Below are 223,524 nucleotides of genomic sequence, written 5' to 3'. Positions count from 1 at the left end.
TCCTGAAAGAATGTATTTCTCTTAAAAACACCAAAATCTCTTGAGGAAATTCTGTTGTAACTTGGACAAACAATGCAATCCAGAATGATAGTCCAACTTTATTAGACTGTGACATGTACGTCAATCACCATAACATACACTGAACACAATAAGATAAGGCAAATGTATGCAAGGAGTAATGACATGATAAATGAGAATGCATCTTCTGCCAGGATAGTGGCCACACCTTCAGCAAAGTCCAGACAGGCATGTGGGGGTTGGGGTTTGTTAGGTATTGGGAGCTCCAATGTTAGGCGGGCCATGGAGACCCTCAGGAACATAGCACCTAGGGCAGGGAAGAAGTCCAACGTTCACTCAGTGTGACAGCTGGGGGGCCTTGTCTGGAACGTGGAAGAGGCTCTTCTGGTGGCTATCGAGCATGCGGGGTGCAGCCAGCTGCAGATTGTTGCACATGTCGGCACCAACGATGCTTGTCATCGGAGCTCCGAGGAAATCCTTGGGTCCTTTCGATGGCTGGCTAAATTGGTGAAGGCAGCCTCCATCTCTCAAGCAGTGGAAGCCAAGCTGACGATCTGCAGCATTGTACCCAGGGTGGACCAGGGTTCCTCTTGTCTGGAGTCCAGTGGAGAATCTAAACCAGAGGCTACGTCGACTCTGTGATGAAAATGGTTGTAGATTCCTTGACCTACGCTATGGGGTGGAAGATTGTAGGGTACCCCTTGATAGATCAGGGATGCACTACACACAGGAAGTGGCTACATGGGTAGCACAGTACTTGTGGCATGCACATGGGGGTTATTTAGATTAGGTTCCTCCCCATGGGAAACAAACCGCTGGCCTGAGAAATTACCAGTTCTTGACACTGATGTGGGTGTGCCAACTGTAAAATTGTTAGTTTGCCTAAACAGGCCATCCCAAAGGATTTAAATATGCTTAATCTCTTGTTAGTAAATTTCCAAAGTGTCTGTAGTAAGATCCTCGAGTTAATCTCCAAAATAAACGAGTTAATCTCCAAAATAAACAGCAGCAATGCCAATATTGTATTAGGTACCGAAAGCTGGTTGAAACCAAATATAAAAAGCAGTGAAATTTTGAACTCGGATTGGACAATGTTTAGAAAGGATAGGACTGATGCTATGGGAGGTGGTGTGTTAATTGCAGTTAAAAGCTGTTTACACACAGTTGAGATCAATATTGGGTCAGACTGTGAAATACTCTGGATAAAGCTGTCAATTAGACAAGGATTGACCATTGTATTAGGATGTTTTTATAGGCCATCAACATCCGCAACAAACATTGCAGAATGTTTAAGGGGAAGTCTTGAGTACATAAGAAGCAAATATCCAAATTATCCATTAGTTATAGGTGGAGACTTTAATCTAACATCCATTGACTGGGAAAATTACACATTTATCACAGGGGGCAGAAGGAAAGATTCATGTGAAGTTATTCTAGGAGCACTCTCAACATACAACCTTGAGCAATTGGTTAGAAAACCAACTTGAGATGGGAACATATTTAATATCTTGGCGACAAGCAGACCTGATATTTTTGAGGAAGTTAATCTATAAGAAGGTATTAGCGACCATAATGTCATTGTGGCTTCCATGTCAGTAGAAGTTGCAAAAAAAAAACAAAGAAGCATCGTAGAGTTTTCTTGTTTGGGAAAGCAAATAAAAGTGTCATTAATGAATATCTTCATAGTCAGCTCCAAGCATTCACTGTGAGACACAAAGATATTCATCATCTTTGGTCAGAATTTAAAGATATTGTCCAACATGTGCTAGAGAAGTATGTGCCAAACAAAAGTATAGGGGAGGGAAAGGATCCTCCTTGGCACAACAAACATATTCCAAAGTTGCTGAGAAGGCAGGAATTTTACACAGCTGTTTTAAACATAGTAACTGCCCCACTCACAAACAGAAATTATGCGAAATGAAAGCAGCTGTCAGAAGGACAATGAGAGATTCTTTTAACGAATTTGAAAGCAATATTTTATCTGCAAAATCTAAAAATAACCCCCAAAAATTTTGGTTGCACTTAAAATCTATGAAAGCTACAAATAATTCAATACCTTCTCTTGCTGACAGTACAGGTAATGTAACTGATGATAAACAGAAGGCCGAAATTCTAAACCTAGCTTTCAAAAACTCGTTTACGATAGAGGACTGCAGCACCATTCCCTCTTTCAATTATTGAACAAACAAAAGGGATGTCTGACATAGTGTTTAGTGTATCTGGGATTGTAAAACAGTTAAGATCCTTAGACACTAGGAAGGCATCTGTCCCAGATGGTATCCCCGTAAGATTTTATGTTGACTATGCTACAAATATAGCACCATTCTTATCCATCATCTATCAGCGACCATTGGAACAGCGGAAAGTTCCACAGGACTGGAAGAAGGCCCAGGTCATAGCAATCTATAAAAAGGGTAGAAAATCAGATGCACATAATTACTGGCCAATTTCACTGACATCGATGTGTTGTAGAATCATGAAACATATTTTGTGTTCAGGCACAATGACCTTTCTAGAATCTGAGGAGCTCATCTGCAGAAACCAGCACAGTTTTAGGAAACAGCGGTCATGCGAGACATAGCTGGCCCTCTTTGTGCACGATATACAACAGGCTCCAGATACCCGCTCCCATGTTGATGCCATATTTCTCAACTTTCGAAAGCATTCGGCTCAGTTCTGCACTGTCACTTCCTACAAAAAGTGAGTGCTTACAGTCTATCTGATGACATATGCAGTTGGATAGAAAGTTTTCTGACAGACAGGGCACAGTATGTCATCCTGAACAGGGTGACTTCAACAGAAACAAACTTAACTTTGGGTGAGTCCCAGAGTAGCATAATAGGTCCTCTAGTTTTTACAATTTACATAAATGATCTGGTTGATGGTATTGACAGCAGTCTGAGACTGTTTGCCAATGATGCTGTAGTCTACAGGAAAGTAGTATCACATGAAAGTTGTGAACTAATCAATGAGGATTTGCAGAAAATAAATGCGTGGTGTAATGACTGGCAACTACCTCTCAAGTGTAACCTACTGTGTATAACAAGGCGAAAATCCCCATTAATGTATTGAGTACAAAATAAATGCTCAGTCTTTGGAAGTGGTAATGTCCGTCAAGTATCTGGGTGTGACTATTCGAAATGATCTCAAATGGAATGATCAGCTTACATAAGTAATGGGTAAGGTGAACTCTAGGTTGCGGTTTATTGGTAGAATCCTGAAGTGATGCAGTCCTTCAACAAAGGAAGTAGCTTACAATATGTTAGTTCATCCAGTCTTGGAGTATCAGACCAGTTGGGTCTTATTCAAGAGATTGAGCAGGTCCAAAGAAGAGCTGCAACATTCATGACTGATACATTTAGCCATCACGAGAGCATTACAAATCTCATAGAAAGTTCGAAGTGGGACACACTTGCAGACAGACAGCGCACTAAACAGAAGGGGCTGCTCACTAAATTCTGAAATCCGATCTTCACCAAGGATGTAGAGCATATATTATTACCACCAACATTCAAATCACGCAGTGATCACCATTCAAAGATAAGGGAAATAAGAACTTATACTGAGGTGTCCAGACAGTCGTTTTTCCCTCAGAACAGAGGGGGGAAAATATTACTTTGGTGCGAATTGTGTCCTCCTCCACGCACCGCTTGGTGGCTAGTGGAGTATATATGTAGATGTAGATGTAGAGTGCGAGCATAGCATGGTAGGGTTTAAATAGTCACTCACCCATGGTGAGCTCTATCAGAAGTTCACAGTACTGCTCTTTTGCAATGCACTCTTGCAGATGACAACACACTGGTAATGTGGCTTTCAAATGTGCGTGTATTATGTCATTCTTCTTCCCTTTGGGAACAGCTCAGATTTGTGAGATGTTCATGGAATCTCCCTCCATGAGACTCTGTCTGAGATGACATGCTGATACTGGGCTGTGTGGTTGGAAGTACGTATGGTGTGGGCAGCATCTTAGTCTGCCTTCTTGTGTCAACTCATACGGTAAGATGGGTGATGTCATAGTGAGCTCCAGGTCCACATAAGAGTTCTTTGCTTGGTGCTGATGGCAGAGGCAGAGGCGGGGAGACAGCTCTGTTGTGGGCAGAGGCTACATCAGTACCAGTAGCAGTATTGAAGAAACTGTGCCTGGTGATGGGGGACCCCTTGTATGTTCTGGCAGAGACCCAGCCATGTCATGTAATTCATCGTGCAAAGCAGACTGCCATGGCGATGTCTGTGTCCCAGCCAGGATTGTCCAGTTGTCCATGCACAGGTGCAACTGGTCATAATGATGCACACAGAGGCCTTCCTGTGTATGGACATCACAGAGATGGTGGCCGCAGCATCAGGCAATAAAAGCAAGAATCCAGTTTGGGTGATGACCAAACCCTCATGCCCAGACGGCCATCCCGGGCTGGAAAAGACACAATGGCTGCATGGGTAGGTGTCCCTGGCTGGGCTACTGGAGATGCAGGAGCATCTGTGATAGACACCCGGGAGCACTTCAGCGGGGCTGTTGTTGCCGAACAGTATAAACCAACTGGAAGACAGAAATTGATCCAAGTCAATATCAGATGGGGACCAAGTCACGTACTTTATGATTTTCTCTTTGAATTTTCTAACTAACTTTTTGGTCACATCATTGGACTGTGGATAGGAGGGCAAAAATGTGGTGAATCCTCTGGTCATTGAAGAAGGCGGCAAACTTCTGCTTCAGAAACAAGGACCTTTACCAAAGACCTATGTTGCCAGAAGTCTTCCGATGGAAAAATTTTGGACAGGGCTGCCATGTTGGCAGAGGCAAAAGGTGATAGGCAACAAACAACATATAGGAACAGACAGAATGCATCAGTTACTATTAGCCAGTGTGCATTAGGGAAACAGCCAGCAAAACCTATGTGAAGACACTAACAGGCATGTGAAGGCTGTGCCCATGGAGACAATGTTGCTCATGGGGTGGCTTACTGCGATGCCCATTGAGAACATGCTGTAACAAATCCAAATCCGACAAAAAGGCATGATGGCAGGCTGACACCTAGGTGTGTGACACATCCCTGCCTCCCCCCCCCCCCCCCCTACCCCCTCACCCCACGTGATCAATGAGTAGCAACTGCAGGAAGTCCAAATGGAGAGCTGAGGGAACCACTATGTGAGGATCTGAGTGGTCTGTATCAAATAGTAAAACACCACCAATGAAACAGAAATGATGCTGAAAAGTATAATAGTTATGGACAATTAAGATATCCATGATGGAGGAACCTCAGGGCAGCCACAATGTACACAACGTTTCACTTTCGAAAAAAGTTGGATAAGTAGCACTAGCTTGTGAGACACAAGTGCTGGTGATTGGAAAACCACCACCAGTTGGTTGAGCATATTCATCAAAGTGAAAACAGAGTAATTCCTCCCGATCTAAAAGTGGGTCCGGACTGAATGGAAGATGGGAGAGAGTGTCAGCATTTGTATGTTTAGCTGTGGGGCAGAACTGAATGACATAGTGGTACTAAGAGAGGAACAGTGTGAGGATTAACAGTAAACTGGCAATGGTGCATCAGAAACAAGCAAATTGACTCCCAGGAGAATGTTCATACGGTGACTGCAGCCATGTTAGTCACTTGTAGAGAAGTCTGCTGGAGCCTGTAATATTGAATCATGATGGAATTTTGTGTCCCATCATCAACATGAGGGTGTGAGTGTTATAGTAAACTGGCAGTGATGAATTGGAGACAAGCAACTTGACTCCCAGGAGAACATCCATAAGGTGACAGTAGCTGCGTTAGTCGCTTGGAGCAAAATTGACTGGAGCTTGTAATATTGAATCGTAATGTGATTTGTGTATTCCATCATCAATGTGAGGAAGTGAGTGTTACAGTAAACTGGAGGTGGTGCATAGGAAAAAAGCAACTTGACTCCCATGAGAACATCCATACGGAGACCGGGCTGCGTTATTCGCTTGGAGAGAAGTCAGCTGGAGTTTATAATAATGAATCGTGATGAAATTTATATGATCCTTTGTCTATGTGAGGGTGTGACTGTTAAAGTAAATTGGAAGTGGTGCAACGGAAACAAGCAAGTTCACTCACACGGAAAACGACCTTACAATGATCGTACCCAAATTAGACACTAGGAGAGAGGCCTAGTGGAACCTGTAGTATTGAATCACTACGCAATTTGTGTGTTGCATCACGAATATGAGGAGCTGAGCATTACAGTAAACTAGCAGTGGTGCAAAGGAAACAAGCAACTTGACTCCGAGGAGAACATTCATACGTTGAATGAAGCCATGTTGGTCGCTTGGAGAGAAGATGGCAGGAGAGTGTAATATTGAATTGCCACTCAACTTGTGTGTTCCATTATCAATGTGATGGTGAAATGGTTACAGGAATGTGGCAGTGGTGCATCAGAAACGAGCAATTTGACTCCCAGGAGAACCTCCATATGATGACCGTAGCCACATTAGTTGCTTGGAGAGATGGTTCAAATGGCTCTAAGCACTATGGGACTTAACATCTGATGTCATCAGTCACCCACTTGGAGAGTCGTCAGCTGAACCTTGTAATACTGAACCGCTAAGTAACTTGTGTGTTCAATTGTCAACATGAGGGTGTGAGGGATACAGTAAACTGACAATGGTGCATCAGAAACAAACATCTGGACTCCCTTGAGAACGTCTATATGTTGACATAGCCACATTAGTCGCTGGGAGAGAAGACAAATGGAGCCTGTAACATTGAATTGTGATGCAATTTGTATGATCCACCATCAATGTGAGGGTGTGAGGGTTACAGTAAACTGAAGTGGTGATTGGAAACAAGCAACTTGACTCTGAGAAGAATGTCGATACAGTGACAGTAACAACGTTATACGCTTGGACAAAAGTCGGCTGGAGACTGTAATATTCAATTGAGATGAAATTTGTGTGTTCAGTCATCAAGGTAAGGGTGTGACAGGTACAGTAAACTGGCAGTGGTGCATCAGAAACAAGTGACTTGACTTTTAGGAGAACAAACATATGGAAACCGCAGCTGCCTTACTCCCTAGGAGAGAAGTCGGCTGGAGACTATAATATTGAATTGCGACCCAATTTTTGTGTTGCATTGTTAATGATGGGGTACAAGGGTTACAGTGAAGTGGCACTGGTGCATCGGAAACAAGCCACTTGACTCCCAGCATAACATCCACATGGTGACTAACGCCACATTAGTCGCTTGGAGAGAAGTCAGCTGGAGCCTGTAATATCAAACTGTGACACAATGTGAGGGTGTGTGGGTTACAGTGCAGTGGTGCATCAGAAACAGTGAACTGGACTCCCAGGAGAAGGGTCATACGACGACTGAAGCCACGTTAGTAGGCACTTGGATAGGAGTAAGATGAAGCCTGCTACATTGATCGCGGCACAATTGGTGTGTTCCATTGTCAATGTGAGGGTGCGAGAATGACGTTAAACTGGCAGAGGTGTAACAGACACGAGCAACTTGACTCCAAAGAGAACGTTGATATGGTGACAGTAGCTGTGTTATTCGCTTGGACTGAATTCGACTGGAACCTGTAATATTGAATCACGATGCAATTTGTGTGTTCAGTCGTCAAGGTGAGGGTGCGACGGTTACAGAAAACTGGCAGTGGTGCAACAATAACAAGCAACTTGGCTCTTAGGAGTACGACCATAAGGAAACCATAGCTATGTTACTCCCTGGGAAGGAAGGAAGCTCAAGAATATAATATTGAATTGAGACACAATTTTGTTGTTGCATCATCAATGAGAGGGTACAAGGGTTAGAGTGAAGTGGCACTGGTGCATCGGAAACAAGCCACTTGACTCCCAGGAGAATGTACACACAGTGATTAACGCCACATTAGACACTTGGAGAGAAGTCAGCTGGAGCCTGTAATACTGAATCATGAAACAATTTGTTTGTTACATTGTCAATGTGAGGGTGTGAGGATCACAGTAAACTGGCAGTGGTGTAATGGAAACAAGCAACTTGATTCTTAGGAGTACTACCATAAGGAAACCATAGTCATATTACTCCGTAGGAGGGAAGTAAGCTGGAGAATATAATATTGAATCGAGACGCATTTTTTGTGTTGAATCGTCAATGTGAGGATGTGTGGGTTACAGTAAAATGGCAGAGGTGCATCCGAATGATTCAACAGGACTCCAAGGAGAACGGCCTTACCCAACTGAAGCTATGTTAGTCTTTTGGATAGGAGTAGGATGAAGCTTGCAATATTGAATCGCAACACAATTTGTGTGTTCCATCCTCAATGTGAGGGTGCAAGGATTACAATAACCTGGCTGTGATGTAACAAAAACAGGCAACTTGACTCTGAGAATAACATCGATACAGTGACAGTAGCTGCGGTAATCACTTGGAGAGAAATAGGCTGGGGCCTGTAATATTGAATTGCAATGAAATTTGCGTGTTCCATCATCAATGTGAGGGTGCGAGGATTACAGTAAAGTGGCAGTGGTGTAACAGAAACAGGCAATTTGACTCAAAGGAGAACATCAACACCACGACACTAACTGTGGTATTCGCTTGGAGAGGTGTCGGCTGGAGCCTGTAATATTGTATCACTACGAAACATGTGTGTTCTGTTGTCAAAGTGAGGGTGCGATGGTTACATTAACCTGGCAGTGGTGTGACAGAAACAAGTAACTTGACTCTGCAGAGATCCTCCATATGGAGACAGTAGCTGTGTTATTCACTTGGAGTGTTGTTGGCTGGAGCCTGTCATGTTGGATTGTGATGAATCTTGTGTGTTCCATCGTGAGGGTGAAGGCGCAGAGTGCATGTTTTCGTATTTTATGATCTGATTATAAACTCACTGCATTCTTTCTCTTTTTTATGTGAAGTTTTATGAATAGGATGAGGATATTGTTAGCTGTTAATGATTATTGTAACATGTTTGCAGAATATTGTGGCTGAGTGGCACTATTGGGAAAAACATTAAATCTGCGTGTTCCATGTTGAGCACTAACTTATGGGAAATATTGATGATAGCTTCCCATTATGAGACCTATAGTATTTGTTGTGCAAACCAGAAACCATTTGGACCACAATGTAGTCACATTTCACCCTTGTTAATTTTTATTTGCCTTTCTTTTAACTAATTAATTTACATGCAAAACTAAGTGATGTACGTGAGCAGTATTATTCCAAGAGGTAATTTATAATGGTTTTTAAATGAATAGGTACGTCTTATCTTTTGCTTTTCTGAGATTTTCACTACTATTTTGTTGTATTGGCCATTTCGAATGATGTATCCAAGTTGAGGTAGTGACAGCACATCAGACGCTCTGACTACTTTATGCTACAATTTTTCCAATTGAAACTATTGAGTAATTTTGACCTAGGTGAAATATTTCACAGACTTCTTCTCCTACTGTGTGTTCATTTACATTCCAGTATGTCATTTTTTGAAGGATGATTGCTCTATGAAGTAATTTAAGGTACTTTAAAGCAATAAGGTAGCATCTTGGTATTAGATATTCATGGGTTTTGATGTGTAGCCTTTGTTATCCCCTGAATTCATCCATAATTCCAGCATTTCACAAGAAAACTTTTGTACCTCACCTTTTAATATGAGTTAGTGTGTTTAAAGATTTTCGTATGATTTATGGAACATTATCTCTTTAGCTTGCTAACTGAATCCTCCATTCAACTGAAATGTGTTAATATTTTGTAGCCTGTGAAACTTTGTGCAACTATTACCCGTAACTAATATGTGGAGGATATAGCACAATTTTACATTTTTTATCACTCTTTTTAAATGTACTTCACCCAGTTCTTACCCAAGTCAGATGTTAACGATTACATTAAGCTGATTTATTATGTTTTTTACCCAAATACTTTGATTATCCTAGAACTGAGCATTCTGTCATGTTGTTGATGCATTTTATTTTTGGTATTAGCAATGAGATTAATATTTGCCAAATAATACAAACAATGCCTGTAAATCATTAAAAGATCAGTGCTGATTCAATTCAGCTGCCATCTACTCCCTATGGCAAGGAGTTTGTACTACAACAGCAGATTAATAACAGATTTTTTTTCCCCTGGACCTAACAGAAACCAAAATAGTTCATCCCTCTTTTGTGAAGCTTTCTGGTATGATTTTAGCATCATATATTTTAAGATCTGATTATATGGACAGTGATGATTTCAACCATTACAGGAGATATTGTATTGTAATTTGAATAGTTAATATTTTACTATTTTCTTAACTCATGAAATCTGATAAACTTGACTATATGTTAGTCCCCTTCCACTTATACTAGATGAAATATTGTAACAGATCCCTCCCATAGTATTAAGGCCCCTACTAGGGTAAACTGTCTTTCTGGGGAGTGTCTGACGCCATTTTGTAAACAATATTTGTCACCACTTCTCTGGAAGGGGAAAGGAATGTACAGAGTAGCAGCCAGTCAAATAATATTTTAAGGAAATTGATTAAAAAATTTACTTCAAAGGCCCAGTGAAATCTTTACAAGTCTTCTCCCAGAGTAATTTACGCTGTACCTATGCGACACAAGTTGCCTGCATTTCAGAACCGAGGCAGTTCTGTCGAGTTAAAGCTGCTGACAAGAGACACTCTGAGACCTCTGCTGAAAGTGCTAGTGAATTCACGTCATTGGTTTTAGCCAAAGCATGCATGGGATACAGGCCATGTCTGTGGATGCTGGAGTGTTCTGCAGTGCAGAACACAGTTGCTTTTCTATCCTGTAATCCAGACCTCAAGCAGAACAGATGTCTTTTCAGAAGTCAGAGCCTCTGGCTCTGCTTTTCACGACCGGCCACCAATGTAAGTTAACATGAACCGCTTCCCCTTCTGTTGCCCATTTCAATTAATAGTTCGACCTCATAGTCTGGCCTAAACCTGGTTACTTCCAACCCTAGGCGCGCCCCTTGTACACCGTACATTGAAATATATCCTCTTTATTGTACCTAATTTCCTGTTTTGTCATTTAATGGCAGCCCTGGATGCCCACTCTCAAATCCTGGCTGCTCGACCTCCTGAATACTGTCACGACGAGGCATATGTAACAACCTTCTCCCCTCTTCCCTGCCTGTATACAGTAACAATGGTGATCAGAAGTGGGATCATATACATTAACTTTGGTGTCAGGAGTGTTATCATTAACAGAAGCATATCCACATATTCATCATTTGTGTATGCCATACATATGCCACACTGTGACATAGATATTTACAATGAGAAAATTTAATTTGTGTACGCATGTACATTGGAGTCTGTCATGGGTGCATTACTCCACTCGCAACTGGTCCCTGTCTGGTGGACAGCGCATACAAACACACCGTCTGTCCTGCGTGCTGTTCCACCTAACACACATTACCCCTCTGACAGATATTGTTCTGCATGAGTCATCACGACACTGCTAATTATGAAATGCTCAGTTCGAATTACACTGTTTCACGAACAGTAATAGACGTGATGTTTCCAAAATCCCATTGACGGAATAATGATAATAATAATAATAATAATAATAATAATAATAATAATAATAATAATAATGCACTGAGATATGTACTAAACAGCATGTGGTTATCAGACTCATTGCTGAAAGGCATAATTAGTGGGACCACAGTGATAAGACATACAAATAGTACCCGAGTTTGGACATTGTTCGCAAAGTACGTTGGTAGTCCTACTGGCAGCATAAGGCCATAAAGAAATGTAAAGGACCTGAACGAGGTGACAATAATAGTTGGTACTAATCTATGGGACCATTAGAGGAGGGTACAAAGAATACAGGTTTTGCATCTTGTAGATGAAGTGGTGAGAATAAATTCACACCCATGATGTGGAAAGGACTTCTTTCAAAGCTGACCAATCTTCCATTTCTATGACTCTAGTACATAAGTGCAAATGTTTTCTACAGGACCCATTGCAATTGCTGTTGATAATTAAGATGCCAGATAGAGTACCACATGGACTACATTTACCAAATAAAAAACATATGCCTCAATGCAGGATTGAACCATCAACCTCCTGTGTGCTAACTGAAAACTCTATCCATGCACCACCTGTACAAAATGACTAATATGTGCTGACAGATGTAGTTACCATACATGCGGTTACAGTGTTGCCTGATTGCCACTCTTTAACGTCCTTTTGCTGCTGGATGTACTTGCTGGATGATATTTTGAGAGAGACATTTTTTTATCGCTGGCATGTGAGAAGTTGGGCCGCGAAGCCCGAGTGCACAAATTTCACTTCACCCTACAACACTATTATCTAGAAGGCATGCATATAAAATGCTGCATAATGTATGGAAATTATCTTCATAACAAACTTATCTTTATTAAATGGATCAGCAGAGCATTAGGTTCCTGAAGATATTGCATGGACGCAGGTCCCTATTTCAAAAATCTTTAAACAATAAAGGGCGTAACAACATCTGGTATCCTGCAATTTAAATGTTCATCAAACTCATATAAGGTTCTTTCTCATATTTATTGCAGTTCTATTATAATCAGAGATGCTCCATGACAGTACCACAACAACTTGATATAATCTCTGATCCTCAAACTTATTACTCAAAGTAATTGCAAATTTTCTTTTTTAACTTCTGGATGTACTACAACACTGATTTTATTCTCTCCTTTTGCTTTCTTTAAAAATGGTGAGTAGCATCTTGCCACAGCTTGATGTATCTTCTCAAGTGTTATGACTGTCAAGTTGGCAATAACTTGGCCCAGAATTACAAATTTTGCAACTTTTTTGCATGTGAGTGTACCTCCTGACTAAAAAGACCTGTCTACAGATACACTGGAGGCTACATCATAGTTGTAGAAGAGAAGCAGCAACTCACCTTTTAATACTGGTGTTTGTTTACATTGTAACTCACATGATAACTGATTATGTACCACAAAATTTTTCAAGTGCCTACAATTATTGTTAATAAAACAAAATGTCAAAATTACACAGAGACAGAATTACTGGACAATAGTTTTCTTCAAAACGTGAAATTCTTAGTACTGCCTACTTAAGGTAGATAATAATGACCCAAAATTTTGCAGCTGTTGCCTCTTAAGAAAGGAAAGAGTGGTTTGTCAAGGAAAGCTGCAGACAGGCATGATTGAAAGACACTCATATATAGCTTTCAGCTACAGCCTTCATCAGTAGACACACACACACACACACACACACACACACACACACACACACACACACACACACACACACACACACACACACCACCCAAAAGCAAGCACATCTCACATGCTTGTGTGTTCATGTGCATGCGGGTGTCTCTCTCTTTACTGACAAAAGATATGGCATAAAGCTAAATGAGAGTTTTTTAATCATGCCTATCTAGAACTTGACATGTCTTCTTTATGGTAAATAGCAATCTAACTTTTTTGCAATGCTGATATTCCTAGCTGAAGTTTCCATTGTTTGATTTGTCAAAGGAAGTTAGAGAGCAGGAGAAAGCTACTCAGAACCTGACTGAAGTGACAAGAGTAGGAAGAGATGAAAAAGAAAGTGTCAAAGAGAGTAGGATATAAAAAATAGTACACCATTAAGTTCAATTCCAAAATGACAGAAGGCACAGTGTGAGACGTAAATATTTTATATAACATGATGCATAATAAAATCTGAAAAGAATAATGCAGTTAAGTAACAGGAAGAAAATGGAAAAGGAGGAGGAGGAAAACATAGTGAAAACTAAAAATTAAGTTAATGGACTGAGGTACAACAAGTTTCCATCTCCAAACAAAGCTTATCTCTGATCACTACATTATGAAATTTTTAAAATATTTAAACTGAATTTTCTGTCCACGTAATTTTAAACTGCAATTTCTGTCCAACTCATTTTAGGATATAACTCTATTTCAAAGAATATTCAATTTTTTTAAAAAATACTGTATTTCTCCTGAATACATACTTTTTGTTTGTCATACATAATTTGTAGGAACAGAAGTTTTTCCACAAAAGTTTATTAGTTTAGGTTACTCTACATGTTTGACAGTATTTTATGCAATAAACTGTATATCCAGCAACAATCTCTAACACTCAAGTGTTGCAGCAACTACTTTTCCTGCTCATTCTATAATGTCTCTCTTCTTCACATAACCTGTGGACATCCTTGCACACCAAGCCCATATGGTGATGAACTGGCAGTACTCAAGTAGTATACTCCTGTCGTAGTGCTGCAACAATAGATGTTTTCCAACTAGTACCATGTACACAAGAAGATTGACATTCAGAGTTCTCATGATCTGTACACACACACACACACACACACACACACACACACACAACTGGACGGACAATGAAAGAGAAAGAAATAAACAGAAGAGTAAAACTGTCCTGGGGAACTCTGGTTACCTAAATGGAGATTTTAAAACTCTGCTTCCAGTGTGTCTGAAATGAAATTTACAACCAGGGTGCATTATCAATTTTGACTTACAGCACTGAGAAAGGGATTTTTTCAAGTTACTTTATTTAGTTAGTTAGTTACTTGTTCTACAGATCAAATTCAAGACAAATGTTATGATGTGAAATGTGTAGTTAGAAAGAAAAAAAAAAAAAAAAAAAAAAAAAAATCTGTAAAAATGACTTATTACTTCTATTCAACAATTCTCCTATGGTATAAAAGGAGTTGTTACGAGAAAAATACTTACTCTAAATTTCAAAACACTCCTGCCATTTGTCAGAACTTTTAGAACATTGTTTGCCAGTTTTTAGTTTCTGTATTTATGCTTGGATTGACTACAATACTAGTGTCATTTGCAAAAATAATTAATTCTACTTCTTGTATATTAGATGGAAGATCATTTACATGTTTAGGAAAACAAGAACAATCTTCACAAAGATTTAAAGTCACTTTGGTCCAAGAAGGTGTCACCTTCAATAACTTGCCAGCAGCCATAAAAAGTTTAACTACCAATAATATTCAGTTCAGAGGAGTCTGAAGGATTTTTGGTGACCAACTCCTTGTACTCCACTGATGAATTTCTTAGTAGAACCAACTGGTATGTGTGTATGTGTGTGTGTGTGTGTGTGTGTGTGTGTGTGTGTGTGTGTGTGTGTGTGTGTGTGTGTGTGCGTGTGTGTGTGTGTTTTATTAATAATGTCAAATAATGCAGGTATTACCACAATCTGATTTCAGTACAAATTAAGTGCAGTAATGCAATCACTGTAAATAGGTGTTGTCAAATAATTTTTCTGTTTGGTATTTATTACCTTTACGCATAAATTTTTCTTTTACTCTTCCCACATCCATAACAATCCTTTAACTTGGGATCTGTGAAAGATACATTAGCACATTTGTTTTTCGTTGTGAATATTTATTTTTTATCTAGCTTTTCTGACATGTTCTGCAACCTGAAAGGTCACCTCACCATGGATCAATTGGAATGAAAAGTACATCTAATGTAACCTAATCTAAACTTAATTTCATGTTCATGTGCGTGTGTGTGTGTGTGTTTGTGTGTGTGTGTGCGTGTATGCACAAATGTGATGTTCTACCTGGGGTCAGCATGCGCTCCCATGACAGCCGACGGTTTTCCATTACAGTTGGTACATGTGTCCCAACTGTCACACTGGAAACCAATGAAGGCTGAAGCAGATGTGACAGATTCAGCAAAATACAGTGTAGACCTCCCATGTGAACAGGCTCCTGTAAGAAAATGAATAATTTAGTAACAATATATACCAAACACCTGGCACTGTAGATGTAATAAAAAGTATGAATTAGCATTTTTCTCCTTGTTGAATACATGAACAGAACAAGAAAGGGAGCAGTTGAATTTGGTTCAAAACAGTTTGCAGAATGTACTGTGACTTTCATGAAAAGAGACAGGGAGAGTGCAAGGAAGAATATGAAGTAAAAGAGAATGGATACACATAATTAAGGGACAATATCTTACTCAAAAACAGAACTAATGAAACAGGCCTCAGTTCTCTTGCAAAATCATTAAGAACTATGCAAATATGGTTGTCATGTTATGGGTTGTGGGATTTAGACTGCTCATTTTCACATATGTGTTTTGTGTGTCCTGCTAGCTCAGCAGTAGTGTAATTAAAGTTTTCCTGTGGTCTCAAAATACCAAGATAACTCTATAAATGTTATTGTTTTTTTTCCATCTTCAGGAGGATGAGTCAGTTGTTACTTGAAAAAAAAAAAAACACAGTTGTGTTTGTTCTCAACTGTTATGTATTGGATGATACAACAGTTTGAGAATTTGAGTTTTACAGTGCCCCACAGAATTGAATAAAATGTTTCAAGGATAACCGCACAAAACATAGTACTGATCTAGCAAATTTGTGGAGATCATTGTTCCTAAGTTTTTTACTGCTTTGCCATTGCAATTTTTAAATGTGACTCAGTTACTGAATACAATTCTGAAGGCAGATTATAATTACATATTTCCAAAATCTAGGTCAAGTCGAACAAGGTGCACCTCTTACTTTATTTCTAGTGTTCTTTTTTCCATTTTCTTGTAATGATTCTTGGATTGTACTGAGGCATAAAAACTTGGTACATTGCACCACTTCCAAGTTATACAGCATTTAAATTACCCAATCAGGTTGTTTCATGCTCAGAGTCAAATAGCCTGTGAGGAGTGGTGTTGACAAACATATTTTGCATGTGGTTTTCTTGAGATGAACAAGAAAGCAGTACAAAAACAAACATCGAAAAATGTTTAGATGGCAGTGGGGCCTGATCCTAGCCCAACGGGCCAACAATTTCATGCATTACCATCTGCACTGTGGCAACATCCAACTTGTGTGATACCAGTCTGAGTAGTGAACCTTTATCAGCTTGTCATTTGATCATAATCAGGAATCATAATTACACAATCAATCTTTGTCAGAAGAGTTTGTTTAGGCCGGGCTCACAGTGGCACTGACAGTGGTCATCAGACTGGATCACCAGAGGTCACCCAATAGCATCAGCCAACAGCGTGGTAACGGTGCATATGATATTCTTCATCAGTCCGTGACAGGGTCAAGGAGGTTAGGCTAGAATCCATTCTACACTCCTGGAAATTGAAATAAGAACACCGTGAATTCATTGTCCCAGGAAGGGGGAAACTTTATTGACACATTCCTGGGGTCAGATACATCATATGATCAAACTGACAGAACCACAGGCACATAGACACAGGCAACAGAGCATGCACAATGTCGGCACTAGTACAGTGTATATCCACCTTTCGCAGCAATGCAGGCTGCTATTCTCCCATGGAGACGATCGTAGAGATGCTGGATGTAGTCCTGTGGAACGGCTTGCCATGCCATTTCCACCTGGCGCCTCATTTGGACCAGCGTTTGTGCTGGACGTGCAGACCGCGTGAGACAACGCTTCATCCAGTGCCAAACATGCTCAATGGGGGACAGATCCGGAGATCTTGCTGGCCAGGGTAGTTGACTTACACCTTCTAGAGCACGTTGGGTGGCACGGGATACATGCGGACGTGCATTGTCCTGTTGGAACAGCAAGTTCCCTTGCCGGTCTAGGAATGGTAGAACGATGGGTTCGATGACGGTTTGGATGTACTGTGCACTATTCAGTGTCCCCTCGACGATCACCAGAAGTGTACGGCCAGTGTAGGAGATCGCTCCCCACACCATGATGCCGGGTGTTGGCCCTGTGTGCCTCGGTCGTATGCAGTCCTGATTGTGGCGCTCACCTGCACGGCACCAAACACGCATACGACCATCACTGGCACCAAGGCAGAAGCGATTCTCATCGCTGAAGATGACACGTCTCCATTCGTCCCTCCATTCACGCCTGTCGCGACACCACTGGAGGCGGGCTGCACTATGTTGGGGCGTGAGCGGAAGACGGCCTAACGGTGTGCGGGACTGTAGCCCAGCTTCATGGAGACGGTTGCGAATGGTCCTCGCCGATACCCCAGGAGCAACAGTGTCCCTAATTTGCTGGGAAGTGGCGGTTCGGTCCCCTACGGCACTGCGTAGGATCCTACGGTCTTGGCGTGCATCTGTGCGTCGCTGCGGTCCGGTCCCAGGTCGACGGGCACGTGCACCTTCCGCCGACCACTGGCGACAACATCGATGTACTGTGGAGACCTCACGCCCCACGTGTTGAGCAATTCGGCGGTACGTCCACCCGGCCTCCCGCATGCCCACTATACGCCCTCGCTCAAAGTCCGTCCACTGCACGTACGGTTCACGTCCACGCTGTCGCGGCATGTTACCAGTGTTAAAGACTGCGATGGAGCTCCGTATGCCACGGCAAACTAGCTGACACTGACGGCGGCGGTGCACAAATGCTGCGCAGCTAGCGCCATTCGACAGGGTGTCTGCTGTGCCGTGCATGTGATCATTGCTTGTACAGCCCTCTCGCAGTGTCCGGAGCAAGTATGGTGGGTCTGACACACCGGTGTCAATGTGTTCTTTTTTTTCCATTTCCGGGAGTGTATATATGAAGTAGGTTAGATTTTAACCACGAAGGGTGTGATGGATACCACAACATCCCTGTGCTTGGAGATGAGTGCTGCAATGTGGCATTTGCTATTCAAAAGATACCAAATGCAAGTAAACAAGTATATCTGCCCTGGAAAAACATGGCAAGTGCTGTACACACTGCCATCAGTTACTGGAGTTATCAGTCAAGTTTTATGAATATATGAAATGAAGACGAAAACACCATGCCACAAAAGTTGGAAATGCTTTAATTTTATGACACCTCTTTCCTTTTCCCACCAATGATTAATGTCAGTAGCAGCCAGCACCTTTGAATTCAACAAGCCATTCTTCATGTTTTTCACATTTTTATGTGTATATTATGAAAATATGCAGTTTCAGTTATATGCCACATTAAGGATCTCTCTAAAATATATTGTTCTGAGTACAGTTTATTATGCTACAGTTGTAGGATGTGAACATTGGTGTTTTACCAGTGAGGTTATGAGCACTAAGTGGTTGAGTTACATGATAAAGTAGATGTTGCTTCTGTTATGTGAAACATGGATAAAATCTGTCTGTGAGTAACTAACTATTATTTATTTAAAGAAAGACATAATCATGGTTCTGCAGCAAATTATTTTGTTATAAAAATGGTGAAAATTAATACAATATTGGCACAATATGCAGATAATCAGAATCTAGTGCTGGAAACTTCAATGCTATTTCAACACTTTCTGGTAGCAGTATTATTTCAGAGTGAGTGTAGCTTTTAATAAAGGTCATCATCTATATCACAGTGTCTTTTTAGTGCACTTGCACAATGCTTAGCTTCAAAATTCACTATGGAATAAATTTAACATTTCATAGTATTTGTGGTGCAAGTGTGAAGATATTAGCTTTTTAATTAGTCTTTTGGGAATCATATATAGCATCCAACAAATCACACAAAAACTTTTAAATTATACTTTTGAGAACATGGTATAGCAAGGAACAGGCATGAATACTGGAAATATGTAATAGCCAAATGTCAAATACTGACATGTCATGTCTAGTTCTACTTGAGCCAGACTGTATCTTTAGTGTGAATATTTGATTATTTAATTGACCCTGACTCACATCTGTACAAGCACTGAAAAGTAGCTTTCATTATCCAAAAGTGTTTCACATAAGAGTCTTCGGCTTTACATGCTCAAGATGATTAGTGGTGACTTTGAAAAGTAAGATTAGAAACACTACATTTTGCTGAATTTATATGAAGTTGTACAGACATACATTAATTAACCTTCAATACTGTGATTTAGCATATGTGTGAAAGATAAACAAAAGTTTAAAATAAGACAACTTGAAATGGTAAAGCACTGGAAATTGAACACATGAAACATCACATTCGCAAATTACTTCATGTAATAGAATCACCACTACTGTCATAAAAATGCCAGTAAGTAGTAATAATAATTTGTAGACAGCTAATGTCCACCTACCACAGCCAAAAAAGTGACCCATTACTGTAACTTTAAGCATACGTTATGAAATCCTTCTCACTTGAATTAATTAATTTTTTAAATTTATAATTTACACCTAAAATATCAAATAAAAATTTCGTCTACTTGTTGTTTCCAATAAACTTGTGATTTCAGTACATAGAATCCAAACTATATCTTGATTGTGATACTTTTATCCTCAGAATGCCAGAAACTCACTCTTTCTTGGATTAAACTTACCAGTTTCTCACAGCCCATATATGAGTATGTCTGTCAATTTGACCAAAGAAAACAAACTGATTTGAATTTCACCAATTGTCATCCAAAATCTACACATTCAAGTGATGAGATGAGCTACAGTGGCATGCTGGGTTTGAAAAGATCACCTGTCTTCAGCTGATGTTGGCCATCAGCTGAATCCACTGATACTGGTGCCACTCTGACCGCAGCTTTAGCTGCAAAGGTACATGGAAGGATGTACATCAAAGAACAATAGAGGCAGGCTTGACACTCACAGAGTGGTAACAAGGCGTATCGTCCACACTCCTTTGAGAAATACACCAATATGCATTTAGCAAATGGTGCTACATATCAAAATGTACCTGAGGAAATCAACATTTACAATACAAGATTTCCCAACCACATTATTCTGTGTGCAAATACTTTCATAGTAAATGACAGATAGTTATGGGAAATTGGAAATTTTTCTGTAATCAAGGTTGATGTTGGACGAGAGCACTACATACGGAACATTCAATTAGAAGAAAATGTTCTAGATATGATTGCTGCAACCCTAGTACCAGCTTGAGGGCCACTGGTAATGCTTTGGGTCTATTTAACGTTATTCCGACATTCTTAAAGTATGCCCGCAAATTACACATGGTAAAATGTATCTGTTTGTTTGTCACTACAGGTTTTGTGCACTGTAGTATTGGATGTCCTACATGATGCAAACTGATTTCAGTACCACCTCCAGAAGGTGCATGATGTAGTGGAAGAGGACTTTCCCTCTCACTACCAATATTCCATGTGGTACTTGAATCAGTGTTATGGCAGTGGTGTACATGTGCTGCTTTTAACCCGCCCATGCTTGCCTGGTGGCCAGGAGGGCAGGCCTCTGCGCGTTGTCAACAGAATGGGCAGGCTGCTTCACTCTCAGCCAAGCCAAGCAGAAACCAACCCAGGCAGGCTGCAGGAAACTTGCTTGTCTGACCATATTACTGCTGAGCTGCGCTACCCAGCCGTTTAGTCTGCGCGTGTCATTGTCGTATTATGAACATTAATTAAAAGTTTTTATTTTACCTGAGCACCAAAAGAGAAACCCCAACATTATATAATTATATATATTAATTTCAGCTCAAAAAATATTGGGTTTTATTTGTACATTCTTCCTTTACAAGTATATTTCAGGCTTATTATCTATATAAATAAAAATGAATTGCCAAATGTGTTGATAAGGGTAAAACTCGAGAACGGCTGGATCAAATCGTCTTTTTTTTTTATTTTTATTTTTATTTTATTTTTTTTAATCGTAATTCTCAGGACAAGGTTTCTTTGAAATAAAATTTTGGAAAATCGACCGAAAAATTGGAAAATTTGAGAAAAACTGAAAGTGCATTTTCATTGTGTCTGTGTGTTTGTATTGCATACAATCTTGACGAAATTTTGCACACTATACCTTGAAACAAAGAGGAAGGTCACAGTCTATATAAAATTTCGTAGGGTGCATGGCAGAGGTTACTTTACCTAACGGAATTCGACAAATTGTACGTTTTTATTCCTATCTTGATGAAATTTCTCACACTTGATATTCAAAGCATGATGAGGGCGCTGTCTGCTTAAAATTCTTAATGGTGCATGGCAGAGGGTTCTTTACTTACACACTTCTAAACCAACCTATAGGTTTATTCGGATCCTGAAGAAATTTTGCACACTTGACCATCAAGAGGAATACCACTGTCTACATAATATTTCGGACAGTGCATGGAATAGTGTATCTTACAAAAGATTTTGACATAATTTGCGGCCTCATAAACACATGAAAATGTTTCCCATGTGGCACTTAAGCTCTGTTTCATTCAAAAGGTTCAAATGGCTCTGAGCACTATGTGACTTAACTTCTGAGGTCATCATTCGCCTAGAACTTAGAACTAATTAAACCTAACTAACCTAAGGACATCACACACAGCCATGCCCGAGGCAGGATTTGAACCTGCGACAGTAGCAGTCGCTCGGTTCCAGACTGTAGCGTCTAGAACCCCACGGCCACTCCGGCCGGCTCTCTGTTTCGTTACCAGCATGTCTTCGCCAGTTGTCAATTTTTTTCAATCTCACTAAAGTTCGGCCTATTCATTGCGCTGTCCCCAGAGTTGCGATAAATGAATTGCGGGCTAACTACCTGGCTACTCTAGTCACGGTAGCTTGACTGCGCAACCTGTTGTCAGGGGCAGCAAGCTGAGCGGGTCCCGTGTGGCTTGGCAGGCCTGCTGGAACCCAGGTAGCCCGGGCTTGCGGGAGCCCAAGTCGGCCGCATTACCCACTATGCCTCAGTACACGCGCACTCTTGTGTTTACGTCGCGGCAGGCTGACCTGCATGAATGGTTGCAGAGGAGCTAGGTGCAAGCAGGCTGCAAGGGGAATTTGAACACCTCTATGTTACGGACAGATGAGGCATGCTTCACCAGAGAAGGAACATTCAACACTGAAAACAGTCACATTTGGATGGATGCAACTCAGCATGGCACTTATATTATGCCCTATCAGCATAAGTTTAGGATAAATATTTGAGTCGATATCATAGGCAAATGTTTGGTGGGTCCTGTCCTACTCACTCCCCATTTAAATGGGCAGACATATTTACCATGACATGAAAATGTCCTTCTGCTGTATTTAGAAGACATTCCTCTGGCAGTCCATTTTTCCTTATTTCAAAGATAAAGAGACAAAAATTAACATTACAGTGTAGAAAATATTCAAAGGAAAGAGTAGAACATAGACTTTTTCCCAATTTGACTTTAGATAAGGTTAGCATTATACTAAAATATCATCATGCATTGTACACATTTAGTCAAGGTTCTATAACGTGTTGTATCTTGTCATGGGAAAAATAACTGCAAAAAGAGAAGAAGAAGTCAAGATTTTGTAGCAAATGAAGTCATACTAACATTAAGTTCCTCTTTTCCTGACAACTTTTGGGATTTCAGACCATTACATTAAACGCTGTTCTCATTTTCTTTCCCACCTTCCTCTACTGGGAAATTAAAACTGTTATCCACTGTAAAGTAACACACTCGAAACCAGAAGGGAGGGTACTCATCCAAAGTAGCGTACTGTGTCCTCCCAACCAGGAAATCCTCAGTCCAATCAGAAAATTTTGTTAATAAATTTTGTTGCTTTTTAAATGTCAAAACAATACTGCACCCACACAACAGACTTAATCCACAATTCACAAAATGTCATGTGAGAAAAGCACAAATTGTGTTTCCAGTGATTACCAATGTTTACATAGTCCATTTTTGTTGGCTTGGGGAGGTCATTTTGTTTGAGGTAGCACATTAAGTTCAGAATATGTTCTAAGATTTAGAACAGCTGAAGATTAATGAGATTTGATCATAATTTTATAATTTTGTGGATACTTTCTGCTGCCCTTCTTGCAGATGGCTGTGACCTGAGCTTTCATCCATCACTGGCCACAGTTTCTTGTTTAAGGAATCTGTGATATATTATGATTAAAATAGGAGCTTTCTCAGCTGCAAATGCTTATAGTATCTTAGGGGGATCACCTTGGGCTCTGAAGTATTGTGTAATATGAGTATTTTCAACTGATTCTAATATCTACATCACTCGACTTTTCAGTGATGCAAGAATTTAACTGGGGCAGTACTCTGTATCTTCCTTTTAATGGAACTGTTGATAAATGGGTGCAGTACTTCTGCTTTTGCTTTGTTACTTCAATTATGGCTGCTCTGTGTCTGGACAAGAACTTTGCTACCACTGACAACCTTTACACATTATCAAAATTTCTTGGAGGTTTGTGAGAGATCTTTTGATAAATGCTGTGCACCCTTTTCTGTGCTAAAGACAGCATTAACATTGTCTTTAGCACAGAAATGGGTGCACAATGCTGCAACAAAAATTTTTGACCACTTATCCAGTGATATAAAATGTCTAACAGACAGCAAGATAAAATTTGAAAATAAATTGAAAAAGTTTCTCCTTGACAACTCCTTCTATTCCATAGAAGAATTGCTATGTTTGTAATGTGTAAAAGGTGGTGGGTAGGAATTGCTAACTCAATCTGTATAACTGGTTCTCATTTTGGGGAGGGGGGAATTATTATATGGTGATGTTGAGAGTACAAATAGATGTACAAATTAATTTGCAATGTGAATGTAAAATGACTTGTTCCACATCACGGCGATTTATCGTGCAAAATAATCCATGGCATGAAAGTAACTAACTGTACAGTAGTCATTGTAGGCTTCATGTATTCCCTATTTGACAGCTTAATACACTGCATGCAGCTTCTTCCAGTTACGGCCCTATGCTTTGTGGTTATACCTATTATTCATTAGTTCTTTTACCAGCCATCAAGACACACAAGTATTAAAACACATTTCAATGAAATCACTAGATACTGTACGAAAATGGTTCTCCTCCAATAAACTTCTGTGTAACCAAGATAAGACCTATCCCATTCAGGTCACTCACAAACAGATCTCTAGTGTGATCCCCTCCTCTGACACCAGTTAGCCCATTAACTAACCACTGAACAATACTGTTCTGATCACCCAGTATCACCATGGCCTTGACAAGTTCAACCACATGCTTCATCACAGCTTCAAGTACATCTCATCATGCACTGAGATGAGGGCTATCCAACCCAAAATCCTGCTCACATCATTCACAATAGAATATCCTTACCCACTACTGTTCCAATCTTGCTTCCAATCCTGTAAGATAGGGTACCAAGGGAGGGGGGGGGGGGGGGGGGGGGAGGTGAAGTAAAAAAGGAAATAACACTGCAGTGGGTGGAGCCTGTGTAGTATGCATTTCTGCCGCTAGGTGTGTATAGCTCAACACATTGCCAGTTCTGTGCCGCCTGTGTTGTCAACATGGCTTTTTTTGTTCATCTGCAATTATTGTTTTTGCTAGCACTGTTATGTTCCTGTTTCACTTTTTATGATGGCATGTTTAAGTGAACGGCATGAAGCTGTGAAATTTTGTTTTCTACTCACTAAAAATGCTGCTGAAACTGTTTTGATGTTGAAAACAGCTTACCAAGATGACACTATGGGAGAAAGTCAGGCATACGAGTGGTTTGCTCAATTTAAAAATAGCAACATGTTGATTGATGACAAACCTCGTTCTGGATGTCCATCAACTGCCCAAATTGCTGAAAATATTGAAAAAATTTAAGAGCTTGTCCTCACAGACTGTCGACAGACAATTGATCAGTCAGTTATCTTGGAGCTTGGTTCAATAAATTTTCATGGAAAATTTGGGAAAGAAAAGAAAAGAAAAGAAAAGAAAAGAAAAGAAAAGAAAAGAAAAGAAAAGAAAAGAAAAGAAAAGAAAAGAAAAGAAAAGAAAAGAAAAGAAAAGAAAAGAAAATAAAATAAAATCCAATGGAAGATGTCATCATCACCCCATCCAAAAAATGATGTCAAGTCAAATGAAAAATCCAAACAATGCTGATTTGCTTTTATGATGCCAAGGGCATAGTTCATTCAGAGCTTGTTCCCCCCAGATCAGACCTCAATCCAACTCTTTGATTGAAAGTTTTAAGAAGATTGCACAACAGTGTTCATAAAAAAGACCCTATTTGTGGTAGCCAGGAGACTGGTTCTTCTGCTACAAGACACAGCTGCACATAGCAATCTCTGCTCGACAGTTTTTGGCTAACAGTAGGATGGTTCTGCTGCCCCTCACCTTACTTGCCTGAACTGGCCCAGTGCTACTTTTTCTCATTTACATGCATAAATAGGGGCATGATAGGGTACAGATTTGACAACATTGAAGAAGTCACGAAAAAATTGAGGGAGAAGCTGTCAGCCATTTCTAAAGTTGACTACAAAAAATATTTCAAACAGTGGAAGCACCAGTGGGACAAATTTATTAGTTGTAATGGATAGAATTCTGAAGGGGATGAGGTTGTTTTGTAAGCAATTTGAAAGTATGTAGCATTTTAAATTTTTTTGTTTAAAAAAAAGCCTCACATGCCACAATGCCACAGGTCATTCCCTTGCGGTCAATGTATGTGCAAGACCTGTTCCATCCACCCACCCACCTCTGATCCTAGTCCAGTCACTGGCATTCGCAATCCTATAAAAGCCAGGGAGATGTGTGAAAGCAGCCATGTTATACATCAGCTATGCTGCATTTACTGTACATCATTCTATGTGGGCATGACAATTAACCAACTGTCTACTCACATGAGTGGCCACCACCAAACTGTGGTAAGATACATACACTCCTGGAAATTGAAATAAGAACACCGTGAATTCATTGTCCCAGGAAGGGGAAACTTTATTGACACATTCCTGGGGTCAGATACATCATATGATCACACTGACAGAACCACAGGCACATAGACACAGGCAACAGAGCATGCACAATGTCGGCACTAGTACAGTGTATATCCACCTTTCGCAGCAATGTAGGCTGCTATTCTTCCATGGAGACAATCGTAGAGATACTGGATGTAGTCCTGTGGAACGGCTTGCCATGCCATTTCCACCTGGCGCCTCAGTTGGACCAGCGTTGGGTGGCACGGGATACATGCGGACGTGCATTGTCCTGTTGGAACAGCAAGTTCCCTTGCCGGTCTAGGAATGGTAGAACAATGGGTTCGATGACGGTTTGGATGTACCGTGCACTATTCAGTGTCCCCTCGACGATCACCAGAGGTGTACGGCCAGTGTAGGAGATCGCTCCCCACACCATGATGCCGGGTGTTGGCCCTGTGTGCATCGGTCATATGCAGTCCTGATTGTGGCGCTCACCTGCACGGCGCCAAACACGCATACGACCATCATTGGCACCAAGGCAGAAGCGACTCTCATCGCTGAAGACGACACGCCTCCATTCGTCCCTCCATTCACGCCTGTCGCGACACCACTGGTGGCGGGCTGCACGATGTTGGGGCATGAGCGGAAGACTGCCTAACGGTGTGCGGGACCGTAGCCCAGCTTCATGGAGACGGTTGCGAATGGTCCTCGCCGATACACCAGAAGCAACAGTGTCCCCAATTTGCTGGCAAGTGGCGGTGCGGTCCCCTACGGCACTGCGTAGTATCCTACGGTCTTGGCGTGCATCCGTGCGTCGCTGCGGTCCGGTCCCAGGTCGACGGGCACGTGCACCTTCCGCCGACCACTGACGACAACATCGATGTACTGTGGAGACCTCACGCCCCACGTGTTGAGCAATTCGGCGGTACGTCCACCCGGCCTTCCGCATGCCCACTATACGCCCTCGCTCAAAGTCCGTCCACTGCACGTACGGTTCACGTCCACGCTGTCGCGGCATGCTACCACTGTTAAAGACTGCGATGGAGCTCCGTATGGCACGGCAAACTGGCTGACACTGACGGTGGCGGTGCACAAATGCTGCGCAGCTAGCGCCATTCGACGGCCAACACCGCGGTTCCTTGGGTGTCCGCTGTGCCGTACGTGTGATCATTGCTTGTACAGCCCTCTCGCAGTGTCCGGAGCAAGTATGGTGGGTCTGGCACACCGGTGTCAATGTGTTCTTTTTTCCATTTCCAGGAGTGTATTTGATCATCCAGTTGCCAAACAGGCTGTGCACCACAACACAAATGACTCCAACAGCTGCTTCACTGCACTAGCCATTTGGATACTCCCTTCCAGCATGTGTTTCTCTAAACTACACAGGTGGGCATTGTCTCTTCAGCATATCCTGTGCTCTTGCAGCCCCCCTCCCCCCGCTACCTCTCCTGACCTAAACCTCTGCTTACCTGTTTCCCACTGCCTCGCCTTACCTATTCTTCCCCATACTGATCATGTCCTGTCTTTTCCTACCACTCTTCCTCCAACATCCCCCCCCCCCCCTCCAATCACTCCCAATGCAGGTATTCTCTCCCTCTCCATCGCTCCCTCCCTCCCTCCCTCTCTCTCTCTCTCTCTCTCTCTCTCTCTCTCTCTCTCTCTCTCTCTCCATTTCCCCATTTTCCTCCCCCGTTTGCTTTCTCTCTTTTCTGTGACCTTCATCTCCACCTTCCCCTTCTCCTCCCCCCACCTCACACCCTCACTGTATCTCTCGTACACTCTACCCTCTGAACCCCTTTGGTCTTTTTGTCATCTGTCAAAAGACCTGCATCACACTATCCCACTACCCCCTCCTTACCTCGTACATCCTTCCCTGCCCTCTCCCCACCTCTATCTACCCAGGAAACTGCTCTCAATGATAAGTAAGCAATAATCAGTCTCATTATGGCTATTGCACGGTTGTAAGTGTGAATGTGTTTACTTTGGCTTGAGAGAGAGAGAGAGAGAGAGAGAGAGAGAGAAAGAGAGAGAGACATCAGGCAGCTATATGTGAGTGGTTGCCTTTCCTCTATTTTACATATGTTTGTAATTATTTATATGAGGCAAATGAAGCCTACTCCATTCTATATATGGTCAATGGTGAATAAAGATTGACAGATTGATTCTACATACTCCTTACCAGAGGAATACGTTTTGAGCTCCTCTTTGAGATAACCATCAGCTACCACATTATCTAGCTTAAACAACAAATAATTTAGGACTAAGGTAACATCTCATTGAATAGTATAGGTGGCACTGTGTGCCACCCATCTACCCAAATATTCCCCCCCCCCCCCCCCCCCCCCCCCACACACACACACACATCAGGATGTCTACCTGGTGCCCACATACACACACACACACACACACACACACACACACACACACACACACACATGGGGCCAGTTGAATACAATGTGGTGTGACAGGTCCTAAGTCCTACAGTTTGACTGGGAAGAGGGGATGTATCAAGCGGAGTGCGTGAGAGGAGAAAGGAAGCAAGGATACAGAGCAAAACTATCACAATTTCATATTACAATATTGTGAGAAGGAAAGTTGCTACTCAGTGTATAGGGGAAATGCTGAGTCACATAGGTACAACAAAAAAACATAAGATTTGAGAGTCTTGTTTTGTGCCTATCTGCAACTCAGTATCTCCACTATATAGTGAATAGCAACTTTCCTTCTCATAATGTTGTTACATTTCATCCTGGATTTACCATTGTATGATTTCATATTAGTTACTTCTTCCCATATGCAATGCTCACTAACATAAAAATGAATGTACTCATGTCCCAGAACAATCCTACAGCCCACAGTATAATTTATTCAAGCATTTTCACTTCCCAAAACCATGAAATTGTTGTCCAAAGTTCCCTTTAAAGCCATCTAACACTTTTGTCTGCCCATTTCCCATGTCTGTTTCACATTTCACAATTGCCCAGTTTTATCTCCAATATTCTCCTAGTGTTTACCCATCACCTATTGGCATAGTCCATATCAATTCAGACAGGCTAGGAAAAAACCTTAGCTTCATAGTCTCGAATATTATAGAATTTAGCATAGGTTAAAATGAAGGACTAAGTAAGGAAAAGTATTTTTTGTTGTTTTCTCCTAAAAATTCTGCTCCAAGATACAGCCCTCCAAAGATGACATTGCGCATACCACTTTGAAGATGTGAATTTGGAAACAAATTTAAAATGCTGTAACTCTAGAACAGCTTTAGATATTTTTTTATTATTATTATTTGAAGGATAATTGCTTTATGATTACAAAGAAACCCTCCACTTGGACTTATCTGTCAAAGTTCTTTTACTACAGTGCTTTGAACTTCTTTATAATTTATGGAAAATAGGTTTTTTTTCAAAATACCAGTCCATAAAATTTTGATTTTTTTTCTGTTGATTAGTACAATATAGCTCTACATTCCCTGAAAAGGAGAGCTTCCACTTTTAGGTTGAACAGGTGTTACAAACAATTGAAATTTTTACCATACATAAAAACCCGTTTTATTACCACATTATCACATAACAAGCTACAAAAATCAATACCGAGCCTTATTTAACATAATTTTAGTTTTTTTAAATGGTTTCAAAATGTATGTGAATGATCCAAAGAATTAAAGGTTTCAATTTATACAACTTCTGTGCACTCTGTTTTGTACTGAAATAAGCAAGTCAATTAACTAAAAATGTTTTCCACTGCTTCAGTATCTTCCTTTGATATAGAGTGATGCCTTCCTGTTGAACCTATAGGAACTGGAGCAATTACAGTCTTCAAAACATTATGAACAGGAAGAGAGCACTGATGGCACTGTTGCTGGCCTTCAGCTGGAAACCTATATCCAGCAGCTTGTCCATGTGGTAGCATAAAGTTCACTACAATTTCGTTTAACTCATAACTGGTGTCTATAATCTCTGCAATCCACCAGTCACAGTCATACATACACACACACACCACAAACATCATCCTTCTCAGGTTGTGTATCTGAATATTATCCTGCTGTTTCTGAGGTGTTGGCCGAACAAACGAAATTTCTTCTTTCTTGCTCTTTAAAGCATGTGCAATATAAGTTTGCCCATCACTTTGAGTTCAAAATATGTCTTCTGAGTTCCTTTCACAGAAGTAGTTTGTTTGGACCATTCTTCTTTTTTATGATCATGGAATTCTTCCATTCTGTCTTTGGACAAAGAATGAGGTCTGTGGATCCTTGGCATTCTGAATCACAGCTGTATTTGGTCTGGAACGATTATGTTTTGTAACATGGTGCTTCAGCAGGCCTCCTACACCATCACAAGGCTCCTTCCCATGACCAGTAGCACTGTATACCCATTCGGTTGGCACAAACGACTTACTCAATTCAAATAGCTGGTGACGATGCCCAGACATGAGTAGCATGCTGCTCACAATCCTTCCTACCTCTTCCAAAGAGATATTTTGAAGCCCACCCCATCTACACAATACCCTGGTCCCTCTTTATGTTACATCCACCCCCGACCAATTGTCATTCCTGTAAAAGACCCAGGTGCAAGTCCTGTCTGATATTTCCCCCCAGCACATCTTCCTCCAGTGCTGTCATAGGCTTATTTTATTCCATCAGAGGCAGAACCTATAGTAGAAGCAGTCATGCCACATACCTGCTCTGTTGGAACTTCTGCATGTAATCTTATATGTGCATAGCCACCAACCAGTTGTCCATGTAAGCGAGTGGCCACTACCACAGTATGGCCAAGACCAGAGATGAACTTCTGGTGGCAGAACATGCCATTGAGTGCAAGAAGCTCAGTTTCAATGGCTGTTTCACAACTTGTGCCACATGGATCCTTCCCCCAACACCAGCTTCTCTAAACTACACAGATGGGAGCTGTAGATGTATCACTCCTTTGTTCCCGTAATTTGCCTGGCCTCAATCTCTGATAAACTGCTACCTCACACCTACCTCCATCCTTGCCCCACACTATCTCCCTCCCCTGTTCTTTCACTCTCTCTCACAACACACTTTGACGTCATCATGTCATCATCATCATATGCCACATGAATTAATTGATGCTGGTGTTCATGCTGCATTTGTACCCTGTGCACCTACTGCCTCTCCCTCCTGTATCGCTGTCTCTTGCAGATGATGCCACCCTCCCAGTCATCACAGTTCTCAACCACCCTCTCACTATCATCCTTCCTTTCTCCCTTCACCCAAACCATGTAACACAAACCCTCACCCAAGCCAAGCTACAGAACTGCTGTCTTGGCACAGTGTATTTAGCACGCACATGGTATCTGTACTGGTTCGTGTGTGGAGAGGGGTGGGGTGGGGTGGGGGAGGTGAGGGGAGGGGGCGGGAAGGAAGAAGGGTAGTACATGTGAGCTCTGGCTCATAAAGTTATTTGTTTCAAAGCTACTAAAGTTTTAAGTCTTGTTTATATGCATGTTGAGGACTCAACCCCTCAACTGTTTAGTATGTTGTTACCTTCATCCTTATTCAGGCTCATATTCAGAGAAAAAAAAACAGGATGCCTTGAATGACTAGAGACAAGACTTTCATAGTCATAAGACATGTTCATTAGTATGTTCTGCCAAAATGATTAGCATTTGAACCATGTCAGCCTGCGGGTTCAAGGTCAACATCATACAACGGCACAACCCACCTATTGGTAATATGTTCCTGCAGCTCTCATTGTCACTATAAGCAGAAGGTAATGGATCAGTGTGACTTGAGCAGATGTGCAGGAAGCCTTGCAGATGTATGCGTGCTTTGAATCATTGAGTTTGAACAAAGCTGCAGTATTGGCATGAGACAAAGTGATGCATCCTTCCAGGAAATTGCTGCTCATGTGAGGCAAAATGTTTTGACAGTGCAATGGGTCATGGAAGGCCATAGAACATGACGAGATGGGTCAGGTCACACCACCCAGACCAATCCCCGACATGATCGACACCTCATCCAAATGGTACTGCAGGTCAGATCTGCATCCTCCTCGGCTTTGACACAGCAGTGGAACAGTGTAACACATCATACATTATCAGGGATCACAGTCCATCACTGTTTATTATGACACAGGTTACCTGGGTGTCATCCATTTCTCTGACTACCTTTGATGGATGTGCAGAAACATGCTAGACACGGATGGTGTTTGAAACTAGGTCACTGGGGACAGGAATGGCATCAGATAATATTTCTGGACGAATTCAGGTTGTTTGTTTGAAAATAATTGTCACATTTTGATTCTCCACAGATAGGGGAGCAGAATCACAGTGACTGCATTCACACAAGACATACAGCATCAACTCAAGGCCTTATGGTGTGGGGTGCTTTTGGGTACAACTACAAATTACAGCTGGTGCATGTTCAGGACACTGTAACCAGCGTGACGTACGCGAATGACATCCTGCGACCCATAGCTATATCCTCTCTGCACTACATCCCAAAGACCATTTTTCAGTGAGACAGTGCATAATCACATATTGCTGCATGGACACATGCCTTCTGGGTGTCACAGTATGTCAGCCTTTTGTCCTGGCCTGCCAAATCACCAGACCTGTCACCAATTGAAAATGTGAGAGATATAGTGAAACAATGAGTGCAGCACTGTGACCCAATGTCAACTGCCACAGATGAACTTTGGAACCTGGAACCTGGTGAATGCAGAATGGATGGCTATACCACAGGATGCCATTCGTGCCTTATACGTGTCAATACTATCACGCATGGAACAAGTTATCAGGGCTCATGGTGGACCCTGTGCCTACTAGGCAACAGGGCACATGGTGAACTGAGGTGACTGAAATGCTAATCACTTCTGCAGAACATATTAGTGCACATGCCCTGTGAATATGAACATCCTATTTCTACACATTCAAGTTGTTATGCTTTTTTTCTGAACATGTGTATATTTACATTCTACCACATCTTTCCAATGCTACATTTAATCATCAAGCACATGCATCCAAAATACCTGTACCATGTAGTTTCCTGAGAAAAAATGTAGTATTGTTAATCAGGATACCATGTCAACCCACACTCACACTCACAAAATTTAAACTAACCCAACTGATTAGTGGATTATTAAACTCTCCTCCAATGATAACAATATGATCACGAAATGTTTATGTTGGTGTATTAATACTCCTTCTACAGTTTACAGTTACTTTTGGTGTGAATCAGATGACCCAAAGAAGGCCCCAATTATAAATTTATCCTTACTCTTGATACTGCCTTGCCCAAACAATGGCTTGCCCAAACATGGCTTGAATTTCTATCTCCATATCTCAGTGTATGTGAATTTCTTGCCTGCTATGACACATTCATAATGTGCAAACTCTGTGATGATAACATAAATACCTTTTTTTATAGAATTCTGTAAGATATCCTAAGTAAGAACAAAAGCCACAGACTATTTTTTTAAATAACATCTTATAAAATTACAGGTGCCTCTGTTCCAACTAAAAGTAAAGTACTGTTATGAATGTGGAGCTGGAAAAGATTGTGGATGAGAAATGTGTGGACATAGTGTACTGGCAGGAGTCATACACAAGGAATGGATAAATAACTGGCCTCATAAATACAACAGTGATTACAGTGGGCACAAATCCCAAAGCTTCAGTCATATTAGTCAACAGGCAGTGGAGTGTGATAAACATCTCATAACCATGCTCTTATCACATAGTTATGGAAGAAACATGTAAGGGGAACAATGTATGGGTAATTTCATCAATTTATCCTCAACTTTCTGATGAGTTCCATTCATTTGGAGAATGGGTAGAGAGAATTGCATGATACACATGATGTAAAAAGTTAATCATCATTGCAGATATCAACATTTATTCAATACTATGGCTCTCATCTTGAAAAGATACACAAGGATGCTACTTTAAGGGGAAAAAAGAGTAAAACCTGTACATGGTTAACAAGGAGGGTCAACCCCACACATACAACAGGTTAGGAGTAAAATCAAACTCTGGCATTACAGTAGCAAATATAAGATCTATCAAACTCATCACATCGTGACAGGTATGTAATGGTGCTACACACAGCCATCATAATGTCATAATCATTGCCGCACAGACAACACAAGACACACAATAAGCTGCTTCTGTTCAGTAAAGCAGACTGGCAAAAATTACAGGACTTTGTAGCTACACATGACCTTTCACAGATTGAAGGCAGCACTGACTATAAGATACATAGACTGACAGATCTTACAAGATGTATATGATAAAGAAATCCCAACAGTAATAGATAAAAGTAAAAGGAAAATATCCTGATCAAATAAACTTAGCAGACTCAAAAGGGATTTGAGAACCAGACACACTCAATACCAGAGGGTAGTAACTGCTAGAGAATGACCAATATGACTGGAACAGTTTAAGGAGGTGAAGCAACAATATAAGGACCCGATACTGCAAAGAAATGCAATTGGGATAAATATTTTTGAACAGAGATAAGTGACAACTTGTAGAGAGCCCATACAAACTATTGACCAAGATGGTAAAAACAGTATTTATGCTAGCCATACTTAGGCAAGATGACGGAACCTTCAGGGATGGAGAACAGTTTTACAGACTCCTTCCTGATGACAATCACAACACATATTATCCACACTACACCAATTTGAGAGCTTAAATACAGACAGAATACACAGTCGAGTCTGTCAGCTGCCTATTAACACAGGATGAGGTAGTGCTAGCCATAGCAAAATTAAAAGCTGAAAAGTGCCAGGTCCGGTTGGCATTCACTCTGGGACCTTAAACAAGTAGCACCATAGAGTACCCCATTATGAACTGTGGTTATAAATGAAGCACTAAGAGTGAGAAGAGTTCCTGAAACCTAAAAATTAGCAAACACAGGAACCATCAAGAAGTCAGAAGACAAAGACTCAACAAATCCAAAGCTGTATCAACTGATTTTCTTGATCAATACCTTGCCTAAGATCAAAAAGCGGCTTCTGTATAGCTAATTGGAGGATCTTGGATGACTCCTGGAGCTCACTGCACCATATGAGTTCTGTAGAAATGATTTAATTGATGCTGCAATTAACCAGGCACTCAAATTAGGCACACAACATCAACTGCAAGAATTTAGTATCCATATCTGTAGACATCACAGGGGCCTTTGATAAATTCTGACAGCCCAAATGTTCATATGGGTATGAGAATTGCAAGTATGAGCAATGCCATACAATAGCCCACTAGACTACTGTAATGATAGAGTAGTTGGATGGTCGGTGGGTAAACTGAAAGTGATGAAAAGAATTAGAAAAGGGTGCCCGCAGGTTTCAGTCTGCGGGCCCATCTTTCGGGATCATTTCACTGAGACCTTCCTAAAAGAAATGGATGGGAACACACAGACTGATGGGATTTTCACACACACTGATAATTTGTTGGTTGTGTTGTCAGAAAATTCAAGTAGAGAACTGAAGCCAAAGCCACAGCTATTTCACACATGATGGGCAAGTGGTGCCTGAACAACAAGCTCACTGTGGCTCTGGACAAGAGAGACTACATATATGATTGAAAGGAAAACAACAGAAAAAGACGATTATAAAACAGCCCACCAATAATCACAGAAAACACATACTTAGATCCACACGCTGACAATCAACTGAAGTTTAACCAACACAGAAAACAGGTAATTGATAAGGCAGAAAAACTCATACACAGAATCGCACACATCAACACAATCATCTACATTAAAATTTTTCTTAAAATAAAACCACCCCAAACACATAAAGATGTTTATTTATTTAGTGGTGACCTGTTTCAGTCACTGTTCTGGTTATCATCAGACCTCTTATTCCATGGGAGCCTGATGAATCTGGCAAGGAGCAGGTACCATTTTAGGAGACATACCCACTGGTGGTTATATCCCTCCAAGAGTGACATTTTTTTTCTGCTCCTTCCCAGCTTCAGCAGACTCCCAAGGAGTAAACAGTCCAATGATGACCAGAACAGTGGTCAAAACTGGTCACCAGTAAATAAATAGACATCTTTATGTGGCTGGGACTGTTTTATTATTATTAAAAAAAATTAACATTTGTTATCACCACTGACTTTCCAATCAAAAAATTTTAAATACAATCACTCACATATTCCCACTCCACTTTTTGAATCAATACTATGATTTGCTTTTGGCACATGGGTACACAATCTCTGTCTCACAGTGATTAGGCAAGGTCAAAGAAGTGTTCTGCTGAGACTATCAGGGCTTTCAGCACCAAGTTAGTGGAAGCACTGTGCATGGTGCTCGGAATATACCCAACTTACCTAACAATCCTTCAGCGAGTTATGGCATACTGACTGAGGAGTGGCTGACTACACAAAGTAATGGAAATTATGGGGGAAAATGCCAACTAAAACAGTGCCAAGTAAATACGTGACTCAAGCAGACCTCAGTCATGGTATGGTGTGCCTGCCCAGTTAGCCATGTGGTCTAATGCACGGCTTTCTGGGTTGGGAAGGAGTGCCTGGTCCCCTGCACAAATCCGCCTGGTGGACTTATGTTGAGGTCTGGTGAGCCGTCCAGTCTGTGGATGGTTTTTAGGTGGTTTTCCATCTGCCGCAGCAAATGCAGGTTAGTTCCCCTTATTCCGCCTCAGCTACACTATGTCGGCAATTGCTGCACAAACAAGTTCTCCATGTACATGTACATCACCATTACTCTACCACGCAAACATAGGGTCTGGAGTGAGACATTTCTGAGGGAGGTGGGGGGGGGGGGGGAGGAGGGGAGTGTTCCACCAGAGGCCAAACCGCACAATAATCCTGAAAGAGTGGTTTGGTGTGGGGCAGCGGAGGAGTGAAGTGGACCGCAGTAGTCATCGTGTGGTTGTGGACCACTGCAGCAGTGGCAGGGACGGAGCCTCTCCATCGTTTCTACGCTCCCGGTTAACATACAATACAATACAATACAATGGTATGGTGCACTATTCACGAGAACACAACCCAATTCCAACACACCATCATCAAATGCACCACAGTCAGTGAATAGAATGTTCCTGTGAGGAACCAGGAACTCCTGAGCTTATACTTCTACACTGCATGCTGTACGTGTGGTCCCAAAAAACAAATTTCACACATGATGACATCTCCAATTCCATGACCGAGCCAGACTATAGGTAAGACCTACCAGTGCCACTGACAATACATCACATATACTATATGCTGAATACATTGAAATAAGACTGCACAGATAGACTAGACAGGCAATTATCTGAGATGAACATAAACCATGACAGGTATCTGAAAGAACAAACTGAAAACATTGACTCTAACAATCACAGTTTATAATGAACGAGCAATGCAATGGAAGCAGAATGGGCACACAACTCTGACAGATTGATAACTAACACCTCCCACATCAGGAGACACCAAGATGAAACATCTATAAAGAATAACCAGCTATAACCACACTATGGAGTGCACTAAACAGGTGTGTTAAGCCAGTAACCAGATAAGTGCAAGTTACAATATGATTATATCTATAAATGAAACTAAAAGCATGGTCTTTTTAGGTGTTCACCCAGTGCAAAGAAAATTAATCTTCAATAATAAACCAATAGAACAGCTAGCCCATTTCAAGTACTTAGGATGTGACATAGCATATGATCAAGATATGGATACATAGCAAAAGCTAATACTTACCAACATGTATGTTGCAAAATAAGAACACTTAAGAGAAAAACAAGAACAGAGAGACATTTAAAATTTTATAAAGTCATGGCAGGTCCCAGTTTATTAAAATGGATAGGAAGTTTGTCACTGAGAAATAAACTAAAAACATCACAAATGAAATTTCTAAGCTCTGTGAAAGGCTGCACTACGAAAGACAAAATTAGAAATGAGGTGATACAAGAAGTATTAGGGATGCAACCAGTAACACAAGAGGCAATCCAGTACAAATAAAAATGACGAGAACATGAATTTTGCATGTCATCACAAAGACTTCCTAACTAGCAACATATTATAAACAATGGGGTAAGAGAAGTGTGGGAAAACTGAAGGAGAAATGGTGAGATCAGAACAGGCCTTGGCCTAATCCAGGAGAGGCAGAAGAAGAACAAACAAACTGTAATAGCTATAGTGCGGAAGTAGTATGACTAGATTGTATATCAATGAAATACACTAAACACACACACAGAATAATATAAAAATTTAGTTTATATTAGAGTAAAATGATAATTAGCAGAGAATAGGATAGAAGACAGAGTTAGGGCAGCAACCTTACATTAATTTTGAGATGTTTCCCTACAATCAAGCACTGGGATTAGAAATCAGTATACCACACACAGGTGCAAGCTTGATGTGTACTGTAGAGCTCCTTGCATTTGGAATGGTATTGGTGACAAAATCTTATGATCTACCATATCTTCTTTTTTCCCTTTCCCTTAATAATCAAATAATCTTAAGTTAAAGTACTAAAATTTCTCAATCCAATATTATTTTTTAAGCTTTTATTTAATTGTAAAGCCATAAATATATACTGGGATTTTTACAACTTATAAAAAAAAGTAATGCAAGAAATTATCTATAGGTGATGGACCATCAATTTAAAAGATTAAATGTCTCATATAATATGTTCAACTATTTGCATTAGCTTTGCCATGCAGATTACTTCTACCTGAATTTTGTGAACGGAATACGTTTATAATGTGCTGCTACTAGCTCAATAATAGTCTGAACAACATACTAAACTACCTTTCTGCATCAGTGTGTGAAAAGCTGATAAATTTATAAATTGCATATGTCAGATCCAAAAGAGACATTCACTAATAGTGAACTAGCAATTCAAATCTAATAATGGGTTTCATCTTTCTTGGAGATTAAAGTATAACTTTGGCTTTTTAAAGTCTATGATATGCTACAGTGGATCCTCTAGGTGATATGGTATGGATATCTATTTTTACCTGAACAGACGTAGACAATCAGAGTGGAATTTTTAAAAACTTCAATCCTAACCATCTAATCAGTCTAATATGTCATTCACAGATGCACATTACATTCTTTTGTCCTCTTAATATTGTGGAGTAGTAATAGTGGCATCTTAATCTAAGAAAGTATAGCAACTGCCCATTTTAATAGTGTAAATTCCAGGATGGAAAAAGACAGGGAAAATAGGAAAGGACAGAGATGAGTTTGAACTCCCCCTCTCTCAATGTTTCAATGAACAAAATCAAAAACTTGCAATGTAAGTAGAAAGTAAAATGTTCTGGCACAAAAACTCACCATAATCATCAGTATCACAGCCTGGTTGCTCTGAACCTCCATTTGGAAAGAAGTCTGCATCTCCCAGGGTATATTTATATCCTAGAACACCAGCATTCGTATGGATGACCTGGACAAACTCTGCATCTTCTTGGTCTAGCATCTTCTCATTTTCTGGGTTTTCATTATCATCATATCCAGGCCCTGCTGGGTCTAATCCTGTTTCATATGTTAATTTAGTTGCACATTAATGTCATTCTCAAGTATTAGTTTGTGATTTAACTCAAACTGATAACACTTATCCATTTTTTGAAAACTCAAAATACTTGTGAACAGTCTGTATTGAACTTTTATTGTAAAAGGTATGCACACATGTATTTTTTGTCATGTACACTCCTGGAAATTGAAATAAGAACACCGTGAATTCATTGTCCCAGGAAGGGGAAACTTTATTGACACATTCCTGGGGTCAGATACATCACATGATCACACTGACAGAACCACAGGCACATAGACACAGGCAACAGAGAATGCACAATGTCGGCACTAGTACAGTGTATATCCACCTTTCGCAGCAATGCAGGCTGCTATTCTCCCATGGAGACGATCGTAGAGATGCTGGATGTAGTCCTGTGGAACGGCTTGCCATGCCATTTCCACCTGGCGCCTCAGTTGGACCAGCGTTTGTTCTGGACGTGCAGACCGCGTGAGACGCTTCATCCAGTCCCTAACATGCTCAATGGGGGACAGATTCGGAGATCTTGCTGGCCAGGGTAGTTGACTTACACCTTCTAGAGCACGTTGGGTGACACGGGATACATGCGGACATGCATTGTCCTGTTGGAACAGCAAGTTCCCTTGCCGGTCTAGGAATGGTAGAACGATGGGTTCGATGACGGTTTGGATGTACCGTGCACTATTCAGTGTCCCCTCGATGATCACCAGAGGTGTACGGCCAGTGTAGGAGATCGCTCCCCACACCATGATGCCGTGTGTTGGCCCTGTGTGCCTCGGTCGTATGCAGTCCTGATTGTGGCGCTCACCTGCACGGCGCCAAACACGCATACGACAATTATTGGCACCAAGGCAGAAGCGACTCTCATCGCTGAAGACGACACGTCTGCATTCGTCCCTCCATTCATGCCTGTCACAACACCACTGCAGGCGGGCTGCACGATGTTGGGGCGTGAGCGGAAGACGGCCTAACGGTGTGCGGGACCGTAGCCCAGCTTCATGGAGACGGTTGCGAATGGTCCTCGCTGATACCCCAGGAGTAACAGTGTCCCCAATTTGCTGGGAAGTGGCGGTGCGGTCCCCTACAGCACTGCGTAGGATCCTACGGTCTTGGCGTGCATCCATGCGTTGCTGCGGTCCGGTCCCAGGTTGACGGGCACGTGCACCTTCCGCCGACCACTGGCGACAACATCGATGTACTGTGGAGACCTCACGCCCCACGTGTTGAGCAATTCGGCGGTACATCCACCCGGCCTCCCGCATGCCCACTATACGCCCTAGCTCAAAGTCCGTCAACTGCACATACGGTTCACGTCCATGCTGTCGCGGCATGCTACCAGTGTTAAAGACTGCGATGGAGCTCCGTATGCCACGAAAACTGGCTGACACTGACGGCGGCGGTGCACAAATGCTGCGCAGCTAGCACCATTCGACGGCCAACACCGCGGTTCCTGGGGTGTCCGCTGTGCCGTGCGTGTGATCATTGCTTGTACAGCCCTCTCGCAGTGTCCGGAGCAAGTATGGTGGGTCTGACACACCGGTGTCAATGTGTTCTTTTTTCCATTTCCAGGAGTGTATATTTTTATAATCCCATGCAAAGCTTATTCTTGTACTGCATGTCCAGCAAATATTACAGAATACAAGGAAGAAAATATTATATCTATTTTAAAAAGCTACAAATGGATATTATTAAAAAGCTATGTGAACAGAGTTGGACATAATAAAATTGAAAATTGTATCCCCTCTGTCGTTCCTTCCAAATTTTGCAGGAAGTGGCATATTATCCCATATCTTGGACAAGTATCACAGACTGTGGCCTAAACACTGAAATTCTGCAACAACCACATTTCTACTTTGCAAGGAACACCACAACCCAGAGCATTTTTAGTAGCAAAGACAAGAGCCAGTTATAGCCAATTATGGGGTATAAAAAATCACTTGTCCTTATAGTAATAAGTTTTACATTGGTCAATTGGTCTAAGGCATAGTTGAACATGAACACAGTTGGAGGTTGCAGAATTCTGACTTCACATTGGCTGAGCGTGTACTGGGTGTGGGCCAAAGCTACGATCCCACAGTCCACCACTTATAAAACAAAATCCAAAAACAATCTGTTAGAAGCCCCAGAAATTAGTAAACATCCACCCCACAGCCCTAATTTAATATTAAATGATCAAACACAGGTCAATAATTCCCCTCTTCTAAACTTCATTTAATAGCCATATTTCTCCAATTCTTCCCATATTTTCTGACTCATATTATTCCTATATCGTTCCCTATTCGAATACTGGAATTCGATAGTAGGAAAAGGAAGAGAAGTTGGTGAATATGGATTGGGGGGGGAAGAAATAAAAGAGGAAGCCGCCTGTTAGAATTTTCCACAGAGCATAACTTAATCATAGCTAACACTTGGTTCAAGAATCACAAAAGAAGGAAAGAAGGTTGTATACATGGAAGAAGCCTGGAGATACTGACAGGTTTCAGATAGATTATATAATGGTAAGACAGAGATTTAGGAACCAGGTTTTAATTTGTAAGATATTTCCTGGGGCAAAGGTGGACTCTGACCACAATCTATTGGTTATGAACTGTAGATTAAAACTGAAGAAATGGCAAAAAGGTGGGAATTTAAGGAGATGGGACCTGGATAAACTGACTAAACCAGAGGTTGTACAGAACTTCAGGGAGAGCATAAGGAAACAATTGACAAGAATTGGGGAAAGAATTACAGTAGAAGAAGAATGGGTAGCTTTGAGGGATGAAGTAGTGAAGGCACCAGAGGATCAAGTAGGTAAAAAGACGAGGGCTAGCATAAATCCTTGGGTAACAGAAGAAATAATGAATTTAATTGATGAAAGGAGAAAATATAAAAATGCAGTAAATGAAGCAGGCAAAAAGGAATACAAATGTCTCAAAAATGAGATTGACAGGAAGTGCAAAATGGCGAAGCAGGCATGGCTAGAGGACAAATGTAAGGATGTAGAGGCTTATCTCACTAGGGGTAAGATAGGTACTGCCTACAGGAAAATTAAAGAGACCTTTGGAGAAAAGAGAACCACTTGCATGAATATCACGAGCTCAGATGGAAACCCAGTACTAAGCAAAGAAGGGGAAGCAGAAAGGTGAAAGGAGTATATAGAAATTCTATACAAGAACAATGTACTTCAGAGCAATATTATGGAAATGGAAGAGGATGTAGATGAAGATGAAATGGAAGATATGATACTGCATGAAGAGTTTCACAGAGCACTGAAAGACCTAAGTCGAAACAAGGCCCCCGGGAGTAGACAACATTCCATTGGAACTACTGACAGCCTTGGGAGAGCTGGTCCTGACAAAACTCTACCACCTGGTGAGCAAAATGTATGAGACAGGCGAAATACCCTCAAACTTCAAGAAGAATATAATACTTTCAATCCCAAAGAAATCAGGTGTTGACAGATGTGAATATTACCGAACTATCAGTTTAATAAAAAATACTAATGTGAATTCTGTACAGAACTGTTAGAAGCTGACCTCAGGGAAGATCAGTTTGGATTCCGTAGAAATATTGGAACACGTGAGGCAACAATGACCTTAAGACTTATCTTAGAAGCTAGATTAAGAAACGGTAAACCTATGTTCCTAGCACTTGTAGACTTAGAGAAAGCTTTTGACAATGTTGACTGGAATACTCTCTTTTAAATTTTGAAGGTGACAGGGGTAAAACACAGGGAGCAAAAGGCTATTTACAATTTGTACAGAAACCAGATGGCAGTTACAAGACTTGAGAGGCACTAAAGGGAAGCAGTGGTTGGAAAGGGAGTGAGATAGGGTTGTAGCCTCTCCCTGATGTTATTCAATCTGTATATTGAGCAAGCATTAAAGGAAACAAAAGAAAAAATTCAGAGTAGGTATTAAAATCCATGGAGAAAAAATAAAAACTTTGAGGTTCACTGATAACATTGTAATCCTGTCAGAGACAGCAAAGGACTTGGAAGAGCAGATGAATGGGATGGACAGTGTCTTGAAAAGAGGGCATAAGATGAACATCAACAAAAGCAAAAGGCGGATAATGGAATGTAGTTGAGTTAACTCGGGTGATGCCGAGGGAACTAGATTAGAAAATGAGACACTTGAAGTAGTAAAGGGGTTTTGCTATTTGGGGAGCAAAACAACTGATGATGGTCGAAGTAGAGAGGATATAAAATGTAGACTGGCAATGGCAAGGAAAGCGTTTCTGAAGAAGAGAAATTTGTTAATATCGAGTATAGATTTAAGTGTCAGGATGTCATTTCTGAAAGTATTTGTATGGAGTGTAGCCATGTATGGAAGTGAAACATGGATGATAAATAGTTTGGACAAGGAGAGAATAGAAGCTTCGAAATGTGGTGAAACAGAAGAATGCTGAAGATTAGACGGGTAGGTCTCATAACTAATGAGGAGGTATTGAATAGGATTGGGGAGAAGAGGAGTTTGTGGCACAACGTGACTAGAAGAAGGGACCGGTTGGTAGGACATGTTCTGAGGCATCAAGGGATCACAAATTTAGCATTGGAGGGCAGTGTGGAGGGTAAAAATCATAGAGGGAGACCAAGAGATGAATACACTAAGCAGATTCAGAAGGATGTAGGCTGCAGTACGTACTGGGAGATGAAGCAGCTTGCACAGGATAGAGTAGCATGGAGAGCTGCATCAAACCTGTCTCAGGACTGAAGACCACAACAACAACAACATTGTTCCCTATATTTATTTGTTTTATTGTGATTGTACACTCCATGTATGCTGCTGTTCTGCAATTTGTGCATCTTCCCTAAGTAAGAGAAATTCTTCACAGTGCTGTTATACAATTTACCTTATGTATTTCTAGTTACAATTGCCAGTTCTACCTTTTGCTCTATTTCTGTTTCACCTTCCATATGCAATTACCTCTTCAAGTTATACTTCAGTACTCTTGTCATTTTTTAATTTGAAATTGTTTTACAGGCAATTAAGTTATTTTACCTTATGTACATCAGCATTTTTTGGCTTTCGATGTGACAGCCTTGATTTTTGTGCAAAGCCCCTCCCTTTTGCAGATTCCACCTAAAATGTATGAATTACTGTGTCAGCTGGCCCCTTCACAAGAACTGGCACCTCTTACTTTTGATCATATGTGCAGTTTATTGTCCAACTACTATTGCAAATGAATGCATGTCATAGCAATGCAAGTTGAATTCTACTGGTGCCACCTGAAACCACAGTAGCCACACAGGGTCTAGGCAGCCAATTCCTTACTGAGGCCCATATCTACTCTTATGCAGACTCTGTGTTGTGTGATGGAATTACCCCCTTAGCGCCAAATGAGAAAGTGCACCAGAAGGCTTTACTATGAAACAACTAGAACATATGGTCAAGCCCCAAATTAAAAAGTTTATTGTGCGTTATTTGCCAGCTGATGCCTTTCTCTGTTTTCTGAGCACCATTCACTTCACGCCTATGGGGAAGTGGAACCAGGCTGAGTTGATTCACAGCTGGTAGCCGTGCACACTCCTCCACCATATGAAGGCTGCAGCACACCTGCTGCAGTCAGGTTCATCTGGTCAATTCACAGCGGGATTGCCAATGTTGGTGCAAGGGTTTGGTCACTAGCCCCAGTGGATACCGGCCAAGGTTATCTGCCACTGAGGATGCTGTCTGTGAGATGTCTGTACAGCCGATGGCTGGTAGTTTGCCACTTTGATTGGCTGTGCCCCCACTTGCTGCCAGTCAAGCCACCTTCCTCCAGCCCCCTCATCATTATTTCATCACCCATTGTTGCCAGTGGATCCATCCCCATCTCTTCCACACTGGCATCTGTCTGCTGATGATGACACAGAGATGGCGATGGCACCCTTCTCTCCAGCTGTCCAGTGCTGTCATTGGGCACTTCGCAGGCCCACCTCCCTCGGGCACGCCGACATCACCATGCATTTTGGTCCTATACTGTGTTGCCCTGCCCATATGGCCCATGGCCCACGGCCCCCACCCCTTCGGCACCATTCTGGGTCGAATGCATGTGCCTTTCATTGGGCTGCTGGTGTGTTGTCCATCACCTTTGCACAAGGGAGAGATCACTGTATCCTGCAGCTAGTGCGTGTGAGTGCAAGTGCATCAAGTCTGGTGTTGGTGTGTGTGTGTGTGTGTGTGTGTGTGTGTGTGTGGGGAGGGGTTTCTGCATCAGTCGTCAACTGTATCAGTGTGGGCTGGACACTGGAGGCTGCCTGCAGGAGGCACAAGCACAGTGAAGGCTCTGCCATGCTGTCTGCCAGTGACACACACACATATATGTGTGGAGTAGTGCTAACTGAGTTCTTTTATGTCCTGCCAGTGTCTTGTTCACATCAGTGTACTGTGTCTTGTTACGTGGTTTTCCATTATTGTTAGATATTCATCAATAAAGCCATATTAATCTTAATTGGACCAGTCTCATGTATTACTTGGTAACTAAAGAAACATCTATCCAGCCTACAACCAAACATTTACAATCAATGGCCTGCCTGACAATGAACAAAAATTTATTTCATCAGTCTTCTCTGACTTTCGCAATCATCATACAATCTGACATGTGCTTAGAGCTGCCTTTCATCAACAGTCTAATGGATGAGTTGAACAAATCTACCAGGCTTTCAAGGTAAGATGAAGATTGTCATCTGTTTAAAATCACCTGAAGACATTAAAAATAATTTTTAACATACAAAGGGCCACCCTGATCCATGAGAGGAGTCTGGAGGGGCTCCACAGCCAAGAATCACCAACCCTTCTACACCTAGCGCCTCTGTAGATGAAAAACAAGATGTCATCTCATCATCAGTATTATACTGGTGCCACCATGTGGGTTGGTACCAAACGATAGCAATGAGGGTGAGTCCCACTACAATTACAGCTACACAAGGCTGTTCTTCACAGAAGTTGAATGACTCCAGTGGCATTGGATTCAGAATCAACTCCACAGCCAGCAGCACAAATATAACTGACATATTACAACATACTGCAGCCACACCACAGAATATTCATTTGCCACTCCCACAGTGCCCTTGCCTTCACATTGTGTCTACACGATCATAAATACTCTCAAAACTAATCAAGTGGATCCTGCATCATCAACAGGAACAGCTGAGGCAGTTGCTGGTGACAGCTGGGTACAATTCTACCAAAGAGAAAAAGAGTCATGCAAAGATATAAGGAGCATTCAATAAGTAATGCAACACTTTCCTTTTCTCAGCCAATTTCAAATCAAAAGTGCAGAATCTGTTGTGGGGATTTGTGGAATATTCCCACTTTAGCCCTTACAGTGTCATGAAGTTCTGATATGTGGTGGTGCTATACACAGCCTTCAAAATTCTGTAACAGAGGTGCATTCCAAGCAGACAGTTGTCATTGAGTTTCTTTTGCTTTCAGAAAAAATGTGTTGCTTATTTACTGGATACTCGTTGTATTATAATATACAGTTCTACTGCACCATTTCCAACCCTGGACAACTTCCAATGTTATAACCAGTTGGCTTAGTCTGGTAATCTCTCTTTGCTACAGAGTAATAAGAATAACAGTCCAATAAAATCCATCCTGGCCAGTTCTGAAATCCTTTATCTTCACCACTTTCTACATATGTTTGAGCCAGGCACCTTCTTGAAGAAGGACGATGTCACCGATTCTAATCTCCGCACTTCTACCAACATTCTGAACTTGATGAAAACACATGAGTAAGAGCAAGTAATCTTTGCTGCACTGATTCCAGAAGTCTTCTGTTAATTTCTGCTACAGGTTGAATTCTTATATTAAGTCAATTGGCTTTCAAGGCTCGATCCCACTCAATCAAGTCGTAAGTCTCATCCACACCAGAAAGTGAGCTGGCACAAGCACATCATCGTAAGTCTGGAAGACAGGTGTAGAGCTGAGCATGGCTTTGATGCTTACAAGAAAAATCGGAAGTCTCTCTTCACCAAGACTGCTTCACCCGAGTAATTTACAAAGGCACCATTTTACTGAACCAACCATTCTTTCCAACCTGGCTCCCCACAAAGCTGCACATAGGAAAATGAGATTCAAAATGCTGGGGTCTGCCCATATCAATGTTAGGATTATGGAGTAGTCAGTCCAAAGACTTGCTCTGTCAATGCCACAGTTGGTAACATTGTATTAATAAAGCAACAATATCATTCCCAACAATGTAGCTTGTAATTCAATACCTGAGACTGTTACTCTCCTGACAGGTACTAAATTGGTTTTACTGCATATAAGGTTTTTATTAGTGTTCCCGTGTTCCTCACAACTGACGAATTAGGTGGCACAATATACTAGCTCAGAAGCATCACAAAAGTTATGAGTGTGCAAGATTCTGTTCTCACAAGTTGAGATCCACTTGCATATAGATACATAGAGATTAGGAAGTCACGATAGCCTAATACACCATTTCGAGACATGGTGATTAAGCAGGATTTTGTCCAAACACAACCATAGTAGCCAAGTGTCTTGGAATAAAACCTTTTTAGTGATGGATACTGGCGAGACTAGACCCAGAGAATCATAGGTGTTTGCAGTAACTCAAAGCAAATTTCTTTTGGTAGCTATCATGTCTAGTGTTTTGCCAGTGACAACCATTTGAGGTACAGGGAGCATATTGTTTGTTGTGTTCCATAACACACAAGCTACTGCAGCATTCACTTTTATGACTTCTTCTTGGGCCTTCCACTTTTTGCTCAACCATGGCAGATTTGCTACTGTTACTATATTTGTTGCATCAGTGAAATAAGCTCATAGTAGAGACCACCAGTCTGTCTTGTGCTTCAGTTCTAATTGTAGCATCATCTGTGTACATATTTTTATGTATTAAGGCTGCAACCAAGAGGAGTAAGTGGTTGTCAGTTTCCTGAGAGTGGACAATAACAGGAAGAAGCTGCATATACAACTGAAAGGAAGACATTTTAAGCGGTAAACAGCTGTCTCCGTTGTGTGAACTGGTTGTGAAGTTTCACTGACAGGTGTGTTGCACTATAGGAATCTCACAAGCTCTTGCTCATACATGTGAAGAGCAAGCTGAAGGGAAGTTTGTGTGATATGGGCTATAATGGCAAAATGTCATAGGCAGAATCATTGTAGTGCAACCATTACTTCCGGTTGAAGGTTTCTGAAATGTCATTAAGCTATGTTGGGCTCTCTTCTTGAGCTGATCCATCAAAAACAGGTCGCTATTTTATAGTTCCTTGTCCTTCTCTTTTTTTACTGTGTGGTGTGGATGATGAGAGGTGTCTGTATGTGCATCAGGAGCTAACTCAACATGATCTTGCCTTATGTATTCTAACATCAGAGTGTCATAAGCAAGTCTTAACTCATTGTGTTTAGTACACATTTTTACAATGCAGTATCTTGAAAGAAATAAGATGCACTGAACCCTTCCAAAAGCATGGAGTCTTTCATGCTCACTGATGGTTCCTGCTCCTTGCCTCTTGCAACATGAAGGTTAATGGCAGTCTGAATCACTGCAATTCCTGTTCAATTTATGCTAAGTATCTAGTCAAACTTCGAGGACAATCAGTTAGAGACAGAAATAGTAGTATGGTCAGTTTGCCAGTATTGATTGGCTCCTATAAATAGATCAATGAAAACAACTGTCTGTCAATGGGATTAGCCAGAGACAGGTTACACGCATGCTGCATAATTCAAGCATCTTGTGGTACAGAAGGATGGCTGCTGAGCAAATGTGAACTCTCAAAGGCATTGATACTAATGAGCCCTTTCTTCCATATACTTCTTAAATTCAGACAGATGACTCTGCATGATTCTGATATGGTGACTGTGGACCCAAATGCGTCAATCTTAAGGGCCAATGTGTTAATCACTTGCAAATTCAAACTGGAAATCAAAGATCTGTCAGCAAAGTGGACTGGTTGTCAGAATCCAGAACAAAACATACCAGTTTTCTCTTACCTGTGGGTCCATGCTCTTTGCGGATGTGTGAAGCTGGGGCATCCTGTGTTTACATTACCCACTGAACTAGAACTCATTTGCACTCTAGGAGATGTAGAGGTTTAATGGACACAAACAGATTTGTGATGATTGCCTTCACAGAATGAATCAGTTCACAGAATGAATAGAAAGTCTGGCCTTTCTTCATACAACTTTTAAAGTATGGCCTAACTTGCGGCAGAGGAAACAGTTGTTAAATGACTTCAGTATCTTTAGATACTTCAGTTCTAGTTATTTCTTGCTGAAATTAGTAAAACCCAAATTAGCTGTTGTATTGCCAGCTATACTGATACACAACTTGTGATAAACTAAGTCTTGTTTAGTTTCTTCTGACGTGTGCATTCCACTGTTTCTGTGAGTTTCTTTCCATATATATAATTGGAGAAGTATGTATAAGTGGAAAATGGCTGCCTGTAGTGCAGAGAAGAGGGCTTTTGGGAAAGGAGCTACACTGAAATCCCAAGCATGTGAGTTTATATACAGATTGCATGTTTACTTTGAAAGGGAAAGGGACAATGGTGGGCCTTTCATATCAGTGAGAAAAGTGGTTGACAGAGTGGCAGAGGCATTGAAAACATCTCTACAGCAACAGTGAAGAGAGTCGCAAATGATAAAGAGGCTGCTAGCTATTATTTTGACGTCTGGAAACCCAAGGATGAGACCATGTTGTGTGACTGAAACAGACAACTTTGCCGAAAGTGCTATCAGGCAACACATATATGCATACTAAAGCAGGAAGGAGTGTCTGACACTCAAAAAGTTGATGGTATCACTGTCAGACAGTGGTTTGTTCACAGGCAGAATGACAAGTCTCTCTACTGTTTTGAAAAAAATTGGCTTCCATTAAAAAAAGTTCTCCGCTTGAAAAGTATTAATGGAACACAGAGACATTGTAGCATGGAGATGTTGTTGCCTGCGTGAGTTGCTAGCAGTGAATCCAGAAAATGTAATATGGATTGACGAAACATGGGTCAACATGCATCATGCACATTCTGCCGCATGGACACATGACATGCGTCACGGAACTATGAGTATGCCAACTGGTAAGGGAGGGCAACTAATTATAGTTCATGCTGGCTCTATGAGCGGTTCTGTTCCTGGTGCTATGATGATGCTCTAGTCAGAAACAAAAACTGCCTACTATAATGAGGAGATGAATGCAGATACTTCAAAGACTGGTTTGCTACCAAATCTCAGTTCTGGTAGTGTTTTTGTAATGGAAAATTCTCTGTACCATTCTGTACAATTAAATAAGGCACCAACAGCTGCTGCAAGGAGAGATGAAATAGTCAGCTGGTTGAAAGATAGTAAAATAGGCTTTGAACAGAATATCCAGAAAGTGGAACTTCTGGAATTAGTGAAATGATACAAGTCACAGAAGATGCATTATGTGATTGATAAATAGCAAAGAACCACGGACACAAAGTTAGACATCTTTTACTGTACCACTGCCATTACAAAGCAATTGAACTCATCTAGGTTCAAATAAAAGCAGATGTTGCAAAACAAATCCTTTATGTTGTGAGACACACAGAGGATGCTAAATGAGGCTGTCACACAAATAATGCCAGAAAATTGGAGAAGCGTCATCAACCATTTGTGGAACGAGATTACAAGGTCAAACACAGAAGAAGGTGTAAGAGAAACATCTATTCATAATATTGTAATTTCTTTATCAGACAACGAGGACAGCTGCAGTGAAGATACTGAAGACTATGCAGTTGTGACAAGAGATGACCAATCAGATGATGATGATCTTGGGGTTTCCATTCTCCCACATGAAAAATAGAGATATTGTCCTTATTTGATATTTTATATGTAACATCTGTGCAATTTGTTTTACCTTGTTAATGTTGAAAATCTGATTGTGTGTAATTTTTATTTTGGCTGGAACCATAATCATGGTAATTTTTTTTAATGATGTTACTGCCATTTGAAGGTAATAATTTTTATTTTATTGTTATACAGTCCAGAGTTTGGCCATAGGCCATTTTTAAGTACAGTAACTTATTTGTATGTCAAATGCTATCAGACATCATTAAAGAAATATTTATGTGTATGTATGTGTAAGGTGATAAACACTGGTAGCACATGTGAAAAAATATTCCCTCAAGGAACACATCGATCAGCAGAATGCTGCTCATACAGGAATGCTGCAATGAATGACCGGCATTGTTCAGTTTGGAAGGAGCCGAGTGATGCTGTGGGCCGAACAGTGGGGTGGGAATGTCTGGCACCTCATTCTCCCTGCCATTGTCTCACTGTCCATCCATGATGAATACTGGCAACTGTGCTGCCATGTGTCAGAGCTCTTCTCGCAATGTACGGAGTATAGTATTCACCATAATGGATGTATTTGCTGATAAGGGGTTGCATTCTGTATTTCCAGTCAATATTAGAAGCCACATTCTATTTTTCACTTCAAAAGATGTTGGATTGTTGTAAAATGCACTCAGCCCATGAATTCTAAAAACAAATTTCCCGGAACAATCTTGGTTTTGCCAATAAGTCAAAATGTATGAAGCTCTCATAATTGTTTGTGTCAGTGTAAAGTGCAAAGAACTATACAGATACAGAGTGTACTGAAATTATGAAACCCTTCTGGAATGACAAGCAGGTATTGCTTTTTGCCACAATACATGTTAGAAGAACCCTTTAGTGTGTTCTGTCTAAGCTTTTATAAGATCCAACACTCCATTCAGAAATTGAATTCTTTCGCTCATTTCTGATTTGTTGATTGGCAAGGAAAAGTATAGTTCTTCTTCAACAAGTTAAGTGAAAGCTTTGGGTGAGAATGTTCTTAAATGTGAGCATTTGTAATATCTTTCAGGCCTCATTCCACCTCCTTTTTATTACTAAGTTACATTACCTGAAATTTGTTGGTGTTTTTTGCAGAAGAAGCACATCTATTTACTTCCACAACAAACTTTGAACACTTGGCTTTCAAAACATTGTTACTTCTTTTCAAAGCATACTTTTCTTTCCTCAGGAGTGACATTTTAATATTTCATCTGTTTCCCCAAATCCTTGCACAATTCACCTTAACAGGATCAGCTCTTTTAAAGCTTGACAATCATTTGTGCTGGAGCTCTCCATCTTTTGGAAATTGGTGATAAACAACATTTGCAGTTTTATGTGAAGCTTTTTTGCATTCATCAATAGCACAATGATTTCTGCTTTTGCTCATAGTACTTTAAAACAGCCAACAACAAGAATAGCTAACACGCAACTGCATTCTATTTGTTTCAACAGAAGGATTTGGGAATTTGCTTGCACACTCATAGTGTTCTTGCTTGACGCTTCTCACTTCCTGTATTTCCAGTGACATGATGGTGTTCCTCCAGCAATCTGCACAGGAAGCCAATATGGCATGCCCTGTGTATACATGTCTAACGCATCACAGGAAAATATTGCAAATGGTGGTTTGAGAAACGTTACTCTCGAAGTAAATTTTATTTCACACAAGATAAATTATGTTAAGTGTAAGATTGCACGATGATTCCTTAATTCACGGAGTAGACATTTATATCATTATTGAAAATTTTATTGGCACATTTGTGTCTGATATATCTTAAAAGGCAACACATACTAAAAAAGACCAATAACATACATGAAAGCTTAGCTTTTCTTGTAGCTAAATTGTTTGTATATTAATTTAAGCTATTAACTTTTCCTATTTGTGTTTACAAAATTATTAAAATATTGGTACATTATTAAAATATTGGTACATCAATATTTTTTCCAAAAAATATCAATATATATTGTCATATTTCTTCTACTGATATTGTTGTTGTTGTTGTTGTGGTCTTCAGTCCTGAGACCGGCTTGATGCAGCTCTACATGGCACTCTATCCTGTGCAAGCTGCTTCATCTTCCGGTACCTACTGCAACCTACATCCTTCTGAATCTGCTTAGTGTATTCATCTCTTGGTCTCCCTCTACGATTTTTACCTTCCACACTAAATTTGTGATCCCTTGATGCCTCAGAACATGTCCTACCAATCGATCCCTTCTTCTAGTCAAGTTGTGCCACAAACTTCTCCTCTCCCCAATCCTATTCAATACCTCCTAATTAGTTATGTGATCTACCCATCTAATCTTCAGCATTCTTCTGTAGCACCACATTTCGAAAGCTTCTATTCTCTTCCTTTCCAAACTATTTATTGTCCATGTTTCACTTCCATACAAGTACTTTCAGAAACGACTTCCTGACACTTAAATCTATGCTCGATGTTAACAAATTTCTCTTCTTCAGAAACACTTTCCTTGCCATAGCCAGTCTACATTTTATTTCCTCTCTACTTCGACCATCATCAGTTCCTACTGATATATTGATAATGAAATGGTAATATCAAGATCCAATACTTTTATTTTATTTTATATTTTTTTCTACAGTATTCAGTTAAGACTTGAAATTGTTCTTTTGAAATTGTAATAGAACATAATTTTACTTTGACTGTATGAAGCAAGTATAGGTGGCACAAAAGAAGTCCAATTGCACTGGGATTTGGCAATGTGAATGGAATAACAAGACTTCTGATGTGAAGAAGTAGCACACCTGTTGCATTAAAAAACAATTTTTCTTCACATCAGCATTCTTCAAAAATACTTGCTGAAAATAATGAACAAAAATCTAAATGACGAGACTGGTCTTTGACATGGGCAGAGATGTGTGAGGGGAAATGTTCATGCAATCAGTCCTCAGCACTACCAGCAGAAACTGCAACATTTAACTTCACCATACAACTCCTAGGTCACTGGCGTTTGTAGAAATGAAAATACAGGGAAGACGACATGAAGTGTTCAGGACAAATCTGACATGTGACGAAAGGGAATGACAGAGCCATTGAACACCTTTTATTTTTCCATTTACATGCAGTTACCATTGTTAGCAAAGTGGTTATTGCCAGGGTAAACATGCATCACTTTCCTATCAATTCCGTTATCGAGTGATGTGGTGAACCCGTATCCGGCCATCCTCATTTAGATTTTTCACGATTTCCCTAAGTTGCTTTAGGCAAATACCCAGATGGTTCCTTTGAAAGGTCATGACTAACTTCTTTCCCCATCCTTTAGTCCTCTCCCCCCAATCAACTAACCAATCAACCATTCCTATCAAATCTTGCTCTAAGGGGTTAATCAGGCTGCTAGCTTGTTGATGTACAGAATATCTAATAACAAATCAGTACTTAAATATATAGCTCTAAAACCAGCAGAATATTAATAATGTGCAGCCAATATTTTTATAGGCTGGTTTGTCAATATTTTTTTCCATTGATATGTCGATATTTATTCTCAATATACCAGGGGCCGATAATGATTTTTTTTTTTAATTATATATATTGATATATCGGATTCCACTATGTGCTACTTAATAGACATGTTGTTATTGGTTGAACGCATCACATGTCCTATGCTTTGAATATCTGCAGTCATTCGCTGGTGAGATGACATGACGTGACATGAGCTATGACGCTGAAAAAAATGCATCGTGATCATGTTCACGAGCCAGTGTTGGCCTGCAGGCCATAGTTTGGAGACACCTGATTTACACACTTACAGCATCTGATTTGATTTAAATAGATCATGGTTGAAGGAGGCAAGGAAGAAATAAACAGAGAACTCTGTCTCATGTAAAGAAGGAAATATGTTTCATCTACCTTGCTATTCTTGGATTATGTGCCCAAAAAATCTTTATTTGCCATGTGATATCTTGTTTATCATATTCTCTGGCAGAAAACTCCAGTTTACCAATGATATACGCATGTATCGTAATGTTATGTTCTCCTTAAAATTTAATCCAAAACAGAATGATTACATTTACCACTGCCATAGAGTCTATATACCTACATTAATTAATTTTAATTAATTTTCCTGCTGATTTTATTTTTGTTGAAAATAATAACCCTCCAGATACAAAAGGTATACTGTCACGTTGCATTGGTTTCATTTAAGGTAAAATCACTCTTTCTTTTATTTGGAACTCATTTTTGTATCTGTTCACTGTTATATTATTGCTAGCAACCTGTGATCACAGAGACATAGTGAAATATGGGGTTTCTTTGCCAATGTAGGTGATGGGAAAGCCAAGTGCAACTTTTGTCTATTTCATATAAAGGAGGAAATACATTCAAACTTGCTCGTCATGTTTGTATGATGCAGCCAACAGAGTCTTTGTGTGTGTTTAGCACCTCCTGCTCCTGCAATTCTTGATATTTCTTGTAAAGATAACCAGGATGATCAGCAACAAACATCAACACATGCCAGAACTGAATGGCAGTCACTGCCAGTGGATGACAGTACCACCTCAACAGCAGTAAGTCAACCTCCAAATCAAGGAACACTGTCTATGCATTTTGTGAAGCCTCTGTCTAACAAAATAAATCAACTGTGGGTTGTGAAAGCTTGAATTTTGTGTGTGTGTTTGTGTTTGTTATTGTCTCTATCAATGTGCCAACGCTTTCGTTTGGTAAGTTACATCATCTTTGTTTTTAGAAAATAAATGACGAGAGATATGTTGCACTTGGCCCGTAAAAGATTACTTGTCCCTTAGCATATCTGAGAGCAAGCAGTTTCAAAACTTCATAAGTAAACTGAATGGCACTTACTGAATGCCAGCATAAAAGACCATTTTCAACAAATTTCTCCAATAACATTACACAATGACAAAGGAAGTAATGGCAAAAACCAAAATTAATTCTGTAGAAACAATTGTGTGGATTATAGTCAGTAATTAGAGCTATTTGAGTTCTGTTCTGTGTTTGAAAAGGATGTTGACTACCAAGTGTGGGAAGGCAGATATTTAGCTTAAAAAATTTATAATTGTTTATTTGTGTGATTCTGACTAATGCAATAAGTAAAGAAGACCAAAAAGTTCTGTAATATTTCATTACAAAATTTAATGCATGACTTGGAAAAATGTGGCTCTCTCCTCACAAAGTATGACTCTATCAGCAGCCAATTAAAAGAAACTTCAAGAAGACTACATTGAGGAGACTACCTAAATAACTTATTTCTATTAAGATGATTCTTTTTCTCAACATTGTAATTACTCAGTTCACATTCATATTTTTTCATGTGCACAGTTACCAATGCAAGCCACTGAATGCCTACTTATGAACTTCAGTCAATCATTTTAGTGAATGCCAAAGAAAATGGGAAGAGGTTACATTCCAAATGAGCTGCCTACAATAATCTATTTTTTGAGAAGTTGAAATCTTCTTTCAGTTTGTTTCTGAGACAAGAGATGATTGAGCTGGGTCGAATACTACCCTATAATATAATCCAATACTGAAAAATTACATGGGATTTCACGAAGTAAGTAATTCAGTCAGTGGTTTGGCTTTAAGCACCTTATACCCCCAATGTCTATATCACAGAAACGACAACATATTTCTGTGAAGTACTCTTTCTTTCAGCACGGATTTTGAAGTGTATAGTAAGTGTATAGTAATCAGCATTGTAAAGTATCAGAATCTGGAACTGCTACAGTCAATAAGTTAGTGAACGGATTTTCTGATTGAAATATTACACTGGACAATAGTTTTTTTCAGACTCTTGGTTGCATGAGATTTTTTTTACTGATTCTTAATGTTTCTGATCTACTGATTTCAAATCTGTAGATGGTTTTTCTCTCCATAATCTGGTTTTCATACAATTCAAACCTCATTCCAGCAGTTCACTGTTAGATTAATTACTTACAAGTGAGATACGACAAACATATGATGGCAAACTGTTCCTGGAGCAGTAAACGAGACCTCCCTGAAGTGTTCAACAAATGGAAGAGCTTGGAATGAATCAGGGTCTGTTTCTAAACATGCAGCTGAAGTGTTAGCCTCCAGAGCACAAGAAAAATGTGTACTGAGTGATACCATAAAAATGTCAAATTACTAAAAGCAGGAAGCAGAGTCGTCCCCCCCCCCCTCCCCCCTCCAGAGGCCTAGTGGTACTGGAAATTACACTGCAATAAAAGAACTGCTAACTATGAAAGTCTCATAGATGATGCGCTGTCAGCATTTCATCTCATAGGATGTAATATGAGTGCCAAATTCCATTTCCTATCCAGTTACCTTAAATACCATGGCAACTTTGGGAGACATCAGTGATGAGCAAGGTGATCATTTCCATCAGAGCTTCAAGACTGTAGAAGAACACTATCAAGGGAGATGAGACATAAATATGATGGCAGACTATGGCTGAAGTATTAAACATTGTCTTCCTGAAGTAGTTCACAAACAGAAGAGCTTGGAATGAATTCTTCCTCAACAGAATGTTTTAATTATAAGTCACTTTTATTTAACTACAACCTTCTCCATGATAGTATGTACTCAGTTTGTAGCACTAAATAGATTCAGACGTTTCCATTCAATTTGTATTATACAACTAAGTTCAAGAGACTGAATTCAAGTCTTTATCCACCTATACTGTGATTTAATGGTGGAAACATGAAATATAGACATCTGGTGAATGCAAGTAAACTGGAGCTTTCAGAAAAATAACTCTAGGTCTGAAATAAACACCTTTAATTAGGTAAGAACAACTGCTGATAGCAATGCAACAAAAACATTATTTTACTTTTTGGAAACTCTGTACAACTTGTTCCTACGAATATCATTTGAATTAGCTTCATATCCAATTTTGCACTTTATATCTGTTTGTAGCTTGGTAAGATTTTGAAACAACAGACCTGCAAACCAAGGGTTACAAGGATGCGCAACACCTTGTGTCGTAATTGCAGACATCACAATATGCAAAAAACAGATTTTCTTTGTTACTTTATATGAAAAAGATGACATATCCTCAGCAAAATAATTTCTTTTTAGATGTTAGCAGTGTTGAATACTGTACCTGTGATGAGTGCCACTTTATTCTGCTGTGATAATGAACCTCCAATCACACCAACAACATGGGCACCCAGACTATGACCAACCAAGTGAGTTATTGACAAGTTCAGGCCATGTATCTCTACTAAACAATCCACAAATGTTGCCACAAACTGACCAACAATGACTAGATCCTCTCTTACTTGATCATATGCTGCATTGCTTGCAATAGGTGACCAGTCTATAGAAATAACATTATAATCACCTGCTGTCAAATATGCTGTAAAAGAACAAATAAGATTTGTTAATGGCTCAAGTTGGAATCGGTTTTTTTTCTAGTACAGTTACAATATTTTCATCAGTTTTATTTATTCTTTAACAATGTTCCACATATCAATCAAGAGCAAGAACTGCAAAGGTGGTGGAATGAACAAAGGTAACATTTACAAAACAGACACATCTCTTATAAATTTAAACTGTATCATTACACTTTATTAACAATCACTATAATTCTCTCAATACCACTTGTGCTTACCCCACCTAAATGTAACCAAGGAAAATGGCACAAAAGACAAAACTCAGAAAGCAGCTACTGCTTCCTGCTTTATATTAAATTACTGCTGTTTATCTTGTACAAGTTGCTAATTATTTATTTGAATACATGGGTATTTTTCAACGAAAACATCTGTGACAACTGAATCTCATTTACAATTCTGAACAACTTGGCATATAGCTTTATAATGAACATTGCTCCTTCCTATACAGTTAACAGGAATTTACAAACTCTGAATTTACACAATAAGATAATTTGTAGAAGGACTGGTTAATAAGGTATTTTAAAATTTCTTTATGGGTTAGTAGATATTTCCAATTTCACACTATGTTACATAACAACTTGTTACATAACTCCTCTCTGGACCATTGACAAGGAGGCAAAATGTGCATAAAAATTATTTTATTGACCTGTATATTATGAGTATGCAAACCACTGTTTAGCTGCGATTGAGAAGTGAGTGTAGGAATTCAAGATCCTGAAAAAGTTTGTCAGATCTACAGTAATGTACTTTACACAATATTGTTCCACTCCAGAATGAGTTAATCTCACACACCTAAATTTTTTGAAGTTTTGACTCAGCAAGTTCAGAGTAAAGCAGGCAAATTTATACCCGGTGTGCCAATCAGTATGTCAACATGGAGTGTCGCTACACAAACTGCGAGCAAGGAAGCAAAACAGAAAACCATGCAGCACATCATAACAGGACAGTGTGAAGTACCATTCTGTAGTTGTGAGCACAAGAAGGCCACTGCAACAGTCACATGCTGTTGAAAGACCTGAGCTCAAAAACTCAGAATAATTATTGAGCCACAGCAATGAGGCGAGGAATGTTGAAAAGCCCAATAACCAGAACAAATGTGCTCATCCAATTAGAGCCACCATGTCACAGGTGCAGGCTATTCTGCTTAAATAAATGGGCTCTTAGAGCTCACAATCACATTTAGTCATGCCACCATTCTGCCATGGCACAAGTAGCGAAGAGAATAACAGTACTGAGTTGCAGTAAAGCCATGACAAGCTGATCGATGTGGTCTACAGCCACCTCAATGTATGCCAAAGACAGGGTCTGCCATTGCAGCCTATTTGGACATCACGGATAAGGAGAAGACACCTGTGCCACCAGGCCTCCTCCTACTGACGGTTGTTCATGGTGACTGACCTACATGACAACCATCACCCTGGATTACGCTGTCAGCTACGCTCAATTAAAAGCATGATGGGCCATCTACGAGACCACTGAGGCGTAGGCTGACTTGTGCTGTCAAAAATCTTGTAACAGACAGTGCCTATTTATCTTCCCCACTGGCACCCACATATCTCCAAGCTAGCCAGTGTTCAGTGACCTGTGGCACTTCCACCATGACTCGCCAATGAGGTGGATCAGCAGTTTTCCTCAGTGTGAGCTGAGGTCCTCTCGCTGCATGATGCTATGCAGTATTTACATTCACACTGACAATAGAATGTCGTTCCAGATACCCCTACCTATGTTACTAATGTCTCCTGGCAAAGCCTGACAACTCGCACACTACAGCTTGGTCTGCTTGGCCACTACATTTGATATCATGAAGTGGTCGCCAAATACTCTGAAACTGCTACATTTGGTGGCAGCAGTTACAGTTACCACAACTACTTCTTGCTACCACATCTGCAGCCTTGGTACATTGTCTCAAAGTGATAGCACAATGTGATGCAGTAAGGGAATATTTCTCATTGATAGTTTTTTAGTTTATGTGTGTATCTTGCTTGGCCATGGAAGGACAACACAGAGACATTCATCGTGACCTTAAAGTTACCCCTGTCAGGTCAGAGGAACCTTCAGATTCATTGCAATTTAAGGGGGAATTTGACAGCAGTGGAGTGTCAGGGCATGAGTTGCCACGTACCAAGGGTGTGCCGGCCACATATAGTATTTTTATATGATTTAGACACCTGGCATAAGATATTTTTGAGTCTCATTGGCAATGATGTGGAGAAAGGGTGGAAACAAAGATTCTAAGACTTACCAAGCGGGAAAGTGCCGGCAGACAGGCACAATGAACAAAACACACAAACACACACACAGAATTACTAGCTTTTGCAACCAATGGTTGCTTCTTCAGGAAGGAGAGGGAAAGACGAAAGCATGTGGGTTTTAAGGGAGAGGATAAGGAGTCATTCCAATCCCGGGAGCGGAAAGACTTCCCTTAGGGGAAAAAAAGGACAGGTGTACACTCGCGCGCACACACACACACACACACACACACACACACACACACACACATATCCATCCGCACATACACAGACACAAGCAGACATATTTAAAGGCAAAGAGTAAGGCCCTTGTGGAAGTTTCTTTCTATTTTATATATATATATATATATATATATATATATATATATATATATGATGTAAATGTCCCCTTCCTGGGACAATGAATTCACGGTGTTCTTATTTCAATTTCCCGGAATATATATATATATATACACACTCCGGGAAATTGAAATAAGAACACATATATATATATATATATACTCCGGGAAATTGAAATAAGAACATATATATATATATATATATATATATATATATATATATATATATATATATATATATATATACTCCGGGAAATTGAAATAAGAACACCGTGAATTCATTGTCCCAGGAAGGGGAAACTTTATTGACACATTCCTGGGGTCAGATACATCACATGATCACACTGACAGAACCACAGGCACATAGACACAGGCAACAGAGCATGCACAATGTCGGCACTAGTACAGTGTATATCAACCTTTCACAGCAATGCAGGCTGCTATTCTCCCATGGAGACGATAGTAGAGATGCTGGATGTAGTCCTGTGGAACGGCTTGCCATGCCACTTCCACCTGGCACCTCAGTTGGACCAGCGTTCGTGCTGGACGTGCAGACTGCGTGAGACGACGCTTCATCCAGTCCCAAACATGCTCAATGGGGGACAGATCCAGAGATCTTGCTGGCCAGGGTAGTTGACTTACACCTTCTAGAGCACGTTGGGTGGCACGGGATACATGTGGACGTGCATTGTCCTGTTGGAACAACAAGTTCCCTTGCCGATCTTGGAATGGTAGAACAATGGGTTCGATGACGGTTTGGATGTACTGTCCAATATTCGGTGTCCCCTCAATGATCACCAGAGGTGTACGGCCAGTGTAGGAGATCGCTCCCCACACCATGATGCCGGGTGTTAGCCCTGTGTGCCTCAGTCGTATGCAGTCCTGATTGTGGCGCTCACCTGCACGGCGCCAAACACGCATACGACCATCATTGGCACCAAGGCAGAAGCGACTCTCATCGCTGAAGATGACACGTCTCCATTCGTCCCTCCATTCACACCTGTCGTGACACCACTGGTGGCGGGCTGCACGATGTTGGGGCGTGAGCGGAAGACGGCCTAACGGTGTGCGGGACCATAGCCTAGCTTCATGGAGACGGTTGCGAATGGTCCTCGCCGATACCCCAGGAGCAACAGTGTCCCTAATTTGCTGGGAAATGGCGGTGCGGTCCCCTACGGCACTGCGTAGGATCCTACGGTCTTGGCGTGCACCCGTGCGTCGCTGCGGTCCGGTCCCAGGTCGATGGGCACGTGCACCTTCCGCCGACCACTGGCGACAACATCGATGTACTGTGGAGACCTCACGCCCCATGTGTTGAGCAATTCGGCTGTACTTCCACCCGGCCTCCCGCATGCCCACTATACGCCCTCGCTAAAAGTCCGTCAACTGCACATACGGTTCACATCCACGCTGTCACGGCATGCTACCAGTGTTAAAGACTGCGATGGAGCTCCGTATGCCACGGCAAACTGGCTGACACTGACGGCGGCGGTGCACAAATGCTGCGCAGCTAGCGCCATTCAACGGCCAACACCGCGGTTCCTGGTGTGTCCGCGGTGCCGTGCATGTGATCATTGTTTGTACAGGCCTCTCACAGTGTCCGGAGCAAGTATGGTGGGTCTGACACACCGGTGTCAATGTGTTCTTTTTTCCATTTCCAGGAGTGTATATATATATTAAAAACAAAGATTCCATGACTTACCAAGCGGGAAAGCGGTAGATAGGCACAATAAAATAAAAAGAAACACACAAGCACACACACAAAATTTCGGCTTTCGCAACCGGCGGTTGCTTCGTCAGGAAAGAGGGAAGGAGAGGGAAAGATGAAAGGATATGGTTTTTAAGGGAGAGGGTAAGGAGTCATTCCAGTCCCGGGAGTGGAAAGACTTACCTTAGGGGGAAAAACGGACGGGTATACACTCGCACACACACACATATCCATCCACACCTATACAGACACAAGCAGACATATTTAAAGGCAAAGAGTTTGGGCAGAGATGTCAGTCGAGGCGGAAGTGCAGAGGGCAAAGATGTTGTTGAATGACAGGTGAGGTATGAGTGGCGGCAACTTGAAATTAGCGGAGATTGAGGCCTGGTGGATAACGGGAAGAGAGGATATATTGAAGGGCTAGTTCCCATCTCTGGAGTTCGGATAGGTTGGTGTTAGTGGGAAGTATCCAGATAACCCAGCCGGTGTAACACTGTGCCAAGATGTGCTGGACATGCACCAAGGCATGTTTAGCCAAAGGGGGATCCTCATTACCAACAAACACTGTCTGCCTGTGTCCATTCATGCGAATGGACAGTTTGTTGCTGGTCATTCCCACATAGAATGCGTCACAGTGTAGGCAGGTCAGTTGGTAAATCACGTGGGTGCTTTCACACGTGGCTCTGCCTTTAATCGTGTACACCTTCTGGGTTACAGGCCTGGAGTAGGTGGTGGTGGGAGGGTGCATGGGACAGGTTTTTCACCGGGGGCGGTTACAAGGCTAGGAGGCAGAGGGTAGGGAAGATGGTTTGGGGATTTCATAGGGATGAACCAAGAGGTTACGAAGGTTAAGTGGATGCCCGAAAGATACTCTTGGTGGGGTGGGGAGGATTTCATGAAGGATGGATCTCATTTTGGGGCAGGATTTGAGGAAGTCGTATCCCTGCTGGAGAGCCACATTCGGAGTCTGATCCAGTCCCAGGAAGTATCCTGTCACAAGTGGGGCACTTTTCGGGTTCTTCTGTGAGAGGTTCTGGGTTAGAGGGGATGAGGAAGTGGCTCTGGTTATTTGCTTCTGTACCAGGTCAGGAGGGCAGTTGCAGGATTTGAAAGCTGTTTTCAGGTTGTTGGTGTAATAGTTCAGGGATTCAGAACTGGAGCAGATTCATTTGCCACGAAGGCCTGGGGTGTAGGGAAGGGACCATTTGATATGGAATGGGAGGTACTGTTGCTTCTTGGTGAGTTTGATGTGGATGTATTTGTGAAGCTGGCCATTGGACAGATGGAGGTCAACGTCAAGGAAAGTGGCATGGGATTTGGAGTAGGACCAGGTGAATCTGATGGAACCAAAGGAGATGAGGTTGGCGAGGAAATTCTGGAGTTCTTCACTGTGAATCCAGATCATAAAGATGTCATCAGTAAACCCGTACCAAACTTTGGGTTGGCAGGGCTGGGTAACCAACAAGGCTTCCTCTAAGCGACCCATAAATAGGTTGGCATACGAGTGGGCCATCCTGGTACCCATGGTTGTTCCCTTTAAATGTTGGTATGTCTGGCCTTCAAAAGTGAAGAAGTTGTGAGTCATGATGAAGCTGGCTAAGGTAATGAGGAGAGAGGTTTTAGGTAGGGTGGCAGGTGACCTGCGTGAAAGGAAGTGCTCCATTGCAGTGAGACCCTGGACGTGCGGAATATTTGTGTATAAGGAAGTGGCATCAATGGTTACAAGGATGGTTTCCGGGGACAACAGATTGAGTAAGGATTCCAGGCGTTCGAGAAAGTGGTTGGTGTCTTTGATGAAGGATGGGAGACTGCATGTAATGGGTTGAAGGTGTTGATCTACATAGGCAGAGATATGTTCTGTGGGGGCTTGGTAACCAGCTACAATGGGGCAGCCGGGATGATTGGGTTTGTGAATTTTAGGAAGAAGGTAGAAGGTAGGGGGGGGGGGGGGGGGGGGGTGTCGCTGGGGTCAGGAGGTTGATGGAGTCAGGTGAAAGGTTTTGTAGGGGGCCAAAACAGAGATGATGTGACTTACCAAACAAAAGTGCTGGCAGGTCGATAGACACACAAACATACACACAAAATTCTAGCTTTCGCAACCAACTGTTCCTTCTTCAGGAAAGAGGGAAGGAGAGGGAAATACGAAAGGATGTGGGTTTTAAGCGAGAGGGTAAGGAGTCATTCCAATCCCGGGAGCGGAAAAACTTACCTTAGGGGGGAAAAAAGGACAGGTGTACACTCGCATACACACACATATCCATCCGCACATACACGGACACAAGCAGACAAAATGCCTTGGTGCATGGCCAGCACATCTTGGCACAGTGTTACACCGGCCGGGTTATCTGGATACTTCCCACTAACACCAACCTATCCTAACTCTGGAGATGGGAACTTGCCCTTCAATATATCCTCTCTTCCCGTTATCCACCAGGCCTCAATCTCCACTAATTTCAAGTTGCCGCCACTCATACCTCACCTGTCATTCAACAACATCTTTGCCTCTGCATTTCCGCCTCAACTGACATCTCTGCCCAAACTCTTTGCCTTTAAATATGTCTGCTTGTGTCTGTATAGGTGTGGATGGATATGTGTGTATGTGACCATTACCACTTTGGCAGAGAAAGTACAGGCATTGTTAAATGTGGATTCCCAGTAACATTAGTATAAAGAAGAGTTACATAGTCAGCTTGAAGCTTTATGAGTTATTGAGCAACAACTGTACTTTGGTAGAAGGGAGCTATGGCACACATCTTCTCAGTCCATCAGCAGCTAGGTTAATAATGCCTTTCTCTCACAAAATGACCGAAGATCTACATCTATAGACTCCACAATCCACCATATGGGGTGTGGCAGAAGGTACCCTGCATCACTACTAGTCATTTTACTTGCTGTTCATCTCACAAATAGAACAAGGAAAAATGACTATCTATAAGCCTCCATATGAGCTCTAATTTCTCGTATCATATCTCTGTGGTGGTCATGCACAATGTATATTGGAGGTAGTAGAATCATTCTGCAGTCACAGGGTTGCCATAAGTTTCCCCAAGTGAAATTCCCTGATTTCCAGACAAGTTTTAGCATTTTTCCATGACAAATTTTGAGATCTCAAGGGTAAGTTAAGACATAAGTTGACAATCTGTCTTTGCAGCTACAGTACAAGAAACAATAGTGTAAATGAGAAAAAAAAAAAAAAAAAAAAAAAAAAAAAAAAAAAAAAAAAAACTTGCAAGCAGATGCTGTTTCCTGGTGCGAGCAAAAATCTTAAGTACTAACATCAACATCTTTTGTATTGAACTGTTTTTAGATGGAGAAAGCAAGCCAAATGGTATGTGTGTTTCATTATGACCACTTTTCTTTCAATAAAATGAAGCACAATTGGTGACAAAAGTATGCATTTCCTTGGAGTCGCAAGAGGGATTTAAAATATCTTCACTGATTTCAGAAATAACCTAAGACACAAGAAGGCCTCTTGAAAGACATGCATAAGGCGAGGAAGAACTGTGTAAACCAATGCTGTAGGTGACTGCCAATAAACTGTTGATTTTACAATGTCATTATTATTGGTTATTACCCACAGTGTTACATCTATTATTTTATAGTTATAATATGATTTTTCAGAGCATACAAGTCACCAATGAGTGACACAATTTTCTTCTTCTTATCATCCATACTTTCTAACATATAAACTACTTTTGAAGTGCCAAAATGTACTAGAACAAATAAAATGTCTATAAAACACCAGACTGTACAACATACTCGTGGTGAGACAGTTGCAATTCCTGAAATCTATCATCCATGGCCCCTGGCCTGGTGAGGAGCACTGCAGTCCTGGGTCCATGGGTAAACCATGAAAATCTGCTGCATTATGCCACACACAAACAGGCCCGGCCTACAGGCAGATTGGAGACACTAGATCTGACAGGCAGGGGCTGCACTTTAGTGGGAATCGAATGGCTTCAGATGGGCTAGCATGATCCATTACAAATACCCGCAGAAATGACATCCAATTTTGCCTATCTCAGAAATCCACTTGTGTAGCCAGCTGTTCATGAGACACCGACAGCATGTTGATGAAATGAGACCACATGATCAATCTATGCAAAAGATAACTTCTTGAAATACTCTGAGAAACAATAATGATGAGGATAGGTAGCAACTCATCACAAAGATGATTGCTGAGCCACAGACAGACATGTAGAAAAGACAATCACAACCAATTTTCAGACATAGCTTTTGTGAGAAAATTAGAGCACACACACATTCACAGAATCACTCAGACACAACTCAGGCACTGAGGAACAGACCCAAACAAACCACTCCTCACACCTCCCTGCCTCTTGTCGGCAGCTGCTAGGCTAGCAGCAAGAAGTGGTGGCAGCACTGACTGCTAGCTGAGGGGAGTGGTAGGAAGGGGGGAAGCAGTAGGAATGAGGGAATAGAGAAGCGACACATGTACTTAACTGCACCCAGCCAGTGACGATGCATGACACCTCAGTTAACAAATCATTTCATCTACTGAGACAAAAAGGTGATTTTTTTCAGGGTTTTTTTTTCCTCAAATTTCCCTGATAATTCCCTAATTTCCATGATAAGTTCAAAATTCCCCTGATTTTCAGAACCTGTAGCAACGCTGAGTCAGTTTAAAATGCCGGTTCTGTAAATTTTCTCAATAGTATTCCTCAAAAAGAATGTTGCCTTCCCTATAGGGATTCCCATTTGAGTTCCTGAAGCATGTCCGTAACAGTTGCATGTTGTCTGAACTTATCAGTAACCAGCCTGCTTCTGAACTACTTCAATACAATGATATTAGGGCTACTACCACATTGTGTGGTTGGTCAGATGAGACTTCTCCTTGTGTGGTTAATTTACAATGAACAGGTGTAGCTAAAGTATAAGTTTTCCCTCATGGCACAAACGCTCCAACAGTTGCCCTACGGTTTGCGTTAGCATTATCACAAGCAAAATAGCACAAGGTTCTTCAGAGAAAAACTGAGTACTCCCATGCAAAAACATAATGAATTGGTACAGGTCTTTTCAGCTATAAACTGGAATATTAGTGTGCAGACATACAAACTGACACAAAATTCAGAAACCAATAGTGTCTTACTGCAGGAAGACGAAAACAGAGTTTTGGACGTTTCTTTGAGTGGTATTGCCGCTGAGATGTCATATGGAGTTAGGTAGGTATATAGGGTACAAAATCCTGGTTACTTGGCCACACCTCTTCAAGTTGCTATGCAATGAAGAAAACTACTGTCAACATTTCAAATAAATCAGCAAAAGACAACCGAGAGAAGGCCATGCACCGAACAAAGCATTATATGAAAATTTGGAAATGACAACAGACCAGTCCAAGCACGTAAAAATCAGTACTAAAAATGGTGCTACAGATAAATAAATGAGCAAACTAGCATGAAAGGTTGAAAACAGATGACAGTCTGAACAAGACATGACAACAAAGACTGACAAGGGGTTTACATTAGAAGGAATGATGCCCTCGAGAGCTAATATGTCAACAACAAAAAAGCAATTTTTGAAAATTTAATATAAGTTGGATGGATAAAAAAATCTACTCACCAAGTGGCATTTGAAGCTAGTGGCAGAAAGGTTAAAGGAGAAGGAAGAAGAATGAAGGAAAGGGATTGGCAAGGTTTACGAAATGGGGAGTCTTATGGAAAAGTTGCCTATAACCCTGAGTCAGGTGAGACTTATGAGACACATTGGGAGCCAAAGGAACTACTTTCCATCACATGTAATATCAAATGGAAATATCACTTTGCAACACAATGTCAAAACCGTTTCAGCAGAAAACTTGACATTTAACCTGATTTTGACCACTTCAGACCATGATCACAGTTTCATCCACCACCACTACCTCAGACTGAGCCCTTACAAGTGTTCCAAGAACTCCAAACATCCAGCATTGCTTCACACTCCTTTCTCAGTCCCTACAATATGACCCTATGCAACCTCCTGTGGAACTCTAACTTCTTCGTTCCCTAGAAATTGATGACACTATCACCAACCTCCCCACTGGCAAGTGACCTACTACTGTGGTACTTGACTGATGCAAATTATGTAAGCAAGGATCTATGCCAGCTTTCTGACACTGCTATGTACAGAACCTGTCATTAAGGTCCCATCTCTGGAATACAAACTGATCTGCACTCCCTCCTTGAAAGCTAGGCCCCTCATAGTGACTAACAACTCAATCCATAGAAATCCTTACCCCACCCAAATCACACACTCACACCTTTTACCTTCTTCCTAAAATACACAAACTGAGTCACCCTGGCTGTCCCATAATTACTGTCTTCAAAGTATCCACCGAATGTACACTATATAATCAAAAGTATCCAGACACACCCGAAAACGTACTTTTTCATATTAAGTGCATTGTGCTGCCACCTAATACCAGGTACTCCACATCAGCAACCTCAGTAGTTATTAGACATCGTCAGAGAGCAGTATGGGGTGCTCCCTGGAACTTACGGACTTCAAATGTGGTCAGGCAATTGGGTGTGACTTGTGCCATACATCTGTATACGAGATTTGCACAGTCCTAAACATCCCTAGGTACACTGTTTCTGATGTGATAGTGAAGTGGAAACATGAGCGGATACATACAGCACAAAAACATACAGGCCAACCTTGTCTGTTGACAGACAGAGACTGCCGATAGTTGAAGAGAGTCGTAATGTGTAATAGGCAGACATCAACCCAGACCATCACACAGGAATTGCAAACTGCATCAGGATCCACTGCAAGTACTATGACAGTTTGGTAAGAGGTGAGAAAACTTGGATTTCATGGTTGAGTGGCTGCCCATAAGCCACACATCACTCTGGTAAATGCCAAATGACACCTCATTTGGTGTAAGGAGCATAAATATTGGATGTCTGAACAGTGGAGAAACATGTGTAGAGTGACGAATCATGGTACACAATGTGGCGATCTGCTGGCATGGTGTGGGTATGGCGAATGGCCAGTGAACATCATCTGCCAGTGTGTGTAGTGCCAACAGTAAAATTCAGAGGCAGTGGTGTTATGGTGTGGTCGTGTTTCTCATGGAGGGGCTTGCAACCCTCATTGTTTTGTATGGCACTATCACAGCACAGGCCTACATTGATGTTTTAAGCATCTTCTTGCTTCCCACTGCTGAAGAGGAATTCGGGGATGGTGATTGCATCTTTCAATACAATTGAGCACCAGTTCAAAATGCATGGCCTGTGACGGAGTGGTTACATGATAATAACATCCCTGTAATGGACTGGCCTGCACATGAGTTCTGACCTGAACCCTATAGAACACCTTTAAGATGTTTTGGAACGCCGACTTCGTGCCAGGCCTCACAGACTGACATCAATACCTCTCCTCGGTGCAGCACTCTGTGAAGAATGGGCTGCCATTCCCCAAGAAACCTTCCAGCACATGACTGAACGTATGCCAGCAGGAGTGGTACCTGGCATCAAGGCTTAGGGTGGGCCAACATCATATTGAACTGCAGCATCAGTGATGAAGAGCGCCACAAACTTGTAAGTCATTTTCAGCCAGGTATCTGGATATTTTTGATCACATAGCGTATATCTGCCTTAGCTGATCAACACCTGCAACCCATAGTACAAATACTCCTTTCCTATATTACAGGCACCAACCAATTCCTAGATCATCTGAAATTTGTGCCCATCTCCCTCTCACCCCACACCTACTTCTCACCATTGATGCGACCTCCATCTATACCAACATCCCCCGTGTACTTGGTCTGCCTGCCGATGAACATTATCCCAACCACTTGATTCCTTCTAGTTCACCTTAATCAACTTTATGCTTATAAACTGGAGGGAATAACTTAGGCACAAACAAGTTAACTGCAAAGAAACCATTGGTAAGAGAAGAAATACTTCAGCTGATCGATGAAAGAAGGAAGCACAAAAATGTTCCAGGAAATTCAGGAATATAGAATTAAATGTCAATTAAGAATGACATAAATAGGAAGTGCAGGGAAGCTAAGGTGAAATAGCTACATAAAAATGTGAAAAAATCAAGAAAGAAATGAATCACAATTTAGAAAAATCAAAATAACCTTCAGTGCAATTAAAAGCAAGCACTATAACATTAAGATTTCAGTGGTAATTTCACTGCTAAATATAGAGGAGGGGAGAGTGGATAGGCAGCAAGTGTACACTGAGGGCCTGTATGAAGGTGAGGACTCATCTGATGACTTGATAGAAGAAAAAATGGGAATTGATAAGGAAAAGGATAGGGGATCCAATCTTAGAATTAGAACTTAGAAAGGCTTTGGATGCCTTAAAATCAAGCAAAATAAATATGGTTAGAGAACATTCCATTGGAATTTCTAAAATCACTGAGGGAAGTGGCAACAAAATTAATGTCACACAGTTCTCAAGATTGCAAGAGCTGAGAAATGAGAGAATCACACAATCAGCTTAGCAGCTCATGCACTCAAGTTATGCACAAGAATAATATACAGGTGGATGGAAAAGAAAATTGAGGATCAGTTAGATGATAGTCACTTTGTCTTTGGAGAAGCAGTTCTGATGTTGCAGTTGATAATGGAAGCAAGGCTGAAGAAAAATCAAGACATGTTCATTGAACCTGACAACCTGGAAAAAGTATCTGACAATGTAAAATGGCGCAAGCTGTTGGAAAGCTTGACAAAAACAGAGTAAGCTATTGAGAAAGATGGGTAATATACAATCTCTACAAGAACCTAGAGTAACCAAGAGAAGACAAAAAGAGTGGAAGACCAAGAATGAAGTGTGTGGATGAAAAAGGGGTAAGACAGGGATGCAGTCTTTTGCCTCTGCTGTTCAATCTATACATCAAAGAAGCAATGAAGAAATAAAAGAAATGTTCATGAGCGGGGCTAAAATTCAAGGTGACAGGATACTGATGTTAAAATTCACTGATGATATTGCTATCCTCAGCTGAAGTGAAGAAAAATTACAGGATCGAATGAATGGCATAAACAGTACAGAATACAGATTGAGAGTAAATGAAGTAAGATGAAAATAATGAGAAGTAACATAAATGAGAGACTTAACATTAGAATTGGTGATTGCAAAGCAGGTGAAGTGAAGGAATTCTGCTACCTCGGCAGCAAAATAAGCCATGACAGATGGAGCAAGGATGACATACAAAGCAGACTAATATTGGGAAAATGTGCATTCATGGCCAATACAAATCAACTAGTGTCAAACATAGGTTTTAATATGATGAATAAATTTCTGAGAATGTACATTTTGAGCAAAGCATTGTATGGCAGTGAGACACTACTGTGGGAAAACTGAACAGAAGAGAGCTGAAGCATTTGAGATGTGGTGTGGCAAGTTGAAAATTAGGTGGACTGATAAGGTAAAGAATGTAGAGTTTCTCTGCAGAATTGATGAGGAAAGAAATATATGCAAAACATTGACAAGATGAAGGGACAAGATGATATAGGACATCTGTTTAGATATCAGGGAATATTTCCAAGAAGGCACTGCAGAGAGAAAAAACTGTAGAGGATGACAGAGACTGGGATACATCCAGCAAATAACTGAGGATGTAGGTTGAAAGTGCTGCTCTGAGATGAAAACGTTGGCACAGGAGCGGAATTCGTGGCAGGCTACATCAAACCAGTCAGAAGACTGATGACTCAAAATAAAAAAGAAAATTAAAAAAAAGAAAATGCCAAACTGATCATCATCTAATAGATCCTCAATTTTCTTTTCCATTCTTCTGTATATCATTCTTGTCAGCAACTTGATGCATGAGCTGATAAGCTAACTATGCACACTTGTCAGCTCTTGCAGTATTCAGGATTCTCTTCAAAAACAATTAAAGGTCTTAGTATCTGTACTTGGAACATCAAGCAGTTACAGCAGGCAAATATTAATGATCACACATTAAATGAGAGACTGCATGTACAATGCCTTGGGATTCAAATGCATAACAAGATAAAAAAAGGTAAACTGACCAAGAAACGCAGTTCAGCATGTTTTTCTCTTAGAAGTATCTCCCATTGAGTTGAGATAAAGACAAGGATGTTGGTGATGATGCCTTTTTTCACATCATGTTGTGTTGTGGAATTGTCTCCTGGGACAGTGAAAGTAAATAAAGTAAGCTCATCAGAAAAAATAGAACTACCTCCCTCCCCCTCCCCCCCCCCCCCCCACCAACAAACAACTACTTTACCTCTGAGGTTCAGAAAACAAACAGATAAAGGGAATGATCATGGGAACCAGGATGGCTCCTTCCTATGCCAACCATTTCCTGGAACCCAGAAGCCTTCAGCCTCTGGTCTGACTTTGATACATTGATGATATCTTTGCCGAATGAACTCTTGTTGAGGTTAACCTATTAAATATTTTGAAATCTCTAAACATATTCTCCAAATCAAATTTCCCATGGTCCTATTCTGAATCCCATGTGACTTTCTTTGATATTGACCTCATTCTCACTGAAGGTCAGCTACACACTTCTGTTCACATTAAACCTACTAAGAGACAACACTACTTACATTTTAATAATTGCCACCCTTTCTACATCAAATGTTACCTCCCATACAGCCTTGGTGTTTGAGGCAAACATATTTGTTCAGATGCACACTCTTTACAGCAGTATGCCACCATTCTCACCTCAGCCTTCACTGGACATAATTATCCCACCAGTCTAGGTCAAAAGTAGGTTTCACAGGCCACCACATCCAATCCTGGTACTGCTGATCTCTCCAAAACACAACTCAGGAATACAGGAATACATGCCTTGTCACTCAGTACTACCCCAGTCTTCAGTGTTGTGATCAGTAGCTCAATCCTGGTCAGACCCTATGCTCTCTCTGTGCTCGTTTCCCTACCCTATGGCTCTTATCCCTGTGATTATTGCCACTGTAAGATTTGTCCCATCCACCTTCCTGCCAACATCTATATCAGCTCTCTAATTGGCAAAATCCAAGGAAAACTTAGGGCAAATGTTTTGTGAAAGGGAGGAGTGTTGCACCCCAGAATGAATACAGTGTCCATGCATAGTTTTTTCCAAGTTTCTACTTGACAAGGTCAGAGACAAGAATTCCAGCATGAACCTGGTGTGCCAATCAATATGTCAACACGGTGCACCACCATTGTAGCAGAAGGCAAGGCACCAGTCAAGCAATGCCACAGAACCTGTGAGTGTGGTAGCAAAAAAGCAAAAACAAAATACATCATTACACGTCAGTATGAAGTAACGCTCTCAAACTCCAGCCATCAGAGCGCCACTGCAATAGTCAAATATTGCTGAATGGCCCAAACTCAATAACCCAGAATAATTTTGAGCCATCAAAACAAGGCCAGTAATGCTGACAAGTTCAATCAACCAGAGAAAATGGGTCCACCTGCCTAGAGCCACAGTGTCATAGGTGTAGGCTACACTGCTTAAATAGCAGGGCTTGTGGACCTCACATTCACGTTCAGTCATGTCACCATTCTGTCTGTGTCTCCAGTACAAGAGGGCATGACAGTCTATTGAGTTCCAGTGAGACCACAACAAGCTGATGGTAATGGTGACGGTGCCACCTACTTGCTGAGTCTGACACGCAGACACAGTCATACCGATGCGAGTCAAAGCCATGGTCTGTTGTTGCACCCTGCTTGGACACAGCATGTGAGGAGACAAAAGATAGTCACATAAATTTTCAAACAACTTACAAGTATTCATCCAGGTAATATTTTCAGCGACCACTGATATTTTGGTGGGAGTACACCCCGCCATTTTCAAGACAGTTGCCTTGAAAATGGCGGGGTGTATTCTCACCAAAATATCAGTGGTCACTGAAAATATTACCTGGATGAATACCTGCAAGTTGTCTGAAAATTTTATACTCCAGGAGAAGCTCAGGTAGTCACATAAAGATTCATTTTATACAACAAATTCTCCAAGACAATGGAGTGACACTTTAGTATTACGTAACAGGGGGCATGCCAGCAGATGTATTGATGGAACCCTTTCCTGCACCAAAGTGTGAGAAGCAGGTTGGCATATTTAGATTTTTAATCTAAAATCCTGAACTTAACACTTTGTTATTAATTTATATCACTTGTATAAAAACTGAGGGGAACATTGTACTTTCTTTGGTATTTGCAAATATTCCTATGCTCAAGTAGTTCTGACTTTTGTTTACCGTGTGAGGATTTACTTAATTCTGTTCAATCTTGAACACAGTAAATACACTGCCTTCAAAAAAAAATGTAGCACCAAGAAGACATGGTCAGATGTCAATCTAATTTCATACACATAAGCACCTTCAATAAGAATGTAAGAGATTAGATTTGTAATTCTCTGTGACAAGTACAATAACCACTTGGAGTCATTAACTTTGTTCTTGTTTAGTGTTTTTACTAGGCCTGATAAGGCATACAAGGGGCACAAATTGCATCAAATGTCGAGTTATCACTGTAAGGACATGGACACACTGTGTGGGGAACGATTGGGTATGACTACAGGTTATGGCTGATAGTGATTCAGGGAACTCAAAAGGCACAATAGCATGGCACAGACATCATGCAATCTCATGTATTACTGCTCATGTGTTAATACCATGGTGTCATTTTTCATCAGGGCAATGCTCATCCACACACTATGAGCATTTCTATGAACTGTCTGTGTGATGTTGAGTTGCTCTTGTGGCCAGAAAGATCCCCAAATCTGTCATCGATGTAATGTGTGAGACCAGCTCACAAGTCAACTCCAGCCCAGTGCCAGCATCTGGGATATCAAGGAACACCAGTTACAATAGTTGTGGGCCTATTTGCTGTAGGAGGGGTTACAACAGATGCATGACACCCTTCCCAACCAAAATAGTACATGCATCCATACCAGGGCTGGTACAATGTAATATGGATAATTTGGCTTGTACTTCCAAGTTATTTGCAAATTTTACTCAGGATTGCAATCACTGAAATTATGCCACACACTCTCTCAAACCATGTAGCTTCATTTCATTTCCTTCTACACTTCTGAGTGTTTCACTTTTTTCATAATGCAATGTATATACATGGCAAGTGAAACAAGGTTTTTGGCAAATAGTAGTTCACGGAGGAACACACAATTTTATTACTTGGTTAATACTTTTATCTCTTGTAATAACTAAAACACTGAATCATGATTTTTTTTTTATAGAATAATATAGTTCTTTGTAAACACATTCAGAAGGTCTTGAAAAGATGAGCACTCTTTTATAAATCTAGTTAATGTTGGCACTCAAACTTCATAAAATGTTTGAAAAATGTGCTGCAACTGAAAAGGTAGGATGGCTGCAAGTGGCTATTGAGATCTCTCATGACAGTTGGCCATCACTGTATCTAGCATTTTGATTGTTTACCTTTTCCCGCAAATGTTGTTCACTTTGACATGAGTCACAAAAATTGTTCACTTTGATATGAGTATGAACACACAATAGAAACTGTTTCCATAAGTTTTTCTGTGATATGCTAGAAGATAGTTCCACTTACAAAAATTGTGTCTGTCCCTGTATTAATGTCATTTACACTGAGATGACAAAAGTCATGGGACAGTGATATGCACATATACAGATGGTGGCAGGAGCGCATATACAGATGGTGGCAGTATTGCATACACGAGGTACACAATATACAAGGGCAATGCATTGGTGAAGATGTCATTTGTACTCAGGCAATACAGATGAAATGGTTTCCGAAGTGATTAGGCCGCACAATGAGAACTGACATACTTTGAAAGTGAAATTGTAGTTGGAGCTACACACATGGGGCATTCCATTTTAGAAATCATTCCAAGATCCAAAATGCCAAAAGTGTGTCGAGAATACCAAATTTCAAAGATTATCTCTCACCATGGAGCAATACTCTGGCCGATGGCCTCCACTCAACAACCAAAAGAGGTGGTGTTGAGCTGTCATTGCTGACAGACAAACACCTCTGCATGAAGTAACCACTGAAATCAATGCAGGATGTACGATGAATGTATCCATTAGGACAGTATGGTGAAATTTGGCGTTAATGGGCTATGGTAGCAGATGACCAAGTTCCTTTCCTAACAGCACAACACCACCTGCAGCACTTCTCCTGTGCTTATCACAATATCGGTTGGACCTTACACGACTGAAAAACCGTAACCTAGTCAGATGAGTTCAACTTCAGTTTGTCAGAGCTGATGGTAGGGCACAGACCCCACAAAGGCACAGACCCTACTTGTCAACAAGACACTGTGCAAGGTGGTGCTGCCTACATAATAGTATGGGTTGTGGAAGTGGTATGTTTTGCTACATGGAGACCATTTGCAACCATTCATGGACTTCATGTTCCCAAACAACAATGCAACTGTCACTGGGGCACAACTAATAGCAGTTGGTTTGAAGAACATTCTGGACAATTCAAGTGAATTACTTGGCCACCCAGATTGCCCTACATGAGTTCCATTGAACATTTATTGGATGTAATTGAGACATCATTTCTCACACAAAATCCTGCACCAGGAACCATTTTGCACTTATCGATTGCTATAGAGGCAGCGTGGCTCAGTATTTCTGCAGGGGACTTCCAGTGACTTGTTGAGTCTATGCCACATGTAGTTGCTGCACTATGCTGGGCAAAAGGGGTCCAACATGATTATTAGGGAGTATCCTGTGACTTTTGCCACCTCAGTATGCAGAAGCTCCAAGCAGAAATCTGTTTAATCTTAGAAGTTTAGGCCTATTTCTTGCTGAGTGTAGTAACAGTGCCTTGCATGAAAGATAAATTTGTCAGTGTTTACACCACAACAGTTCATTATGGTCGACATGCCATTTGGTTTGGATACAATTCTGGCATACTTCTGCAAAATAGTTTCAGTGCCAACATTAAAAAATGTTACAGGACTTTACCCATCTCTTCAAGAGCTTTCAAATGTATCTGAAATAAAGTGCCTGTACAAAAAGGGGGCTATCTTAGAAATGAGTAACTATGAATTTGTGCAAGGGGGTATAAAAAAAATAACATTGCAGTGGGTGGAGTTTGTGTAGTACGCATTCTGCCACAAGGTGTGTACAGTGTAACTCACTGCCAGTTCAGAACCACCTGTCTCATTGACCTGGCTTGTTCTGTTCATCTACAGTGATTGGTTTTGCTAGTGCTGTTTCATTCTCATTTCATTTTTTATGATCGCAAGTTTAAGTGAACAATGTGCACCTGTGAAATTTTGTTTTCTGCTGAAGCTGTTTTAATGCTGAAAACAGCTTGCCAAGATGATGCTATGGGAAAAACTCAAGTGTTTGAGTGGTTTGCTCAATTTAAAAATGGTGACATGTCAATTGATGACAAACTTCATTCTGGACATCCACTAAGTGGCAGGCAGGAGACTGGTTCTTCCATCACAACAATGCACTTGCACACACAGCCATCTCTTTTAGACAGTTTTTGCCTAAAAATGGCATGGTTCCACTGTCCCACGTACTTTATTTGCCTGACCTGGCTCCACACAACTTTTTCTTATTTCCATTCATGAAAATGGTATGAAAGGAGACTGATTTGACAACACTGAGAAGCCAAGAAAAGAATGAGAGGAGCTGTTAGCAATTTCTAAAGATAACTACAAAAAATGTTTTGAACACTGGAAGCATCACTGGGACAAATGAATTAGTTGTAATGGAGAGTTCTCTGAAGGAGATAAAGTTGTTTTGTAAGCAATCTGAATATATACAGCTTTTAAAAATAATCCCTCCTTTTTTTGGTGTGTGTGTGTGGGGGGGGGGGGGGGGGGGGGAGGGGAGTGTTACCCCATCACATTGTTAGTGTCACCCTTCTCAAAAGTGATAGAAAATATCATGGAACCCTCCTTTTCTATTCTTATATTGTTGACATTAGGGTCCCTACAAATAATGCTCAAATTAGATTCTTTGCTGATGATACAAGTACTGTAAGAAGGAACCTAGATCAGGCATTGCCAAGTACTACTAATGGAGCTCTAAGAGTACATACAAAACTGGTGTGACACAAATTTCCTGACTTAATTCATTCAAACATCAATTTTATTTGTTTTAGCAAAACAGGATCTCAGCAAGAACCCATTCAGTATTAATAACCAATAAACAGAAATGACAACTACCACTAAAATCTTGTGTTTTAATCTTGATGAAACTTTAGACTAGATCGTCTATTTTCTACATCTCATAAATCAACTGAACCCTGTCTGCTTTGCTTTACATTTAGTCTGAAAAATGTGCAGCATAAACCGTGAAAAAACCTATACATTTTTCATATTTCCACTGTGTAGTTATGTATGCGATCACACTCTGGGAACAACAGATCTCAATACAGTTTTCACCGGACAAAGAAAGAATAATTACAAAAAGTTGCAAATTAAAATGCTTGTTCAGCTGAAGATACTCTTCTTTTTCTTGGTTTTATATAAAAAAATGTAATTAGCATAAAATTAGGATAAGTTGAGAACTGCTTTGGATCAACACCCATATGCACAAAAACATCCATGTAATAAGGGTACATAAAGCCATCATACATAAACAGTTGAACACATTGGGTACTTGACTGTACAAGCAGCTCCTTGATTCCACAAATCAATTAAGAAGATTACGGTGTTCGAGAACACAGATTTCAAATATCTCATGGTAACCTGCTTCGATGGTGTGAGTGATTACTTGCATCAAATGCAATTAATAGTTGTTGAATCTTACAGAAAGATCTATGGCATCATTATTTACATGAGGTGTTAATGTCATGTAATTATGCAATAATTTTTTCTGCTCCTGTTATACTAGCCTGTGTATTATTTTGGACTTATGTTTTGTTATCAAATCAAATTGTATTTTTATCTGCATTGTGTCTCACAAAGTTCGATTTTAGCTTATATCCTGAAATTGGAAAAAAAATGATGCACTCCATAGAGATTAAGTGACTGATTGCATGTTCTTTTACTTTTTATACTTTCTGATGACACAATCACATTATAATTTCCACAATGTCATCTTTTAAGCCCACTGTTTCAAGCGACTAAATATTTTGATGTTTCCACCATTCTATTTATTCAAGACTGTTATGACTGCATTACAAGATCCCACAAAACTACAGATCATAACACAAGGAACAGAAAACAATTCCAATGCATTTCAATTTTTTGGAAAAGTACCTAAATACATTGGTGTAAAGATAATACAAGCATTACTAAACATCAAAACTGAGAATATGTTCCCTGCACCCTAAAATGGTTTATGAAAGGAGAAGTACTCTACAGTGTGTCTGAATACAGAAGCAGATAGTGAGGAGAAGTTCATGCCATGAATGATGAACACAATGTACATTATTAAGATAGACTAGAATTTCAAATTAATGCAAGGAACTAAACTAGAATTAAAACTACTCATGTACAATATAAGATTCACAAAAATGTATTTTTAACTCTGGTGTTAATCATTTAGCATTAAGTACATACTGTACATTATTAATGTGTAGCCTATTATATGTGTATAGTCTAGATGTAAGCAAAATGACATGTCCTATATTACAAGTACATACACGTACAAAAGGTAACTTATGGAACCAATCAAAAATCACAATCACAGTCTTCAGACTGAAGGCACATGCTGCAACTAGTTTCTGTTGTTTTGTCAGTAACACTTGACAATGCAATGAAAACCACTTGTGACAGGTGCCTTTAGTTTAGAGATGACCACTGGTTGGTCGAAAGTAGCTACTGAAAGATGACATTGTGAAATGGTCAAATGACTATCGTAAATGATGCAAAATATTGAAGAAAGTATTCAAATATGCCTCAATAATTTTTATTGCAGTGGATACTCTTTATTACATCAAACTGTGTGTTTCTTTGATGACATCCATATGGTACTGCATTGTATCTGAATGAATTAATGATATGAAGTGAAAGACAGCATAAATATTTAAATCCAGTTGCAGTGCAATACTTGTCTTAGCAGAATAGAAAAGAATTGATTTCTGTTATGTTAAGTGGCAACTATATATCATTATTGGAGCTCCTTACCATTCTTTATGTGGTCCAGATCACTACTTTTACTCATCCAACCGTGAGCGAGTATCACAGTAGGCCATTTGGAGTCAAAGCCTCCAATGTTATCACAGTCAATGACACTTGTATCATTATTCCTAGAAAGAAATGTTGTATTGGTGCGACAAATTCATTTTTATTGCCATATCATAAAAGTTACAGCTGCCATGAACATTTCAGATTTTGACACCCAAAGGCACCCAATAATCATTTGCTAATGTGTTACACCACACTGTAAATATCACACTTAAATCATACCATTTCTCTTCAAATGTATATTGGTATAAATATAAAATGGACAAATGCAGTCTTTGTAGCACTCCCTCCATGTAACTAGAAACCAATGGAGAGTGCTGAAATTATGGTCAGACATGCCATGATCAACTCAGGCACGGGATACAGCTGTCTGTTTCTGACTATGCATACCTTGATGTGACATCATCCCTTCTGGCACAACGGGTGCTCCATTGCTCACATCACCTGGTCAGTATTTTTACTTGAAAGTGCATGTGAAGTAATGTGTAAGCAATGTAGCAAATTCTGTAGATGGTGTATTTAATAGACACTTTCCCAGTAAAACTTTAGATGAGAAAGTGAGAGTTAAAAAGTGTGGCTAACGTACTCAAATTTAAACATAACATGGGGAAGGCATGAGACAGGGGTCCAATCTGGCTCACACTCTTGGGACAAGGCTCATTGATTTGGCTCAAACTCTGTGAGTAGAAGCAAGTAAATGCCTCATTCAAGTGGCTAAAATATTTTGTATGAGTGAGCCATAGGAAAAGGTAAAATGCTCTCTAACTCATTGATATAGAATTGGTTCAATTCCTACTGTTACCATCTTCTTCTTCTTTTCTTTTCTCCCCCCCCCCCCTCCCCCTACCTCCCCCGCCCCCCCCCCCCCCACACACACACACAATGTTAAACTACTAATTACAAAATTTAAATACACGTAAACAGTTCAACTTATACATGTAAACTTAATACATTCAATTTAGTTATGATTACTACTCTTGTACATCAAAAAGCTATAAGAGGTAGTAAAAAAAGTGAATACATGAGCAAATTTATTATGAAAGTGTATGAAAAGAGTTGGAGCTGGGTGTGATGTTCCCAATTCGTTTATTTTTGTAATACTGTAGCACACTGGTAAAATTTTACATGTGCTATCGTTGTGAATATCCAGTTTTATGTTACAGGCACCTAAACAGCACTGGAAAACATTAGAGAAAGGATTTTATTAGTAGCCTGTTAGAATGCCATCCCAAGTTGTGAGAGTAGTGTGAGTAGTGCAGTGTGATGCAGGTCCCGTGGTCTCAATTCATAGGATTTGTGAAAATAATTAATATACAGTTTCATACAAAACAGAGCCAAACAGCATGTCAGAGAATTCGTTGCCAGGGATTCCAATGCGTCCTGGGGTCCACACAAACACCACAGAATGGTGGGACTGTTCCAGGGCATAGATAGACTCCTGAATGGACACTACCAGAGGATGGCAAGAGTAGCACTGGTCGATAGCTTGTAGGTTGCTCAATGAGTCAGTACACAGGAGAAATGACTCACCAGGGCATGAGCGGATGTACTCAAGAGCACGAGATATGGCCGCCAGCTCTGCAGTGAAAACACTGCAGCCAACTGGCAAAGGGTGCTGCTCAATATGTCCTCAATGAACATATGCAAAGCCTACATGACCATCAGCCATTGAGCCGTCAGTGTAAACAACTTCAGAGCCCCGGAACACATCAAGAATCAAGAGGAAGTGACACCATGGAGGCGTATGTAAATGGACCGCAAGTAGAGGTGGTAAAGGGGAGGACTCCAGTTCAGAGAGAAGGGATCACATGTGAACCACAATCATTAGCCCCGATCTCGGCCGCCGATGAGGGAGATGGACTGCCGTGGGCAGGAAAAGGAGACAGTAATTCGGATGCTCAGGGGAACTATGAATGTGTGCTGCGTAACTGGCGAGCAGATGTGCACAGCTGATCTGCAGTGGAGGGACACCAGCCTTCACCAGTACACTGGTCACCGGACTCATCCTAAAAGCTCCTACTCTAATCAAACCCCACAGTGGGACACAGGATCAAATTAATGCAAAGCTGAAGGAGCTGCTGAACCATAAACCACACTCCCATAGTCAATTCAAGGGCTCTGTAGAGCTGCAGCAGCATACAGCGATCTGCACCCCAATTGGTGTTGCTCAGGCAGCGGAGGGCACTGAGGTGCTGCCAGCACTACTGCTTAAGCTGATGAAGATGGGGGAGCCAAATCAACTGAGCATCGAAAACCAGTCCTAGGAATTGATATGTCTCACTACAGTGAGTGGATCGTCATTAAGGTAAAGTTCGGGTTCTGGATGAACAGTATGACGCCGACAGAAGTACATGACACACGACTTTTCAGTTGAAAACTGGAAGCCATGGGCTAGAGCCCATGACTGCACCTTGTGGATGGCTCCCTGGAGGTGCCGCTCAGCAACAACAGTACTGGAGCAGCAATATGAAATGCAGAAGTCATCTGCATACAGAGAAGGTGAGACAGAGGGCCCGACAGCTGCTGCTAGACTGTTAATAGCCACTAAAAATAAAGAGACACTCAGTTCAGAGCCCGGCAGGACTCCATTGTCCTGGATATCGATTGAACTTTGGGAGTAACCAACTTGGACAAGGAAAGTACCAAGCAACAGGAAGTTTTGGATAAAAATCGGGAGTGGTCCCCAGAGACCCCACCCACACGATGTAGCAAGGATACAATGTCGCCAAGTCGTGTCATATGCTTTACGTAAGTCAAAAAAGACGGCAATCAGGTGTTGCCATCTAGAAAAGGCTGTTCAGATGGCAGACTCGATGGACACAAGATTATCAGTGGTAGAGCAAACCTAGCGGAAGCCACCCTGACATGGTGCCAGCAAGCCATGTGACTCCAGGACCCAACCCAACCTCCGACATACCATACATTCCAGCAGCTTACAAAGAAAGTTCGTGAGGCTAATGGGCTGATAGCTATCCACATCAAGTGGGTTTTTACTGGGTTTGAGTACCGGAATGATGGTGATTGAGATGGAAAGATGCCATCGCACCAGAGCTGGTTGAAGATGATGAGAAAATGTCGCTTGTAGTCAGACAAGTGATGTTTAATCATCTGGCTGTGAATGTGATCAGGCCCAGGTTCTCTGTCAGGGCAATGTTCATGGGCACTGAGGAGCTCCCACTCTGTAAATGGGGCATTGTAGGATTCACTGCAGCATGTAGTGAATGAGAGGATGTTCCCTTCCATCTGCCGTTTGAGTGTGCAAAAGGCTGGGGGGTAATTCTCTGATGCAGAGGTTTGAGCAAAGTGCTCAGCAATCACATTTGTGTTGATACATAACTAGCCACTTATGGTAACACTGGGGACAGCTGTTAGGGCCTGGTACCCGAAGAGACATTTGATCTTTGCCCAGACTTGGGACGGTGGCATGTGGCACCCAATGGTGGAGACATACCTCTCCCAACACACCTTATTCCATTGTTTGATAAGGTAGTCAACATGGGCACAGAGCTGTTTAAAGGCTATGAGGAGCTCCAGGGAAGGCTGCCTCTTATGCAGCTGTAGAGCTCACCGATGCTCTGTAAGTGCTTCAGCGACTTCCGGCAACCCCCAAGGGACTGCCTTATGCCTCAGGCACCCTAAAGAGCGAGGGATAGCATCTTCTGCCACAGAAAGAATTGTGATATTCACCTGCTCAACCATCACATTGATGCTATCATGTGGGGGAGATTCAGTGGTGACAGCAGGGATGAAAGTTCCACAGTGCACCTTGTTCAAAGCCCACCTGGGCAGTCATCCATGTGCCTGATGCTGGGGCAGTGACAAGAAGATGAGGAAGTAGTCACTACCACACAGGTCGTCAAGCGTTCTCCAGTGGAGAGATGGGAGAAGTCCTGGGCTGCAAAGTGATAAATCAATGGCCGAGTAACTACCATGAGCCAGACTGAAATGTGTGGTGGTCCCAGTATTTAAGAGGCAGAGGTCAAATTGCGACAGTAAAGTTTCGACATCTCTGCCTCAGCCGTAAGCATGGTACCACCCCACAAGGGGTTATGGGCGTTAAAATCTCCCAAAAGTAGGAAAGGTTTAGGGAGTTGATCAATTAGAGCAGCCAATACATTCAGGGGTACTGCACCATCTGGATATACATTGATATACATTGCAGACAATTATTTCCTGCGTCGTCCTTATTCTGAGAGCCACAGCTTCAAGAGGGGTTTGAAGGGGCCCATGTTCACTACAGACCGAGTTTATAACATAAACGCAAACTCCAACTGACTCCATTATAGTCGCTGTGGTTCCTGTAATATCCCTTATAGCCATGGAGGACAGGGGTTTGCATTGCTGGCAACCAGTTTTCCTGGAGGGCAATGCAGATAGCAGGTGTAAAGCTTAACAGTTGCCATAGGTCAGCCAAGTGCTGGAAGAAACCACCACAGTTCCACTGGAGGATGACATTGTGAGATTGGGAAGACATGGAACATTCAATGAGGCAGTTTACGCCTCAGAGTCACCTGCTGCCACCGATTTATTGCCTGAGCAGTATATATCCATTGTGTCTGAGGGTCTGGCGAGATCTAGGTCCTCAGCGGACGCCAAAATCTCCACCCCATCCTCAGCTGCAGAGCTTGTAGGTAGCAGTGGTGTGGGTGTCACTGCAATTTCCTTGGTCTTAGGGGTTTTCTTTTTGAATTTCCCTCGCTGCTACTTGGGTTTCCCTGGCTGGGAAGACTTCACTGGCTCAGGCTCCGGGACTGAGGATGAGCGTGAATCCCTATGACCAGCTGCTTTTGGCTCTTCAGCCACTGGTGGGTGTCATCTTTCCCACTAGAAGAAACCTGGAAACCTGGGAAGGGAGTGGCCCAAAGGAGCCCTTCCTAGGGAGAGAAGCTGAAGAAGACTCACACTTCTCTGGCTTAGAAATGGGAACAGACATCCCCGATGGTTGGAGAGGTGTTGCTCCCAAAGTAGGTGGTGCAGGAGCAACAGGTATGGAAATGCCCTCCACCATCAAGGGGGCAGGTGTAGTCTTCTGGCTCTGAGAAGTGACCTGGGTTGGCAGAGCTGATGGTGCCAGAACTGTTGTAGCGGCAGCATAAGACAATGTCATACGCACAGGATGCAGGCATTCAAATTTTCTCTTAGCCTCAGTGTAAATCAGTTGGTCCAGGGTCTTGTACTCCATGATTTTCCTTTCTTTCTGGAGAATCCTGCAGTCAGGCGAGCAAGGCAAATGGTGCTCTCCGCAGTTGACACAGATGGAAGGTGGGGCACATGCTTGAATGTATCCAGAACAGAAAGGGACCAGCTGTTGCTGCTGCAGTAATATTGTGTGCACAGGCAACACTGCACAATCCCATGCTTGAATGTCAATCACTTGGTGATTTATGCTGTATTTTTGATGCTGATATATAATGAACAATTTTAAAGTATCATACTCCAATAAAAACACAAAATCTGATGAGGGCCCTACAGTGGCACAAAAGCTGAGTGATGGGACAACAATAAGTTATTTTTTTAAAAAATTAATGTGACTCATTTCAGTTTCCATGCCGACATGAAGAATGTAATAACCTCAGTTCAGAGAAGCCAGGTGCAAACAAGTATGAGTATCAACAGAAGAGTGGAACAAATGGTGAAAAGCTGACCTGGGGGAGAATCAGTTTGGGTTTCAAAGAAATGTAGGAACACCAGACAAATACTAGCCCTATAACTTATTTGAAAATATAGTTTGAAGAAAGACAAATCTAAAGTTATAGCGTTTGTAGATGTAGAAGAGACTTTTGACAATGTTGATTGGAATACACTCTTCGAAATTCTGAAGTCAGCAAGAATAAAATACTGGAAGTAAAAGGTTATTTGAAACATGTGCAGAAATTAGACTGCAATATACATGTCAAAGGATATGAACTAGAAAAAGCTGTTTAGAAAGCAACGTTATTCAGTCTATGCAGCAGAGAGGGTAAAAAATTCATTCTGGGAATAGAAAAAAGTGTTACTCCAAAAAAGAAAAATTTTAAGATTACATAAAGACAGCATTTGTTGTTACGTAATGACACAGTAGCTGACACTAGTTGCAGTAACATCCTGTATTTTAGGTAATATATTTTATCCAGTCTACATATCTCTTAGCTTGGGTGAAACAGAATAATAAAAGTTTTTGTTTCCCTCCATTGTAGTGTTACATCTGAAGATGGCCTAATCTGAACAAAACCAGAAATAACAGTCAATAAAACATCTAGACTGTTTTGTTCATAAAATTTTACCAAACATAAGAGCACATAAGTAGAATACTCAAACACTATATGTGCTTTCAAGCATCTGCTGATGCCACATATGCAGTTCATCAATCACAAATACAGCTGACCAAGCAGAACAGAAGTGGGCCTTTTCTGTTGGCTGACGGTTGTGTCGCCACCAGTTGGAGCTCGAGCATCTCACATTCATATCAGTAGGCCGCTGGAATGTTGACTGCTAGAGTGGATGTATTGTATTGTGTTATGAATAAAGTTATGTAAAAGTAACTGTCTGTGAGTACTGATCACCTCACCTTGATGACCCACACCCAGCCTCTGCTCATCCTGGACCAGATCCGTCATGCGACTAATATAAATTTAAGTGAAATTCATTCCTAAAATTCAGCTTATCTGTAACAGGTATAGACGTACTATCCAAAGCTACATATGAAAATTTGTCCTGGACCAGGACTTGAACTCAGATTTCCAGCTTTTTGCAAGTGGCTGCCTTACCACTTAGGCTGTCCAGACCGACACAAAGTTCTGTATGTCACACACCTATCTATTTCCTCTCATGGATTATAAATTCAGTTACCCAAACTTGCATATCTTTTGGTTTCTGTGCAGGTTTTAGAATCAGGACAATGAGAAGTCAAAAACTACAGTTGTTGTTTTCATCACAAACTTGTCTTCATCTTGATGCCTAACCAGAATGTGGAGGCCAAGGAAGTATTACTGCAGGAAGCAGAAAACAGAGCATTAAATATTTTCATGCAGAGTAACACTCAGAAATGTCACAAAGAGTTCACACTGGTAATCCTAGTGATTGAACAGCAGCTCTTATAATTGCAGACTAATTGGAGGAGATACATTTTGTCACAGAACAATAGGTAAATAACCATGATTTGACTTCGGAGGTCAAATATTACAGGTATAAATGTAAGAGCCAGATGCTGAAACTGCATAGGCAATCAGAGTCTTAATCACGTCGGGAAGTGGGTCATTGAGCATTGGATTGTTGAAGAGGAAGAATGGGAAGCAGTGCCAGAATAAGCAGTCATTAAACTCAAACAGGAATGCTTCAACTGTTGGAAAGCAGTCCTAAAGACCATAACAATGCACAAGATAGTGCACAGATGGAATGCTGTTGAGTAGGCTTAGTAAGTGGTCTAGAACAAAGATTTCTTGTGGACATGGGGCACATGTGTTCGTTATCAATCTGGACTTGGTGAGCAGGAGGAGACTTGGGCCACCATGACATACTTTATGTGGGGTTGGTGATAACAGTGCTGAGTCATTGGGCAAGATGGTACTTACTATTGAGAAAAGTTTACGGAGTGTATGGAAGTTTTGCCATCTGTGGGTGAAGGATATTCATTGATTCACAGGCTATATTTTCTCAACCAACGTCATGCTAGAATCGATCTTCGGCAATGCACCATTGAGCTCAGTGGAATTTTGTTTCAATTGGGTTATATGGTTGCAAATGAAGCCATGTCACACGGCTCATCAATTATGAAGGTGATGCCGACAAAACTGCAGATGAGTTTGTTAAAGATTGAAAAACAGGATAAAATACTGGCAGGTATGGCAAAAGTAGTGTGGGTTTTAGTGAATGCCGATTTGCCTTGTGGGCATCATCTAGTGTTGACCACTCCCACACAATGTAGAATTGAATGGTTCACATTGTTTTGTGTATTACATTTAATCGGACAACATTACTATAACAATGAATAAATGTACCTGAAGTAGAGTTATGTGCACAGAAATGAGCATTTGTTTGATCACTTATATATCAATGAAGGCACCAGGTTCTTTCCAGTCCACACATTAAGAATTATTACAAACAAGTAATCAGTTTCGACAATAACAAAGTAGCCAAATAGAAAGGAATATATTTGTAAGAAACATCATACATGTATAGTTTGTAAATTATTGCATGTAATCTAAAAACTGAGGTGTATTATTGGATGACTCTTGTGAATCATTTTTTTTTATTTGAATCAGAACCCTTCCACTTCTTTAATCCTGCAATCCAGTGATACATACCACGTGTATGTCAGTATCCTGTTTCTTCCATTACTCTTATTTTAGGTACCCTTGTTATTTATAATGCATAATGTACAAAAGTAACAGCCATATAAAGAAATTTGTCTGTGGGTGAAGGAATAAATGAATAAACCATTAATCTTACAAAAACTCATATTGTTCAATTTAAAATAAAAATCATAGCTGACATGAACTGGAAATAAGAGATCAATGGGCATACATGGGATAAGGCTGGGCAGCTTTAAGGGTAATATATTGATGTAGCAACAGCATGTGGGTAAGTTACCCAAAAAGCTCCGTTAGCCTGTTTAGCACTTAGAAATCTCCATAACTGTGTTGGCCTGAAGACAGAACTGCTTGCATATTTTCCATACCTGTACTCAGTGCTGCCATACACCTTAATTTTCTGAGGCAATGAAGCTAAACTGAGAAAGATATTTATGATACAGAAACATGCAATTCTTTTTTGCAAATAAGAATACAAATACAAATGTTTTATTCCACCTGTGAGCATCATAACATGCAATTGATGTCATTGGTGATAACACAATAATAAATACATAAATAAATAATAATATAAACTTGGGAAAATGTCATCAACTACAATATAATAATCGAAGATGGATACAATACATATTTATACAAATGTTGAGGTTGATAGATGAACATCTTGCAGAAGCCTGAGCTTTCTTAACATACATACCAATGTAAATACTTCTTAATGGTATTTGTGGTTAATTATTTGAGGTGAAGAGTGTTGCACAAGATAGACTTGCTGCAGCTGGACTGAAAATCTCAACACAGTATGCTAGACCAAGTAATAAAGAAACCAGCAGGTGAGTAATATGCTAAAAGCAACAGTGGCTTGTTTTCAAAGTAGCTGTTTTTCTCCTAAGACATAGATATAATATAATCTAGAAGTAATTAAGAAATTACTATCATGGTTCAAGGAGATTAAATACAAACTTTAAGGTTTGCCAATGTCATTCTGATTCTGTTGGAGATCGCAAAGGACATGAAAGATCAGTTGAACAGAATGTATAAAGTCTTGAAAAGAGATATTTAGGATGAAAACCAATAAAAGTAAAAGAAGGATGACAGTGTGTAGTTCAATTTTGTTTGATGATGTTGAGGAAATTTGATTAGGAACTGCAACACTAAAAACAGTAGATGAATAGTGCTGTTTGGGCAGTAAAATAACTGATGGCAGCAGAAGCAAAAATGATTTACAGTATAGAATAGCAGTAGAAAATATTTTCTGAAAAATAACATGATTAAAATTAATGTTTGTAAATCTGTCAAAGTTGCAATGAGAAATATCCTCTATTTGTGGTGAGTACTTTCAGACACGATGTCCATTATCCAACCATTGTCTTCATCGTTCAGTGTTAAAACGTAATACAACTGGTTCATTTGCAAATAGCCACAATCAACAATCATGATAACATGAGTTGTCCTGATGCTACATAGCAAGAAGAAATGATAATATGTTGCACATGATTTTGCAATTGTCATGTAATATTGTTGATTGTGACTCTTTGCAAATGTACTGGTTGTATTATCTTTCAATATTTGACAAAGGCGATGACATTGTGAGACTGGGAAGGCAATAGATGTGATGCCCTAAACTAGTCTCTGCAGATAAAGGATATTTATCATTGCAACTTCAACAGAATTACAAATAATAGTTTTAATAAAAATAAGTTGATGACCCATTTTCTTGCATTATGCTGGATTTTCATAAAATTAAATATCTTAACACTGAATATAAATTTAAGTATTAGGTTAACCTTTTCCAAACAAATTTTTCTGGGTATTGCCAGTATAGGAGGTGTAACATCAGTGATAAAAAGTACAGGCAGGGGAAACTGTGGAGCGTAAGAAACATAGAGTGAGCGTTTTAATACAGCAATGAAGGTTTGCATACGGCAAGCAGGTTCAAATGGATATAAGTTACAATAGTGATGCAAAGTTTAACAGTCTTAGATAGGATAGTCTAACATGGATAGGGATATGAAACCAGTCTTTGGATTGACAACTAAAACAAACAATCAAACAAAATAACACCTACATAGGACTTCAAGAGTTATGGGATTGTTACAACTATAAGCTAAAGTTTTGACACTTGAACTTTTTTTACTTAGCATGCTCTAGTTGGTGAACTTTACCTTCCAGTTACTTTTGTTGCTACACGTCTCTTCTGACAACAGTGCCGTTGCCACATCACACTGACAATGTTTGCTGTATAGTGCATGTGAAACCAGTAGTGGTTTTGGGTTACTGATTTACCATCTGAGGAAAGCAGTATGGAAAATGGGCATGTCACAATTAAACTGGTATGTATTTAAGCAATTATATCAATGGATATATTATTTGATATATAAATATTTATAAGGAGATATGAATCTGAGAGTGTTTCATGTTAAGCAGAATTAAATTTACGAGAGCAGATGTCAACTTACATGATCCATGGAATATCAATTGTTATGATGGGCAGCAGCACTCAGAATAATTTATTGTTGGGTTTATTATGCTTATAATCAGATTTGTATCAAATCAACATGAACAAACTATGGCTTCTCTGGTATAAACAGACTTTGATTTGTAGCTTACTTCAGTATGAATGAGGATGACATAGGTAGACCTGTACTGTCATTTAAAAATTAATAAACTATGTAAATGGACATTGTATTTCATTAGAGAGTATTCACACCATCACTGTTTATTAATATTTGTGTGTCAGTTAAATAGATTTTAAGCAATTGCCCTACCTTTCCCACAGTGTTGTAAATCTGTATACATTTATGCTCTGCAATACTATGCAGCACTTACCCCCACTGCCTAGCTGACCCTACACAATACTTGCAGATTAAAATGTGCTGTCACTCAAATGCCTGTGTCCTATGAAGATGTTAACTTGCACAGCACTATTTGCAACTCACTCTCCAAGCAGCTGTTAAAAATTTGGGTTAATTATTTGGCATATTTGTGTTCATCTGTTGTTGCTTTGTGACAATATTTTTGGTTTTGTCATATCTTTCTGTCTACTTTCCAGTAATTATCCCAAAGAATTATTCTCATCATAGCACCATTCTGCGCCAGCAGGGCATGTCTCAATTTTGCTAAGAATATGATACTTGTAAATAGTCTACACAGGTTTGCCGCTGTATCACCTTGTGCAAATGCCACAATATTTCCTCGGAGCAACTGTCCAAGATCTTCAGGTGGTTCAACCTTGATGACACCTAGCCACCAGCAAGGTTGAACCACCTGAAGATGTCAGACAGTTGCTCCGAGGAAATATTGAGGAATTTGCACAACGTGGTCCGGCAGCAAACTCGTGAAGACTATTTACAACACATCCACCAGGAAAGCTTCATGAGTCACAATATGATACTTCATCATCACTGCCCACTGGTTAGTAGATACTGTAGGAGTGACTCATCAACAGTAACTGAAAACAGAAGCTCTTAGCCATGTACTTCAGCAATGCCCATCAACCTTTTCTTTCTACTGGAGATGTAGTTGTTAGTTCATAAATTGAGGTGTCTGACAGAGAAAATGCTATCTTTTGCCATTTACACATGTCTGGTGACTTTGTTTCAAGGCAAAAGTGATGTGAGGGATGGGACTGACTCACCAATGGTTCAATAGACATATCAGAAAGTTGCCAAGAAAACAAAAAGAGCTTTCAGCATTCTGTGAACATAATGGCTCTGAAATGGATGATGACAGAGAGAAGGCCAAAATATTAAATTCTTTGTTCCAAAACTGTTTACTGAGGAAGTTTGTACTACACTTCCTCTTATCAATCACCACACAAACAATAAAATGACATACATCACAATGAGTGGCCATCAGATTGAAAATAACTACATTTGCTCAACAGAGGAAAAGAAAATGGGTCTATTGGGATACCTACATGTTTCTACATAATAGAGTATGCAAAAGAACTTGCTACTCCCCTACCAGCAGTCTGCCATAGGCTGAAAGGAAGAACAAAGCACTCCAAGTGATGGTACAAGTCAATCCTATTTTTGAGAAAGGATGTCAAACTGTTTTGTATTCTTCAGTCCAAATTCGGGTTTGATGCAGCTCTCTGCACTGGTCTATCCTGTTCAAGCATCTCAATCTACGAGTAATTACAGAAACTCACAGTCATCTGAATCTGCCAACTGAATTCATCCCCCAGACTTCCTCTACAATCATCCACTCCTCAAATGAACACATCTTGCTATTACCAAATTTCCAATTACTTAATGCCCCAGGATGTGTTCTATCACACAAACCATTATTCTGAACTGCTTATAAACTCATGTTTCCTTTCCGTACAGTGCTAGACTCCAGACAAATTCCTTCAGAATGACTCCCTAAGGCCTAAATTCATATTCGATGTTAACAAATGCCTCTTTTCAGACATGCTTTGCATGCTACAGCCTCTCTTCATTGACCTTAATGAGTTATTTTGCTCCCTAAATACATCTACTACTTTTAGTGCCAAACTTCTTAATCTAATTCCTTCAGCATCACCTGATTTACTTTGATCACATTCCATTACCCTTGTTTTACTTTTGTACATGTTCATCTTATAACCCCTTCTGTTCCACTCAACTGTTCTTCCAGGTCCTTTGTTGTCTCTGACAGTATTACAATGTCACTGGCAAACTACAAAGTTTTTATTTCTTCTCCCTGAACTTTAATTCCCTCTCCAAATTTATCCTTGGTTCCTTTCACCACTTTCTCATTGTAAATAGTGAACATCAGGATAGCCTATAACCCTGTCACATTCCCTTATGCATTGGCTGGTTCTGGCTGCAGAGCTGGTGTACAAGCACCTGTGGTTTGGGTTTTCCAGCACATCAAGTGTGGAGTCAAAAACACTTACTCAACAGAAACAGGAACATTCTGTATTACTTGATGCCTTCCATAAAGTACGAGGGTCGGTCAAAAAGTAATGCCTCCCTTTTTTTTTCTACTTAAAAAAATTAAGTTAAGTGAAAAATTTGAATTTGGCGCCATTCCTCAAACCTTCTTCTGCAATCCACTGCAGTAGTAACTTTCTGTGTCAACAGGTGGCAGCACAGCAGAAGTTTGTAAGATGGTCGACATCGATGTTCGTTTGAGACAGCGTTGTGTGATTGAATTCTTGAATGCAGAAGGTGAAACGCCCATACGCATTCATGAAAGACTGAAGAAGGTGTATGGTGTTGTGACAGTGGATGTCAGCACTGTTAGACGATGGGTTCGTTGTTGTAAGGAAGCTGAAGGGCAAACACCGTTGACTGACGAAAAGCGGAGCGGCAGGCCGGTGAGTGCAGTGACTCCACACAACATTCAGCAAGTTGATGACATCATTCGTGGTGACCGTCGGGTGACTGCAGATGAAGTGTGTCGCATTATTTCTCTTAGTAAAGGCAGTGTGATCACGATTATTAAACAATTGGGGTACTCAAAAGTTTGTGCACGGTGGGTTCCAAGAATGTTAACCGATCAGAATAAAGAGGCAAGGAAAACAATAGCCTCTCAACACTTGCAGCGCATCCGTTTGGAGGGAGATGAGTTTCTGAAAAAAATTGTGACCAGGGACGAAACATGGGTGCATTTTTTTGAACCCGAATCAAAGAGGCAGTCAATGGAGTGGCGTCACACAAGCTCGCCGAGGAAGAAAAACTTCAAAACTGTGCGGTTGGCAGGGAAAGTTATGGCAACAGTTTTCTGGGATACAGAGGGTGTGATTCTGGTTGATTTTTTGGAGCAGGGATGCACAATAAATTCTGTTCAATACGTCACAACCCTCAAAAAACTTAAAGCACGTCTTCAGCGAGTTCGCCCAACAAAATCAATGGCAGATGTTCTTCTTTTCCATGACAATGCAAGACCACACACCAGTCGTCACACTTCTGACGACATTGTCAAAATTGGATGGGAAGTTTTGCCTCATCCCCCACACAGCCCTGACCTGGCACCATCAGACTTCCATCTGTTCGGGCCACGAAAAGAAGCTCATCGTGGGATTCATTTTGAAGATGAGGAGGCCGTCAAAACATCCGTGCGTCAATGGCTTAGGAAGCAGAGCTGTGATTTTTACCGTGCTGGGATACATGCCCTTGTTCAAAGATGGACCAAAACTGTAGAGATGGGCGGAGATTACATTGAAAAATGACAAAATGATCCTCAATGTTGTGGTTTTCAACCTATGTAATTGCATTTAAATTTCCTGACAATTAAACGTAGAAAAAAAATAGGATGCATTACTTTTTGACTGACCCTCGTACTTTGGCAGTTGTGGCCTAGATGCCAGTCACAGCTAGCAGGCAGCAAGTGCATCTCCTGTGGATGGAGTGTCAGGTGATGGCACTAATTAGAAGGCCTCATCTTGGCATCCAGTTAAAGGCTCAGAACCATTATGGCTAGCTGATGGCTTATAGATCAGTAGGTTATCCTAGTTGGTTACACAGCTCTGTGATGCTGAAGTAGCTTAGCTGTGCATTTATTAGCTGTGCATTTGACCGATAGCTGGTGTGACTGAAAGGGTATGATACTACCTTCTGAACTGGGCACATTATCATTCCTTCTGGTTTGGCTTTTTGTGACAGACGGTGGGCTCTCGCCATACAGGAAATTGTGGAAATGCGGCATTGTGATACATCATATAGCAACACAGTCAGTCACTAATGGCACAACACCACATCACATGCTGCTGTGCCAGAACTATTGCAGCACATATCTGACTCACATATCAGTAGGATGGCTACAAAGAACTGTCCGATGTTTAGGTCAAAACACTCTACCCCACTGGGGAAAATTTGGTCCTCCAAATTCCAATCTATGGCTGAACCTGTAAACTACTAAATTGATATAGCACTACCATGTCTACAGTTATCCTCCTGCCCCTACAGTGCACTTTTTACCACACTACTATTTACACTTTATTCCTTGTCTTCTTCTTCTCTACTACTCCTGCAAACAGCATATGGAAACTGTTAAACCCAGAATCTTCTGTCACTTTGGTTACACTTTGTGGCTGATCCATCAGGTTGGTAGGTAATCCACTGGGAGAGTGAATGGGCATATAGCTGTCCACTAATGGTGAACATAAGCCACACAAGTGTGACCAAGTTGAGAAAGTTCCTGTTATTGAAATTTCCTTTGTTTTGCATGCTGGTATTCCAGTTGCTATGAGTTTATTTATTGATGGTCTATTTTTTTATTTGTAATTCACTGCTGCTATTTAAGTTTACATATTGTCATTTTGAGATACTGAGTTGAACTGTGGACACTAGAAAAAGGAATGACAAATGGAGATATCAGAACACTTCCAACATGTTCTTCTATATTAGTTGAATAGAGAGGTGACAGCAGTGGAGGCAGCTGGAAACATTTGTGCCATGTGTGAGGATAATGCCATTGGACAGAGCATGGCAAGAAAGGGTTTTCTCATTTTAAGGAGTATAGTTTTGAAATAAGTGACTTTCCATGTTTGGTGAAAATCATTTAAATACATTAATCCACAATGATCCTTATCAGGGTACTCAGGAATTGGCAGATCTGGTGAACTGTTATCATTAGACCATTGTGTGACATCTCCCGCAGTGGGGGAGATTCTAAAATCAAGCATACAGATATCATATCCTCGAAGCCAAAATCAAAAAAATCTGTCGGCTGTCATATATGCATCTCTGCCTGTTTGTCATCAGTTGACTTGCCCCCAGATTTTCACCTTTTCCACTCTCTGTTGAACAACCTTCAAGGAACTCATTTTCCAGATGAAAATGCACTGTTTACATGGTCCAATGAGTTCTTCACCTCAAAACCACTAGATTTCTGCAGTTGCACAATCAAAAAATTGCCCCAGCACTAGCAGAGTATTGTAAATACTTAAGGAGAATATGTTACTGATGGCTAAGGTCCCTGATATGTGTAGTAGTTGTGTTTATTAAACATATGGAAAAATGCTATGAACTTATGCACCAACCTAATATTTGGCAAACTGGTGTTCCATAGTCCCATTTGCTCCTACTGCTGTAGAGCTATTATGATTGCCTTATGAACCTGGTGCCATGCTGTCATTAAGGTTTTCACAAAATTCCACACTAATGGACAATTTTCTGTCACTCTGGATTTCACAGTCTCAATTGGTGATACCATCACAGCAAAGTTACATACTTTCATGTACTTTTGAATTGCATGGCTTGGATATGTTATTACCTTTCATACTGTAAGCATGTCCAAGCCATGATAACTGTTGTCATACTGACTCAACATCTACCTTATTTTCCTGTGAACACATTCCATTTTGCCATTTTGCTTGCAGCTGTTAAATGTATGTTCTTGATTTATAAATTCATAACAAATGACAAAGTTGCTTTATTCGTTCTGCTTGTAGTTAGTACTTTGTAGTAATAATTGTCTCTCATGCATCAATTACACACATTAAAAAAAAGTTTTGCATCATCTCAGTTCCAAGATTTCCAGAACCTGTACAGAAAATTGGAATAGAGATCAACATAAACATCATTTCCACCCTTTTTATTGCTCATGAAAACCTCACATTGCATGTTGTACCACCACACAGAGAGACCTTCGGAGGTGGTGGTCCAGATTGCTGTACACACTGGTACCTCTAATACCCAGTAGTACATCCTCTTGCATGCCTGTCTTCGTCGTGGCATACTATCCACAAGTTAATCAAGGCACTGTTGGTGCAGATTATCCCACTCCTCAATGGCGATCAGCATAGATCGCTCAGAGTGGGTCACATCATCCATAAGCAGCCCTTTTCAATCTACCACAGGAATGTTTGATATGGTTCATATCTGGAGAACATGCTGGCCACTCTAGTCGAGCGATATCGTTATACTGAAGGAAGTCTTTCACAAGATGTGCATGATGGAGGTGCAAATTGTCATCCATGAAGACAAATGACTCACAAATATGCTGCCAATATGTTTGCACTATAGGTTGGAGGATGGCATTCACGTATCGTACAGCCGTTATGGCTCCTTCCATGACCACCAGTGGCATATGTCGGCCACACGTAACACTACCCCAAAACAGCATGCAACCTCCACCTTGCTGGACAGTGTGTCTAAGGCATTCAGCCTGAACAGGTTGCCTCCAAACATGTCTCCAATGATTGTATAGTTGAAGGCATATGCAACACTCATTGGTCAAGAGAACGTGATGCCAATCCTGAGTGGTCCAATTGGCATTTTGTTGGGCCCATCTGTACCGCGTTGCATGGTGTGTTGTCGGGAGTGAAGTTGTGCATCATGCAGCCTATTGTGCACAGTTTGAGTCATAACATGACATCCTGTGGCTGCACGAAAAGTATTATTCAAACATGGTGGTGTTGCTGTCATGGATCCTTCAAGCCATAATCTGTAAGTAGCGGTCATCCACTGCCATAGTAGCCCTTGAGCAGCCTGAGCGAGGCATGTCATCAACAGTTCCTGTCTCTCTGTATCCTCTCCATGTCCGAACAACATTGCTTTGGTTCACTCCAAGATGCTTGGACACTTCCCTTGTTGAGAGCCCTTCCATGCACAAGCTAACAATGCGGATGCTATCAAACCATGGTATTGACTCTCTAGGCATTAGGCATGATTCACCTGCTTCCTGGTGGAATGACTGGAACTAATCGTCTAATAGGCACTGCTCTTGCATGGTTGTTTACATCTTTTGGCAGGTTTAGTGATGTCTCTGAACAATCAAAGGGACTGTGTTTGTGATACAATATCCACAGTTAACATCTCTCTTCAGGAATTCTGGAAATCAGGGTGATGCAAAACTTTTTTTGATGTGTGTATTAATCATGGCTTGCCCAGTGTTTCAGCTTACTTATTGAGAACAGCTATCATTTCTACAAAGTGTGAACTGTGTTCTATTATCGTTAACACATAATGATTCCCTGCTGGCGACTGAGTTTCGGGCTGGAGTTTGGACCAGCCAAGTGATATGTGGGCCAGACACCAATGTATTTTGCATCTTGGCACGGCAATAGACCTTGTGCAGCACCCTCCAATGAGACATTCTACCTGAATGGAGTTAATGTATCCAATGCAATCATCTCAAATGGTCTCCAGCAACCTCTATAATAACTTAATTCGGCGCACTGCAATCATGATATACATATCTTTACATACTGTTCTACATCTTGCTTAGAAGTCCACCATCAATATTGTTTGGATACACATCAGTCTGTTGCTCTATGACCTCCATGCCCTGTTAAAATGAATTCATATACTTGTTTTCATAGTTCTCTCCACTATTCACAATGAACTGTGGTTGCATTGCAAATAGCTTGCAGTCTGCACCAGCAGCAGCTAGTACCTTTTCCATTTCTTCAGAGGTGACAAAGACTCATTGTCTCACATGTACTTTCCAACATGAGGACAAGGGAAGTGGAGAAAAGTAAAAAGGACTATGCAAATATGTTAACAGGATAGAAGACATGTATAGGGCTGGAGTGGGTGCATGGAATGGAACAGGCTGATGGAGGACAGGGACTAGCAGTGTTTCAACTCCTTACTTGGCAAACACTTTCTCGATATGACCTTTAACCTTCTTAATAAAAGGGAGTAAAGCGTTCCCAGTGAGCAGCTGATGTTCCACATCACTCTTGGCTTTCTTTTTCTTGGCTGGACTCGTCAACCAACCTCCTGCCTGGAGTAAACTAACCTTAAGTGATTCACCTCATATTGTAAATAATCCACTTCATACATATTTAGCCTTGTCCAGTAGGCTTTTAATGACACTTCTTTTTTGTGTTAGGTGGTGGTTGGATTCTTTATGGAGGTATCAATCTGTGTGTGTCTTTCATGGACATGTAATTACCCCAAATCTTGTTCACCCATTTGATTACTAGTAGATCCAGGAAATTAAGTTACCCACTGTCTCTTTCTCCAATATAAAGTGAATTTCTAGATTGACAATACTGAGCTGTTAGAAGAACAAATTATCTATGGTTAAATTAAAAAAGTTTCTTACTCATATAACTTCACTAGAAGAAGGTAATAGCTGACAGGACGTATCCTGAGGCAACAATGAATCATCAGTTTGGTAACCGAGGGAAGTGTGAGAGGTAAAAATTGTACAGGGAGACCAAAGTTTGGATACATTCAGCAGATTCTAATGTAGATAGGTTGTGGTAGTAATGCTAAGATGAAGAGACTTGTGTAGGATGGCATGGAGAGCTGCATCAAACAACTGAATACTATAGCAACATGACTGATTACTACAATTATTACTCATAATGAATCTCTCAAGTTAGTCACACACAAAAAGAATGTGACTAACATTTAAGTACCAGGGTTGGTTCAATAGAACAAAAATCCTTGGTTACACAATGGCCTGATCTAGCTCAACCTGTCAATACATGATTAGAATTGTACATCATATTTGCATTTTATGTATTTTAAGTTTAGATATGCTTTGTTGTATCCTGTTCTCACAAGAGTGTCAGCCTTGCAAGATGTGTGGTAAAGATTTGATGAAGGAAAGGGAGATACTGGCAGACTGAGGATTGTAGTTGGGCTGTTGACGACTGCTCAGATAGTTAAGTTGGTTGTTGTCTGTAGGAGACAATGTGGTGGATTTCAGTTTCTGGACAGCATGGAGTTTTAATCCATATGCAGGTTTCTTAATTTGACATGATATCTATTTTCCAACATATTATGTAATATGATACTAGGTTATGAGATCTCTATGTTGCTACATTTGTCTGATTTGAATCAGGTACAGAAAGTGTTGCTTGTGTTTTCTAATATTCTGAATCTTTCTTTGGCTGTCATTGTTTGCTGACCAAATGACTATCAGTCTTTTACAATAAAGTAAAAACTAGGTACATTTTATAAGCTGGCTAAATTTTAAATCTAGTCTGTAGGAGATGATATCACATCTTCATTGTTCTTCTGTTTTATATCACTGGATCCACCTGTCTTTATTTTCTCAATATGTTATCTTCCACTTTTATACCATTTTACTCACCCTTTCTTCCATTTTGTATGGTGTTTTCTGTCCCACAATGACCTTCTATTTTTTTGGCATATATTTCCAACTATTTATTTCAGTTTCATTTCTTCTGTTTACAAAATTAGGAATCAAAGACAGCTTGCCCATCGTAATGCATGGTTCATGAATGAACTCCATTTCAGAAACTGTCAAAACAGATTTCTGGGCTGTATTAATAGCTGACTTTGCCTAGATAAATTTTGCATTACTGCTAGTCTCATGAGCTAAAATGGGATTGTTCACATTTATTGATGGCTGCAAGAAGTATCACTTACCTTGTAGAGAGATAAAGTGTAACATTGGACTCAATACTAGGTACATCATTTTGTCGGGCTCTACGTAGCATATTCACAAGATGAATTCCATGTCCTCCATCATCTGGCATCAAATACCATGTCCTGGTCCCTGTTAGAAGTAGTTACAAATGGTGCAATTTAATAATCTACTTATGAAGACTCACAAAGAGCAAGAACATTCAGATAGCGTCATAGTATTCCACATATGAGTGAAAGCACAGACCAGCACTCAGCACTCAACTGGAACTAAACACAGCCAACACAAAAAGTTACTGCAACATTTATCAGTTGCTATGACATTTAAGATGACAGCTCTCAGCTGAAAACGCCCACTTTATGGCAGAATGATTTTCTTATCTCATCAGGAAAATTTATATATGTTTATGCAAAATGCACCAACCATGAACAAAAGCTTTCACCATGACATTCTGTGGCTGTGTCTGTAAAACAGGAAGGTCTTAGCTTCTTGTGCAATGTTATTTAATCTACTGATATAGGAAGCTCAATTCAAATAAATATATTGAACTATGGTTTTACCCCACGTGTTTTTATAGAAAAATGGTCATCTACCACTACCTATTCGAACTTTCTCACTGTTCTGAGCTAATACATTATTGTGGTGTTAAACAAAACAAAAATTCTTAGACTCTGGACACTCTAATATTTTTGAAACTAAAACTGGAGGTAAACATTCTCTCTGTATCAACATCTTCACAATATAATATCAATATTATTATATACAAAAAGCATTACAAATCTTAACTTTGAACCTGTTAAGGGCTGGGGGGCAAGCAGATGGGGAAAATTTTTAAAGATGTTTCTTTGTGCAAGAGTGGTCAAGTTAAAACTTTTTCAGTTTGTTTTTAAATTATGCTTTGCTGTAAGTCAGACATTTTACATCACTGTGAAAGTGATAAAAATCTTTATTGCAACATTGTGCTTACCTTTCTTTGCTGAAAACAACCTTAATGTGGAGTAATGAAAGTCATTTTTCTTTCTGGTATTGTAATTATGTACTTCATAGTTCTGTACTTTATATCATTGGTGTAGAATCCCTAAATGTGAACAGCCGAATATTTTTTTCTCCCTTTAAAATTTAGGGTGAGGCTATTTGCAGAGAACCAGTCAAAGATACTTTTAAGAATGTTGTTTACCACTTCTGTTTCTGCATGTACACTTGGATTGATTTCCTAAATGTTGATGTCCTGCTGGCCCCGAGTAAAATAGATGGCCTCCCCAGGGCCAAACTCAATTAAGTTGCTTCTACTTTAAAGTAATGCAACATAAATGTACAATTTTATACGTTTGTGAAAAATAAAGAGTTGAGGACATTTTTACTTAGAAGCAACTTCGTCCATTAGACTAATTCCCCCCCCTCCAACCCAAAATGTCATTGATATTACAAGAAGGTTTGACTACATCTCTCAGTTTCCACATCCAACATCATACTTGAGCCATTCACTTGTAAATGTAGCTAGTATGAGTCTTCTAATTTAATTGGGAGTCAGTATTAAAGCTCAGCAGTTTTGAAACTCTTTTGCTAGCTGTATATCTTTATTAAATCACAAAATAAAGTCCTGCATTTAACATGAGTTGCAGCAGAGCTCGTTACACATAACAGAATTCATTGTTACTACTCATTTTTGTATGTTAAAGCTCAGTTTTTTCGACATTATAACTAAAACTTTATGATTAACCTCCTACTTGACACACCTTCAAAACAGTTAGCCTACATTGCTGTATTCACTTGATCTAACACTGTTATTATGGTGGAAAAATACAATACAGTTCTATTTGGGAACAAAAACTTGACGACTTTAACTTGCTGGATGATAATATTACAAAACACAGTGGTCACTATTTTATGAAACCTTGCAAGTAATCATCTGAGTGAAAACAGAGAACCAATATCTTTAACATACCAAATTATTTGTGGTTCTTCCTGTATATCTTCCCATTGTCTGTAAAGAAGTACAGCTTCTTATGCATAATTGAAACGCTAACAGGCCTCAAGTGCAGTGGGTATGGACTTCCCCATACTGTATACAGCAGCCTCTGTTAGACGCAATGGTGCTGCCCATAACTGAGAATAACTGGTAGATGAATTATGTAAATCTACAGCACACTCAGTGCCGATGTATGTGAGCATATATAATTCCAAGTTTGACATAACTTCATAGAGCATTTTTTGAGTTAGGCCTATTCCACTTCTTTTCATCAATTTTAAGTCCACTGCAAACAATAGTTCCAAACATGAAATCTGTGGACACAAAAATATTGTCCTAATGTTATTAAAAAAACTATTTTTATTATTTTCAAAATTGTTGAGAAAAATGTGATTTTCTCGTGCAAAACATAACAACATGATACATTAACTGGCCTTTAGAATTGGTATAGAGTCTAGAAGTCTCAGCACCATTTTCAGTTAAAAAATTAGTGAAGTTGTATCAAGTTTGCCAATTGTAACTATGATATTTTGGGGTAGGTTGATGTTTAAACATAGTAAATTGTTGGAGACCATTATCAGCACCATTTTTAATTTTTATTAGCTATAAAGTTTCCATCAAAAATAGAATATCAGTTTAGCAGAACCCCAAACAGGAAAACAGTAAGTGATTTAAAAATAAGCTAGAAGCATTTCATACCCACTTGCCTTAGTTGTGCCAATCATCACAGATGTGCTCCCTGTGCCATCCTCACCGAAATACAATGTCTGATCAAAAGTGTTTGGATGCATCAGCCAGGAGAGCTCAGTGACTTTGAACATTGAGTAGTCACTAGCTTTTTCACCTGAGTAACAAATCCATCAGAGACATCTCAACCCTTCTAAAGCTGCCAAGTAAACTGTTGGTGATATGGAAACCCAAAGGAACAATCACAACTAAACCAAGACCTGCCTGATCTCACACATTGATGGACAGGGACATTCAAAAGGGTGGTGAGAGTAAAAACATCATATGAAATCAGTGGAATGAATCACTTGTGAGTTCAAAAGTGCTACCAGCAGTCCAGCTATCATGATCATGTGTAGGGAGTTTTTAAAAAAAAGGGGGGGGGGGGGAGGGGGTACAAAAGTCGAACAGCTCCTCATAAGGAACAGATTTCTGCAGTCAGTGCTAAGTGACACTTAGGTGGTGGAAAGAGCAACACCACTGGGCAATCTATGGCTGGAAATGATTGATCTGGGGTGATGAATCATGTTATACCCTGTGGTAATTTGATGGAAGGGTTTGGGTTTGGCTAATGCCTGGGCAACATTACTTGCAGTGAGGTACAGAGAAAGTGGTGACACAGTATGGGTTTGTTTTCCATCAGAATCTGCTAAAAGCAGAAGGAGAACATATTTTATATCATTGTGTACTGCATACATAGAGGAACACTCTGGAGACAATGGTTAGTTGTATCAGCAAGACGAGCCACCCCACCATATAGCAGCATCTGTGAGGCAATGAAATGGACTGGCTTGTCCAGGGTCCTGATCCCAACCCAATGGAGTATCTTTGGGATGAGTCAGAATATTGAATGTGCTCCAGTTCTCAGCATTCAGCCTCACTAACTTTTTTGTTTCAGCTCTTGAGGAAGAATAGGGTGGCATTTCACCACAGATATTCAGACACTGTAGTGAAAGTGTCCCCTGCAGAATTGAAGCCATAATCAAAGCAAAATGTAGACACACCCTGTATTAATCTCCACTAATAGGAGTCTCAGTACTTTTGATCAGATAATGCAGATCTATAAAACCACTGCAGAGAGACAGATCAGTCTCTGCAAACATTCACAGCAAATCAGTCTCTTGACAGCCATCTCTATGTTCACAACAGACAGCATGTGAATGATGTTACATGCCTCAGATGACTGCAATAATGAGGTCTCTTGTCACAGAAAGAACTTATTTATCATTTCAGAAGAATTTGGTAAACTTACATTTCATGTATAATATGCCAAAGAAACTGGTATAGGTGTATTCAAATACAGAGATATGTAAACAAGCAGAATACAGCACTGCAGTTGGTAACAACTCTATAAGACAAAAAGTGTCCAGCATGGTTGATAGGTCTGTTACTGCTGCTACAATTGCAGGTTATCAAGATTTAAGTGAGTTTGAACATGGTGTTATAGTTGGCACATGAGCAATGGGACACAGCATATTCGAGGTAGTGATAAAGTGGGGATTTTTCTGTACAACCATTTCACGATTGTACCATGAATATCAGGAATACGGTAAAATATCAAATCTCCAACATTGCTGTGGCCGGAAAAAGGTCTCACAAGAATGGGGCCAACGATGCCTGAAGAGAATTGTTCAATGATACAGAAGTGCAAACCTTCCACAAATTGGTGCAGATTTCAATGCTGGGCCATCAACAAGTGTCAGTGTGTGAACCATTCAACAAAACATTATCGATATTGGCTTTCAGAGCCAAAGGCACACTTCTATACTCTTAATCACTGCATAACACAAAGCTTTATGCCTACACTGGGCCCATCAACACTGACAATGGACTGTTGATGACTGGAAACATGTTGACTGATTGGCAAGTCTCGTTTCAAATTGTACTGAGTGGATGGATGTGTACACATATGAAGACAACCTCATGAATCAATAGAACCTGCATGCCAGCAGCGCATTCTTCAAGCTATCAGAGGCTCTCTAATCATATGGGACCCTTGATATGTCTAGATACAACTCTGCAGGTGACACGCACATAATCATCCTGTCTGATCATCTGCATCCATTCATTGCGATTGTGCATTCTGACAGACTTGGGCATTTCCAGCAGGACAATGCGACACCCCACACATCCAGAATTGCTACAGAGTAGCTCCAGGAACACTCTTCTGATATTAAACACTCCCACTGGCTACCAAACTCCCCAGACATTAATATAATTGAGCGTATCTGAGATGCCTTGCAACATTCCGTTCAGAAGAATCTCCACTCTCTCGTACTCTTAAAGATTTATGGACAGCCCTCCAGGATTCATGGTGTCAGTTCCCTCCAGCACTACTTCAGACATTAGTCGAATCCATACCACATCGTGTTGCAGCACTTCTGCATGCTCACGGGGACCCTACACCATATTAGGCAAGTGTACCAGTTTCTTTGGCTCTTCATTTTAGTTATAAAACCATAAAGTGATTTTCAGTTATCTGCATCTCAGATCTGAGGAACTCTTCATTTTTACTGTGTGCTGTCTGTATAAAGTACTGTGCGGCAAGTGGAATTTTACTAGAACCACCCACTTTGTGGTGAGCAAACGTATACGGAACTTAGCTGCGGAGAGTTCTTAATTAATCGTCTGGAACTGAAGAACTTCCATAGTCTTTCAATTACAACATGTGTAAAGTGCTGCTGGGAAAAATGGCTTGTCTCAGCGTGGAGAATCTGGATTCAACATACAGATATCAATTTAAAAAAAAGAACTTGCTTCTTCAAATGAAGATATGTCATCACCCTAATGCTAATTCAAGTGCATTTCCTTTACAAGTTCCTGGAACAAGATTTCGCTACATTTCAGCACAGTAGCTGACATATCAGCAAGTTGACAGACGATTGTAGGTAATTGGTTTTGACAACTTTTCTAGTTGTTCATAGAAGTGGTCAGCTGGCTCTTGTTGAGTGAGGTGGAAGTAAGAAGGCACAATCATCGAACGTAAATTAGATGGCACAACCTGCATACACAAGGTTTATCAGCTGGGAATGTTAATGAAATGTCCATGTTTCAGAAATAAACCGCTCTCAGCTGTATATGAATTTTACAGCTGAATGTGGTTTGTTTCAGAAACATGGATTACTTCAGCTGCAGTTGCCCTCAACAGTAAACTATGTGTAGTGAAAAATCAGTCAAATCAAACTAGGTGGGCATAACATTGCAGAAGAAGCTAACAATGCAAAGTTACTTTACAGAAGGCGAATTGTGAAGTTCATAAAGACTATTTTGAGTGTTTTTTACCCTAGTATCAAAGTTTAATACTATCTACTTCAATTGTTGTGTATTTTGAAATATTGGGAACCGAGGGGTTCTGATATGTTGATGCCACTGTCACCACCGATGTATCTGTGGCCTACATTACTGCCACAGCATCACAGCTGTGGTGTTCAGCTTTACTAATAGCTGCAACTCCATCTCCAACCCCTCCTCCCTTCTCACCTGCAGTATGCAAAGCCAATTGTCAGTACACCACACCCACATCATATGCTGGTGCCAACCACAGAGGTTAAGTCAAGAGTACTTGTTTTACTTATTAGTTACAGCTAACAGACTAGCCAACATGGAAAGTAAGGAAGGACTTGACTTAGCTGAGATAACATTATTCGGAACAAAACGGTTTTGACAACTCAGGGATGCCTTCAATTCAGCCAATGTATGAAACACCTGTAGAATTAGTTCATATACCAACCAAACGTACACAAAGACAGCAGCACAAATGACCATAGGTTTGCTTGAGCCTTGGGAGAGCATTACTGAGGTACTGAAAAACTTCAGCTGGCAGATGCTTGAAGATAGAGTGTACTTACAAGGTTTCTAGAAGCACATTTAAATAAGGAATCTAGGAGAATATCAGAATCCTCTATGTATTGCTCCTGTAGGAACTGTTAAGTAAAAATTACATCAATTAGATCATGCATAGAGGTATTTGAATAACCATTCTTCCTGCACTCCGTACACAAATGGAACATGAAGAAGCCCTAACAAATGGTACTGGGAAGTACTCTCTGCCATGCACTACACAGCGGTTTAGAAAGTGTAGTTGTAGATCTAAAGTTGGCTTTATTGCCTACAGTAACTTCCTGTTGCTGTATGATGAAACTATAGACAGAATGGGGATTGTTTTTTCACTGACCTACTTAAAATATGAGATGCAAAACAATGCATCTTAATCAATACTGCAATGACATTCCCTGGATCAGCAAATACAAAAGAACTGTTCCCATATAGTAGTAGATGCAGTACATGAGTGCAAGGTGCCTTATGATGCTGTGAAAGAGTTTTTGAAAGATAAATGCTTCCTACATGACTCTTTGTCATGAAACTTCAATTGTCTTCATTGACAACCATCTGATCCGTGTATAGTGTTGGTCACATGTGCTAAGTTTGGTTGCTTCATGATGTACAACAATTATGTCAGATTTAAACAAAGTTGTAACTACTTAAACTACTACATAAACACTAGAAAGCGTAAATATAAGTGTATTTAATATATGAAGTTGGAAAATAGAAATCTGCAGGAACCATTTTTTCCATTAGACATAATTACTCTGTGAAGCAGCTGGTTTGAAGCTTTATTGTATTTGAAAAGTTACTTTCTTGATGTGGTAAGCACCTTTAAGTTGCAAGAAATGTAAGACACTTTTAACTGTGATCAAATTTTTTCATAAGGCAGCAATAGGAATAGGAATTGTGAAATATTGTGTCTATCAGTCAGCTGAACTTTTAACTCTACATGGAGGCTCCAGATATTCAAGGTCAAATCTACTTTACCCAAAACCTAAAAGTCAGAAATTAAATTTTGAATCAAATGTGAGTGACAGTGTTCTGAAACAATCAAAAAATTATTACAATTACTAATTACATGAGGACAAGTAGCATGTAAAGATGCATATGGCAACAGTAAAATCCTCATCCAGTGCTGACTGTGAGCATATTTTTTTGTCACTACAATGTTATTACAGGTGGAAAGTCTAACTTTCAAGAATGTAATCTAAGTACAATATTTGTTTAGCAATAAAAATGCATATTAAAAAAAATTTGCTGAGGAATGACACTTTTGTTTCTTTCCTAAGAGAGACATTAATAGTTAATGAAGCAATTGCCAGCTACAAAATATAACATTCATTAATCAGAGGAAAAATTCAGGATCTTTTAAATGTACATGTGTAATCATTTCTATACATATATTATACACTTACTAATTTGACCAAAAATATATTCTAATTAGACCAAAAATAGATCCTAATTTGGGCAAAAATATACACTAAGTTTTCATGTTCCTAGCATCTGCAAAGATTTACTTCAATACAACAGAATTATCAATAGCTGCTGGTATCATATAGCCTGGATACTTCTAAGACCGATAAATACTTACTTTTTGCTGAAGCAATTGTGACACAGGTGAAGAACAAAATATGGAAAAATAGCATGATGAATTCTTTTAATTCCAAGCAGAAAATCTGCTCTTAAAGGAAAACACAAACTACGGTAACTGATTATCAATCAAGGTTGTCTATTTGTTACCTTGGAATTTGAGCACTGATTCTTATCATTACATTATCAGCTACCGGAAAACCAGAAAGCAGTGTCCACTGATAATATCCAAAAACTCTCACAACATTAATGGGTACAGTCAAAAAAATGAAGAACGACACGTTCTAGCTTTGTTAGTTCCCTCATGTATGAGCACAATATATATATTGTGCATAACATTAAGCAGTAATGTAAGATAGAAAGGAAGAAATGGAAAAACCGTAAGAAAAACATAATAAATTTGTAGCTTTAGAGAAAAGGAATTCCACAACATTCTTGTAAGTTATTTGCATATTGTGCAATGGATCACAAATTCCCTATATAAATGCAAAAAAATGTTTAATGACCTAAATCAGAAACAAAAATGATCAGTATATGAATCACACCAGGTATGCAAGAAAAAGAAGAAACATAAATCTCATGTTTCCTCCGTTGTGAAAAAACCACAAACGATGACACCAAATGGGGAAAAATAGATGAAACAAGTACAGTCTTACAGTACACATGTGGTGGCAGATCAGCTGCTTCAGTGGCCCCACAATGCCTGGAGGCAAAAATGGTTATGTATGTGTTGATTTGTGCATATATGGATATATACGCGCACGTGTGTGTGTGTGTGTGGGGGGGGGGGGGGGGGGGGGGGGGGGGGTGAGGGGGGGGAGGAGGGAGCACGAAGGGTGTAAAGTGACTAATCAAAGAGAAATTTGATTTTCACCAAACAATGGTTACTGACAGAAGCTTATCACTTACATATTTGGAATTTAGATATTATAAAGAGCCATACCAAATATTTTAAAGTGAAAAATAAGATATTGGAACTACATGCATCTTTTCGAATGCTTACACTATGACCAGTTTTTAATACCTAAGTGGGTACAGTGGCCAGAGCCATTACAACAGGATCCTTTGTTTGTTTTCTTGCTTTCCAGACATATTTTCCAAGCATCTTGACATCCTACTATCTGAAACAATACCAAGCAGTTGCAGCACACTATTTTTTTTAAAAAGATAGCTAAGTTTTACTGGGGTGAACACCTTGGACACTTCTCGTGATGAGTCGTATGTCTACTTTTGCCGATCGAACATCATGTCAGCATTAGTGATCCACAGAAGAAACTACAAACTGAAATAAATAACAAGAAACTACGTTTGTTTGCCAAAAGCCGTTGAAGTTGTAAACATATAATTACTCTCCATAAAATTGAGATAAGAAGCATAATATAAAGGATTCATCTTACATATGATGACTCAAAAACATAATTTATTTTTAAATAGCAGAAAAAGCTTCCTCTGTCAATCTCACTACCAACAATGGCGATGTATATCGGAATTAGTCTGACCCCTTCTCAGCAAGCAGCAGTGCTGTTCAGGGAAAAACTATGGCTTGACTATTCACCCCATCCTGGCCACATTACAACACTTTCCCCTATCAAACTTACTATTAATTGGTAACCTACATAAATTAGTATGTTATATTAATTAATAGCAGTAATTGCAATATGAGATACAATGACAAATGTTTACTAAATGTTTTGAATGTCATTTTTCCTTTACTCATTACATTGTACTGCAACAGATTTAATTTGATTTCCTATTACTTATGAACAATATCTATCACATTTGAAGATGAGTATCTATGTAATGTATATTCACAAATCCATGTTACTTCCATTTGGTATTTCTACCACGCAGCTGATCAGTGCACTCTTGTGAGTTGTCAGCACTGGAAGACAAACAATCAAATATTGCCCCTCTCACTTCTATTAATGCCACAGTGGTCACGCTATTTTCCACTCAACTCCTAATGGAAGTGGCAAACTTGCCTTAGCTCACAGCCAAATTCACCAGCGTCATTTAAAATTAAGCGCATCTTAAAATATTACTGTCCCTCTAACTATTTTTGTTTGTTACCGAGCAATAAAAATGCTCTCTTAAGAAGCTCGTAACATTAGTTAGCATTTCTGGATTCTTCTGTTAGTTGCTAGAAGCACATTAATATAAAATATGACTGAAATCCACAGGCTGCATCACTGGTTTAAGGAGTGTCACAGTACATATTTTCTCTCATAAAATTTGCACTAAATAAGCCATTAGTGCTGAAGGAATAATAACATCCATACGTACAACAGTAGAAGAGAAAATGAACTCCATTAAAACTGATTGTAGCTTACTAAAATCTTTGATCACTTATCCAATGATTTGAAATCCCTGGCACAGCAAAGCCAAATTTGAAAGAAAGCAGCAAAAATTCCTTCTGATTAATTCCTTCTATTTCACAGAAGAATTTATATTTAGAAATTCATAGCTTATTTTGTGCAAAAGTATTACATACTTAGTTGTATTATTAAATTAAATTAAATACCCTCTCTCTCTTTTACTTCAAGTAGCAGGCATTTGTCTGTTATGGTGCCCATCTCTTCCTCAATCTTCCAAGACTTTTTTGACCTATCATATTACAATTTCTAACTTTGTAAGGAAACTTTTGATTAAAATGAGATGTCCACTTCATTTTCTTCTATTGTCTGCAATTTTTTTCTTACATTAAATAAGTTTTAACTGAATTCTTTCTTAATGTCATTGTTTCTTAATATGTCAAATTTAGTACAGGCTTTCACAGACCTAAAAATTTCATTTCACCTGCGTGTATCTTTATTTCTTGTTTGTAAATGACCCATGACACACTTCCACGGAGTAATATGAGGTTGGTCAATATTTTATAAAACTTAATCCATTTTATTTTTTGTGTCTTGCTTCTAAGGTATTTGTTTACTGTCCAAAATTTGTTTCCAAATTTTGGTACTGTCTTGTCTTCATGATATATTATCTTCTGATACTCATATGTGATATCACATCCCAGACAATTAGAATGGTGTAATGGATCATACTATTTTTTCTTTGCTTTTTTTAAAATACTTGTAAGCCACATATAACCAATGGTAAAGTAACATGTTATTTTGTGCCAGCGATAATGTTGTGATACAAAACAAAACAAAAAAGGAGATACATTCTGCAATTGGTTAATTTCTGTACCTTCACCTGTTTGTCTCTATAAGTGGTATGACAAGCTCTGCCACACCAGTATTGTTCAAAAATGTGTATTCCAACTGTACATTAAAAAGTATTATAAAAGTTATTAGGAAGACCAAGTTTATTTATATTCATATCAATAACACTGACTGTTCATCACTTCACCCTTGCCGAGAATCCTGCATCAAAAGGATCGAAGCAGACAAGAGGAATTTGCACAAGCAGCAGAGGGGCCATCCAGTAACAGCATTTTCATAATCAGCTCTATGCACAATGGAACTATTGAGAAGAAGTATGTAACTTTAAATAATGAATATTGATCTTAACTGTATTGATATTGAAGCTCTGTTATTATTAGTTCTGGAAGTTCACCCAGGATGTGCGTACTTTCCAATTTCTTTCAATTATTCTTTCCAATTTTTTTAATTATTAGAATAGCAAATTACTAATCAGTTTCCATTATTTTATGCCCACTCCCCTATATGCCACTATTCAATGGCAAATGTTTAAAGGACGGCGCTGAGTGGAATATGAACAGACCTTTTAATTGTTGAGATTAATTTTTGAGATAAATGATACATTTTATCATTACAACACGCTACTGAGACTTTTGTTGTATTTGTTACATGTCCGTGAGATTGGGACCAATAAAAACTTGAAGGATCAAATTAAAATTTAATTTCTGCCTACAAACGAGATGCGTCGGGAATACTGATTTCAGCGGTAAAGGTAAGAAGCTGCTATGCTGTATGCTTATATGGCTGTGCTTGGTGCCGTCTCTCCCGCACTAGATAATCTCTTATCCTTCTAATTAATATCCTTTATGGAGAGTGCACTTCTAAAAAAAAGTCAAAAATTTGTATAAGACCAACATTAAACTGAAAGATAGCTCATCAAGTTCTACAAGACTGTATCAGAGAATAATCAGATTCATTAGTGAACATGCAGATAAATCTACTTTAATTGAAAAATACCAATACAGACAAAATTTCATTTTTAAATTTTTTCATAATTTTGTTAAACACTTTTCACAATGGAGTCAAAGAAATTGGCTATTACTGAAAACTCATTACAAAATGCATTATCACAAGATGTCGGAAATCCGGACTTAGTAACAGTTGAAAGTAATGCCCCAACTCATGAACTGGCCAGTGGCTACCAAAACAACGAGATTGGCTTCCCACTACTAAAAAATTATGACACCGGTAATATAACTAGTCATGATGTTACTTTTATGATGCTCGATGAGACAATTTCTCAGTTCTCACCAGGAAACAGTTTTTCAAATAGTGAAACTGAAGCGCGTGACACCAAAACTTCTTCTGACTATTTTTTCATGACGTTGCAAAATGCAAGAAGAGGAAACAGTTCATAAAAGCAATGTAAATGCTAGAGAGAGACACAATTTGACACAGTTCATGCAACTAATAATACAACAGTTTACAAAACTGCAGGAATTTCAGCAGAGCATAACACAGCAACTTAAAGGTATAGGACAACAGGTTACACACCAAAATCAGGAATTTAATGATTTCAAGAATAGTATTAGTCCACAGTTCAGTGAGGTGAGAAGAACTATACACACTGAGTTATTGGGCAAACTACCTGGAATGTTGACAGAGCTAGGTAAACAACTAAAACAAGAAATGATTACAAAGATGTCCCGCAATGTAAATATGTTAACGGAAGAAGTAGACAATAAACATGAACAACTTGCAGGTGACTTACAAAACCTTAGTGAAGCATATTCTCAAATTCAGGAAAAGCAATCCCAAGTCTCGGTAAAAACTGTGACGAATGCAGTCAGCTAGATGCAAGACGTATGCACAAATCTGCCCACAGAAATACACCAGTCAAGTCTAAGAGTAGACCAGTTAAGTTTTGAGTCAGAATGTGCCAAAAAACAGAGTGATAAGTTATGTGCATATGTAAAGGAAATAACTGAAAAATCTGAAGCTGTGATGCTAGATAAGGGCAGCACCCTTGCTGAAAAGGTAGTGTCAGAGTGCAAAATTTATGTAGATACTACAGAAGAAGATCTAAAAGGGAAAGAAAGTCAACTTCTAGCTCAAATAGATTAAGGTGTAAAGGAAGCAGAGAAAAGGTTACGAGGCAGTATTGCTAAAACTAGTGACTGTCCAAAACGACATTTGACAGAAAACAAACCCATGCTTTTAGAGAAATTAGATACATTCACTCCTTACCCACAATATGGCCCTAGCCCATAAAAGGAAAATAGTGAAGGTTGAAGAATGCAGCAACACTTGGCAGCAGCTGTAACTGTCAAGCAAGTGCAGTTGCCATGCGCTACGCCACAAGTGAACATAAACACACCTGTCACTGACAGTGCAGTATATTTTTCAACATTACTTGCAGATGAGGGATTTGCTTGTGTCTGTGTATGTGCGGATGGATATGTGTGTGTGTGTGTGTGTGTGTGCGAGTGTACACCTGTCCTTTTTTTCCCCTAAGGGAAGTCTTTCCGCTCCCGGGATTGGAATGACTCCTTACCCTCTCCCTTAAAACCCACATCCTTTCATTTTTCCCTCTCCTTCCTTCCTTCCTGACGAAGCAACTGCCAGTTGCGAAAGCTCGTAATTCTGTGTGTGTGTTTGTGTGTTTTGTTCATGTGCCTGTCTGCCGGCGCTTTCCCTCTTGGTAAGTCTTGGAATCTTTGTTTTTAATATAGATTCCAAGACTTACCAAGCGGGAAAGCGCCGGCAGACAGGCACATTAACAAAACACACAAACACACACAAAGAATTACTAGCTTTCGCAACCGATGGTTGCTTCTTCAGGAAGGAGAGGGAAAGACGAAAGGATGTGGGTTTTAAGGGAGAGGGTAAGGAGTCATTCCAATCCCGGGAGCGGAAAGACTTCCCTTAGGGGAAAAAAAGGACAGGTGTACACTCGCACACACATACACACACATATCCATCCGCACATACACAGACAGGTGTATATATATATATATATATATATATATATATATATATAAAAGATTCCAAGACAAAACACACAAACACACCGGCGCTTTCCTGCTTGGTAAGTCTTGGAATCTTTGTTTTTAATATATTTTTCCCATGTGGAAGTTTCTTTATTTTTATATGATGTAAATAAAATAGAAAGAAACTTCCACATGGGAAAAATATATTAAAAACAAAGATCCAAGACTTACCAAGCGGGAAAGCGCCGGTAGATAGGCACAATGAATAAAACACACAAACACACACACAGAATTTCGAGCTTTCGCAACCGGCGGCTGCTTCGTCAGGAAAGAGGGAAGGAAAAGGAAAGGTGAAAGGATGTGGGTTTTAAGGGAGAGGGTAAGGAGTCATTCCAATCCCGGGAGCGGAAAGACTTCCCTTAGGGGGAAAAAAGGATAGGTATATATTTGCGCACACACACACACATATCCATCCATACATGTATGTATGGAGATGATGATTCACAGACAGGCATGGAGATGATGATTCACAGACAGGCACAACTAGAAGAATGCTAACAAGTTAGCTTTCAGCCAAAAGATCTTCTTCTGAAGTAGACAACACAACTGTGAACAAGGTTGCTAGTACACCTTCCAACTAAAAACATGTAAAACAATATTTTACTTACACATCTCAGTTCAGTATTTTGCATGCTTATGCAAGTGAAGCATTAATATACGTAGTAACACAAGAATACAGAAAACAATAACAAGGGAACCAATAGCTTTCATTAACATGTCTCCCATACCAAATAAAAAAACTGAATTATAAAGAGGAAACAAAACTTCATCAACACCAACTTTATACAACAAACAGCATTTTGTTGCCAGTGATCATGTAAGAGAAAAGAAAATAAGATAATCTATAATTTGCAATTGCCTTACCCCATCTTTCATTGTTTCTTAAGACTTGACACAAGCAGTCTCTCTTGTTTTGGAGGTATTCTTCCGTTTTATATTCTGTTTAATACCTATGTTATTGTGAAACTGAACACATGCTGTGAACGCCTTTCACAGCGGTAATGCCACCTTTCCAACATCACACACATACAGTGGCTACTTGGGATGCACAGTTGGGTACTTGTTTTAGGTCTTGAAAATGGCTCACAGGTTTGCTGTGGTGACATCGGGATGCTCTTCCTCATTCACTCATGGCAATGTGATCTGCCGGCAGTCTTGGTACATGCTGACCTCCCATGACCTGTTGAAATGGAAACCAATTTAAGAGACTACACTTGTGCATAGTTTTTTTTCAGCAGTCTTAAATTTGCCTGCATCAACTGTTTCCCTTTTAATTTATTATAAATTTTCATTCTTGTGGAGTGAGGAACCTGGGCATACAGTTTGAGGCAGGGGGTCAGAAGTATAAAGCTGATTATGTTACTTGTATCACAGTGCCAAAATAATTCATGTTTGGTATCTCATACATTCATAGAGATGAGAGAGTTAATACTTGATTGTTTCTAGATAATGGGTGAGATAATTCTTTGTGGTGTACAGTGGGCACAACCTGAACTATTTTTTCTATATCTTTAGTATCTGCTACATGATAGCAAAGTTTCCCAAAAAAGCAATACCATACCTAGTAATAGATCTGAAGTAACTTGTATATATTACATTTTAGGTGTCCAAGTCAGTTGCAACTGATAATATTGAAAATGCAAATCTGTTAGCTAAATACTCAATGTGTGCCGGCCTGCTCAAATTTTTATCAAAATTTTGTCTTAAGAATCAATTTCTTCTACATCTTGCTTGTTGTGAATAATCTTAATCTGGTCACATTTTGACTGTTTGGTTTTGAATTTCATCATATGAGTTTTTGATATGCTTAGATCCAACTCAACAATGGAAAATCCAGGATGGAATGTAACAATATTTTGAAAAGGATGATTGCTACTCACAATGCAGCGGAGATGTTGGGTCACAGATTAGTCATCACAAAAAGACTATCGCAAAATAAGGTTTCAGTTAACAAGGCCTTTGTCAAAACTAGACACCACACACACACACACACACACACACACACACACACACACACAATTGCAACTCACACACACATGATCACAGTCTGTGGCAGGCCACACTAGATTAGATTCAAGTTATTTAGCTGAAACAAAGTTTCTAAGGTAATGAGGATACTGATCAATTATTGGAGAATTTTTTCCGCATTTTGATTTTCACTAATGTAGAAATATTGTCTGCAACCAGAACTGGTGGGAAGCTGATATTTCATGATAAATCATTAGCATACACTTTCCAGTCACATTAATGTCACCACTGCCTATATTCAAGGTTAACATGCGAGAACCACTTACAGATGGCAGGTGGCTTGGCATATTGCTAAAACTAAGTGATTTATCTTACATCCAAAAGAGCATGATCATTGCCTTTCACACAAGAGTGGAAGCATTTCCAAATTGGCTAAGTTTGTAGCCTGTTTGCATGCCACCATGATTGAAGTATACTGTGCATGGCAAAATAGCACTATCCAAAACCGGCACTGAGACAACTGTGGTGCACCACAGGCCATAGATGACAAGGATAAATGACAACTGCAGAGGTGTGTACAGGCCAACAAATGTGCAACTGCTGAGCAAGTGACCACCCATATGAACCAAAGGGTGAGTGCTTCCTCAATGACCATTCAAAAAATATTGCTGCATATGGGCATAAGGTGCCTGATTCATGCACCCATGCTGACTGCTGTTCATAGGTGATGAAGTCTGGAATTTGCACACCAATGCCAAAACTGTAAATCCACTGAATAGTGACAGGTGGCCCTTTACAGATCAATCTTGTTTTATACTGTATCGGACAGGTGACTATTTGTGCATATGGCATAAAATTTCTAAAAGCAAAGGGGTTCAGGGTGGAGGAGGGAGTGTTATGGTCTGGAGAATGTTTCCGTGGCATTCCCTGGGTGATATTTTCATTCTGGAAGGCACAGTGGATCAACACAAGTATGTATTTATCCTTGGAGACTACATCCACCCCTACAGGCAGTTTGTTTTTCCTTGGCATGATGGCATCTACCAGTTGGACAATGTAACATGTCAAGCAGCTCACAGGGTACGTGTGTGACTTGAAGAGCACTAGGATGAGCTTACGATACTCCCCTGACCACCAAACTCCCCAGATCTAAACCTGATCAAGAATCGTGGGACCATCTTGATCAAGGTGTTCGCACCTTTGATCCTCAACTGAGAAACTAAGTGCAGTTAGCTACAGCACTGGAGTCCAAATCCCTGTTGGTACCTTCCAGAACCTTACTGACTCTCTTCCTGCACGTCTCACAGCAGTCTGCATTGCAAAAGCTAGTTATTCAGGTGGTGACATTAATGTGACTGGACCGTGTAGAACACAAACTGGACTGGGTGTAGGACGACCTGTTGTTGTTGTTGTTGTCTTCAGTCCTGAGACTGGTTTGATACAGCTCTCCATGCTACTCTATCCTGTGCAAGCTGCTTCATCTCCCAGTACCTACTGCAACCTACATCCTTCTGAATCTGCTTAGTGTACTCATCTCTCGGTCTCCCTCTACGATTTTTACCCTCCACACTGCCCTCCAATGCTAAATTTGTGATCCCTTGATGCCTCAAAACATGTCCTACCAACCGATCCCTTCTTCTAGTCAAGTTGTGCCACAAACTTCTCTTCTCCCCAATCCTATTCAATACCTCCTCATTAGTTACGTGATCTATCCACCTTATCTTCAGTATTCTTCTGTAGCACCACATTTCGAAACCTTCTATTCTCTTCTTGTCCAAACTAGTTATCGTCCATGTTTCACTTCCGTACATGGCTACACTCCAAACAAATACTTTCAGAAACGACTTCCTGATACATAAATCTATATTCGATGTTAACAAATTTCTCTTCTTCAGAAACGCTTTCCTTGCCATTGCCAGTCTACATTTTATATCCTCTCTACTTCGACCATCATCAGTTATTTTACTTCCTAAATAGCAAAACTCCTTTACTACTTTAAGTGTCTCATTTCCTAATCTAATTCCCTCAGCATCACCCGATTTAATTTGACTACATTCCATTATCCTCGTTTTGCTTTTGTTAATGTTCATCTTATATCCTCCTTTCAAGACACTGTCCATTCCGTTCAACTGCTCTTCCAAGTCCTTTGCCGTCTCTGACAGAATTACAATGTCATCGGCGAACCTCAAAGTTTTTACTTCGTCTCCATGAATTTTAATACCTACTCCAAATTTTTCTTTTGTTTTCTATACAGATCGAATAACATCGGGGAGAGGCTACAACCCTGTCTCACTCCTTTCCCAACCACTGCTTCCCTTTCATGCCCCTCGACTCTTATTACTGCCATCTGGTTTCTGTACAAATTATAAATAGCCTTTCGCTCCCTGTATTTTACCCCTGCCACCTTTAGAATTTGAAAAAGAGTATTCCAGTCAACATTGTCAAAAGCTTTCTCTAAGTCTACAAATGCCAGAAACGTAGGTTTGCCTTTTCTTAATCTTTCTTCTAAGATAAGTCGTAAGGTCAGTATTGCCTCACGTGTTCCAACATTTCGACGGAATCCAAACTGATCCTCCCCGAGGTCTGCATCTACCAGTTTTTCCATTCGTCTGTAAAGAATTCGCGTTAGTATTTTGCAGCCGTGGCTTATTAAACTGATAGTTCGGTAATTTTCACATCTGTCAGCACCTGCTTTCTTTGGGATTGGAATTATTATATTCTTCTTGAAGTCTGAGGGTATTTCGCCTGTCTCATACATCTTGCTCACCAGCTGGTAGAGTTTTGTCATGACTGGCTCTCCCAAGGCCGTCAGTAGTTCTAATGGAATGTTGTCTACTCCGGGGGCCTTGTTTCGACTCAGGTCTTTCAGTGCTCTGTCAAACTCTTCACGCAGTATCGTATCTCCCATTTCGTCTTCATCTACATCCTCTTCTATTTCCATAATATTGTCCTCAAGTACATCGCCCTTGTATAAACCTTCTATATACTCCTTCCACCTTTCTGCCTTCCCTTCTTTGCTTAGAACTGGGCTGCCATCTGAGCTCTTGATATTCATACACGTGGTTCTCTTCTCTCCAAAGGTCTCTTTAATTTTCCTGTAGGCAGTATCTATCTTACCCCTAGTGAAATAAGCTTCTACATCCTTACATTTGTCCTCTAGCCATCCTTGTTTAGCCATTTTGCACTTCCTGTCGATCTCATTTTTGAGACGTTTGTATTCCTTTTTGCCTGCTTCATTTACTGCATTTTTATATTTTCTCCTTTCATCAATTAAATTCAATATTTCTTCTGTTACCCAAGGATTTCTAGCAGCCCTCGTCTTTGTACCTACTTTATCCTCTGCTGCCTTCACTACTACATCCCTCAGAGCTACCCATTCTTCTTCTACTGTATTTCTTTCCCCTATTCCTGTCAATTGTTCCCTTATGCTCTCTCTGAAACTCTGTACAACCTCTGGTTCTTTCAGTTTATCCAGGTCCCATCTCCTTAATTTCCCACATTTTTGCAGTTTCTTCAGTTTTAATCTACAGGTCATAACCAATAGATTGTGGTCAGAGTCCACATCTGCCCCTGGAAATGTCTTACAACTTAAAACCTGGTTCCTAAATCTCTGTCTTACCATTATATAATCTATCTGATACCTTTTAGTATCTCCAGGGTTCTTCCACATATACAACCTTATTTCATGATTCTTAAACCAAGTGTTAGCTATGATTAAGTTGTGCTCTGTGCAAAATTCTACTAGGCGGTTTCCTCTTTCATTTCTTAGCCCCAATCCATATTCACCTACTATGTTTCCTTCTCTCCCTTTTCCTACACTCGAATTCCAGTCACCCATTACTATTAAATTTTCGTCTCCCTTCACTATCTGAATAATTTCTTTTATTTCATCGTACATTTCTTCAATTTCTTCATCATCTGCAGAGCTAGTTGGCATATAAACTTGTACTACTGTAGTAGGTGTGGGCTTCGTATCTATCTTGGCCACAATAATGCATTCACTATGCTGTTTGTAGTAGCTTACCCGCATTCCTATTTTCCTATTCATTATTAAACCTACTCCTGCATTACCCCTATTTGATTTTGTGTTTATAACCCTGTAGTCACCTGACCAGAAGTCTTGTTCCTCCTAGGATGACCTGAGGTACTATTTTACAGTCAGAAAAATAATTTGTCCATTTAAACCATTGTTAACTCTTTGTTTTTTGTTCGGTAAATAGTACTTATGCCTTTGGAGGGCACTGCTCCAAATGCCACACTTATCAAGTTCATAAATAAGCAAGGCAAGGTTTACAGAATCCAAAGCCTTTGTCAGGTCACAGAAGATTCCTGCCACCTTCTGCCTATTTCTCAATAAAATTGTTTAGTGCATCTGTGTGTTTTTTCCCCTCTTGAAAACCAAACTGACAGTTCAAAATAGTGGAATATTTTGCAATGAAGTTTTGGATCTGAGTAACAGCAACTTTTTCAAATCAACAGACTGGAGGACTCAGATAGGGTGATAACTTCCCATGATCTCTCGAGCCCATTTTGAAAAGAGATTTAACTTTAGCATATTTCCGTACCTCTGGTAATCAGCTGCCTTCAAAGCATTTATTAATTAATTGAGCTAGTGAGTGTGCAATTATGTTGCTTTAATATCTTTGGTGGGTACTGTTAAGAAGGCATTTCCTATATCCTTCATTGAAACTTTTAAAAATTTTGTAAGGTGTTTAAAGTTTTCATCAAGAGACTTACTTTGTGGTGATAATCTTAATGTCAAACTTTGCTACATTTATAAAGAATTCATTGAAACACTCTGGTATTTGAGTTGGACTTACAATAATGTTTCCTTCAAGCTTAATTTTTGATTTCTTGGTTACAGGCTTCAACAGCTAAGTCAGGCTTCAACAGCTAAGTCAAATTTAATGACTGAGCACATAGACTTTGTCTTATTTTTATCGTATAGAATTATCCTGTTATTTGTGAATATTTTTACTGGCTTGCCAAGTCTTTTCAATATAATTTTATAAAGTTTAACACATTCAATGAAATTAGTATTTCTATTACATTTTAGTTCTCCATGCAGCTGCCTTTTCCTTACACCGAAAATTTTGATGCCCTGTGTGATCCACTTTAATTTAGTCGGCACTTTATTGCTAAATCTTCTAGATGAAATGTTTCATTAAAGACATCTACAAAACCATTTAGGATTTTTTCAAAATGTTCATTGCTGGAGATACAATTATCAAAAGGCCATTTTGTTTCTTTTAGTTTATTCTAAACATTAATAGATTTTCTTTGCCAAAGTTCCTTCTCATATGGGTTTTCATATCTGAAACGATTCTTCCTTTCCATGGCAGTTCAATGAACAGTCACAATGACCTGAGATATCTAAATACATAATTATTAGTTACATGTTTCTGACTGGTCCTTTTTGCTTGTAGTTTCAAAGAAATTCTGTTTGGAACCATGTTTCTTTACCAAGTCACTGAAACTTCACACTTTAATTTAGATGAGTTCTATTGTTGTTCACTCTGGGATTGTATATATTGAAATTACTACAACATTTATTGGTAATTTTATTATTTATACACAACAGCTGCAAAAATATTTTGCTCATTTAACCCTCATATTACCAGAATTTTTTTGTTATACTGAGTACAGCTGAGGTCAATATGAACCCAAGCAATTAACACAGGAAATATTGGCAGTATTTTATTTATTTGAATAAACTGACATAAAAGTATACATTATTAACTGAAACCAGGTAAACTATGTATATTAGCACTTGCATATCTTGTCTTAATCCTTGATCTTATAGATCCTTACATTTAAAACAAAGCAACTCTTTACATTTTAAACACAGAATCTGTGAATGTTATTTACAGACAAAAGAAAAGCATCTTCTGCATGTGTCTGAATGTTTTCTATCTGTTGAATATGTGCATAGGGAGCACTGTCCATGTTTTGCCCCCATATGCACTTCTGCTGAAGGAGGAGGACAAGGAAGCACAGCTTTGCTGCACCGACTTCTGTTTTTCTGTGTTAGAGTTGTTCCTGGTTCCAGAAGAAATTCTCTTCTTTTGTTGTTGGTTCGTTTTATTCGAGTAGGTCACTAATACCCAAAATATTATAAAAAATAACTATGGGCCTTCTTCTTGTCATACGTTTTGTGGTGTAGGTTCTGACTAACTTGTCTATTGGTCTACACCTGAGTTAGTTGCATTATAGTCTAGGATTATAATAAGTTTTGCTGCTTCGTTGTCACATATTTCCTCTCTTAAATGCATTGTATTCAGCAATGTCATTGCCTTATCCATTTTTTGGCAATAGAAGACTATTCTGGCTGATTCCTGGAATCTGAAAAGACATGAAGCTGCAGTTCTTTCCCTTGCTTGTAGGTAGTTCACAACAACTTTTTCTTGATGTTCCTAGCAGAGTCCTCTGTTTTCATTCTAGTTTCTTTGCCAAGTCCAAACTGATAAATGTTCTGTCAATTCTAACACTACTCTTTTTGCCTGATTTATTTCTCTAGACAGCCCTTTGCCCTTTCCTGTGTACACTACAGGTGTGTGAAATAGTGATTAGTGCCGTCAAATGCAGCCCGTATCTTTGTAAGATACTTTCCAGGTTTTGGGGTGATGTACTGGCGAAATGGGCACCTACTCCTGAAAGTTAACAATGTTTCATCAACTGTAATATCCTCATGTGGTTCATATGCATCATGTAATGTGCTTTCCCACTGTTCAGATAAATACCTTATAGGAGCCAATTATCAGGCCTATGATTCTGCCGCCAATGTCGAGCATCATCAAACCGAATACAGCGTGATATCCTAGGCATTAAACTATTGAAAATAGGTCGCCATGCTCTTCATTCCATAAATTCACTATGCCCTCATTAAGACCTTTGTACAATCTCACAAGAATAAGCAGGGCAAGAAAGCATTAAAATTCTTCTCTATCAAGATCTGTCCATTTGTAACTGAAAGTGACGTTACCTTCTTTGTTGCTTCACTTCAAAATAATCTGGAAAATGCTGGGCTTCATAAATGATTCAAATGCTGACTGCACAGTATTTACACTCCTTATAATGTGCCTGGTGGGACCTGGAACCGTCTTCAGTATATTTTGGGCTGGCTATCTCCCATGCAAATCTAACAGGATTTTCCCCATGTTTCATTTCCATTCCTTGACCTGAAAAAAATGGGATTACTATTTTACGTACACACTTACATATTATTATCATTAGTAACATCATTAAAGTTTTTGCAACCATATGGTAGATTATATATACTTAATTGAAAACATTCTGATTTGAGATGTCAGCAACTTCAGAAAGTAGAGTTTCCAAATCTCCAACATCTTCATCAGAATCTTCAGTTGATTCACTACCTCCAGAAATAATATCATCAATCTCTTCATCATCATCAGACAGTATATCTCTTAATTCCGTTGCTTGTATTTCAGCACTACTCAAACGTTTTCTAGTCATGATGTAGTTCCTGCACACGCTGAAGCAAAACATTAGCAACAACTGAGGCAATACACAACAACGGCTGAGGCAAGAAACGGCAACAATGGGTTTAAATAATACGTAGAAAATGTCAGTTTCATTGTTGCAGGTGTTTCATACAACATCTGTTCAACATAACATTCGTCATCCTATTTTCATAACGTTACATTCAAAAACAAAACAGAAATTTAGATTGGGGTCATTCTGACCCCACTGGTACTCAGTGCATAGCTCATAAATATATTTCAATATGTTGTAAATGTAAAACTGAACAATATGTCATTGTACACAAGCAACTTAGAGAGACTAATTCATAAATTTTGAAAATAATTGTTTTGAAAACAAGGGAGATATGTATTTCAAATGTGCTTATGGGGTCATATTCACCCCAGTGCTACTAGGAGAGTTAAATAATTCCTGTTTTGATAATTTGTATCACTATGAGGAGGTATATGTGAATCTGGAAGTAACTTGTTTCTTCTGCAAAAGTTCATTGCCAACTCTAAATTTTTAGTTTTGTTTAAAATTTTAATTGTGTCAACAAACCAGCATTTGTTTAAGCAAATAACTGTCAGTTGTAGAGCTGTTGTTATTTGATGCAACAGAACTTAAACCATTTATATTTTAATGCATAAACCTACTTTGGTTCATAATAATAGGTTAGCATATTTCTTTCCAAGAATCTTGTAAATAAATAATGGGTCTGATCCTTTCACTTCACATGCTCACAAAATCATCTCTAAAGATAAGCAAATCTATAGACATTATCAAGTACACCCATACAACAGCTTGTAGAGGGGAGGGGCCCTAGACCTGGAGATATTTTATATTTTCAACATTTTGGAAGATGAATGGTAAGTTTCAGTTCTGACCCTGTTAAAAACCTGCATATACCAAGTTTGAAATAATTTTCTTGAAAGAAAAGCACTTGACTACACTGTATTTTTTTTCCATTCCCTCAGAGTTAAGGGTGGGCCATGGCTCCCGTTCGCCCCCACGTGTGGGTATCCTTGGGCATCACGAACTGCTCAAGTCTCTTCAACGTTATTGCACAAGGGTTTCTTGCATCACCTTCATGCTCTGAACACTTTTGTATGAGGAAGTGCAGGTTAGTAACTGTTCGATGCCTTGTCATGATAAACATTAATAATGTTGAGAGTACTCAGCTTAAAATAACAGTATATTATGAGCTGTTCCATATTCTTTACACTGTTTAATTCTAATATTATGCTAGCTAGATCAGTAAGGACAACAACCTTGCTATTCTTTAGCACAGTGAGTGTGTCTTCTAGCTTTATAAACAGAAAAATTGGCTGTTCCCATTAACAGTAAGCAAACTTTAAAAGTCTATCACACTTGAAAGTTATCACACATAAACCAATAAAAAACCATCCTATGATTCCCTCTTGTTCGATCTTGTCCACTATAGGCCTATGTAACCCAACATCACCACTACACTGACAATTTCTGACATATTGTGACCTCTAAGAAAAGGTAAAATCAGCCATGTCACTGTCAATTTCCCAGCTGGAGTGTGAAGGTGAGGACTGTGAGTATTCTATAGTTCAATAATCATCTTCTGGGAGAGACAATTCTTATTGCATATTCTAAATCTGTTTATTATTTCTCGTATAGGGGGTTAAGTCTACACAAAGCTAACTAGCACTTTTTACAGGCAGGATCATTGTTCAGCAGTTACCAGTGGTGCTAGGAATTTCACTCACTTGCGCTTTTGCATAACTGTTATGTATGCAACAGCATATGCACCTAATATGTGTCAAAAGATTACGCATAGAAACAGGATTTTCCAGTGCTCATACCTCAGTTTCTATTGGGGATAAAAAGGTAGGGTCAATGTTTTGGATAGCCCTTGGACTGGGGATCTTTTGAATACCCAACAGAAGGATCGTTTTAAGGGGACCTTTTGTATACCCAACAGAAGGATCGTCTTACAGTAGAGGGTCAATGTTTGAATATTGAACGCTTAGCCAAATGGAGAAAATCTTTGGTTCTTTTTGCATTTGATATGCTCTATGGTGTGCTTGGTGGGACTTATCAAGGCACCATTAGTTCTCACATGGTTCCTTGGAAAACCCATAAAAAAGGGTTTTTGTACTACATTTTAGCCATCGCCAGCAGACCAAAACCCAGCTGATGATTACAAGACAGCTATTCACAGCAAATGGCTGAAATTTTTACAATATATTCCTAAGGTCCAGATCTCAAACAAACTAGAAAATTTTCGTGATATCTGCATCTCTTTCCATGATACTGCAGTTTAAAGTTACTCTACTTCTACATGTAAAATCCAGTATGAGGCGAAATCTAAATAACTGCAGCAATTTGATCAGATTTTAATGGTATATTTTCTAGGAATTTATCTGTAAGAGCTATCTCCCTGTTTTCAAAAATCTTTATCTGTTATTGAGAAACATCCCAAAAGCTTGTTTTTTGAGTACCAAAACCCGGCTGCGGATTCTGAAATGACTATGCTCAGCAAATGGCCATAATTTTTACACTGTATTCCTAAGATCCTAATCTCGAATAGCCTGGAACATTTATTTCATGTCTTTCTCTAGTTCTGAGTATAACGGTTGAAAGTTGTACACACAAAAAACATGCGTAAAATCAGACTTAAGGTGGAAACGTAGTTTATAAACATACTCCACAGAGAAATATGCTGTAGTGTGTCCATTATCATCTGGGAACCACAATACTGAAGATTTTTTTTACTGACCAACAATGAAGAAGCCAGGAATAACATAAATTCTTCGCAAGTTCATAATCTGACTGTGAAAGCTTGCAGTATTTCGGAATCGACTTTATGCCATATTAACAGTGCTGTAACATTGGCAAAATCTCCAGATGTGAGCACGGTTTTCATTCTCCAAAAAAGGGACATAAATCAAAATGGAAATCAACAGAATTTTATGATTTTTGACAAAAAGTTAATGCATAGAAGTGTGTTTGAATATTATGAAAGATGAGAGTATCCAACGGCTAGAAAAATGCTGTGATCCTGCTCTAAAATGTTAATTATGCTGGGTCAGAGGTCTCAGTTCTTTGTCTTCTCCGCTCACTTGGTTTTTGGTTCAGAGAATGTAATGGTGGACGAAAACCTTTAATGGAATTCTGGGACACGGCAGTAGCAGTAACGACGTTCTGCGTACAATGAACTTGTTGCATGCTGAGGATGATAATCTTGTAGTACACTCCAAAAACACTTGGGCTTCACAAAATCATACGAACAAATATATTTTGTTCAACTTTAATGGAATTAGTGGCCTGAAAACCTACAGGTACTTTTGTGCAGTGTACATCAGGGATTTGGGTGGTGGATGCAGTGATGAAGGGTACTTCATTACTGTGACAGAGGAGAATATCTGTAGGCTAGACAAGTTACTGAGTGATCACCATGAAAAATATAATTATACTGGCTCATTGTCGCCAACCTCCATTCTTCACCTTCTCCACTCACTTGGTTTTCTACTCAGAAATGGAATTTTTAATGGAATGCAGACAGATTTCAGTAGCATAACCCAAGTTTTTGAGCCAATGTGTTGAGACCAATAAGCCTGTAGTACATTTGGGTAAAACTCGGGGATCACAAAACCACATGAACAAATATACATAGTGTATAAAAGAGAGTCATCCGATTTTTAAAAAAAAATCTTAATTTTTACGTAATTTGAGATATGTACGTGAACAACGTACTCTTGGAATGCACAAACTTTCGAGTTTTACATGGTTCGTCCTAAGTAGCAGCAGTGAGTGCCCACTTCAGTTCTAGTAAAAATGGTGCTGGGACAACAGAAAGCATTTTATGTTCTACATTTTGTGCAGTGTGGGTCAGTAATGACTGTTTACCGTGACTTTTGTTCTAGGTGTGGTGTGGATCTTCCTACTGCACAGAGCTTTAGACGATGGCACGAACAATTCCGAGAAGCAGGTTGTTTGTGTAAATGCAAATCGCCGGGACTTCCCTGAGTGCCTGGCACAGATTTCGAACAAGTTTCACAAGGAGTCCACAGAAATTCATTCGCCATGCTACTCGACAGCTCAACATGCCCCCAATGTCCGTCTGGCATGTGTTGCGTCAACGTTTACACATGACATCATACAAAAACCAGCTTCTTCAAGCTCTTCATGGAGGTGACAAACAACAATGCGTGAACCTCTGTAATTTCGTTCTTGCAAGGTGGAAAATGACAGTGTTCTTCCACGCTTAGTGTTTAGTCATGAGGAAAAGTGAACTGCCAATGTGAGAATGTGGGGTACGCAACATCCACATTAAGTTGTACAACGAGAGAGGGACTCGCCAGAGTTTAATGTGTTTTGTGCAGTTTCACAGGAAAAGGTGTATGGTTCTTTTTTTCTCTGCTGAGAACACTATTACAGGAAGCACATATCTCGATACGCTTGAGAACTTTCTTTTTCCCACAGTTCGAGATTGATTCAAACGATGGGTCAGTCACACTGGACCAAATGGTTCAGCTTTACATTGCTGGCCTCCAGGTCACCAGACCTGACTGTATGTTATTATTTATTGTGAGTGTTTATAAAAGACTGTTTACATGCCTCCATTACCAGCAACAATCAGTGATCTGAGACATCGCATAACAGCAGGGGGGGGGGGGGGGGGGGGGGTTGTATTCCCCGTTCATCAAAAAACTAAATTCATTGTATGTGTTTGTTAACTTCAGAAATTTAGACGTACCAAATCGGATGATTCTTTTTGATACACTGTGTATGATGCTTCACTTCAAGGGAAATAGTGGACCATAAATACCGATAGCTACTTTTTTACAGCGGATACCGGCGTTTTGGATGATGAATGCAGAGACAAAGAGTCTGTAACAGCTCCAAACTGAAATTTTTCGGGAAGTAAGGAATATTCTGGGTCCTACTAACGCGAACTACCGAAATATTGGCGGCGGCTACAGTATACAGCGCCTGTCACACACAAATGGTGCTCAATAACGATGTCTTAGATTTTACCAAAATTAATACTATACTTTTCTCTCCAATTTTCACACGGAGTTTTCTTCGATGTCTGTCAGAACGCAAATTCATCCGCAACGACATTTTTGTTACATGGACGAAACAGTTTCACTTCTAGTACCAGTGTTTTATTTATTTTTTATCTTGGGATATGATTACTTTTCACTTTAAAATATGTATCACATGCGTCTAGAAACTCGGATAATGTTAATATTTTTTCATCTAAAATATTTTGGTGCTTTTGTTTCTTTCCGATGGTTGAATTAAACAATTTTTCTTGAAAATTTCTCTGCTTATAGTTTTTTCGTAATGATTGCCTAGAATTTTCTTTTGGAAGGTAATCTATTCTAGACTATTAAAAGAGATGTCTTAATACATTTTACGGAATTTTTATTGACATTTGAAATTATCACTAACTGGCTACATCGCAATCCGAAAAGACCTGTTACTGCCACTATAGTTAAGAAATCAGCTCCTCAGGTTCTAATGGAATAATCTATTAATGAAATCCACGGCAAGTGCATTTATTAATATGCACTTTCCCTGTGGCATCCATATCCACAATACAATCAGTTAGAGACATAAACAGAAATATTACATTTAGAACGAAAATGAAACGATTGTACAAGCTATCAAGATACAGTCTACAGAAGCAGTTGTGTTCTAAATTTTTGTCACAACCACGTACATCTCTTCGTTCTGCTGTAAGTAAACGTATAAAAACTGTGATAATGCATAATGAAAAGTTATGTAATTATGTTTATGGAACTTTTTCGAAAAACAAAGGAGAAAACGGAGAAATGGAGGCTTTTTTATTTTAAAGTTGAAATAGAGACCTATTTCTGAGTGGTTTCATTTTGGGTCAAGATATCATGTCCACATTTTTTAAGGTGAGCAGATTCCGTCCTTGAAGTGTATAAGGAAAGTCTGCCAACTTCCCAGCCGGATGATACTTTCCTGTCAATGCATCTCCTAAAAATGAAGCTGGGAAACTGTATATGTTACAGAATACTAATACGTTTAAAATGTTCCTAAATTTAAAGTAGAATCTGGTTAAAATGTTCGGTGTTAGTTTATCGATTTTCGTCAAGTCTGGACCTCAGGTTTGCTATTACGAAACATTTAATTAATTTCGTGGAATAAATTGATGCCACTTCAAGAACAGTATGTTAAAAAACATTAGGAAACTGATGATGGTGTAAAAAATTGCATTTGGAACTGCACTGGACAATTCTTGGTAGGTAGATTCCAACTTGTAAGAGAAGTCGCCCACTTTAAAAGGTGAAATGAAATGAGTGTATATGGTTCGGCCGTCTGGTGCAATTCGTTCTATTTGACGCCATTCCGGCAATTTAACATGTCATTCTCAACAGATGACACGTAGTTAATACATACCGTACCGCCGCTGGAGCCGACAGATATTCACCGACGACAGCTCCGTGGTGTTCACTATTTTATTGGTCTTCTTTTGACAGTGATGATCATTTCTTGTGGCTCAAAGGCTTTGTAAAAGTCTTTCAATTGAATTGAATTGAATTGAATGAAATTTTATTGTCGTTTAGCTATTACAACAATTGACAAAGTCAAATTAGATAAATACAAGTTATACTGCATATATACATAGGTTGAAGATCAATATGTCACTATTGGTTTTCCATATAATACAATATTTAAAATCAAATAATATGAAAAACATTGCGTCATAAATTATTCAGTTAAAGAAATTATGCTGTACTCTCCAAACCAGTACCATTATGATATTTTACACTCATAAAATTCCTGAAGTGAGTAGCAAGGATTTGCAGCGAACCAACTGAATATTTTGTATTTAAATAAATCAAATGGAGATTCTACTCATTCTAGTGGCAGTTTGTTAAACGTCTTCATACCCACCACTTCGTAGCTGTTTAGCGACTTGGATAATCTGAATTCTGTAGTAAGGTATGTCAAGATGGCTACTATTTCTGCTTCCATGAGAGTGTACATCTCTTCTACGCTGGTATTCTGATAAGTTGCTCTTTATATGCAGTAGGGCAGTGTAAATATACATGTTTATAACAGTTAATATTTTTAAGTTGATAAACAGTGGTTTGCAGTGGGCCAGTTTATCACTGTTTGTGATAATTCGAATTACTTTCTTCTGAAGTACCAGAATGTCCTGAAGATGTGAGCTATTGCCCCATATTAAAAGCCCATAAGATGTAATCCTTTGAAAAAAAGCAAAGTAGGCCGATCTTACATAGGCGGCAGGTACATCGTTTTTTAAATTCCTTAACAAATGCACCACTCTAGACAGGATTGCACTAATGTATTTATTTAATATGTGACTCCCAGGTTATTTTAGTACCTATAACAATACCTAAGAATTTAACACTATACATGAAGTCTGCTAGTGGCAGATCTCTTAAACTAAATACAATCTTTTGAGTTTTACTCTCGTTAAGCAGGAATCCATTAACTCGAAACCAGACTGCTACTTGTGATATTGTCATTTGCCACAGTTTGGAGCATATCCATGTCTGAGATGATATTGAAAATTGGACGCCACTTCAGTTATAAGAGTACAGGAATAATTATTTATTAAGATTCGCTATAAAACTGGATATTAGTCGTGTTTGCAACGACAATTTTCTTTGCTTGTGTCTACTGCTCTGTAGTATTTTAGAAACGGTATGTGTCACCTGGACTGTTATTGAATGTATTTATGGGTTGGTGGGTAAGTTCTTAGCCTTTCTCCAAAAGTTTAATAAACACAACAGATACACGTAGCAGAGACTTTGGTCCTCAATATACACTCACCTTAACTATTTACAATACTCTGATAACGCTGGAGTAGCTTCTCGATTTCACGATTGTAAAAATCACGTGCCACAGAGTCATGTTTGGAGCGTCTTTATCGTCCGGAAAAGTTGTTTCTTGAAGGTTGTCCGAAGAGATAGAGGAAAAGGCGAAAATCTGGGGGCGCAAGATCAGATGAATAAGGTGGGTGCGGAATGACTTCCCACCACATCTCCTGCATACTGTTTTTGTCAATCTAGCAGAATGCGGGCTAGCGTTATCGTGGAGTAGCGTCACTTCACGCAGCCTTCCGGATGGTTGTTCTCGGATTGCATCAGCGAAAGGTCTCAAGTCAGTTGTTGACAATAAATGTCGGCAGTGATGGTTAAGCATCGGGGAAGGAATCCACGGTACACCACACTGCCGCTGTTCCACCAAATGCATATCATCATCTTTTATGGATGCGCCCAAGTCTTCGTCTGCTTTTATTGACCTCAACCATTCCTTACTTTTCCGTATTTAGCGTAAAGACACCATTTCTCGTCGCCTATAACTATACAGAATAGGAACTGTCGGCATTGTTCATGAGCCAACTGCCGTCGAACAAGTAGAGATGCACAAATGACCACCAGCTAATTAATGTGATTGCCACTCCAACGCAGCAATGTCTCTCCGACCTTTCTGCATACCAGCGCCACACTGGAAGCACACGAGTATTTTTGGTCTCCACATGACATACTTGTTGTTGTGGTCTTCAGTCCTGAGACTGGTTTGATGCAGGTCTCCATGCTACTCTATCCTTTGCAAGCTTCTTCATCTCCTAGTACTTACTGCAACCTACATCCTTCTGAATCTGTTTAGTGTATTCATCTCTTGGTCTCCCTCTACGATTTCTACCCTCCACGCTGCCCTCCAATGCTAAATTTGTGATCCCTTGATGTCTCAGAACATGTCCTACCAACCGGTCCCTTCTTCTAGTCACGTCGTGCCACAAACTCCGCTTCTCCCCAGTCCTATTCAATACCTCCTCATTACTTATGTGATCTACCCATCTAATCTTCAGCATTCTTCTGTAGCACCACATTTCGAAAGCTTTTATTCTCTTCTTGTCTAAACTATTTATCGTCCATGTTCCACTTCCAAACATGGCTATACTCCATATAAATACTTTTAGAAACGACTTCCTGACACTTAAATCTGTACTCGATGTTAACAAATTTCTCTTCTTCAGAAACGCTTTCCTTGCCATTGCCAGTCTACATTTTATATCCTCTCTACTTCGACCATCATCAGTTATTTTGCTCCCCAAATAAGCAAAACTCCTTTACTATTTTAAGTGTCTCAGTTCCTAATCTAATTCCCTCAGCATCACCCGAGCTAATTCGACTACATTCCATTATCCTCGTTTTGCTTTTGTTGATGTTCATCTTACATCCTCCTTTCAAGACAATGTCCATTCCATTCAGCTGCTCTTCCAAGTCCTTTGCTGTCTCTGACGGAATTACAATGTCGTCGGCGAACCTCAAAGTTTTTATTTCTTCTCCGTGGATTTTAATACCTACTCCGAATTTTTCTTTTGTTTCCTTCACTGCTTGCTCAATATACAGATTGAATAACATCGGGGAGAGGCTACGACCCCGTCTCACTCCCTTCCCAACAACTGCTTCCTGTACAAATTGTAAATAGCCATTCGCTTCCTGTATTTTATCCCTGCCACCTTCAGAATTTGTAAGAGAGTATTCCAGTCAACATTGTCAAAAGCTTTCTCTAAGTCTACAAATGCTAGAAACGTAGGTTTGCCTTTCCTTAATCTTTCTTCTAAGATAAGTCGTAGGGTTAGTATTGCCTCACGTGTTCCAATATTTCTACAGAATCCAAACTGATCTTCCCCGAGGTCGGCTTCTACTAGTTTTTCCATTCGCCTGTAAATAATTAGCGTTATTATTTTGCTGCCGTGACTTATTAAACTGGTAGTTCGGTAAATTTCACATCTGTCACACTTGCTTTCTAACAATAACCGCTGAGGGAACAGAAAAGCGGAATGGACCTTTTTTTCCTTACCGATCGTGTGACAGATGCTCACTTCTTCAGATCCTCTGATTCACTGTGTGATCAAAAGTATGCGGACACCCCTAAAAACATAGGTATTTCATATCAGGTGCATCGTGCTGCCACCTACTGCCAGGTACTCTATTGCAGCGACCTCAATAGTCATTAGACATCGTGAGAGAGCAGAATGGGGAGCTCCGCAGAACTCACGGACTTCGAACGTGGTCATGTGATAGGGTGTCACTTGTGTCATACGTCTGTACGCGGGAGATTTCCACATTCCTAAACATCCCTAGGTCCACTGTTTCCGATGTGATAGTGAAGTGGAAACTTGAAGGATCACGTAAAGCACAAATGCGCACAGCCCGACCTCATCTGTTGACTGACAGAGACTGCTAAAAGTTGAAGAGGGTCGTAATGTGAAATAGGCAGACATCTATCCAGACCATCACACGAGAATTCCAACGTGCATCAGGATCCATTGCAAGTACTACGACAGGCTGGAGGTGAGAAAACTTGGATTTCATGGTCGAGTGGCTGCTCATAAGCCACTCATCACATGCCCGATGAACGTCATCTGTTAGCGTGTGTAATGCCAAGAGTAAAATTCGGACGCAGTGGTGTTATGGTGTGGTGGTGTTTTTCTTGGAGGGGGCTTGCATCCCTTATTGTTTGACGTGGCATTAACACAGCACAGCCTACATTGATGTTTTAAACACCTTCTTACTTCCCACTGTTGAAGAGTATTTCGGGGATGGCGATTGCATCTTTCAACACGATCGAGCACCTGCTCAAAATACACCGCCTGTGGCGGAGTGGTTACGACAATAACATCGCTGTAATGGACTGGTCTGTACAGAGTCGTAACCTGAATCCTGTAGAACACCTTTGGAATGTTTTGCAACGCCGACTTTGTGCCAGGCCTCACCGACAGACATCAATACCTCTCCTCATTGCAGCACTCCGTAAAGAATGGGCTGCAATTCCCCAAGAAACATTCCAGCACCTGACTGAACGTATGTCTGCGAGAGTGGAAGCTGTCATCAAGACTATGGGCGGGCCAACACCATATTGAATTTCAGCATTGCCGATGGTGGGCCCCACAAACTTGAAAGTCATTTTCAGCCAGGTGTCCGGATACTTTTGATCACATAGTGTACTTGCGAAGTCACATTACACCTCATCGTCCTCAAAATGTCTTCCACGAATGGCATCCTTTAATGAATGACAACATCATCTCGCTGCAACGTGTCAGGTGTGACAGCCGTGGATGCTTTCCTCGACCACAGCAAATCGTTGAGCTTCGTCGAACCCCCTTCTGATGACCTCACCCTCCATGCCCAGTGTCTAACTGTACTTCTGTAGACCGCAGGTGCTCCATAGACTTTGCACACCTATGGGCCGCGGGTTTGACACCTCTGGCTTAAGAGCATACGTCAATGAAACACTCGATTTTTAAATGTTCCTCATTGCATCCAAATATCGCAAGATGTTAGAATGCTCACAGTTCATCACAGTTGCCAGTTCTCGAGTGCACTGAACTGGATCGTTGTTGATGAATATATTTAAACAATCTCCATCAAACCCCAGAGGTATTTCTAAATTTCGAGACTCACTGATGTCAAAACGATCTTCTTAAAACAAGAAAATCATTTTCTTACGTCGTGCCCCCCCCCCCCCCCCCCCCCCGCCCTGCGTGCATTTCTGAAACATTATTTCAGCCTCCCTATCCGTCAACTTTTCTTTCCTTCTTCAGCATTTCTCATATTTGGCATACGTCTATCTTCTTCTTCTTTTATTTCAACCATGGTTGCAAAAACAACAATAATAATGTTGGTAATAATAACAATAATAATGATTACACAGTGCTCTTCAAGCGTATCAATTATTTTTTTTTTAAATTAGCAAACATTTGTACTATTCAAATGCGGTGAAATTTAACAGTTACAACTAGTTTATTAATAACCACTGATGTGTGTACCATTATTGAAATTGAGCAAATGTGTGCAATTATAATTTTTTCATTAAAACCAAAAATAGTTATTTAAAGTTTAGTTTTTTTCCATTTATACAGCTCATAATTAATTAAGAATGTTTAAATATTTGGAATATCAGCGTGTACAAGTTGCAACAAAACAACAGTCAACATTTAAATGCCCATTTACTCACAGTTATATTTAACTGATCACCCAAAAAGGAAATAAACAAGAGTGAAAATGCCCACGGTTCAAAATTAGGAAATTTTCTGACATTTGCACATTTAGTGTGATGTGTGTGCTTGAATTTGTGAAGAAAGCACGTCCAATCTTGGCAGATCCCCTATAGTCGAAATCGGTATTTCGTCTCGATTAATGCCACTTACACAAGTAAGTTGATGCGAAGGGTAATAACATTCTACTGACCTTCTTGCTCAGCTGGGATCATCATTCCGAGTCTGCACCCAGAAATTTTCAAGAGAATCTGATTTAAATTTATTTCGATATGTTCCATCACTTAATAGTTCTGTTAGCTTCTTATGTTCAACTGCTGACGAGAGTCTGATTAGTTGTCTGTTATGATAGTACAGAACGGGTAGTGGATCAAGTCACAGTCGGATGAAGGTTCTGGAAATTTGTCCTTGATTTGCTGATGAAGCTTTTTGAGATATACTACGCCTATTCTATTAATTATGCCGACATCCATCTCATTTACCTTCATAGAGACAAAAGAACATCTCACAGTTACCCTTCCCTATCAGTACAAGTCTTCTCTTAAACACAAGCACTTTTCTCGCTTCGAAAGACAGTCGGCCAAGTAGGACAATTTTGGAAGCCATTAAACTAATTTTATCCAGATACAGATCCTCTAGTGTAGGACAACTGTTCAACAGAAAACACGAAGGTTATCGTTCAGAGCCACAGTGCGACAAAGAACTTTATTACGAGGCAACCAACGTGCCTCCATGTGCAATAGAAGGGAATTATGAGTAGAACCCATCGCCTCGCAAAGCACGAGGAACAACCTATTGTTTAAACCTCGTGCTTTCACAACACTTACAACACTGACTGGATCGTTCAGCACTTAACTGAATTATGATGGCACTACTTTATAAGCTAATGCCTCCTTGTGTATTACACAATGTGTGAATTTTACAGGAGGAGAACCAGCACATACTCCAGAAAGCCTGGAAGTCACAATGGCTGTGATTAAAAACCTAAACGCTGGGGTAGCTTCCTAACTTGGTTCATGGAATTGAAAATCTGACGCTGTTCACTGAAAGTTTTCTTAAATAATATGACATGCAAATATATCAATGAAAGCCGGCGCGTCCACCACTTTGGGGATGTCTGCTCTACTGAAGTGAAACAGTAGAATATGTCAGCAATATTCCGACTTTTCCACCTGGCATTCCATTTCCTAGCGTCCATAGCTCCACTCACTATCTCCAAATGATAAAATGACAATATGTAAACTCAACTAGCAACAGTTAACTAAAAATAAAAAATGACAATCGGTAAATAAAACAATGGCAATCGGAATACCAGCATGCAAAACAAAAACGCTACGAACTTATGCATCTACCCGAAATTTATCATCGCAGTTTTGTTCATTGTGCCATTTTCAAGTAACAGCTGCAACAAATTTAGTTGCTAAAAAAAGTTAATTTTAGAGACAAATTTGTTCCCAGCATTTTGTTTATTTGCAACTGTACGTTGTTAATGGCCATAGCTTGAGAATGACATAGCAGCCATATTGCAGTGTTTAGTATACACATTTAAACAGTCTCAAAGTGCACTCAACATGTCTTTATTTTTAAAATGTTTCCGATAAATTCATTTTCAACTTATTCTTCTATTGTAATCTTAAATTCATTTGTCTTTTGTATTTCTGAAAATTATCTCAATTCTGAGTCATAGCTCGATGTGCCTTCATCAATGCTAACAGACGGAGGAAAGTTTTTCGTAAAATCAGGCGAAACAAAATTAAATATCTAGTACCGAAAGCATATTCTTGCATTGACCTCCAAGTGCGTAATACATATTTCACGTCGACACGGCTGTGTGTGACTACACAAGTGAACGTAGCGCACATAAGAATAACCGTGTTGCTGTGTGGAGAGTGAACTGTTCACATTGTGTGCAAAGAAGTTAAAAATCACTCGGAAAGCACTATTCCCGTCCTACGGAGAGCGTGGTGAACGATCATCGATTGCAGTCGAGAACCTATGAATCCCAACGTACATGCCCCACGGTCATGGAAAGTGCTACCACTCATCATCGTGGTTGCGTCTACTCCAATAGCGAACTAGAGAAAGATGAAGACATCCTACAGAAATGAACCTGTGAAGTATGATCTTTGTTTGCGTGGCGCCGACTTGCGTACTTATCTCCTCGCGGGACCTTATAGTGTTCTAGAACAATCATCACAGAAGATTATAGCGTTCATTGTCAGTAAAAACAACTAAATTATATTATTTCACCATACAAATGTCTGCCCCTGGTAGCTGAGTGGCCAGCGCGAAGGAATGTCATACCTAACGCCCCGGGTTCGATTCCCGGCTGGGTCGGAGATTTTCTCCGCTCAGAGACTGGATGTTGTGTTGTCCTTATCATCATCATTTCATCCCCATCGACGCGCACGTCGCCGAAGTGGCGTCAGCTCGAAAGGCTTGCACCAGGCGAACAGTCTACCCGACGGAAGGCCCTAGCCACACGGCACTTCCATTACCATACACATACTGCCGACCAGTGTCACTCAAGAACATCTTCATCCTTTACTCCTTTTCTGATACAGAAATTGTGTACATGAGTGGTGCCAGAAAAGCTACGGACCTACGAAGTTCATCTTCCTAAGATAGATGGCTCGTGTGAGCTACTTTCACACGTGGCGTCAGCTGGGCTAGGTCCACAGCAAGAGTAGTCTCTAATCGGCATTGGCTTATGTTTATCGCGTGGGCAGCCTCACAAATTATGTTGGCTGAACACGACACATGAGGTACATAAAGAGAAACCACAGAGTGCTCATAATTCCAAGCTGGCGATTTTGCAGATGACTCATATTCTGTACTCGAGAAAAAACGTAATTAACACAATGACATTGCGGTAGTACGCTCTCGAATGTCGCGTTTGCTTGTCAAATCGCTGTAACATTATGTAACTATTTACATCTCGTGACTGTTGCAGTCCTTAAAATCACATCTGCGATTGATGTAACGTGTCTAATCGCAATTAGATGTTGTAGCTTCGGTTATTTACGGTACTGCTGTGAAGCTATACTGGGTGGAGATTTTATTATTTTCTGTTTATTCGTGTTCACAATCCTGCAATGTCTTAGCAATAACAACTTTTCTGCTTGGACAGTTGTGAATGTATTTGGTTGTCTATTTATGATCTTGATTTCGGCTAGCGCATTTTCATGTTGTGTTGTCACTTGAGAATGGCAAAATAGCAGAAAAATAAATTTAATGACAGTCCTGGCGGAAAATGTCACTTCTAATAACATAAATTCGCCTCAGTCAACTTAATTATAGTTCTTGCGTGTAGCAATTTTCAAGTTATGCAGATGACTTTGTGCGTGCTTGAACTTCAGGGTTATTCTAAATGATGGACCCATTTTCAAAAATTCGTATATATTCAAGTACAAATCCAAAATGAGCAAGCTTTATACCAATAAGAAGAGCAAATTTTAAAGTTTTTGGCGGGCGGCGGTGACGGTTTCAGAAGCGGCCGGTAGAGTTCGCGCGGCAAATGAGCCGTCACTCAGTTCCACTGTCAGTCAGTTACGAGTGAGATGGCGACTGCAGAGCACGAGGTTTTCTGCGTTCTGAGTTCGCGAAACGCGAGTCGCAAGTTGCAGAGCAGCGAGCAATTCGTACCAAATTCGGCATTCAACCGCCAACTCGCAAAAGCATTAGCCGTTGTTTTAAGCAGTTTCAACAGACTGGGAATGTTTGCAAAGGAGAAGTAGAGGCCGATCGCGTGTGTCAGAGGATGTTGTCCGACGGATTCAAGAAAGTTTTGTGCTCAGTCCCAATAAGTCTACCAATAGAGCAAGTAGAAAACTTGAAATACGCCAACCAACTGTATGGAAAGTTCAGAGGCGGCGCTTTTACGGGCTCTCTACCCAAATGACAAAGAGAAGAGTCTCTCATTTTGTGGTCATGTGATAGCAAAGATGGAGGATGACGCATTTCTACAGTGTGTAATTTTCAATAATGAAGTGACGCTCCAACTTAGTGGAAAAGTCAACAGACACAATGTTTGCATTGGCGTTTGGAAAATCCACAGTCACCATTGCAACACAAAACAGACTCTCTCAAAAATCAGCACATTCTGTGCCATAGCCCATACAAAGCTTTTGTGGACCCTTTTTCTTTGCGTAAAGAACTGTAACGGGAATTACGTACCTGGACTTGTTGGAACAATGGCTGTTTCCCTCAAGTTATGGAAGATTCCCTGGACTTCATTTTCCAACAAGATGGAGCTGCGCCTCATTGGCACCGTGATGTACGAGGCTTTTGAATGACTCCCCTCCTCAGTGCTGGTTCTGTCGCAGGGCACCTGAGGGCCTGGCTCTGCATTTATGGCCACCGAGATCTCCTGATCTCACACCCCGCGACTACTTCTTATGGGGTTTTGTGTAGGAAGCGGTTTACGTCCCACCTCTACCAACCACGTTGAATGAGCTGTGGAACCGCATCACTGCTGGCGTGCGCTCACAAGGGAACCTCCCCACCGCACCCCCCTCTGATTTAGTTATAAGTTGGCACAGTGGATAGGCCTTAAAAAACTGAACACAGATCAATCGAGAAAACGGGAAGAAGTTGTGTGGAATTATGAAAAAAATACGCAAACTATTCAAACTGAGTAGTCCATGTGCAAGATAGGCAATACCAAGGAGAGTTTGGCAGCTGCGAAATGAGAGGTTCTTGGTTCAAGTCTTCTCTCGAGTGAAAATTTTACTTTCTTCATTTTCGCAAAGTTATAATCTGTCCGTTCGTTCATTGACGGCTCTGTTCAGTGTAATAAGTTTAGTGTCTGTGTTTTACGACCGCACCGCAAAACCGTGCGATTAGTAGATGAAAGGACGTGCGTCTCCAAAGGGAACCGAAAACATTTGATCGCAAAGTCATAGGTCAACCGATTCCCCCACAGGAAAACACGTCTGATATATTCTATACGACACTGGTGACGGCATGTGCGTCACATGACAGGAATATGTTGTCGACTCACCTAACTTACACACTTTGCGAATGGGTAAAAAGATTCTTCTACCTTCCCCCATTTAGGTATTCTTGTGTATGTGGTAATCACCCCCAAAAAAGTAATGAAAACATAAGAGTTTGTCACATAAACTGCAACAAATGAATGCAACAGTTTCACAGTCGCACAGTTTACCCTGTGCTCTGTCAAAACATGTTTCTAACGTTTTCAAATTTTTCCGTGTGTAGACCGTCAAATCCTGCATATGTCCAAGCAAATCTGAACATGTCCTGGTATTCTGGAGAGCGAAGCTGTTATGTGTGAGTGCCTGAACTTGGGTAATTGTCTGGACCTCTCGTTCCGCAGCTGCTCACGCTAATCGCGGGACCATGGCGCTCCTGAGCTCAAACTCTCCTTGATGTTGCCAATCTTGCACATGGACTACTCAGTTTATACAGTTTGCTTATTTTTTTCATAGTTCAACACGACTTCTTCCTCTTTTCTCTATTGATCTGTGTTCAGTTTTTCAAGGCCTATCCAGTGTACCAACTTATAACTAAATCTGAGGGGGGTGCGATGGGGGGGGGGGGTTCCCTTGTTAGAAACAGTAGATATGCTTTCGCCTGTGTCGGTCGAGTTTGGCTACTGTGTCGATGTTTGCCGTTCAGCGAATGGTAGTCACGTTGAATATTGATCACATTTCTAATTATTAAATAATTATTAAGAACTAATTAATTAGAAATTATTAAATTGAAATCAAACTTTATTAAGTTTTGAAAATTGGTCAATCATTTAGAATAACCCTGTATATTAGGCCTTCGCTGCTCCAGGAAATCATACACTCCACAAACAGTACAAATATGTACAATAAGTCAGTGCTTAACAAAACATAATATTTCATAATTTAAATTCACTATAATCAAATTATTTTTACATTAAATGTACACTAAGTTATAACATAGCGCATATCTTGCACACATAGAAAGAGAATATACTGTAAATGCACAAAGAGCATTTACTGTACAGGTAGGTTGATATTCATATGAACAGTTAACATAGTAGATTATTAAGCCAGTAACATTTATATAATAAATCAATTAGGTACAAAGGTAAATATTTAGCATACTTCCTGAAGGAACGTCTGCAGGCAAGAGAAGCAGAGGTAAATCAAATATGCCTTAGCAGCTGTCTCGAATTTTGACAAGTCCTTTATTGATATTATGTGTGGGTGGTGAAGCATATTATAAATAACTTTCCTGTGATGCAATGTACTTTATTTAGTTGGGCTCGTGTTTACTGACTACATAAAAATTTCCATTTTTTAGGACAAGTGGGGTTTTACACTGCGTATTTTCATGAAAACAATTACGTCATACACAAAGATATGTGGAAGTGGAGCGATTTCCAGCTTTTTTTTGAGTGGCCTACAGGATTTGTTCCATTTTACAGTTTTCATCATTCTCATAAATTCTTTTTTGTAGCCTAAAGAGCTTTTGCTTGAGAAAAAGAGTTATCCAAGAAAAGCATGCCATATTCAATTGTGAGTGTATATAGGCAAAGTATACAGTTTTCACTCAATCTCTGTTGTTGTATCCTAATATTCTCATTAAGCAGCATGCAATGCATAGTTTCATATACTCTTTCCAGATTAATCTGGACTCATAAACGCAAACTTTGTTTTCTATGCTCTGAAAGCCCTTGTCAGATATCTAAATATGAACAGCTCACTCGCCTTTTTTCACATTATAGACAGAAGGTGAGCAAACTGTTCAGAGAAGTATTCTGCATCTATTCCTTCACTTTATTTTGTGGCACGTTTTCCTTTTATGCACATCAAAAAGAAGCTTTAAAGTGCTATATTTAAAAAAATAAATAAATAGTAATTTGTGTCAATTTCACAGAGTCTCTATTCATTTTCCTGCAAACAAGCATTGTTATATGTACAGATCAACTTTTCAAACTATTTCGTGTTTTGTTAGTCTTGGGTTATTATTTTAACAAGTTGGGTAGCTGTTTCTAGGTTAGATGTGCCTTTAGTGAACAATTATTCACACTGTAATTATAATACACATGTTCTTTGGATGAGTACTTGTGATTATGGATATACAGCACAATTTAGCGTACATAATTAGCATCTCTCTTGACTATATAGAACTCGTACAGCGTTTGTGAACTAGAAGTGATATGCTTCTGGTGTGTGTCAGAACTGAGATGGTAGATGCTGTCAAGTTGTGTGTTCACTCAAGGCAACCCTAATATAGCTGCTGTCACACTGAACTGCAATTCTGTAATAGAAAATTTTTAAAAAGTTATGTGTGCAAATAAAAAAAATCAGTTAACACTAAAGCAATAACTCATGTTAAGCCAACACGTATGCAAATGGTTGTTAAGCAATACTAGAGAGAAATACATGAGATTCTGACAGATCACTTAAATGAATGCTCAAATTTAATGGAATTCAGTATGTAATATAGATGCCACTGTCACAGCTAGGATCAGTGAAATAGATTTAAGAAATCAGCAAAAACCTACTTACAGAGTTTCAAGAACTAGTATTTAGTCACATATCAAGGAATACATAATAGCCTCATGTTATCGTCGCCATAGGGACTATGAAGGCAGGATTTCAGTAACTGCAACAGAGACAGGTGCATTCAAACAATTATTTTTGCTATATGTGAGTGGGATAAGAAGAAATCGTAAAATGTGCTACAGTGGGAGGTACTATCTCTCATGCACTTCACAGTGGTCTGCAAGAGTGTGCACGTGGCTGTAACAGAGCTGCTTATATTGTAACAGTTGAGCTCTTACAGAAAATGTTAACTCTTCAGACATAATGGATGTGATATCGGGATTGTAAAAATCGTTTATTTTTACAGTGTTTCGATAGTAGTGAACACCAACAGAAGCAGAACAAGGGTAACTGAATGTGGTAGAGTTCATTTAGGTGATGCTGAGGGAATTAGATTAGGAAACTATTAAAAGTAGCAAACGAATATTACTATTTGGGCAGTAAAGTAACTGATGAGGGGTGAAGTACAGATGATATAAAAGGTAGACTGGTATTGGCGAGTAAAGCGTTTCTGAAGAAGAGAAACTTGTTAACATCAATATAGATTTAAGTATGAGGAAGTCCTTTCTGAAAGAGTCTGCACAGAGCATAGCCATATGTGGAAGTGAAACATGGACAATAAACCATGTAGATAGGAAGAGAATAGGAGCTTTTGAAATGTGGTGCTACAAAAAAAAAAAAAAGACCATGCTGAAGGTCAGATGGACTGATTACGTTTGGAAAGAAATCTTTGTCACAACCTAATGAAAAGAAGGGATCAGTTGATAGGACACATTCTGAGACATCAAGGGATCACCAACTAAGTACTGGAAGGAAGCAGGTGGGAAGGGGAGAAATTGTAGAGGGAAACGCTGACTTGAACATAGTAAACTTGTTCAAAGACATGTGGGTTCCAGTAGTTATTTGCAGATGAAGATTCTTGCACAGGATTGGGTAGCATCAAGAGTTGCATCCAACCAGATTCTGGACTTACGATCAAAGATCACCATGATAACAACACTTGAAAGTGTGCAAGATATGACAATGGCTATTTTAAACTTTTAACGAGATGAGAGTAGGTCAGTCTCGAATCAAGCCTCTCCACTGACCTAGGTGTGGTTTCTGGGCAGTATAGCACACTTATTTAGGCCAATGATAGGCTGTTTACCAATCTCTGCCCCATCAGAAAATACAACATACAAACAGTGAAAATACGATGGCAAACATAACAAAGCTTATACAACTTTTTTGACAGGAAGGACATCTGGCGATATAATTACAATAAATAATTGCCAATAACTGAAACACCACACATTTGTCGTAGGAAGGACGTAAAGGCAAACCCAGATAACTGTCGGATATGCTAAGAAGAAGAAAAAGTAACAACATAATTGTACTGAAATTTGGGTAGGTATTCAGGCACTATAATTCACACACTTCTATACTACGCATTTTTTAAAAACGTCACATGTTGCAAACCTACAATCAACTTCAAAAAGTAGTTCATAATGAAATAACAGTAAATTAACTTTATGTTTGCAAATGAGTACATGAAACATTGCAACTGCATAATAATCTCATGTTCCTGACTGCATTTTATCCCTTAAAAATGTACAAAAACCTGAAAATATTACTGACAACAACAGAGGGAATGGTAAGCATATAGAGAAATGTGAAAAACTAATTTTCAATGATGAAAGCCATTTTAGCATATGGCCTAACACACACTATGTGATCAAAAGTATTCGAACACCTGGCTGAAAATGACTTACAAGTTCGTGGCGCCCTCCAACGGTAATGCTGGGATTCAGTATGGTGTTGGCCCACCCTTAGCCTCGATGACAGCTTCCACTCTCGCAGGCATACGTTCAATCAGGTGCTGGAAGGTTTATTGTGGAATGGCAGCCCATTCTTCACGGAGTGCTGCACTGAGCAGAGGTATCGATGTTGGTCGGTGAGGAATGCCACGAAGTCGGCGTTCCAAAACATCCCAAAGGTGTTATATAGGATTCAGGTCAGGAATCTGTGCAGGCCAGTCCATTACAGCGATGTTATTCTCTTGTAACCATTGCACCATAGGCCGTGCACTATGAACAGATGTTCGATTGTGTTGAATGATGCAATCGTCATCCCCGAATTGCTATTCAGTGGGAAGCAAGAAGGTGCTTCAAACATAATGTAGGCCTGTGCTGTAATAGTGCCACGCAAAACAAAAACAGGTGCAAGCCCACTCCATGAAAAACACGACCACACCATAACACCACCGACTCAAAATTTTACACTACACACGCTGGCAGATGACCTTCACCTGGCATTCTCCATACCCACACCCTGCCATCGGATCGCCACATTGTGTACCGTGGTTCGTCACTCCACACAATGTTTTTCCACTGTTCAATCGTCCAATGTTTACGCTGCTTACACCAAGTGAGGCGTCGTTTGGCATTTACCAGAGTGATGTGTGGCTTATGAGCACTCGCTCGACCTTGAAATACAAGTTTTCTCACCTCCCACCTAACTGTCATAGTATTTGCTATGGATCCTGACGCAGTTTGGAATTCCTGTGTGATGGTCTGATAGATGTCTGCCTGTTTCACATTACGACCCTCTTCAACTTTCAGCGGTCTCTAACATTCAACAGCCGAGGTCTGTATGCTTTTGTGCTTTACATGTTTCTTCAGGGTTCCACTTCGCTACCACATCGATAACAGTGGGCTTTGTGATATTTGGGAGTGTGGAAATCCCCCGTACAGACGTATGACACAAGTGACACCCAATCACCTGACCATGTACGAAGTCTGTGAGTTCCGCGGATAGCTCCATTCTGCTCTCTCACGGTGTCTAATGACTATTTAGGTCGCTGATATTGAGTACCTGGCTGTAGGTTGCCAGACAATGCACTTAATATGAAAAAGTATGTGTATGGGGATGTCTGGATACTTTTGATCACATAGGGTACTACACTAGTACATGGCCTTAATAAACTTCTTTTCTTAAATACAGCTGGGTACAATGAATACAAAAGCACATATAGTGAATTTTAAAAAAAATGTGCATATTCTAAGAAATCTTTTGGTGACGTGAGTGACAGGAACAACTGAAGTGACTGAGACTGAATTTACATTGACCAATCTCTGCTTTCTACCAATTTTTGCAAGAAGACAACTACATATAATGCATCTGACATAGCTATGAAAAAGACGACTGCAAATTCAAGTTATTCATAAAATTTCAAAAATGGAAAATCCAGGATGGAAATTGAGAGAGACACAAGTACTCTTACGGTTTGCTAACGACGAGGATGTAAAAACCTTAGGTTTACTCTGGCATCCAACTGCTGATCAGTTACAAACTGTGAAGAACGTCAAGTCAGCACAAAAGGTCCACAGCTTCACAAAACGCATTTTACTGGATGTCAGGTAATCCATTTCTAATTCTCTGTGATTAATAGGTCCCACATCTGTTCAACATAACATTCGTCATCCTATTTTCAAAACGTTACATTCAAAAACAAAACAGAAATTTAGATTGGGGTCATTCTGACCCCACTGGTACTCAGTGCATAGCTCATGAATATATTTCAATATGTTGTAAATTTAAAACTGAGCAATATGTCATTGTACACAAGCAACTTAGAGAGACTAATTCATAAATTTTGAAAATAATTGTTTTGAAAACAAGGGAGATATGTATTTCAAATGTGCTTATGGGGTCATATTCACCCCAGTGCTACTAGGAGAGTTAAATAATTCCTGTTTTGATAATTTGTATCACTATGAGGAGGTATATGTGAATCTGGAAGTAACTTGTTTCTTCTGCAAAAGTTCATTGCCAACTCTAAATTTTTAGTTTTGTTAAAAATTTTAATTGTGTCAACAAACCAGCTTTTGTTTAAGCAAATAACTGTCTGTTGTAGAGCTGTTGTTATTTGATGCAACAGAACTTAAACCATTTATATTCTAATGCATAAACCTACTTTGGCTCATAATAATAGGTTAGCATATTTCTTTCCAAGAATCTTGTAAATAAATAATGGGTCTGATCCATTAACTTCACATGCTCACAAAATCATCTCTAAAGATAAGAAAATCTATAGACATTATCAAGTACACCCATACAACAGCTTGTAGAGGGGAGGGGCCCTAGACCTGGAGATATGGTATATTTTCAACATTTTGGAAGATGAATGGTAAGTTTCAGTTCTGACCCTGTTAAAAACCTGCATATACCAAGTTTGAAATAATTTTCTTGAAAGAAAAGCACTTGACTACACTGTATTTTTTTCCATTCCCTCAGAGTTAAGGGTGGGCCATGGCTCCCGTTCGCCCCCACGTGTGGGTATCCTTGGGCATCACGAACTGCTCAAGTCTCTTCAACAGTATACGTTATTGCACAAGGGTTTCTTGCATCACCTTCATGCTCTGAACACTTTTGTATGGGGAAGTGCAGGTTACTAACTGTTCGATGCCTTGTCATGATAAACATTAATAATGTTGAGAGTACTCAGCTTAAAATAACAGTATCTTATGAGCTGTTCCATATTCTTTACACTGTTTAATTCTAATATTATGCTAACTAGATCAGTAAGGACAACAACCTTGCTATTCTTTAGCACAGTGAGTGTGTCTTCTAGCTTTATAAACAGAAAAATTGGCTGTTCCCATTAACAGTAAGCAAACTTTAAAAGTCAATCACACTTGAAAGTTATCACACATAAACCAATAAAAAACCATCCTATGATTCCCTCTTGTTTGATCTTGTCCACTATAGACCTATGTAACCCAACATCACCACTACACTGACAATTTCTGACATATTGTGACCTCTAAGAAAAGGTAAAATCAGCCATGTCACTGTCAATTTCCCAGCTGGAGTGTGAAGGTGAGGACTGTGAGCATTCTATAGTTCAATAATCATCTTCTGGCAGAGACAATTCTTATTGCATATTCTAAATCTGTTTATTATTTCTCGTATAGGGGGTTAAGTCTACACAAAGCTAACTAGCACTTTTTACAGGCAGGATCATTGTTCAGCAGTTACCAGGGGCTGATTTCTCACCAGTGGTGCTAGGAATTTCACTCACTTGCGCTTTTGCATAACTGTTATGTATGCAACAGCATATGCACCTAATATGTGTCAAAAGATTACGCATAGAAACAGGATTTTCCAGTGCTCATACCTCAGTTTCTATTGGTGATAAAAAGGTAGGGTCAATGTTTTGGATAGCCCTTGGACTGGGGATCTTTTGAATACCCAACAGAAGGATCGTTTTAAGGGGACCTTTTGTATACCCAACAGAAGGATCGTCTTACAGTAGAGGGTCAATGTTTGAATATTGAACGCTTAGCCAAATGGAGAAAATCTTTGGTTCTTTTTGCATTTGATATGCTCTACGGTGTGCTTGGTGGGACTTATCAAGGCACCATTAGTTCTCACATGGTTCCTTGGAAAACCCATAAAAAAGGGTTTTTGTACTACATTTTAGCCATCGCCAGCAGACCAAAACCCAGCTGATGATTCCAAGACAGCTATTCACAGCAAATGGCTGAAATTTTTACAATATATTCCTAAGGTCCAGATCTCAAACAAACTAGAAAATTTTCGTGATATCTGCATCTCTTTCCATGATACTGCAGTTTAAAGTTACTCTACTTCTACATGTAAAATCCAGTATGAGGCGAAATCTGCAGCAATTTGATCAGATTTTAATGGTATATTTTCTAGGAATTTATCTGTAAGAGCTATCTCCCTGTTTTCAAAAATCTTTATCTGTTATTGAGAAACATCCCAAAAGCTTGTTTTTTGAGTACCAAAACCCGGCTGCGGATTCTGAAATGACTATGCTCAGCAAATGGCCATAATTTTTACAATGTGTTCCTAAGATCCTAATCTCGAATAGCCTGGAACATTTATTTCATGTCTTTCTCTAGTTCTGAGTATAACGGTTGAAAGTTGTACACACAAAAAACATGCGTAAAATCAGGCTTAAGGTGGAAACGTAGTTTATAAACATACTCTACAGAGAAATATGCTGTAGTGTGTCCATTATCATCTGGGAACCACAATACTGAAGATTTTTTTTACTGACCAACAATGAAGAAGCCAGGAATAACATAAATTCTTCGCAAGTTCATAATCTGACTGTGAAAGCTTGCAGTATTTCGGAATCGACTTTATGCCATATTAACAGTGCTGTAACATTGGCAAAATCTCCAGATGTGAGCACCGTTTTCATTCTCCAAAAAAGGGACATTAATGAAAATGGAAATCAACAGAATTTTATGATTTTTGACAAAAAGCTAATGCATAGAAGTGTGTTTGAATATTATGAAAGATGAGAGTATCCAACGGCTAGAAAAATGCTGTGATCCTGCTCTAAAATGTTAATTATGCTGGGTCAGAGGTCTCAGTTCTTTGTCTTCTCCGCTCACTTGGTTTTTGGTTCAGAGAATGTAATGGTGGACGAAAACCTTTAATGGAATTCTGGGACACGGCAGTAGCAGTAACGACGTTCTGCGTACAATGAACTTGTTGCATGCTGAGGATGATAATCTTGTAGTACACTCCAAAAACACTTGGGCTTCACAAAATCATACGAACAAATATATTTTGTTCAACTTTAATGGAATTAGTGGCCTGAAAACCTACAGGTACTTTTGTGCAGTGTACATCAGGGATTTGGGTGGTGGATGCAGTGATGAAGGGTACTTCATTACTGTGACAGAGGAGAATATCTGTAGGCTAGACAAGTTACTGAGTGATCACCATGAAAAATATAATTATACTGGCTCATTGTCGCCAACCTCCATTCTTCACCTTCTCCACTCACTTGGTTTTCTACTCAGAAATGGAATTTTTAATGGAATGCAGACAGATTTCAGTAGCATAACCCAAGTTTTTGAGCCAATGTGTTGAGACCAATAAGCCTGTAGTACATTTGGGTAAAACTCGGGGATCACAAAACCACATGAACAAATATACATAGTGTATAAAAGAGAATCATCCGATTTTAAAAAAATCTTAATTTTTACGTAATTTGAGATATGTACGTGAACAACGTACTCTTGGAATGCACAAACTTTCGAGTTTTACATGGTTCGTCCTAAGTAGCAGCAGTGAGTGCCCACTTCAGTTCTAGTAAAAATGGTGCTGGGACAACAGAAAGCATTTTGTGTTCTACATTTTGTGCAGTGTGGGTCAGTAATGACTGTTTACCGTGACTTTTGTTCTAGGTGTGGTGTGGATCTTCCTACTGCACAGAGCTTTAGACGATGGCACGAACAATTCCGAGAAGCAGGTTGTTTGTGTAAATGCAAATCGCCGGGACTTCCCTGAGTGTCTGACACAGACTTCGAACAAGTTTCACAAGGAGTCCACAGAAATTCATTCGCCATGCTACTCGACAGCTCAACATGCCCCCAATGTCCGTCTGGCATGTGTTGCGTCAACGTTTACACATGACATCATACAAAAACCAGCTTCTTCAAGCTCTTCATGGAGGTGACAAACAACAATGCGTGAACCTCTGTAATTTCGTTCTTGCAAGGTGGAAAATGACAGTGTTCTTCCACGCTTAGTGTTTAGTCATGAGGAAAAGTGAACTGCCAATGTGAGAATGTGGGGTACGCAACATCCACATTAAGTTGTACAACGAGAGAGGGACTCGCCAGAGTGTAATGTGTTTTGTGCAGTTTCACAGGAAAAGGTGTATGGTTCTTTTTTTCTCTGCTGAGAACACTATTACAGGAAGCACATATCTCGATACGCTTGAGAACTTTCTTTTTCCCACAGTTCGAGATTGATTCAAACGATGGGTCAGTCACACTGGACCAAATGGTTCAGCTTTACATTGCTGGCCTCCAGGTCACCAGACCTGACTGTATGTTATTATTTATTGTGAGTGTTTATAAAAGACTGTTTACATGCCTCCATTACCAGCAACAATCAGTGATCTGAGACATCGCATAACAGCAGGGGGGGGGGGGGGGGGGGGGGTTGTATTCCCCGTTCATCAAAAAACTAAATTCATTGTATGTGTTTGTTAACTTCAGAAATTTAGACGTACCAAATCGGATGATTCTTTTTGATACACTGTGTATGATGCTTCACTTCAAGGGAAATAGTGGACCATAAATACCGATAGCTACTTTTTTACAGCGGATACCGGCGTTTTGGATGATGAATGCAGAGACAAAGAGTCTGTAACAGCTCCAAACTGAAATTTTTCGGGAAGTAAGGAATATTCTGGGTCCTACTAACGCGAACTACCGAAATATTGGCGGCGGCTACAGTATACAGAGCCTGTCACACACAAATGGTGCTCAATAACGATGTCTTAGATTTTACCAAAATTAATACTATACTTTTCTCTCCAATTTTCACACGGAGTTTTCTTCGATGTCTGTCAGAACGCAAATTCATCCGCAACGACATTTTTGTTACATGGACGAAACAGTTTCACTTCTAGTATCAGTGTTTTATTTATTTTTTATCTTGGGATATGATTACTTTTCACTTTAAAATATGTATCACATGCGTCTAGAAACTCGGATAATGTTAATATTTTTTCATCTAAAATATGTTGGTGCTTTTGTTTCTTTCCGATGGTTGAATTAAACAATTTTTCTTGAAAATTTCTCTGCTTATAGTTTTTTCGTAATGATTGCCTAGAATTTTCTTTTGGAAGGTACTCTATTCTAGACTATGAAAAGAGATGTCTTAATACATTTTACGGAATTTTTATTGACATTTGAAATTATCACTAACTGGCTACATCGCAATCCGAAAAGACCTGTTACTGCCACTATAGTTAAGAAATCAGCTCCTCAGGTTCTAATGGAATAATCTATTAATGAAATCCACGGCAAGCGCATTTATTAATATGCACTTTCCCTGTGGCATCCATATCCACAATACAATCAGTTAGAGACATAAACAGAAATATTACATTTAGAACGAAAATGAAACGATTGTACAAGCTATCAAGATACAGTCTACAGAACCAGTTGTGTTCTAAATTTTTGTCACAACCTCATACATCTCTTCGTTCTGCTGAAAATAAACGTTTAAAAACTGTGATAATGCATAATGAAACGTTATGTAATGATGTCTATGGAACGTTTTCGAAAAACAAGGGAGAAAACGGGGAAATTGAGGCTTTTTTTATTTTAAAGTTGAAATAGAGACCTATTTCTGAGTGGTTTCATTTTGGGTCAAGATATCATGTCCACATTTTTTAAGGTGAGCAGATTCCGTCCTTGAAGTGTATAAGGAAAGTCTGCCAATTTCCCAGCCGGATGATACTTTCCTGTCAATGCATCTCCTAAAAATGAAGCTGGGAAACTGTATATGTTACAGAATACTAATACGTTTAAAATGTTCCTATATTTAAAGTAGAATCTGGTTAAAATGTTCGGTGTTAGTTATCGATTTTCGTCAAGTCTGGACCTCAGGTTTGCTATTACGAAACATTTAATTAATTTCGTGGAATAAATTGATGCCACTTCAAGAACAGTATGTTAAAAAACATTAGGAAACTGATGATGGTGTAAAAAATTGCATTTGGAACTGCACTGGACAATTCTTGGTAGGTAGATTCCAACTTGTAAGAGAAGTCGCCCACTTTAAAAGGTGAAATGAAATGAGTGTATATGGTTCGGCCGTCTGGTGCAATTCGTTCTATTTGACGCCATTCCGGCAATTTAACATGTCATTTCAACAGATGACACGTAGTTAATACATACCGTACCGCCGCTGGAGCCGACAGATATTCACCGACTACAGCTCCGTGGTGTTCACTATTTTATTGGTCTTCTTTTGACAGTGATGATCATTTCTTGTGGCTCAAAGGCTTTGTAAAAGTCTTTCAATTGAATTGAATTGAATTGAATGAAATTTTATTGTCGTTTAGCTATTACAACAATTGACAAAGTCAAATTAGATAAATACAAGTTATACTGCATATATACATAGGTTGAAGATCAATATGTCACTATTGGTTTTCCATATAATACAATATTTAAAATCAAATAATATGAAAAACATTGCATCATAAATCATTCAGTTAAAGAAATTATGCTGTACTCTCCAAACCGGTACCATTATGAATGATATTTTACACTCATAAAATTCCTGAAGTGAGTAGCAAGGATTTGCAGCGAACCAACTGAATAATTTGTCCTTAAATAAATCAAATGGAGCTTCTACTCATTCTAGTGGCAGTTTGTTAAACATCTTCATACCCATCACTTCGTAGCTGTTCAGTGACTTGGATAATTTGAATTCTGTAGTAAGGTATGTCAAGATGGCTACTATTTCTGCTTCCATGAGAGTGTACATCTCTTCTACGCTGGTATTCTGATAAGTTGCTCTTTATATGCAGTAGGGCAGTGTAAATATACATGTTTATAACAGTTAATATTTTTAAGTTGATAAACAGTGGTTTGCAGTGGGCCAGTTTATCACTGTTTGTGATAATTCGAATTACTTTCTTCTGAAGTACCAGAATGTCCTGAAGATGTGAGCTATTGCCCCATATTAAAAGCCCATAAGATGTAATCCTTTGAAAAAAAGCAAAGTAGGCCGATCTTACATAGGCGGCAGGTACATCGTTTTTTAAATTCCTTAACAAATGCACCACTCTAGACAGGATTGCACTAATGTATTTATTTAATATGTGACTCCCAGGTCATTTTAGTACCTATAACAATACCTAAGAATTTAACACTATACATGAAGTCTGCTAGTGGCAGATCTCTTAAACTAAATACAATCTTTTGAGTTTTACTCTCGTTAAGCAGGAATCCATTAACTCGAAACCAGACTGCTACTTGTGATATTGTCATTTGCCACAGTTTGGAGCATATCCATGTCTGAGATGATATTGAAAATTGGACGCCACTTCAGTTATAAGAGTACAGGAATAATTATTTATTAAGATTCGCTATAAAACTGGATATTAGTCGTGTTTGCAACGACAATTTTCTTTGCTTGTGTCTACTGCTCTGTAGTATTTTAGAAACGGTATGTGTCACCTGGACTGTTATTGAATGTATTTATGGGTTGGTGCGTAAGTTCTTAGCCTTTCTCCAAAAGTTTAATAAACACAACAGATACACGTAACAGAGACTTTGGTCCTCAATATACACTCACCTTAACTATTTACAATACTCTGATAACGCTGGAGTAGCTTCTCGATTTCACGATTGTAAAAATCACGTGCCACAGAGTCATGTTTGGAGCGTCTTTATCGTCCGGAAAAGTTGTTTCTTGAAGGTTGTCCGAAGAGATAGAGGAAAAGGCGAAAATCTGGGGGCGCAAGATCAGATGAATAAGGTGGGTGCGGAATGACTTCCCACCACATCTCCTGCATACTGTTTTTGTCAATCTAGCAGAATGCGGGCTAGCGTTATCGTGGGGTAGCGTCACTTCACGCAGCCTTCCTGATTGTTGTTTTCGGATTGCATCAGCGAAAGGTCTCAAGTCAGTTGTTGACAATAAATGTCGGCAGTGATGGTTAAGCATCGGGGAAGGAATCCACGGTACACCACACTGCCGCTGTTCCACCAAATGCATATCATCATCTTTTATGGATGCGCCCAAGTCTTCGTCTGCTTTTATTGACCTCAACCATTCCTTACTTTTCGGTATTTAGCGTAAAGACACCATTTCTCGTCGCCTATAACTATACAGAATAGGAACTGTCGGCATTGTTCATGAGCCAACTGCCGTCGAACAAGTAGAGATGCACAAATGACCACCAGCTAATTAATGTGATTGCCACTCCAACGCAGCAATGTCTCTCCGACCTTTCTGCATACCAGCGCCACACTGGAAGCACACGAGTATTTTTGGTCTCCACATGACATACTTCTTGTTGTGGTCTTCAGTCCTGAGACTGGTTTGATGCAGGTCTCCATGCTACTCTATCCTTTGCAAGCTTCTTCATCTCCTAGTACTTACTGCAACCTACATCCTTCTGAATCTGTTTAGTGTATTCATCTCTTGGTCTCCCTCTACGATTTCTACCCTCCACGCTGCCCTCCAATGCTAAATTTGTGATCCCTTGATGTCTCAGAACATGTCCTACCAACCGGTCCCTTCTTCTAGTCACGTCGTGCCACAAACTCCGCTTCTCCCCAGTCCTATTCAATACCTCCTCATTACTTATGTGATCTACCCATCTAATCTTCAGCATTCTTCTGTAGCACCACATTTCGAAAGCTTTTATTCTCTTCTTGTCTAAACTATTTATCGTCCATGTTCCACTTCCAAACATGGCTATACTCCATATAAATACTTTTAGAAACGACTTCCTGACACTTAAATCTGTACTCGATGTTAACAAATTTCTCTTCTTCAGAAACGCTTTCCTTGCCATTGCCAGTCTACATTTTATATCCTCTCTACTTCGACCATCATCAGTTATTTTGCTCCCCAAATAAGCAAAACTCCTTTACTATTTTAAGTGTCTCAGTTCCTAATCTAATTCCCTCAGCATCACCCGAGCTAATTCGACTACATTCCATTATCCTCGTTTTGCTTTTGTTGATGTTCATCTTATATCCTCCTTTCAAGACACTGTCCATTCCATTCAGCTGCTCTTCCAAGTCCTTTGCTGTCTCTGACGGAATTACAATGTCGTCGGCGAACCTCAAAGTTTTTATTTCTTCTCCGTGGATTTTAATACCTACTCCGAATTTTTCTTTTGTTTCCTTCACTGCTTGCTCAATATACAGATTGAATAACATCGGGGAGAGGCTACAACCCCGTCTCACTCCCTTCCCAACAACTGCTTCCTGTACAAATTGTAAATAGCCATTCGCTTCCTGTATTTTATCCCTGCCACCTTCAGAATTTGTAAGAGAGTATTCCAGTCAACATTGTCAAAAGCTTTCTCTAAGTCTACAAATGCTAGAAACGTAGGTTTGCCTTTCCTTAATCTTTCTTCTAAGATAAGTCGTAGGGTTAGTATTGCCTCACGTGTTCCAATATTTCTACAGGATCCAAACTGATCTTCCCCGAGGTCGGCTTCTACTAGTTTTTCCATTCGCCTGTAAATAATTAGCGTTATTATTTTGCTGCCGTGACTTATTAAACTGGTAGTTCGGTAAATTTCACATCTGTCACACTTGCTTTCTAACAATAACCGCTGAGGGAACAGAAAAGCGGAATGGACCTTTTTTTCCTTACCGATGGTGTGACAGATGCTCACTTCTTCAGATCCTCTGATTCACTGTGTGATAAAAAGTATCCGGACACCCCTAAAAACATAGGTATTTCATATCAGGTGCATCGTGCTGCCACCTACTGCCAGGTACTCTATTGCAGCGACCTCAATAGTCATTAGACATCGTGAGAGAGCAGAATGGGGAGCTCCGCAGAACTCACAGACTTCGAACGTGGTCATGTGATAGGGTGTCACTTGTGTCATACGTCTGTACGCGGGAGATTTCCACATTCCTAAACATCCCTAGGTCCACTGTTTCCGATGTAATAGTGAAGTGGAAACTTGAAGGATCACGTAAAGCACAAATGCGCACAGCCCGACCTCATCTGTTGACTGACAGAGACTGCTAAAAGTTGAAGAGGGTCGTAATGTGAAATAGGCAGACATCTATCCAGACCATCACACGAGAATTCCAACGTGCATCAGGATCCATTGCAAGTACTACGACAGGCTGGAGGTGAGAAAACTTGGATTTCATGGTCGAGTGGCTGCTCATAAGCCACTCATCACTCTGGTAAATGCCAAACGACGCCTCACTTGGTGTAAGGAGCGTAAACATTGGACAATTGAACAATGGAAAACGTTGTGTGGAGTGACGAATCACGGTACACAATCTGACGATCCGATGGCAGGGTGTGGGTATGGCGAATGCCCGATGAACGTCATCTGTTAGCGTGTGTAATGCCAAGAGTAAAATTCGGACGCAGTGGTGTTATGGTGTGGTGGTGTTTTTCTTGGAGGGAGCTTGCATCCCTTATTGTTTGACGTGGCATTAACACAGCACAGCCTACATTGATGTTTTAAACACCTTCTTACTTCCCACTGTTGAAGAGTATTTCGGGGATGGCGACTGCATCTTTCAACACGATCGAGCACCTGCTCAAAATACACCGCCTGTGGCGGAGTGGTTACGACAATAACATCGCTGTAATGGACTGGTCTGTACAGAGTCGTAACCTGAATCCTGTAGAACACCTTTGGAATGTTTTGCAACGCCGACTTTGTGCCAGGCCTCACCGACAGACATCAATACCTCTCCTCATTGCAGCACTCCGTAAAGAATGGGCTGCAGTTCCCCAAGAAACATTCCAGCACCTGACTGAACGTATGTCTGCGAGAGTGGAAGCTGTCATCAAGACTATGGGCGGGCCAACACCATATTGAATTTCAGCATTGCCGATGGTGGGCCCCACAAACTTGAAAGTCATTTTCAGCCAGGTGTCCGGATACTTTTGATCACATAGTGTACTTGCGAAGTCACATTACACCTCATCGTCCTCAAAATGTCTTCCACGAATGGCATCCTTTAATGAATGACAACATCATCTCGCTGCAACGTGTCAGGTGTGACAGCCGTGGATGCTTTCCTCGACCACAGCAAATCGTTGAGCTTCGTCGAACCCCCTTCTGATGACCTCACCCTCCATGCCCAGTGTCTAACTGTACTTCTGTAGACAGCAGGTGCTCCATAGACTTTGCACACCTATGGGCCGCGGGTTTGACACCTCTGGCTTAAGAGCATACGTCAATGAAACACTCGATTTTTAAATGTTCCTCATTGCATCCAAATATCGCAAGATGTTAGAATGCTCACAGTTCATCACAGTTGCCAGTTCTCGAGTGCACTGAACTGGATCGTTGTTGATGAATATATTTAAACAATCTCCATCAAACCCCAGAGGTATTTCTAAATTTCGAGACTCACTGATGTCAAAACGATCTTCTTAAAACAAGAAAATCATTTTCTTACGTCGTGCCCCCCCCCCCCCCCCCCGCCCTGCGTGCATTTCTGAAACATTATTTCAGCCTCCCTATCCGTCAACTTTTCTTTCCTTCTTCAGCATTTCTCATATTTGGCATACGTCTATCTTCTTCTTCTTTTTTCTCAACCATGGTTGCAAAAACAACAATAATAATGTTGGTAATAATAACAATAATAATGATTACACAGTGCTCTTCAAGCGTATCAATTATTTTTTTTAAAATTAGCAAACATTTGTACTATTCAAATGCGGTGAAATTTAACAGTTACAACTAGTTTATTAATAACCACTGATGTGTGTACCATTATTGAAATTGAGCAAATGTGTGCAATTATAATTTTTTCATTAAAACCAAAAATAGTTATTTAAAGTTTAGTTTTTTTCCATTTATACAGCTCATAATTAATTAAGAATGTTTAAATATTTGGAATATCAGCGTGTACAAGTTGCAACAAAACAACAGTCAACATTTAAATGCCCATTTACTCACAGTTATATTTAACTGATCACCCAAAAAGGAAATAAACAAGAGTGAAAATGCCCACGGTTCAAAATTAGGAAATTTTCTGACATTTGCACATTTAGTGTGATGTGTGTGCTTGAATTTGTGAAGAAAGCACGTCCAATCTTGGCAGATCCCCTATAGTCGAAATCGGTATTTCGTCTCGATTAATGCCACTTACACAAGTAAGTTGATGCGAAGGGTAATAACATTCTACTGACCTTCTTGCTCAGCTGGGATCATCATTCCGAGTCTGCACCCAGAAATTTTCAAGAGAATCTGATTTAAATTTATTTCGATATGTTCCATCACTTAATAGTTCTGTTAGCTTCTTATGTTCAACTGCTGACGAGAGTCTGATTAGTTGTCTGTTATGATAGTACAGAACAGGTAGTGGATCAAGTCACAGTCGGATGAAGGTTCTGGAAATTTGTCCTTGATTTGCTGATGAAGCTTTTTGAGATATACTACGCCTATTCTATTAATTATGCCGACATCCATCTCATTTACCTTCATAGAGACAAAAGAACATCTCACAGTTACCCTTCCCTATCAGTACAAGTCTTCTCTTAAACACAAGCACTTTTCTCGCTTCGAAAGACAGTCGGCCAAGTAGGACAATTTTGGAAGCCATTAAACTAATTTTATCCAGATACAGATCCTCTAGTGTAGGACAACTGTTCAACAGAAAACACGAAGGTTATCGTTCAGAGCCACAGTGCGACAAAGAACTTTATCACGAGGCAACCAACGTGCCTCCATGTGCAATAGAAGGGAATTATGAGTAGAACCCATGGCCTCGCAAAGCACGAGGAACAACCTATTGTTTAAACCTCGTGCTTTCACAACACTTACAACACTGACTGGATCGTTCAGCACTTAACTGAATTATGATGGCACTACTTTATAAGCTAATGCCTCCTTGTGTATTACACAAAGTGTGAATTTTACAGGAGGAGAACCAGCACATACTCCAGAAAGCCTGGAAGTCACAATGGCTGTGATTAAAAACCTAAACGCTGGGGTAGCTTCCTAACTTGGTTCATGGAATTGAAAATCTGACGCTGTTCACTGAAAGTTTTCTTAAATAATATGACATGCAAATATATCAATGAAAGCCGGCGCGTCCACCACTTTGGGGATGTCTGCTCTACTGAAGTGAAACAGTAGAATATGTCAGCAATATTCCGACTTTTCCACCTGGCATTCCATTTCCTAGCGTCCATAGCTCCACTCACTATCTCCAAATGATAAAATGACAATATGTAAACTCAACTAGCAACAGTTAACTAAAAATAAAAAATGACAATCGGTAAATAAAACAATGGCAATCGGAATACTAGCATGCAAAACAAAAACGCTACGAACTTATGCATCTACCCAAAATTTATCATCGCAGTTTTGTTCATTGTGCCATTTTCAAGTAACAGCTGCAACAAATTTAGTTGCTAAAATAAGTTAATTTTAGAGACAAATTTGTTCCCAGCATTTTGTTTATTTGCAACTGTACGTTGTTAATGGCCATAGCTTGAGAATGACATAGCAGCCATATTGCAGTGTTTAGTATACACATTTAAACAGTCTCAAAGTGCACTCAACATGTCTTTATTTTTAAAATGTTTCCGATAAATTCATTTTCAACTTATTCTTCTATTGTAATCTTAAATTCATTTGTCTTTTGTATTTCTGAAAATTATCTCAATTCTGAGTCATAGCTCGATGTGCCTTCATCAATGCTAACAGACGGAGGAAAGTTTTTCGTAAAATCAGGCGAAACAAAATTAAATATCTAGTACCGAAAGCATATTCTTGCATTGACCTCCAAGTGCGTAATACATATTTCACGTCGACACGGCTGTGTGTGACTACACAAGTGAACGTAGCGCACATAAGAATAACCGTGTTGCTGTGTGGAGAGTGAACTGTTCACATTGTGTGCAAAGAAGTTAAAAATCACTCGGAAAGCACTATTCCCGTCCTACGGAGAGCGTGGTGAACGATCATCGATTGCAGTCGAGAACCTATGAATCCCAACGTACATGCCCCACGGTCATGGAAAGTGCTACCACTCATCATCGTGGTTGCGTCTACTCCAATAGCGAACTAGAGAAAGATGAAGACATCCTACAGAAATGAACCTGTGAAGTATGATCTTTGTTTGCGTGGCGCCGACTTGCGTACTTATCTCCTCGCGGGACCTTATAGTGTTCTAGAACAATCATCACAGAAGATTATAGCGTTCATTGTCAGTAAAAACAACTAAATTATATTATTTCACCATACAAATGTCTGCCCCTGGTAGCTGAGTGGCCAGCGCGAAGGAATGTCATACCTAACGCCCCGGGTTCGATTCCCGGCTGGGTCGGAGATTTTCTCCGCTCAGAGACTGGATGTTGTGTTGTCCTTATCATCATCATTTCATCCCCATCGACGCGCACGTCGCCGAAGTGGCGTCAGCTCGAAAGGCTTGCACCAGGCGAACAGTCTACCCGACGGAAGGCCCTAGCCACACGGCACTTCCATTACCATACACATACTGCCGACCAGTGTCACTCAAGAACATCTTCATCCTTTACTCCTTTTCTGATACAGAAATTGTGTACATGAGTGGTGCCAGAAAAGCTACGGACCTACGAAGTTCATCTTCCTAAGTTAGATGGCTCGTGTGAGCTACTTTCACACGTGGCGTCAGCTGGGCTAGGTCCACAGCAAGAGTAGTCTCTAATCGGCATTGGCTTATGTTTATCGCGTGGGCAGCCTCACAAATTATGTTGGCTGAACACGACACATGAGGTACATAAAGAGAAACCACAGAGTGCTCATAATTCCAAGCTGGCGATTTTGCAGATGACTCATATTCTGTACTCGAGAAAAAACGTAATTAACACAATGACATTGCGGTAGTACGCTCTCGAATGTCGCGTTTGCTTGTCAAATCGCTGTAACATTATGTAACTATTTACATCTCGTGACTGTTGCAGTCCTTAAAATCACATCTGCGATTGATGTAACGTGTCTAATCGCAATTAGATGTTGTAGCTTCGGTTATTTACGGTACTGCTGTGAAGCTATACTGGGTGGAGATTTTATTATTTTCTGTTTATTCGTGTTCACAATCCTGCAATGTCTTAGCAATAACAACTTTTCTGCTTGGACAGTTGTGAATGTATTTGGTTGTCTATTTATGATCTTGATTTCGGCTAGCGCATTCTCATGTTGTGTTGTCACTTGAGAATGGCAAAATAGCAGAAAAATAAATTTAATGACAGTCCTGGCGGAAAATGTCACTTCTAATAACATAAATTCGCCTCAGTCAACTTAATTATAGTTCTTGCGTGTAGCAATTTTCAAGTTATGCAGATGACTTTGTGCGTGCTTGAACTTCAGGGTTATTCTAAATGATGGACCCATTTTCAAAAATTCGTATATATTCAAGTACAAATCCAAAATGAGCAAGCTTTATACCAATAAGAAGAGCAAATTTTAAAGTTTTTGGCGGGCGGCGGTGACGGTTTCAGAAGCGGCCGGTAGAGTTCGCGCGGCAAATGAGCCGTCACTCAGTTCCACTGTCAGTCAGTTACGAGTGAGATGGCGACTGCAGAGCACGAGGTTTTCTGCGTTCTGACTTCGCGAAACGCGAGTCGCAAGTTGCAGAGCAGCGAGCAATTCGTACCAAATTCGGCATTCAACCGCCAACTCGCAAAAGCATTAGCCGTTGTTTTAACCAGTTTCAACAGACTGGGAGTGTTTGCAAAGGAGAAGTAGAGGCCGATCGCGTGTGTCAGAGGATGTTGTCCGACGGATTCAAGAAAGTTTTGTGCTCAGTCCCAATAAGTCTACCAATAGAGCAAGTAGAAAACTTGAAATACGCCAATCAACTGTATGGAAAGTTCAGAGGCGGCGCTTTTATGGGCTCTCTACCCAAATGACAAAGAGAAGAGTCTCTCATTTTGTGGTCATGTGATAGCAAAGATGGAGGATGACGCATTTCTACAGTGTGTAATTTTCAATAATGAAGTGACGCTCCAACTTAGTGGAAAAGTCAACAGACACAATGTTTGCATTGGCGTTTGGAAAATCCACAGTCACCATTGCAACACAAAACAGACTCTCTCAAAAATCAGCACATTCTGTGCCATAGCCCATACAAAGCTTTTGTGGACCCTTTTTCTTTGCGTAAAGAACTGTAACGGGAATTACGTACCTGGACTTGTTGGAACAATGGCTGTTTCCCTCAAGTTATGGAAGATTCCCTGGACTTCATTTTCCAACAAGATGGAGCTGCGCCTCATTGGCACCGTGATGTACGAGGCTTTTGAATGACTCCCCTCCTCAGTGCTGGTTCTGTCGCAGGGCACCTGAGGGCCTGGCTCTGCATTTATGGCCACCGAGATCTCCTGATCTCACACCCCGCGACTACTTCTTATGGGGTTTTGTGTAGGAATCGGTTTACGTCCCACCTCTACCAACCACGTTGAATGAGCTGTGGAACCGCATCACTGCTGGCGTGCGCTCACAAGGGAACCTCCCCACCGCACCCCCCTCTGATTTAGTTATAAGTTGGCACAGTGGATAGGCCTTAAAAAACTGAACACAGATCAATCGAGAAAACGGGAAGAAGTTGTGTGGAATTATGAAAAAAATACGCAAACTATTCAAACTGAGTAGTCCATGTGCAAGATAGGCAATATCAAGGAGATTTTGGCAGCTGCGAAATGAGAGGTTCTTGGTTCAAGTCTTCTCTCGAGTGAAAATTTTACTTTCTTCATTTTCGCAAAGTTATAATCTGTCCGTTCGTTCATTGACGGCTCTGTTCAGTGTAATAAGTTTAGTGTCTGTGTTTTACGACCGCACCGCAAAACCATGCGATTAGTAGATGAAAGGACGTGCGTCTCCAAAGGGAACCGAAAACATTTGATCGCAAAGTCATAGGTCAACCGATTCCCCCACAGGAAAACACGTCTGATATATTCTATACGACACTGGTGACGGCATGTGCGTCACATGACAGGAATATGTTGTCGACTCACCTAACTTACACACTTGGCGAATGGGTAAAAAGATTCTTCTACCTTCCCCCATTTAGGTATTCTTGTGTATGTGGTAATCACCCCCAAAAAAGTAATGAAAACATAAGAGTTTGTCACATAAACTGCAACAAATGAATGCAACAGTTTCACAGTCGCACAGTTTACCCTGTGCTCTGACAAAACATGTTTCTAACGTTTTCAAATTTTTCCGTGTGTAGACCGTCAAATCCTGCATATGTCCAAGCAAATCTGAACTTGTCCTGGTATTCTGGAGAGCGAAGCTGGTTATGTTATGCTCACGCTAATCGCGGGATCACGGCGCTCCTGAGCTCAAACTCTCCTTGATGTTGCCAATCTTGCACATGGACTACTCAGTTTATATAGTTTGCTTATTTTTTTCATAGTTCCACACGACTTCTTCCTCTTTTCTCGATTGATTTGTGCTCAGTTTTTCAAGGCCTATCCAGTGTGCCAACTTATAACTAAATCTGAGGGGGGTGTGATGGGGAGGTTCCCTTGTTAGAAACAGTAGATACGATTTCGCCTGTGTCGGTCGAGTTTGGCTACTGTGTCGATGTTTGCCGTTCAGCGAATGGTGGTCATATTGAATATTTATCACATTTCTAATTATTAATTAATTATTAAAAACTAATTAATTAGAAATTATTAAATTGAAATCAAACTTTATTAAGTTTTGAAAATTGGTCAATCATTTAGAATAACCCTGTATATTAGGCCTTCGCTGCTCCAGGAAATCATACACTCCACAAACAGTACAAATATGTACAATAAGTCAGTGCTTAACAAAAAATAATATTTCATAATTTAAATGCACTATAATCAAATTATTTATACATTAAATTTACACTAAGTTATAATATATAGCGCATATCTTGCATACATACAAAGAGAATATACTGTAAATGCAGAAAGAGAATTTACTGTACAGGTAGGTTGATATTCATATGAACAGTTAACATCATAGATTATTAAGCCAATAACGTTTATATAATAAATCAATTAGGTACAGAGGTAAATATTTAGCATACTTCCTGAAGGAACGTCTGCAGGCAAGAGAAGCAGAGGTAAATCAAATATGCCTTAGCAGCTGTCTCGAATTTTGACAAGTCCTTTATTGATATTATGTGTGGGTGGTGAAGCATATTATAAATAACTTTCCTGTGATGCAATGTACTTTATTTAGTTGGGCTCGTGTTTACTGACTACATAAAAATTTCCATTTTTTAGGACAAGTGGGGTTTTACACTGCGTATTTTCATGAAAACAATTACGTCATACACAAAGATATGTGGAAGTGGAGCGATTTCCAGCTTTTTTTTGAGTGGCCTACAGGATTTGTTCCATTTTACAGTTTTCATCATTCTCATAAATTCTTTTTTGTAGCCTAAAGAGCTTTTGCTTGAGAAAAAGAGTTATCCAAGAAAAGCATGCCATATTCAATTGTGAGTGTATATAGGCAAAGTATACAGTTTTCACTCAATCTCTGTTGTTGTATCCTAATATTCTCATTAAGCAGCATGCAATGCATAGTTTCATATACTCTTTCCAGATTAATCTGGACTCATAAACGCAAACTTTGTTTGCTATGCTCTGAAAACCCTTGTCAGATATCTAAATATGAACAGCTCACTCGCCTTTTTTCACATTATAGACAGAAGGTGAGCAAACTGTTCAGAGAAGTATTCTGCATCTATTCCTTCACTTTATTTTGTGGCATGTTTTCCTTTTATGCACATCAAAAAGAAGCTTTAAAGTGCTATATTTAAAAAAATAAATAAATAGTAATTTGTGTCAATTTCACAGAGTCTCTATTCATTTTCCTGCAAACAAGCATTGTTATATGTACAGATCAACTTTTCAAACTATTTCGTGTTTTGTTAGTCTTGGGTTATTATTTTAACAAGTTGGGTAGCTGTTTCTAGGTTAGATGTGCCTTTAGTGAACAATTATTCACACTGTAATTATAATACACATGTTCTTTGGATGAGTACTTGTGATTATGGATATACAGCACAATTTAGCGTACATAATTAGCATCTCTCTTGACTATATAGAACTCGTACAGCGTTTGTGAACTAGAAGTGATATGCTTCTGGTGTGTGTCAGAACTGAGATGGTAGATGCTGTCAAGTTGTGTGTTCACTCAAGGCAACCCTAATATAGCTGCTGTCACACTGAACTGCAATTCTGTAATAGAAAATTTTTAAAAAGTTATGTGTGCAAATAAAAAAATCAGTTAACACTAAAGCAATAACTCATGTTAAGCCAACACATATGCAAATGGTTGTTAAGCAATACTAGAGAGAAATACATGAGATTCTGACAGCTCACTTAAATGAATGCTCAAATTTAATGGAATTCAGTATGTAATATAGATGCCACTGTCACAGCTAGGATCAGTGAAATAGATTTAAGAAATCAGCAAAAACCTACTTACAGAGTTTCAAGAACTAGTATTTAGTCACATATCAAGGAATACATAATAGCCTCATGTTATCGTCGCCATAGGGACTATGAAGGCAGGATTTCAGTAACTGCAACAGAGACAGGTGCATTCAAATAATTATTTTTGCTATATGTGAGTGGGATAAGAAGAAATCGTAATATGTCGTACAGTGGGAGGTACTATCTCTCATGCACTTCACATTGGTCTGCAAGAGTGTGCACGTGGCTGTAACAGAGCTGCTTATATTGTAACAGAAAATGCTAACTCTTCAGACATAATGGATGTGATATCGGGGTTGTAAAAATCGTTTATTTTTACAGTGTTTCGGAAGGAAGATATAAAATGAACACCAACAAAAGCAGAACAAGGGTAATGGAAAGAGCTGGGGTTAAATTAGGTGATGCTGAGGGAATTAGATTAGGAAACTACTAAAAGTAGCAAACGAATATTACTATTTGGGCAGTAAAGTAACTGATGAGGGGTGAAGTACAGTTGATATAAAAGGTAGACTGGTAGTGGTGAGAAAAGCGTTTCTGAAGAAGAGAAACTTGTTAACATCAATATAGATTTAAGTGTCAGGAAGTCCTTTCTGAAAGAGTCTGCATGGAGCATAGCCATATGTGGAAGTGAAACATGGACAATAAACCATGTAGATAGGAAGAGAATAGGAGCTTTTGAAATGTGGTGCTACAAAAAAAAAAAAAAGACTATGCTGAAGGTCAGATGGACTGATTACGTTTGGAAAGAAATCTTTGTCACAACCTGATGAGAAGAAGGGACCAGTTGATAGGACACATTCTGAGACATCAAGGGATCACCAACTAAGTACTGGAAGGAAGCGGGTGGGAAGGGGAGAAATTGTAGAGGGAAACGCTGACTTGAACATAGTAAACTTGTTCAAAGACATGTGGGTTCCAGTAGTTATTTGGAGATGAAGATTCTTGCACAGGATTGGGTAGCATCAATAGTTGCATCCAACCAGATTCTGGACTTACGATCAAAGATCACCACGATAACAACACTTGAAAGTGTGCAAGATATGACAATGGCTATTTTAAACTTTTAACGAGATGAGAGTAGGTCAGTCTCGAATCAAGCCTCTCCACTGACCTAGGTGTGGTTTCTGGGCAGTATAGCACACTTATTTAGGCCAATGATAGGCTGTTTACCAATCTCTGCCCCATCAGAAAATACAACACACAAACAGTGAAAATACGATGGCATACATAACAAAGCTTACACAACTTTTTTGACAGGAAGGACATCTGGCGATATAATTACAATAAATAATTGCCAATAACTGAAACACCACACATTTGTCGTAGGAAGGACGTAAAGGCAAACCCAGATAACTGTCGGATATGCTAAGAAGAAGAAAAAGTAACAACATAATTGTACTGAAATTTGGGTAGGTATTCAGGCACTATACTTCACACACTTCTATACTACGCATTTTTAAAAACGTCACATGTTGCAAACCTACAATCAACTTCAAAAAGTAGTTCATAATGAAATAACAGTAAATTAACTTTATGTTTGCAAATGAGTACATGAAACATTGCAACTGCATAATAATCTCATGTTCCTGACTGCATTTTATCCCTTAAAAATGTACAAAAACCTGAAAATATTACTGACAACAACAGAGGGAATGGTAAGCATATAGAGAAATGTGAAAAACTAATTTTCAATGATGAAAGCCATTTTAGCATATGGCCTAACACACACTATGTGATCAAAAGTATTCGAACACCTGGCTGAAAATGACTTACAAGTTCGTGGCGCCCTCCAACGGTAATGCTGGGATTCAGTATGGTGTTGGCCCACCCTTAGCCTCGATGACAGCTTCCACTCTCGCAGGCATACGTTCAATCAGGTGCTGGAAGGTTTATTGTGGAATGGCAGCCCATTCTTCACGGAGTGCTGCACTGAGGAGAGGTATCGATGTTGGTCGGTGAGGAATGCCACGAAGTCGGCGTTCCAAAACATCCCAAAGGTGTTATATAGGATTCAGGTCAGGAATCTGTGCAGGCCAGTCCATTACAGCGATGTTATTCTCTTGTAACCATTGCACCATAGGCCGTGCACTATGAACAGATGTTCGATTGTGTTGAATGATGCAATCGTCATCCCCGAATTGCTATTCAGTGGGAAGCAAGAAGGTGCTTCAAACATAATGTAGGCCTGTGCTGTAATAGTGCCACGCAAAACAAAAACAGGTGCAAGCCCACTCCATGAAAAACACGACCACACCATAACACCACCGACTCAAAATTTTACACTACACACGCTGGCAGATGACCTTCACCTGGCATTCTCCATACCCACACCCTGCCATCGGATCGCCACATTGTGTACCGTGGTTCGTCACTCCACACAATGTTTTTCCACTGTTCAATCGTCCAATGTTTACGCTGCTTACACCAAGTGAGGCGTCATTTGGCATTTACCAGAGTGATGTGTGGCTTATGAGCACTCGCTCGACCTTTAAATACAAGTTTTCTCACCTCCCACCTAACTGTCATAGTATTTGCTGTGGATCCTGACGCAGTTTGGAATTCCTGTGTGATGGTCTGATAGATGTCTGCCTGTTTCACATTACGACCCTGTTCAACTTTCAGCGGTCTCTGACATTCAACAGCCGAGGTCTGTATGCTTTTGTGCTTTACATGTTTCTTCAGGGTTCCACTTGGCTACCACATCGATAACAGTGGGCCTCGTGATGTTTGGGAGTGTGGAAATCCCCCGTCCAGACGTATGACACAAGTGACACCCAATCACCTGACCATGTACGAAGTCCGTGAGTTCCGTGGATAGCTCCATTCTGCTCTCTCACGGTGTCTAATGACTATTTAGGTCGCTGATATTGAGTACCTGGCTGTAGGTTGCCAGACAATGCACCTAATGTGAGAAACGTATGTGTATGGGGATGTCTGGATACTTTTGATCACATAGGGTACTACACTAGTAGTCGATCGTAGAGTCATTACAGAAGGAAAACTTGTCAGCATTCTACTGCACAGACTCTACGACGCTTCTAAGAAGGCTGGTTCAAATAGCTCAGAGCACTATGGGACTTAACATCTGTGGTCATCTGTCCCCTAGAGCTTAGAACTACTTAAACCTAACTAACCTAAGGACATCACACACATCCATGCCTGAGGCAGGATTCGAACCTGCGACCGTAGCAGTCACGCGGTTCCGGACAGAGCGCCTTAACTGCGCGACCACCGCGGCCGGCCTAAGGAGGCTGACAGCTGTTGCATATATGTGCCATCAACTAATCATCATGGAATCACATGTGTCAGATTATTAAGCTCCAAAACAAGAGCATCTCCATTGAAAAAGTTGTCCTTCCTCGTCTGGAACTCTGTGGTACTCTCTTGCTGTCGCGACTACTACAGCATGTTGTTCACTCACTTGGCATAGACATACAATGAACTTACTTGTGGACTGATTTGTCCATCATACTGGCAAGGCTCGCATCTCTACGCACGCAGTGGAAGCCATTTGTGTGGAACCGTGTCACTGAGATACAGGAAAATACAGCAGCTGGGATATGGAACCATGTATCTACAATGGAAAACCCAGCTGATTTGACTTCGCGAGGAGTGTCTCCTGCAGACCCGCAAGAAAACAGCGTGTGGTGGGAAGGACCAGCTTGACTTAAGGAAGACATCACGGCCTGTGATAGACACCTCTAGTTATTCTACAGCTCAGGACCTGCCTGAAGAAATGACCTAAGTCCTCTGTCACATCAGCAGAGCAATTCAAGATGGTATCATCTGTCGATTCTCAAAGCTGTCATGATTACAGCAGATAATGGCATACTGACTTAGATTCATTAATAGCTGCATGACTGGAAATGAAATGAGAGTAAATGCTAAACTGTCCCGCAATGAACTGCGGAAATCTAGAAGTTGAAGACCATAAAGCTAGTGGATAAAAACAGCAATCTGAAATCACTGCACGCGACCCCTACGGTCACAGGTTCGAATCCTGCCTCGGGCATGGATGTGTGTGATGTCCTTAGGTTAGTTAGGTTTAAGTAGTTCTAAGTTCTAGGGGACTGATGACCTCAGCAGTTAAGTCCCATAGTGTTCAGAGCCATTTGAACCATTTTCAAATCACTGCATCCTATCCTCAATGACATGAGACTGCTACAGGTTGGAGGCAGGTTACAAAATGCTGATCTGTCATACGAGGAGGAGCATCAATTCGTACTGCCACCTAACCATCATCTCACATGACTAATAGTGGACAGTGAACATTGTCGCCTTTCCCACGCCGGGCGACAACTTTTGCTTACGTCTCTCAGATAGCAATACTGGATACCTAACTGACGGAATACAATGCAGCATGTTTTGCATCAGTGCTTGCCTTGTCAGGGATTGAAGGCGAATCCTGCACAACAGCTCATGGGAGATCTGCCACGCCCACATTTAGAAGCTGTGAGGCCTTTCTTCAATTGCGGAATTGATTACACAGGACTGCTCACGGAGATCCAAATTAAAGGAAAAGTACTACGTTGCCCTGTGGTGCTTGGCTGCATGATCAGTGCATTTGGAGGTAGTTGGCAAGATGACTGAAGCATTACTGTCGGCCCTCAGAAGATTTGTTCCACGGCAGGGAAGGTGCCAAAACCTGTACAGCGACAACGGGAGAAACTTCGTTGGAGCCAGTCGGGAACTTCAGGAGTTATTAGCTGCTGTCAGCAGTCGTTATCAGCAAACACAGGTGAAAAGCTTTATGCGAGAAGAAGGCATCGATTGGAGCTTCATTCCTCCTGCGTCACCACACTTTGGCGGAATATGTGAAACAAAAGAATGGCTCTGAGCACTATGGGACTTAACATCTGAGGTCATCAGTCCCCTAGACGTAGATCTACTTAAACCTAACTAACCTAAGGACATCACACACATCCATGCCTGAGGCAGGATTCGAACCTGCGACTGTGGCAGCAGCGTGGCTCCGGACTGAAGCGCCTAGAACCGCTCGGCCACAGCGGCCGGCTATGGGAAGCAGGAGTGTAGTCTTTCAGGTACCACTTGTGGCGAATGATGGGAACCATTATGTCCGACTTTCGTACAGTTGACAAGCCTCATTTGGCAGACTGAGCCTTGAGTAACCGCCTGTTGGCTTCTGTCTCGGGTTCTTCGTCTGACATTCTCCTAATGATTTTACTGACGTTTCGCCAGCACGAATGGCTGGCATTGTCAAAGCTTCAGCCTCCATTGCCGGTGGTGAACTGTAGCCGAGCTCGCGGCCGCAGACTATGAAACGTCCCCTTAGAAAAATTGTACACGACTGGTCTATGTGAAACGTCCCCTTTGAACAATTGTACACGACTATGCTTGAACTGACACACAATATTTTTTAGCGCAACGCAATCTGACTTTCAAAAATCCCTACAAAAGAATGGCCCTGACTAACATTAACCTATACCTTTCACAAATCAATTACCTCACAAAAATCTTCGTTACTCGAACTACTGCAATACAGCGAGCGCCACTACTGCCAGCTAAATAAAAGATTCAAACTACGGAAGGCACTAACTACTGATAGGTATAGTTAGCAAATGAAAGATTTTAATAGAGAGCAAACAGTGTATTTACCTTAATAGTCAAAATATATATGGTAGTTCATGACATCCAGTCTTACAAATTACAAAACTCCGCCATCTCTCTCCCCACGTCCACCACTGCTGGCGGCTCACCTCCAACTGCGCAACGCTACGCGCTGTTAGCATCCAGCTGCCGCTGCCCAACGCTACAATGGCAGACAACAATGCAAACCAGCCACAGACTGCACACAGCACAGCCAGTGATTTTCTTACAGAGCGCTACGTGGCGTTACCAATAAGGAAACGTAAACAGCCTACTTACATAGCCCCCATGCTCCTCACAAAAAAATTTACAAGTTGTTTTGGGCAGTGGCCAATACAGATTTGAAAATTTTTTCATAATTACAATAACAAAGAAATGAAATGCACACACTTATCGATACAATGTTGGTCAAAAGCTAAAATTTTCTCACAGTCCATAAAGAACAGTCATGATCATTCATCAAAGTAAAATTGCAGTGTTTTTCTCAAACTCTGAGTAGTAAAAGAAAATGCACACGGAAGTAGTGGATTTCCATGCAGTCTTGAAGAAGTAGTGTTGTCCTTCCAACGGAAAGACAGTGCTGACTCTTGACATGCAGACAGGTAATGGGCCACAACAGAGCAATTCCACAGCAGAGTCAGTCGAAGTTGAAGACTATTGGTACTTAGGTCATCACAGAGCAGACCCACTGTAGTCCTGGTAGAGATTATGGTATTGGTGGGTCATCAAAGGTGTAGACCCACTGTAGTCCTTGTAGAGATGGCCAGCAGCCATCTGTTTGACTGTGCAGGCGCACAATCACCATTGAAGAGTCTTGTGGATAACATAGCAAGTCCATAACCCACCACTTGTCCACTCACAAAGTTTTTGGAATTGTCCTAAGAACCAGCAATGCTGTTAACCAGTCCCTTGCTGAACTATCAATACACTTGCAAACACTATCAATCCCTACTTCTCACATATTGTCCATATACTATGACCAACAGAAATGTGTGCAGTGAAATGTAAGTTACAAGTTACTTAATTTGATGACCTGGTGTCAATTACAATTATATAACATAAGAATACAATAACAAAGGTACAAAAAATATCATTAAAGAACATAATAGTACAGATAACATTTGCAGTAATACAGGCTTTACAAAAGAATCGAAATAACATATACATCAGTGTTATAGGAATTATGACAGGAGCACATACATAAAAAATCAGAATAAATTTCAAAGCATCAACTTCACAAATGAGCATTAGAACAAAACAGAATAAATAATGTGTAAACATCTTTAAAGTAAATAACATGTTATTAATGCAAATTATATTTGAGGATAACAGTATTCCTCATCATAATGAATGTAGCTTAGTATTAGAAAAATTCTGCAACATAAGTCTTATCAGATAAACATATAAAGACAGAAAGAACATAAATACACAAGGGTACACAAACACATAGTGGGATAACACAAGGAAAGGACAGGGTTTGTTTTACTGCAGTATTTTGCAAACAAAACTTTCTTTACTTCTCGGAGATCTCCCTTCGTTCTTCATTATTTCCAAAAAGTCCTATCTATACCTGATTTCTGTACTTTTTTCGTATAACTTTTCAGTGCATTTCTTCAAATCCATCGCAAATCATTCTCTTATATGGGCTACCCCCTCTTAAGCTAACTTAAATCTACTGAGCTCAGATGCTTACCTAAGGGATGAGGCAATGCAGCAGCACAAAACAATTTACACAAACAGCAATGTTAAAAAATGGAAATTGGCAAAAATAGGCAGCAATATTACAACTAATATAAGGCAATGCGCAGCAAACAAGAAAAATAAATCAGTAATAAAATTGGCTTAACCTAGTAATACAAAGTGACATTCAGTAGCACTATGAATGGCAAACAGCCGCAGCAAATGCTATAACTTATACCTAAACATGACAAAGCTCAATCAGAAAAAATGTTACACTAAAGACAACAATGCAGATAAGGACAATGTCTATTCACATCTTAATGTCTATGCAATTAAAGTGGTGCACCACAAAAATTTATTGAAAAAAAAATATTACCATGTACTTGAAAAGACAATTCCATATGCAATTTCAGTGAAGGGAAATGTCTTTTTGTGCTACTTCGTTTTTTTTTAAGTACATCATAAAGTTATTATTTACTGGATCTGTAGACATAAAATATTTATATTAGTACATCCATAAAATTTATTTTAACCAATGCTTCAGTGCAGTTAGAAACTAAATATTAAACAAAATGAGTAAATAAATGCATAAAGCAAGCCACATGGCATTTCTCTCAACTAGCAGGACAATAGCCATGAAATGTTTCTCGTCGTTTCATTAGGCATTTTGGTAAATATCATAAATTAAGAGCTCCACAGTGTAATCATATGTTTTCAAGTTTGGGCGTGTAGTATTTGCGATGCTTTCTACAAAGGAATCTCAATAGCGAGGATAATGGCCTCTTTTTTTTCCACCTGTGCCTTTGACAGGCACACACTAATGGCTTTCTTTTGTCAGGTGGTTATCGCGCAGCTGGGTGCCCACGACGTATTACATGCAGGTGGTCACTTAACTGTCTTATCGAAATATTTACGACACCAGTTTCCGCTACAGTGGCAGTCTCATATAAAAAAAATTCACAGGTCAAGAATTTGCGTTACAAATCTGTAGAAATAAAATCATTTAAATATAATTGTGTCCAAAAATTTTTGCCAGCATAGTGATACATTCACGCGTATACACTCATTTCATAACTCTTAAAGTACGATTCTCGGTTTCCAACATCCTTTTTCACAAATCAGAGTCCCTAACCACTACTCATTATTTCTTACCTTATTACACATATATATATTCGTCGGCATTCTTCAATATTTCATCATGACAGATACATAGCATAACCAAATAACTCATATAGCATCAGCTTAAACATACCTCAGCAGCATAATTCACATCGTCGTCGAAATAATAACATCATAACACCACAGTCAAATTCTCAAAATCTCCGTAGCTCCCTCCAATAATTTCAAAACCTAAAAAAAAAAATTCTCTGCTCATGTCAAAAGTGTCATCTGCGTCAAACGTACTTTAGAAATCGTGATCCCATACCAAATATGTCATTCAAAGCTCTCATAGTATCACAATGGTTCCGAAAAAATATGAACAGTTCACAAAGTACAGACAAAATACAATTTCATAAGTGTGAAGTTATCCAACTGTGTAATTGCGTAAAAATAAACATCTGCCACTGACGTAAAAAAATGTTTGTCTCTCTCAGTTAAATGATCAGATACCTGTGTAATTATGTGTTAGAGAAATATGGTACCGATGTGTAAAGTTGTATAAGCAAATACCATATTAGCTAGGGCTCCTTGTGCTTGCCAAACATATGGTACACAAAGTAGACGTGTACCCCCCTGAGGATTAACGTTATTATACCCTCAGGTGTTACAGATTGCAGCAATGGAATGAAATGTATCACAGAAAACTTTCTTTGTAATTCAAAAATCTTGAAAAATAAATGGTTCAAGTACAAAATTAATCACTCAAATGCGTGTCCTGTAGCGCTAAATGTGCGTCTTGTTGTAAGATAATTCTGTGGAAGTGTCATAGTTATGGTCCTCTGTAAGCAAAGTTCTGCTGAAGTCAATGTACTTACCTCATCATAAACGAAAGTGAAATTCTTTGCGTATAGATATCTTAGTTTATACGTACCTTACCTTGATCAAGAAAGTACTATAATGTAACTTATTGTTGTGCTATGAAAAGGCTGTCTCATTGTAGCTATACCACAAAAGTTACTAGTAAAACATGTTTTACTTTCCAGAAGAATTCAGAAAAACTGTGCAGATATACGAGGGTCGGTCAAAAAGTAATGCCTCCCATTTTTTTTTCTACTTAAAAAAATTAAGTTAAGTGAAAAATTTGAATTTGGCGCCATTCCTCAAACCTTCTTCTGCAATCCACTGCAGTAGTAACTTTCTGTGTCAACAGGTGGCAGCACAGCAGAAGTTTGTAAGATGGCCGACATCGATGTTCGTTTGAGACAGCGTTGTGTGATTGAATTCTTGAATGCAGAAGGTGAAACGCCCATACGCATTCATGAAAGACTGAAGAAGGTGTATGGTGTTGTGACAGTGGATGTCAGCACTGTTAGACGATGGGTTCGTCGTTGTAAGGAAGCTGAAGGGCAAACATCGTTGACTGACGAAAAGCGGAGCGGCAGGCCGGTGAGTGCAGTGACTCCACACAACATTCAGCAAGTTGATGACATCATTCGTGGTGACCGTCGGGTGACTGCAGATGAAGTGTGTCGCATTATTTCTCTTAGTAAAGGCAGTGTGATCACGATTATTAAACAATTGGGGTACTCAAAAGTTTGTGCACGGTGGGTTCCAAGAATGTTAACCGATCAGAATAAAGAGGCAAGGAAAACAATAGCCTCCCAACACTTGCAGCGCTTCCGTTTGGAGGGAGATGAGTTTCTGAAAAAAATTGTGACCGGGGACGAAACATGGGTGCATTTTTTTGAACCCGAATCAAAGAGGCAGTCAATGGAGTGGCGTCACACAAGCTCGCCGAGGAAGAAAAAATTCAAAACTGTGCGATCGGCAGGGAAAGTTATGACAACAGTTTTCTGGGATACAGAGGGTGTGATTCTGGTTGATTTTTTGGAGCAGGGATGCACAATAAATTCTGTTCAATACGTCACAACTCTCAAAAAACTTAAAGCACGTCTTCAGCGAGTTCGCCCAACAAAATCAATGGCAGATGTTCTTCTTTTGCATGACAATGCAAGACCACACACCAGTCGTCACACCTCTGACGAGATTGTCAAAATTGGATGGGAAGTTTTGCCTCATCCCCCATACAGCCCTGACCTGGCACCATCAGACTTCCATCTGTTCGGGCCACTAAAAGAAGCTCATCGTGGGATTCATTTTGAAGATGAGGAGGCCGTCAAAACATCCGTGCGTCAATGGCTTAGGAAGCAGACCTGTGATTTTTACTGTGCTGGGATACATGCCCTTGTTCAAAGATGGACCAAAACTGTAGAGATGGGCGGAGATTACATTGAAAAATGACAAAATGATCCTCAATGTTGTGGTTTTCAACCTATGTAATTGCATTTAAATTTCCTGACAATTAAACGTACAAAAAAAAAAAAATAGGAGGCATTACTTTTTGACTGACCCTCGTAAAACAGATACACCGCAAAAGCACAATGTAAATTGTCTCTCACATTAGTAGCGTCGTGATATAATCGTGTAGCTATCAAAGAAACGAAATGCTAAGTCATCTTTAATCTCACCGAATGTACTTCAAATAAAGAGTATCTTTTCAAGTAAACCAAAATGTTGCATTAAAATCTCATTAGCAGTATATGTTCTAAGTATGTAAGCCTGATGATCGTTACGTAATCGTGCAACTAATAAGCAAGAATGTACAAATAACAACACTGTGTCGTCTGTTCGTTATAAGAATGCGTTCGTAATTTCTGTTTAAATAAGTTCTCTTGGTTCTTGACTGGATAGTTAACTTCAAAACATTGTTGCATGTTAACAGTTTCTCAGTGTGACAAATTGTACAAGTAGCGTGAAGTGAAAAATTTTATGGCAAAGACTAAGTTAAAAAGCAGATTATCTCTCAATAAACGGTTTTACATGTGAAATGTGGTGCAATCCTTCACTCTTCCTAGTACGCAGAGGTTCAACTTGAACGCAATTATCATGCTGTACACGTCGGTAATGAATGCTAAAATTTTTCTCAATGTTAGCGTCTATGTTTTTTTTTCTCTGAGGCAGCAGGCGTACGTGGCAGCCTGCCGTGCGAGTCATTGTCTGTCTCTTTGCTGGCGCGCGTCGTTATTGGGATTTGGAGATCTAACTTCTACAAATTCACTTTGTCGATAGGGCCCTGCCCTGTTCGAATACCGCCAGTTCTGATGCAATTCAAGTCTGTCGTTATGATTATATCGTCAGTCGTCATGTTTATAGTTCCTATAGTTTCTTTCTTGTCGGTCACGTGGTGGAGAATTTGTCCCTGAATCGTAACTGCGCGCTGGACCGTTGCGTCTAAAGTTATTCGGTCTCCCTTGATAATAATTATTTTGGTTCCCATATTGTCTGTTTCTCTGATTGTCTCTGTGATAGTCACTACCGCGGAGAGGTAATCTTTCCCTGTAATTATTACTACTCTGCCAACGGTTGTCATACGTGTGGTGTCTGTTTTGGTCACGATTTGTGTTGTGAGAATAGCCTTGTCGTGTCCAGTTATAATTTCTTTCATCACGGAATTGCGACGGATGTGACCTGTAATCGTTGTGTTCCTGTTTTCGCATTCCGCGATTCTCAGTGTCAATTTCTAATTCTTGTAAGAGTCCCTGAAGAGCTTAAATGTCGTCTTTGCAACGTCCTGCCAAAATAATATGTCGTAAATGTTCAGGTAACTTAAGCAAATGCAGATGAGTTCTGAGGGGCTGTATGGGTTTGACAGGTACTGATTCTTGTGCAACATGTCTTCAAAATATTTCACAAGACTGGAAAATTCAGATTGTTCGAAATGTTTCATCATCATGATGCCATGTTTTACTCGGTCTTGTGTGGCTTGGGACCAATATGCTGAGAGGAAGGCATCGTAAAATTCTCCTTCACTGTGGCAATCGTGAATGACCGATCGCATTCTTACAGCTGGTTCATTCTCTAAGTAGCCACACATAAATTCTAATCTGTGCTCTAGTGACCAGTTGGGAGGAAAACAATGAGAGAATTGATGGAGCCACGCTTGTGGATGAATGTCGTTGCCAGAATTCTTAAATGTTTTGAATTTACGTGTAGTAATGAACAGCTTATAGTCAAAATCATCGTGTCGGCGGGTCGCATATCGGTCATTGTTACGTCGTTTCGGCGGTTCCATCTCAAAATTCGGTGTACTTTGCCAATTTCTTTCATAATCTCCAAAGTGCCCTGTGTTGTTATTTTGTGGCAGTTCCGTATTTTTATGTCCCTCTTCCCGTATTGGAGTGTGAGTGTCCTCTGAAATACGTAATTCTTGTATTACCTGTGTCAACTGATCTTGTACTTCCAGGATTTCTGTTTGGTGTTGCGTATTAATTTGATTCTGATTTTGTTTGAATTTCCTAATTTGTTCGAACTCTTCTGTGTCATTAAAGACTACCGGTTTTGTGTCATTCAGATTATCATCTACCTTCGTAGATAAATTAGTGAACTGATCCGAAAGTTCGGCTACTTTCTCCGATAGTGAACACATTTCCTCAGTGTGTTTTTCTGAACCAAGTTTCAGAGTGTCCATTTGTGTTGAAATTGAATCTACTGTGTCCTTTAAGTTTTCCTGAGTTCTTGCAAGTTGCGTAACCGAATCGGTGGATGCATCTGAGTCCATTTTAGCTTGTAAGGTGTCGTGATTTTCACGAACAACAGTTTGCAATTCTTTTATGGCTGCTTCGTGATTCTGTAATGAGTTTTCATGCCGCGAAAAAATAGGTTGAAAATGCTCACAAATTTGTGTTTTTACGTCATTACAGATTTTTTGACATTTCGATTCAATGTTATGTTAAATCTTCACTTGTTTGTTCAAGTGTGGTGTCTAACTTCCGAAGATTATGTTCCATTGTGTCCAACTGTTGCTGTGTTAGTCTCTGATTTTGTTCCATTGTGTCTAACTTTTGAAGATTATGTTCCATTGTGTCCAACTTTTGAAGCTTTTGCTGTGTTTGTCTCTGATTTTGTTCCAAGGTGTCTAACTTTTGAAGATTTTGTTCCATTGTGTCTAACTTTTGAAGATTTTGTCCCATTTGTTTCTGATTTTGTTCAAGCGTTGTGTCTAGCTTTTGTAGCCTTTGTCCCATTTGTTGCATTAACTGTAATAAGAGTGCACTGGTGTCTGAAACATGTTCCTTAGTGCTATTCGGCAATGCATTTGAACCGGCAATATTCGCAGTTTGAAAAACAGAAAATGTGTCTTGACTTATTTGAGAAAGCGGTGAGGATGCAAAACCTGAATCTACGGTATTTGCAAGAATGTGTCCTGTTATTTCGGAATCCCGAGGCGAGCTGTTGCCGACTGATCTATCGATAATTGTTCCCTGTTCACTACTTATTTCACTGTCTACACCATTGTTTGCAGCCCGCTCCATTTCCCTATGTACAATTACCAAATTACTACTTTGAACATTAGTTAATTCATTACTCGGTGGCGCTAACACACTGCTTTCGTCTTCACTGTCATTTCTCAGTTTACTTTGGAGCCTAGTATTACGTTTTTCACACGCCATTATTGTCACAATTTTTCACACGACAACACAGAAAAACACAATTTGAAGAACAAAAATAAGAGAACACATTAACATAGCACTGAAAATAATATCTAGTTAATTGCAAGCGCAGCTGCGAAATACTTCGTGCAAAAACTACATGCATGCCAAAACTGTTTTACTGTACAAAAATGAAAGACTGCAACTACGAAGGAAATTCTCTCTATGATTATGCGCTAGCTATAAACAAAAGCTACACTAATTACACGAACTGCAAGGAAAAAATCAGAAGATTCCAGTGAGGTATCCTCGGCTAAGGGTCGACATATGAAACGTCCCCTTAGAAAAATTATACACGACTGGTCTATGTGAAACGTCCCCTTTGAACAATTGTACACGACTATGCTTGAACTGACACACAATATTTTTTAGCGCAACGCAATCTGACTTTCAAAAATCCCTACAAAAGAATGGCCCTGACTAACATTAACCTATACCTTTCACAAATCAATTACCTCACAAAAATCTTCGTTACTCGAACTACTGCAATACAGCGAGCGCCACTACTGCCAGCTAAATAAAAGATTCAAACTACGGAAGGCACTAACTACTGATAGGTATAGTTAGCAAATGAAAGATTTTAATAGAGAACAAACAGTGTATTTACCTTAATAGTCAAAATATATATGGTAGTTCATGACATCCAGTCTTACAAATTACAAAACTCCGCCATCTCTCTCCCCACGTCCACCACTGCTGGCGGCTCACCTCCAACTGCGCAACGCTACGCGCTGTTAGCATCCAGCTGCCGCTGCCCAACGCTACAATGGCAGACAACAATGCAAACCAGCCACAGACTGCACACAGCACAGCCAGTGATTTTCTTACAGAGCGCTACGTGGCGTTACCAATAAGAAAACGTAAACAGCCTACTTACAACTATATGTACCTGGCGCGCCAACGTCCGAGGGCTTCTCCGCGGTCATTTCCGGTGCGGTTCTCCTCTTGCTACCTGCGACGGTCCTTCGCTGCAGTACGGCAAGCCAGGATCCGTTCACCTTAAGGCTTTCCTCTTTCTTGTCCAAACTGTTCGCGTGTTTTTGTATTTCTACAGCTACTCAGAACAAGCGCGTGTGATAGTGCTTCTCTACAGCCAGAACTTCCGTGTGGGCGAATTTTATTACGTGGTCGATCTCACGGTGTTGATTGATCGTCCAGTCATTCCGACATAAACTTTTCCGCATGTGCATGGTATACGGAATATTCCAGACATTAAAACTGGGTCCCATTTCTCCTTTGCCGATCTAAGACTCTCGTTGATCTTCCTTCTCGGTTTGAAAATCGTCTTTACGCCATGTTTGCGCAATATACGGCCGATTCTGTCCGTCACTCTGGGAATGTATGGCAGAAAGAACGTACCCGACATTTCTTTTTCTGATTCCTTACTTCGCCGAGTGTTTGGCTCTGTTACACTTCTAATGTAATCTGTGGAGTACCCATTGCTCCTCAGAACACTTTCCGGGCGCTGCATTTCGCGTCTGAGGTGCTGCGGCTCACATATTCATCTACATCTACATACATACTCCACAATCCACCATACGATGCTTGGCAGAGGGTACCTCGTACCAATACTAGCATCTTCCCTCCCTGTTCCACTCCCAAACAGAACAAGGGAAAAATGACTGCCTATACGCCTCTGTACGAGCGCTAATCTCTCTTATCTTGTCTTTGTGGTCTTTACACGAAATGTAAGTTGGCGGCAGTAAAATTGTACTGCAGTCAGCCCTAAATGCTGGTTCTCTAAATTTCCTCAGTAGCGATTCGCGAAAAGAACGCCTCCTTTCCTCTAGAGACACCCACCCAAGTTCCAGAAGCATTTCCGTAACACTCGTATGATGATCAAATCTACCAGTAACAAATCTAGCAGCCCGCCTCTGAATTGCTTCTGTGTTCTCCCTCAATCCGACCTGCTACGGATCCCAAACGCTCGAGCAGTATTCAAGAGTAGGTCGTATTAGTGTTTTATAAGCGGTCTCCTTTACAGATGAACCACATCTTCCCAAAATTCTACCAATGAACTGAAGACGACTATCCGCCTTCCCCACAACTGCCATTACATGCTTGTCCCACTTCATATCGCTCTGCCATTTTACGCCCAAATATTTAATCGACGTGACTGTGTCAAGCGCTACACTACTAATGGAGTATTCAAACATTACAGGATTCTTTTTCCTATTCATCTGAATTAATTTACATTTATCTATATTAAGAGTTAGCTGCCACTCTTTACACCAATCACAAATCCTGTCCAAGTGATCTTGTATCCTCCTACAGTCACTCAACGACGACACCTTGCCGTACACCACAGCATCATCAGCAAACAGCCGCACATTGCTATCCTCCCTATCCAAAAGATCATTTATGTAGATAGAAAACAACAGCTGACCTACCACATTTCCCTGGGGCACTCCAGATGATACCCTCACCTCCGATGAACACTCACCATCGAGGACAACGTACTGGGTTCTGTTACTTAAGAAGTCTTCGAGCCACTCACATACTTGGGGACCAATCCCATATGCTCGTACCTTAGTTAGGAGTCTGCTGTGGGGCACTGAGTCAAGCGCTTTCCGCAAGTCAAGAAATATGGCATCCGTCTGCTACCCTTCCTCCATGGTTCACAAGATATGATGTGAAAAAAGGGTGAGTTGCGTTTCGCAGCGAGGAGCGATGCTTTCCAAAGCCATGCTGATTCATGGACAGCAACTTCTCTATCTCAAGGAAATTCATTATATTCGAACTGAGAATATGTTCGAAAATCCTGCAAAAAACCGATGTTGAGGATATTGGTCAGTAATTTTGAGGATCTGTCCTTCTACCATTCTTATATGCAGGCGCCAACTGCGCTTTTTTCCAGTCGCTCGGGACTTTACGTTGGGCAAGAGATTCGCGATAAATGCAAGCTAAGTAAGGAGCCAATGCAGTAAAGTACTCTCTGTAAAACCAAATTGAAATCCCATCAGGACTTGGCGATTTATTTATTTTCAACCCTTTCAGCTGCTTCACAACCCCAGGGATGTCTATCACTATGTCCTCCATACGTGAATCTGTACGAGATTCAAACGGCGGTATTTTTGTACGATCCTCCTGCGTGAAAGATTTCTCAAATGCTAAATTTAAAATTTCAGCTTTCGTTTTGCTGTCTTCCGTTGCCAGGCCAGACTGATCAGTGAGTGACCGGATGGAAACCTTCGACCAGCTTACCGATTTTACATGAGACCAGAATTTCCTTGGGTTTTCAGCAAGATCTTTTGCTAAGGTATGACGGTGGTAGTGGTTGAATGCTTAGCGCATCGCTCTTTTTACAGCAGTACGAATCTCTACTAACTTTTACCTGTCCTCATTCTCCCGATCTTTCTTGTACCACGAGTGCAACTGCCTTTGCCTCCTGAGCATTCTGCGAATTGCGCTGTTAAACCACGGCGGGTCTTTTCCGTCCGTAACCCACTTCTTCGGCACATACTCGTCCAATGCGTGATTTACAATGTGTTTAAAAATTGCCCATAATTCTTCCACGTCCATCGTACTGGAAGTAAATGAAGTCGATTCATTTACTAAGTGGGATGCTAACAACTGCTTATCTGCTCTTTCTAGTAAGAATACTCTCCTAGCCTTCTTGACCGACTTTTTAACTTTCTTAACCATAGTCGTAATGGCAGCATCATGATCACTAATCCCTGTCTCCACACTGACACCGCGGATGAGGTCTGGTCTGTTCGTGGCTACCAGATCTAAAATATTTCCATTACGCGTTGGATGTCGATTTAGTTGCTGAAGACAGTTTTCGGATAATGAGCTCAAAAGTAATTCACACGACGGCTTGTCTGTACCATCTTAATGACTCCATAGACATCCCAGCCTATACTAGGTAGACTGAAGTCGCCTCCGACTAATATAGCATGATCCGGGTACTTCTGCGATACAGAATGTAGACTCCCTTTGGATGACTCTAGAACTGTCACGGTGAAACCTGGTGGCCGGTAATAAGACCCCACAATTAACTTTATTTCCCCTAGCCCTGTTAAACGTGTCCAGATGACTTCACAATCACACTCTACTTCAACCTCAGTAGACACAATATTTTTGTCCTGCTCGCATTACGAGCGTATTAACCATTCCTCTTTTCTGGCTCGGATGGTGGTTTGATAGTTTGTACAGGTATCGGTCCGTGTGTGTCTGTTTTCGATACACGCTGTGCCCCAGGTTTTCGCTATCCCTTGTGAGTAGCACATCTAGAAACAGCAGTTATTTGTCCTTTTCTACTTCCATGGTAAATTTTATGTTGGCGTGGAGGCTGTTCAAGTGTCTTAGGAAGTCACCGTGCTGTTTTCCACCATGGCTCCACACAACGAAAGTATCATCGACGTACTTGTACCACACCTTAGGTTTGCAATTCGGCAAGTCCAGTGCCTGTGCTTCGAATTGTTTCACGAAGAAGTTGGTCACCACTGGACTAAGAGGATTGCCCATGGCGACGCCTTCCAGCTGTTCGTAGAAATCGCCATTCCACGTGAAATAGCTCGTGGTGAGACATGCATGGAAGAACTTTGTGATGTCTTGTGGGAAAATGGAACCGATGTGCTCCAGAGCGTCGCTGAGTGGCACTTTCGTAAACAAAGAAACAACATCAAAGCTGACCAGGACGTCGTGTGGTGCAAGTTTCTGTTTCTTCAGCTTCTCAGTGAAACGTCCAGCGTCCTTTATCTATGTGTCGGTCTTACCCACATGTGGCTGGAGCAGAGAGGCCAAGAGTTTTGCCAGCTTATACAACAGTGGGCCAGGAGAGCTAACAATCGGTCTTAGTGGAACGTTGTTCTTGTGGATCTTGGGTAGCCCATACAGCCGAGGTGGTAGGGCTTCTGTGTTGCACAGGCTTCTCTGTATGTCTGCCAGCAGAGAAGACGCTTTGATTAATCGATTCGTATTCCGTGTGATACACAGCGTATGACATTGGGAGAGACAGAGGGTAAGGAGGAGTAATGGTGTGTGTGGAGGGTAGTGGCACAAGAAGAAAGGGATACGTGTGAGTGTAGAGAGAAAAGGAGAGAGGAACCTGATGTGAACTGAAAGCGGTAGGGCAGGGTTAAAGTTGGTAGGACAGATATCAGAGCGGATCTGATGGTCTGGGAGAGGGAGTTGGTTGAAGTCGCGTTCGGACATGATATAGTGTGTGTGGAGGTGCAGGGACAGAGGGATGTGTGAGGTTCAAGATTTGTACACGATGCTTATCACAATAAGTAGCGAAAACTTACATGGGTGAAAGTATAGGGGGAAAAAAGAGAAGGGATGGCGTGCGCCAAATAATATGTCGCTTGCCTGGGAAAAATGACTTGTTCTCGAACGGGCCCTTAGGCCTGTATTACACTACCAATTTTTCTTTGGCAAGTGGCTCTTGTGTGCACTGCGTTGAGAAATATAACCGTTTGGAGCGCTACCATCGTTGCAGCTGTGTGATATCTAACGTTTATGGACATGGCTTCGAAATTTACATCGTGCGTCGCAACTGCAACGAAACAGACAGAAATGTACGAAGCACTGTGTAACACAAAAAAGAAATAAGAAGCACCGCGAGAGCTATAAAACAAAACTGAAGAAGCTGTAAAGTATGGCCTAGCTGTAGCCCCGAAGATATAAGCGATAAAATCTACACTTTTGCAGAATTAAAAGTATTTCTTAGTGCCTGTAGTATATGCTGAACTTTTATTTGCATTAAGATATTTCTCCTTCAGTGCTTTATTAATAGCTTCACACGTTTCTGGTATTATTTTCATCAATGGGCACTGCCACGCTATACTATCAACTAAAGCAGCTTTCTCCTCTTGCAAAAAATAGCTATGTTATGGTAAGTATGTCTTTTGCAGATATAGCATTTCTGTGGTGAGTGCTCTGCTTCGAAATATGAGGAGCTACTTTCTTGAGCACATATTGAAATGCACTCTTGTTCATTTGCAAATAATTTTCATACGATTTTACGTCCCCGACTTGCAGCTCCAACAACAGATTTTGTTGGACACTTTTAGCATCTAGCCGTGAAACCCACAGCTTCACCCAAATGCTTTTTCTTTTTCTTTTTCTCCTCTTCCAAATCAAAATAAAGTGCAGATGTAGATCAAGCAACTGTAACTCACAGTAATAAGTCTTTATCGGCCGCTCTGGAGGAACTATGATGTCAAAGAAAATTTGATGACAGTAAATACCTATCTTATTTTCGCCATACCCAGTATCTTTGTCGGGGACACCAGCCTTACGGGAGACGGGACCAGCTGCTCCCTTCTCATGCCCTCGCTGGGCGCTCCCTTGTTTTCAATTAAATTGCTACTTTGTTTGTAAGCTCAGTACGTACTCCAACTAGCGGTTGTATAAAAACAACAGGGCTGTGTCATATTCTGGCACAGTCATCCGCTCTCAGGGAAATGAAAAAATGTAGAATAGTCAACATAGGTTTTTAACAGGGTCAGAACTGGGAATTTTTAATGGTTACTTTCAAATCGCCACTTATCTTCCAAAACATAAAAAATGCTCCATATATCCATATCTTGCCTTTCCCCTCCTTGTCCCCACCCAGCAAACTATCGTATGGCTGTGTCACTCCTTCCCTACAAAAATAATGCATTTCACAAGAAACACGATTTACTTGCCTACATCTCATCTGTTTGCCATCTGTTGTACTACGTTGGTACTGCCATCTATTGTACTACGCTCCTACAACCTACAAGCGGATTTTCTACTACGGACCGTTTAGAATTACTTGATAGTTGACGTCTGTCCCTTGCAGCGACAGTGTTGCCACATTGGTTGGCGGATGTCCCTCTATTAAACACATGGCGCGTCACCGCTAACGCTTTAACCCTTTCCACACGATCGTGCTGGTTCGGTTTTCAATTTTTTATGCCTACCTGTTGCTTCTACTTTGCTTCCAACCGGCCTGGAACGATCGTACAACTTGCCCACTACACGTTTCAGTTGTTTTTGTTCCCGCGCCTACAGAGCGCGGCAGCAACAGTGAAAGTAAGTGTAAACAGAAGCGTCATGTGTTCTTTAGGTTAGTAGCTGATTTCTTTGTGTTATTTAAAGTCTTTTAATGCATAACCGCTCGTGTTTGTTTTATATTGTACATACAACAGACTGGCAATGAAAAACGTTAATAATCTCATACTTCTTAACAATAAATTGGAGCCAAAATTGTACCAGGACGTTAGTGCCAGTTAGGTTTTATCATGTGTAGCATCCGTTAGTTCTGGGCAGATTGTTACGTCGCTATTTAGTTGGTTTTACTTCTGATTTACATACAACAATAAAAACGACTTGATGTATATCATTTGTTTATACGTGCAGGTTTAACAGACGACCAGATGATTCTGTCTCTGTTAGATGATTCCGAACTAAGTGGCGTCTCTTGGGATGAAGATGAAAAGTTCGCTCCTTCTCCTAAAAATGCCAATCAAATTGAGGACAAAAGTGAAAATGATTCTATCTCTGATGAAACGTGTAGAGTACAGAATACTTCAGATTGTTGTAAAAGAGAATCCAGACCTTTGCTTTATCGTGAAATGGATTTCACAGAGAAGTGTCATCCACCATAAATAGATCATACTTCTGCGGAGATCAGTAGAAATATGTAACACATGAATTAAGCACTTTATTTATTACTTACCATACATCCTTGATTTTTTCGCTGTTTTACAGAATCCTTCGCCCGTTCAGAGCCCTGCTCAGTATTTTTCTGAAATTTCAGTGAATGTTTCTTCGAGAATGCTGCCAAGTTCACAAACATGTATAGTGTGGCTAAGAGTGCAAGTCATTAGATGCAACAGCTAGAGAAATTAAGCTGTTTTTTTTAATTAACTTAATTATGGGGTGCATAAGGTACCCTAGGTTTCCTATGTATTGGCAGAAATTCATTTCTCTGGGTGCAGTTAGTAACAGTATGTCTCAAGACCGTTTTGTTCCCCTGTGATACAACATATATTTTGTAGATACTGTAGCAGAACCTCAAGATGCCCAAATGAATAAACGTGGAAGATTCAATCACTCACTGATGCTGTGAGAGAGAGATGCCATACTTTATCCCGAACATTCGATTATTACAGCATCGACAAACAAATGATACCCTTCACAGGGCACTGTAAATTAAAACAATATTTCAAAGGGAAACCTAGGCCTTTAGAGCTTAAGAACTTTGTTTTGGCTTCACCTTCAGGTATAGTTTTAGATTTTGAGATATATCAGCCTGCCAGCACTAACTTTGGTGACAAATCGTTAGGCTTAGGATCAGTGATTTTGCAGCTTTCCCAACTCTACCTATGAGAAATTTTATTTATTTCGATAGATATTCCACTACCATTCCCATCTTTGAGAAACTGAGAGAGTGGGGGATGGAAGGCACAGGGACAATAATGACAAACAATAAAAAATGTTAAACTGAAAGGAAACATGAATAGAGGAGAATGTCATCAGTACATTAGATCCGATGAGGCAGTCATTATAACTGCGTGGCAGGACAATCAAAAGGTTGTTGTGCCATCCACTTCTGCTGGCATAGAGCCAAAGGGCAAAGTCCAAAGAGCTATTTAGAAATGGACTGTCCTCCTGTCATCAAGAAGTACAATATTAATATGGGTGGAGTAGATATTAATGACCAACAAATTGAATGCTATCGGACACGATTCAGAACAAAAAATGGACCCTTAAATGCTTACTTTACTTTGTAGACCTGACTGTAGTAAATTGTTGGTTTACATATAGACAATACTGCACAGAACAGAAACGTCCAAAAAAGTAGTTCCACAAAAAAGGTAAAAATTTACAAACCCGATCCGAAACCAGGGTTGGACAAGAGGTATGATGGCCATGACCACTGGCCAACAGTAGATGACATTTATTCCCAAGGACTTTTAGTACTGCAACAGCATGCAAAAAACTAAACGTGTCAACTGCAATCAGTACTTATGTCTATCCAAGGAAAAAACTGCTTCAAATCATTTCACAAAAAATAATGCTTGATTATGTGATGTAATTTTTAATTATTGAAACATTTTTGTTATGATTGTAAATTTTTGATAAATTTTATAATTTGTGATACCTATTTGGTATGACTAATATTTTTGACGAGTTTTGTAATTAAATGTGAGATAAAAGTTGTAACTTATTCAGTAAACTTCAAAATTTTCCCTGAGGTAACAGCATGAGATCATACAAACTTTCTACTGAATTAAAATTAGTGATTTTCTTGCATAATTATAAATGAAAAAAATTTCAGTATTTTTTCTGTAATCAAGGACACCACGGCAATATTATAATACTATTTTCAGTTCCTGCACATTGAAAAATATTTTCAGGCAGGAAAGGGTTAACAGACCTGCATACGTTCAAAAGGCCATTAATAATACTGTCGGTATTGTCAGTAGGCAACAGTATTTTACAAGATTACATATGCTTCACATTATTCCGTTGTGGGAACGATCTGTATTGGAATGAAATTAGAAGGAACACACTTCAAACTGCCACGATCTCTTTAGTACGGCGTTTATTCAGATAACCGATTTCGGCAACTATGTTGCGATAATCTGAATAAATGCTGTGCTAAAGCGGTGGGAGCGTTTTGAAGTTTGTTACGTCTATTTTCTTCATTCTACAGGGTTAAGATATCGAACATCCAAAAGAAAGCGTGTGCCGAAATTATTTTAGTTAAACAACAGAAAACAACGAAAATGGGGCAATACGTCCGATAATGGCTGGAAATAGGCTACTTGTCGTATGTTAATTTACTGGCTTAAATCTTAACTACGGAAACAAAAGATGTCAAACCATTTTCGTACAGAGTGGAGTGCAGTAAATTGCTTTTTTAGAATACACGTTGTGCCGGCACTGTTGGTCGAATAGACGGGAGAGTGGGCGTGGTTTATAGCGACCAACTGGAAGGTTTGTATTAAATTGTAGTTCAGTTGCGATAATGTAGTGGACACGTGAGGAGCGCTCATTTTGTGTTTACCTATATTTCTCGAATTTCCACACGACCATTGCAGTTCAGCGTGCTTTTCGTTTGCGATTTGCAGTGCTCCCATGTGGACGTGCTTTCGAAGCAATGCCGTCACACGACACCTGGTTTCAACAATACGATGCCACTGCACACAGAGCGGGCATTACCATGAATTTTTTGAGACAAACGTTTCCTGGAGGAGCTCTCGGATGAGGGGTCTCAGCTGGCGCGCACGATCACCAGGCTTAGTCCCACGCAATTTTTTTCTGGGGGTTACCTGAAGTCAAAGGTGTATTGCAACCGTCTCAACAACCTGGAAGACCTAAGAACAATATTGAAGCTGAAATTGCAAGAATACCAGGAAACGTGCTTGAAAAAGTGCATGACAGTTTCAGAAAATTACTGTGGCAGTGTGTGGATCGTGAAGGTAGACATTTGCCAGATATACTGTTTAAACCATGTAATTAGAAACTTCCATTATTGTCCAATATGTGAGAAACGAAAATGTAAGTTCCTAAGTGTTTATTATTTTTTATTTCATTCCCAAATCAGAAATTTACAGAGGTCCACCCGGTATAAGTCTTTCATCTTACGACAAATTATTACTATTGACACGACGTAAAATAGAAAAGCCAAATTCGTCAATGGAAGCTGACAAAATTACGTGTACCTGAGATTTCTGGCAATAGGCAGGTCATTCGTAAGCTTGAAATTTAGTGCTGTATTATCAAACACAATCAGCAAAAATGTTGTTGAACCGTGTGAAATAATTACATCTGTGTTGCAGTGATATATTTAGGTAATTAACGAAAATAATTGAACGACGCTGAAATTTATTTGGTAGCCAACGCATATAAAGTACATAGTGAGGCCTACTGTGTGTCCAAATTAAAGAAGAAAACAAAAACAATGCCTTAGAGTATACTCGATTGACCACTGTATAGTCATAAATACGACTACTGCATAGTCCTTTTAAAACTGCTTTCTGTTAAAAGACTACTACAAAAATTGAATCAGAGATATTATGCTCTAAGACGAACTGACAGCATAAAGAGTGCACTTTAGTGCTGTGTGGCTGGTTCGTGAAGTTCTGCCAACAGGGAATGGCGAATCATGTCAAACGGTGAATGTTCGACCCAACACGCTCAGCACGCATTGAGAATATTTTTGGAGCCATCAGTACTGCTCGTCAATATTTCTGGTATTGACAATATATCAATATGCGCTCTCTGGCAGTCAATATAATTACGAAATGATAATATACACTATTGACCATTAAAATTGCTACACCAAGAAGAAATGCAGATCATAAACGGGTATTCGTTGGGCAAACATATTATACTAGAACTGACATGTGATTACATTTTCGCGCAATTTGGGTGCATAGATTCAGAGAAATCAGTACCCAGAACAACCACCTCTGGCCGTAATAACGGCCTTGATACGCCTGGGCATTGAGTCAAACAGAACTTGGATGGCGTGTACAGGTACAGCTGCCCATGCAGCTTCAACACGATACCACAGTTCATCAAGAGAAGTGACTGGCGTATCGTAACGGGTCAGTTACTCGGCCACCATTGACCAGACGTTTTCAATTGGTGAGAGATCTGGAGAATGTGCTGGCCAGTATGAGTATCTGTATCCAGAAAGACCCGTACAGGACCTGCAACATGCGGTCGTGCATTATCCTGCTGAAATGTAGGGTTTCGCAGGAATCGAATGAAGGGTAGAGCCACGGGTCATAGCACATCTGAAATGTAACGTCCATTATTCAAAGTGCCGTCAATGTGAACAACAGGTGACCGAGACGTGTAACCAATGGCACCCCATACCATCACGCCGGGTGATACGACAGTATGGCTATGACGAATACAAGCTTCCAATGTGCGTTCACCGCGATGTCGCCAAACACGGATGCACCACCATGGCGACCGCTATGGTCGCAGGTTCGAATCCTGCCTCGGACATGGATGTGTGTGGTGTCCTTAGGTTAGTTAGGTTTAAGTAGTGTTAAGTTCTAGGGGACTGATGACCTCAGAAGTTAAGTCCCATAGTGCTCAGAGCCATTTGAACCATTTTTTCGACCACCATGATGCTGTAAACAGAACCTAGACTCATCCGAAAAAATGACGTTTTGCCATTCGTGCACCCAGGTTCATGGTTGAGTACACCATCGCAGGCGCTCCTGTCTGTGATGCAGCGTCAAGGATAACTGTAACCATGGCCTCCGAGCTGATAGTCCATGCTGCTGCAAACATTGTCGAACTGTTCGTCCAGATGGTTGTTGTCTTGCAAACATCCCCATCTGTTGACTCGGGCATCAAGACGTGGCCGCACGATCCGTTACAGCCATGCGGATAAGATGCCTGTCATCTCGACTGCTAGTAATACGAGGCCGTTGGGATCCAGCACGGGGTCCATATTACCCTCCTGAACCCACCGATTCTATATTCTGCTAACAGTCATTAGATCTCGACCAACGCGAGCAGCAATGTCACCATACGATAAACCGAAATCGCGATAGGCTACAATCTGACCTTTATCAAAGTCGGAAACGTGATGGTACGAGTTCTCCTCCTTACAAGAGACATCACAACAACGTTCCACCAGGCAACGCCGGTGAACTGCTGTTTGTGTAAGAGAAATCGATTGGAAACTTTCCTCATGTCGGCACGTTGTAGGTGTCGCCACCGGCGCCAACGTTGTGTGAATGCTCTGAAAAGCTAATCATTTGCATATCACGGTATCTTCTTCCTGTCGGTTAAATTTCGCGTCTTTAGCACGTCATCTTCGTGGTGTAGCACTTTTAATGGCCAGTAGTGTATGTTTGAAACGGTGGCTGGTGAAGTGACGCCAGTTCTAATAATTCTACTTTATTCAATAAATCATCTGCAATAAGTCCGTATAACCACTGAACAACATCTTTCTTTCGAGAGGACAGGGTTGGTGTCTTATTCTTTAAAATTGAATGGCGTGAGTCATTGTCGATATTAATTACAGGCGGATTTTCTAAACTTGGCAACAACATATTTTCGAACCAGTTTATAAAGTTGCATGATTCATTTCCTCACGTTCGTCCGATGTTTTTTTGGATCTGAAAAGTAGTTGACGGCCGGGAATACAACTGTGGTAGGGACCAGCATCCAAAAGAATAATTCTACCATATTTTCAAGTGGGGAGTGCAATACCTTCTCCTTTGTCGTCATTCCAACTTTTCGTAACAGTATGACCTGCAGTCACTCATCGATCCATCCAATGCCCTAGAAATTAATATCTTTCATTTCACGCAAAAATGTGCATCGCCATGAGGCTATGTCTTCTCGTTCCATCAACATTTTACGGCCTGAAGTATTCTTGTATTTAATGTCGAGACTCTGCAGAATCAGTTGCAAAGACGATCTGCTGCCTTCAAAATGTTCGGCCTGACGCAGTGTAGTATGAAGCTTATCTAATGGATGCCAAGCTCTCTCATTCTAATAATTGTGTATGTGACTCCGGATCGCGTACTGTGCGCAAGCATCCAGATTTGTTACGCTTTTCTGCATACTTTTCATGTCCTGAGTATGAAGACACGAGGATCCTGCTTTGCCTCTTTCATTCTGGTATTTCTCTTTACTAACACAAAACAGGGTCAGTTCGCTAAATTTAACAGCGACTTCTGTTCGCGCGACTACTTTCGAAACCGATAAGACAGGGCCCCCATTTTACGCCTCCCTCCCAAATTATTCCCGCACATTGCACACGAGTTGTCGCGATTGTCCTTGAAACGCAATTCCTTGCCCGGCTTTCTTTCCAGATGTGTTTGCACCCCATATCCTGGGCCTGCCTCTTTTCTTTCGGATTTCATCGGATGTGATAGACCACACGAAAAACACCCGCACAACCAATGCGCACGTCTGATACACAGCACTAGCCAAACAATGGAAGTCTACTGAGCATTTGTTGTGGAAGTTTGGCAACGGCGAACGGTTCGGGCGTGAGATGGCATTGAGCACACTCATTGGACGAAACCAGCTCCAGACCGTGAAGTGTCAACTGTCTAGTGATTTAAAACTGAATCTGCAGCCACAGATTACTGCATTTTTCTGCAGAAGTCTTGACCTTTTAAATTAGCCTACTATTATAATGTATTCTTTGCTCCAAATGTACCATAAGCACATGGATACTCTAAGCATAACCTGGGCCATTCAGTGTCTCCCAGTACAGACGTTGATGGCTGGAAACATTGTTTCCCTGTGATTTGTACCGATACTGTCACGCACCGCTGTTTGTCAGTATTTCACAATGTCTGTGTTGAAAATCTGTAAGTCGGAACCACTGTTACAAACATTGTAAAAGTCAAAGTCTGTAGAAAAGTGTGTAAGACGTGGCAAACTTAAGTGTTGACGCGGTATAACGCACCTACAACACGTGCTATGAGCAAAACAACAATGAAAAATTATCGAAAACAATCGGCTGCCAAATTTCCCATGTGTGCAGTGGATCGAAGCTATATATCTTAACACTTGTTACTGAAAAACCGACACAAAAACTGTAATTTGGGATTCTTCTTGATATTGTAATCACAAGTTCCTCATTGACAGTGGCGTTTCTTGCATGTGTTGGCCAAGGATGGGCCAGATTGTGAAATGGCTGGGCCTAGCCACGAGTTCACATAGATAATTATAGAGGGCAAAATATAGTTTAAAACTTAAATTTATTGGCCTTACATAATTCTGCCAATAAATTCATTATAACATACATCATAAAATGCCATATTTGGTTTGTAGTGCAGGTTAAATTTAGATCTGTGTACTTATATTTACTATATACTTGCAGTTATTGTGTGGATTTATGTACCTGTATCAATGGGATTTAACTGACTTGCAGCATACTGAACTTTCGTTTGCCATCACTTCTTTAGTCAAGGACATCATCTGGTTTGTCATGCCCCCTTGAAAATCTTATCTCTTTGCCTTTTACTAACTTGATATAGCTCTTGCTATACTATGTTCATCATAAGGATAAACCTGATGTAAACAAACAAAAACGTGATGATTGGTAAGAAGCCATATCACCCGTACACTAGCGTTGTTATGGTCTTTGAAGGGGTTCCTACTTATGTATTAGATATCCTATTACTAAATTACGTTAAATGAAACTTCAGATATTCTTATTTATTAACAGTTATCAATTTTTTGTCACGCTTTAACTACTTAATGCACTGCATTGTTTTTCTTCAACAATTCCTTATTGAACATAATGAGAATTACACACACGAAAGAATAGTTTTTTATCTGTTTGTTGTTGTTCTGGTCTTCAGTCCTGAGACTGGTTTGATGCAGCTCTCCATGCTAATCTATCCTGTGCAACTCCATCTCCCAGTACCTACTGCAACCTACATCCCTCTGAATCTGATTAGTGTATTCATCTCTTGGTCTCCCTCTACGATTTCTACCCTCCAAGCTGCCCTCCAACGCTAAATTTGTGATCCCTTGATGCCTCAGAACATGTCTTACCAACCGGACACTTCTTCTTGTCAAGTTGTGCCACAAACTTCTCCCCAATTCTATTCAATACCTCCTCATTAGTTATGTGATTTAAACACCTAATCTTCAGCATTCTTCTGTAGCACCACATTTCGAAAGCTTCTATTCTCTTCTTGTGCCAACTATTTATCGTCCATGTTTCACTTCCATACATGGCTACACTCCATACAAATACTTTCAGAAAGGACTTCCTGAGACTTACATCTATACTCGATGTTAGCAAATTTGTCTTATTCACAAACGCTTTTCTTGCCATTGCCAGTCTACATTTTATATCCTATCTACTTCGACCATCATCAGTTATTTTGCTCCCCAAATAAGCAAAACTCCTTTACTATTTTAAGTGTCTCATTTCCTAATCGAATTCCCTCAGCATCACCCGACTTAATTCGACTACATTCCATTATCCTCGTTTTGCCTTTGTTGATGTTCATCTTATATCCTCCTTTCAAGACACTGTCCATTCCGTTCAACTGCTCTTCCAAGTCCTTTAGAGTCTCTGTCAGAATTACAATGTCATCGGCGAACCTCAACGTTTTTATTTCTTCTCCATGGACTTTAATACCTACTCCGAATTATTCTTTTGTTTCTTTTACTCCTTGCTCAATATACATATTGAATAACATCGGGGACAGGTTACAACCCTGTCTCACTCCCTTCCCAACCACTGCTTCCCTTTCATGCCACTCGACTAGTATAACTGCCATGTGGTTTCTGTACAAATTGTAAATAACCTTTCGCTCTCTGTATTTCACCCTGCCACGTTTAGAATTTGAAAGAGAGTATTCCAATCAACATTGTCAAAAGCTTTCTCTAAGTCTACAAATGCTAGGAATATAGGTTTACCGTTTCTTAAACCAGCTTCTAAGATAAGTCGTAAGGTCAGTGTTGCCTCACGTGTTCCAATATTTCAATGGAATCCAAACTGATCTTCCCCGAGGTCAGCTTCTAACAGTTTTTCCATTCGTCTGTAAGGAATTCGCGTTAGTAGTTTGCAGCTGTGACTTATTAAACTGATAGTTCGGTCATTTTCACACCTGTCAACACCTGCTTTCTTTGAGATTGGAATTATTATATTCTTCTTGAAGTCTGAGGGTGTTTCGCCTGTCTCGTACATCTTGCTCACCAGATGGTAGAGTTTTGTCAGGACTGGCTCTCCCAAGGCAGTCAGTAGTTCTAATGGAATGTTGTCTACTCCCGGTGCCTTGTTTCGACTCAGGTCTTTCAGTGCTCTGTCAAACTCATCATGCAGTATCGTATCTCCCATTTCATCTTCATCTACATCGTCTTCAATTTCCGTAATATTGTCCTCAAATACATCGCCCTTGTATAGACCCTCTATATACTCCTTCCATCTTTCTGCTTTCCCCTCTTTGCTTAGAACTGGGTTACCATCTGAGCTCTTGATATTCATACAAGTACCTCTCTTTTCTCCAAAGTTCTCTTTAATTTTCCTGTAGGCTGTATCTGTCTTACCCCAAGTGAGATAAGCCTCTACATCCTTACATTTGTCCTCTACCCATGCCTGCTTAGCCATTTTGCACTTCCTGTCGATCTCATTTTTGAGACGTTTGTATTCCTTTACTGCATTTTTATATTTTCTCCTTTCATCAATTAAATTCAATATTTCTTCTGTTACCCAAGGATTTCTACTAGCCCTCGTCATTTTACCTACTTGATCCTCTGCTGCCTTCACTACTTCATCCCTCAAAGCTACCCATTCTTCTTTTACTGTATTTATTTCCCCCATTCCTGTCAATTGTTCCCTTATGCTCTCCCTGAAACTCTGTACAACCTCTGGTTCTTTCAGTTTATCCAGGTCCCATCTCCTTAAATTCCCATCTTTTTGCAATTTCTTCAGTTTTAATCTGCAGTTCGTAACCAATAGATTGTGGTCAGAGTCCACATCTGCCCCTGGAAATGTCCTACAATTTAAAACCTGGTTCCTAAATCTCTGTCTTACCATTACATAATATATCTGATACTTTTTAGTACCTCCAGGATTCTTCCATGTATACAACATTCTTTTATGATTCTTGAACCAGCTGTTAGCTATGATTAAGTTATGCTCTGTGCAAAATTTTAACAGACAGCTTCCTCTTTCATTTCTTAGCCCCAATCCATATTCACCTACTATGTTTCCTTCTCTTCCTTTTCCTGTTGTCGAATTCCAGTCACCCATGACTATTAAATTTTCGTTTCCCTTCACTACCTGAATAATTTCTTTTATCTCCTCATACATTTCTTCAATTTCTTCATCATCTGCGAAGCTAGTTGGCATATAAACTTGCACTACTGTATTAGGCATGGGCTTCATGTCTATCTTGGCCACTATAATACGTTCACTATGCTGTTTGTAGTAGCTTACTCGCACTCCTATTTTTTTATTCATTATTAAACCTACTCCTGCGTTACCCCTATTTGATTTTGTATTTATAATCCTGCATTCACCTGACCAGAAGTCTTGCTCCTCCTGCCACCGAACTTCACTAATTCCCACTATATCTAACTTTAACCTATCCATTTCCCTTTTTTAATTTTCTAACCTACCTGCTCGATTAAGGGATCTGACATTCCACGCTCTGATCCGTAGAATGCCAGTTTTCTTTCTCCCAATAACAACGTCCTCTTGAGTAGTCCCCGCCCGGAGATCCGAATGGGGGACTATTTTACCTCCGGAATATTTTACCCAAGAGGACGGCATCATCAGTTAACCATACAGTAAAGCTGCATGCCCTCGGTAAAAATTAGGGCTGTAGTTTCCCCTTGCTTTCAGCCGTTCGCAGTACCACAACAGCAAGACCGTTTTGGTTAATGTTACAAGGCCAGATCAGTCAATCATCTAGACTGTTGCCCCTGCAACTACTGAAAAGGCTGCTGCCCCTCTTCAGGACCCACACGTTTGTCTGGCCTCTCAACAGATGCCCCTCCGTTGTGGTTGCATCTACGGTACGGCTATCTGTATCGCTGAGGCACGCAAGCCTCCCTACGAATGGCAAGGTCCATGGTTCATGGTTTTTTTTATCTACACACTCTATTTTTCCACGTAATCTCCATTCCGTTCTATGGCCTTCATCCAGTGTGAAACAAGGCCGTGTATGCCCTGTCGCTACCAATCCTTGTCCTGGTGGCGGAGCGAGTGCCTCACTGTGTGAATCACCTCCTCGTTGTCCTCAAAATGTCTTCCACGAACGGCATCCTTTAATGGTGACTGACAGCTCGCTGCAACATGTCAGGTGTGACACCTATGGGTGGTCCTTCAGACCGCTGCAAACCATGGAGCTCCGCCGAACTGTCATCTACCCTCCGTACCCAGCGACTAACTGCGCTTCTGTCGACAGCAGATGCTCCATAGAGTTTGCACAAGCGTTTATGAATATTCCTCACAGTTTTTCTGCAGTGAGAAACTCAATGGCGGCACGTTGCTTGTAACGTCCAACAGACGCCATTTTGGATTGTCCTACAGCTACACTATCTGTCGGAAGTGACGGAAACTTGGTGCGCTCATTCAGTCTTCAAATATAATACGTACGCATAACGTTTGGCATATGTATCATTGTTTTCAGTTGAGAAAAAAATATACGCAGCATTACTTTCTGGGCAGTCCTCCATTTTAAAAATCGTATTGTGTCACAGACTCCGTCACGTTGACTCGCGCTGTTCAATCTAAATGTCATATGGCTAGGGCCTCCCGTCGTGTAGACCGGTCGCCTGGTGCGTATATTTTGAGTTGACGCCACTTACGCGACTTGCGCGTCGATGGAGATGGGATGATGATGACAACACAACATCCAGTCCCTGAGCGGAGAAAATCTCCGACCCAGCCGGGAATCGAACCCGGGCGCCTTGACATTACAGTCCGTCTCACTGACCACTCAGCTATTGGGGCGGACGTCGCGCTGTTAATACGCAGTGTGAAATTGGCTGAGGCCGCTTCCTGCCCCGTAGTCGAACACGTTTAAAAAGTGCCGACAAAATGGTTGTTCTTATTGTTTTTCATAAATTTACAAAAAAAAAATCGGCATTGAAGTTGTCCGAGGGTCACATCACAGTGTCAGACGACATCGTACCACAATTGAACCTTTATCCCTGAGCGTAGAAAAATGCCACGACCTGGATTATGAGACACCCAATTTACGCAATATTATCCTTAAAAATGTCTGATAAATTGCGTTTCCTGGAGTATCGGTGAAATGAACACGGAAAGCAACAATCACGACAGATTTATAACGACACCTTTGAAAAGTTCCTGAAGATAACATTGCAAAACGCGTATGGTGATATGGGATTATAAATTTAATTGTTCTGCCCATTAAATGACTCTGAGCACTATGGGACTAAACTTCCAAGGTCATCAGTCCCCTAGAAATTAGAACTACTTAAACCTAACTATCCTAAAGACATCACACACATCCATGACCGAGGCGGGATTCGAACCGGCGACCGTTGCGGTCTCTCTACCCATTAAAAAAGTAGAGCTGGTTCAAATTTCGCTTGGTCATCCTTTTTTCGTTCAATTTGAGATACCAACATACCGTAACAGTAAAATTCATCACCTTTGTTATGAATATGCCACGTTGTTTCGAATTACATATTGGAAGCGAAATTCCTGTTTTCATTTCAGATATAAATTTTCAGTTAGTTAATTATCAATATTTTATGAAAATTATTGATAAATGTTGCTTATTAATTTAATTTTAGGACAAAAATAAGAAACCAAATATTGTTTACTTGGACTATGTTGTTTTATACCACTGATGTACTCTCACAAAAACAAGAGTGATAAACGTAGAGAACACGAAAAACCATCACTTTCACAGTCGAGCATACCATACAAATGCTGCATTTTTGCATTTACCACTGTACTGTACTGTACTGGTAGAAGCCGACCTCGGCGAGGATCAGTTTGGATTCCGCAGAAATGTTGGAACACGTGAGGCAGTACTGACCTTACGACTTATCTTAGAAAATAGATTAAGGAAAGGCAAACCTACATTCCTAGCATTTGTAGGCTTAAAGAAAGCTTTTGAGAATGTTTACTGGAATGCTCTCTTTCAAATTCTAAAGGTGGCAGGGGTAAAATACAGGGAGCGAAAGGCTACTTACAATTTGTACAGAAACCAGATGGCAGTTATACTAGTAGAGTGGCATGAAAGGGAAGCAGTAGTTGGGAAGGGAGTGAGACAGGGTTGTATCCTGTCCCCGATGTTATTCAATGTGTATATTAAGCAAGGAGTAAAGGAAACAAAAGAAAAATTCGGAGTAGTTATTAAAGTCCATGGAGAAGAAATAAAAACGTTGAGGTCCGCCGATGACATTGTAATTCTGTCAGAGACTCTAAAGGACTTGGAAGAGCAGTTGAACGGAATGGACAGTGTCTTGAAAGGAGGATATAAGACGAACATCAACAAAAGCAAAACGAGGATAATGGAATGTAGTCGAATTAAGTCGGGTGATGCTGAGGGAATTAGATTAGGAAATGAGACACTTAAAGTAGTAAAGGAGTTTTGCTATTTGGGGAGCAAAATAACTGATGATGGTCGAAGTAGAGAGGATATAAAATGTAGACTGGCAATGGCAAGGAAAGCGATTCTGAAGAGAGAAATTTGTTAACATCGAGTATAGATTTAAGTCTCAGGAAGTCGTTTCTGAAAGTATTTGTATGGAGTGTAGCCATGTGTGGAAGTGAAACATGGACGATAAATAGTTTGGACAAGAAGAGAATAGAAGCTTTCGAAATGTGGTGCTACAGAAGAATGCTGAAGATTAGGTGTTTAGATCACATAACTAATGAGGAGGTATTGAGTAGAATTGGGGAGAAGTTTGTGGCACAACTTGACAAGAAGGGTCCAGTTGGTAGGACATGTTCTGAGGCATCAAGGAATCACAAATTTAGCGTTGGAGGGCAGCGTGGAGGGTAAAAATCGTAGAGGGAGAACAAGAGATGAACACACTAAGCAGATTCAGAAGGATGTAGGTTGCAGTAAGTACTGGGAGATGAAGAAGCCTGCACACGATAGAGTAGCAAGGGGAGCTGCATCAAACCAGTCTCAGGACTGAAGACAACAACAACAATAACAACTGTACTATTACAATATGAAACCAACAAAACTGAGCCAAGTTAAGGGATTTGTAGCGAGAAATAACAAGACTGCTCAGCATCAGACGTGTTGGAACTAACGCATGCGGCATTTTCGCGTGTCACTGTGTTATCAATGAACTTGCGGCGCCAGGATAGCTTCGTGGATTCTGTTGTTTATCTACTCGTTATCAACGTAGCGGATGATAGTTCCAAGAACTGAAATATATTTCTCGATTCGGGTTAAGGAAGGAGCTAAGGTATTACCAGACGACTGACAGTAAGTAATACCCTCAGTGGCGTCAGTACTCAACAATACGGTGAAATCCCCGCAGAATGCTTTTGCATCACACATAACTCGCTCAGAAAAATTACCTTGATTTCAAATTAGGAATTTTCATCACTCTTGTTTGTAATTAGAATACCGTATATGTTAAGTGAAAACTAGAGCACTTTATGCTTTCCGTCTGGTCACCTAATAAGCGTGCGGTAGTGCTGGAGTTTTGCCGAATATTATTTATTGTCTTTAAATAGTAAGTGACATTCGATGCTATATAGTCTGAACTGCAACTGCTCGCACCTTGCAGGTTAGTTGGACCAGCTGGCTGGCCGGTGCTGCCCAAGTTAGATGCTCCGGTAAAACTATTCTCACGCAATATCGCTCAGTCTGTGTGTGTGTAAAACAGCATAAAACGTATCCCTATTATCCTACTTTACTGGACTGGACACAGCTTGGCTTCCACTCCACGTGAGACGAAATGCAATGAGATTCAAGTAAATGCGGAAAAATAGGTCGTGTAATGCTTACAGCGGATTTATTCTTATGATGTACACAGTATAGCATTTTAATTAGTAAAAACAATTGAAAGAATCAATCAATCATGTACATAAACAGCTTCAAACATCTGATTATACATTTGACTATAAGCATGTAAAAGGGAAAAAGTTTTGGGAAGGTTTGAAATTATGCTTAAAACTTGTTTGTTGGAAGTCGTTGAGTGCTCTCTTTGTCAAATACTGGATCAATATAATCTGACTAATTTGCGCCCCATTTAAAGTGAAAGTTAAGCTTTCCACGGGTCACATTGTTTTTGAAGTTGTATCTCCTGAACTGTATGTGTTGTACCATGATATAATTTTGCAGGTACATTCGATGGTTTATGTGGATAATGTCCGCAAAGTGTGTTGCGAATAGAGTTAGTAGTGAAGAATGAATAAATTAAAAACCGTGCCCAACGAAATCTTGCTGAGCGGGAATTTACGGAAATACTACTTTCTCCACGCATCTGAATGGACTGTATATTACATGCCTTCTGAACTGTGTGTCGTACAATCATAAGTTTGCAAGTATATTCAGTGATGCATGTAGATACGGCCTGCGTGTTCGCAGCAGAGTTAGTAGTAAAGAAGTAATAAATCAAAACGTCATGCCTGATGCCGCCGTTTTACCGCGTGGTTAGCAGAAATGTAGTAAGCGATAAACTTTTTCCTTTCATCACTTTGTGCCGGGTGTCGGCAAGAAAATATTTCGAAAACTTCTGAAATTACGTCGGAAGTCACTGCGTGCTCTCAAACACTGGATGAATAAAGTCTAAGCATTTGCAGGCCATTTGCACGTTGCTTCGAAACATAGTTTCTAACCGTAGTAGGTGCCTTATCGTGTTATTTATTTATTTATTAATTTAACCTGATCAGATTAGGGCCATCAGGCCCTCTCTTACATCGGACCAGTGTTTCACACATGTGCAGCATTTCACACATCAGAGTTACATCATGACAATACTTTAAATAAGAAAATTAGATTACTCTAGTCACAATATCAATAAAGAATAATGACTAAGACCTAATAAAGTAAGTACTGACAGTATTTTTACAGCAGGTGCTATACATACAAATTATGATAAAAGTAATAATAGTGACAGAAAATAAATTAAATAATAATGATAAACATGAACTTTTTTCCTTTAAGTTTCATTGACTCTAAAAAGTTTTCTTTTTTTCATGTAATCCTCGAGCATAGAGACGGTAGGCACTGAAAACCTTGTAACCATCTGTAAACACCTCTTGAGTCCAGTAATCAGTAACTCAAATATGGAGTGCATGGATTTCTGTAATCCGTCAATAACTAGGCTTCTACTACATGTAGCAACGTTATCCTTTTTTTTTTTCATTTCTTCTTTTCTTCCATTTCTTAATCATCATCAAACACAATTTTGCTACGTCACTTTCTGGATTGTGGAAACTAGCCTCTGCCATTACAGACGGAGAGTTTGTAATGTCCTCACTTTGTTTAATTATTTTGTTGCCGACTGAAGAAATCTGATATGCTAGGCGTTTTGCCGTGTTGTTACTTTCACTTTCTGTAAAACGTACAATTCGCTACCAAAAACAGAACAAAGACCACTGTGAAACTGGATATTCTTTACCGTCAAGGCAAATCACACACACACACACACACACACACACACACACACACACACAAAACAGACTGTGGGGAAGAACCGTACGCTCGATGGATCGATCGACTAATTTGTTCACTCGTTGTTCAACAGGTACGGTTCAGCGCGTAGGTCGATGTTAACTTCGTCATTAAATCCACTTCGAATATATTTGTTTAATTGTACATCTTTAATACGCGTCAATATAACTTCATGTAACAAATTAACAGAGTGGTTTGACATATGTATATAACTGTACAAGTTATTTCAGTTTTATGAGATAAACTTTCAATTTCGACCTTGATTCTGAAATTTGCCTGTCTTATTTGCATGGGCCAAGAAAATTTTGGGTGAGCTCTGCCCCATCCTGGGCCACCCCTCGCGCCGTCATTGCTCACCGATAATTAGCATAGTATGCTGTTGCGTTCACATCGGATTTTTTGTGGGGCGTCTTTGGGTCCACATATTTAGCAGGAAGGTGTCTCATTTATATGAGAGACGTTTACATAAGTAACACACGTTTGTCTATAGCTAAGTACAAGGCAGATAATTATTGAAACATGCTTTCCGCGGAAAGCCGAATTCGCACTTTTAAATTTCAGTAGTGACGGGACAGACCACAATTCGTGCGCCACAAATATCTGGTAGAAATTCCTCAGTGATAACGATTACAAAAGAATGAATATCTTATAAATTCAAAAAAAATATATTCCAGTACCATATGAAGTTTGAATGTAGTATCGTTATAGTAGAGCACCTAACAATATAAGAGTGTGCAGAAGAGAGACTAATCTTAAAAAAAAAAAGAAAAAAAAGATGGATTACATTTCAAAAAATTTAAAAGGAAGAGTGATTACTTTAACTGCAGTATCAATTGGGGTTATTATTTATAGCTTACAAAACATTTATGAGGACCAAGACAACAATATTTTGTGGATAGTGAACTATGGAGTGTTGGGAAATAAAAAAAAAGGAAACTTTACGCACCAGTCAGTTGAAATGCTGCATTTTCTGCGCTAGTGAAAGAGGCTCAGGGAAGTATCTGAAACATTGTTTATAATTGTATTAGTGAAAAAGCTTTATTCCTGAAGATTCCTAAAAAAAATGTGGTCTGAAGTACGTACCCTATTTTAATAACAGAAAATATAGGTATCCTATAGGAAATAAATTTACAAGTGCAAGGTACCTTCGTTTACAGTATAATTATACTTTCATTGTGAAAACAGGAACAGTGAGAAATGATTTTTACCGCCATTCTGTGGTTGGACGTGTTGAATCAACAATAGGTCCAGGTCAGTTATAAATCGTATCTTTTTTATGGAAAATAGGCGAGAAACGGATTTTCGTATAGTTATTGTATTTACGGTTATGCATTATTTAAATGTAGTATAATGCCAGCTTGTGCACGATCCACAGATTTTAGAACCTACCGGTGTTTGAGATGTTTGACATTCCTTTCCTGCCCTTTGCGAATAGGAGTTCTGTGTATTACCGACTATTCCCGTACCCATAATTCTTCAACTAATAAAGTCAACCCATGATAACAACAATAATAATAATAATAATTTTAATGCCATTCGGCCAGTAGAGCAATTGACAACGTCACACATATTATACAATGCAACTGATAATTTAAAAGAAACAACAGGATTGTTATTAGTGTTACAATATAATATTACAGTTGAAATACTCATTTATGTTGTAGAATGGGTGGGTAACTAGCCTGTCATACAGTATTAGTTTGAATACTTATACAGGTAATTCTTATACAGATTATGGAATCTTATTAAATAATTTGTGCCACATGAGTTCATAACTGCCCAGTGATTTTGACAGTCAGTGGTATGGGGTAGCATCTGTTTTCCCTTTTACTATAACAACGTACATTTTCTTTGCATTTCGCTTCTGGTAACCACTTTCTTGTGTACATTAAAACATATAAGTTTATTACAGTCATGATCTTTTGTTCACAAAACAATGGTTTACAGTGCGACTTATAAAACGAAACAGTAAGTACCCTACTAGCTTCTTTTCTGCACTATTAAGGTGTTATGCATACAACTAGAATTACCCCATATATTCAGTTTACGATGGATGTGAAGAAAGAGGGCCCATTGCCTTAGCTGGAAGTTCTGCTACAGAGGAAATCTGACGGGACTGAGTCATCACTACCCCGCACAACGCGATGGTGTACAACTCATGCTTGATTCACGCAGCACACATCGCGTCCGAATATAATACCTCGCCGGTTAGCTGGCCACGGTATTCTGCAAGACAAATTCATAGATGATCTCGGCCTGAGAAAACGAGGTGTATAGGAGACTACTTGGAAGTGTGGAATGACCTAGCTCGGCTTAGTACAGCAATATATACAGGGTGGTCCATTGATCGTGACCGGGCCAAGTATCTCACGAAATAAGCGTCAAACGAAAAAACTACAAAGAACGAAACTTGTCTAGCTTTAAGGGGGAAACCAGATGGCGCTATGGTCGGCCCACTAGATGGCGCTGCCATAGGTCAAACGGATATCAACTGCGTTTTTCTTTTTAATAGGAACCCCCATTTTTATTACACATTAGTGTAGTACGCAAAGAATATGAATATTTTAGTTGGATCACTTTTTTCGCTTTGTGACAGATGGCGCTGTAATAGTCACAAACATATGGCTCACAATTTTTAGACGAACAGTTGGCAACAGGTAGGTTTTTTAAATTAAAATACAGAACGTAGGTACGTTTGTACATTTTATTTCGGTTGTTCCAATGTGACACATGTACCTTTGTGAATTATCATTTCTGAGAACGCATGCTGTTACAGCGTGATTACCTGTAAATACCACATTAATGCAATAAATACTCAAAATGATGTCAGTCAACCTCAATGCATTTGACAAAACGTGTAATAACATTCCTCTCAACAGCGAGTAGTTCGCCTTCCGTAATGTTCGCACATGCATCCACAATGCACTGGCGCATGTTGTCAGACGTTGTCGGTGGATCACGATAGCAAATATCCGCAACTTACCCCACAGAAAGAAATCCGGGGACGTAAGATCCGGTGAATGTGCGGGCCATGGTATGGTGCTTCGACGACCAATCGATCTGTCATGAAATATGCTATTCAATACCGCTTCAACCGCACGCGAGCTATGTGCAGGACATCCATCATGTTGGAAGTATATCGTCATTCTGTCATGCAGTGAAACATCTTGTAGTAACATCGGTAGAACATTACGAAGGAAATGAGCATACATTGCACCATTTAGATTGCCATCGATAAAATGGGGGCCAATTAACCTTCCATAATGCCGCACCATACATTAACCCGCAAAGGTCGCTGATGTTCCACTTGTCGCAGCCATCGTGGATTTTCCGTTGCCCAATAGTGCATATAATGCCGATTTACGTTACCGCTGTTGGTGAATGACGCTTCGTCGCTAAGTAGAAAGCGTGCAAAAAATCTGTCATCGTCCCGTAATTTCTCTAGCGCCCAGTGACAGAACTGTACACGACGTTCAGAGTCGTCGCCACGCAATTCCTGGTGCATAGAAATATGGTTCGGGTGCAATCGACGTTGATGTAGCATTCTCAACACCGACGTTTTTGAGATTCCCGATTCTCGCGCAATTTGTCTGCTACTGATGCGCGGATTAGCCGCGACAGGAGTTAAAACACCTACTTGGGCATCATTATTTGTTGCAGGTCGTGGTTGACGTTTCACATGTGGCTGAACACTTCCTTTTCCCTTAAATAACGTAACTATTCGGGGAACGGTCCGGACACTTGGATGATGTCGTCCAGGATACCGAGCAGCATAGATAGCACACGCCCGTTGAGCATTTTGATCACAATAGCCATACATAAACACGATATCTACCTTTCCCGCAAAACGGTCCATTTTAACATGAGTAATGTATCACGAAGCAAATACCGTCCGCACTGGCGGAATGTTACGTGATACCACATTCTTATACTTTTGTGACTATTACAGCGCCATCTATCACGAAGCGGAAAAAGTGGTCCAACTAAAACATTCATATTTCTGTACGTACTACACGAATATGTAATAAAAAATGGGGGTTCCTATTTTAAAAAAAAACGCAGTTGATATCTGTTTGACCTATGGGAGCGCTATCTATTGGGCCATCCATAGCGCCATCTGGTTTCCCCCTTCTAGCCAGACGAGTTTCGTTCTTTGTAGTTTTTTCGTTTGATGCTTATTTCATGAGATATTTTGCCCGGTCCCCGGTCGCTGTTTCGTGTTTCTGGGACTCTGCGATAAACGAGAGAATACACATTCACACGGTAGATAACATAATAAATTGGGACTCAGGATTCCAATGAAGTACCTCCTGGAACCCCCGCACTTGCCGCCATTAGATACAGAGAAAAACAAGAACATCTGTCGTCAGTTGCAGCGCAACTTAGCAGAGAGACCATCAAGCAAGAATTTTGTTTTGGCGTCTGGGTACAGTGGCACTCGTAGTAGGCCGCGGTTCGCCTCCCGTTTGGGGGCTCAGAACCAGTTGGAGGTGCTATCTGAACGCGTTGGGCACTGAACAAGTTACAGTCATTGTCTGCAAGGAACTCGATCGAACATGTGCGGCTTCCAAAGCAGGCCACTCCATCTCCAGCTACATACGTGCTCGGGAAGCCACCATATGATGCGTGGCGGAGGGTACCGGTACCACAACCAGTCATTCCCTTTCCTGTTCCACTTGCAAATACAGCGAGGCCTCTGTACGAGCTTTAACTTCTCGTATCTTCATGGTCCTTACTTGAAATGAACGTTGGCGACAGTAGAATTCTTTTGTGGTCAACTACAAATGCCGGTTACCTAAATTTTCTCAATATTGTTCAAAGAATGTCACCTTCCCTCCAGGAACTCCCATTTGAGTTCCTGGAGCATCTCCGTAATTTTTGTGTGTTGTTCGAACCTACCGCTAACAAATGTAGCTGCCCACCCCTGAATTGCTTCGACGTCTTCCTTTAATCCGACCTGGCGCTAATCCTAAACATTCGAGCAGTACTCAAGAATAACTCGCACTAGCTTTATACACTGAAGAGCCAAAGAAACTGGTGCACCTACCTAATATCGTGTAGGGCGCCTGTGTGCACACAGAAGTGCCACAACACGATGTGGCAAGGACGTGACAAATGTCTCAAGTAGTGCTGGAGGTAACTGACACCATGAATCCTGCAGGGCTGTCCCTAAGTCCCTATGAATGCGATGAGGTGAAGATCTCTTCTGAACAATACGTTGCATGTTGTTGTTGTGGTCTTCAGTCCTGAGACTGGTTTGATGCAGCTCTCCATGCTACTCTATCCCGTGCAAGCTTTTTCATCTCCCAGTACCTACCGCAACCTACATCCTTTTGAATCTGCTTAGTGTATTCATCTCTACGGTTTTTATCCTCCACGCTGCCCTCCAATACTAAATTGGTGATCCCTTGATGCCTCAACATATGTCCTAACAACCGATCCCGTCTTCTAGTCAAGTTGTGCCACAAGCTCCTCTTCTCCCCAATCCTATTCAATACTTCCTCATTAGTTATGTGATCTACCCATATAATCTTCAGCATTCTTCTGTAGCACCACATTACAAAAGCTTCTATTCTCTTCTTGTCCAAACTATTTATCGTCCATGTTTCACTTCCATACATGGCTAACTCCATACAAATACTTTCAGAAACAACTTCCTGACATTTAAATCTATACTCGATGTTAACAAATTTCTCTTCTTCAGAAATGCTTTCCTTGCCATTGCCAGTCTACATTTTATATCCTCTCTACTTCGACCATCATCAGTTATTTTGCTCCCCAAATAGCAAAACTCCTTTACTACTTTAAGTGTCTAATTTCCTAATCTAATTCCCTCAGCATCACTTGACTTAATTCGACTACATTCCAGTATCCTTGTTTTGTTTTTGTTGATGTTCATCTTATATCCTCCTTTCAAGACGCTATCCATTCCGTTCAACTGCTCTTCCAAGTCCTTTGCCATCTCTCTCTGATAGAATTACAATGTCATCGGCGAAACTCAAAGTTTTTATTTCTTCTCCGTGGACTTTAATACCTATTCCGTAATTTTCTTTTGTTTCCTTCAATGCTTGCTCAATATACAGATTGAATAACATTGGGAGAGGCTATAACCCTGTCTCACTCCCTTCCCAACCACTGCTTCCCTTTCATGCCCCTCAACTCTTATAACTGCCATCTGGTTTCTCTGGAAATTGTAAATAGCCTTTCGCTCCCTGTATTTTACCCCTGCCACCTTTAGAATTTGAAAGAGAGTATTCCAGTCAACATTGTCAAAAGCTTTCTCTAAGTCTACAAATGCTAGAAACATAGGTTTGCCCTTCCTTAATCTAGCTTCTAAGATAAGTCGTTGGGTCAGTATTGCCTCACGTGTTCCAACACTTCTACTGAATCCAAACTGGTCGCATGGCATTTCAGATATGCTCAATAATGTTCACGTCTGAGGAGTTTACTGGCCAGCAGAGGTGTTTAAACTCAGAAGAGTGTTCCTGGAGCCAGCCTGTAGCAATTGTGGACGTGTGGGATATCGCACTCCCCTGCTGGAAATGTCGAAGTCAGTCGGAATGCACACTGGACACGATTGGATGCAGGTGAACAGACAGGATGCTTACGTCCGTGTCACCTGTCAGAGGCATATCTAGACGTATCACGAGCACCATGTCACTTCAATTGCACACTGCCCACACCATTACAGAGCCTCCACCAGCTTGAACAGTTCCCTGCTGAGATGCAGGGTCCATGGATTCATGAGGTTGTCTCCAGACACGTACACATCCCTCCGCTCGATATGCTCCCATACTTCATGACTGACAGTGAACACTCTAGGTATAAGATAAGGAGCATGTTTAATGATGTTGCAGGGGGCAGAGAGAGAACGTGCCTCCTTACTCATATCACCGCTCTAAATAAGTGCAACATAAACACACCAATTTTCGTAAGGTTCCCACTATCAGTGTTCATAAAATTCCTTCCTATTGTTACTTAGAAGTTGTAAATTCGTTTTCCATCACTAAATAGTCAAGGTGTTTGCAGAAAAAGTACGGAAGGTTAACACTTCTGTAACACACGTATAACTTCATCTTATTCCTAGTCTGTGACATCACCAGAGCTTCAGCCAATAACAGAGTATTTTCGATCACGTGACCAAATCTCGATATTTAATGATTTTTGAGTTTAATTACGTAAAAATAAGAGATATGTGAGAATATTGACTGTAAATGTGATTTGAATGTTATAGTCACTCCAGATAAGAACAATTTGAACCATATTTTTAATATAGGAAAATAGCCAGTTATGTTTGTAAAAGACTATGAGGAATAATTGGGACATTCATAACTGCAATACAAGAACCACATGTGTTTTATCACTTAAAAGACTATTAAATAACAGGTTGCCAAAAGATGTAAGGCAACTCAGTGGAAATCTTTTAGGGACAAGCTGAAACAGTCATTAATTAAAAGACGTTTATTACTCACCCAAATATTTCTGAAATCCATTATTGATAGTACTACTTTTGAATATTAGTGGTGGTTAATGTTTATATAACAGTATCCAATGTGCTACCTGTTGTATATAGTCATTATATTTATGACATGAAATTGTTGCAAATGTGTGAAAAATGATGATGTCCAAAAATTATTATTCTTGTTGTTGATGTTGCTGCTGCTAGGTTGCACAGCAACAATATGAGGAGTAACCAACCAAGTTGTATTCTTCTTCCACATGAAGAGGTTCACAACAACAATGAATTAGCAAACAAACATAAGTGAGGCTTGCTGCATTGTCTGTCCAAGGTTGCGAAGCAACCTCACTAGGCCAGCCATGGAGGCAATTGTATGACGCACTGTCTGATTACGTGTGCTCACACTATAGTGTTGCAACATTCTTTCCCCCTAGGGGGAAAGTGTTCACTGTAGAGATGTTCATGTCTTCTTTAGCAGGTGACTACTGCTGGAGCACTTGCCATGCTGTCACAGGAAAATACGGTTTGAAATTGCTTGGATGTAGACAGGTGCAGCTCCCACTCCCCAGCAAAAGACCATGAGGCAGCAGTGGTGATGTATCCATGTTCACATCCAATAAGGCACTCAACATTGGAGGCAGAAGAGAAGACAGTGGTGGTGGTGACAGGGGCTTTGGAGACAATGACTGCCCAGTGCAGATGACTCCACTGGGTGGCGGTGGCATCCAGAGCAGGCACAGGAAATGGAGGGGGTGTGGACTGCACGGGGCGGGGGACACAAAACAGTTGGTGGAGATGATCACGGGGGTAGAGGGCTCTCCAGTGCATGGTTGGTCATGCATGGAGACAGCTGACACCAAGCCATTGAAGGTGTGCAAGACACATGGGCGACAGCCTCAACAATGATAGACAACTGCTGGTATCCACTTATGGTGCTGGCCAAACCCATTGGCCCAGACAGGAGAGCCCGGATTGACACGCTGTGAGGCAGTTACCATCGGGTGGCCTGGCATTGACCGGAGCACATGAAGCAGCATACAGGGCTGGTGGCCATGAAGCAGCTCTGGCAGGCTACAGTCACTGACTGGAGTGAACCTATATGAACATGAGAACCCATTGAGGGCTCCCTCAGGGAAGATTTTGCATGTGGGTTTTGAATGTACAGACTAGCTCTGCCTCTGCACTGGACAGATGTTGAACGGGAGGGATCATAACATGCTGGACGCCACTTTTTGTACAAAAATCTTCAAAATCTTGAGACACAAACTGTGGACAATTTTCTGTTACAAGCATACACAGCAATCCTTCTACAGAAAAAAACCTTTGAGAGGACCATGACTGTACCTGCCAGAGACGTAGTTGGGCAACAAATCAAATAAGAAAATGTTGAGAAAGCATATCCAAAAGGAGTTAAGAAAAAGATCCCCACTACCAGCAAGAATGTACTCCCAGGAGTGCTGAGGGATGGACCACAGGGAAAGACAGACCTGTGGCACCACTTGATGGGTGGTGGTGCACTGCTGGTAGGCTGTCACAATGCACATGATCTCATTATCAGTACCCAGCCAAAACACATGCGATGGGCCAGCAGTTTTGTAGGAGAAACACTCAATGGTCCAGTTGGAGAAGGCACATGACATACAATGCAGACAGGATCACAACCCTGGGCACCAACTCTTCAGTAGCCAACAGTAACAGATCATTAAGAATCAAGAGGCAGTGACATGGAGCATAATAATTATGCAAAGTATCTAACGCTCAGGGCGGTGGTTCATTTGGCCAGCCATGGTGGACGAATTTAACATATGATGTAAGACAGGATCTGGCACAACAGCCACTGAAATCGAAGAACTGGTAATGGGAAAACATCCATGGTGTTTTGGGCTTCGACACCTTCACAGAGACACAACAATACATCCTGATCAAATGCTGGATTGGGGCCAATCAACAATTGAGAAAAAGCATCCTCATTAGCGTGTTGGGCTATGGGTCAGAAATGAATCTCATAGTTATGGCATGACAAAAACAGAGCCCAACATTGCAGGCAATGGGCTGCTTTGTCTGATACAGATGCTGAAGGACTGAAAATAGAAACCAGAGTTTTACAGTCAGTAATCAAATGAAACTTAGAACCATATATGAAAACATGAAATTTTTGGAACATGTATACAACATCAAGGGCTTCTTTTTCTGTCTGTAGCACTGTCGTGCCTGTTTCAGAGGTTTGGAAGTGTACGCAACAGGCTGTCCAGAACCATCCAAAGATTTATGTGAAAGAATGCTCCAAGGGCCACACTGGAAAGCATCTGTGGCCAAAAGAAGGTAACCAAGCACAGTGCTGAGTGTAATTTTGACCTTAATAGGGCAAAAGTATGCTCGCAGGTGAGTGACCAATGAAAAGGAACATCTTTGTGTTAGACACAATGAATTGGTTGGACAAATGTGGCAGTGCCAGGAAGAAAGTTATGGTAGTACACCATCTTTCTGAGAATGGCTTGCAACTCTTTCACATTGGTAGGATGTGGCTACACTGTAATGCCATCGACATGCTGGTATAAAGGCTTTATACCGAGCACATGAGACTTCCAATCAGAGAGAGATGCCAGATGACTGAAAAGATTGTAACTTGTCCAAGTTACTTTTCAAGCCAGTGACCTGTACAACTATGAACAAGGCATGAAGGTTCTGCAAATGCTCATCTGTTGAGGGACCTGAAACCATAATATCATCCAAGTTGTTAGTGCACCCCAGCATGGAGGCCGTGACTGCTCCAAAAATTGTTGGAATACGGCAGAAGTGCTAGTCACTCCAAATGGCAGGTGCTGGAATTGATACATCCCGATGCGGACACTCACTACAGGAACATGTTTGGAATCATCTTCCAGAAGCAGAAGGCTCCTCACAAGTCTATTTGGAAAAATATTGGCTCCTGGAAGGCTATGCTAAGACTTCATCCGGACTGAGTGAGGGATAGGTATCAATAATAGACTGTGAATTTACAGACTTTTTAAAATCACCACAGAGCTGAAGGTTTCCATTAGGTTTTGCTTATGGAGAAGACCAGTCCCTAGAGGAGCCAAGCATGACAGCACACAATGACACAAGTTGATCAAATTTTGATTTGACTTATTTCCGTAATACTATTAGGATTGGGCAGGCATGAAAAAAATGGGGGCGCCAACAGTTTCATTGTCATGTGAGCCTTGAAATTGCTACCACACCCTAAGCATTCCAAAAACAGAGAGGAATGTTCTGAGGAGAGCACATCCAGTTCTTGGTATGGAACTTGATCCGATACCAGATGCCCTTTGTCAGAAATAGAGAACTCAAAAATTTTGAAGGCATCTAATCCAAGCAAGTTTTCAGTGTTGACGTCATCCACTAGTAGGAAGATCAAAGGCTGAACAACTGCTTTGTACACTATAGAAGTAGAAAACTGTCCCAGTATAGGCATTTGTTAGAACTCTCCAACTGGTGAGAGACAGAGAACAATGCTGGCGATCCAAGATCCACATAGGGTTGAAAATTTAGCAAAGTCACTGCTGCACCCTTGTGCACTTCAAGTTTTGATATCTTGTCCCTCACATGTACTTCAATGTAGAGGATCTACCATCACTTGGGAAACACTGTTCACATCCATGTTTATGTCTGGTGAAGGAGGCTGACAGTTGCACACAGATGCAATTATGTCCACTTTTTTTTTTTTTTACAATGGTTAAACATCGGCCAACGCTTTGGGATTATGGGCTGCTCATATTGAACAAAACAATAAGAGCAAAATGGAAGAGGAGAAGTCTGATTGCACAGGGGTTGTCAGTGTGAAAGGAATAACAATATTTTCGATGTGAAGAAATAGCACACCAGTTACATTAAAAGACAATTTTTAACGCAGCCAGTGTGCTATTTCCTCAAATCAGCATTCTTCTAAAACAAACTTTAAATGATGGACAAAAATCTAAATGACAAGATTGGTCTTTCCATTGGGTGGAGATATGCGAGCAGAAATGCTGATGTAATCAGTGCTTTGTACTACTAAAAAAGACTGCAAGATTCCACTTCACCATGCAATTTTCACCCAATAACTGTTAGATCACTGACGTTTGCAGTTATGGAAAAACAAGTCAACATGAAGTGCTCTGGGCAAATCTAATATTTGACAAAACCGAATGATGTGGACCCATTAGACACCTTTTATTCTGCCACTTACATGCAGTTACCATTGTTAGCAAAGTGGTTATCACCAAGTGTGAATGTGCATCATTTTGCTTTCCTTTCAGTTCTTACTCTAAGGGGGGATAAGCAGGCTGCTAGCTTGATGATGTACAGAATATCCCATAATAAATCAATATTTAAAAATACAGTTCTAAAAGCGGCAGTATATTTACAATGGAAATGCCATGTGGCTAGGGCCTCCTGTTGAGTAGACTGTTCGTCTGGTGCAAGTCTTTCGATTTGACGCCATTTCAGCGACTTGCGTGTTGATGGGGGTGAAATAATGAAGATAAAGACAGTACAACACCCAGTCCCTGAGTGGAGAAAATCTCGGACCCAGCTGGGATAATCAGTAAAACCGCCCATTCACAAAAACATAAACTGAAAATTTCTGCTGATGCAGTAAAAAATTTGGGGATGAGTAAATTTGTAATTATTTATCACCATTTTTTTTACCAATGGTCTATGATAAAGAAATGATATACAGTTCGACGACATTTGCAGCAGCATGGACTATCAGCTCGGAGACCATGGCTGCGGTTACCCTTGACACTGCATCACAGACAGCAGCGCCTGCAATGGTGTACTCAACGACGAACCTGGGTGCACGAATGGCAAAACATCATTTTTTCGGATGAATCCAGGTTCTGTTTACAGCATCATGATGGTCGTATCCGTGTTTGGTGACATTGTGGTGAACGCACATTGGAAGCATGTATTCGTCATCGCCATACTAGCGTATCACCTGGCGTGATGGTATGGGGTGCCATTGGTTATACGTCTCGGTCACCTCTTGTTTGCATTGATGGCACTTTAATCAGTGGATGTTACATTTCAGATGTGTTATGATCCGTGGCTCTAACCTTCATTCAATCCCTGAAAAACCCTACATTTCAGCAGGATAATGCACGACCGCATGTTGCAGGTCCTGTACAGGCCTTTCTGGATACAGAAAATGTTCAACTGCTGCCCTGGCCAGCACATTCTCCAGATCACTCACCAATTGTAAACACCTGGTCAATGGTGGCCGCGCAACTGGTTCATCACAATATGACAGTCACTACTCTTGATGAACTGTGGTATTGTGTTGAAGCTGCATGGGCAGCTGTACCTGTACACGCCATCCAAGCTGTGTTTGACTCAATGCCCAGGCGTATCAAGGCCGTTATTACGGCCAGAGGTGGTTGTTCTGGGTACTGACTTCTCAGGATCCATGCACCCAAATTGCGTGAAAATTTACTCACATGTCAGTTCTAGTATAATATATTAGTCCAATGAATACCTGTTTATCATCTGCATTTCTTCTTGGTGTATCAATTTTAATGGCCAGTAGTGTAATACTGATGTTGGAGATGAAGCAATGCAAAGAAAAACTGAATTAAATGAAAACCACCAAAGAGAAAGAACAAATTTGCAAACTCAGGAAAAGAAAGAAAGCCCTTAATTATATTAAAAACAATTTATGTCATAAAGAAATTATTTGATATTAATACTGCAGAAGTCCATCACATATTGTCATCAAAACTTTGAAAAGCAGTATCAGTTCTACATAAATACTTAAAGAGATAAAGAATATTCAGGAGTAGTATAGTAAATAGTTTTACTAAATTTAAATAGGTAGGTCTGTAAGATTCAGCTACTGAAGATTTTAATACTTGTGTTCACTCATATCCTAAACCATAAATAAATGTCAAGTGTAGAAAGAAAATTGTGAAGGTACAGCAGAGGCAACTTTGCATGTCTGGACTTTTATTGTGTGATGAAATCAGGAATAACTTGAGTAGTTCCACATTCCACTCTTTTTTTTCACATGACGGAAATATAAGGTATCTCTCCAAATTCCTGTTGAGATATAGAAACATGTAAAGTCTTATACACGAATCCTAGCCTGTGTTGCAGATGTTTCCGGAAATGCAGTCAATAATCTGTTTGTCATTCATCTCTTGCCTTTACTACTATCCACTTATTTCTCTTTTTGTTGCCTCTCAGCCAAATTAATTTCTCAGTTGCTGAGAATGAACAATTTTCAAATGTACTTATGAAATATTTACTACTAATTTACATGTTGCATATCAGATACCATTACTTAAGTAAGCACAGTGGATAATTGAATTGTGTGTCAATTTGATGGTGCCTTGTTCACCTTGCAAGACAGCCACGTGCTTCTGGTTTTATAAGAGTGTGGTCAGCACACTGTTCAAAATCAGGAATTACAATAATTTTTGTGTACAAAACATGGTTTGATTGGTTTTATTAAAAAGAGAGCACTATGTCAATCAATAATGCGGGAAAACACATTGTTTGTACTGTCAATGGAAAACATTAAAAATCAAAAAAGATGGAAACTTATACAATGATCAGTACTTATTTAAATCTACAGAAAAGTAAACAATACATACTATACATTTTGAGGTGTTTCTTTTTCTTCTTTATGTTTATGATATGTCAATAATAAAAAATAATAGCAGTCATAACATTTCTGCTTTAGAGTCACATTTAAAAACACATAACGAAAAGGTTCACTCACACACACACATATAGAAAACATGTCTATAATGTAAAAAAAGTAGGAAATGTTTACAAATTTGGCTCTTTTTATATAAATGCTAACTACATCATAACACAATTCTCTTATGAACACCTCACAGGCAATGAACCAAAACACAAATGAACACTTGAGTGCACATATATTTCCTACAAAACAACACAGGTATACATGAAATTTGGAACTATAAAAATAAAAAAAAGAAAGGTTTCAAATTAGAGGGGATATTGGTAATAATGTCCCCAGTGATTGTATGTACGACAAATGTGCGCTTTCCCATTTTGCTCACATATTCTTCTTTTTCTAAATCTTTATTTGGGAATTTATCTTTCATTAAGTAGGCACCATGGAAAATGTTTATGCCATCCAGCTTGCACAATGATGGCACTTTGGGACATTGGGGATGATGTGCAGTTCAGTAACATGCACATTACACACACATACACTCCACTTGTTTAAGTTTGTGTCACTCATCAAAGCTCTAAAAAAAGTTTGTCCATTCACAGGTAAGAGACGTTTCAATATTATTCTTGAGGCAGTATCTGGATATTATATCCAGTTCAGAGTAAATCAAATGTTTAAAATAACAGATGAATGGGAAAACAAAAACAACAAGTTTACAGAAAATTGGAGAGTTGTCGAATTATTGTCAATGTTTTCCAGCAAATGGAGTGGGAGAACAATAACAGCTATAGTATTTATGTTCATTTTCTTCGCCACGGCATCATTAAAATATTGTCCGTTCTTAAAATTTTTCTTAGTTATTTCTCTTGCTAACTTTACTGGACAAACATACTCAAACCCTACTTATTACTCATCTTTCTAAATAAACAGCCATTGACTGCTATGTCTCTCATCATGTTCCACAGTGGTGTTACTGTCAATTCGCATAATGGTCAAATGATCCCAAATACTCCAATGCAGCTCGATAGCAAAACTGGTACTGATCCTGGTGGGGAAAAAAGGCATGTAAATATTTACAAAATGAAATGAATGTAAAAACAGCTATTTATTATAACAGTCAACATTAAGAACAAATAATAATAGTAACAATAATTTCATTAGTAACAGCTATAGAATTTGAAAATGAGCAGTGGAAAACTTCTACGTAGGACTATCAGAAAATTAAAAGGGGATCACTACTCAAGTATACTACCTGAGAAATTAACAAATGTAGAAGAAACAGTTGTTGTCCTCTGACAATCTTACCATTAATGGGATGTTAAATCCTAATCTTAATTACTCATGTTTGCCTGTGTGTTCATCTATTTTCTGTTCACCCCCCTCCCTCAACTCTAACCACTTAATTACTTTCAATTTGTTCTACGTTTTAGTACATTCTGAACCCATGTTCTTACTCATCCTCTTTCTGTGTGTATCTCTCAGTGGTCACATTCTTAATTATAATTCTTTTCTGTGTTGACTGCTTTCCCTCCAGGTGATGGTCTTCTCCATACTGTTTTCTTTATCTCTGGCTGGCTGCTGCCTGCTCTATTCATATTATTTTATTCTTCAAGTTCCCTCTTAAACATCTTAACTATGTGAAGTAGACTAAAATACTTCTCTTTCATTTTTAAAATAAAAAATCATGAGCTTTTGAACCTTGTCACAATCAATATTTATTTGGAGAAAGGGAGCTGACATTATCATGATCTCCATTTGTAAATGTTTTTGTATTAATTTTCATATTTGTGTTCAATACAATATGAAAATATTTCTCCTAAGCAGAGGGAAATTGTAAGTTTTATGTGACAATGCTTCTGTATGTAATATGATGTCACCCTATGGGCTCTCTCAGCTTTGTAGCCATTTGTCCTTGATGGTACAAAACATTTCATGAAATTAGTTGCTTACATGATGCAAAAGAAATGAGCCAGCCAAGACAGTCAACAGAGAAGGTAGAATGTGTGTGGAAATCATTCATTAGGAGATTAAAGAAATCAGTGACATGTGGAAGCTGAGAATTGCAGGTACCAAAGTCAACTGTCAGAAATATTCTACACAAATGTATGCATGTAAATTCATACCAGCTGCAGTTACATGTACTGACTACTCTGGACAATGCCCTTCATCCAGACATTTGCAATGACTTACAGTGGCTAGTGGAGGAATATGGTTTTTCACAGAAGTTGTTTTTCTGTAAGAAAGCCATCTTTCATTTGTCTGGAAAGGTAACATGTCATAACATGCTGTTTTAGATGCATAACATCCACATATGATTTTGAACACATTTGTGACTCATGTGAAGTGAATGTCTTTTGTGCCATGTCCTCTTCAAAAGTTCATGGACCATTTTTCTTTGAGAGGAAAACTGATCTGTTTCGTGCACCAGGAGATCTGGCAGCCACAATTACCCCGAGACATTGGAGAGTCCATTTTGGAGCAAGACAGTAATTCATCACACTTTCTTTCAGACATTCATGATTATCTTAAAGTTGAATTGCCTAACATTAGATTGGACTGGGTGTGCTTCTCATTATGCTTCTCCTCTTCTTCAGTGGCCCTCGTGGTTACTAGACTTAACTCTTCTTACGGGGTTATGTCAAATAATTTGTGTTCCTGTCTAGACTGCCAAGTAATTTTAAAGAGTTGCAAGGAAGAAAATTAATGTGGTCACTGACATCCAGCATGATGTGTTGGGATGTGTATGGCAAGAGTTTGACTATCATATTGATGTTTGACGTGTCACTTACGAAGCCCATATAGAGCAACAGTAATGTAAGTTAAAAACTTGGAAAGACATTCTATCCACTGGTGTGTCTCTATTTTCTGTACTGTGCAGTCATCTACCGTGGTAGTACTTAAAAGTAACCCCATACATTCACCAAAAATGTAATAGTTATTTATTAGAGTGCCCTAACACATTTAAATGCATCATTTTCAGAAGGATTTCGACTTGGCTTATGTTGAGTGAAGGTTAATTCAATGAAGATCTGCATACAAGAAAATACTGTTACACAAAGATGAAAAATACTACTTGTACATTAAAAGTATTGGCTGGTAAAAACTTAAGTAGTAGTTTCAATCACACTGATATGATCTCTGCCAATGAAAACAAAGGTTGTAACTTAACTCTGTA

At 40.1% G+C, this 223,524-nt stretch overlaps 2 protein-coding genes and 2 non-coding genes across 9 annotated transcripts in view; all 4 read right to left on the bottom strand.

Annotated features, from left to right (window-relative positions):
- Nucleotides 1-13,892: 13,892 nt before the first annotated feature.
- On the bottom strand, nucleotides 13,893-154,996 carry LOC126355780 (phospholipase A1-like). Of its 4 annotated transcripts, none has more exons than XM_050006187.1 (8): nucleotides 154,982-154,996; nucleotides 125,164-125,359; nucleotides 101,913-102,042; nucleotides 81,284-81,405; nucleotides 58,688-58,942; nucleotides 39,665-39,862; nucleotides 15,517-15,667; nucleotides 13,893-14,195 (listed from the first exon to the last, which is right to left on the bottom strand). In XM_050006187.1, the coding sequence occupies exons 3-8, from the start codon at nucleotides 102,020-102,022 to the stop codon at nucleotides 14,111-14,113; spliced, it is 921 nt and encodes a 306-aa protein (XP_049862144.1). In that variant the 5' UTR covers nucleotides 102,023-102,042; nucleotides 125,164-125,359; nucleotides 154,982-154,996; the 3' UTR covers nucleotides 13,893-14,110. The 4 variants fall into 4 exon arrangements, with proteins under 4 accessions (XP_049862144.1, XP_049862143.1, XP_049862145.1 ...); XM_050006186.1 differs by lacking the exon at nucleotides 154,982-154,996 and adding an exon at nucleotides 132,573-132,591; XM_050006188.1 differs by lacking the exon at nucleotides 154,982-154,996 and adding an exon at nucleotides 132,075-132,089.
- Nucleotides 139,640-139,842, bottom strand: LOC126357002 (small nucleolar RNA U3). The gene has a single exon (XR_007566000.1). It is a non-coding gene; the product is annotated as a small nucleolar RNA U3 (small nucleolar RNA).
- A 7,687-nt stretch (nucleotides 154,997-162,683) lies between the features above and the next one.
- On the bottom strand, nucleotides 162,684-162,886 carry LOC126357001 (small nucleolar RNA U3). The gene has a single exon (XR_007565999.1). It is a non-coding gene; the product is annotated as a small nucleolar RNA U3 (small nucleolar RNA).
- Nucleotides 162,887-220,136: 57,250 nt separating this feature from the next.
- Nucleotides 220,137-223,524, bottom strand: part of LOC126355778 (tyrosine-protein phosphatase Lar) — a 1,814,905-nt gene continuing 1,811,517 nt past the window's right edge. For all 3 annotated transcript variants that reach the window (XM_050006182.1, XM_050006183.1, XM_050006184.1), the window contains one exon: nucleotides 220,137-221,394. In XM_050006182.1, the coding sequence (XP_049862139.1) occupies nucleotides 221,326-221,394 (69 nt within the window). In that variant the 3' untranslated portion in view covers nucleotides 220,137-221,325. The remainder of the gene's footprint in view (nucleotides 221,395-223,524) is intronic.

This window comes from Schistocerca gregaria, chromosome 3, assembly GCF_023897955.1.
Source record: "Schistocerca gregaria isolate iqSchGreg1 chromosome 3, iqSchGreg1.2, whole genome shotgun sequence".
Taxonomy (NCBI): domain Eukaryota; kingdom Metazoa; phylum Arthropoda; class Insecta; order Orthoptera; family Acrididae; genus Schistocerca; species Schistocerca gregaria.
The sequence above is the reverse complement of the archived record's forward strand: the minus strand, read 5'-3'. Positions and strand labels throughout refer to the sequence as shown.

Bases quoted from the DNA above. Each gene is read 5' to 3' on its own strand.
- LOC126355780 (XM_050006185.1), bottom strand. From the start codon at position 110,076: ATGCTATTTTTCCATATTTTGTTCTTCACCTGTGTCACAATTGCTTCA. The intron at 81,406-101,912 runs GTAAGTGATACT...ATTTCTTTCTAG, and splicing joins ACACTTTATCTCTCTACAAG to GAATAATGATACAAGTGTCA. The intron at 58,943-81,283 runs GTAAGGAGCTCC...GTTCTTTTACAG, and splicing joins TCTGGACCACATAAAGAATG to CATATTTGACAGCAGGTGAT.